Genomic DNA, 288358 nt, shown 5'->3' with positions numbered 1-288358 from the left:
GTACTATTTATGTCGACATTTATACGGTATTAATGGAATTCATAAAAGCAGATATTTATGTTAATGTAACGGGATTGTTATATATTTGTTTTCGCTTCACCTTCTTGGATATTTTCATGGTGTTTGATCAGTCATTATTTAATTTTTTTATTATTGTTATGTTGTTTATGAAGTGTTATTGAAGTTGATGCAATTTTGTGGATAGATATTTATCTGAAAGGGATCGATACATTGTATTTGCTATGTATTATTCTTAATGCGAAATTAATGTGAATTGTGAGGAGTATCTATCTGAATGTGAAAGGTTTTATACAAAACTCTTGAAATTAATGTGTTTGTTATATATATGTAGTTGTTTATGTTGTCGTATTGGATTAAGAGAAATAACTAAAGGTACTTGAAAGTACATGGTTAGATAATTGTTAAATGTGTTTGACTATTGTGCTCTTATTATAAATATATTTTTTATTGCATCCTGGTGTAGGTATACTCAGCTAAAAAAAAAAAAAAACAAATTGCTGGTATAGTTGAAATATAGTTCATGTTATAGGTAATGTGATACCTTTAATTGTTTTTACCTTTCTATTGTAATACTATATATGTTGAACAATGAATTTGCCTACAAAAGCTATTAATTTGCGTATAATTATATTATAGAGTTGTAATAAAGAAATTGATGAACAATATTATAGTGACAATTGTAAATTCGTAAGTTCTTCTTGGAGTTTAAAATTTCAGTACCGAACAAAAAATTCCGCATACTATTAAACTATAATAAGAAATATTTATACTATAAATTAGACTATAAAATTGAAACGTTATTTTATTTATTTATTTATTTATAATCGTGATACACCGACATCTACTTTAGTTGTAAAATCTTGGTTGGGAATCATTATTGCTTTTATTGAATTGTACTAAAGATGAATTTCTTTTTACATGCCAAGTCATAACAACGTCTAATAATTCACTTCAAAATATTGATGAATCAAGAGATGATTGGATAGTCACTGTCAGAGTATCTAGATAGTGGGAATGTAGGAATTTCAAAATGGGTGACTGTAAACCCCGCGTTATTATTCCGATGCCCTAAGGTATGAAATTTACCTTTTCAAGTAATTTTCTTTTTTTGAATGGAAGGGTAAAATGGTCAATTTACATGTATTTCGAGATGTGGCCATTATAAAGTGTAAGGGGAGATGTCATTGAAGAGAAATGAGGGTAGAATGGTCATAAAGTTGATTGATATGGTTACATGGCATAAACATTAACCAAGGGTATAATGGTCTTTTCATACAAATCCATATGAATTAAGTACCATAAAAGTGCACCACGGTAATTATTCATTTCACCTAATGGTTGCTTAATTGTTAAGTGTTTTTAAAGAAGTCAAATGGCATTAATGAGTGCTAATCTTTATGTTGTGGTAGAATGACCAAAACGCCCTATAATGAAAATTTATGCCAATGACCCTTACATCTAACTTTTATTGACCAGTAATAGAGTACCAATGGAAAAAATATTTACAGGTTTTAAGAGAGAGGAGCCACCCCAAATGCATTATCTTCTTCTTCATCTCTCAATCCACCATAAAAGCCACTAATCCAAGCATTATTCTCAAATTTTCATAGATTTCGAGTTGATTTTCAAAGGATCCCATCCACACTTAACGAACTTCAATTTCAGGGTTTAGGTGAGTTTCAAAACCTATTTGTTCTGATCTTTTAGTTAAAAGAGAAATTCTTAAGTGGTTATGTGTATAAGGTAGAAATGGTACCTTAGAGCTAAGGAGGATGTCTTTGTGCTTTGAATACTAAGGTAAGGAAAAAATCTCCTTATGACTACAATTGATAATACCTAGGGTTTGTGAACACATTATTATGTTAATATGAGTATGATGGTATGTTTTGGTTATGGATTGTTTAAATGGGTGTGTTGATTGGTGTATGTGTGCATATGGAGGATGATTATGCCAATTAGAGATTTGTAGTGGATGAGTTTTGGCACTTTTGGTTCTATAAAAAAGGAGGTTTTTATGGCCTTTTATACTTAGAATGATATGGTAATGATATGAATGTGAAAATGAAGGTGACATGGTTAAAATGAATAGAATTCGATTTGGCTTTTTAAGACTTATACTGTACATGCTTCACTGAATTGGTCATAACTGAAGTTATAGAAGTCCGATTGAGTTGATTCTTGAAGTATTCAAATTTGATAAATAAACCTAAAACTTTTATGTTTTAGCAAAAAACAATTCGAATCAGAAGATAGGGAAAAGTTGCTTGAAAGTGACGAACTATATGGCATCCACCTTCTTAATGGAAATTCCCATTTGTTTTTAATTCTAATATCCCTGAATAATATTACTATTGCAATTCCTTGTATTGTATGAGAATTGAATGAATTAAGTTAAGGAATTTAGTAGGAAATATTCATGTCTAGAGTTTTGCTAAATTGATTGATGAGTTGTGCAATTGGCCAAGGGTATATGTTAAATGAATGAATAGTATGATGGAGCATGGGAGATGTAGTCCATATGTTTTGCATTCATAATGGTAAGGCAATACTTATTAGTTGACTTATGAACATTTTATGAAATGTTAAAGATTATCCATGAGTCTCTTGAGTGTATAAACCAAGACAGAGGAATGAAATTCTTATGAAACCATAAGTCCTTTGAGGTGACGACCAGAACAGGTAATGGTTCAAATGAAACCGATTGAATAACAAAGATTAATGAAAACATCAAGTATAAAGACAAAAGAAATAAGCATGCAATGTATATGAATATTTCATAAGTCATATATGTTCTATGTTATATTATGTATGGTTATGTTATGACTTATGTTTATGAGAAAAGTCCAAAGTGTATGATATGTTTTATGAACTTGTTTTGTCAAAGAATGAAGGTCATGTTTTGTAGGTAGGTAAGGTCCTAAGTAATATACTTGTATAATGAACCTTAATAGTTTATAAATGGCCATATTCCTTTTTTGAGCGATTAGCGCTCACCCCATGAAATGTTTTAAAAATGTTTTGCAGGCAAGGATTAAGGCATGAAGCTGGGAGAGGATTCCGAGGGACGCTATGAGCATGAAGGGATGTTTTAATGATGACTATTGAATGGTTTTGCTAGTATTTGGTGTAGTAATTGTGTTCATATTTCATATGTAGTAAATATGTCCATGTTCTATAATGGAGTAAATATGTTGTGTTAATAAGGAAATCAAATTGCTAGTAAATTTTGTAAGAGTGCGTATGGTCTAGTAAGTATTACTATGGATTTCATAATTTACTCCAAGAAAGGAAACTATATTTTTTTACTTGTACAATGAACTTATTATAGTTTAGAAATTAAATTATAAAAAATATATTTTTAAACTACAGGTTTATTCTTTAAACAGGATTTTAAAATAAACTTATTTCCTAGGCGTGCGTTTTCTAGGTTCTCAATGGCTAAGGGATACTTAGAAAATACCCGGCTAGGGAGGGGCTTTACAGTGACACACTTATGACCTTTACATGATTTTGATTGATCAACAAGTATAAAATGTATTATGAAAATAATGTTAAGACTTTTATTTCTGATTTATACAGGTTTGTTCAAATTTGTGATTTTCATTGGTTTTTTAGAATCAAGTTATTCATGGCTCGATACCAAAAAAATAGGATTTCGAAGTTTAAAATTCAACTTCATGAAGGGTCGATATATTTGATCAGACATATAAAAGTCACACCGTCTGCTCCTTCTTACAAACCTGTTGACGGTATATACCGTATACAATTTCTCACGATCATGATTGTGCAAGAAATAAAAGAACCGAGAATTGTTATTCCAAGATATAAATTTGAATTTGTTGGTCTTCATGATCATCAGACTAGAACAAATGATACAAGGTTTTTATCAGGTATAATGAATTTGAATATTTGTATTTTAAATGCATAAGAAATATCTTGGTACATCAAATATAATAAATTATATGTAGATATCATTGGAGTTTTTTTTGCAATAGGAGAAATTGAAGAAATCAAATCAATAAAGACTAAAAAAAGAGATATCAGATTGCAGATGGCACAATAAGTTCTTTTGTTAATGTTTTTACGTTCTTCTTCCACTTTAAATAGCTCACACCAATATTAATTTTAGAGAAACAATTGACATTACGTTATGGGGAAAAATTCTTGAAGAGATCAGTGAAGATTTGCAATCCGCAAACACCTACTCAATTGTCAAAATAGTTACTTCAACAAATGTTAAAGATTTCCAAGGTAATAAAAATATACTATATGAAATTGATATATTTTTTATAAGTAATTTATGTTTTTTTTTTTTTTTCCATATAGGAAGATTATATCTCAATACAACTTCGGCATCTAGAATTTATATAAATTTAGATATTGAGGAGGTGCATTCTCTATAGAAAGAGTATGTGTTTGAAAAACAATATTTTCAAATAATTTCGCAGATAGATTCATATTTAACATTTTATATACTCTTTCTTATTTCAGAAAAGGAATTCTGCTCATAATTTAATTGCAAAAGAAAATTTTGAATCAAGTTCCAATTGAGAAGGAAATGTTTGAGAATAGAACATCACTGAAACATGTTACCAATCTCGTGTGGCATAATGTTGATGAGGCACAGTATTCACTAAAACGTTAAACTGATTATTATAACATAGTTTGTGAACAAAAATTACATTTGAATAGGTGATGGAGTACATAATTAAGGCCAAGATAACTGAAGTTGATGATAGATATGGTTGGTGTTACAAGTCTTGCACCTATTGCAAGAAGGAAATTCTTGGTATTAATACCTATTTATATTGTGACAAATGCAACGAGGAATCGAAATCTCCTCAGATGAGGTATATCATTGTTTATTTTTTACTGTTTATAATTACATATTGTCAATGCAATGACAAGTACATTCAATTTCAGACATTGATTTATAATGATGTTTAGTTAATGTTATAATAGGTACGAGGTAGAGATGAAAGTGTCTGATGGAACTGTCGAAGCAACTTTTATATTGTTTGATACAGTGACCCAGAGATTGGTTGGGTTATCATGTTCTCAACTATTGAACAAACAAGGTAATGATCAAAAAAATATCCCAAAAGCTTTAAATGAGCTGTTTGGACAGATGTTCGTTTTCAAAATCCAGTTGAGAGTTATGGATCTGAAGGAAGGATATGAATCTTACACTATGACGAAACTTTTCGTGATTGATGAGAAACTTGAAGATGAATATAAGTTGCGAGAATTGCAAAAGGTCAGTATAATTTTTAATCTTAAATAGTTCATTTTCATAATATTGAGTGATATCAATGCTTTATAAAAAACAACAGGCAAATAATGGAGAATATGGATCACAATCCTCGACATCAAACATGACTGAATGCGAAATACTGACACCAAAAATCAAAGATATGTCTAGAAAAATGGTAGCAAGGGTACAAGGTGATGATCCTAAAAACAGTATAGACAATTCTTGTACAGACATGTTAGACACATCAAAAGAGAGAGAACGAGGAAATAAGCATAAAGAAAGTGACGATGAGAATGTTAATTTCAAGTAGCAATAAGGGTTACAAAAGCAACCTAAAAAAAAGGTTGAAGACTTGATAAAGTGATCATGTCACATTTGATAGATTAAGTATATAATGTAATTGGGACTTCATTTGTGAAAATGTTTTGTCTTGGTTGATGGATGCCAACATTAATAAATATAACATTAAACCACAATCCATCTACATTCATAGATTTCAATAAAACAATAAACAAATTATTTCGCGTAAAAAAAAAAAAAATATCACACCCTTTACTCAGGAATAACAAAATTGAACATTTGACTCTATGAACAATGTATGGTTGGAATATGAAACATCATCAAATTATATAACACATAACAACAAAAGAAATACAAAAAGGTCATTAATAATTAGGTATAATTCTAGGTTCGACATATTCTTTATTACAATTAGTATAAAATGTTATGGTTTAGTTTTGATATTTTGAATCGAAGCAGACAGTAAATTACTTCATAGATGTTACTGTGAAAGAATTAAATGTATACTGTCCCTTGAAATTCATGTAAGTATTTATCTGTGTATTTATAAATGCGATGAATTTTATGTCAATATTTTTTATAGGATCAGATTTGTTTGAATTATAGTTTATTGACAAGTAATACATTATTGAGGAAATACAATTTTTTTAAGATAAATTATCACAACATTAATAGTTCGATATACTTTTATATTTGAAAATCTTTATTATTTTTTTTTTAAACAATAATGAAACTATGAAATTTCTAATTAATTAGAGTTTTCAAATTATTAAGTTTTTTGATACTATTTTAAATGAATAAAATAAGTATAACATATGTTTATGGTTCGTTCAACAATAGGACCATTCTCGATTTAATTTTAGTAAAGTACATGAATATTTCCTTGAAAACGGAGATGAATAAATAATAACTATTAACTGCAAAAGAAATTAGCAAAAGTTAATTCATAGTTTCATTATTGTTTAAAATTGCAACAAGGAATCAAAACCTCCTCAAATAAGTTATATAATTGTTTATTAAGTTTATTATGATTTATAATGATGTTTGATTAATGTTATAACAAGTAAAAGGTAGATATGAGTATGTCAGACGGAATTGCGGAAGTAACTTTTATAATGTTTGATATAGTAGCCCAAAAATTAATTGGATTATCATGTTCTCAACTATTAAACAAACAAAGCCTTTGAATGAACTGTGTGAATAGGCGTTTGTTTTCAAAACTAGGCTAAGGTTTATTGATTTGAAAGAAATATATGAATCCTATACTGTGAGAAAAGTTTTAGCAGTCAATGTCAAACTTGAAAATGAATATAAGTTATAGAAATTACGGAAGGTTAGTATAAATTTTAAGTTTAAATAGTTGATCTTGATAATATTCAAGTGATATTAAATATCATACACGATTCACTACAAAATACTGACCTTGAATATCAAAGATATGTCTGCAAAAATAATATCAATTGTACAAGGTGATGATCCTAAAAATATAATTAGACCATTCTTACACAAACATGTTAGGCGCATCACAAGAGAGGAAAGAGGAAATAAATAGCAAAAAAGTGACTACAAGCACTTTTCAAGTAGACATAAAAACTATAAAAGCAATCCAAAAGAAACAACATTGAAATTTTGATAAAGGGTTCATCTCGTATTCAATAGATTAAACACACAAGCGAATTGGGTCTTCATTTGTGAATATTCTTTCTCTTGCCTGATGGAGGTCTACCTCCATGATGAGGTTGTTGCTCATGTGTAGGTTGAGAGGATACATTGACTGCATCTTGAACTTCTGTTGAATTTGCTGGCAAGATTGTGTCCTTTCGTTTGTTCATCAATTCCAAACATAATCCAGTGTATTTCTCTATTTGCAAGCAAACAAAATAAACACAATTTTTCTGATCTTCTCAAGTGTTCAAATTCATTTCACCAATTTCATATATAACATATAGTTTGTTGAAAGACATATTATTTTGCTATAAAAACCTTTTAAAATTATAAAAGTGATACAACAACATATTTGATTAATAATGTGCAGAAATCATACTGCTTCAAGTTTCCCAGATGCATTTTGTAGTTCAAAGCCAACTGATGATTTTCTTTTGTTAAGGTTTCAACCTGCGTTTGAGTGAAAACAATATCATTAATAGTACTTAAATAGATATAACAATTGAAGTTATCCAAAAAAGCGAATGATATTCTACTGTACTCTCTATACCTTCTTTTGGGATTTGAAGTACAAATCTATGTATTTGGTTTGCTAATTTTTGATTAGTTGTATTAAGTGGTCAACTTTTCCTTTCAAAATTTTAATTGTGTTACTTGGTTCAACCTGTTCCATCTGCTGAGATGATTGCAATTCGTCATCTTGGTTGCTGTCTGTATAAACCACCGAATCTATCAGACGTTGAAAGTCATCATTGTGACTATCCACAACTCTTCCTTGAAGTCTTACAGAGTGCCTTAGGACCCCTAGTACCTTGCTTCCGTTTAATTTTTGAAGATAGATTCCTTGCATTTTCTTTAACCTTAGATTGTGATTGTACCATCTTTGATGATTGATTCATTTTTTCCATTCTACCAAGATTACATAATAAAGTAGAGCAAATATGAAACTGAAATATATTAAGAAGAAAAGCAAATAGTTGAAAAAAAAAAGAAAAAACAAAACAAAACATCATTATCTCAAACATGTAAATTGCTGAAACAACAAATTCTCTTTAAAACTAAATGTAACAATTTTTTTTTTTTTTTTTTTTTTTTTTTTTGTGACCCTTCAAGTATTAATTTCTTATCAATAGAAAAAAAAAAAATCATAAACCTAGGTTTTCATTTTTTATAACGTTGAACCCATTTTTTTATGGTCTTATAATTGCATAAAATAACTTGATTCATAGGAATGGCCATCAAATACGACTGTATACTATAACAATAAACAAATTTTAACGATAAATTGCACAAACAAATAGATGAAACTACTACCAAAAACAAAGAGTAGTATTAAAAAGAGGGATGTGATATAAAATAACTGAATCGGCAATGTAGAAGACATCAACCTAAAGTTCCAAGCCTCTTCAAAAGAAAATCAGCACTGACGTAAGAGAAAGCCGAACGATTACACTACAGCATGTTCGATAGAGAATGGAATGAACAGAACTTAAAAAAATAGAAAATGCATTAAATAGACGAAATCATAAAAGAATATATTAATGAAACATAAATGACTATTAATCCGCTGACTGTAGAAAACGATTGGACGATGTTTTTGAAATAGCAGGTGTACTTTTTAATAAAATAATATAATTTTTTTAGGACTAATCGAACAACATTATTGTTAGATATTGCAAAAATAAGGTGGAATATTTTAATTGAATAAGGTCAATTGGCCAAACATAAGTTGAATGAAATACTAAAATGTAGTTAGTGATTTAATACTTTATTTAACTAAATATAAAACCATCAACCAAATTAAAATAAAAAATTACTTTAACTTACAGTTTCATATAATTAAGTTGGTAATCTTTATAAACATTTATTGTTAATTGAACTATAACCCTTGGTCATCAATTGAATAAATTTATTATAATACAATATTGTGAGCAAATTGTATGCTAATATCAAACTGTAATCACTGTATGAAACAACTGATTGATCAATCCAGTTATTAACATTGTTTCTTTACTATTATTAATTTAACAAAATATATATTATGTTTCCTTTGAAATTATCGATCAATTTTTTTTTTATCAATACTTATTTATTAGTATTTCTCTGTTGGTTTTCCAGGTGTAATCATCTATTAAACCAATGCAATGTTTCGAGCCAATACATATCACCTCGGTTGGCTTTTGATATTTTGGGGTTCTTCAATCATTGTATTCATTTAATAGGACATGTCTATTTGATTTCCTTATGTTCGTTTTCTCTTCTTATTTAAGTTGTTCTCAGACTGTATGTGCACATAAGTTCAATCCCAATTATAGTCATATAGCTTTCATACGTTTGTAGACTTTCATATCACTTTTACTTAATTGGTTCGATAATGGCCTGAAGAAAGAAGACTTGAAGCGGATTCTGAAAGACATCGACCACAGGTTACCAATATAAATACATACGAGAACAAAAATCAGAGAAGCCATGAATTCAATAATCGATGTCATGAATTTTAGTTGTTGTTGTTTTAGTCTCAAAGCAAAGGACACTTTGCTTTCTGTAGATGAAGAGCGATTGGAATGGGAGGACATCAGAGATGGGTAATACAAATTTTGTGCAATATAATGCAACTTTATTTCTAGCACGTTTAAATATTTATTAAATTCATTGTTTTTTTAAACTTGTGCTGCAGCATGGTGATAGACAAATGAGTTCAAAGAAATACTACCCAATGTTCACAGCAACTTAGTATCTAAATGGTACAAGACAAAATGCAACGATATGATTCATGCTTTGTTTGAAATTGTGGATGATGCATGCTATGCTTATGTTGTTGATCTTAATAAACGGGAGTATTCAGTCGATCTCAAAAAAGAAGAATCGGAAACTTTGATCAAATGAGTATAGAACTAGACCTACAACATCGACTGCACGGTTGATAATATAACAGCAATGCACACATTTTTTATATTAAAATTATTAAATAAATCTCTATTCTCATTATAAATTGTTTTTTTTCATTTACTGTTTGAAATTTTTTGTGTTGTGTAAACAATTGGTTAGCAATATGGCAATAGCAGTATTCAATATTTGCAAAAACAACCAAATTAATGTTCTTAAGAGGTGAAACCAGTCATTAATCAAATATAGCGGTTAGAATAGCTCCCACACAGTTTGGCAATAATATATTGGAAAATTTTACAAACATATCTAATATATTAACATTGACAATAAAAATTATGAAAATTAGTTGTACAAGTCTTATCGAATACGGTGCATTAGGGATGAGGAACATCAGACTAAACATTAGTGTAAGACTGTTTGTCTCTTATTTTGCAGAATCAAATTATCTAAGAAACTAAAAGTCTTCATTTGAAATATCTCGATCTTAATGCATTACAAGAGGCTTCTCGAGTATTCAAGAACATGCATGAGACAACATCAGAAGCTTTATCTCTTTCCTTTTCAAAGTAACAAGGGTAGATTTACCTTGCTATTGGAAGTCAACAATTCTTTCTCATTTCTTCAGGAACATCATTTTCTAACTTCGCATTTGAACATGATTGTTCAATAACTGATATTTCTCGTTATTAACTTTAACTCATTCACTGTTTCTACTAGCTGTTTTCTATATCCTCTTTTCCACCGTAATTTTTCCCTATGAACAACAAATTTTTTTTGGTTGTTCAAATTTGCAATGACCTTATCGGAGACCATCCACAACTCTGGTTTCCAATAAGCCATGAATCCACCTATCCGAAAACATGTCAACAACAACAAAAATAATATAAAAATTTTGATAAAGTAAAAGTAAACCAAATTATCAATTAAATCACATAATTGACATGATCTGATGTAAGTTCTTCAAGATCTATTTTAGACATTGTCTTTAACTGTTGTGAGGAATTTAAACTCCACCTTTTCATTACAACGCTTTTTTATTGCTTACCTAATAATAATGGCAAGTCTTCTATATCTTCATCTTTGTCTTCGATTTCTAATGTATATGGTCCTGAAGAAACAGGATCAATCAATTTGGTTGTTGAAGTTGTATTGAAGCTATTGCAATTTGGGGAAGCTTTTCAAGATCCACTTTAAACAAAAAAAAAAAAAAAAAAAAAAGCTATGTAAGAAACAGTAATAAATAAATGAAAATCAATCATATAAAAAATACAATACCTCTTTGAATTGAAGCATCGGTATTCTCAACATATCGAAAACATCAATGTTTGTGATCACAAAAAAATTCTCCCAATGTTTTGATGCAGGTTCATTCACATCTATTTTACCGAAATCATTAGGTGGTGGTACTGTAGCTTTTGTCCATTAGTGGGTAATCCACCCCATCCTTTTTTACAACTCAATAAAAAATATCATCATCCATCCTCCACTTTATTGGACAATCTGTAACAATACTCATCCCTCCTACCCGATAAAATAAAATGGACTATTCGCCCTCTTTTCAGTACATAAAGTAGTGTAAAAATATAAAACATGGGTTAGCATGTGCATCAAACATAGAGCTCAAAACCCAAAACTATTTTCCAAGCATTGGGATGAGTTGACTAGGCGTAACATTATAGAAATCATAACTTCTTCGAAAAATGGAGAGAAGGAGGAGCAAGACCACACCGCATAAAAGTTCGAAAAACGTAAAAAACCCAGGTAGGGCTTCGAATTTATAAAAAATTTAACCATCGCATGGCAACAATCAAAATCGTTAGGGATATGTAATAGTTCAGAAATTCAAAAGATCATCATAGGTAACTGTGCTAGGAATTTCTATAATCGACATAGTAGACAGAAAATGAAAATAATAAAAACTATTCGGAAAACTGAAGTTTACCCACAAATGTTGGTATACAGGTAAGAACAAAATTGAACGCATGTGAGCCTTGTAAAAAACATCAATTTAGTCAATAAAGTATTCTAATTCAGTTTATTGAGACATAGAAAAGCTTTTGAAGTACAACTCTGTTTACAAAGTCAACCAAAAAAATGCCCTTAATCCACATTTGTTTTAAAGACGATGAACATGTTAAACGGCAACATTTTAATCAAGCGAAAAAGTTCCAACTCGGACATAATTCCACTGATAATAAACTTATTGTATTCATTTAAAATAGTAACAAAATATTTAAAAATTTAACAACTATAATTAATTATGAACTTCATGTGTTCATTATTGTTTAAAAAAAATATAAAGATTTTAAAAATATAAGATTATTGAACTATTAATCAGAATTTTTGTAAATTTAATTTGCTCATTACGTATGCTCTTAATAAACTGTAATTGAGATGAATCTGATCTTATAAATAAATGCTGACGTAAAATTCATTGCATTTATAAATATAGTATAAAATAATTATGTGATTCAAAGGACTCCTAATTGTGTGTGTGTGTGTGATTTCAAAAAAGGAAGGACAATGACTCAGCACCAGCTTTATCACATGTTCAATACTGCTCATCACTTATTTTGTCCACACATACATGATTTTGTCCATATCTTGAGTGGTTTGGCATTGAGCCAACTCAGCCAGAAGTTTTGACTTTTGCGTATGAAATTCTAATTTGGAAAGTGGTCAGTTATTTTGATTGTTATCCAAACTTTACAATAGGATTATTGATTCAACAATATTGTCTGCATTAACTATTAACTTAGAAGCTTCTAATCTTACTTATCAGATAAAGCCCAACCGTAGCATTAATATATAGGATTATTACAAAGTATGAAACCACAATTAGTCCAAGAGCCACTATGATGTTTCACTAGGACACACGGTGATTATGGAAGCCGATAGAACAAAAACTAAAACTTTACACCAAAAAGATTAGTCTGGGAGAAATTATTAAATAAACAGATTGGAAATTAGAAAAATTATGCCCTCCAAAACTTTACATGATCAAAATGAATCTGAAATACAACAAATAATACAAGAACCAGATGTACAATAAGATAAAATTTACAGAAACCTCCTTAGAGCAAAATCAACCCATAATTACTAACAAAATCATCACAAACCCTAGGATTGAACAAATTACTACACTAGGCCCTCATCAGCAAGTTCAAGTAAATAGTAGGAGTAAATTACTCCCCTCTTGTACCAAAACCAGCATATGAAACACATCAAGTCCACCTAGTTCACAAAACAAATCAGAAGTATTAGGAAATATAGGTAAATAATACAATAACTAAACCTTTGAAATAACAAAGAATTATTAAACAAGAATTCATCCAGAAACATAATAAAAGAGACAAATTTTCTTTACAACATTTAAACCAGAAGAACAAAATACCCTTAGATTGAAGGTACAATACACAAGAAAATTAAAACAAAATATTATTTCTTTAATGGTTAGAAATAGAAAATATTATCAAAATTTAAGTGAAAAGAAAACATTTTTGTAACCACTAATACAACAAAAAATTGGCAAACATCAACAAATAAAAACTACACTGTACATCTACCTTTAGAAGAAATTTAAAATAGAACATCAACAGGCGGAAATAATAGCATCACCCTTTAAAAAAATTAAAAATGAGGATGATAAAAACAACCAACTTTAAGAGACATTATTAAAATATGAACATCAAAACAATTACTCTAATCAAATCTCACACTATAGTCAACAAATGAATAGGATAGAAGATAATATACACATATAATCACAAAATTTCAAAAACCCTGAGAAGGGATAGTAGAATTAGGAAATTCAACATTCAATTCAACAACTCTTATCACAAAACTATGTTAAACCATTTTTTGAAAAAAATAATAAAATTCAATAATCACAATACTATTCTAGAAAAAATTAGCAAAAAACTTAATGAATATCACCTTCAAAATCAAACATTAATGTTCTTACAGAATCAACCCTATAGAAGAATAAATCAAGACTTTCAAACACTTATCTATTAATAAAATGAGAACTAATATGAAAAATCCTAAAACTCGAAATTATTACCCAAGACCTTCCTTCTTAGATACAATTCGAAGATGTAACTCAATTATTAAGATCTACCGATAATGGAACGGGAATAGATGAATGGAATATAGATGGATTATATGAACATCAAATATTAAATATTTTACAAGAATGACAATGGTAGCATTAGCCCATAAAGTCCACGAAAACACTGATCACCAAATAGCAAAAATATTAGTTTCAGGATTCACAGGAATGCTAAAAAAATGGTGGGATAATGATTTAATAGAAGCTATTGAAAATTAATTACATGCAACACAAAAAGATTAGAAAAATTAAAACAGAAGGTACTGTCAAATCGAGTATGAACAAAAGAAGAAGATTCGGTCTTTACATTAATCTTGCAACTAAAAGCTTTGTAGGAGACCCAACAAGTTTTCAAAAAAGATCACAAGAATATTATGACTTAAGATGTCCACAATGGCAGATTTTAGAGGTATAAGGATATGTTTTTACAAAAAGTATTCACAAGAACAGACTGTGGAAACCTATTGGAAAGAAAGATTCGTAGATGGTCTACCTAGATTATTAATCAAAACTATTAAAATGCATTATAAAAAAAAATTGAGGGAATATACCTTATGAAAATTAACTTATGGAGATCTAATTAGGTTTATTAAACGATGAATTGTAATAATTTGCACTGATTTAAAATTAAAAGTAAATTAAAAAGTGAATTAAAACATAAGAAAACAAAATTAAGTGGATTTTGTAGTCAATATGGTTATGAAAAAATATTACCTCCTCTGTTAAGTACAAAAAAGATTAAAAAAAAAAAACAATATAGAAAACCTTATTCAAAAGAGATTATAAATATGAAAAAAATCTTATGATAAGCCTTATAAAAAGAAAAAATCTTCTAAAATATCTAAAAAAAAAACTTATCACATGTGGAACTGTAAAAAACAAGGTCATATGCAACTAATTGTCCTATGAAAAATCAAATTAAAAAATTAGAGATAGATTTAGAATTAAACACAAAATTATTAAATATTATTCAAACAGTCTATGAAGAAGAATCTAGTTATAAACAAATAATGAAGATATGATTTATCAAATTAAAAAAAAAAACTCTTCTGAAACAATGAGTGAGTCTTCGCAAGTTCTGATGATTGTGATGCATAGGGTCATGCTACTGTGCAATGAAATCATAAAAATGAATTCAACTCTAGACCTAAGTCAATAAATGTTATCACTAAATCAAAGAATTTTATTAGAATTATTGATAAAATTCAGGATGAGAATTAAAAGAGAATATTTTTAAAACTTAAAGAATTATTTATGAAGAAAAACACAAAGATGTAGATCTTATAATGTAAAAAACATATTAAAAAGATTTGATAAACCCACACAAGTTACTCTAAGTGATTTACAAGAAGAAATAATAGTATGAAAAATCAAGTCAAGAATTACAAAAAGATAATTTTGAAATTAAGACAGATTTTAATATAAAAAGCCTCTAAAAAAATATAGGACAACCATCAATCTCAAAATCAGATTTACAAATTATTGAAGAAAAAGAAGAATCATTTATTAATGAAATCTCTAGAATACAATTTCAAAAATGGTATGTTTATATTAGGATTAATATTATTCATAAATAGAATTATTACACAAGCCTTAGTAGACACAGGAGCAGATCAAAATTGTATAAGAGAAGGATTAATTCCAACAAAATATTATGAAAAAACAAAAGAAAGATATATGCAGCTAACGGTCAACAATTAACATTAATTATAAATTATCTAATGCTCATATATGTATACAAAATTTTTGTATTAAAAATATTTTATCTAGCAAAAGAGATCAAGAGTTAATTAGGTACCCCTTTATTATTCAAAATTACCCTTTTCCATGTAACAATAAAGGAATTACAAAAAATATTTTAGGATTAAAAGTAACATTTGAATTTGTTAATCCTCCATTAGTAAAAGACATTAGTAATTTAAAAAATATTCAATATCTAAGATAAATACTATTACAAAATTTGTGAGTCTAGAAATTATTCCTACAAAGAATGGGCCCGATACTAGAAAAATTTTGGATGCTTGCATTACAAAAACGTGTTTTCAACTTGCATTAAATTTAAAAAGTTTCAAAATCATGTTTTCAATGAAATGCAAAGGTCAAAATATTTTACTCTAATAGTCTCTCTCTCATAAACTTTCAGAACAAGAATTTTCTGAGAGAAAGCGAGGAAAGAGGGGCACTCCCTCAAACCCCAAAATACAAAAATCAAAAGCATCGTATGTGATGCTACCACCTCCCCAACCTTTACCCCACAATCAAAACTTCAAAACCCAATAAATGGAAAACCATTATTACCCAACCAAATCGCTCACTTTCTAGATGAAGAATATGTTTCTCATCACCACCAAAAAATACCAACAAGCCTACCTACCAACATCTTATTCACCTCTCCATCCAAACTATTAGCATTATCCGACCTTCAATACATTGAAAAAGAATAACCCAATCAATTTGTATTATTGAACCGAATTCTGGGGACAAACTTTTCAAGAAACCTTATAAAAAATTTCTCTCATATTTGTATTTATTTCTGATGATCTTTAAAAACAAGAACTTTTTATGAATTTATTTTAGTTGATACCGATTCAATTGAAATTACCCAAATCTAGATAAAAATGATCCAAATAAAATTGCTTTGTCAAAATGCAAAATAAAAAGTCTTGAGACCACAAGATTGGCGTATTGGAATTTAAAAAAATGCCAATTTCTGAAACCTTATTCTCAAGAATTTTCCTATAAAGATTATCAAAAAGCCCAGTTTTTACTTTTGTTGATTTCAACAACACATTCTTGGTTCTTTATATTTGACAAAACTTGTCCAAAAACTTTTCCAAATGGTTTCAACAATGGTTCAATTTTTCGGTTTTAAATGAAAAAATTCTCCCACCTTCAGTTTGGGAAATATTTGCCAAAATTTTCAATAAACAGTGAAGAACCTTTGCTAGCATTTTCCAGCAATTTCTAATAACATGGATAATGAGTTGGCAATTTTATATCACTACACTCTTCCTCCAAAATTCAGAGAATTACAGAGAAAATTCTCTTATAAATGGTGGCCTAGCTTTCCATCTAAAATGTTAGCCTCCAGCGTGCAGATATGGATTTCTCAACACCCTCATTATGTCAACCTCAACAAAATCAACATTTCTGACGCAAAAATTAAAATTGGCTGAGTTGGCTCAATGCCAAACCCTCAAGATATGGACAAAAATTATGGCCATTGGATCTTCCTCATCTCAAAAAGCAGATTCAAACAACACTAAGTCACCAGCAATCAAGACGAAGAATGACTATATGCAATGTTCATAATAATTATGATTTCAATAAAGGACAATGACTCAACACTAGCTTTATCATGTGTTCAATCTCGGTGATATCAATTTTCAAGATTCTCCTTATCAGCAAGATCATTTTTTCGGCCAATATCAAGACAAGTTCTCAATAATTTATGACACGTAATCAAGACAGCTCATCAGTTTATCAACTACTTTATATTTTTTCTGTATATATAATGAAGATGGATTCAAATGTATTTGAAATCCGCTATTTTGTAGTATAAATATGTATCATTTAGATTGCAAGAGAATGCGAAAAAAGAGAGAAAACAAGAGAGCAAAAAAGTGAGAGAGCAAAATTGTCCTTTGAAAAACATTTTGTAAAAACTCATCAAGCAATAACAGTTTCTTCATCAAAGCTTATACTTGTAAGTTGTTACTCATTATTTGATTTCTTTCAGATTTTACATATTTCATTTCCTTTCACATTTATTATTACAAAATCATTTACTATTCATATCATTTATCTACTTTGAAATATATATTGAATTATATTACATTCTCAAGATTTTAATGATCCTACTTATATGGTATCAGAGCCAAGAGAAATTAGAAGTGATGAATTAGGAACAAAAAAACCGCACAAATTAACATCCATTACCGTAGTCACTGTAGCAAAATACTATTCAAAATTACTGTCATATTTATTTTATGTATACAAATAAATAAATAAATATATATATACCACTTTTTAACTGCCCATAATATATACACACACTTTTTAACTGCCCTACATATAAATTATCAATTTATCAACTATTTTATCTTTTATTCTGTACTGTAAAAGAAGACGAATTCAAAGTATTTGAATCTGTTCTTTTGTAGTATAAATATGTATCAATAGAATGCAAGAGCAGAATGCAAAAACAGAGAAAAAAACAAGAGATCAAAAGTGAGAGAGCAAAATTTAGTGTCCTTTGAAAATACTTAAAAAAGTCATCAAGCAATAACCGTTTTTCATCAAAACTTCGATACTTGTAAGTTTCCTTCAGTATTTTTGTTTCATCATTACTTTTTTATATTCATCTCATTTATTTTCCATATTTATCAAAACATAACACATTTATTTACACTTCATTCATTTTACTCATCAACTTGAATTATATTTTCAATTTTTAATGATCCTAGCCTATATGGTATCAGAGCCAAGAGTCATTAGAAGTGAGGAATTAGGATTAAAAACTTCAAAAATTAACTGTCATTACCAAAGTACTATAGCAAATACTGTTCAAAATTACTGTTCTCAGTCACTGTTTATCATTGTTCACTGTACTGTTCATGCCGTAGCAGTTTACTGTTTGAACACTGTAGCAGTTTACTGTTCATCCATGCACTTTCTTTAGTTAATTAAGGATTAGGTAATCTAGAAGGTTTTAATCTAGAAGAACTCTAAAATTGATTCTAGGTTGTGCTTGGTCAGCCTGGAACTATTGGTCAGCCGTGTTAGGTGGTCCTAGAGGTGGTCCCATACCTTGGGGTCCCGTGATCTAGGAGAGAAACTGAAACTTTTAGGTTAGAATTGTTTTAAAGATGTCTAATTTCTTAAGGAGATTAGGAAGTAGCAGTAGCGAGTTGATAGTAGTGTAGTGTTAATGCTATTAGAATAATAATTATTATATATATATATATTATATATATATATTATATATATATAGAAACAATTATAATATTTTGTTGGAATTAATCCTTCTCTCATACAATTTTGATTTGCTCCTATGTCTATTAAGGCTTGTGTAATAATATCTAATTCATGATTAAAATTAATCCTAACATAAACATGCCATTTTTGAAATTGTATTCTAGAGATTTCATTAATAAATGATTCTTCAGTTTCTTCAACAATTTTTAATTCTGATTTTGAGGTTGATGGTTGTCCTATAGTTTCTTTAGAGGCTTTTAAGCATAATAAATCTATCTTAATTTCAAAATTATCTTTTTGTAATTCTTTGACTTGATTTTTCATACTATTAATTTCTTCTTGTAAATCACCAAGAGTAACTTGTGTAGGTTTTTTTAAATCTTTTTAGTATATCGTTTAAATTATAAGAATCTACGTCTTTTTGTTTTTCTTCAGATTAAATTAATTCTTTAAGTTTTAATAAATATTCTCTTTTAATATCTTCATCCTGAAGTTTATCAATAATATCTAATAAAAATTCTTTTAATTTAGTGATAACATTTATTGACTTAGGTCTAGAGGTTGATATCATATTTATTGATTTCATTGCACAGTAGCATGACCCTATGCGATCACAATCATCAGAATCTTGTGAAGACTCACTCATTGTTTCAAAAGAATTTTCTTGAATTTGATAAATCATATCTTCATTATCTGTATTATAACTAGATTATTCTTCAGAGTCTGTCTGAATAATATTTAATAATTGTCGTTTTAATTCTGAATCTATCTCTAATTTTTTTAATTTGATTTTTCATAGGACAGTTAGTTGCATAATGATCTTGTTGTTTACATTTCCAACATGTGATAGGTTTTTTAGATATTTTCTTATTAGAAGATATTTTCTTTTTATAAGGCTTATCGTAAGATTTTATTCATATTTATAATCTCTTTTGTAATAAGGTTTTTTATATTGTTTTGTCTTTTGTTTTATCTTTTTTTTTTTATATTTAACAGACGAAAGTAATATTTTTTTCATAACTATATATTGACTACAAAATCCACTTAATTATGTTTTCTTATGTTTTAATTCATTTTTTAATTTAGCTTTTAAGTTTAAATCAGTGCAAATTATTAAAGCTTCATTGTTAATAAATGTAGTAACTGCTTATACTAGGGTACTTGTAAAGATATATAAAGTAGAATATAAGTATAGTAGCAAAAGTAAATGGGCCCAAAATGCTTCTTTTATTACATATAAACATCATTTATACAAAACAGAATATCTTTTACAAAATGATATTAAAACAGTAGATAGTGTAGCTATTGCTCTTCACTTGCCGACGCCCATCCAACCGCGTTCTCACCTAGATCCTGCAATCACAAAGAAAAACAACGGGGTGAGCACGAAATAAGCTTAGTAAGTAAATCTTCTACTCGACTGTCCCTGTAACTCACTCTAATTCTTTCCTTACACTCATCTTATTTTTCCTCTTTCACCCAACTCTTTTCCTTAGCTTCTGCTATATGTCACGGCCTCATCTTACCGGAGGCACGGCCGGGTGGGGTTCACACAGCACCATCCCATTCTTCGTGACTTTCGGGTAGAGATCACAAGCACCAACCCATTTTTCACAACTATCGGGTGGAGATCACAAAGCACCATCCCGCTTTTCACAACTATCGGGTGGAGATCACAAAGCACCATCCCGCTTTTCATATTCTTCTCATTCTTTCTATTATTAGAGTAGCTCAGTCACACAGTTCTCTACTCTAATGTAACTTTAAAATTAATACATATGGATGGTTCATGCTCATTAGTGCACTTAGGAAATGCCAATATGCAATGTTGCAAGAATTAAGGTTCACAACTCATGCTCTTACTTCTCTTAGGCATTTCATCAAACAACTAATGTGCATACATACACTCTACTTTATCTATATTTCTATCCCTCTCTTGAACCATCCAAAATGGGAGAAAACTCCCTCACCAAGCTATAATTCCTGCCATAACATAACACTTCCAAAGAGATTTCTCAATCTCCTCCAATTTCATTACAAACTACATTCTCATCACACATCACACTTCTCAATTGAAGTCTAATAACTACTCATCTCAATCCAAGTTCTCAATACCATAACATATATCATACATACATAATTTCTATTCAATCTCTACTCAAGAGAGAGTTCATAAGTCTTAACTTGGGTTGGGATTTACTTATCTTGTAATGGAGAGATCACACTTGCACTTTCCTTTCCTTTAAATGTTTGTCCCTTCTCTACAACTTAGGATGCCTTAGATCAATTCTCTACCAAGATCCAACTAAAAACCGCTCAAAAATCCTTAAAAGCTAGAAGGAAGAATTGAGAGGAAATGGAGAATAGAAGAGGCAATGGAAGAAGGATGAATGAAGGGTTTACTACACTTAACCCCTTTTTAGCTCAAATTATCTTCATTCATTCCCATTTTACCCTTGCTCTTCCTTAGGAATTCCATCCTTGTCCTTTAAATCATTTCACTCACACCCCCACACTAACCTATTCTCCATAAAATTTCCTTGCATTTTACTCCCCACTTTTCCTACCAATTAGGGGTAGAATGGTCATTATGCCCCAAAGGAAGAATTCTCTAGAAAACTCAAGCAACTTTTTCTTAGGCTCTTCGCCTCGGCGAAGAACAATACGTCGCCCTGGTGAAACACGGTAGAGCCTACCCGTGGGTGCAGCTCCTCATCGCCGCAGCGAAGCTCAAATTTCCAAACTTCACTAAATTTCAACCAAACCAAGGCAAACACTTAACCAATACAACATACCATTTTCATTCAAGGCTAACCAACTAACCACAACAACATACAAACTCAATTGAAGCTGAAACAGTGAATCCTTTAAGTAATACAGCAAATCTTAAGTACGTACCTCAAGTGGGATGTTACAATAAAACTAATTAAATCTCCATATTTTAATTCTTCATAAGGTGTATTTCCATCATATTTTATGTATAATGCATTTTTAACAGTTTGACTGAATAATCTAGGTAGACCATCTAGGAACCTTTCTTTCCAATAAGGTTTCCTACAGTCTGTTCTTGTGAATACTTTTTGTAAAAACATATCCTTATACCATCTAAAATCTTCCATGGTTGGACATCTTAAGTTTGATAATATTTCTTGTGATTTTTATTGAAAGTTTGTTGGGTCTCCTACAAAGTTTTTGGTTATTCCATAAATTAATGTAGCTACAACGTCTCCTTCTTCTTATTCATACTCCATTTGACTGGTACCTTCTATTTTGACTTTTCTAATCTTTTTTGTTGCGTATAATATGTGATATGTATGTGATTCTGGTAAATAATTATCCCACCAATTCTTAAGCATTCCCATAAATCCTGAGACTAATTTTTTTTGCTATTTGATGATTAGTGTTGTCATGAGATTTATAAGCTATTGTTGACATAGTCATTTCTTGTAAAACATTTAATATTTGGTGTTCAGCTAATCCATCTATATTCCATTCATCTATTTCTGTTCCATTATAGGAGGACCTTGCCATTTGTGTTACATCTTCAAATTGCATATTTGGTAAGGAACGTCTTGGGTAATAGTTTCGAGTTTTAGAATATTTCATATTATTTCTCATTTTATTAATAGAGAAGTTTTGAAAATTTTGATTTAATTCTTCTACAGGGTCGGATTGTAAGAACATTAATATTTGATTTAGAGGGTGATAATTCACTAAGTTTTTTGCTAATAGTTTTTAGGATAGTATTGGGCCCTTTTGTTTCACAATTTTTCACTACTCTATTCCCTATTCTATCCAAAATACAAATTTATTTCCTTATTCACAAAATATTATTCTATATTATTTAATTTTTTTAAACCCCCTAGATTTGTATTCAATTTTTAAACCCCCTAGATTTGTTAATTTAACTAAACACCCCCAAATTTTTTTTTAGAAATTGACAAAAACACCCCAATAGGATTTAGTATAATGGCGCACTACCAGTAGGATTTGGCCGGTAGTATGCCGATCTAGCCTTTTCTGGCCAGATGTACGGTGGATCTGGCCAGAAAAGGCTAGATCTACGGCCAAAGATCTGGTCATTGATGGCCAGATCTTTGGCCATAGCAAGTCGTCAACGACGGCCATATCCATCAAAGATGGCTATGTCTTTGGCCATAGCTAGTCATTAACTATTGGAGTAAGTGCCCCAAAGCCAATCAACTATTGTGGAATTGACTCTTTGAAATAATGTTTATTAATCAATAAAAAAGCATTATCCATTATATCACGTAAATCATATTATATGTATTGATATATGTCCTTAAGATGGTAGAACCGTGACGAGAGTATCAAGTGTTTCAAATCTTGATAGTGAGAACCCTATGATCACATGTGGTGGTCATTCTAGAAATGTCCGTAGCCCCAGTATTATTCTCACCAAGGACACAGATAATATGGTAAGGCTATCATAGTGTTGAATGACCCTGTCGAAAGGCAATCACTGATCTCACTTGTCAAGGTTGTTTGCCGATACCTGGTGTGACACATGGGTGCTTGCTATAGGCAAATTCACTGGATAGACACACCAGAGGATTCCATATGGATGGTAACCCCAATATCTATGGAATAAATCCTCTAACGGATGGTGCTGCGTGTGATCCTTAGAGTTGAGATCACTGGAGCGTCTTGTGCACCAATTGATGTAGTTTGACACTAGGGCAACGTAGTTCTATTCAGAGTTATCAATACAGTAGTGATTGGCTATATTGAGAAGTGTATCGAGACTATGGTGGATCGACAAAGGATTCATCACTCCTGGGTACGGGAGAAGTTATCTCGCTAGGTAATTCAGTAAATGACAATGAAACTAAATATATGGCCACAGTGGGATTGAGTTGATGCTCAATCCAATTTAATATTCCTGTCATTGGTCTAGTAATTGAATACAAACATGCCGATGATATCTGAGGTTGACACTATTTATGTACCTTGATCTCGATAAGATAACAGTTGATGAAAAGATTTAATTGCACGGTAACCATATCGTTGACATGTTGCGGTTTCGCTGAATTCGAATCTATCGGGTGGCCATAATGCCTTGCTAGAGGCCAATCTTGGTCTGTATGTAGTGAGACGATTAATTGGTGTTAATCGTGATACTGCACACTGTCGATATGATGAGGGGCCTACGGGTCACACAATTAGAAGATAATTTAAGAATCAATTTGTGAGAAGGGTATTTTCGTATTTAAGGATGAAAGGGTATTTTGGTAATCTCACAGTGCAATTAAATTTGCTGAGGTTATTGCCTGTATTTAATTTTAATATTAAAATTAAATTAGTGAGATTATATTTAAATATATCTATGTATATATATTTAAATGAATTATTATTATTAATTAAATGTTAATATATTATTATATATATTAATTGATATTAATTATCATAATAATTAATTAATTAAAATACCATAAAGGGTGTGTTTGGTTGCAAGGGTGAACTAGAATTGGAGCCCATGGCTATTCCTAAGTGGAATAGGGTTTTAATTGTTCCACTATATAAGTGCAACTTAAAATTAAAACAAAGAGAATTTTATTCATTCAATTAAAACCCTAGCCACCCAAAAGGTTCTATCTCTCTCACGTTTTCTTCTTCAAGTGAAGAAGAAAATTTTTCAATTTTGATTGTTCTTGATTCTTGATGCTGGCAATTGTTCTAGCAAAACAATTGTCGATTCTTCGGATTATCTTCGTGTGGACTTCCGTGAGTGCAATCCTACATTGGATCGATTAGTGAAGAATCACGTGAACAGTGTTCGTGTCCGAAATTAGATATATTCGGAGGAGCCTCCAAATGTCGGTATGAACTAAATCCTTGTATGGATTTTTTTAATACAGTTTTGTTTTACGTTTCAATTTATGCATGAAAACATTATAATCTGTACTCGGATCTTGGTTCGTGTAATTGATCGATTCATTTTAAATATTACATTTTTTCCACTGCACAAATCCTGTCAGTTATTAACAGTGGTATCAGAGCCTTGAGTACCATATTATAATGTTTAATTGTTGATTGATAACAGGTATATTTGATTGATAACATGTTGATGCATAAATTGATTGTTTTTAAATATGTAAAATTTTGTTTAATTTATCAAATTACTAATGATGTGTTGATGAGTTATTTTTGGTTGGTTGATGTCCTGGTTGAATGCTTATGCATTCGATTCGATTTGGATCCATATCATTATGTGAAAAATTGTAAAAAGGGTTACTATGCGATTCACTATTTTGCGACGTTAGCCACGGCGAAATAACACTTCGCCGTAGCGAGATGCAAAAAAAAAAAAAGTGAATCTGGTCTTGGCGAAATAAACTTCGTCGCGGCGACCTGCCGGAAAAGTAGATTTGGCCGCGGCGAAATAAAACTTGGCCGCGACATAAAAGTCTCTAGAACATTTTGTGTTTTCTGGAAGTTTATGGTATTTGTCACGGCAAAATAAAACTTCGTCGCAGCAACCATTGTGTAAGAACTTCGCCGCAGTGAATAAATTTCTTTGCCGCGGCAAGAAAGTTACTGTTCCGTTTTGCTTTTCTGTTTTTCGCATAGGGGCCAAATTGTAGTTTTTTAACCTATAAAGCCAATAATAATTTTGCACATGTAAAAAGGGTAATTTAATAATTCCACCCAAAATTCAAAATGTTAATTTTGGATGTATGCAATGTTCTTGTTTGAAATTGAATGGTGTCCGGTACATGAGCCTTAGACCTTTGGTATGTTTTTGTAATTTTGGGTTTGCTTGTAATTTTATAAAGAAATAGGACCTGCGTGTCCTGCCTCTCTCTCTCTTATATCTTCATGTATTTCTTCTTCTCATCTCACTCCCCTCATATGTAACGCAAGGTTTCTATTTTGTCGATGTAAATTAGAATAGGTTTTTTATAATAAAAATACTTGGTAATGTTGGTGAAGAAGAAACGAAAGAGCTATGAAGAGGAATAACTTAAAGACCCAAGATTTACTTTTAAACCCCTAGGTTGACCCATCGATTCCTATAGGCTCGAGGAAATCGGTTTTAGTGGGCCATGTACCGACACGTTTTATTTTGTTTAGAATGCATGCTAAGGTTGAATGTTCAATAACATGTCAAACAATGACATTCTAACAAAGATAATAATCTGGTGAGACTTTAAATAAAAACTCTGAACTTAAGTATATTAAGTCACGTATACCTTCCATCACCATGGTTTTAATCTAACCACTGTTCGTCGGAACCTTGTTCACCAAAGCAAAGGGTACACTTCTACCAGTGGGAGGTTAAAATTCATTGAAGTTTTCCTTAATGGTGATGGGTTGACTTAAAATGACAGTTTTGCTTGTTCGCCAAAGCGAAGGTTGATAAACACGTCACAAGCATAGTAGAGAAGTACACTCGTTGTGTGTACGTGGTGACATGTAGTGTCCACTCTACTGATACTGAGAATCACACTTGAGGACAATGGCTTCAGTCATCGTATTGTGTGATTGGCTTGTTGGCTTACTCCACATTTGAGGTTGGTAGTGGGAGCTATCAACTGGTCTTGATTAAGTTTGTTGGTCCACCTAATCAACCCATTTTGGCTTGTTTGCCAAAGCGAAGGTTTGAAATGGGCTAGATGGGATTTCAGTCCACTAGGAAAGCCAACGAGCTTTCCCGAGTTAATAGTGAGAGCTATTGGCTTCAGGAAAATAGTGGGAGCATTTATTTAATAAAAGGCCTCATTAAATAATGAAAATAAACATGATAATAATTTTGCTTTATTCTACACTTGTAGTTTCACTTTAATTGAGCAAAATGATCCCAATATCACTGCAACAAATCATCAAACTGGGAGAGATATGGAATGGTGAGAATTTCATTGACTGGTATAGAAGTATAAACGATATACTTCAGTCAACCGATAGATTATACACCATTGAGCAAGTTTGTCACCAGAGCATACTGATAGTTCTATCCATGAGGCTGGGTATGTATATGTGAAGCATACACATGATGCGAAAGCAGAAATGACTAGATATATTGTGCTTGCATCAATGACACCATTACTGCGACAGCAGTGCCAAAAAATGGACTTGGCCTCTATTCTTCATTTTCTTCAAAGAAATGAGAAGCATATGGTGTCTCAGTCATTATTCAGATATAGGATGGGAGAGGGTACCAAAATTGGCAATCATGTACTCAAGTTGACTGAGTATATGAACAAGCTTGAGATTTTGGGATGCAGACTTAATGAAGGTTTAGCAATAGAACTAATATTACAGTCTTTGCCAGATTCTTACTCTCAATTTGTCTATGACTTCATTGAGGATGATAAGAAGAATACATTTTCCGAGTTTCTGAATATGTTGAATGCTACTAAGTCAGGCATGAGAATGTCAGAAACATTGACGTTGGTTGAAGCCAACTCAAGTGAGAAGGTAAGGGCTCAGAAGTCGTTGGAAGGAATTGCTAAAGATAGAAAGGGCGTTTGTCCTCATGTGGGAATCCTAGTCACTGGAGGAAACATTGCAAGGCCTTTCTAGCAAAAAGGAAGAAGAATGTTACTTCTTCGTCAAAGACTATGGTAGAGTAGATTGCTTGCCGAGGGAGAGATGCACCTACCAGTTGGAGATGAAGCACATGATGTTGCATTAGTTGTAGGATCTTATTGTCTGATTTTACCTATGGGCTTGTTACTTGGAACTTGTGGATTGTTATGATGTTCATTCAGTTTCTAGAAATAATTTTTTTGTGTCTACTTTGGACAAGTAAGAATATTGCTTTACTAATGGATTGTTGTCTTTTAGTATAAATAATATTCTATGGAACTGTTTCATAATAATATGTTTTCAAAAAAATAGACAATAAGAATATTATCAAAGTCACACCCATGCCGAATGTGGCATGTTTAGTTAAACATACCTGAGGGAATGTCGAAGTTAGGTCCATGATAAGGTTTTTGTGATCTACCTACATAATTCTAGGGTTATGCCCTAGAGACTGCGACACACACACTAGACCATGTACCGCCAAGGTCTATAGATAAGACTCCATATAAACAATGGAGTGGGCGAAAGCCCAACTTGTCTTATCCAAAGATTTGGGGCTGTGAAGCTTATGTCAAGAAATTGACTTTGAACAAGCTGGGCCCAAAATTTGAGAAATGCATTTTTGTGGGGTATCCTAGGAAAACCAAATGATACTATTTCTACCACCCAGAAGAGCGTAAATTTTTTGTCGCTCATACTAGTGTCTTCTTAGAAAAGGAATTTTTCCTAAGAAGTACAAGTGGGAGAAAAGTAGAACTTGATGAAGTTCTAGAACCACGAGATACATTAGACCAAGGACGGGATGGTGTGCCACAAGAAGTGGTTGAACATCAGGAAGAGGTTACTCCACAACTTGTGGATCAAAGTGAACCACCTCAGGTAGCACAGGAGCTACGTAGATCTGGGAGAGTACATCGTGAGCCCGAGAGATATGGTTTTCTCGTAAATCAACATGGAGATGTACTGGTCTACCAAGACAATGAACCCAGAACCTACGATGAAGTTATACGGATCCAGATTTCTTTAAATGGCTTAAAGCTATAAAATCTGAGATGGACTCCATGTACCAAAACCAGACATGGTTTCTGGTGAATTCACCTGAAGGGGTAAAACCCATAGGGTGTAAATGAGTCTTCAAGATGAAGACTAACATGGATGGCAAGGTGCATACTTATAAGGCACGACTGGTTGCCAAAGGTTTCAAATAAATTCATGGCATTGACTATGAAGAAACCTTTTGCCAGTTGCCATGATTAAATCCATCCAGATTATGCTTGCGATTGTTGCATATCATGATTATGAGATTTGGCAAATGGATGTCAATGATGCTTTCCTGAGTGGAAACCTTGAAGAAGATGTGTATACAACACATCCTGATGGTTTCGTTCTTGATGGACAAGCTAAAAGGATATGCAAGTTGTAGAGGTCCATTTATAGACTCAAGCAAGCTTCAAGGAGCTAGAACATTCATTTTGATAAAGCCGTAAAATACTTTGGTTTCATCAAGAACGAAGATGAGACATGTGTTTACAAAAGGGTGAGTGGGAGCACAGTGGCATTCCTATGTTGTATGTCGATGACATACTTCTGATCGAGAATGATATACCAAACTTGCAGTTGATAAACACTTGGTTATCCAAGTGATTCTCCATAAAGGACTTAGGAAAAGCATCTTACATTCTCGGAATGAAGATCTATCGTAATAGATCAGGAAGTTTGCTTAGCCCAAGTCCGAGTACATAGATAAGGTATTGAAGGAATTCAGTGCGGAAGAATCAAAGAAGGAATCTCTTCCGATGGCACATAGTGTCTATCTCTCTAAGGATATGTGTCCTAAACCACATATTGAAGGAGATAGAATGAAGAGGATCCCACATGCTTCAGCAAGTGGATCTATCTTGTATGCTCATATTGATGTCTCATGTGCATCAAGCACTTGTAGGGGATGTCAATTGGATCCAAGAAAGCGATGTTGTGATTGCATGCTTGGACTGATATCTTATGTGCATTAAGCACTTGTAGAAGATATCAATTAGATCCAAGTGAGTGACACTAGATAAGTGTCAACAAACATCCTTAAATACCCAAAAAGGGGCTAAGGATATGATCTTGGATTATGGAAGGGAAGATGAGCTCATTGTAAGAAGATATAGTGATGCTAATCTCCAAACAGATAAAGATGGCTTTCGTTTACAATCCAGATTTATATTTTGTCTCAATATAGCTGCAGTGAGCTATAAGAGCTCAAAGTTAAGTACTGTAGCAGATTCTACGATTGATGCTAAGTGTAACATATTGTTTAATGCAACCGTATAGGCGGTTTGGATCAAGAAGTTCATTACTGAACTTGATGTGGTTTCTAGCATCATTGATCTAGTAAAGTTCTATTGCGATAAAAATGGAGCCATTGTTGTGGCTAAGGAATCATGGTCTCACCAGTAATCTAAACACTTAGTCGATTCAATCTTACCTAAGAAGTCAATCAAAAAGAGAATGTGCAGATTTGCAGAATACCTACTAACCCACTGTTGAAGTTTCTGTTGGAGCAGAAGCATGATGAGCACTGGGGTCATTCGATGTTAAATACATGAATGATTGGCTATAGTGCAAGTGGGAGATTGTTGGAGTAGGTGCCCTAGAGCAAATCGATTATTGTGGAATTGACTCTTTGAAATAATGTTTATTAATCAATAAAAAGGCATTATCCACTATATCACATAAATCATATCATGTGTATTGATATATATCCTTAGCATGGTAGAACCGTGACGAGGGTATCAAGTATTTCAAATCTTGATAGTGAGAACCCTATGATCACATATGGTGGTCATTCTAGAAATGTCCGTAGCCCAAATATTATTCTAACCAAGGACACAGATAATGAGATAAGGTTATCATAGTGTTGAATGACCCTGTCAAAAGGCAATGCTGATCTCACTTGTCAAGGTTGTTTGCTGACAACCTAGTGCGACACATGGGTGCTTGCTATAGGCAAATTCACTGGACAGACCCACCAGAGGATTCTATATGGATGGTAACCCTAGTGTCTATGGAATAAATCCTCTAATAGATGGTGGCGCATGTGATCCTTAGACTTGAGATCACCGGAGCGCCTTGTGCACCAATTGGTGTAGTTTGACACTAGCTCAACGTAGTTCTATTTAGAGCTATCAATATGGTAGTGATTGGCTACATTGAGAAGTGTATCAAGACTATGGTGGATCGACAAAGGATTCATCACTCTTGGGTACGAGAGAAGTTATCTCACTGGGTAATTCAGTAAATGGCAATGACACTAAATCTGTGGCCATAGTAGGATTGAGTTGATGCTCAATCTAATTTAATATTCCTATCATTGGTCCAGTAACTGAATACAAACATGTCGAGGATGTCTGAGGTTAACACTATTTATGTACCTTAGTCTCAATGATGAAAGGATTTGATTGCACGGTAACCATATCATTGACAGGCTATAGTTTCGCTGAATTCGAATCTATCGGGTGGCCATGATGCCTTGCTAGAGGCCAATCTTGGTCTGTATGTAGTGAGATGATTAATTGGTGTTAATCGCGATACTACACACTGCCGATATGATGAGGAGCCTACAGGGTCACGCACTTAGAAGATAATTTAAGAATCAATTTGTGAGAAGGGTATTTTCATCTTTAAGGATGAAAGGGTATTTTGGTAATCTCATGGTGCAATTAAATTTGCTGAGGTTGTTGCCTGTATTTAATTTTAATATTAAAATTAAATTAGTGAGATTATATTTAAATATATCTATGTATATATATTTAAATGAATTATTACTATTAATTAAATGTTAATATATTATTATATATATTAATTTATTTTAATTATAATAATAATTAATTAATTAAAATACCATAAAGGGTGTGTTTGGTTGCAAAGGTGAACTAGGGTTGGAGCCCATGACTATTCCTAAGTCGAATAGGGTTTTAATTGTTGCACTATATAACTGCAACTTAAAATTAAAACAAAGAGAATTTTATTTATTCAATTAAAACCCTAGCCACCCAAAAGGTTCTCTCTCTCTCACGTTTTCTTCTTCAAGTGAAGAAGAAAATTTTTCAACTTTGATTGTTCTTGATTCTTGATGTCAGCAATTGTTCTAACAAAACAATTGTCGGTTCTTCGGATTATCTTTGTGTGGACTTCCGTGAGTGCGATCCAACATTGGATCGATTAGCGTAGAATCACGTGAACAGTAGATGGTGAACAGTATACGGTGAACAATATTCATGTCCGAAGTCAGAGATATTCAGAGGAGCCTCCAAACATCGATATGAACTAAATCCTCGTATGGATTTGTTTTTAATATAGTTTTATTTCAATTTATGCATGAAAATGTTATAATCTGTACTCGGATCTTGGTTCGTGTAATTGATCAATTCGTTTTAAATATAACGTTTTTCCGCTGCGCGAATCCGGTCAGTTACTAAGATCAATGATGGCCAAGATATGGCCGTCGTTGATGACCAAATGCGGCCAGATCTAGCCGTAGATCTGGCTTTTTTGAGCAGATCCACGTGTATCTGGCCAAAAAATGCCATATCGGTGCATGACCGGCCAGATCCATCTGGTCGTGCCCAGATACGGCAACTGCAGCCACCTTCTGGTGGTGGTGGCTGGCTATCGATATTTAATGGGTAGGTGGGGGTGTTTTTTTAATTTTTAATATTTTATTATAGGGATGTTTAGTAAATAAACAAACCTAGGGGGTATTTTTGTTAATTTCTAAATTCTACATTGTAATAACCACCCAATTTTACTTTTTTCAAAATATTATTCTAAAAGTATTAGAATAATAGACCAAGTGCACCCATTGTGATTATTAAATTTAACAATTTCTTCTTTTGGTATATCAAAGGGTTCAAAAAATGATTTTACATATTTTTGTGAATAAAGAGGTGTTGAATTAGATGTTGAATTTCCTATTTCTACTATCTCCTTCCCGAGGGTTTTTGAAAATTTTGTGATTATGTGTGTAATGTTATCTTCTATACTATTCATTTGTTGACTGATAGTGTGGAGAATTTGATTAGAGTAATTGTTTTGATGTTGAATATTTTTAATATCTCTTAAAGATGGTTGTTTTTTTATCATCATCAATTTTATTAATTTTTTTAAAGGGTGAATCTATTATTTCTACTTGTAGATGTTCTATTTTAATTTCTTCTAAAGGAGGACGTATAGATGTAATAGTTTTATTTGTAGATGTTTGCCAATTTTTTGTTGTATTAGTTGTTACAAAAATAGTTTTCTTTTCACTTAAATTTTGATAATATTCTCTATTTTCTAACCAATTAAAGAAATAAATATTTTGTTTTAATTTTTCTTATGTATTGTACCATTCAAATCTAAGGGTATTTTGTTCTTCTGGTTTAAATGTTGTAAAAAAAAATTTGCCTTTTTTCTTTATTATAGTTTTGTAGGAATTCTTGTTTTAATAATTCTTTGTTAATTTCAAAGGGTTTAGTTATTGTGTTAATTTGACTATAATTTCCTAATACTTTTGATTGTGTTGGTGAACTAGGTGGACTTGATGTGTTTTCATATGTTGGTTTTGGTATAGGAGGGGAGTAATTTACTCCTGCTAATTTACTTGTTGAACTACCTGATGAGGGCCTAGGAGTAGTAATTTCTTCAACCTAGCATTGTGATGATTTTTATTAGTAATTATGGGTTGATTTTGTTCTAAGGAAGTTTCTCTAAATTTTAATCTTATTGTACCATCTGGTTCTTGTATTATTTTTTGTATTTCATATTCATTTTGGTCATGTAAAGGTTTTGGAGGGCATAATATTTCTAATTTCCAATTTGTTTGTTTAATAATTTCATCCCAAGCTAATCTTTTTGGTGTAAAAGTTTTATGTTTTGTTTTATCGGTTTCCATAATAATCGTGTGTCTTGGTAGGGACATCCTAATGGCTCTTGGACTAATTGTGGTATTCATAACTTTGTAATAAATCTTATATATTAATGCTACTGATTGGGCTTTATCTTGATAAGTAAGATTAGAAACTTTTAAGTTAATAGTTAATGCAGACATTATTGTTGGATCACATAATCCTACTGTAAAGTTTGGATAATAATCAAAATATACTGGACCACTTTCTAAATTAGAATTTAATACTGCTAATAAAGAGTTATTGAAGTTTAAATTTCTTGCATCTCTTAAACATTACTAATATTGGAATGTTTTATCCTAATCTAAATAATGGTTTTACTACTACTTGTACTAATCCTATGTGTAAAAATTTATAATTGTTTTGTCTGTGTTTATGTATTGCTTCTTCGGAGAAAAGTTAAATTTCTTCAATCTTTTCTTCGGTTATCATTATTGTGTCTTATGTTGTTTTAATAGAGTAATCTGACATAAATTCAAAACTACCTATTTGATATATTGTGTCTTTTTTAACTAGTGGTATGTTCCAGTTATGTAAGTGTTGATCATTTTTTTCATATTAATATCTTGAGTGTTAATAGATTTCATTAATTCTTTATTAGTATTTGTGTTTTGGTGTTAATTATTAATTCTAATAGCGTTACTGCTACTACTATCATCTCGCTTACTGCTACTTCCTAATCCCCTTAAGAAATTATACATCTCTAAAACAATTCTAACCTAAAAGTTTTAGTTTCTCTCCTAGATCACGGGACCACCTTCAGGACCACCTAATACGGCTGACCTAGCACACCCTTCAGGCTGACCAAGCGCAACCTAGAATCAATTCTAGAGTTCTTCTAGATTAAAACCTTCTAGATTTACCTAATCCTTAATTTAACTAAGAAATGAACAGTGCATGGATAAACAGTAAACTGCTACATTGTGTGAATAGTTATAGTGAACAGGGATAAACAGTAACTGTGAACAGTATTTTGCTATAGTACTATGGTAATGGCAGTTAATTTGTGAAGTTTTTAATTGGAATGTATATATATATATATATATATATATATAGAGAGAGAGAGAGAGAGAGAGGTTTATCTGATTGTTAGACTGTTGTTGTCTTGTGGATGATGTATTTGATCTACTTTAAGGTTTAGATATTCTTTTTTCTTTATGTCGTACTACTTTTGTTTCTTAAATAATTTATGCATAATAATATTTATATACTTCTTACTGATGTATTTTTCTTTCATCTTTATTTTTATTGTTCATTAATGTAGATATATACAGTTGGATGAAACGATTGCTCCTTGTAGTTACAGTATAGTTCCTATCAAAGGTAATGAATATATTCTTTTTGTGAACTACTTTTGTATAATTGTTAAATTGAATATTGATTGTGACGTCAAATTCAAATCACTCAAGTTGTTTAATATAAGTGGGTTTAGTGATTCTAATTTTTGAAAATATTTACATAAATTCTTGGAAAACCAATAAAGGACAAATTGAAAACTCCATGGTTCATCAAAATTTTGCATTAGAATTGTAATCCATTAAGTTTTCCATGAGATCAAAATTTAATTGATGAACCATTTATTTATGTATAATGGCCCTGTAGAATTGTAACGAGTCAATTGCAATACCATAACATATCTATAATTGTAATAGATGCAAGTATCTTTTTGGTTATAATGTCATAGTCGAACCTATTCTCAGTTGTTAAACCAGCAAATGGATGATATACTTGTGAAAGACCATTGTTGAACCAACAATTTATTCATAGTTATAATAATAAATGTCTCCTTTATTTGGAAATCTCTTTGTTGCCGAACCATTGTTTATGCATGGCTATAATAGATAAAGCTCTGTTTCAATTAAAATCTTGCTGCAAAACCATAATATTCTTTGCTATAAAGTTATAATAAAACATTTGTCGATCCATAAATTTATATAAAAAATTGTAGTAAATCATTTGTTATCAATTTTTGCATACAATTATAATAACCTAGACTCGGAAAAGGTTAAAAAAAAAAAAAGGGAATTAATAGAATATATTTTTTGTTTTGGTCAGGTACACAATTGTAAGATGGTTATTACAGGTCAAGATGCAGTAGCTATACAGTCATATATTCAGGAATTATATTTGCAAGTGATTGAAAACTACATATTGGAATATGATTCTGGAAAAATAAGTATCGTTGATTTGAGAACAAAAGTATGCAAGGAGAATAGAAAACTGAGAATGTTTATATGGAACAAAAAAGGACCTAGATTTCCAAAGCCAATCAAAAAGTCAATCTCCAAAAGGAAAAAAGGTATTTAATATTAGAACTTCATATAATTATTATCTGGAGAGTAAATGAGTTCAACCTATATCTTTATTGTTAGTTTGTTGTAATTTTGTGCCAACTATAAATAGGTGTATTGACATATGAAGTTCAGAGCAAAATGATCCACAATAAAGTTTCAAACAAAAGTAATTGGCTTCTTTATTTTGGTATAGTCATATAACTATTTTGTATATTACGTGGTTGTCAATATGTTTTTGATAGATAAGAAATAGTTGTTGAACGAATTAATTATTGTTTTTTTTAATGATATAATTTGTTGTGTAATATAGTCTCAATCATATTATCATTATTTTGAATTCTAGGTGAGGCATCTAAAAAGCAAAAACAATGTGTATCAAAGACAAAGAAAGGTTCAACAATTTCTTTAAATGCTTCTATAAATATAAATGAGATATTTAATTATTGTTTTTGCCTTTTGGTTAAGCTTTTTGATGATACAATTTGTTGCATAATATAGTCTCAATCATATTATTATTATTTTGAAATCTAAGTGAGACGTCTAAAAAGCAAAAACAATGTGAATCAAAGACAAAGAAGGGTTCAATAAGTTCTTTAAATGCTTCTATAAATGTAAATGAGACATGCGAGGAAAGTAAAACAGAGAGAATGTCTAAATTCAAAAGGAAGAGAGGTAAAAAAAATATCATAGTAGTGGTTACCTATTTTTCTAGATTATCATAAATTAAATTGGCTTACTAAATGTATGTTTTTCAGATTTTTCTCCATGTGCAGAGCTTGATTATAATATTCCAGTTACTGATGCAAAACAATAAAATCGTGAGTTTTGAATTTGATAACATACATCTAAACATTCAGTTTGTTATATTTTAAAAACATGATATTATTTCATTGCATCGTGAAAATGAAGGTGTGGAACTTTGCCGAACCATTTTTAAATTGCAAGTGTTGTTGAATTTCGTGATGATCTTTTATTATTATTTTCATTTCTAGGTCACACATTGAAAAAACAAAAGAAATCTTTATCAAAGACAAATAGAGGTTCAAAACCTCACTCAACAAAAAGAGGTAACAAATATCAAATTGTTAGTTAGATATGTTTAAATGTTAACTCAAATATTAAAGTTACTAGGATAAAAGAATATCACTGTAAGTTTCCAAATTAACGGAACATATCTAAGTATTAACTTTATTACTTTATAAAAATATCACATTATTTCTTTGCACAGTGGAAAAAGAGCCCTGGAACTTTGGTGAACCATCCTACAAGTGCATTCATTATAGATTAGTTATGTGGCACGAAGAGTGAACTGTTAAGAACCAAAAGCCAACCATTCCTTTGTTTTCATTATGTTGTATGGATGGCAAAGTTCAGTTACTGTTATTGAAAGAACTGACAGAACCATTAAAAGGTTTATTGGATGTAGTTAGTGGTAATAAGGGGATTAGTTTTAGAGGCAAGATAAGAATATACAATTCATTGTTCTCATTTACATTAATGGGAGGGCATGTTGACCATGAGATTAACCAAAGGGGTGGCCGATACGTTTTCAAACTTTGCGGGCAGAATTACCATCGAATAGGGTCATTGCTTCTACTTGAAGGAAGGAAACCTTAGTTTGCGCAGCTTTATATTTATGACACATAGTATGCAACAAATCACAGATTAAATTCTATATGAGGTAATACAAGTGATGGTACTCTTGACGGGGAATTAGTACAGGAATTGCAATTGATGTTTGATACGAACAATGAATTGGTTAAAAGTTTTCGTTTTGTCAAGAATCATATGCATTGGAATGATATTACAAATATGCATTTGCGGTTAAAAATGAAAAGGGAAAAAGATGGAAGACAATACAATTTGCTAACTAATATCAAATTGCATGTTTAATTGTTGGTGGTATTGGAATTTCAGAAACTGGAAAAGATGTCATCGTTCGTCATTCGAAAATGGGTCTTCAAAGGATTTCTGACTTGCATCCAAGCTTTATGGCATTAAGTTATACAATATTATTTCCATATGGAGAAGATAGATACATAATTGACATTAACCACAAGGAATTTCCCAACAAAAAGTCTTCAAAGAGAAACAAGCTAAGCATGAGAGAATATTATACATTTCGATTACAGTATAGATTGTAAGAAGGACATACTCTGATGAGATCTGGTAGATTATTACAGCAATATATTGTAGATGCATATAGGGCTGCTGAAGAGGAAAGACTTCGTTGGATTAGAAACAATCAGAAAAAATTGAGGAGTGATTTGTACAGCAGATTGATGGATGCCATTTCAAGACATGATGTTAATGCACAACATCTAAGGAAATCTATGTTGCTCCCTTCATCTCACACTGGCAGTCACTGATACCGTGTTCAGAATTATCAAGATGCAATGGTGATTTACAGATGTTTTGGATATCCAAATATTTTTCTGACGTTCACCTATAATCCCAAGTGGCCAAAAATACAATATCTATAGAATTGTATTAGACGATGTGATCAAGAAGGTAGAGTAACTACAGTTTGCAAAGTTTTTGAGATCAAATTGCTTGAGCTGATGCGAGAGATAAAAAAAGGAAAATATTTTGGTGAAACCGTGGCAAGTAAGTAATCTAATGAATAATATTTCTACTTTCTTTAAAAATTGTGGTTCATTGATAATTTATGATTTGAAATTATACTATACAAACTATTGTTGAACACGTTATAATTTTTTGGTCAATTATCTACACTATCGAGTTCAAAAGAGAGGCCTCCCATATGCTCATATATTGGTTTTTCTACAACCCAAATATAAGAATCCTTCGGCATCCAAAATAGATGAAATAGTTTTTGCTGAAATACCGAATAAGGAAACTGATCCTGTTGCCTTTGCAGCTATCGAGAATCACACGATCCATGGTCCATGTGGTGATGTTAGCAAGAATTCGCCATGCATGGAGAAAGGCAAATGTAAAAAACATTTTCTAGAGAAATTTGTCAATCAAACATCTGTGGATGCAACGAATATCCAATGTATAGAAGACGGAATAATGGAGCATTTGTTGAGAAAAAGGGTATTAAACTGGATAACCATTTTCCTGTTCCTTAAAATATGAATCTTTTGGTTAAGTTTGATGCTCACATGAATATTGAAATATGTAATCAACATAGATCAATCAAGTATCTATTTAAGTATGTTAACAATGGGCCGGACAGAACAACAGTTTCTATGGAAATTTAAAACAACGGTCAACAAAATAATCAATGTAAGATTTTATAGGAGAAAGATGAAATAAAAGCTTATCTGGATTGCAGGTATGTACAAAATGCATCAAATATAATGTTTTTATATTGTTTGTTGATATTTGTTATAAATATGATATTAATTAATTCAATAAAAAAACATTACACATATATCTCTTCTACGAAAGCTTGTTGGAGGATATTTCAATTTGACATGTATTGCAAAGAACCAACTATTGAAAGATTGCTATTCCACTTAGAGAAGGAACAAACAGTTATTTTCAATCCAAATAAGTGTTTGGTTAAACTTTTAGAAAGCAAAGTTGTTACACAAACGAAATTAACTGAATGGATGAAGTGTAATCAACGATACTGTTCCACAAGATCATTGACTTATTCTAATTTTCCAAGAAAATGGGTTTGGAAAGATACAGAAAGACAATGGTCTCCACAACAAAAATCAAGGTATATTGGCAGGGTGTATTTTGCATTCCCAGGTAGTGGTGAGAAATATTATTTGCGAATGCTTCTTAACTTAGTAAGAAGAGTGACATCATTTGAAGATATTCGAACTGTCAATGGAGAAATATTCAGTACATTCAAAGATGCGTGTTATGCATCAGGATTGATAGATGATAATAAAGAGTGGAATGAATACTTAGATGAAGCATCAACATGGGCTACCGAAACTTTGTAACTATTCTTGTATATAATGAAGTGGTAAGTCCAAAAGACTTGTGGAGAGCAAATGCAGAACGCCTATCTGAAGATATTCCCTACATTCTTAAATAGAAAATGCAAATGACATAATTGAAATGCACTGAGGAATTGATTCATAATCATGCATTGTTCAAGATTGAAGACCTGATTAAAAAGGGAGGAAAATCCTTGGCTGATTTCCCTGGAATGCCAATTCCAAACTGTTCTGTTTTTTAAAATTCATAGAATAGATTAATTGTTGAGGAATTAAATTATGATATCAACAACATCAAAACACTACACAGTGATTTATACAAGGGTCTCAACAATGGCCAGAAACGCATATATGATTTAATCCTTGATTCAGTTAACAATCAAAGAGGAACACTATTCTTTGTTTACGAGCATGGTGGAACAAGTAAAACCTTCCTATGGTCAACAATCATGGCAAAATTAAGATCCGAGGGTAAAATTGTTATGGCTGTAGCTACATCAAGAATTTTGCATTGCTACTATCTAGTGGAAGAACGACACATTCATGTTTTCAAATACCTTTAGAAATCACTGAGGAAAGTACATGTGATATAAAAAAAGGGACACAATTGGCAAAACTACTTGAGCAAATAGCTTTGATAATTTGGGATGAAACACCCATGGTAAACAAGTATTGCTTTGAAGCTCTTGATAGAACTTTGAAAGATATTTTGTCTTAAAAAGATCAATCAAATGTAGATAGAATATTTGGAGGCCTCATTGTTGCCCTAGGTGGTGATTTCAGACAAATTCTACCAGTTATACCAAAAGGGAAAAAAACATGACATGATACAAGCCTGTTTATCATCATCTTCCCTTTGGAAACATGTAACAATGTTGAGACTTACAGAGAACATGAGGTTGAAGACAAACTTGGTAAACCCAACAGAATTGGATGACTTGAAGGCTTTTGACAAATGGTTACTTGATATTGGAGAAGGAAGAGACGTTGCAGAAGATGAAAGCTACATCTGAATTCCTAAAGATTTGAGAATCACTCAACATATCGCTCAACATACCAATCACGAAGAAACAATTATGAATGCTATTTTTCCATATTTATCTGCTCAGATAAATAATGTTAACTATATTAGAGAGAGAGCAATATTGACACCCAAAAATGAGATAGTACATAGATTGAACAACAATATCACTCAGAGTATGCCATCAGATGGAAAGACATATTTCAACTCAGACAGCACTTGAAAAGCAACAGGTATCTTAAACAATGATGGCATTCTCTATCTAACCGAATTTCTTAATTCTCTGATGTGCTCTGGCATGCCTAAACATGAATTGCATGTGAAAATTGGCATTCCAATTATGTTACTGTGTAATTTAAATCAATTTGATGGTCTTTGCAATGGAACTAGATTGATTATAACCCATTTAGGAAAGTGGTCCATACAAGCAGTGATTATTACCGGGTAAAATATTGGTGATATTGTTTCAATTCCCAGAATAATAATGTCGAATGTAGATATGAAGTGGCCTTTCAAGTTGAAAAGAAAATTACCTGTGACAGTTAGCTTCCGTATGACAATAAACAAAAGCCAGGGTCAATCACTCAAAATGGTAGGATAATATATGAAACATTAGGTCATTACACATGGTCAATTGTACGTTGCACTATCAAGAGTAACTTCAAGACAAGATATCAAGATTCTGCTAGCCCTAGAACAAGATGAACCAGCAGAGACGTTGACAAATATTGTTTTCAAAGAAGTGTTTAATTGAGAGGATTGATATGTTGTATATAATATAACTCATTGTTTATAACAGGAGGGATTGATAGATTGTACATAATATAACACATTGTTTATGAGAGATTAATGTGAAAAATTAAAGATATTTATATGAATATGAAAAGGTCACACTAAATGTTTAAATATATACAGAAACATAAATTCCTCAATACAAAGATATTGATACGTTTTATATTATTATTGTCGAATACAATGAATGCTACATTATATGTGTTATGTGTTATAAATACATTTTTTTTTTTTTTTACATACGCAAAATTAGCATCAATTAAATACATCCACATCCGTAATAATAACCCAACTACAAACTCTTATGTGGCAAACATTGTCAAGATATTTAACATTAATATTACAATTAAACAATTTAAATATTTACAGAAGTAACATTACACAAGCTGGAGACGTTTTTTTCACATACGCAAAAATTAACATCAATTAAATACATCCATGTCCGTAATAATAACCCAACTACAAACTCCAACGTGGCAAACACTGTCAAGATATTGAACATTAATATTACAATTAAACGGTGTAAATATTTACAGAAGTGGTATTAAGTAGACTGGAGAAAGGTACAACAACATTGCAGTCAATATAATCTCTATTAGACGACATCTTCTAATTCTTCAACACAAATGTCTCTAAAAAACTAGAGTCTTCATTTGGAAATCTTACCTTAAATTCTTTCACACAAGCTTCTCTGGTGGCCAAAAACATTTCTGACACTGAATCAAAAGCTTCTTCTCTATCTTTCTCAGCTTGTGCAAGTAAAGTTTTGATCTTATTATTTTCACCAAACAATTCATTACTTTTCTTTTTAAAGACTTCCTTTTGCTGCCACTCATTTGCAAAAGACTGATCAGCATTACTAAATGATTCTTGACAGTGTTTCAATTCGATTTTTACCTTTTCAAATGCCTCCTTCAATATCTTCATCTATTCTTCCAATTTGCAAACCTCAGAAATCACGTCTTCATTTTATTTTTTCAAATTTGAGATCACATCTTCTGAAACAAGCCAACGTTCTCTGATTTCTAAAAAACCTTCATAAGCCTATTTCAAAAACAATGAAACCACGTTAATGTCACCATGCCAAATAAAGTATATATTCAATTATATAAGTGATAAAGTAAATAAACATTACCTACCTCTTTCCCCAGACTAAATGTTGTCCTATCTAGATCTTCCTTAGAAAGAGTTTTCCATTTTCGTTCAGAATTCGTATTTGGACCCTCTTGTTGACAAGTTTTCTGCCGTTTCACCAATTTACATAATGGAATTTCTTCTGACTGATTATCTTCTTCTTTAATCAATTAAACATGACAGGAACAAGAATTAGGTTTCATAGGGTTGGAGACTGATGCAAGTAAAATAGAAGTCTGTAATGGCGTTAACAATTCCAACTTGGAATCATTGCTTGATCCTTTTTTATATAGTACTTTGGAATCAAGCCTTCGAATAAATTTCATCAAGTTTTTTAAAGCCATTACTACAATTAAAAAATAAAATTTCATCAAATAGAAAAAAAAAAAAACAAAGAAAACAAATCATTCGTCAACTTAATAGAAATTGTAAGACTTTATTATTGCTTAGGAGACATTTATTCCTCGTAAAACGTGATAGAGACACAAGATCACAACTAGTTATTGTAACTTGAAAACAAAATAACATGCAAGCACTATATCAAACTGCTATTAATATACTCACCATATATGACAATACAGGTATAAAATTTCTAATGAAATTAGTGAAACAACTTACCGTTTCCACAAAATGTAAAATTGCATGGAAGTTTCCAAATCTATGACTCCAGCTACTACGATTCTCATTGAAACAACAATATCTCAGACTTATTACAAAGAACACCAAAACCTTGCTAAGTTTTCCGAAAACTAAATAGATAATTAGATTATAACAATTCTGGTAACTTCTAAAGGATTTGTACCATTGACATTTCATAACATCAATTCATAAAACAACGACAGTATTACAAGCTATACTAAATACAACAAGATGATAAACAAAATGGTAATGAGAAAGACACCAATTTTAGCAATAGATTTACTAAGAAAATAATGTGCAACACAACTACAAGAGAAACGAATAAGCAACTTGAGCACAACAAATTATGAGCACAACCATCTAACAACAACTTCTTACAACTATGATAACAAATGTGAGAATTCCGTAAGAATAACATGTACTGTAATTGAAGTTAAAATCCATGACAAATTAATTAAAACAATGTAAAACAAAAAAAAAAATGACATTGTCACTATAACTAAAGAGAATTTACTTTACTTATCTCAACTTCAGTAGACGGATGCGGAAAACACGACAAACAAACTGTGACAAATGCCCTTAATGCCGAAACTGATAGAAAAAACCCTAAATCACTTAATTTACTTTAAGTGAAATACTAAACATTAAATCCCCATATTTACTTTAAATATCAACAACATTTTAAACGACAACGTTTTTCATCACTTATGAATTTTACAAAATCAAAACAACAACACACTATAATACTTTAATATTACCATTTTAGTTGAACAATGTCGATAAAATATTGCCGTTTCAAAATATAGAAATTTAACATAAATTTATAAAAGAAGGAAAAATCAAAGATTCCTTCAAAATCTCACTATCAAATACTTAATCTGATAATAGGAATGAATTTGAGACTATCGATTACAAAATCAATAGAACTTCAAATTCAATAATATAAGCAATAATAGTTCCATACATAAAATAATATGAATTAGAAACAATATTTCCAATTCAAAGTACAAAAATGTAAATATATAAGTATAATATACTAAAAATAGAGAAATCCTTATGATTAAATTGTAACGACATAAATGACGAATAAAATACTCAATTACGTATTTCTTTGAAACCATTCATCAAATAGTCAACAACAATTATAATTGGTGAAAAAACGAAATTTATATGCATTTAAAAAGATTCGTACTAATCGAATGTATCAAATGCTTAATATACCTACGTAGAGATTTAGATGAATGTGAACTGTTTATAATTAAGGTAAATTAATACTTAACATTGAATGATTAAGACCAAAAAAATTTATATTCGTTGAATAGAATAATAATTTTTTTCTCGATAGAAACTACAATGAAACAACGATATCTAATAGATATAACAAAATCAAATAATTAATGTTCAATGAATTAAAAATACCATCATTAATTTACAAAAGTACTAAAAACCAGATTCAAATAACTATACTGACTCTCATTAATAATTAACACAATATTATCTAAAAAGTCAAAATACATAAAAAAAATTGTTCCCTATCCAATATCCACATAGAAATTATATAAACCACAAAGACCATAGTAACAACATAGTTTCCATATACTTACACCAAAAAAGGCCACCAAAAAATCATGATTCCTTATAAAAGAATGAAAAGACAACCCACAAATCTATTACAATTACCATCACAAATTGTACAACGAATAATTGCAAAAGCAACTCAGAATAACAACACCACTCTGGAAGCACTACAGTTGACGTAAGTTTTACTAACATCATCATATTTCGTTAATTTGTTGATTTCATTATTTTGTTAATCATGCAAAAAAGGGTATTGCGACTCCTAACAATTGAAATGGGTTATGCCGAATCACTAGTGTCTTTAGTTCTTAATGGTTTTCTAATACATAAAAATCAAAATGCATTTTAGAATCGATATTTAACTGAATCCTATTTTGCACACTTTTTTATTGTTAATTCTTTAATCATACAAGTAATGATATTATGATTGCCAATTGTTGAAACCATTATTTACACTTTTTTTTTTTATTTATTGTGGATCTTGTGTTTCAAAACCATTATTTACCTTACAATTTATAGGTGCAAATTTCTAAACAAACAAACAAACGTAAAGGAAGTCTTACATAGAAGAAACATCTTCAAACAATGACACAAACTGCCAACGATAACAATAGTAGGACTTTCAATTCTAAAGATCCATGCAGAAGCATAAAATAAATATGTTTCGCTACTACTTAGAACACATTTGTTCTTCGTGAAACATGATAGAGATTGAGGATTAAAACTACTTATTGCACTTGCAAACAAGATGACCAACAAGTAATGTATCAGACCGTCATTACTTTACTCACTATACATGACAGTAGAGGTATAAAAATTCTGATGAAATTGGTAAAACTATCCAATCATTTCCACAAACTGGAAAATTGCAGGGAAGTATTCAAGTCCATGACTCCAACTGCAACAGTTCTCATTAAAAGAAGAATATTTCGGACTTGCGACAAGGAGAATCAAAATCATATAGACTGGGACAGATCAACATCGCCAAAAAATATCACATGTTGAAGATGTAATGTAGATTACTAGATAGTATGTATTAAATTTAATTTTTAGTAAGTTTCTTATGTAATTTCTTACACATGTAAAAATTTAAATGCTTTTAATTGTAAGTTATTTTGTCAACTTATGAATGAACACCTCAGTTTGTCTTAGCACAATCATTTTATTTAAACTTCCAGTATTATCACCTCATGTTTAAAGTGACCACCTTCTCTTGTGTTGGTTATTTGCTTTATTGGGTGAGCACCTCTGAGTCAAAGTGATCGCAATGTATTTGGCAGATTTATTTGGGTAACACATGTTATGCTTCTAGAATGTATGAGCTGTTATATTCTCTTTTGAGATATGTGTGTGGTCCATAACACTTGCCAATTTTATATTCAATATGCTAGAAAGTTTTATTCTCTTTGATAGGTAGCATCTTGATATTGGAATAAACTTTTATAAAGGTGAATTCAATAAAGTTATTCCTTGCCACTTGCCCCTTTGCATTGGAACCCAAGTTTTCTATATATTCGTCTCCTCCAATGCAATTCTTCTTAAGCCTAATTATTCCTCTGATATTACTCTAAAAATTCCTTGAGGTTTCTTTTGTTTGAATTAGGTTTCATATGCCTTAGGTAGGCTTATAAATACCTTTGATAAACTTTGTTTATTTGTTCATAGTTGGAAGTGGGTTTCCATTGGTGATGCTTGATGGGATTTCAAGCTTTTGGAGCTGAAGTGTGTCTTCGGTGTTGATCCTTGAGAGGAGCTCAAGGTTGACCAGGTGATCTTGTGAACGTGGAGCTTGCTGTGGTGGTTTGAAGTTCGACAAAGGGTGGAGTCTGAAGCGTTGCAAAACAAGGAGTGTTCTTGTAACTGATGCTTAACTTTGGCTTTGTAATTGAACTATAAATGTTTACCATAGTGGATTGGCTTCATCTGGACAAGGTCTCATGGATGTAGGCATGTTGTCGAACCACATAAAAATCTGGTGTTGTGTTAATTTGGTTTACTTTTATTGCTTTATGTTTATGTTCAAATAACTCTTAAAATCAACATAGCAACCCATTCCGCTTTAGGTTTAATTCACTTGGTAAAGGGATTAAATCTTACATTAATTTAATCTGAAAAGAGAAGTTAAAACTCATTGGATTGTCTACAATTAATCCAAATATTTAATAACTTATAAAAAAAAATAATTACAAAATTACAATGATCAATAAAACATGAACAATATTTAATAAAAATGTTACACAATAGTAATTATGAGAATGTTAAAGAATTAAACACGTTCGACAAACATTAATCTACATATATTATAATGTAAATTAACAAAATCTGTAAATAACCGTTCCTATGACACGTCTAAAAAACCTTTGATTCTATTATTAATCAAATTGAATCCCATGCCGAACCATGAGATGTTTTGAAACCCGCATGCCAAACCGTTATTAACTACCCAACCAATATATTATAATATCATCATGACATTTTTTACTTGAATACTTAACAAAATATTTATTACGCTTTTCTTTGATGTTGTGCAAACAGTCTACTACTGTTTCATATCCTCTTATCCAAAAAGTTATTAAAATTATTTTAATTGACGTGTTTATTTATTACTAGACGTCTATTCATTTTCCCAAGGTCACTTTTATATTGTCAAAAAACAATTCTGAAAACTTTGAATGAACTGTACGGATAGACGTTCATTTTCAAAATCAATTTAAGGATTATGGATATGAAGCAAGCGTATGAATGTTATACAATGACAAAAAAATTTGCACAAAAGATCAGTATAATTTTTAATTTTAAATAATTAATTTACATAATATTAAAGTGATATCAATAACCAACTTTTTTTATATTATTATTATTTGTATGATTAACCGTTTTGCATTAATGTCATATACATCTTTACCGCCTTCTCCAATCTATTCTTATTATCCTTCCTATTAAACTTGTGCCAATAAGATATTATTCTTCTTAAATGGCCATATTTATTTATTATAACATCTCTATTCATATTCCATCTGTTTCTTTTGTGTTCCTATTTAAATACAACAAATCAATATATATTCTGATGTGAATTAACACAATTTTAATTAAAAAACTAACAGACTCGATAAAATATAAACAATTAAACAAGACCAATGCCGAACCATATAAATATTTTATAACCATATTGCCAAACTACAATTAACTACCTAACTAATATATTATGACATTATCATGACATCTCTGACTTGGACATTTAACAAGATATTTATTACTGTTTTCTTTAAAACTGTGCCAATAAGATATCATTATTGTTAAATCATTGTCTTTATTTATTGTTGATCAGTGCATTGTATTGTTATATATATTTTTAATGTGCGATTACTATTAATGTCAGGGCTGCGTTTGTTTTAATATTTTTACACTATCATGTCCCTATCCTACCCAAAATACATATTTGCTTCCCTATTTTGAAAATCCAATTCTGTTTTATTCAACTATTTTCAAACCCCCTAGGTTTGTTAATTTAACTAAACACTTCCAAAAAAATTTTAAAAATTGACAAAAACACCCCTACCACCCACATTTGCTGGTAGTGCATCAATATATCCTTTTCTGGCCAAATCCACTGTTTTCGACTAGATCTATAGCTAAAGATCTAACGTGGCCATATCTGGCCTCAACGGCCAGATCTAGCCTAAATTTGGCCTTTGCCAACTAGATCCACGATAGATCTGGCTAGAAAATGTCATATCAACGCACGACCAGCCAGATCCAACCGGTCGTGCTCCATTACGGCTACTGTCGGCCACCCTTCGGTGGTGGTTGGTGGAGGTGTTTTTGTTAATTTTTAATGTTTTATTGTAGGGGTGTTTAGCTAAATTAACAAACCTAGGGGGTGTTTTGTAATTTTTAAATCCTACCCCGTAATAACCACCCAACTCAACTTTTTCAAAAATCCTACCCAAAATAATAAAACAAACACACCCCAGGCAATTAGAATTTTGGTTTAATTATGGGTTAATGTACTTACTTTTTGATTGATGTATTTGATATTTTGATGATGTTTGATATTTTGATATTTAATGTCGTTCTTAATGTAGTGCTTTTGTTAAAGTGTTAATGAAATAAATGGTACTTTTTATGTAGATATTTATACGGTATTAATGGAATTCCTAAAAGCATATATTTATGTTAATGTAACGAGATCCGTTTCGTATTGCTTTAAAAAATTCATACTAATCAAATGTATCAAATGCTTAATATACCTATATAGAAATTTAGATGAATGTGAACCGTTTACATTTAAATTAAATTAATACTTAACATTGAATGATTAAAACCAAAATATTTTATATTCGTTAATCTCATAGATATAAAAAAAAAAATCAAATAATTAATGTTCAGTAAACTAAAAATATCATCATTAATTTACAAAAATACTAAAAACCAGATTCTAATAACAACACTGACTCTCATTAAAAATTTACATAACATTATCTAAGAAGTCAAAATATATAAAAAAATTGTTCGTTATCCACACAGGAATTATATAAACCACAAAGTCCATATCAACAACATAATTTCCATATACTTGCACCCCAAAAACACCACCAAAACATCGTGATTCCTTACAAAAGAACAAAAACACAACCCACAAATCTATTACAATTACCATCAGAAATTCTACAACGAATCATTGTAAAAGCAACTGACAAAAGCAACACCGCTCTACAACAATACGGTTAACGTAAGTTTCACTAAAATCATCATATTTCATTAATCTGTTGATTTCACTATTTTGTTGGTCATACAAAAAATGATATTTATTCAAAATGGTTAATCATACAACTAATAATAATAGGATAAAGGTTTGTTCGGCAGACATCTTAGTAAGATAATGGTTAATCATACAAATGGTTATGCCGAACCATTTGTATCTTTAGTTGTTAAAAGTTTTCTACTACATAAAAATCAAAATGCGTGCTAGAATCGATATTTAACTGAGTCATATTTTGCACACTTTTTTATTGTTAATTCCTTAATCATACAGGTAATGGTATTGTGATTCCCAACTATTGAATTTTTTTTTTATTATTGCGAATCTTGTGCTTCGAAACCATTATTGACTTTACAATTTACAGGTGCAAATTTCTAAACAAGCAACAAACATGAAGCAAGTCTTAAAAAGAAAAGACATCTCGAAATAACAACACAAACTACCAACAATAACAACAACAGGACTTTCAATTTTGAAGACACTTGCATAAGTAGAAAATAAACATGCTTTGCTGATAAGAGCTTGAAATTTTATATTTTTTTAGTGATTTAATTGGTTTATTTGTGGAAAAATGTGTTTAAATTATGGAATTTGAATTAATTATTTCATAAATACCTTTTACGGGATCACAGGTGTATTTTGAGTATTTTCAGGTTCAAACAGACATTTGAAGGGAAAAGAATGATGTCGATGGGATTCATGACGCGTAGGAACAAACGGTACAAGAATCGGAGTTGAAACGAGAAAGTTGTGACGTGTCAAAGATCGTAAAATCTGGAAATCCTTCAAGATGAGCATGCTTTGATGTTTCTGTCATAACTTGAGCTGTAGAAATTGAAATTCGACTATTCTGGTAGCGTTGGAAAGCTTATTCAGAGAGCTACAAAGTTGACTTTACCAAATTCTGAAGATCATAGACTCCTTAGACAGAAAGAACGATCATCGTAGCAACTATTCTTACCGCCACGGCGATGGGTCACGGGCCTGTTAGGTTAATGCATTATCCTAGTTCGAATCTGAATGGGCTAAGGCATTTAATCTTTTATTAAGTAAGATCAAAACCCTAGGACTATAAATAAGGGTCTTTAAGAAGTTTTAGGAGAGTTTTGGAGAGAAAGAAAAAGGACGGCTACTATTTTGGAGATCGGAATTCTTGAAGTTCCTGTTCACCAATTAGAGAAGTGTTTATATTTTTCTTTCTTGAACTCATGTTATTGGATACAATGATGGTTTTTATTATTGTAACTATGAACTAAATCTCTTTTCTAGGGCTAAAGATGTAGCCCAATTTATGAATATGTGTTGACATTATCTTTATTGATTTCTTATTGAGCATTAATTCTAAGTTTTATTATTGTGTGTAATGCTTTCAATTCTTAAGGATCCGAGGGTTGAATGATATCATGGGTTGGGTTGAGATCAAGAGATGAAACCTGATTTATCTAAGGTAATAAAACCATAGATTGAGCGAACGCTAGAGATAAGTTACCGCGATCTATGAGGCTCTGGTAAATTCCATAGAACTTAATGATCTCTTAGCTTCTAAATCCAACTTAGAGATATTCTGGGTTGTTATTTAAGGGTTAATTCACTAATTGTTCGAGAGAAAATTAGAGGAATATTAGGGAGTTTGGCCTTTAGAATAAGCTTAATTAGATTAGTAATAATCGTCAATACATAGGATTAAATTGGTGCGAAATTTGTGCCCTAGTGTTTAGCCATATTGATTTTTATACCAAAGTTCTTCTAAAATTCTGATTTCGTTTAGATTTTAATTTGTTTTCTTTTTCATTAAAGTCATTCATGAAGTTCTGTTTATCAAATAACAATAAAATAGACTAGTCTGGTACTTGGTAGATAGTTCTCTTGGGATTCGACACTCGTTTACTCGAGTTTTATTACTTGCGCGATTTCGTATACTTGCGAAAAGCCTGTCATTTGCTACTACTTGGAATACATGTGTTCTTCATGAAACATGATACATATATAGGATTACAACTACTGATTGCAGTTTGCGAAAAAATATAACATGCAAGCAATATATCAGACTGTCATTGCTTTCCTGACAATACATGACAACAAAGGTATACAAATTCTAATGAAATTAGTAAAACTACCCAATTATTTCTACAAACTGAAATATTGCAGGGAAGTATTCAAGTCCATGACTCCAGCTGTCACAATTCTCATTAAAAGACGAATATTTGAGACTTGCAACAAGGAGAATCAAAATCGTATACACTAGGACAGATCAACGTCACTAGAAAATATCACATGTCATAGATGTAGTGTGGATTACCAAATAGGATGTATGAAATTTAATTTTTAGTAAGTTTCTTATGTAATTTCTTACACATGTAAAATTTTAAATGTTTTTTAATTTAATCTGAAAATAGAAGTTAAAACTCATTGGATTATCTACAATTGCACCAAATATTTAATAACTTATAAAGAAAAATTAATCACAAAATTACAATGATCAATAAAACATAAAAAATATTTAATAAAGATATTAAACAACAGTAATTATGAGAATGTCAAAGAATTAAACACGTTCGACAAACATCAATATAAATATATTATAATCTAAATTGACAAAATCTATAAATAACCGTTCCTATAACATATCTAAAAAAACTTCCATTCCATTATTAATTAAATGAAATCCCACGCTGAACCATAACATGTTTTGGAAACCCCCTTGTCGAACCATTGTTAACTCTGTATTACACTTTTCTTTAATGTGGTGCAAACAGTTTGCTACCGTTTTGTATCCCCTTATCCAAAAAGTTGTTAACACTTTTTCAATCAACGTGTTTATTTGTTACTAGAGGTCTATTCATTTTCCCTGAACAACTTTTATATTGTTTGATACAGTATCCCAGATTGATTGGGTTATCATGTTCTCAACTGCTAAACAAACAAGGCAACGATCAGAAAATGATCCCAAAAGCTTTGAATGAACTGTACGGATAGACATATGTTTTCAAAATTAATATGAGGATTATGGATATGAAGGAAGCATTTGAATCTTATACTATGACAAAAAAATTCGCATAAAAGATTAGTTCCAATTTATTCTTATTATCATTTCTATTAAACTTGTGCGAAAAAGATTTTATTCTTCTTAAATTGCTGTGTTTATTTATTATAACATCTCTATTCATATTCCGTCTGTTTGTTTCCTATTCTTATTTAGATCAAACAAATCAAGATATATTCTAATACGAAGTAACAAAATTTTAATTATAAGACTAAAATGCTCGATAAAACATAAACAATATTTAATATTTTAATAGATATTTAATAAGAATATTAGACAAAACTGTTTATGAAAATGTTAAAAAATTAAAGATATTCAACAAACATCAATCTAAATATATTATAATCTTATTAACAAAAACTATAAATAACATTTCTATTACAAATTTAATAAAACTTTTGTAGCATTATTGATTAAATAAGACCCAAGCTGAACCATATAAATGTTTTATAACCATGTTGTCGAACCACAATTAAAAGATTAACTAATATATTATGACATCATCATGACATCTCTGACTTGGATATTTAACAAAAATATCTATTGCCCTTCCTTTAAAACTATATCGATAAGATTTTATTATTATTAAATCAACATGTTTATTTATTATAATATCTTAATTCATATTCTAATTGTTTATTTCCTATTCACATAAGAATATGTATTATGAGAATGTTAGAGAACTAAACACGTTCAATAAACATCAGTCTAAATATAGCATAACCTAGATTCATTCCATCATTAATTAAATAAAATCAAATGCCAGATCATATAAATTTTTTAAAAAACCATCTTGTCGAACCATCATTAATTACCTAACTAATATATTATAATATCATCATGACTGACTTACATACTTAACAAAATATTTATTACAGTTTTCTTTAATATTGTACGAATAGTATACTAACATTTGATATTCCCTTATCCAAACAATTATTAACACTTTTTCAATCGACATGTTTATTTATTACCAGTTGTCTATTCAGATTGCACCTCTTTGTATCCTATTCTCCTATAAATATTACTCTGACAGCAATCACTCATTTTACTTTCTTCAAATACCATACACGTTCATTGTTCATTTCTTCTCCTCAAGTTAATTTGACAATGGTTGAAAAAACATCACAATCAAAAGAATCTGCAATGAATATCAGCAGCAACCTCAACAATGATAATTCTCCACCAAAGCAACCAGAAGGTATGAATGTTCCACCTCTTTTATATCCTAAATTACAAAATTTCAAGCAAACGATAATACATATTTGTGGGAATATAAAAACCATAAAAAAAATAAAAAATAAAAAACCTTTTTTGGTATGTCAAAAGTTCATTTCATAATTATATTTACAAATTCATATTACCGTTTTCATATATTTATAAAATTTGATTGTATTTTATTTCCCTAATTGATTTAGATATTGTTCAAGGAATGCTAGAATTGACAGAAATTCTCAAAAAAGTTGACAACAATTTAGATGATCTACATGCTACTAGAGAGAAATTCCGAGAAGTCATTGACCAGATGTTTGAAATCATGCAATATGTCATGGATATTATCTATAACATAAACAAAGGGAGTATGCATTTGCAGTAGAGGAACTGAACAATTATAAGAGAAATTGAAAATAAACACCACCTACATCATCCAAACCTACTTCACAGTATGAAAAACTGATGTACTGATTTCTTTTATAATAAAAGTATTATTCTCTATGTTCAACTTTATCTTTATCTCAATGTTACACATTAGGTGATTGAAATTTAGTACTCATTTTGTGGGTCTACAATTGTTTCTTGAATTAACAAATTGGATTTACTGTTTAATTAATCTACTAAAAGTTCTCCATCTTGACACGTTGGCTTTGAATTAATTATTCTATCTTCAAACGTTGGATGAGTATTAATAATAATTATATGGGTACATTACATTTGCATTTCAAAAGTCTAACCATTTTGACACGTTGGATGTGTATTAATAACGATTATATAAGTATATAAGTGTGTTAAAAAATCTAAACAAAAACAAAAATGTATAAATCTTAAAGTTAGTCTCTTCATATTCTGTTTTGTAGCTCTACAATTACTCAATTTTGACAAGGTGGATGAATGATTTAATGACATTTACCTATAATTGATATTAATAATTATATACGTACAATTATTAATTTTATCTTGACNCTTAATCCCTCTCTCTTTCCTCATAAATGGATCTCTTCTGGGTGAATTTGATAACCTTAGTATTACACTTCTTCATGAGAAAGAAAAATTGTCTTTTGAAAAAGTCTGTTCTGCTTTATCTAATCATGAAATTCGGAAAAAATGACTAGAAGGACCAGAAGGAGAATAGAGATGAGTCAGCAGAGGCACTTACAAAAAAAGGGCGTAATCAGAGCCGTAAGAAGGAGAAAAGAGGAAGATCTCGTTTGAATGGAAAAACTTAACAAGGATGAATGTGTCTTCTATCATGAAAAAGAGCATTAGAAGAAAGATTGTCCGAAGCTGCAAAAGAAATTCCACTATCTTCTAAAGAATATTACAAACTTTTAGGGAATATTACAAATGCCAAAACTATATAGACATAAAAACAATTATCCAAAATAAAGGGGAAATACAACAAAAATTTTAAACTAGGGGTCAATAAAAGAACCCTATATAAGAGGGATGTAATGAAAATACTATTTGGGACGTATAAAACCATGGCTTGACTTCTTTTATATAGGCCTCAAAACTTTCTCCATTTTCATTCCCAACCACTATGGGATTTGCTATTTTTGGCTTCTTTTATATAAGCCCCAAACCTTTCTCCATTTTCTATTCCCACTCGTGAGATTGCTAATGAGTCATTTTTTTCCAACAAATCTCCACCTTAATGAATTAGTAACACCTCTAAATGCACCAAATTGTGCAGTCAAACTCGCACGATGTTGATCAAGCTCAAACAATGATTGAACTTGATCAATGTCACTTAGAGGTGGGCATTTTGGATTGGGTCCAAAAACCCAGCCCCAAAACCCGGTCCTTGAGAGGACCAGTCCTAGGAGGCCTGGTTCCAAAACGGGACCAGACCTAAAGAGGAGGGCCCGAGCCCTCCACTGGGCCCTCTTCCAAGGTCCTAGGCCTGGGCCCAAATTTTTTTGGATTTTTTCAATTTATAATGAAATTTTACAAAATTTATTAAAAAAAAAAAAATTTACTAACCGTTGGCTGCTACCAACGGTTATAATTTTTTTTTAACCGTTGACTGGCATTAATTTATATTATAACCCTTGGATTTTTTCAATTTAGTCCCATACACAATTACATAAAACCTCCTATAAATTTTAAAATAAACATAAATTACACCCCCCCCCCCCCCCCCCCCTGTTAACCCCCAACGGTTAAAATTTTTTTTATAACCTTTTTTTTTTTCCCCCCCCCCCCCCCCCCCTCGAACTACACTATAAAGTATAAATAACCCTAAAATCTTTCATTTTTTCCACACCAATCAATCTCTCATTCTCTCAATCTCTCTACTCCAAATCTCCAATCAAATTCTCATTCAATTTATATTTATATTTATAATTTATTCATATAATTTATATATATTATTCAATTTTTTTCTATTTTTCAATATCATCATAATTTCATATTATTATTTAATTTAATTTCTTTTCATTTTAATTATTTATTATTTTATCATAAATTTATAATGGCTTCCCCAAATGAGTTTTACATTCTATCCACCGAAGAAATGGAAGGGTTTAATCCATTTTCATCATTTCCTCCAGAGGAAGCAGCTGCAATTCTACAACCATATTCGGTCAGGATGAGGTGTAGCCAAACACATGCGAGCTGTGAGTCAACGGGCACAGACATAGCCCAATCCCCCCGACCGTCAAAGAGGGTTGTGATGTATGGCGACACTTCACTAAATCAAAACGGCCAAAGCCAAATGGGGAGGGGGAAGAATCGTGTGGGATATGTAATTTTTGTGGAACCATTATTGGCACTGAGAAGGGGACTTCGACGATGCGATGACACGTAGAGAAGAAGCACCCCCAAATAATGCAGTTGTTAGATACATCTTCAAGCGGATCAGGTAGACAAATTCAAACTCAACTTAATTTTAATCCACAATCCTCAACTCTTTCAACATGGCAATACAATGCACATGTTGCACAAGAGGAAATAGCAAGATTCATAGTTACTACAGACTCTCCCATTTGTTTATCTGAAAATCCTTATTTTATTCACATGATTAAAACTGCATTTTGTCTAGCATATACCCCTGTTAGTAAAAGTACAAGTAGAAGAGATATACTTAAACTTTATAAAAAAATAAATAATAAACTTAAAAACGAATTTCAAAATTTTAGGAATATATCTATTGCACTTACATCAGACATATGCGCTTGTAGATCAAAAATCGATTTTTTAACTGTCACAGTACATTTCTTAAATCATAATTGGGGTTTACAACAAAAATTGATGAGTTTTAAACCATTATATGAAAAGCATAGTGCTGAAACTATTTATTTTACAATTCTTGAAGTTTTGCAAGAATATTTATTAATTGATAGAGTTATAGCGCTAACGCTAGATAATGCAGCTGCTAACACTGCGGCAATCTATTTATTTGAAAAGAGATTGGATCTGCGTGGTGAAGGCAAATTTTTTCACCAGAGATGTGCTTGCCACGTCATCAATTTGATAGTTAAAGTAGGTTTAGATGCTATACATTCGAAGATAGAGAGGGTGCGCGCGACTATCGGATTTATCGTCGGCGGTAGCAATAAAAGATGGCAGAAGTACGTCAAATATTGTAAGCAAGAGGACCCACTAGTTCAACCTTTGAAGTTATGTACGGACATGCCTATCCGTTGGAACTCCACCTACTTGATGTTGGAAAAAGCTTTGTCAACCGCAAAACAAATTACAGATTTCGTCAACCGGAAGCACTATCCAGAAGAAGTTGTCAGCTATGATGATTGGGCGGTTTGTGAACTTTTTTATCAATTTCTTCAAAATTGTTATGATGTTACTAATACATTAAGTGGTATTTATTATCCGACTACTAATTTAGTGTTAAATATTTTACTTCAAATTGCTAAAATTTTTGCTCAATATAGATATAATAATGATTTAAGGGAAATAGTTTTAAAGATGGAAGAAAAATATGAGAGATATTGGTTAGATATTCCATTCTTATATGGATTAGGCATTGTTCTAGATCCTAGGTTTAAATTACAAGTAGTTAACTATATAATTACTGAGATAGGCCAGCATTTAGGACATGATTATACGTCTTATTTAACTAACTTTAAACAAAAATTAAATAGACTTTTTTCTTTATATGAGAACAAGTACAATGGAAGTGGAAGTGGAACGTTCAGGAGAGAGGATCCGGACCTTCATGCAACCCTCCGTCAAGGAGTGAGCAAGTGGACGTATGTGGAACGTGGCGGAAGTAGCAGCTCCAGCCTCCAGCTCATACATACATGGACCAAATGAGTTGAATCGCTACCTACAAGTGGACCTGTCCTTTATGACGATGAAGGAGCAACATGATATGGATATTCTTCAGTGGTGGAACCAACATGAAAGTCGACTCCCCATTGTAGCCCAAATGGCACGTGACATTTTATCTGTGCCAGTTTCTACAATTACATCCAAGTTAACATTTTCAACGAGTGGTCGGATTGTTGAAGATAGTGATTCAGCTCATACATACATGGACCAAATGAGCTGAATTGTTACCTATAAGTGGACCTGTCCTTTATGATGATGAAGGAGCAACATAATATGGATATTCTTCAGTGGTGGAACCAACATGAAAGTCGATTCCCCATTATAGCCCAAATGGCACATGACATTTTATCTGTGCCAGTTTCTACAATTGCATCCGAGTCAACATTTTCAACGAGTGGTCAAATTGTTGAAGACAGAAGATGTTCTTTAACTGATGAGATGGTTGAAGTGATAACGTGTTTACAGGATTGGACTCATGCAAAAAGAAGACTACAACAGCACCCTGAAGATCCCGAACTACTCAAACTCTTTAGGAATACAGATTTGAATGATGTAAATATTGTTGACGATGAAAATAAATAATTTAATAAAAAATTATTTAATTGTTTATTTGTGAAGCGTGAATGTATGAAATGTGAATTTATGTTAAAAATTAAAATTAACTATTAATTTATTTATTATTTTATTATTTTTTAAAATTAATTAAATTTTTAGAAACTTACTAATCTACCCTTAAAAAATATTAAATACCCTCTATAAAATTTCATTTCGCCCCTAAAATATATATAAAAAAAAAAAACAGGGGGGAAAAGAAATTATCCAGGCCCATAGGACCAGTCCCAGGGACCGGTCCGAGTCCTCATATTTCTCATGGGCCTAGGACCGGTCCCAAGCCCATGAGCGACTGGTACCATTTGGGACCAGCTCTAGTGCCACTACTTTCGTTAACATATCTACAGATTTGACTGCGCCATTTGGCACATTTAAAAGAGTTGCAAACTTTGTCAGAAGAATAAAAGCACTTTGAAGGTTTGCTAATTTACCAAGGTGGAGATTTGTTGGAAAAAAATCGCTCATCAGTAATCCCATATCAGGTGTGAATGAAAAATGGAGAAAGGTTTATGGCCTATATAAAAGAAGTCAAGATTAGCAAACCCCGCATTGGTTAAGAATAAAAATGGAGAAAGTTTTGAGGCCTATATAAAAGAAGGCAAGCCATAATTTTATGCATCCCAAACAGTATTTCCATTACCCCCCCCCCCCCCTCTTATATAGGGTTCTTTACTTAAGGACCCTTAATTTAAAAGTTTTGTTGTATTTCTCCTTTATTTTGGGTAATTGTTTCTGTGCCCATTGGGTATTTGCAGCGCCAAAAAGTTTGTAATATTCTTTAGAAGATAGTGAAGCTTCTTTTGCAGCTTCAGACAATCTTTCTTCCAATGTCTTTTTTCATGACAAAAGGCATATTCATCCCTGTTAAGTTTTCCCTTCGAACAAGATCTTCCCCTTTTCTCCTTCTTACGACTCTAACTACGCCATCTTTTTTGTAATTGCCTCTACTGACTCATTTCTATTCTCATTCTAATCATTTTTCCGAATTTCATGATTAGACAAAGCAAAACAGACTTTTTCAAAAGACAATTTTTCTTTCCCATAAAGAAGTGTAATACTAACATTATCTAATTCATCTGGAAGAGATCCAATCAACAACGCAGTTTTATGAGGAAAGAGAGAAGGAATAAGCTACGGTAAATAAATGTTGGATTTGAAATCGTTCCATCCAAATTTAACAAATCAGCAATCAATTAGTTAAATGTATCAATATGGCTACTAATACTCGTACATGGTTACAACTAAAGACGAAACAATATTTTTATCAAATAGAGTCGATTCTCATTACTCTTCATGTATTTGTTTTTCAATGTCTTCCATAACTTATTAGCAGACTTCTCTTTCATGAATGGATACGTCTGCTCTCTACAAAAACATGAGCAAATCATCCCACAAGCTATTACATTCAACCTCATACAGTCTTTCTCATCGATATCTTCTAGTCTTTTCTCCTCTAGAACTATATCTAGATCTTGTTGACACAAGATATCCATTACCTCACATTGCCATAAGCCAAAGTTATTTTGACCATCAAATTCTTCAACATCAATATTTGAATTTGTAACTATCATTGTTTTTACTTATGTAAACGATGATGTCATTTGTGTCTTACTCAATTGATTATATTCAATAGCTAACCAAATATTAACAGTAGCCTAAGATAATAGTTAGTGCTAAAAATGATTCAATATGCACCAGAAAAATTCCCAGGAAATACTGGAAGGGTCACAAATGGTCCCACTTAAAACCTAGTCTCCTTAGACATTTATCGTCTTATTGACAGAATTTCTCTAGACTTGCATATAATCATATAAATAACTACTCATTGCCCTAAACCTGGCTCTGATACCACCTATTATGTTACAAAAACTCAAACTTTAACATTAGTTACTGAAATATAATAATAACACTACTAAAACAGAAATAAATGACCAAAATAAATGTAAAAATAAATAATCCCAGAAATTAACAAGATTCAGTATTGTTACCTACGTCCTCAGGCATTGCAAAAGAAACTCCACTATCTTTTGAATAATATTACAAACTATTGGGTAACACTACAAATACCCAAACTATATGGGCACAAAAACAATTACCCAAAATAAAAAAGAAATACAACAAAACTTTTAAACCAAGGGTCCTCAATAGAAGAACCATATATAAGAGGGGTTTAATGGAGATAATGTTCAGGATGCATAAATCCATGGTTTGGCTTCTTTTATGTAGGTCTCAAAACTTTCTCCATTTTCATTCCCAACCAATGTGGGATTTGCTAATCTTTTGGATTCTTTTTTGGGCCCCCAAACCTTTCTTCATTTTCCATTCCCACCCAAGGGGGATTGCTAATGAGCAATTTTCTTTTCAACACAATAAACTTAAAATGTTTTCTGTGTTAATTATACCAAAGAAAATTGTGTTTTTGGACCAACTTTCTTTCGATGTAAAGATAGGCCTTAGAATAAGGTACCTCTCCCGACACAATACCATTTCACTTATTCTAATCCTCCTATTTAAATATGCAGCTGACAATGGTTAAACAATAATACTAGTCTGACAAACGTCTCTTACTAATTTTTCTTACAAACTGAACACCTGGCACTGAGTTGGCAGCTCCCACTAGAATGGTCGCCAAATGATTCTGACTACACCTAAACAACGATTATTCCTCTATAAAGAACGACCGTTATGAAATAAGAACGGTTGTTCCTCGGATGAGGAATGGTCATTCTTGGTTGAGGAACAGCCATTCCAAATGGGCTTATGGAACCCCCATTCCTTCTTATAGAATGGGGGTTCCATATGGAACACAGTCATTCCTTATGGGAACGACTGTTCTTTATGATGGAACGACCATTCCTCCTTAAGTAACAGTCGTTTATATTTAGTCAAAGTTCGTGATTTGACGTATAAAGCCAACTCAGTGTCACATCGGGTGTTTGTGAGAGAAAGTAGTGAGAGACATTTGTCAGCGTAGTGTTACTCATGGTTATAAATGAGACATCAAGTCTGTATCCTCCTGTTGCGATTATATCAAAGGAGGCATTGAAGGACATAAGATTCGACAAAATTGATATGGCTAAAGAGGTTTATGTTTGGACCTTAATTGTATCACTGCATCAAGACCGTGAAAATTGGGGGCCGGATGCCAATGAATTTAATCCTGAAAGGTTTGCCAACGGAGAGTGGTGCCTGCAAGTTTCCTCATTTATACATGCCGTTTGGATTTGGTCCTCGGACGTGTTTGGGACAGAGTTTTGCCATGGCAGAACTCAGAATTCTTATGGCTCTTATTTTGTCAAATTTCTCATTCACATTATCACCTAAATGGGATTACTGGGATAGAACTGTAGAAATGAAAAAGAATGGAAGACAAATGAAGAAGATTGCGAAAGCATTTGATAACAAGATACTCGTAAATTTTGAGAAATATTTTTTATGGAAAGTAAGAAATTTCAGATTTACCAATATGAACTCTTTCGTCATCTAGTATTCAATCAGTTATGAAAATTTAAAAAATCTTAATCAAACCACTTCTAAATCTTAGCTTCAAATAAAACCAGAAAATATGAGGAAAGAAAAGAAAATTCATTATAAAATATAAATCCCTCCCATGAAAAAAACGAAAGAAAGAAATAATACAAAAAATTAAGAAGCATATTGCTTGAATTGACATTGCTGGAACCAGATTTATTGATCCTACCAAAGATTCTAGTTTGGCTGGAAAGCATCCATTATTAAAATACAAGCTGCCTTTTAGGTAATGATAAACTCATATAAATTTTCTACAAAACATACCTACCTTCTACTCTTTTACTCTCTAGCACCTTTCATCTGGGGAAGTCTCCAATAGATCATAGTGACCATACCAATGAAACAGCAGGTTAATAGCATTTTCTTTGTCCTTCCGATATTCTTCCCCGTAATTTGCTATGTTCACCAGATTACCTGATCTTTGATCCATCATGAAGACTGATATCAGTTTCCTGCACCAACAAATTAGAAAAGGTGTGTGAAAATATAGCAATCAAGCACTAAAAAAAAATAGAAGCACTTCAATTCATCCTCCAAGTTCAATATCTAATGTGGTGCTTAGACATTATCCAATAGTAAAGTTTAACTGCCTCAATTCACATTGGAGGAAATCAGCACAATGAAACAACTGAAACAGCCACCAAACTTCCCAATTTAACCAATGAACAAGACAAGTGAAATCAAAAAGCTTCCTTCCTAATCTAGCACACCTCTATCTCCCTCAGCCTAGACTCCCTACTTCAAACTCAACAAATGAACCAACATTAAAGTTCCCAATTAAAAATGAACAGCTCATCGTGACCAAAGATTCCTGCAAGTAGTACACAAAAACCTCTAGCAACCCTCCACTCCACCCATCCAAAAAGAATAATCAGAAATAAAACGCAAATTATAATCTCCAAGGAGTGAGACAACTTCATCAAAAGATGTCTACAACAAACAAAATGTATCGATTTCATGATAAATATTTCTCATTTTGGAGAAATGCCAGTAATGTCCACTATTCCAAGTCCACAAGCAAGGGAAAGAAAACAATCATGAACTATGGTTCATTTGATTTCAAAAAGTTAAAGGTCACATATATGAATTGAGAAATGTCGATTTTCATTATTTGTAGTTTGCCATGCCTCGTAAAAGAGTGGGCTGATGACTTAAAGGTGTCAATAAAAGATGGTTACAGAACATACTTCAGAACATGAGAAGCCATCAACAATTCAGGTTCTCCACCCCATACATTAGGTTGTTGAATCTGCTTTATGTATGCATCAAAATCTCCTTCAACAAACCTAAACACATTGAAGACAAACCAATAATATATAGTGTTCTAAATCAATCAACAAATTGAAAAACATTTCCAATCTCAATATCACAAGCAAGGCTCACCATTCCGTTTCTTTGCGCCTCTTTAAAAGCTCATCCACAACCTAACAAGATGAGAAGACATTTTTCCACTTAAGTGAACAATCATCAATTTTGAAAGTTCAAAAACAAATTAAATACAAGTCTGCGGTTGTTACCAAAAGTTACTACATTCTATACCTGAGCTCTTAATTCATCAGCAAGTTCTCTTTGACGATTTTCATCTAAGACTTCTTCCCCGCTTTTCATGCAAGCACCATGTGCTAAAGCTCTAAATAAGCATCTCCCATCCGCCAGCATCCCTGCAAAATACCATCCTCAATTTAGATTCTATCCCCACCTCAACCATTACAGTACTTCAAATTCAAAATAAAAAAGTCGATGCATCAAACAAAGTCAATCGCACATTAAATAAATAATAATAATAATTAGCTTCACTCGGACTCATTATCAAACAGAATCAAAACAAACAATTTTATATAACGCACAACACTATACCAATCCATACAAATTTAAAATTGATTTATTCTAATCAAAACATAATTCGTATTAGTAAGATTCATTATGAATTTAAAAAGTTCGTTAGTTACAAAGCGTAACTAACCTATGACCTTGAAACCAGCACCAGACCTCTCATTTCTCTCCGCCAATTCACAGCCCCTTTTCTCATTGGAATCATCGCAACCGTCCGTTATGCCTTTCTCATCCACAACTGTAACCACCTCCGGATACGCACACGTGTCAGTCCAGTAATTAATCGGCGCGAGACAGCTGCAAACGCCGAAGAGCAGCCAAGCCGAGTCAGCACGGTGGAGCCACCGCGCCGGTCTTTCATCCCACGCCGCATTCCACGACCCTTCCCCCGGCTTCCTCTCATCTCTGCGGCGACGGCAACCGCATCCCCCACCTCCGCGGACAGAAGGAAGGATGGCGTGCCATATAGAGGCCGAGCCGCCGCCGCTACCGTTCAAACCGCCGCCAAGGGTACAGGCGGTTGAATGATGTCGACGCTTATGTACTTCGGCGGCGAACTGTATGGGTATCGGAGAACTATGAACGAACCGGCTCTGGTGAGCCGGCGATAAGCTGTGAGAGAATAGAGAGATTGAATTGAGGATCCAAGGCTTGTGACGTACACAAAGTACACCAAGCATCACCGGAATGGTTAACTAAAATACTAAACTACGCTGGCGGAGGGACACCCGTTAACCAACGCAGTCCATCAGTTGGAGCAAGACTGTTTATAAACCTCTGAATCTTATAGGTATAGTGTGTTTGCTTAAAAGCTACCCCTTTTTTCTGCCTTTTTAAAAAATAAAATATGATAAAAATTCCAGCTAAGCATCTTACGGAATTGAGAATTTTATGAAAATACACTGTTTGAATTTCTCAAATTTACATGAATGACAAAAATAACCTTTTTATTTCGTATTTATATAACTTTTATGTTTAAATGTTTTTGTGATTTGTAAATTTATGTTTGTTTATTGATAAAACAAAATTTTTTTGTGTTTTTTTAAAATAATAATTCTAAATATATACAATTACTTTAATATATAAATATTTATTTTAGAAATCTCAAATTACTATATGCTTAAAATATTGATCCCAATGATAATTTTTCATGTAAAAACACTCATTTTTTAAATTGATCATAAAAAATTAAATAAATACAAATGAGATTTATAATAAAAGGTTTGATCGTAATTCATTAAATCATTGACGAGCTAATTGTTTGTTAGAGGATTATGCTTCATGAGGGCACTATTTATATTAAATTGCCTTCAAATTTTCTGAAGTATTAAAGATTTTGAATTGTTTAAATCGAGGGTTGTAATTCGCAACCAAAAAGATTTTTTCATATTCTTGTTGAAAAGTAGGGTTATAAATGTAATTGTAGTAATATAATTTAAAAATATCTAGGTGAGACACGTGTTAGTAAGTACACTAGTCACGTGTTCACCTGGAAAGCTGGAATATGGAGAGGTGTGACAGAGTAAGATAAGAGGGTTCATGGAGTACCGTTGGATTGCAGGTAACGATGACGTGTGTGATGACAATAATAAGTTCTCAAATAATCAACGGTTCCACTGCATGCATCAGCTGTTTGTTTGTGTTGTGCAGCTGAATATTCCCAGAATATAATTAAAAGCGATATTTGTGGGTAGGTTAGTCTAATTTGTTGATTATTTATTAGTATGCAACCCTCTTTGGTAGGTGAGCCAAGCGGTTATTTCTTATTTGTTAACCTTTCAGCAAAAGCCATCTTTATAGAATATAATTATTATTTAAGAATATTTAATGGAATTAGATACAAAATAATGAAATATGATGCTTTTATAGTACAATTATTACTAAATAAAAAAATCAAAATAAAATGATGTATAAGAAATTTGATGATTGAAAGCATTAATTTAAGAGAGATCTGATGGAAGAAAAAAAAAAAACAAAAACCTTTATTGGTTAGGCAAAGAATCTACTATATCATGAACAGCATAATAAAGGTTTACTTCAATATAATTTTATTTATTTATGCTTCTTTTACTTTTTCTTTACTTTAGGAATATCAAATATGCTTTATTTCTTTCCTTTTGTTGATCAGTACTATGAATTCAAACCTATATCTCATATTTGAATTTTTTTTTTTAATTTAATCAAAAAGATATTCCTAATATATGTTTAAAAAAATCAATAGTAAAGTCAAAATGCAAAATCAAAGACAACTACATAGTTGTCTTTGATTTTGCATTTTGACTTTAGTTGTCTTACTTTTGATCCACACGTAAAACAACTTCAAAACGTCCACACATATGAATAGGGGTGGACGGGTCTAGGTACCTGCCCAAAATCAAAAGAACTGGAATCAGAATCGGAATTGGCCGGTTCCTTTGATTTGGAATCGGAACCGGAACCGTCGGTTCCGATTCCTAAAAACTTGGAACTGAAACCTGTGTTATAGCGGTTCCGATTCCTAAAAACTTGGAACTGAAACCTGTGTTATAGGTTCCGGTTCCAGTTCTAGGTACCCTAAAAAATATCAATTATCCCCCTTTTTAAAAAAATGACAAATAAACCCTTATAAAATTATAATTACACCCCTAAAAATTAATTGCAAAGCATTAAATAATATATTTGCTTATATGTACTTGATGTTTGATTATAAGTATTTAATTGTTTGTTTTCACCGATAATAAATATTTAAAAACTATCATTTAACGTAAATATCTTAATGTATATTAATTTCTTAATCAAGTAATGAGTGAAACTTAAATATTAATAAAAATATTTTTAAAAACTGATCTTTTAATGAAAATTAATAAGACTTTTGATATTAAGATAAAAAAAAACCAAAATTTTCTTATATACTTACTTATATGATATGTAAAATATCAAACCCCCCCATATGCAAAATATCAAAAAAAAAAAAAAAAACTCATATTCTTTAATATTATATCAATTTAGTCCTGGTTTCCGGTTCCGATTCTGGTTCCTTTGATTTGGAACCGTAACCAGAACCGCACAATATCGGTTCCAATTTTTTGGAACCGGAACTTACCCTATTTGGCCGGTTCCGGGTAGGAATTGAAATCGACACCTGAATACCTGTCGGTTCCGATTCTACCCTAAAATTTTGCCTACCCCTACATATGAATATTTGAGTGTATATATAAACTATTATCAACTAATTTATATATTTTAATAAAATGAATAGTTGTTAAATACCATCAAAATTTTAATTTAAAAAAATCACAATTTATTGATACTATGTATAAATAACTAGGGGTGGGCAAGTCTGGGTACCCGCCCAAAATCAAAGGAACCGGAATTGGCCGGTTCCTTTGATTTGGAACCGGAACCGGAACCTGTGTTATAGGTTTCGGTTCCGGTTCCGGGTACCCTACAAAATATTAATTACCCCCCATTTTAAAAAAAATGACAAATAAACCCTTATAAAATTACAATTACACCCCTAACAATTAAGTGCAAAACATTTAATAATATATTTGTTTATATTTATTTGATGTTTGATACTTGATTATAAGTATTTAATTGTTCGTTTTCACCGATAATAAATATTTAAAAGCTATTATTTAACGTAAATATCTTAATATATATTAATTTCTTAATTAAGTAATTAGTGAAACTTAAATATTAATAAAAATATTTTTAAAATTTGATCTTTTAATGAAAATTAATAAGACTTTTGATGCTAAGATAAAAAAAACCAAAATTTTCTTATATATTTATATGATATGTAAAATATCAAAAAAAAACCCCATATGCAAAATATCAAAAAAAACCCATATTCTTTAATATTATAGTCTCGATTTCCGGTTCCGGTTCTGGTTCCTTTGATTTGGAACCGGAACCGCAGAGTATCGGTTCCAATTTTTTGGAGCTGGAACCACACAATATCAGTTCCAATTTTTTGGAACAGGGACCTACCCTATTACGACCGGTTCGGGTAGGAACCAGAATCGACACCCGGGTACCCGTCGGTTCCTGTTCTACCCTAAAATTTTGCCCACCCCTAATATAACTAGTAAACAAGATCATATTTAATAACAAATTATCATTTAAAACTACCACTTCAATGTTATAATTGACTCAATGAAATCATCTAATCAAATACCACAAGTTTCTCAATTAAACCAATTATGTGTAATATAATTAAATCCTACATTGAGATAATTATTGATTACAATCATGAGCAGTATTATATGTTAACATTTCTCGTATATAAGAACGAGTAATCATCTCAAATATTTACCCCAAAGTTCATATTCTAAAGATAGAGTAAACGACATATTCCCACCCAAGGTTTCACGAAATTCAAAGTTGATACCCCTGGTTACATTTATTTCAGATTCCCACCCTTAAAGTGACGGAAAAGTGTTTGATGTAACGGAAAAGAGGTAAATTGGTCATTTTGCATGGACGGCGCATGTTAGTAGATCGCCGCCTCTAACAATCCTCCAGCGCACGTTAGCAAACGGCGTTCCCGATGTTTTTCGCCCTTTTTCTGGCGATTCTTCCACCCAAAATCACCATTGTCACCACCATTTGAACCTTCATCCTCCTCTCTACAAAACCTTACTCTTCACAACCCCTTATCACTCGCCGATCGTCGACCACGGCAGCCGCGACATGCGATTGGTTTTTGCCGTTTTGAACAACGACAACCCCAAACACCACCACCACTTGACTCCTCGTATCCTCTCCTACAAAACCCCTAACCTTCTTAGCCACGAAAGCTCACCGTTTGTCATCCACCACTTCACCAAAAAAGGGTCGATGAACACGAACTCTCAGCCCAGGAATGGCAAATAAACGGTTGCTGGGGACATAGGGTTTTTATAAAGTTGGAAACGTTGGTTGTAGTGGTGGTGTCCAATTGGATTTTCGCCACTGGAATCCGGCGAAGAACAGCAAAAACCTAACAGTGCCGACAATTTGAGGGGCCAATGAGTCGGGAACCAGAGGGGTTTTGGACAAAAAACTACAGGGAAGGTGATGAAGGTGACTAGGGGGTTTGACGCCATTGAAAACAGCCCAGATCAGGCAAATATCGAGAGGATGTACAGTGACCAAGGGTGTTATTGAGATAATTTGAAAATAAAATGGTAAGTTATAATTATACTAATTTAAGGGTTAAAATGTAATTTATTATTTGGGGTTAATGGTATTATGGTAATTGCACTCTCTATACCTTAAAAATTGCTAACAATTTTATTTTAAGGGTGAGATTCTGGAATAAATGTAACTAAGGTAATCAACTTGGGATTTCATCAAAGCTTGGGTGGGAATATGTGATGTACTCTTTAAAGATATATAACTGTAAGGAGCAGTTTGGTTGGGGGTAACGTGGGATTACTGGAGTTATGTCATCTTATATTACTTGATTACCATGTTTGATTGTCAGGTAATATAAGATTTCAGTAATCTTCAAATACCATAGTAGTTACTATTGGTAATATTGGAGGTAATCTAATTACCTCCATTTTCTTAGGTATTCTAAGATTACTAGGGTAATCTTTTTTTGTTACAATTCTATCCCTTATTAATAAAATTTTAGGACAATAATGCCCTTATTTTTAAATTTATTTACATAAATGTGGTTTTTACTATTTCACCCCAATTAATTAACTTTTTGGACAAAATTACCCTTAAATTCAAAACAAATTGCAGGTCACCCAAGCCACCACCCCCACCCACCTACCGCCAGCAACCATCGTCGCGGCGGCGAACCGTGGCCAACTGTCGCCGCCGCCAGAACGGCGCATGAAGGCCAAAAATGGCCACCGTGGGCCGATATGGCCATTTCCGGTCAAATATCTGGCCAGAAATGGTCAGATCTAATTTGGCCGTCAACAGCAATCGATCTGGCCGTTGACAGCCAGAGTAAATCTAGCCATTTTTTGCCAGATCTCTAGCCGGAAATGGTCATGCGACGCATGGAGGCCATTTCTTGCCTTCCGTGCGCCATTAGGTTGTCGGCTGCTGACGACCTGCGGTGGTTGCTGGGGCCAACAGTGGTTGGGTTGGTGGGGGTGCTTTGTTGATTTTTCGAATTTTTATTATGGGGTTGTTTTGCTAAGTTTTTAAATGCAGGGGGTTTATACAATCTAAATAATAATCAATATTAAAAAATAATATAATAATAATATTTAATTAGAGGACAATTCAGTAATTTAAATAACATATTCACCAATTTATTCCTCCCAACCAAATACATTAATATAACATACACATCAATTAACCAAACACATTTTCTTAAAGATTTCCAGTAATCTTCAAGGTAATCTAACTTTTTAGTAATCCAATATTCCTAGTAATCCAATATTCCCTAAATCAAATACGTCCTAAAGATATTCTCGTATCATCTAATGTTTCAGTGCCACATAATATGACACGACATTTTTGAGATATGAAATTTAAGATAAGTTTTCATAAGTGAATTATTACTGATATAAAAAACTATATTTAATCTAATTAAATAATAAATAAGATAATATTATCTCGCTGTTCAAACCAATCATTGTCTATCGGTTGATTAATATTAATCAGACCATTAAATGGTCGAGTTAAAAGTAGGGTAACGTTACACCTCAAGCAACTCCACTGAATTTGGGGTTTAGCATATTTACGTGGAATATTTAAGGGGAGCAGCACTTCTTAGTACGCGGTTGTGTTTGAGTGTCTGTTGGTGGTTGGTGATTATATTAACGTGGAGGTCCCGGTACGACTCGTTCTTTAGTAGACTTGGAGAAGCGTCCAACATGGGCGGATCTGTCAAATGTTACGTGGCAATATTATATGCTTTGTCTGTCACGTGCTCTACTTGTCTTGTGAGTTTCTTCCTTCCCTGTTTCTTTTACTTGTTTCTTCCACGACTCTTTTTTCTGGTTGAGTAAAGAATATATATGTATAGCTTCATAAATATATAATTTTGATAATTTATAGTATAGGATTTTTTATGTTATTAATTTTTTTAAATAATCTTATGGGTTTGATATGTGTTAGAAACTTTTGTAAAAGTTCCTTGGAAGCTGGCCCCAGGCCCAACGTTATAGCAGTCCATTTATTCTTAAAAAGAATTCCAAGTACCATACAAATCAACTTAAGATATTGATCTAATAATGTTATTAAATCTGGTGTATTATCTCAACCCTATAATAACTTTTTGTAAACACTAAATTAAATTAAAAAAAATTTCATTATATTTTAAATTATCCTTTTATATAGCCTCCTATATTTTCTATTTTTATATTACAAACTCGTCTTTATCATCATAACTAGAATTTTACCAAACTCAACTTTATATTTGTAACTAAAATTTTATCAACCATGAAAAGATAAAAGTTAAAGAAAGCAAATATATGTTAAAGGTAGTATATTTTTGCCAATATAATTTATTTATTTTAAATCTCAATATTTAACTTCGTTATGTGAAAGTTGAACCAACAACATTATCAAACACCGTATTGTATCATTATTATAAAAATTTTCAATGTCAAGAATGTATCAAACATATATTCTAAAGACGTACTATAACATACAAAATGTTTTATGTGATAAATACAAAAATATAGGTGCATTGCATAACATTATTCTTTTATCTTTTATTTCCTTAAAAATGGTATAAAATGGTTTTAGAGAAAAATCAAATTTATTATTCATGATTCTTTTTTTATTGATTCTAATTTATGAACATCAATTTTCTAAATCACTTTAATTTTTTTTCTTTATTTCAAATATTTTACCAAGCATATTTTTATTATACTTCACATGCGCTTTGAAGACATGTATTATTGTTTGTACTATTTTTGTTGGATTGTTCTCTATAAATACTATGCGAAATATAGTATAGTTACAACATTGTATTTTATTTATAAGATAACCTAATTATAGAAATAGTATTTAAATTTTGATCATTTTCACACCTTATTTATATCAGAAAGTAACATAAAATCAATAATCCAATGCTTTTCTTAATGATTCACCATTTCCTTCTTTTCAGATAGCACTTGGGTACTGAGATTTTTAGATAAGGTTTATTGGTTGATCACAAACAATCTATCTTCAACACAAATTTGAAATTACCGTTTTATCCTCTACGGATTGGGCTTACTTAGGGAAAAGATGGGCTCTTTATTACCAATCTAAATAAATGTGAGTGCACTCCCAAAATGTTGAGGTGCATTTAGTAGTAATTCATTCCATCCATTGAAAGAAAGAAATAAGCCCACAACCAGAAACTAATTAAATAATGTTTAAGCTTACGAGAATATCGCTATCCTATTTATTTTATATAGGGTATTTTTGATACGTGAAACAGCATAATATTAAACAAATTGTATAGGATAACATAACATAGTAATGCGTTGCATTATATAATACTATGCTATATGTTGTATGATATTTGGTAAAACATTGCATTATATTATTTTTACACTATGGTATATTTGGTGTATGAATTACATTGCATGATAATGTTTTTTCCTCTAACAAAAATTCATTTATTAAAACTAATATGTTTTATATTATTTTCTAACTAATAAATTAAAAAAGTCAAAATTTGAACGAGTTGGTGGTCAATGCTGATCAATGGAAGTCAAAACACCATCGATCGACATTGACCATAGGTTGATCGGTCATTACATATTTAATTTTATAAATATTAAATTAATTGATAATATTTATTTGTTTAAAATTAATCAACTAAGGCAATGGTTTTACTTGACATTATTTAATGTAGAGTATATTGCATTATTTGACATTATTTAGTGCTATGATGTTTCATCACTAAACACAGTAATGCATTATTTAATGTTATATCATATCTCTAATACTATGTTATGTTGCGTGTTAAATATGCTCGTATTGTGTAATATTATAAAAGGACGGGAGGCTCGTAAAATAAAAAAGATTGTGTGCATTACTTTCCCAACTCCGTTTATTATTATTTTTTTCTGCAAGTCATCTACCAACATGATTCAAATACCAACTACATTCCACCGGCATAAAATCAAGACACATGCTATGTCTTGATTTGTCAATAGAATCATGTATTTTTTTTCAATAGAATCATGAATTGATTATAAGAAGTTAATTTTAGAATTGCAAAGGTTCAATGAGTAAATCATCTAAATTTTAAATGAATGGAAATGGACAAAGGCATAGGTAGGGGTGGAAACAAACTCGAGCTACAACCAGGGTAAGATTTTGAAAAAAAAAATAAAAAATTAATTAATCTATTTTTATAATATATTACATACTATTCAAGAAGATTGATTTCTAGTTCCACATTTGACGTGTTGAATTCCACACTTGATGTGTTGAGTATCGAGACTTATGACCTTTAGATAGTGTTTTAATAACTATCCATGAAATCAGATAAAGTGATCAAGTCCCGAGTTGACCGTTTAAATCGATTTAACTAGTGAGTCAAACCGATGATGTCAGAATGTCCAGAAAGATTAAACCGGTTTGACCGACAGGTCAAATAGGGTATGTTTCTGATGTCAACAACAATCTTCATCATCACAAAAATACTCCCCTTAACCGCATAACCAAAACCCATCTCCCCCCTGCCAATCGCCGACAACAACTCGCTATAGTAGCCAAACAACTTTGGCCTTTTTTAGTCATTTCACTCACCGAAAATCATCTCCATCGCCATCTTTCAACTCACCAACACTTCTTCTCCAAAACCCCCAATAGCCCTGCCCCCGTCTCCTCATTGATTGTCACCCTCTTCTCTAGGGTTTGAGATTGAAATTAATGAACAGTAGAAATGGTGACCCAGCCAGGCAAAGGCCCTAAGTCCCAATTAAACCGGTTGAGCCGTGCTAGATTTTAAAACATAGCCTTTGGACATGAAAAAAAAGAGGAAAAAAAAAAAAAAAAACCCTAATCATAGCCTTTGCATTGCCAATCCTACCCTAAAAAATGCAATAAAATTGGTTCCCCATCTACTAGTTAAAGGCTATGAAACATATAATTACTCTTTGCATAAGTTTCGAAGGAGAGGGTAACCTAAACACAATTAGTTGTTAAACATAAATAGGTATTGCTTTGGAACAAGGTAACCATCCATTTCATGACTTCGGCTTCTTAATTTTGTGCTTTAATGAACATTTAAAGCACTTAATACTAACCCCGAAACTAAATTTAGTGTACAATTGTTGACACATATCTTTATAGAATAGATCAGGGTCTAGTTGTCAAAATGAGTTAAATAGATAAGGCGAACATAAATGAGTAAAAAATAAATTTAATGCCATTAGTCCGAAAGTTTGAGTAAATAACAAAACACTCTAGATAAAGTTTTTAAAATAATATAAATTTTCCTACCATTAAGTTTTAGTGTTAAAATAAATGACAGAATGGTAACATGATAAGTATTTATTAACTCATAATAATATACATTTTAACAGTTCATTAACAGGATAAGGTTTTTTGTTATTTCAAAAATATTAGGAGAGATTTTTGTTATTACACCAAACCTCAAAGTGTCGATGTCTGCAACTTTAAAGAAAGTTAAAAACTTCTCATCCTAAATCATGAGTAATCACATATGACTTTATAATGTTATATCAATCAACATTTACATAAACCAATATATTATTTGTAACGATAAAATTGATATATCTTTTGAAACGTGTAACCATGAAAAAATCAAGAGACAATGAGTATCACGCCATTTCTACAAAAGTCAATGTATAGAATTAACTAGCCTTGGTAGAACAAGTTAGTATGTCAAATTTGTGTTTTGTCATTAGAGAAGTGATAAAATTTTAGTCAATTTGGCAATGACCCGTTAAATTATTGTGTTTGAGGTTGCAACACATACACAACACAATGATTAAATGGATAATATAAATATTTGTGTCGCAACACGACTCGACCTATTTAACTAGTTTATAATTCTATTAACTTATTTATGGCACATTTAACTCATTTAACATAAATATTTTTAACTCGTTCAACCCATTTATTAATCGTGTCTTAGCTGTATCATAAACGGTTTATCGCGTTATAAACTAATATTTATGTCATAATTGGTTTATCATACCATAAACAAATAATTATGTCATAAATAGATAAAAAAATATTTAAATAGATTCGTGGGTATTGAAAACCCTCAACTTGAACACGATACCAAAAAAATAAACGATTTGAGTTTATCAACACAAATAAGATTAAGATCTAACTCACTTAAACCATGTTGGATTCTTGTTATGTTGGTGATTCTTGTAAAAATTGTCACCCCTAGTATATTATATGGGTGGTTTATGGTTTAAAATGTACTCTTAAGCTACTAATAGACAAAAATTATACTTTTAATCACGTATTTATTTACAAAATAAATGCGATGAAATGTATTTTCTTATGCGGTGGGTATCATCAAAATTTTTATTCATGTAGCTTTAACGTATGTTTTTAGGGCATAAATTAAACTTATTTTGTAAAACTAAAATAATAAGGAATTATTAAAAGGGCCAAAAGTTAATAAACACTAAAATAAAAAATAATATTTATGTTGCAAATAAAATGTGGCCATCCACCAACTCTGTAGCTTGAGGCGGTGAAAGTAGGCCCCCCCGCGCCCCCCCATCCCTTTCATTCTGATCTATCCCTTTTCATTTAAAATCAATCCAAAAGTTTAAGAAACCTTTCAATTCTTTCATTTTGGTCCCTATTATTTACTTTACCTTTCTTGAGTTATTATTAAAGAGCACCACTAAAATTACAACATGTTATCAACACGAAGAGCTTAACAAGTGTAACATTATACCTCTATTGAAAGATAAACTTCGAAACTGAGACATAGATATCCAGTAATGATGGAGACATTTGTGAAGTAAATAGTACAACAACGCATACCATCCTTTGAGATAGAAAATATTTCTCAGGTTTGACCTTTACTAAGGCTAAAATAAATACTATATTAGGATCTGCAAACATAATTGAGGGCTCTGCAAGAGCAACACTCGTGTTACCAAGCAGAATTAAATTAAGTATCCATGATGCTTTATATTCTAGCAAATCCATAAGAAATTTACTTAGTTTCAAAGATATACGACTCAATGGATACCACATTGAAACTTTAAGTGAAAATGATGGAAAGTTTCTATGCATCACTACTAATATTTCATACCAAAAGCATGTACTGGAGAAATTCCTTGCTTTCTCATCAGGGTTATAATGCACATTCCTAAAGAATGTTGAAGTCTATGCAGTTATGAACCAAAAGTTTACTGATCTTGAACTTTTTAAAATTTGGCATGACTATCTTGGTCACCCAGGATCTACTATGATACGTAGGATCATAGAAACTCACATGGGCACCCATTAAAGAATCTAAAGATTCTGTCACCTAATGAGAGTGCTTGTATTGCTTACTCACAAGGCAAATTGGTACTTAAGCCATCCATCACTAAAGTTGGTGTAGATCCCCATCATTTTTACAAAGAATTCAAGGGGACATATGTGGACCTATTCATCCACCAAGTGGACATTTCCGCTACTTTATAGTATTGATTGACGCATCGACACAATGGTCACATGTTTGTCTACTATCTACCCGTAATGTTGCCTTTGCTAAATTGATGGCACAAATTATTAAATTAGGAGCACACTTTCCATATTACCCAATTAAAGCAGTTTGTTTGGACAATGTTGGTGAGTTTACCTGAAAAACATTTGATGACTATTGTACAGCAATGGAAATTGATGTTGAGCACCCAGTACCACATGTACATACCCGAAATAGTATGGCGGAGTCATTTATAAAGTGTATCCAATTAATTGCAAGAACTTTGCTATTATGTATGCAATTATTGACTTTTGCCTGAGCTTATGTTGTTTTACATGTTGCGGCATTAATTCGCCTAAGACCCACTGCATATCATCAATATTCTCTAATACAACTTGTATTTGGACATCAACCTAATATATCCCATTTAAAAATTTTTGGTTGTGCTGTGCAAGTTCCAATTGCACCCCCTCAACGCACCAAAATGGGACCCCTACGTCATTTGGGAATATATGTTGGCTATGACTCACCATCCATCGCCAGATATCTTGAGCCCCTGACGGGTGATCTATTTACTGCACGTTTTGCGGATTGCCATTTTGAGGAGACAACATTCCCATCTTTAGGGAAAAAGGTAAAGCCTCCTGAAGTAAGACCTGAACTTTCTGAAAAAGTGAATTCTATGTCTCATTTAGATCTTCGCACATCTCAATCTAAAATTGAAGTGCAAAGAATAACACATTTGCAAAATATTGCCAATTAAATGTCTGATGCATTTACAAATGCAGCAAAAATAACAAGATCATACATTCATGTTGTCAATACACCAGCAAGGATTGATGTTACCAATGAATAATTCATGCGGGCAGCAATCGATTCATTTGTTACACACCATAAGCGTGGTAGGCCTATTGGAGCAATGGATATTGTTCCTAGGAAACGAAAGGCACAGAACCAAATAAGTGCCAATATTGATGATACTGGAATAATAGATAATTTCACATCTTCTAAACTAACTCCAGAAGAGTTAATAGTCCCTGAATGGAGATAAGCCCCTGAAGATGAACAAATCCCTAAAGGAATACAAGAACATAAAAATGAAGAAATTTCTATAAACTATGCTCATAGTAAAGAAATGTGGAATTGTGAAACTACTATTGTCGATAACATATTCTCATACGCAGTAGCTACTGAAATTATGAATGATGAGTTTGAGCCACGTTTTGTTGATGAATGTCAAAGAAGACATGATTGGCCAAAATGGGAAGAGGCAATTCAAGCATAATTAACCTCCCTAGCAAAACGTAATGTATTTGGACCTATAGTCCAAACGCCTAAAAACGTGAAACCCATAAGATACAAGTGGGTATTCACAAGAAAATGGAATGAGAAAAATGAGATTGCTAGGTATAAGGCCAAATTAATGGCCCAAGGTTTCCTGCAAAGACCTAGAATTGATTTCAATGAGACGTATTCACTAGTGATGGATGCGGTCACATTTCGATACTTGATTAGTTTATCAGTCTCTGAAAGACTTGATATGCATCTCATGGACGTTGTCACTGCGTATTTGTATGGTACACTGAATACTAATATCTATATGAAAATCCCTAAAGGATTTAATGTGGTAGAAGCAAATAAAAGGAACATGTATTCAATAAAATTACAAAGATCGTTATATGGGTTGAAACAATCAGGACGAACATGGTATAATCGTCTCAGTGAATATCTAATAAAAGAAGGATACATCAATGATCTTGTATGTCCGTGTGTCTTTATAAAAAGGTCAGAATCAAGATTTGCAATAGTGGCAGTATATGTCGATGACATGAATTTAGTAGGAACTCTTCAAGAGCTCACAAAAGCTGCTGATTACTTAAAAAGAGAATTTGAAATGAAGTATCTCGGGAAAATAAAGTATTGTCTTGGCCTATAGATCGAGCATTGTTCAAATGGAGTTTTGCTCTATCAATCGAATTATACTGAAAAGATCCTAAAGTGATTTAATATGGATGAATCTCACCCCTTGAGTACCCCAATGGTAGTTCAGTCTCTTGATCCTAAAAATGATCAATTTCGTCCTAAAGAAAACGACGAAAAGATACTTGGTCCTAAAGTATCGTACCTAAATGCAATAGGTGCATTATTATATTTGGCATAATGTACGAGACCAAACACAGTATTTGCAGTGAATCTGTTGGCAAGATTTAGCTCTACACCAACTCACCTACATTAGAATGGGATCAAACATGTCTTTCATTACCTCAGTGGAACAAAAAGCTTGGGATTATTTTATCTAAGGAAATCTGTTAACGATCCTAAATTAGTTGGCTATACAGATGCTGGATACCTTTCTGATTCTCACAAAGTCCGCTCGTAGATGAGATATGTTTTCACTTACAATGATACTGCAATATCATGGCACTCCACAAAACATACATTGGTTGCCACTTCCTTCAATCACTCTGAGATTCTTGCGCTTCATGAAGCCAGCCAAGAATGCGTATGGTTGAGATTTGTCATCCATCATATTGAAAGTACATGCAAATTGCCACATACCTTAGATGCTCTTACAATTATAAATGAAGACAATGCATCATGTATTGCTCAAGTCAAGGGAGGATATATCAAAGGAGACATAACTAAGCATATTTCACCGAAGTTCTTTTACACTCACGACCTCCAGCAAAATCGTGAGATTAATGTCAAACAAATAAACTCCAGTGATAATCTTGCAGATTTATTCACCAATGCCTTACGAACATTAACATTTGAAAAGTTGGTGTATAACATCGGTATGCGGCGGCTCAATAAGTTACTAAATTAATTTGGCCATTATGAGGGGGAGCATTGATCAAGAGGAGCATTGATTAACACACATCACACGTTAAGATTATTCATTAATATTTATGTAGTAGAATTTTATTGACTTAATATATGAATGACGAAACATAGTCATATATTCTAAACTCTGTATAAATATGACTTTTGAGGTATCTATTATGTTAAGATGCTTTATTTATATTTTTTTTAACAATAATAAATTATAGGTTGAGAGATTTTAAGATATAATACATGTACCATAATATCTATACACTAGGCTAAACTTTAGTTAATAACTCAACTACGATTTTAAAATCCAGATCGAATCAGTCGGTTCGGCTGGTCCAATTCAGAACCCCTTCTCCAGTATAGGGACACTCTAAACCCGGTTTCAGCTATTGGCTCAGATTGACCCGCGGTTGAATTTGCAGGAACAGTGTCGAACCATGGTTTAACTGTCGAGTCAAAGAACCAATGGCCAAATCGGGTTAATGCAAATTTTCAATTTTCAAATGAAATCCCTAATTCACTCTTCACTCCGCGACTTTGCGACAACCTAGTTTGCGACTCCAAACCGAATGACACCACTGCAACCGCACTTCACTCTTCACTCCGCGAAACTACCACTGTTTCATCTCCCGGTCAACCTTCATCTCCTTTTCACAACGACTCCCTTGGTTTGTGGTGGGTTTTGTTGTGGCGAATGGTAGTGTTTTGTGGTGGATTAGGGTTTTTGTGGTGGCCTGGTGGTGGTTGTCCGACGTTGGGTTGATCTTGGGGTGGATTGCAGTTGCAGCAGCTAGGGTTCCCGACGAATGTTCTGAAACCCGGACCGGACCGGGTTTCGGTGAAATTTTCGGGTTGTAAAAGATAAAAAACTGGGATTTTGAGTTAGATCGTTTTGAACCGCGGTTGGACTGTCTCACTGTAGCAAACCGACGGTCCAACCGGTATAACATCCAAAACCGGTCCAACCTCCCATCCGGTCCACTAACAAATTGAAAACTATTTTAAAATTAAAATTTAGTTTTTTTAATGAAAAGCAAACCCTAAAGTCAAAGTTTCAAACAACTCAAACCCATTTTTATTTTTGCATTTTGCTTTTGCGGTTCAACACTTCAGTTGCGGCGCTACTACTTTGCTCTGCCGTTTGCGTACGATCTCCTTCAGCTTGGCCCTCCTCCAGTTTGCTTTTTCTTTTTCAGTTTGGCCCTCCTCCAGTTCAGTTTAGTCCTCCTCCTCCATTCGCGATCTCCTTCAGCAGTTCAGCTTCAGCCTTCAAGTGTGAATCAGCCTGATTCTTCGGTTTGCTTCCTCCAGTTCAATTCGCGATCTCCTTGCTGCGCTACTACTTTACTCTGCCGTCTGCGTGCGATCTCCTTCAGCTTGGCCCTCCTCCAGTTTGCTTTTTCTTTTTCAGTTTGGCCCTCCTCCAGTTCAGTTCAGTCCTCTTCCTCCATTCGCGATTTCCTTCAGCAGTTTAGCTTCAGCCTTCAAGTGTGAATCAGCCTGGTTGATGGATCATGGATTCATATTTGATATTACTTTGTATTTCACTATTTTGTAATTTGTAATGCCTTTAATGATGTTTGAAAATTGAAACTTTAGAGTTTAGACTTGAGTTGAGGATTGAATTTCAGAATTTGTAAACATTAAGTCATTAACTATCAAATTTTGATGGTTTTAATGTTTTTGCAGGGTCTGTTTAATTGTTTTTAGATTTCAATTACATACAAAATCTAAAATTTTTCAATTTTTTTTTGTTTTGCTGACGTCACCGGTCCGACCGACCGGTCAGATCGGTCCAACCGTGCAAACCGAGAATCGGATATTTTGGCGGGTCGATTCCCGGTCTGGTTTTCAGAACATTGTTCCCGACTAGATTCGCAAGGGTGTATTTGTGTGATTTCAAACCTGTAGGGACTGATGCATAATTTCTCAAGAGTATGTCTATTAAGTTTTATACTAGAGTTTCGTGTTAACGTCGCCAGTTCAACCCGCCGGTAGAACCGCCCAACACAAGGACCGGCCCCTTGACCGAGTCAAGGCTTGATCTAGCTACAAAAACATTGAGCTCATCCAACAAATAGGTTTACATGACACCTTGAATTAAANTTTTTTTTTATTATTAATGTTATTTGTTATTCTACAAGTAAAAGATGGAAAACCAAGTCAAGGCTATATTTAATTCCTCTCAAGGCTAAAAACATCATTCTAGAACCTAAAACATGATAAACCCTAAGTCAAGTAACTATTGGCCCCACCGAGTTGAGTCTAAGTGAGTGTTCAACCTTGATGAGGTCGATTTTCCAAAATTGGAAGAGAGAGAAACTATATATAACTTGCGTCACTGTCACGTTCTTTCTTAAGCAATGATTAGAAGGTATTTTAATTAAAGATTACTAATTCTAAATTGTATCAATAATTTACATTTAAAATTATTTGTTGTTTTCCGATTTTTTTTTTTATTAATGTTATTTGTTATTCTACAAGTAAAAGATGGAAAACCAAGTCAAGGCTATATTTAATTCCTCTCAAGGCTAAAAACATCATTCTAGAACTTGAAACACGACCAACCCTAAGTCAAGTAACTATTGGCCCCATCGAGTTGAGTGTCCAACCTTGATGAGGTCAACTTTCCAAAATTGGAAAAGAGAGAAACTATAAATGACTTGCGTCATTGTCACATTCTTTCTTAAGCAACGATTAAAAGGTATTTTAATTAAAGATTACTAATTTTAAATTGTATCAATAATTTACATTTAAAATTATTTGTTGTTTTTCGATTTTCGATTTTTTTTATTAATGTTATTTGTTATTCTACATTCATCTTTTTTTTAATGTTTATTGTTAATTTTTTTTTTATTTTTTTAACAAATAAAAAGTTAATTTTTTTAATGTTTATTGTTATAAATTATTTCTTTTAACAAATAAAAAGTACAAGTAAAAAATGGAAAACCAAGTCAAGGCTAGATTTAATTCCTCTCAGGGCTAACAACGTCATCCTAGAACCTAAAACCCAACCCTAAGCCAAGTAACTGTTGACCCCACCGAGTTGAGTCTAGGTGAGTGTCCAACCTCGGTGAGATCGATTTTCCAAAATTGGAAGAGAGAGAGAGAGAGAAACTATATATGACTTGTGTCGCTGTCACATTCTTTCTTAAGCAAAGATTAAAAGGTATTTTAATTAAAACTTACTAATACATTTAAAATTATTTGTTGTTTTTCGGTTTTTTTATTTTATAATTTTCTTTTGTAGATTCTCTAATATTTAAAAATTAAAAACTTACCATCTCTTTCTCTCTTCCTCTTTCTTTTTATTTCTCAAATTTTCATTTGCAAAATATAACTTATATTCCAATTCACCTCTCTCTCTCTCTCTCTAGAGTGGCTTACTCTATCAAATCTATAATACTTTCAAGAAAACAAAAACAACAATATTTTTATTTATCAAAATAAAGAAGAAAAATTAGGTATGAGTCCATTCATTTTATTCTTAAATTTTATATTCTTTATATTTCCATTGCTAACTCTTTAATCTCATTTTATTTTTCTTCTCTATAGCAAAATTACTTCAAGTTTAGCGGACAATTTATTACACAAAGAAGGGGTATTTCAGGTATGGATCTTTTCGATTTCAAAGTTTAATATTTTTTGTTTTAATAGAAACGATTGACATTTGTGTGATAATGTTTCATGGTTTATAACTTATAGTTAAACATATTAAGCATAAAAATATCAATTAATCTTTTAGCGAAAATAAAAAATAAAAAACATAGATCTAGGTCTAAAGGTTGATTAAGATCTCATAAACTTAGATCCAAGAGTTTAAAAAAGGGTTTGATTTAATATACTATCTTATATTATAGTTCCTTAGATATATAATGTTTAACAAAATGAAAATATGTGAAAATATTTATCTATACGTAAAACTAAAATTTCGGTAAAATACTATTAACACAAAATCTATAAATTATANACTGAATGAAAAGTTGATAAGATTAAGAGTATATTATTAGCTGCATTAGCTCATTTCATACAAGTTTGGTATTATAAATACATTACATTAAATAATAAAACCAACAACAGCCTTTGGACAGGCCAAGCAAAAACAACAACACTACCCAAGAGCAGCAGCTGAAAAAACCCACACGCAGCACCTCAAAAACACCATGGGGAGGCCAGAAACAGTCTTCACACAACCACAAACCAGCTCACAGACTGCAGCAAACAAGACACCAGAACAGCCAGCAAAGAAACCACCCACCAAGGCCTTACGCCAGCAAAAAACAGAACAAACAGCCAGGAAAAAACTACCAAAAACCCAACAGCCCAGAAGAAGAGCCTACAGCAGGCAAGATCACCTAAAAAACCCACTATACCAACAAACAACATGGGGCAAGGACAGTAGCCAAAAAACGTCGAACTCAAAAGTGATAGGATAGAAAATAAATGGAAGAGTAGATATAAAAAGTCAAACTTATCATATTCATTATTTTATTTATTTTCTATCATATCATTTTATACAGACATCTTTGTATTCATTCCTTGTCACATTATTTGGTATAAATATCTTTTTAAAATTCTTTATACTTTTAACATTAGTGATTTAAAAAACTACAATAGATAATTATTAGAAAATTACCATAACAAACTATAAACTAAATTCACAAAAAGGATTCTTTACAGTAGAAACATCTACAATAAAGAATTAAAGTAAACTAACCATCCAAATGTTGATAATATTTGAAAAAAATTCTTTCACACTTCATCACTCACATATAACTTCATCATGCTTCTTGGGTGTATTGAAGGTGCAATCATCCAAACATCTTACCAAATGGGTATTTTGGGACAAAACAAAACACTCTCTTAATCTTTAATTTTTTATCATCCAATCTAAAAATGCCCTGATCATAATTCTTATAACCTTAACCTTCTTAACGAATATTTCCATAATTATCTCACTCATTACAGTCTAGATTATGATATTCATTAGTGAAATATACACCATTAGAACATCTTAAACAATTTCTAGTCACAAAAAGAATTTGATCCCCTAAACTCTCTAACTCTTTGGGTCCTTTAATAGTAAAAGCATATAAGTTTTTTCACGAGAATTCAATGAAAATATCAAATTTAGATCACATTTGTTGGCATTAGAGACAATGGTTTAATTCCGCCTGTTAATACTACTAGATAAATTTAGTCTACCGATAATTGATATTTGTAAATGAAATCTATTTTTTTCCACGTTTAAGAATTTTGAAGGTAAAATCAACACAAAAATTGAAAACCTTATACAATATATAGAATCATGAAAATTGAGATTTTGTTATTAATTAATACCATTAAAATAACAAAATTATGTGTAGGTTATTTTATAATATTTGAATTGATTTTTTCAATATCAAAAAGCTTTTTGATAATAAGATAATTTAGGATTAGAACAACTCACAAAGATTACCCTTTTTTTATTCTTCATGTTTCACTAAATTGTGTTGAAACGACAACTCTCAATCGCCATCTCTCCACTTCCTCTTCATCCACCAAAATCCCACTTCTCTGCATGCACACAGATGAAAACCAAAACGACGCCGTCACTCTCCAACTCCTCTCGTGGGGGAGAGGCGCCTCAGGCCAGTTGGGTGGTGGCATTGAAGAAGTGAGACTCTACCCAAGCCCAGTTGTAAACCTTATTCTTTCTCTACCCTTTACCATCTCCCAAACTCCCGGCCGACTTTTTCAGAAAGATTCTGAAGTGGGTTCGGGTTCAAGTTTAAATATTTCAGGTGGGTTGGTTGTGGATGGAAAGCTGTGGGTTTGTGGGAAAGGAGATGGTGGGAGACTTGGTTTTGGGCATGAAATTCTTTGTTTGTGCCTAGTTTGAACCCTTATTTGGGTGATGATCCTGTTCAGTGTGTTCCTTTTGGTGGAGTTCACTCTGTTGCTTTGACTTCACTTGGGAAGATTTTCACTTGGTCAGTGAGTAATTAACAACTCTACATTCATCATTTGTTCATTGATTGAGTCTTTGTTTGGTGTGAAGATTTAAACATCGTTTGCTTAGGCGTCATTTGGCAAGCTTATTGAGTTATAAGAAGTGTATGTATGGTTGAGTAATCAAAAGTTAAAAGTTTTTTTTTTTAATAAGAAGTAAATTAGCAAAAAGGCATGCAAAAATGATCACTTTTATTTATGATTTGAAACAAGATGTAGTCCATACAAATTGATCTTAAATTTGGAGTGATGAATCTTGCAGGGATAATTGTAATACTCTAACCAAAATTTTCTTGGGTATGGTAATTTAATATTTTTAAAAGAGCTTATTGGGGAAGTTAGTATTGAATTGCAACCAAAGGACTAACAAAACAGAAAGCAAAGAGCTTTTATTAATATATGGAATCACATTGATTAACAGAGCATTTTTCCTTTCTTATCGTTATTCAAGATTTAGAATATAACTATGTCAGTTTAACTGCTTGGCCTGATAATTAATGATGTTCTTGTGCTTGATTGGATAAATATCAGGAGAAGAGAGTTGTGTGCACATATTCATCACATTGTTGTGTTCACTTACGTGCTTTTAGCCTGATAATAAATGGCTCTATCATTAAAATTTGCGGTGGTTTTGGTGCAGTTGGACATTCTGTCTATCATAGAGAGTTGTTTCCTAGATTGGTGGAAGGTTCTTGGAATGGGAAAATAAGGCACATCGCAACCAGTGGGACACATACTGCTGCAATAACTGAATCAGGTTGTTCTTCTTAACTGACCCTGTTTTTTGTGTGGAAATTCCTTTACATGTATATAGTAGTGGGTTTGCATTTTAGATATAGGCTGCTTAACCTGGACTAAATTTATATGAGTTTTGATTTGCGACCTTTGGAAACTGCCCTCTTGACCTCATAATGTGGAAAACATATCAATCTAGTACTGCAGAACAAATTGAATGGAACATATTTCAAATGTCTATAGGTTTATTTAATCTTGCATTTATGGGTTTCTAGTTGTTCTTTATGAGAAGATGATTCATGTTGCCTTCATATTTATTACGGAAAGAATAAAGAAAGAGGGTTGTTAAATATCTTAATCCGTCTATTATTGATTATAGGGGAACTTTACACTTGGGTCGATATGAAGGAGATGGAAGATTGGGCCTTGGTCCTGGTCGAGGCCTTAATCTGAAATTATACATAAAAAATGAAAACCAATATTAGTATACAGCCTAGAATGGGAAGGAGGGGGTGACAAGTGAGGAATGGATTTAATAAGGTTGTTGTGGTAATCGTGAATTTAAGCAATTATTTTACGAGTTAATGCAAGGGAGTGACAGCCACCACTTGCTATCTGAATGATACGAACATCTTCAAGGCTAGGAATTGGCTTGGGTCTCCAACCACCAACCTTATCACCTCTTCCAAGCTCATAGTTAGAACTTGCTGAGCAGAACACATGACAATGTGTAATATGATGTCATTGTAATGTTAGAGAAGCAGAGATAAATGAAATTTCATCAAAGTTGAAAACTTAAGAGAGTGATATCCAGAACTGTGCAACTTTTCCGAACAAATAAATGAAAGTAACTAAACTGCAATTGGGTAGAGATAAGGAGAGAAAATAAGACAAAAGAGTTGATATCTTTACCTCCCCAATTCCAAAGTTGCCCTTCCTTTGTCAGCACTGTTGTAAACAAGCCACCACAAGAAACAGCAGCCATAGGTACAGGTAATGCTTTGACCTTAGAAGGGATACTAAGTCCACCTCCCTCATTAGGGCCTCAACCAGGACCAAGGCCAAATCTTCCATCTCCTTCATCTCGACTCCAAGTGCAAAGTTCCTTCATATTCAATAATAGATGGATTAAGATATTTGACATCCCTCTTTATTTATTCTTTCCGTAATTTATATGAAGGCAATATGAATCATCTTCTCATAAAGAACAACTAGAAACCCATAAATGCTAGAATACATAAACCTACAGACATTTGAAATATGTTCCATTCAATTTGTTCTGCAGTACTAAATTGATACGTTTTCCACATTATGAGGTCAAGAGGGAAGTTTCCGAAGGTCGCAAATCAAAACTCATATAAATTTAGTCCAGGTTAAGTAGCATATATCTAAAATGCAAACCCAATAGTATATACATGTAAAGAAATTTCCATACAAAAAACAGGGCCAGTTAAGAAGAACAACCTAACTCAGTTATTGCAGCTGTATGTGTCCCACTGGTTGTGATGTGCCATATTTTCCCATTCCAAGAACCTTCCACCAATCTAGGAAACAACTCTCTATGATAGACAGAATGTCCAAGTGCACCAAAACCACCATAACCCTTGCAACCTTTTAATGATAAGCCATTTATTATCAGACTAAAAACACGTAAGTGAACACAACAATGTGACGAATACGTGCACACAACTCTCTTCTCCTGATATTTATCCAATCAAGCACAAGAACATCATTAATTATCAGGCCAACCAGTTAAACTGACATAGTTATATTCTAAATCTTGAATAACAATACTTAGTTGCTTCAACATCTCCATTTGACTAAATAAGAAAGGAAAAATGCTCTGTTGATCAAATGTGATTCCATATATTGATAAAAGCTCTTTTGCTTTCTGTTTTATTGGTCCTTTGGTTGCAATTCAAGGAGGGTGCTACATCATGTCAACTAACTTCACCAATGAGCTTCTTTAAAAATATTAAATTACCATACCCAAGAAAATTTTGGTTAGAGTATTACATTACCCCTGCAAGATTCATGACTCCAAACAAAACAAAATCTTGTTGCAAATCATAAATAAAAGTGATTATTTTTGTACGCCTTTTTGCTAATTTACTTCTTTGAAAAAAAAAAAAACTCTTTTTAACCTTTGATTACTCAACCATACATACACTTATAATAACTATATAAGCTTGCTAAATGACGCCTAAGCAAACGATGTTTAAACCTTCACACCAAACAAACACTCAATCAATGAACAAATAATGAATGTAAAGTTGTTAATTACTCACTGACCAAGCGAAAATCTTCCCAAGCGAAGTCAAAGCCACAGAGTGAACTCCACCAAAAGCAACACACTGAGCAGGATCATCACCCAAATAAGGGTTCAAACTAGGCACAAACACAGCATTTTCATGCCCAAAACCAAGCACTTTCCATTGGAGAGTGACGGGGTCGTTTTGGTTTTTCATTTGTGTGCGTGTAGAGAAGTGGGATTTTGGTGGATGATGGCGATTGAGAGTTGTGAGGTGTTGGCGAAGAAGCATTGAAGTTGAAGAAGGGGTTGTTTGTGACCAAAAATATAAAAGATGGAATGTTCTAATCTTAAATTATCTTATTATCAAAAAACTTTTTGATATTGAAAAGATCAACTCAAATATTATAAAATAACCTACACATAATTTTGTTATTTTAATGGTATTAATAAATAACAAAATCTCAATATTCATGATTCTGTATATTATATAAGATTTTCAATTTCTTTGTTTATTTTACCTCAAAAATTCTTAAACGTGGAAAAAATATAGACTTCATTTACAAATATCAATTATCGATAAACTAAATTTATCTTGTAGTATTAACGGACGGAATTAAACCGTTGTCCCTAATACCAACAAACGTGATCTAAATTTGATATTTTCAGGAAATTCTCATGAGAAAATTTGAATGCTTTTACTATTAAAGGACCTAGGGAGTTTGGGGGATCAAATTCTTTTTGTGAGTAGAAATTGTTCAAGATGTTCTAATTGCGTATATTACTATATTTCACTAATGAATATCATAATCTAGATTGTAATGAGTAGGATAATTATAGAAATATTCGTAAAGAAGGTTAAGGTTTTGAGATTGATGATCGGATCATTTTTAGATTGGATGAGAAAGAATTAAAGATTAGCAGAGTGTTTTGTTTTGTCCCAAAAAAAACCCATTTGGTCAGGTGTTCGGATGACTACACCTTCGATATACCCAAGAAGCACGATGAAGTTATATGTGAGTGATGAAGTGTGAAAAGATTTTATTTTTAGTTGATTTTTTTCAACTATTATCAACATTTGGATTGTTACTTTACTTTAATTCTCCATTGTAGATGTTTCTACCGTGTAAAGAATCCTTTTTTAGAATTTGGTTTGTAGTTTGTCATGGTAATTCTCTAATAATTATCTATTGTAGTTGTTCAAATCACTAATGCTAAAAGTATAAAGAATTTTAGAAAAATGTTTATACGAAGTAATGTGAGAGGGAATGAATAGAAAGATGTTTATATAAAATGATATTACAGAAAATGATAAGTTTGACTTTTTATGTCCACTCGTCCACGTATTTCCTTTCAATGCAGTAACAGTAACAGAATCAATCATAAATTGTTGTTTCTGCATCTCATACACAAGAATTAATCCTTCATCATCCAATCCATTCTGAACAGAAGCAGAAATCATTGTATTCCAAGAAACAACATCCCATTCCAGCATATTATCAAAAACCTTAAATGATGTATGGACAAAGCCGCATCTTGAATACATGACAATAATTGCATATAATACTATAGCTGGCAATGTTGCCAAATTCTAATTATATAGGCATGCAGCTGTTAAGCTAAGTTCAATCGCTGCAACTGTGAAACTGCAGTTAAGACCGATAAAAAAGTCGCCTCATCAAAATCAATTTCATCTGATAACATAGCTTCAATGAAAAGCTCAATAGCTTCAACAGGAGAACTACTCTGTGCATACCCACCGATCATAGTGTTCCAAACCTCAGTATTTCTCTCCAAACAACAGTAAAAAATCTTCCTAGCGAAATCAATACAACCAAGCTCAGCATACATGAAAGTAGCCGAACTCACAACAAACAAATCATTCAAATATTCACTTCCCAATTTAACAAGCGATCCATTAAGTACGTTACCATTCTTATAGTCCCCTAAACTCAACAAAGCCGGGAAAACATTAACAAAACTAACAGTACTGGGTCTAATTCCCTTCATCATCATCATCCTAAATTGCCTAACCGCTTCTGCATACCTCTCTGTCTTTACGTACCATGAAACCATAGTATTCCACGCAATAACATTTCTCCTTTTCATTGTATCAAACACTTTACAAACTAAATCATACTTTGAATAATCAAAATCAGAATAACCACACCGACCAATTTCACTATCCACCACAGAACTCAAACAAGTAGCGTACATATTCAACAGAGAGTTATACACAATCCTACCGGGGTTCAATAAGCCCCTAATAAAGCAATGAACAGCTTTACCGATTTCCAAATTGTGTTTTGCGGCACAAGCCTTGAGAGCCGAAGAGTAAGTATAGTTTGTGGAGAGCTATACACAATCCTACCAGGGTTCAATAAGCCCCTAATAAATCAATGAACAGCTTTACCGATTTCCAAATTGTGTTTCGCGGCACAAGCCTTGAGAGCCGAAGAGTAAGGATAGTTATCACACACAGTATAAGGAGCGGATTTTTTCATCTGGGCATAGAACAAAATGGCATCTTGTGGCATTTTGTTGCAAATAAAACCGATAATGATGGTGTTCCAAACGACGGTAGTTGGGCGGGGAATTGTGTCGAACAGTTGGTGGGCTAAGTGAGGTTGGCCTTCCTGGCATATTTTGCTTAGGCGGGAACGAATTGTAGGGGTTTTGAGTTTGGGTTTTAATGGCGGTGAAAGGGAAAGGGGTGGCGAGGTGGTTGTGGTGGTGGAGGAAAAGTGGTGGGCGGTGGTGGGGGTGGCGAGACGAATAGAGGAGGCCATGGATGGATGAGTGAGTTTTGTTGACAGTTTAAGGCTCTGGTTTTCTGTTATCCTTTCAAACTCGTCAAAAAGCTTTACAATAAACTACAAATGTAAAAGCATATATATATATATATATATATATATATATATATATATATATTATCTTTATACTATATATATATATATATATATATATATGCTAGAGTTTTTCTATTTTCAAAGAATCTTAATATTGAAGCCGGTGTTATGTGTACAAACATGTAGTATAACTGTTTATTTTACATCATTCATCTATATTAATTAGTATTTAATGATTTGGTTTTATATATAAATTCATCTTTTTCTTTATACTACATTAATTTGTACAAAGAGTTTGTACATATAATATCATTCTAAAGTAGTGTTATATATACAAATTTAATATACAAAGTAACGCATACAAATTGACGTGACATTTTGCATACAATCATTCATTTATTTGATGACATATTAGTAGTTTATAAGAAAGAATTTATATAAAGAGTTTGCATATTTAGTATTATTCATTATTCTTCTATAACATAATATACTTACTTCATAATTAATCGGTAATATATAATATACATGTAATATTTTCTGTATTTTTGTTGAATAAGAGAATTTATAACTTTTCCTTTTCAATTAGGGGTGAGCACAGGTAGTGGATAGAACTGGAACTTACAGGTAGATTCAGAACAAAAACAGGAACCTACTTGAAACAGACACTATGTGGGTAGATTCCAGTTCCATTTTATTGGAACCAACATTGTGCAATATGCAGTTCTAGTTCCGGTTCCTATAGGTGTTAAAACCGGAACCTAAGAAAAGAACTTGAAGTACGTACCCTACTTGGAACTTGTTTGTATTTTGGTTTTGATTGATAAATTTTATGTGAATTGTTATAAATTAATTGAATTCAAGTGTTGCCTAGAGATTAGAGGATTTATGAGTCACATTGGACACAAATGAATGAGTAATCAAAAGTTGAAAACTACTAAATGTAGGTTTTCTTAATTTGTTAGGGTTGTATTTGTAAACTTTTTAAGTATTTTTGTCATTTTTTAAACTAATAATGGGATAATTGATTTTTCACAGGATATCTGGGTAAGGAACCAGAACTTGAATTTTAGGTTTCGATTTCGGTTCTTTTTTTTTTTTTTTTTTTGGAACTTGCACTATGCGGTTTCGGTTCTAGTTCCCCCGAAAAATGCAAGGTACCCCGAACTGGTCACCTCTAATCCCCATCATTTTTACGAAGAATTCAAGAGGACAAAAGTGGCCTATTCATCCACCAAGTGGACCTTTCTGCTACTTTATGGCACTAATTGACGCATCGGCACGATGGTCACATGTTTGTCTACTATTTACCCATAATGTTGCCTTTGTTAGATTATTGGCACAAATTATCATATTACGGGCACACTTTCCAAATTACCCAATTAAAGTAATCCTTCTAGACAATGCTGGTGAGTTTACCTTAAAGACATTTGATGATTATTGTACAGCAATAAGAATTGATGTTGAGCACTTAATGCCACAGGTACATACCCAGAATGGTATGGCGGAGTTATTTATAAAGCATATCTAATTAATTGCAAGAACTTTGCTATTACGCACGCAATTACTAACTTCTGTCTGGGCTTATGTTGTTTTACATGTTGCGGCGTTAATTCGCCTAAGACCCATTGCATATAATCAATACTCTCCAATACAACTTGTATTTGGGTATCAACCTAATATATCCCATATAAGAACTTTTGGTTGTACCGTGTAATTTCCAATTGCACCCCCTAAACGCAGTAAAATAGGACCTCAATATCGTTTGGGAATATATGTTGGCTATGACTAACCATCTATCATCAGATATCTCTAGCCCTTGACGGGTGATCTATTTATCGCACGTTTTACGAATTGCCATTTTGATGAGACAACATTCTTATCTTTAAGGAAAAAAGTAAAGCCTTCTAAAGTAAGGCCTGAACTTTCCTAGATAGTGAATTATATGTCTCATTTAGATCCTCGCACATCTCAATCTGAAATTGAAGTGCAAAGAATAACACATTTGCAAAATATTGCAAACCAATGTTTGATGCATTTACAGATGTAGCAAAGATAACGAGATCATACATTCCTACTGTCAATACACCAGCAAGGATTGATGTTACTAATGAACAATCCATGCGGCAATGATCAATTCATTTGTTACATGCTAGAAGCGTGGTAGGCCTGTTGGAGCCAAGGATATTGTTCCTAGGAAACAAAAGGCACATAATCAAATAGGTATCAATATTGACAATACTGGAATAATTGACAATTCCATATTTTCTAAACTAACCCCAGAAGAGTTAACAATCCTTGAAAGGACACAAGCCTATGAAGAGGAAGAAATCCCTAAAGGAATACAAGAACATAGAAATGAAGAAATTTCTATAAACTATTCTCACTCTAGAGAAAAGTGGAATCGTGAGACAGTTATTGGCGATAACATACTCTCATACACAGTAGCTACTGAAATTATGAATGATGAGTTTGAGCCACATTTTGTTGATGAATGTCGACAAAGGCATGATTGGTCAAAATGGAAAGAAGCAATTCAAGCAGAATTAACCTCCCTAACAAAACGTAATGTATTTGGACTTATAGTCCAAACGCCTAAAAACGTGAAACCCATAAGATACAAGTGTGTATTCACAAGGAAACGAAATGAAAAAAATGAGATTGCTAGTTATAAGGCCAAACTAGTGGCTCAAGGTTTCCTACAAAGACTTGGAATTGACTTTGATGAGACGTATTCACCAGTGATGGATGCTATCATATTTTGATACTTGATTAGTTTATCAGTCTCTGAAAAACTTGATATGCGTCTCATGGACATTGTCACTACGTATTTGTATGGTACACTGGATACTAATGTCTATATGAAAATCCCTAAAGGGTTCAAAGTGCCAGAACCAAATAAAAGGAACATGTATTCAATAAAATTGCAAAGATAGTTATATAGGTTAAAACTATCAGGATGAATGTGGTATAATCGTCTTAGTAAATATCTGATTAAGGAAGGATACATCAATGATCCTATATGCCTGTGTGTCTTTATAAAAGGGTTAGAATCAGGATTTGCAATTGTGGCAATATATGTCGACATGAACTTAATACGAACCCTAAAGAGTTCACAAAAGCTATTGAGTACTTCAAAAGAGAATTTGAAATGAAGGATCTCAGGAAAACAAAGTATTGTCTCGGCCTACAGATCAAGCATTGTTCAAATGGAGTTTTGCTCTATCAATCAAATTATACTAAAAAGATCCTAAAGTGATTTAATATGGATAAATCTCACCCCTTGAGTACCCCAATTGTTTGGTCTCTTGATCCTAAAAGGATCTATTTCTTCTTAAAGAAGATGACGAAAAGATACTTGGTCCTGAAGTACCGTATCTAAATGCAATAGGTGCATTATTATATTCGGCACAATGTATGAGATCAGACATAGCATTTGCAGTAAATCTATTGGCAAGATTTAGCTTCGTACTAACTCGTTGACATTGGAATGGGATCAAACATGTCTTTTGTTACCTCAGTGGAACTAAAGATTTGAGATTATTTTATCCAAGGAAATCTGTTAATGATCCTAAATTACTTGGCTATACAAATGCTAGTAGAGACTCGGCATTTGGGACCGGACCCAAAAGCCCAGCCCCAAAACCCAATCCTAGGACCAGGCCCTCCTCTAAGGCCCGAGCCTGGGCCCAAATTTTTTTGCATTTTTTCATTTTAGTCCCCTGCATAATTACATAAAACCCTCTATCAATTTTAAATAAATATAAATTACAAGGGTTAAAATGAAATTTTACAAAATTTATTAAAAAAAAATCTTCCAAGTCTAAAAATTTTATAAAATTTATAAATTCTACCCCTAAAAAATACTAAAAACCCCTTACAAAATTTTGTTTCGCCCCCAAAATATAAAAAAAAAATTTGAGGGGGGAAAATTTTCCAAGCCCTTAGGACTGGTCCTATACCCTATAGGACCAGTCCTATGGACCAGTCCGGGTCCTAGAGTTTCTCATGGGCCTGGGACCAGTCCCAGTCCCAAACGGGCCTAGGCCTAGGCCTGCTTGGGATCGGTCCTTGCCCAGCTATAGATGCTAGGTTCCTTTCTGATCCTTACAAAGCCCGCTCGTAGACGGGATATGTTTTCACTCATAATGGTACTACAATATCATGGCGTTTGGCAAAACAGACATTGGTTGCTACTTCCTCCAACTATTCCGAGATTCTTGCACTTCATGAAGCCAGCCGAGAATGTGTATGGTTTAGATCTGTCATCTATCATGTTGAAAGTATATGCAAATTGCCACGTACCTCATATGCTACCACAATTATATATGAAGACAATGCAGCATGTATTACTCAAGTCAGGAGAGGATATATCAAATGAGACAAAATAAAGCATATTTCATCAAAATTCTTTTACACTCACAAACTCCAGCAAAATCATGAGATTGATGTCAAACAAATACGCTTCAATGATAATCTTGCAGATACATTCACTAAGGCTTTACCAACATCAACATTTGAAAAGTTTGTGTATAATATTGGTATGCGGCCACTCAATAAATTACAAAATTAATTCTACCATTATGAGACAAGTATATTGTATTGGACATATTTGTACTGTACTTTTTTTTTCCTTGATTAGGTTTCGTCTCACAGGGTTTTTCTGACAAGGTTTTTAATGAGGCAATATGAAACACGTCTAACTTCACGTTATAATTGTATTTCTTTACTTAGGTATTTTTCCCACAAGGTTTTTCTTGAATCAGGATAAATACACTTATCTGTAAGCAGTCGATGTCTCCGGGGGGGAGGAGCGACGCAGGTGTATTATCTATAAATACCCATCCCTTTCATTCAATGATCAATTTCAATTGAAAGCAAATCAAAATATTTGAGGGGCTTTAATATATCAATACTCACGTCGCTCAATTCTCTCACTTTCATCCCTTTTATTTTACTTTCTTCACTGAATAGCACCACTAAATTAAACAGAAGTGTATTATTATTCTGTATTTATAGGTTGATATATTTTCAACATATTTCTAAATTTTGTTTTCAACTTTTGGATTTGGGAAACTTCTTTCGGCCAAGAAGCCCAAACCTTTAGGCCCATAACAAAAGAACTAAACACAAATATTTGCTTTGCTTCTTCGAGGGTCAACTTTTGATTTGAACCCATAAGAAGGGGTTTTGGTTTCGTTTTAGACTTTTTGTTTTGCAGAATCCCATAAAAGAGCAAGCAGAAAATGCAACTATGCAAGAGAGGGAGGCAACGACAACCAAAAAATCAACACTCAATTATAGTCACAAAGCATAGCAAACTGACCCTTCAACGCCAACCTTCTGCTTCTCCTTCTTCCAAACCACCCAAGTCCTCCACTTTCCTCGACAAGGTCTCTCTCTTTCACACTCTTTTTTAATATCTGTATGTAATTTTTCGGAATATTTTGAATGATGGGTATTGGGTTTGGTTTTGGTTTTTAAATATATAAATGCCGAATCCGGTTCCGGTTCTCGGTAATTGGAACCGAGGAGTCCCGGTTCCAACTTAGAGCCGGAACCTATCCTGTCAATCCGGACTGGCGGTCTGGGTATCACCGGTTTCGGGTTTATCCGTTACCCATGGTCAGACTTAAAACTCTGTAGAACTTTTATTATAATAAGCTTGCAGATTTATTTCATATTTTTATTTTTTTATTAATCATTAATTGCAGCTTCTGACCAGAAGAATCTCTCTCTGCTTTCATATACATGTGTAACAAGATCACTACTTTATCAAAGGAGTGGTCTAGATCCCTTATCCACTCCCCAGACGAAATGAAATCACAAATTTTCATTACATTTTCCTCGGCCATCGCCAACAATGAGGAAAGCAGAGCTTGTGTTCATCCCTCTAGCAGGCGCAGGCCACTTGGTTCCTGAAGTTGAGTTTGCAAAGCGATTGTTAAAGCGAGATGATGGACGTTTCTCCGTGACTGTTCTTCTCATGGATTCTATTTTTATTAGAAATGTTGTTACACATACGTTATATAAATCACTTGCAGAATTTAATACTCCAATAAGGTTCATCAATCTTCCTCCTCCTGTAGACTTTTCTCCTTCAAAAGATGCTCATAGATCTATAGAAAAGTATATGGTTGAGTTCGTAGATTCTCATAAAACTTGTGTTAAAGAAGCGATTGTCAAGCATGTTTGGTAGTTGATATGTCTTTATTGGATCCTTTCACACTTTAAGAAACGGATCAGCATATGAAGTTTACTTCTCAAGCTTATGATCTGTTATTTAACATTATGATGATTCTCCTTTGTCTGATCCAACAATTTCAGAAGCTTATTGGAAAACTTCTCTATCTTTGCCATGAATAGACCTAATTTGAGTTACTCTGTCAATCTTTAAGTCAGTTCACGCCACAATCCAAACACTCACATATGAATATACTAACCTGAAAATTGTTAAATATGTGAGTCTACTCCAGGATGGGGCTTTTCTCTCTCCGGAAAAACTGTAAGCATTAATACTGTAAGGAACAGTAAAAAAAGAGAAGACTTGCCCACAAAAAGTCAACCTTTAACTCTAGTAAGCCATTCATCTCCTTGGAAAAAAAAAAACATTTGAAGTGCTTGACATTTCTCTAGATGGAACAATGCGTGTTAATTTCCCAGTATTCAATCCTTGTGTTTCTAAATAGAATATTTCAAATTTGATGACCAGACCCCTTTTACCTTTCCCCATATAGAAACAGATTCTACGGGGTAGGCTGTGGAAATTTTTCTTTGCTTTCTGATGACGATTCAGCTGTTGCTGAATGTTCTTCTACCTGTGAAGGAGAAAAAATAGTTGCCAGGGTAATGTAACTTCGGCTTTCAAGGGTTTTTTCTTCATTCTGATGTTAGTTCCAAATGTCCCATTGCCTTTTTGGCAGAACAAAAACTGGTTCTAAACCAACTAAAAAATCTTCAAGATGTTACAAATCTTACACTTGTTCCTGTGGTACTTGATTGGGGTATATTCAAATCTATTTCGACAATATCGAGGGATAAATCAAGGACGTATGAGTTAACTTCTCGTTGTGACATGTCTGCTTGTAGCTGCTTCAGCAGTCAGTACCCAAATGGTCGATGCAGTGCTTGCCTGGTATAGAGGAAATCCATATCTTCTCCAAGGATGATAGGAAATTTCTATCTTCAAGCTTACAACATTCTTTAGAGTTAACTCTGATTCAATATATATACGAATTTTCTCTTAGATTTCATCTGAATTTTTTAAAGTACGGCTACAAAAAGTCTACGACGGTCTTTTTATTTTTGCTGAAGTTAGCATATATGCATCAAGGGTGGAGCCACAAAATGTTTTCTGGGGGGCAAAAAGTAAGTTCAATAAATAAAGGGGTTAAAAATAGGGTCGAAGAAGCCGAGTGGAATATTCTGAATTGTAGGGATAAAATTGTTGGTTTCTTATATAAGACTAAAAATATTTGTTAGACCATGAATGTGCCTTGTGGAATTAAATAATAATGGATTGAATGATATAACAATATCCAAATATACAGAAATTGTATGAATCTACATTTACAAATAAATCTTTTCATTTTTATTTTGCTAGACATATATATATAATTTTAACTTTTTTTTTTTTTTTTTTTTTTTTTTTTTTACTTCTTGAACATATTCCCAGATACCGATGAATGTAAAGTAATACAACCATCTGCGGGCCTGAGGTTTGCGAAAATTCTAATGAGACTTACACGCATACCCTTAAGGACATGGAAAAATCAAAGACCGCGCTCTTGTTAGGTTTTCCTAAATATTCAAATAATATATATATGGAAAATGCTACATGTATAAAGAGTCTTTTTACAAAATGATGTGGTAGCTGTCACACCATTAGTTTCATATCGATTTTCATTTTTTTTCCACAAATAGTGGTGTGGAACCTGTCACATCACTTTATACAAAAAGTAGTATTCTCCTCTCTTCTACTCTCTTATTATATATATATATTATATATATTTTTTTTTTTTTTTCTGGAGCTATTTCTTACTTACATTCGGTAGCTTCTATACCAATTTATCATTGAGACATCAAGTCTACGAATATACTCTTAGATGAAAAGTACTGAGCAAAAGTAGCTAATTTCGAGACTTCAAAATTGATCGCAATCGATCAAACTCATGTCACCACAAAATTATTGAGGACTTTTGGATACTTGGACCCTGAATACTTTCAATCAAGTCAATTCATTGACAAAATTGACATATATAGTTTTGGAGTAGTCCTTGTTGAGCTTTTAACCGGTCAAAAACCGATATCTTTGACAAGATCAAAAGAAGGTAGAAGTTTGTCAACATATTTCCTTCACTTTTTAGAGGAGAAACATTTGTTTGATATTCTCGATGCTCAAGTAGTAAAGCAGGGAAAGAGAGAAGAGATCATGGCTGTTGCTAACATCGCAAAAAGGCGTTTAAGCATAAGTGGGAAGAACAGACCCTCAATGAAAGAAGTTGCCATGGAGTTAGAGGCAATCCGAGCTTCAAGAAAAGATAGTGATGATCAACAACATTATCACATGAGAACCGTAGTAATTGAGCCTTGGGATGCTGTTCCTGCTTCAACAAGTTCTACATTTGACAATACTGCATCATCTCCAGACATCCTACCACTGCTAAGTAAGAAATCATCATGAATCTATATGCATGTTCAAACACTGTTTTGGAATCTCAATGTAAGATCCAAACTTCTAAATTTTTTTGAACCGCATGTAAAATGAAATCGGTATTATACATGGCTTTATGCTGAAAATCTTAATCAAGTTGATTTACTTTAATGGAAAACGATGCAAACAGAATCTTAACATACATGTAGCTTTGACCAAATTATGGTGGTACAACGACGCCAGATGGCTAGTTTTGATGCAAATACCCCGACACCATAAATCTGCGTCAAAAGAGGGGTACCATACCTGCAGCTTTGACCAAATCATGGTGGTACAACGACGCCAGATTGCTTTAGAATACAGAATCCAGGAGTTTCGACGCAAATACCCCAACACCATAAATTCGCGTCGATTCACTTTAATGGAAAACAATGCTCACAGAGTCATAATTAACATACCTGCAGCTTTGACCAAATCATGGTGGTGCAAACGATGCCAGATCGAGTCGGAATACAGAATCCAAGAGTTTCAACACAAATCGTGCGTCATTCTAAGGTGTTGAAACAATCTCATATGGCTAGCCGTTGAGCGAAGTAAACCTCGCATCGTAAATTCTTGCATTCAAAGACCTGAAGATCTGTCGGAGTTGTCGACCACTCCAGCATTAATAGGCTACAAAGACGCATTCAGGGTCTTAGTGGCCGATTGATGAGCGGGGTGCAGGGGCAGCACCCCTGGCCCACAGGCGGTTTGTGCCTTGTCCATAAAGAACCGTTGAAAAATTTCTTTAAATTATTGATTCTTTATTAAGTTTGGGCCTAGGAATATAAGTTTTTGTAATACTAGCTTTTAGTCTTTTAAACCTAATATATAAACATTTTTTTCTCTGGTAATAAATGATAACAAATAAGAAGACAAATTACTTTCATTGTAAACGAGTGAGATGAGACAGTATTGCAATAATATTGACTTAGTTGGATGTAACCTGTTAATTGGGTGAACTAAGATAAAATCGCGCATATTTCTTCTTTCTCTTAATTGTTTATTGTTTATGGTTTGTATGTCTACTGTTATTTTGGTTTTCATATCTCTCTATTCATTACGCCACTCTTGCCTTGTTTATTGTTTATGGTTTGTATGTCTACTATTATTTTGGTTTTCATATCTCTCTATTCATTACGCCACTCTTGCCTTTGCGCCATCCGTTTTTTGTGTCGCTGTACACATCTATTCAAATACCAAATAACCTTTATTAAATAATAGTGGATTATAGGAAAAGAAATACTTGGACTCCTACTCTAACTCTACAACAATACATCTTAGACTCCTACTTCAATTCTGTAAACATTTAGGATTATATAATTTATGAGTTAATGGGAGCAATATGTTAAATATTTTAATTATTCTCTAACTTTGCTTTGTTCTAACTCACATTCTCTCTCCCTCAATTTTACTCTTCTCTCTGCGAAATGTGAATCATGCCATGCCACTGAAATCAAATGAGATACTTTAAGACTACATAATTAATCAATCTTACTTTCCTAAGACATATGGGACACCCTTTTGAGAGCTAGTAGGAACATCTCCTTGTAGCCCGGTTATAATCTCAATCATTGCTTGAACAATCTTAGGATCCTCGCTGTAGATTTTGTAGCATCGGCCCCATCTTGGATCCCTGCAAACCTGTATATATAGACATAAGATTTATCAGGAGTCCACAATTAATCTGAAGAATGAAATGCTGACATCCATTAGCTGTAGGATTTGATAATGTATACCACAATGCTAGGTGCAAAAGCATATGGAATTCCCGCATCTCTAACTTCAAGTGCAGTTGCCGCTCCAATCTTTTTAACAATGATTGATGAGAAAGAAAATCTCATCACCAATGATTCATTAAATTTACTTGGAATATTTGGAATATTTCAATTTATTTTATAATTTAATTTAGTGCATTTTTTTCCGTAAGTATCATAAACAACAATTAACTCTCTACTGTGAGTATCCCATTAGAGTTTAAATATTTAATTTAACGGATTAAGCATACATTATTATTTTGATGAAGTAAACATGAGACAACACTTGAACATGTTTCTTTATAAATTAAAACAACATTAACATATGGATAACATATTCCATTACTGATGACTCATCATAATATCATTCTTATGTATCTAAGTGAAATTATTATAGTAACCATAAATAAATTGTAATTTTTTTTATTAATCATTAATTGCAGCTTCTGAACAAAAGAATCTCTTTCTGGAACATGATTGATTGATTTCATAGACATGTGCAACAGATCACTTCCTTATCAAAGGAGTGGTCTAGATCCCTTATTAACTCCCCAGAAGAAAAGAAATCACAAATTTTTATTACATTTTCCTCTGCCATCGCCAACAATGAATAAAGCTGAGCTTGTGTTCATCCCTCTAGCAGGCGCAGGCCACTTTGGTTCCTGAAGTAGAGTTTGCAAAGCGATTGTTAGAGCGAGATGATGGGCGTTTCTCAGTGGCTGTCCTTCTCATGGATTCTATTTTTACTAGAAATGTTGTTACGCATACGTTATATAAATCACTTGCAGAATCTAATACTCCAATAAGGTTCATCAATCTTTCTCCTCCCATAGACTTTTCTCCTTCAAAAGATGCTCATAAATATGTAGAAAAGCATATGGTTGAGTTCATAGATTCTCATAAAACTTGTGTTAAAGAAGCGATTGTCAAGCATGTGATTTCCAGTTCTAATTCAGCTACACTTGCTGGGTTGGTAGTTGATATGTCTTATACATCAATGATCGATGTGGGAAATGAACTTGGTGTTCCTTCTTATTTGTTCTTCCCTTCTACTGCAGCTTTTCTTGGTCTTATGCTATACCTTCCAACTCGACATGATGAAGTTGGAAGAGGATTTGAAGAGTTTGATGGTGAGTTGATGATCCCTAGTTATGTTAATCCAGTTCCAAGCAGTGGTCTGCCAGAAGTTTTGTTAAACATTCCAGGAGCTGGAATCTCATGCGGTTAAGTCTCTGTTGAATGATTTTGATCATATGCCACCAATTTACACGGTCGGACCAATTATTGATGTAAAGGGACGTCAGAGTGATGAGACAGAAAAAGCTGATGAGATAATGAAATGGCTTGATGATCAGCCTGATTCATCAGTTGTTTTCTTGTGCTTTGGAAGCCCGAGGAGCTTTAGTGAAGAACAAGTCAAAGAAATTGGATTTGGATTGGAGCAAAGTAGGGTAAGGTTCTTGTGGTCTTTACGGAAGCCACCACCAAATGGCGAATTTGAAGGGCCTAGTGATTACAATAGTGATAATCTCCAGGAAATCTTGCCAAATGGGTTCTTGGAAAGAACGAAGGAAAAGGGTTTGGTGTGTGGACGGGCACCACAAAAGGAGGTGTTGGCTCATAAGTCAGTGGGAGGATTCGTGTCACGTTGTGGGTGGAATTCAATCTTGGAGAGCTTGTGGTTTGGTGTTCCAATTGTGACATGGCCTATGTATGTTAAGCAGCAGCTTAATGCTTTCCGAATGGTGAAAGATTTGGGATTGGCCGTGGAGTTGAGAGTAGATTATAGGATCACTAATGGGGAAGTTGCATTGGGAGATGAAATAGGAAGAGCTATAAAATGTGTGATGGAGAGTGATAATGAAGTGAGGAAGAAGGTGAAAGTGATGAGTGAAAAGAGCAGATTAGCAGTGATGGAAGGAGGATCTTCATTTGCTGCATTTGGACACTTTATTGATGATGTACTAGGAAATATGTCATGAATGAAGCACAATCTTAATCATCTTTTCGTATTGCAAGAGAAAATTATGCAAGGTAATTGATTGTTGCTTTAAGTGCATTAACTATGAGTTATTCCCTATACCACATTAACTATACATAGGGGTGTCAGCCGAGCCGAGCCGCTCACGAGTCGACTTGGCTCGGCTCGTTAAATACTCGAACTCGGCTTGAGTTTAATCGACCCGAGTTGGCTCAAGTATGACTCGAATTAGGTACCAAGCCGAGTTCGAGTCTACCTCGGATTGGTTCGATTTGGCTTGTGAGTCAATAGTGGCTCGTTTAGGGTTTTTCTATGAAAAATACAAGTTTTAGGTCTGTCTTGTAATTTTACATGCAAAAGGTTAAAAATATTACAAATTAACCCTTAACCCAAATCGTATAAACGATTTCCCCAAAATCATAAACCCTATTTTCACATTACTAATCATCAAGAAATCCCAATTCCCCCAAAAAAAAATCCCTAAAATCACACCCAGCCACATATAAACACAAGAACTACCCAATCGCTAACAACCACAAATAAAAAAACCCTTTTTTTGTCTTGGATTGCATAATTTGTTGTGTAATACATTGTTTATGTTGATTTGGATGCAAATTTACCAAAAATTGGATCTGATTAATGTAAAACAAGATCTGCAGGTTATATAAAAAAGGGCCAAACAAGCCGTAATCGAGCCAATTCGAGCTCGCGTTAATCGAGTCGTAATCAAGCTTTTCGAGTCGAGTCAAACAAGCTCGAGCTGACTCGATTATATACGAGTCGAGTTATGAGTCGAATTGTCCTGACTCGGCTGACTCATGACTCGACTTGAACTCGTCTAATGCTTAACCGAGTTAGGCTCGTTTAGGGTGACACTTAGCTTAACTCGGCTCGTTTACACCCCTAACTATATACAATATGTACATGCATTAAGTTCAATGTTTTGGAAAAAGAAAATAAAAAATGCCTCAATAAATTAATAATTTATTAATTTATACGATTAAATAATATATCGAACAATTGTATTAAAAAATTTAATATTAGTAAGGTTAGATATGATTTTATTTCTTGGGGTGGTGATTGAGCAAATATTAAGCAAGGGGCATAAAGAATATTCACCATTACTTACAATAAAATGAATACTGTAGTCTAAATTGACTTTGTTTGTTGTCAAACAGGAAAAAAATAAGTTTTTCCTCTTTTTTTATAATTAAATTATTTAAAGGAATGATCAACAATGCTTCATCTATTGGTTTACAAAAGATTAATGTAATTTACCTTTAATTTTATGCATGCTTAATTTACTATAAATNATATTTCTTCTATGTCAGAAGTACTTGTTGAAATCTTATTAACTGAAAATGAATCAACTCAAGTTTACAATATATACTCACAGTATAATATCATAATAATGTTAAGAAAAAATACCTATTTAAATGCATATACATATGTGGTAACTGCAATTAATATTGTTAATTTTAAAACTGAAGATATATAATTGTAAAAGAAGGGATGAAATAATTAAGATTAAATCCTTTCATTTGAAATATGGTAGGCTATTCGCAAGTATACGAAATCATATAAGTAATAAAGCTCGAGTAAAAGAGTGTCGAATCTCAAGAGAACTACCTACTAAGTACCAAACTATGCTATTTTATTGTTATTTGATGAAACATAATTTTATGAATGAATTTAATTAAAAAAAAAAACAAATTAAAAACTAAACAAAAGCATAATTTTATAAAAACTTTGGTATAAAGATCAATATGGCTAAACCCTAGGGCACAGATTTCACACCAATTTAATCCTATGTATTGACACTTATTGCTAACCTAATTAAGCTTATTCTAAAGGCCAAACTCCCTAATATTCCACTAACTTTCTCTCGAACAATTAGCGAATTAACCATTAAACAACAACCCAAAATATCTCTAAGTTGGATTTAGCAACTAAGAGATCATTAAGTTCTATGGAATTTACCAGAGCCTCATAAATCGTGGTAACCTATCTCTAGTGTTCGCTCAATCTATGGTTTTATTACCTTAGACAAATCAGGTTTCATCTCTCGATCTCAACCTAACCCATGATATCATTCAACCCTCGGATCCTTAAGAATTGAAAGCATTACACACAATAATAAAACTTAGAATTAATGCTCAATAGGAAATCAATAAAGATAACGTCAATACATATTCATAAATTGGGCTATATCTTTAGCTCTAGAAAAGAGATTTAGTTCATAGTTGCAATAATAAAAACCATCATTGTATTCAATAATATGAGTTCAAGAAAGAAAAATATAGAACACTTCTCTAATTGTTAAACGGGAACTTCAAGAATTCCGTTCTCCAAAATAGTAGCCATCCTTTTTCTCTCTCTAAAAAAACCCCCTCAAAACTGCTTAAAGACCTTATTTATAGTCCTAGGGTTTTTATCTTACTTAGGAAAAAGTTAAATGTCTTAACCCATTCAGATTCGGATTAGGACAATGCATTAGCCTAACAGGCCCGTGACCCATTGCCACGGCGGTAAGAACAGTCGCTGCGGCGATCGTTCTTTCTGTCCAATGAGTCCGTGATCTTTAGAATTTGGTAAAGTCATCAACACGAACTTTGTAGCTCTCTGAATATGCTTCCAACGCCACCAGAATCGTTGAATTCCGATTTCTACAGCTCAAGTTATAACAGAAACATCGAAGCATGCTCATCTTGAAGGATTTCCAGATTTTACGTTGTATCTTCGACGTGTCACAACTTTCTCATTTCAACTCCGATTCTTGTATCGTTTGTTCCTACGCGTCATGAATTCTATCGACATCATTCTTTTCCCTTCAAATATCTGTTTGAACCTGAAAATACTCAAAATACACCCATGATTCCATAAAAGGTATTTATGAAAAAATTTATTCAAATTCCACAATTTAAACACATTGTTCCATAAATAATCCAATTAAATTACTAACAAAATATAGACTTTCAAGCTCTTATCAAAATACCTTTTAAGTTTACTTAAAAAATCAGTTAATGAATATTTTCAAATGCATATGAACTAGTTGCAATTGTTTAGTATTAAATCATTGTCTGGTGGCGATTGGCTTCATATATTTGCAGAGGAGGTCAAGTGAAGTACTTGGGCGTGGTTTAAGATTTATCTCCTTAAGGTATAAGTGACTATAATCAATATAATTATACTTATTAATTGTCAAATTAAAGTGATGTTAACTCTCATATGTTGAGAGTATAATTTATTATTATTATAAAAAAATAATAAATTAAACTTACTTGAAAGATGAATATGGATGTTACTTGGAATTACATTTCTATTATTTCATCTGTCTTTGCTTTTCATTTCTTTTATATTGAAAAAAAAAAAAAGAAAAAAGAAAAAAAAAAGGCTCTTCAGAAGCTGATATTCCTCACTCCTCAGGCTAAGTTGTTGAATACTGAGATGATTTTAAAATTACTTTAATTGGTGCTAATGTAAGTAAAAGGGTGTCTTAACCCTCGATTTATATCAATAATGTTACAGACACTAATTATTGCCACCAAATTTTTTTATCAACGTACGTGGCATCCAGTTAGACACGGGCACATTGGAAACATAACACTAACACTATCTTCTATGAATGAACAGTTGTTTCACAATTATGGACGCTCGTCTATATTTGATGGACGACCATTCATTACGAATGGATGAACGTCCACAAAAATAACAATGAACTCTCGTCCATATAATATGAATAGAAGTCTATTTTCTTTGGATGGATATAGATACCCGCCTATAATAATAGATACCTGTCCATATTATATGGACTATGGACGGATATCCATCTAAAATGGACGATCGTCCATATTGAAAGTAACACGCCATAGTGGGCTGAAATAGCCTGATAAATGGAGGAACAAACCAAAAAAAAATTTAAGTAACCGTTTGTATCTCTGCCTCTTCTATTTTGCTTGCCATCATTATTGTTGTGTACAGTAGTTAATTGAAACAGTTGAAATGGTGTAGTTACTTCCAAGGTAGGATGTCTTTATTCGAGGAGCAGTAAGCTTTAGAAATTGTGCTTTTAAAGAAAATTCTTTTATTCTAGCTTCAGTTTCTTTTTCTGGCCATGAGTCTACAAGTGGTTTCTTCAACTTAAAAAAGTAAATTATTTTTAATTTTTTTTTATTTGTGTTGATTTTAGATGAGATGGACGGCCATCCATTTTACATGAATGCCCCTCAATATTATATTTTTGAAAATTTATAAACCGATGTCCATATAAGGTAAACACCCATCTAGAGAAAATAGACTCATATCTATATAATATGAACAAAAGTCTATTGTCATTTTTGTAGACGTTTGTTTATTTGTAATGAAAGGTTGTCCATCAAATATGAACGGACGTCCATAATTGTTAGACAATTGTTCATTCATGAAAGACATTATGTTTCCAACGTGACAACATTTAACTGGATGCTATATACGTCGATACAAAATTTAGTGGGAATAATCGGTATCCGTAGCACTATTGCAATTTATATTTGGTTTTCTAGTAAAGAGCCGGTTGTTTTATATAATGGATGTCACATGCCTCTGCTTTAGGCTATAATACTTTATTATATAATGGATGTCACATGTCTCTGCTTTAGGCTATAATATTTTATTATATAATGGATGTCACATGCCTTAATTCTCCCTGATCTATGCATATTTTTGTTTTAAAATTAAACATTTCTTTAGTATGGTTGAATATTGTGCATACATTAATATTATATTCATTTTCTCAACACACATTTTAATACATTTTCTAGACTACTTACAACAAAGTAAATTATTTCTTACTTGACAAGTTGAATGGTAGAAAAAAAATTAAAGAGGAATAGAATGATGTCTCACCACTCACATTAGGAAGTTTATATACTAAAACCCTAAGTCCTTGAGAATACAAAAATGCCTTTACTAAAAACCTAAGTAGATAAGGACAATATAGAAGAATTTGTGTCACACATCAACGACTTAAAACTACAATACTTGAGTAGAATTGTGAGATAGAAAATTATTAATAAAAGAAAATCAAACTCATTTAACTTTACACTTTGAGCTATATACACTTTGTCATTTGCATTTAAGGCTTTAAGCACTAGTAGTTGGGCAGGGAATTGTGTCGAACAGTTGACAGGCTAAATGAGGTTGGCCTTCCTAGCATATTTTGCTTAGGCGAAAACGAATTGTGGGGGCTTTGAGTTTGGGAAGTGGCGGTGAAAGGGAAAGGGGTGGCAGAAAAGTGGTGGGTGGTGGTGCTGGTGGTGGCGGAAGAGGAACAGAGGAGGCCATGGATGGATGAGCGAGTGTTGTTGGCAGTTTAAGGCTTTGGTCTTCTGTTATCCTTTCAAACTCGTCAAAAGGCTTTAGAATCAACAAAAAGTGCTTTTTTAAAATCACTTTTTATTTATTTATTTATGCAGATTAGAGTAAATTCTAATAATTTTTAAATATATTAAGATTATATTTTGTGGTGGAGATTTCATATACGTGTGCAACAAGATCGCTACTTTATCAAAGGAGTGGTCCAGATCCCTTATTCACTCCCCCAGAAGAAAAGAAATCTCAAATTTTTATAACATTTTCCTCTGCCATCGCCAACGATGAAGAAAGCAGAGCTTGTGTTCATCCCTCTAGCAGGCGCAGGCCACTTGGTTCCTGAAGTTGAGTTTGCAAAGCGATTGTTAGAGCGAGATGATGGACGTTTCTCAGTGACTGTTCTTCTCATGGATTCTATTTTTACTGGAAATTTTGTTACACATACGTTATATAAACCGCTTGCAGAATCTAATACTCCAATAAGGTTCATCAATCTTCCTCCTCCTGTAGACTTTTCTCCTTCAATAGATGCTCATAAATCTATAGAAAAGTATATGGTTGAGTTCATAGATTCTCATAAAACTTGTGTTAAAGAAGCGATTGTCAAGCATGTGATTTCCAGTTCTAATTCAGCTACACTTGCTGGGTTGGTACTTGATATGAGTTATGCATCAATGATCGATGTGGGAAATGAACTTGGTGTTCCTTCTTATTTGTTCTTCCCTTCTACTGCAGCTTTTCTTGGTCTCATGCTGTACCTTCCAACTCGACATGATGAAGTTGGAAGAGGATTTGAAGAGTTTGATGGTGAGTTGATGATCCCTAGTTATGTTAATCCGGTTCCAAGCAGTGGTCTGCCGGAGGTTCTGTTAAACAAGTACGGTGGCTACGCTACATTAATGAACCTTGGAAGAAAATTCAGGGAGACCAAAGGGATTATTGTGAACACATTCCAGGAGCTGGAATCTCATGCGGTTAAGTCTTTGTTGAATGATTTTGATCATATGCCACCAATTTACACAGTCGGACCAGTTATTGATGTAAAGGGACGTCAGAGTGATGAGACAGAAAAAGCTGATGAGATAATGAAATGGCTTGATGATCAGCCTGATTCATCAGTTGTTTTCTTGTGCTTTGGAAGTGGAGGGAGCTTTGGTGAAGAACAAGTCAAAGAAATTGGATTTGGATTGGAGCAAAGTGGGGTAAGGTTCTTGTGGTCTTTACGGAAACCACCACCAAATGGCAAATTTGAAGGTCCTAGTGATTACAAGAGTGATAATCTCCAGGAAATCTTACCAAATGGGTTCTTGGAAAGAACAAAGGAAAAGGGTTTGGTGTGTGGACGGGCACCACAAAAGGAGGTGTTGGCTCATAAATCAGTGGGAGGATTTGTGTCACATTGTGGGTGGAATTCAATCTTGGAGAGCTTGTGGTTTGGTATTCCAATTGTGACATGGCCTATGTATGCTGAGCAGCAGCTTAATGCTTTCCAAATGGTGAAAGATTTGGGATTGGCCTTGGAGTTGAGAGTAGATTATAGGATCACTGATGGGGAAGTTGTATCGGGAGATGAAATAGCAAGAGCCATAAAATGTGTGATGGAGAGTGATAATGAAGTGCGAAAGAAGGTGAAAGAGATGAGTGAAAAGAGCAGATTAGCAGTCATGGAAGAAGGATCTTCATTTGCTGCATTTGGACGCTTTATTGATGATGTATTAGGAAATATGCCATGAATGAAGCATAATCTTAATCATCTTTAATCTTTACATGATTAGCAGTAACTGTTCTTCTTATGCAATCTGCTATTAATAGAAAAGCTGCCACAGCTGAATCCACCAAATCACTTCCAGAATTTAATCCTCGAATAAGGTTAATCAATCTTCCACCTCCTGTACACTTCTCTCCTTCACAATAGCTTCATAAATCCTTAAAGAACTATGTAAATGAGTTCATAGATTGTCATAAAGCTTGTGTTAGAGAAACTATTGTCAAGCATGTGATTTCAAGTTCTAATGCAACTCCACTTGCAGGGTTGGTAATTGATATGTTCCCTACATCAATGTTTGATGGCGAGGTTGTGATCCCTAGTTATGTTAATCCAGTACCAACCGGTGGTCTTCCTGAAGGTTTGTTAAACAAGAATGGTGGCTACTTAACACTTATGAACCATGGAAGAAGATTCAAGGAGACCAAAGGGATTATTTTCAACAAATTCCAGGAGCTGAAAGGGATTGTTCTAAATGGTGGTGGGTTTGTTTTCTTGCAAATCTTACCAGAAGACTTGGAATTGGAAGTCATACCTTGTCTTTCAAGGTTCTTATCTGGCTCCTTCATTGCTTAGGTGTTGAAAAATGACCTTTTAGCTCAAGGTTAACTAAGATAAGATTGAGAGGATAGCGAGTGATTGAAGAGAAAATTATTATTCCTTCTCGAATTTGGCTTGTACAAAATGATTAGGGGTCACCCTCGAGGGAGTCTTCTACACTCCAACTCCCGACTATCACCTAGTCTAATAAATATATCATGTATCACTCCTCACAATTAATAGTTATCTGACAATTATGTAATAAAGATATTTTTACAAGATCTATTATTTGAGCTGCCAAATATACACTTTATATTGGGTTTAGAAGGAAATATTAAGCTAGTAATCTGAGCGACAAACCCAAATAGTCTTGGCCCAAATCAAGTCATAAATTTGAGGTAAATGGTCGAAGACACCCCATTCTTAATTTTTGAAAGAGCGTGATGTACTTCGACTTTTTTTTTTTTTTTTTAATGATTGAGTGTCTAGGTTAGTTTATGTATATCTCCGTTAATCTTTTGAGATCCTAAAACTATTAATCAGATAAGAGTTTCAGTGACTAAATCTATTAGAATCCGATGAGGGACTTTGAACTCATAATTTCTTGAATAATATACCAAAAAGTCTCTATAAAACCACTGGACCATTTAAAGATAGTTGTCCTTTATTTTCTATCCTTCTAAGAGCAACTGACAATCTACTTTCACCACTAGGTTCAGTAAAGTCTTTGGTAACAATACTTTATAAAAGTACTTCTGATTGAGGAAAAATTTTCATTTTAACTTTCCAATGGTCTTACTTTTCTCCGACAAAAATTGGAATATATAATAAAGGTGAAATTTTTATATAAAAGGTTGAGTTGAAAGGCTTAGTGAGTGGGTTAGTTTATAAAACAATTTTTCCTTGAAATTAAAATTTCAATTAATATACGAATAAAATCATTCAATACTATCACTAAATTATCTCTTTGGTAGCACTTTAGAAATTAATAAATTTTAAATACACTATCTATCAACGTATTTCCTTTGTGATTATTATTATCCTGATTTCTTATTTTTGAATATTTATTATGTAATACTAAAAGTTTTCACCACAACTGGTACCAAAGAGAATGTCAGTCATATCTGGTGGAGGTTCCACACACAGGTAGAGCGAGAAAAAATTATCATACCCGGCAAGCTCTAGCATTGTTCGAGTAGAGTACTTAACATATCATATCTAATGTAAAGTCATCGTTCATGTAGAGCAATTGAGTCTTTGGAGGATGAGTACTTTGTAGGTTGTTTTTGAAATCCACATATTATTTTATAATTAAATAAAGTGTGCTTTTATTTCTCAATATGTACTTTTCTCGTTGTTCTAATAATGCATAATACCATTTTCTGAAAATAAAAGACACGCCTCTCCTCAATTTTGTAATTTTCCTTAAACGATATTTTATTGTCAGGTGTATTTATAAATGAAGCATGAAATAGTTATTTAAAATAATTATACCACTCTTTTGCAACGTGCATGAAGTTTCTAGAAAGTCATTAAATTTCCTTAATAAAAAAATATTTTTACCCAAAAGCAAACTCAATTCCAAAACCGAAGTTAAGACATACACGTGACCATCACAGATTGATAAATTTTCAAAATCATCGATGAAATCAACATACATGTTTATTAAATACTAAAATTTTGATAACACGTTAAAATACAATTTAACATATATCTTGGTTGATTTATAAATTATTTTAATTATATATATATATACAGTAGCGGATCCAGTCACTTTTTGGCCCACCCTCAATTTTTTTTTTTAATATTAATCTGTAAATTTATATATTTTAGCTCACCCTAAAAAAAATATTAATGGACAAAAATAGTAATGTATAATAAATTTTTATTTTGGTCCACCCTAAAAGAAATTCCTAGATCCGCTACTATATATATATATATATATATATATATATANGTCAACTTTTGTATCAAAATTTGTTCAGGTAAATCAAGCTTGATTTGAGGCTTTGTGTCTCCTAAGTGTAATGTAGTTGTTAGATTTATGTGGTTTACCTTGCATTATGTAAAAGACTTACTGACAGTGGTTGTAACAGTAAGCTAAAAGTATGTTATATTCAATATTTGTTGGCTAATGAAATGTTGATTAAGCTTTCTTCAGTTTCTCTTTTTTCTTAGACAATCCGGCATTACTAAAACACCAACAACTTATGGTTTTCAACCAGAGAATGCAAAGAAAAGAAAGAAGAGTTATCAAGCTTGTGTGCAAAAGTTACTGATTTTCATTCAACTTGATCAATATATACATTAGCTTAACAACTCTCGGCTGATTCAACAACTACAGCAGACATTTACAAATTTAAATTCAAATCTTAACAACTAATATTTCATACACAAAACACAACATAATACTGACTTAATTACACTTAAGCCATTCAACTACAATACACTAAAGTGTTACAGCCATGCACGTTGGACCACTACAGCAAACTAACTTCAACATGCTCCAAAAACAATTCCAACTGAACCTGCAATGATGATGCATTTCCAGCAAAGTATCACTGCATCAATACTCCTCCTTGATACCTTTGCTAGAAACACCAAGTTTGAGTCTAAGTTCCTCAAACTTGGCTTTAGGCAATGCTTTGGTGATAATGTCTGCATTTTGGTCCTCACCTTGACAGTGAATTAAAGTAACTTCTCCATTGTATTCATCCTCCCTTACAGCATGGAATTTTATCTTGATTTTTTTGGTGCTGTTGTGAAGAACTGGTTTTTGGCAACAGCTGACTGGTTGTCACACGAAATTGGAGTTGGACTTCCCTGATTCTGCTTCAAATCTGCCAACACTTTCCTAAGCTAAACAACTTGGTTTATAGCTGCTGCAGCAAAAATATATTCTGCCTCTATTGTGGACTGTGCCACAATATCTTGCTTCTTTGACAGCCAGCTAATTGCAGCAGAATTGATATAAAATACATAACCTGATGTGCTTTTCACGTCATCAAGTGATCCTCCCCAATCACTGTCAGTATAGCCCAGCAACACCAAATTTTCAGCCCTCCTGAACCAAATGCCTTAACACCCTCTTGGGTGCCTTATAATGCAATTCACTTGGACAACTCATGAACCTGGAGAGATAACTGGTTGCAAACATAGGGTCTGGTCGTGTAGCTGTTAAATATAGCAAGCATCCAACCAGACTTCTAAACAGCCCCTCATCCACTCTTTTCTCACCATCATTCTTACTCAGCTTCAAATTTGAAACCAAAAGAGTGTTTGCAAGTTTGGAATTTTCCATGCCAAACTTTATAAGCACCTCATTTGACCTTTCCTGGCACACAAAGATTCCATTTCTAGACTGAACAATCTCCATACCAAGAAAGTATGTCATCTCCCGCAAATCTATCATCTCAAATTCAGGTTGCATGGACCTTTTAAACTGACTCAGCTGGTCTGGATTGCTCCCTGGAATCAGCAGATCATCTACATACAAGGATATCACAATTAAGTCACCTTTAGCCTCCTTAACATAAAGAGTATGTTTATTAGGACTTCTAACACATCCTAGACTACTTAGGTGATCATTTATGCAGCTGCACCAGGCTCTAGGTGCCTACTTTAGGCCATATAAGGCCTTCTCCAGCAAATACACTTTGCCTTCTTCACTCTTCACCCTTTACTTGATAACCTTCAGGTTGTTCTACAAAAATTTCCTCACCCAAACAACCATTCAGAAATGCTGACTTAACATCTAGTAGGAAGACTTTCCAACCAAATTGGACTGCTATAGCAAGGATCAATCTAATAATGTCATGTCCAGTCACCGGAGTAAATATCTCAGAGTAATCCACCCCTTGCTATTGTGCAAAGCCTTTTGCCACAAGTCTTGCCTTGTGTTTATGGACTGTACTATCAGGATTAACCTTCAGCTTGTAAATCCACTTTACCTCAATTATTTTTCTATTTTCAGGTCTGTCAACAAGCCTCTAGGTATTGTTTTTTTCAATCATAAATATCTCCTCCTGCATTTCATTCCTCCAAGCTTCTGACTTAGCAGCTTCAGCATAATTTCTTGGTTCAAGCACTGCCACATTACACCTTGCATATACACCAGTCAAGGTTCTGGTCCTTCTAACTGGTGGTTTTTCATCCTCTTTTGTTTTAGCTTCTTCAAGTAAGTTTTCGGTTGGCTGTTACACTTTGCAGTTAGCATCAATCTTCTCATTCTCCCAATTGCACACTGCATTTTCATCTACCTTTACATCCCTTGTTATCATAATTCTCTTTGACTCAGGAATGTATACTCTGTACCCTTTTGATTGATTACTGTAGCCAATGAATATACCAATCTCAGATTTATCATCAAGCTTTGTCCTCTTCCCTGCTAGAACCATAACATAACACACACTCCCAAACACTTTCAAGTAACTCACTGCTGGTTTAATTCCATTCCAAGCCTCAGCTGGAGTTTGCCCCTTGACTGCTTTAGTTGGGCAGTCTGTTTAGGAGTTAGACTCCTGTATTGACAACCTTGGCCCATAACCTCTTAGGAAACTGCTTCTCTGCCATCATACACCTAGCCATCTCCATGATGGTTTTATTTCTTCTTTCACTGACCCCATTCTGCTGTGGGGTGTAAGGTGTCGTAAACTGGTGCCTAATTCCAGCCTCCTGACAAATTGAACTGAATTCTCTTGATGTATATTCAGTTCCATTATCACTTATTATGGATTTGATCTTTGTTCCAACTTGATTCTCTACCAGCAGTTTGAAATTTCTGAATACAACAGGTACCTCATTTTTCTACTTCAAAAAGTATACCCATGTCATCCGTGTGAAGTCATCTATGAAGAGCACAAAGTACTTGCTCCCACGCATTGATTCAGTCTACATAGGCCCACAAACATCAATATGGATCAGCTGGAGTTTTGTTGTTGCTCTCTAGGCCTGATCCGAGGGAAATGGTGGCCTACTTAGCTTACCAAGTTGGCAAGCACTGCAGATGGTACTCTTCTCTTCAATCTCAGGTAAGTCTTAAACCATATTCTTATCCTTTAACTCTTTGAGCCCATTGTAATGGAAGCGGCCAAGTCTTTTGTGCTAGATTTCAGACTCTTCTAGTCTAGATGATAAAGCTAAGTTGCTGGAATTTTTCCACTCAATCGGGAAGCTTTTTCCTTGCATTTTTACACACATTAATTCAATGCCTTCAGGATCTAATATGGTGCATGCTTGATTTTGGAAATGTAGAGAATAACCCTTCTCTAACATTTGCCCAACACTTAATAAGTTTTGGCTAATCTTAGGCACATACAATACATGAGAAATGATTTTGATACCTGACAAGGTTTGAACAGCAACATCTCTTATGCCTTTGACCTCCATGAAATCACCATTTCCTATTTTAACTCTGGAACAATATGAGTTGTCTAGGTTAATGAAACTTTGCAGGTTTGCAGCCATATGGTTGGTACAACCATTGTCAATTAGCCAAGCTTCATTGCTGGTTTGTGCTGTGTAACAGGTAGCCACAAAAAGTTGTTCAGCCTCCTGACAGTGCTGTTGGTCTTCTCTAACCTGAGATTGCTGTGTTGGCTAGCTTCTCTTGTTCTTGCAGACCTTCCCTATGTGCCCAAATTGTTTGGAACTTCTGCATTGTATCCCTGGTCTGAACCAGCACCTCCTCTTTGAATGTCCTTTCTTTTTATACTAAGTGCAAGCTGGAAACTCCTTCACTCCACCTGATTTCTCCCACTGATTGCTACTCTTTTCTTTCCCCTTTTTATCCCTAACATACCTCCTATTTTGTCCTTGTATTGGCTTGCCTTTATGGTTTGCTACCATTGCTCCCTCACTTGTGTCTTCTTGCCTCAAAAGTCTTCTTTGCTCTTGAGCTTGGAGAGCATGAACAAGCTCAGTCAAAGTGATCTGAGTCATTTCCTTAGAGTCCTCAAGGGAAGAGATTTTGGACTCAAATCTCTCCGGCAAGCTCACCAAAACCTTTTCCACCACTCTTCTATCTGTCAACTCCACTCCCATCAGCCTTATTTTGTTGACAACACTCATTAATCTGTCAACATAATCCTTGACTCTTTATGATTCTTGCATCCTTTGCATCTCAAATTCTCTCCTTAGATTAAGCACTTGCATGTTCCTTATTGTGGTGCTGCCCATGATTCCTTTGGAGTCTCATACACCATGATCCTTGTGAATACAAGGTCAGTCACTACTGCATGAATGTGAGAGAGAGCTCTTGGTGCTTTGGCTATTTCTTCCTCATGCAATCTTATTTGATTCAGGGTGGGATTCTGTCCTAATGAAGGTGGCTGCCTGTTTTCTTCCATGTACTTCTACAATCCCTGACCCCAGAGGAAGGCCTTCATTTTAACAGCCCATATATGGTAGTGTTCCCCATTGAACATCGGAGGTGCCATCAAAGCAGATTGGGTTGCCATGTCTCTGTTTTTATGTCTATCGCAGAGAGGAAAAATGAGTAGATGCATGCTGGCCTTTTTTGCTAAAATTGGAGAGTGTTCTTGAGTTGTAGTTTTTTATTGATTGCAATAGGTTTTAGGTTTTTGTAAGTGGCTCTGATACCATTTGATGGTTTTCAACTGGAGAATGCAAAGAAAAGAAAGAAGAGTTATCAAGCTTGTGTGCAAAAGTTACCGATTTTCATTCAACTTGATCAATATATACACCAGCTTAACAACTCTCTGCTGATTCAACAACTACAACAGACATTTACAAATTTAAATTCAAATCTTAGCAACTAATATTTCATACACAAAACATACCATAATACTAACTTAATTACACTTAAGCTATTCAACTACAATACACTAAAATGTTACAGCAATGCACGTTGGATCACTGTAGCAAACTAACTTCAACAGGCTCCAAAAACAATTCCAACTGAACCTGCAATGATGATGCATTTCCAGCAAAGTATCACTGCATCAACACTAACATCAGCATGAAGAATCTCATTCATATGATGAGTAAAATCCAGTTTGCGATTCAATCATTACAATGTAAAAAACTTGCAAGATACAAAACTAAAATGACATAAAACACACCTTCGTTTGAAAACCTTCCCACATGCCAAAGCTGACAAAAGAAGATCCCATCATTGGCGTGAACAACATCCACAATTGGTTTCCATGCTTCAACTTGCTCTTTTGTCCAAATACCAAGCATATTCGGATACCTTATATATATCGAAGAAACTAAAGAGCTTATCAAATTTCAACCTAGGAAATTTCACATTAAACCTCAAGCCAAAAAGTAGAGATCAGAAATTAAAATGCATGTTGTTTCCTTTTTAATCAAGTACATAGCAGTGTAAAGGTAAAATTGCCATCGAGCGGTATCAGAAACACAAGTTCCTTTGCTTATAAGAAAACTACTGTTATTGGTTCTCTGTAAGTAATATAAGATAGCATGAGGTTGAGGAACATTGTTGAAAGACTTTTGTTATCAGTGATGCTAAAACCACTCTTAAACATGCATGCAAAATCAAGCGTAAATTTCAATTAGACACAACAATAGAATAACTGGAGCAAATACAACTAAAATCCCACAATCATAAGAAGCTAAAAACTCAATAAACAAACCAAAAGCTTATCCAAAACATCATTCATTTTAATCCATACCCATCAAACAAAACCAGCAGAAAACAAGTAGAAAGGGTGTAAAATGTAAAAGTTTAAAGTTAGAAAGTTTACCCATTAGAAAGGTTGAAACTTCCCATCTTATTTGGGGTGAGAAGAGGAATAACTGGAGTTTCATCAGACATGTTCAGAGCTTCCTGTTTGATTCAGACGAGTTCTCAAAGTCAAACTTGAAGGATGCTATTGCTATTCCAGTAGTGGTTTGGTTATAGAAAACTTTTAATATTTAAAAAAAAAAAAAGTTATAAATAAACTACTAATAGATTATGAAATTGACACAAACACAATCATTTAAAGAGGATTATTGCCATTGTAAAACCCTTGGCCTTAGAATTTTATTATCAACATAGAGTTGTTTTCTAAACATATACAGTTCAAGAAAATAACAAGCTCAAGGTAAGAGAAAATACAACAATGAATGATTAAACAACTTTGAATTCTCATTCATTAAAAGCTGAAGTGGTTTCAAGAAATGGATAATCTATGTAACCGGTAATGGGATCATTTATATAAAATGTCTATTTGTTACGCTTATTGAGAGGGACATTGAGCTCAAATCTCTTTGGCAAATCTGGATAAGCTAAGAACCAACGACCATAAACAGCAACATCTGCACGACCCTTGGCTATAGCATTGGTTTCATCTTTTTTGTCATAACCACCTGCGATGAGAAAAGTACCATTGAAAGCCTTTCTCATGGGTAGTAAACAGTGAGGACTGTTGAAGATTGTGATATCATGTTGGAAATGATAAACTTGATAGAAAATTCGAATTGCATGTTTTGCCGCAACTGTTTGAACTTCCACTGTGCATAGAGAAGCAATTTTTTGATTACTGTTTAGAATGATTTTAGTGATGTATTTAGGTGAATTAGGTTTGATTAAGTGATGTATTTGATAGGTTTGTACGTGCATTAGTTGAATGTGCCTTGTTCAAATTTTAAATTTGCAAAACTTTAAGTGAAACAGTGGCAGGTTCTTGTATAAATTATCCCTATTTTTTTAATGCAAAACAGAACGTTTTTTCAGCCTTCGTTTTGTCTCTTTTTCATCAGTTTTCTCTCGTGCATTCTCTTGCAAAACCAACAATTGGTATCAGAGCTCATATGATCTTAAAGGGCTTAATACACTCATCTTCCTTATCTAACCTTTCAACCCCTGTTACAACATCTTCACTGTCAAACTCCAAATAATTTGTTTTAATGGCACAACTTATAGCTTCTCTTACTCCTCCAGTCTTCAATGGCGAATAATACCACATGTGGGCTATCAAGATAAAGGCATTCCTCCATGGACAAGGCCTACGGCAGTATGTGGAGGAAAATCATCAACCACCTCAGTTGGGACCAAATCCCACCCTGAATCAGACCAGGATACATGAAGAAGAAGCTGCCAAGGCACCGAGAGCCCTATCTCACATTAACTGACCTTGTTTTTACAAGGATTATGGCATATGAAACGCTAAAGGAAGCATGGGATAAGTTGAGAGAAGAGTTTATGGGAAGTGACACAACAAGAGGCTTGCAAGTGTTGAACTTGAGAAGGGAATTTGAAATGCTAAGAATGCAAGAAACCGAGAAGGTGAGGGAGTATGTTGACAGGTTGGTGAGTGTAGTTAACAAAATTAGGCTGCTTGGGATGGAGTTGACAGATAGAAGAATAGTAAAGAAAGTGTTAGTGAGCTTACCTGAAAGATTTGAGTCAAAAATCTCTTCTTTTGAGGACTCTAAAGCCTTGTGTCAAATCACTCTCACTGAACTGGGACATTCCGCACAGCCTCAAGAGCAGAGGAGACTTTTAAAACAAGAAGATGCAAGTGAAGGTGTTATGATTGCAACTCACAAAGCAAAGTTTGTACAGAGAGGCAATAAAAGGAATGCTGGAGACAAGAAGGGGAAGGAAATGGTCAACAATCAGTGGAAATCAGGTGGGATGAAGGAGTATCCGCCATGTTCTCACTATAAGAAGAAAGGACACTCAGAGAAAAGGTGTTGGTTCGGCCAGGAATCCAATGCAGGGCCTGCAACTGATGCGTATTTTTCATAAACGTGCAATATATAGCAAGTATACTAGTCGCTCAAGTAATAGAGTGATGAGTGAGTATCGTTCCCATGAGGATTGTTTCGCTAAGCACTAAGTTTCCTACTGTTCTCAAGTTAGAGCAAGTGAATTCTTTTGGATTAATGGGAGCAATTTAACATAAGACTAAAACAAAATTTACTAAACTAAAATTTAACTACGAACGCAAGATATAAAACACGGATAAATCAGTTCAAACAAACGGGTAGGGTTTTGACTTCATTCGAACTCTATGGGTTAAGCCTATAGAATTAAACTAAATTCATATTCACATGCATTGATTGTAAATCGAACTCTCTAAAGTGTCAAACATACCTTCTCAGGCTATGTTTTCCTACTCTTCCCTATTAATCTTCTGCACCCAACAAATTGAAAGTTAATAAACTAAGCTCGTTAAGCACAAGAGTCCTAAAGTGATTTCATTGGTTCTTAAATCTATCTCTAGCATCCAATACTACAATGGTGATTACCGAAGAAGCCTAACATGATTCATCTCTCAATCTCATCATGTTCATCACATATAAACAGTAAATTTAGAGCAAACACACAATCAAAGCAAAATCATATGAAAAGAACACAATCTATTACTTAACCCATAAGAATCTGAATTACAATCAAAACCCTAACCCAAAAAGGGTTAGTTCATGGCTAAATCAATAATACAAATTAAAGAAACGAAAATACTAAAGTTCAACATAATGAAAACAAGAAAAAAGACAAGAAATCTCCCCAAATGACGAATCCACTAGTTTAATCTTGAATCTTCACCCTCTTCCAATCCAAATTCGCTCAAAAATCAATCTAAGAAAAATGTAAAAAACTGCTAACCCTACTCCAAGACGACCCCTTGGAAAAAGACTAAGTTTTTCTTTTATACCTCGCCCAAAATCCTCAGAAAAACACGTGAAAAGTAAAACTGTGCGTTTTACAAAACTGAAATATGCAGACTTTGCCGCGGCGAAGAAGGAAGCAGAATTGGTGCGTGATTGGCTCATTTCGCCATGGCGAAGAACAAGCTTTGCCGCGGCGAAGCTTCCTGAAGAATCCTGAAATTACAGAATTGCCCCTTTGCTTGCTTCTTCAATCTTTGGTACTCTCCCTTGGGAACGGCGAAGCTTCCTGAAGAATTCTGAAGTTACAGAATTGCCTCTTTGCTTGCTTCTTTGATCTTCGGTACTCTCCCTTGGGAACAAGCTTCATAATGCCTTACTCTACTTCAGAACTCTCCCAACTTCTGAGATTCGCCAACTTCTGAGTCCAAAATTTCCAATTCTGTCTTTATTCTCTCAAAATGTCCAATTTAACTAAAACACAAAATGTAGAGAATTAAGTAGTAATTCAGGCAAAAATGAGCTAAGAAGTATCTAAAATCCGGTCTAAAAGCTTAAATAAACTAGTATAATCCTCGGATTATCAAATACCCCCAAACTAGAACCATGCTCATCCCCGAGCATCAGGTACAAAACAAGATAAAAGAAAAACACAAACGTTTAAAAATAGAAAATAACAATTAACAAAAATGAAAAAGGAAAATAAAAGGCCCGACTCACAAAACAACTGCTGAGAATTTATACCAATCTCAAAAGTTGTTACAAAATTATTATTAGAAAAATGTTTAACACTCCAAGAAGTTATAAGCTACATCGACTGTCTTCGTCTATCGGTCCACCGAGTAGGTGATCCCCACTTCAATCCACATTCCAACTTCCCGGATTATTTTATGCAAAAATATAAAGTTTATCAAATGGTGGTAGACTCCATAAGCCTAAATATCGAACTACTCTCCACTAATAAGGACTAGACAACAATAAGAATCAAAAGGTCTTTATAAGCTTGTAACGCTAGGCTCGGGTAGTGGGTTCCAAGAAAAATGATAGGAATAACAAAGTAAGAGACTCGGTTTTCCTCATGCAAACACTAAAATCAAATTGAACTCCACTTCTTCTCAACCACCAATCAGAGTGTCCACTAATTTACAACCCTCAAACTTGTATCTTTCTTATTTCGGATACCATAAATGCAGCGGGGAAAATGCGTTTAAGGTGTACGTGGCGTTGTTATACCAGAGGTCACCAAGTACTGCTAGGCAGTTTTTAAGGCAGGTTCTGGTTTTCAGCCGGTATACCCTTAAACTAGACAGTAATCCATTTTTTTTTTTTTTTGAAAAGAACACAGATCAATTGAATTGGGGTGAACTACCTCTTTTGTTTTTATTGCCATTCTCACAACCCCCAAACTATTCTTTTAGTTTATTCGTACAACTCTTCCCGTTCTTTATGTTTGCATTAGGACCGAATTCTCCTAAGGGTATGACAAAGTGTTTAGGGTATAAGGATCGGACAATTTTTTTGTTTGCCAAGAAAAATAAAGCAATAAAAATTTCCTACGGCTCAAATGGGGAACTAGGGACAATTTCATTCATGGGTCAGCTAGAAAGGCTCAAACGTTCCAAAAAGAATGCCTAAATCATCTTCTCAACCATGTCTAATCCTAGAATTTCACCTCAAGCACTTCTCTACTAGGTTCTAGAGTCCACCAACATTATCAAACTTCACCTAACCACATAAAATGAGTCTAAGCATGCCGAAATAATGAAAATGGTGGCTGAACCACTCAACAAAACTCAATAAAAAACCAGTCAATAAACATAACTTGAAGCAATGCTTAACATTTCTCAACAATAAATTCGCAACAACCCTATCCTCATCATTGATTTATACAATTCATCATTGGCAAAAACAATCAAACTAAAGAAAAAATAACAAAAGTTTAAAAATTTCTATTTCCTACCCCCAAACAAAATATTACATTGTCCTCAATGTCCTATTACGCAAAAATCAGGAATAGAAAATAAAAAAAATAACAAAGGTATGAGAAAGTTCCCTGGTTGATCCGTGAAGTGTCACTCCACAGTGCACACCTGGTCTTGGACTTTTTCATCACCCAAAATTTGTCAAAACAATTGAAACTGTGGTGTCCCTTGTGTTAGCAAAAATTCACAAACTAAATTGAAAATATTACAACCTAATCTCGTCCTTGCAGCAACTACAAATTAAAAGAAAACAACTAAAAAAATCCAAAACAAAAATAAAACTGAGTTTAATGTTTGAAATGAAAAACAAAATCAACTAAAAGAAATAAACATAACGAAAAAAAAAAAAATAGGTGCTCCGGTGCTCATTCTTCGCCTCCCTCGTCTTCCTCTTCTTCCTCTTCTTCCTCCAAACCGCTTGGTTTCTCATCAACTACAATCTGAATCCCAGTCAGCCCATTGGAATTCTATAGTGTCAACGTTGAGCTTGTTGAAGCTGCTCTTCTGCATATCATACATCATCTGGGTCTACTCAGCCAACCAATCTTGTCGTTTTGCCATACGTTTCATCATACCCATCATCTGCTACATCATCTCCTTCTGTGTAGTTGTGGAACTGGAAGATGAGGCTGGGTGGTAAGAGTGTAATTTATATATTTTTTTATTCCTTCCATATTATGTTTTTGTTATGTTTTATGCCTAGTTGAGTTGATTAGAGTTTATTTTGTAAGTTTGGCATATTTGGATAGACTTGAGGAAATAATTGAGAAAAGATTAGGAAATTCCAGATTTTCCAGATTTTTCGTTATTCTAACCAGTGCTACGTTTTTCAGATTTTTCATGGAGTCAGATTTCTCGATTGCAAAAGCGTCCTTCAGAAGAAGTAAAGTAGACAAATCAAGCTTTCCAGGAAGGTATTATGGCTGAAAATCCGAGTTCGTTTGGGTTCTCAGTAGTTGTTGCAAAACCGGACCTGGAATCCTAGTCACGGTAGGATTTCCTGGCTGAGCATTGAATCTTCGAACAGGCCTAAATGGAGCATCAAATATCGAAAGCGGGTGATTCAAAAGCCCAGATTCATCTATACATCTGGGACTACAATTTTTTTAAACTGACCAAGCCCAGAAAAGATCTTTTACATTGCGAGAATCCTGGTACAAGCTGGAGACGAAATCTGGAATCCATATCTGATAAGATTTTGTCAAATCTGGAAGTCTATCTTTTAGGAAACGTCTAGGAAAGTAATTTTCCGTGATTCCTGGGGTAGAATTAGGAGAAAAACATGTTCTTTATTCAGGAGTTAGGTTAACCAGGAGAAAAAGAGACAGCAGTAGTTTTTAGTTTTTTTTTGGTTTTCTTTTACTTTCTACGTCAAGATGTGAGGCTGATCTTTCTTCTTCAGTTCAAGGGGATTTTGAAGCCTAAATTCATGTCATTGGTGTAGCCTAACTTAAGTAACATTGTTCTTAATCTCGTTTTTATTGGAATTGTTTATGTTATTCTGTTTTAATTGTTTATAATTTTCTGTTTGGGTGATTTAGTAATGGCCTGCTGAATTGTTTAATCGGAATTTTATCTGTTAGAATTAGGAATTGTGATCCATAATTGTCCTTTTTTCTATTCAACGAGTGACACATGATGATAGCTGATTGTGGACAAGTTTTCGGTCTATTGTCTTGAATAACATGACTTAAGTTAAATAATCTGAGCTTGCGTGATTGTTGCTTAGATTGATCTATTCTCCTAATTCTTAAGGCTGCCATTGAATTAAATTTAGAGAGCTTGTTCTAGGTTGTTCAAGGGTTAGTATCTACTCGAAGAGCTTATTTCAGTAGTGACAAACTAAGGGAGAATTAGGGTAACAGAGCTTGTTGTTTCCTAGGGTCAGTAGTTCCATAATAACGAGATAGAATAGTGTTATGGTTAGTTCATGTCCAATACATATTTAGGTGGATCTTGAACCGAGAACTGACTATTTTTAATTTGATATTTTCTACCATTAGCGATTGATTTGTTTTACCTTAGATTGCATTGAGTATAACCCCTTTCATTACTATTGTCATGTTTACTGTTTAGGATTTTATTTGTTTTGTTATTTTTGTTGTGGTTATTAGATAGAACATAGGTATTAATCGAACCATTCCCTGTGGGATCGACCCTTGCTTACCCTATATGCAATTCAGTAGTTAGGTTAGGAAGGTTATTAATTTGGAGCATTTAGCACGCTACCACAGGGCCTTGTGTAGTTCTTTGCCATTTTGTCCCTGCTCTTGGTTGCTCAGTTTCTGGGCGTTCAAGATGCTTTTGATAATAATCTGAATCTAGGACTGGGGCAGCATGAATACGTTGCTCATCATCATGAACCTCAGCTCCAGCTCTAATGCACAAGGTAGTAATGAGATGCGAAAAAGCGTAACTCGATTGCCCTAGTTTGGAGGCATGCTGCATGCTGTTCCAGATAATTTCTGCCACATCAATAGTCTTTCCTGTGGCAATAGAATAGAGCAATACTGCCTTCTCTTTAGTTACTGTGCTATAGTGCGTTTCCGGTATCATCTTCACATAAACAAAATACTGCCACAGTCGAGCCATCGTGTCAAATCAGTTCCCTTGAGGGTTTTCTTTTGTTTCTTCAACACTGCCCAAGTTGCATCCGGTTTTGCAATGATCGGAAGAATGATATTATCCTCATAACTTGACGTCTTAAACCTCGCGTAATCATTCTGGTAAATCCTAGGCAGGTTATAAAACTCATTGATCACCTTTTCCGAAAACGGCACATCAACCCCTCTTACAAATGCCATACCCTCCTCACAATCCGGGAGGTTGGCATAAAACTCCCTCACTAGCGGTTCTATAGCCGGCTATGCAGGAGCACTCATAAACGCTTCCCACTGCCTCCCTCGACTCCATTCCAAGGTCTGACTCGCGGTCAATCCGCGCTTAGGAACAAAGCCCTTATCCTTTCTTTTGCTAGCCCCTTCATATCTTTTCCGGGCCTCCTCACTCACGAAGCGGTTGTCCACTTTCTTTCCTTTTCCCTTGCCCTTATACGGATGCTTGGCTTTGACCGGAATTTTCTCTAAAATTAAAGTTCAACTTAAAAATTGCACCCCAATAATTCAAGCCTAAATGTCCTACAACAACCAATTTAATCCTGCAACAAAAAACAACACTTTCAAAAATTTGCACTTCAACCCCCAAACTACAAATTTTCAAACTTCAACCAAACACTCCAAAAATTCAAAACCCACACTCCTCCAAGTCACACAACACCCAAACAATCCTTCCTCTAACACAATCAAAGCTCACAATCACCCAAATTCCACAATTCAACCACAACCAATTTTTTTTAGATCTATAAATTAAAACTTGAAATTGTGCAATAAAAAGCTTAGGGAACTTGAGATCTTACCAATATGAAGGATTATTCGCCACCAATTTAGCCAGGAACAGCCCAGATTGAAAAACCCCAAATTCTTGATCCTAAAATTTTCGTGAAATTTTCGAGAAAATTGTTGTTGAAATAAGTTGTTTTGGTGTTTAGGAGGGTTAAGGGGTGAGAAATTTGGTTGGGAAAACACTGGGAAGGCAATGGATTGAAGTTGAAAATTTTTTTCTCTCAAGTGGATATGAAAAGTCACGTGAAGAATGAGAGAAGGAAGGGAGTATTTATAAAAAACGAACGTCGCCGCGGCAAAGAACAAGCTTCGCCACGGCGAAGAAAATTTCTTCGCTGGGGCGAAAACATACAATGGCTACTCGCCTCGGCGAGAAAAACTCTTCACCGCGGAGAAGATACCTTAGAAAAATTTCGTCCCACTTTCTTTGCCGCGGCGAAAACTTACAGGAGCTGCAACATTTTTCAGGGTGCTTCACCCTGGCGAAGAACAATCTTCGCCGCAGCAAAGTCTGGGACTTTTCAAAACCCATTTTCTACAAAGTGCTTCGCTACGGCGAAGAATACTTTCTCGACTCGGCGAAGTCTAGAGCATTTTCTGTCTTTTCCTTTGCTGGAAACTTCAGCTGAAATACCCAAAAACACACCAATCAAAAATCCTTCAAACTCATAAGAAATTCAAACATAACAAAATGAAAAACAAAGTATTAAAAACACTTGGGTTGCCTCCTAAAAAGTGCTTGTTTATAGTCGATAGCTTGACTCTCTCAATCTTCAAGCCGGAATGTCAAGCCGGATTGGGATGGATTTGCAACTCAGCATCCCATCTATGTATGGCTTCAGTCTCTTTCCATTGACCGTAAAGGTTCCCTTTTCTTCATGTGACACTTCCACCACTCCATATGGATGAATCCTTGTCACTGTGAATGGTCCGGACAACCTAGACTTAAGTTTTTCAGGAAAAAGCCTAAGTTTATAATTGAACAACAACACCTTCTGTCCTATTTCAAAGTTCTTCTTCCAGATATGCTTGTCATGCCACCTTTTTGTCTTCTCCTTGTAAATCCGAGCATTCTCATATGCTTCGAGATGGAACTCATCGAGTTCGTTCAAAGTTAACATCCTTTCTTCCCCAGCAGCTTTCAAGTCCATGTTTAGCTGCTTGACAACCCAGTATGCTTTATGCTCGAGTTCTATCGGTAAGTGACACGTTTTCCCATAAACTATCCTAAATGGAGACATACCAATAGGAGTCTTGAATGCAGTTCCGTAGGCCTATAACGCATCATCTAATTTCCGTGACCAGTCCTTCCTAGATGTATTAACTGTCTTTTCTAAAATTCCTTTAAGTTCTCTGTTAGACAGTTCCACTTGCCCGCTCGTTTGTGGATGGTAGAATGTTGCAACTCTATGTGTCACTCCATACTTACCCAACAATGTATCCAATTGCTATTGCAAAAGTGGGATCCTCCATCACTAATAATTGCCCGTGGTACCCCAAACCTTGAGAAAATGTTCTTTCTCACAAACTTAACCACCACCCTAGCATCATTAGTCGGCAATGCAACTGCTTCAACCCACTTCAACACGTAGTCCACCGCTACCAATATATATGTGTTCCCAAAAGAACTTGGGAAGGGACCCATGAAATCAATCACTCACACATCAAAAAGCTCAACCGCCAGGATGTTGTTCAATGGCATCTTATCTCTTTTTAAAATATTACCCATCCGTTGACATTGGTCACACTCCTAAATCATCCGGAAAGAATCTTTAAAGAGGGTTGGCCAATAAAACCCCGATTGTAAAACCTTGGCTGCTGTCCTAGCTCCTCCAAAATGGCCACCTACTTCCCTCTCGTGACAATGCCGTAGAATGCTTTCCATCTCCTCCTCTGAGACACATCTCCGTATCATTTGATCAGCACAGTGTCTGTATAGAAATGGCTCTTCCCAAAAGTAGTACTTCAAATCTGAGAAGAATTTTCTCTTTTGTTGGTACGTCATACCACTTGGGAGCACCCTTGATGACAAATAATTTGCAAAATCTACATACCATGGTGCTTCATCCACTCTCATCAATTTCTCATCCAAAAATGTTTCTCTAATTGGGATTTCCTCCTCAATTCCGTAGATTGGTCTCTCAATTCTCGACAAGTGATCTGCCACAATGTTTTCCGACCCTTTCTTGTCTCGTATTTCTAAATCAAACTCTTGCAGTAGTAAGATCCATCTAATCAATCGAGGTTTCGCTTCTTGCTTTGCCAAAAGGTGCTTGAGTGCTGAATGGTCCGTGTAGACAATCACCTTTGCACCTAACAAATATGAACAAAACTTGTCAAAAGCAAAAACCACAACTAACAATTCTTTTTCAGTAGTGGTGTAATTCAATTATGCATCAATGAGTATTTTGCTAGCATACTGAATTACATGCAACACTTTGTTTTTCCTCTGTCCTAAAACTACCCCTAAAGCAAAATCACTAGCATCACACATTAATTCAAATGGCAGTCCCCAGTCGAGAACTGCAATAATAGGTGCAGATACTAATAATTTTTTCAGAGTTAGAAAGGCATGCATGCATTCATCATTAAAGTCAAAAACAATATCTTTATTCAACAAATTGCACAGGGGTTTAGAAATCTTAGAAAAATCCTTGATGAAGCGTCTGTAAAACCCCACATGCCCCAAGAAACTTCAGATCGCTTTGACATTTGATGGTGGTGGCAGCTTCTCAATCACTTCTGTCTTTGCTCGATCGACTTCTATTCCTTCCTTTGAGATCATATGACTGAGCACTATTCCCTCATTGACCATGAAATAACACTTCTCCCAATTCAACACCACGTTCGTCTCCTTACATCACTGCAAAACAAGAGAAAGATTAGTTAAACAACTATCAAAAGATGAACCAAAAACTGAGAAGTCATCCATGAAGACTTCTATAAACCGTTCCACCATATCTCCAAAGATTGACATCATGCATCTCTGAAATATTGCTGGTGCATTGCATAACCCAAAAGGCATCCTTCGGTAAGCGAAGGTGCCATAGAGGCAAGTGAAGGTCGTCTTCTCTTGATCTTCAAGAGTGATGGCAATCTAGTTGTATCCTGAATACCCATCTAGAAAACAGTAATAGGCATGTCTTGCCAACCTCTCCAACATCTGTTCAATGAAAGGTAGTGGAAAATGATCCTTCCTTGTCGCCTCATTCAATTTCTCGTAATCAATGCATACTCTCTAGCCCGTCACCGTCCTAGTTGGTATCAATTCATTACTCTCATTCCTTACTACTGTGATACCTCCCTTCTTCGGAACCACTTGTACCAGGCTCACCCATGGACAGTCAGAAATAGGATAAATAATCCTTGCATCTAGGAGTTTCACCACCTCCTTTCTCACCACTTCTTTCATCGAAGGATTCAATCTCCGCTGTGGTTGCACCCTAGGCTTAATATCATCCTCTATAAGTATCTTATGCATGCAAAATGATGGCGAGATGCCTCTAATGTCCGAGATAGTCCATCCAATTGTTAGTCTATGTTCCCTCAACACCCTAATCAACTGCTCTTCCTCCAATTTACTCAAACCTGAACTAATGATCACCGGGAAGGTTTTTGAGTCCCCAAGATATACATATTTGAGGTGGGAAGGTAAAGGTTTCAGCTCAAGCTTTAGAGGTTCTTCATTTTTTTCCTTTTCCTTCTCTTTTTCAAAATCAAACTCCTCAAATTCTAGATCTTGACTCTCATCAATCCGTTAAAGTGCTTCTAACATCCTAGCACATTCATTACTAGCTGACTCATCTACCTCTACTGTTTTTGATTTGGCTATACACGCTTCTAGAGGTAATTGTGGGGTGTTTTCTTCAATAGATTCTACAACCAATTTATCCACCACATCGACACTAAAGCACGAATCCGATTCGGATGGAAATTTCATCATCTCAAAGACATTGAAAGTTACCGTTTCATCTTGAACTCTCAACAGTAACTTTCCTTCTTGCACATCTATAAGTGCTCTCCTCGTGGCCAAGAATGGTCGACCTAAAATCAGAGGAATTTCCTTATCCTCTTCCATATCCAACACCACAAAATCTGCTAGAAAAATTATCTTACCTACCTTCACCAACACATCTTCCACTATCCCCCTCGGGTGTTTTATGGACCTATCTGCTAGTTGCAACGACATGGTCATTGGCTTCACTTCACCAATTCCCAATCTCGTGAAAACAGTAAAGGGCATCAAATTAATACTAGCACTTAAATCACACAGCATACGATCAAAAGTAATATCTCCTATAATACAAGGAATAGTAAAACTCCCTAGATCCTTGAGCTTCGGGGGTAACTTTTTCTGGAGAATGGCACCGCACTCCTCCGTAAGCATCACTGTTTCCTCATCTTCTAACTTCCTTTTGTTCGATAGGATTTCCTTAAGGAACTTCGTGTAGCTCAGCATCTGCTGCAATGCATCTGCAAAAGGAATGTTAATATGCACTTTTTTAAATATTTCAATAAATTTTGAAAATTGCTTATCCTGATTCTTTTTCTTTAGTCTCTGAGGAAAAGGCACGGGTGGGGTGTGATGTGCCAACTCTAGTGGTATCTTGGGGAATGGCAATTTCTCATTCTTCTTTTGCCTTTCTTCCTTCTTCTTGTTCTCTTCATCCAAACCGCTTGGTTTAGAACCCTACGGTCTCTCATTTAGCTTCTCGGCTAATTGGCCCATCTGTACCTCAAGATTCCGAATGGACACCCCTTGATTTCTAAAATTCATCCTCATCTCATTCATAAAACCCGTCATCTCCTGCATGAATTTCCCAAACATGTCCTCCAACTTTGTTACTCTTGGATCTCCCGGTTGATTATTTGCCCCTGGTTGGTTATTTGGCAATGTCCTTTGGTTCCATTGATTACTTTGCTGGTTCTGATTGCCCTAAGCCAGATTTGGATGATTTCTCCACCCCGGGTTGTATGTGTTGGAGTACGGGTTGTTTGGTTATCTCTGATTCCCTGCCAAGTAGTTCACTTGCTCCAATGATGAAGATGATGAAGCAAATGTATTCCCCACTTGACACTCGCTACTCACATGGTTTCTTACACAAAAATCACAAGTTAGTTAAGGTGCTTGAATAGAGTTTACTTGCATACTTCCCAACTATTTCTGAAGTGCTGTGAGTTGGGCTGAGATGGCTGTGAAGGCATCAACTTCATGAAAACCAGAAGATTTTCTTGGTATAACTCTCTCATTTGGTCTTTGATAGTTGTTGCTTGCCAAAACCTCAAGCAACTCATAAGCCTCATCTGGTGTCTTATTCTAAAAGGCTCCAACTGAAGCTGCATCCACCATGGTTTGCACGTTACCCATCAGTCCATTGTAGAATGTTTGGACTTGAAGCCAAACTGGCAACCCATGGTGTGGACATTTCCTCATTAACTCCTTGTACCTCTCCCAAGCTTCATACAATGACTCGGACTCATCTTGTAGAAATGATATGATATCATTTCTCAGTTTTCCTAATTTTGCTGGAGGGAAGAACTTGGTAAGGAACTTATGTGCTAGATCATTCCAAGTTGTGATAGTTCCCGGTGGTAGTGCCATTAACCACCCTTTTGCTTTATCCCCTAATAAGAATGGGAATAAGCTCAACCTAATGGCGTCATCTGACACTCCATTCGACTTGAAGGTGTCACAAATTTCCAAGAAGTTTGCAATATGCTGATTCGGATCTTCCTTCAAATCACCATTAAACCTTACCGACTGCTGGATCATCTGGATGATTGTCGGCTTAATCTCAAAGTTGTTGGCTTGTACTGTAGGCCTAGTAATACTCGGCCCACTGCCATTAACCGTGGGAACTGAAAATTCCCACAGTGTCCTATTTTCTGGTTCTACCATTTCAACAGCTATTTCTTCTGATTCAACCACTATATCCTCTATTTCTCTTCTCTCTCTGTTAAGTCGTCTGACGGTTCTCTCAATCTCAAGATCAACAGGAACCACTGGTTGACATCTCGCTCTTCGCATAAACTACACGAAAAGAAATGAAGGAAAGTGAGATCACAAACTAACTGAAAATTAAAAACAAAAGTAAAACAGACAATGATGAAAACAAAAATTAAAACTCCAATCTAGCTAACTATAGAAAAACTTAATGTTAACTTAAAACTCAATCCCCGGCAGCGGCGCCAAAAACTTGATGCGTATTTTTCATAAACATGCAATATATAGCAAGTATACTAGTCGCTCAAGCAATAGAGTGATGAGTGAGTATCGTTCCCACGAGGATTGTTTTTCTAAGCACTAAGTTTCCTACTATTCTCAAGTTGGAGCAACCAAATTCTTTTGGATTAATGGGAGCAATTTAACCTAAGACTAAAACAAAATTTACTAAACTAAAAGTTAACTATGAACGCAAGATGTAAAACACAGATAAAATCAGTTCAAACAAACGGGTAGGGTTTTGACTTCATTCGGACTTATGGGTTAAGCCTATAGAATTAAACTAAATTCATATTTACATGCATTGATTGTAAATCAAACTCTCTAAAGTGTCAAACATACCTTCTCAGGCTATGTTTTCCTACTCTTCCCTATTAACCTTCTGCACCCAACAAATTGAAAGTTAATAAATCTAAGCTTATTAAGCACAAGAGTCCTAAAATTATTTCATTGGTTCTTGAATCTATCTCTAGCATCCAATACTACAATGGTGATTACCCAAGAAGCCTAACATGATTCATTTCTCAATCTCATCATGTTCATCACATATAAACAGTAAATTCAGAGAAAACACACAATCAAAGCAAAATCATATGAAAAGAACACAATCTATTACTTAACCCATAAAAATCCGAATTACAATACGAAAATACTAAAGTTCAACATAATGAAAACAAGAGAAAAGAAAAGAAATCTCCCCAAATGACGAATCCACTAGTTTAATCTCGAATCTTCACCCTCTTCCAATCCAAATTCCCTCAAAAATCAATCTAAAAAAAATGTAAAAAACTGCTAACCCTACTCCAAGACGACCCCTTGCAAAAAGACTAAGTTTTTTCTTTTATACCTCGCCCAAAATCCTCAGAAAAACACGTGAAAAGTAAAACTGTGCGTTTTACAAAACTGAAATATGTAGACTTTGCCTTTGCAAAGAAGGAAGCAGAATTGGTGCGTGACTGGCTCATTTCGCTGTGGCGAAGAACGCGGCGAAGCTTCCTGAAGAATTCTAAAATTACAGAATTGCACCTTTGCTTGCTTCTTCGATCTTTGGTACTCTCCCTTAGGAACAAGTTTCATAGTGCCTTACTCTGCTTCAGAACTCTCCCAACTTCTGAGATCCCCAACTTCTGAGTCCAAAATTTCCAATTCTATCTTTATTCACTCAAAATGTCCAATTTAACCTGAAACACGAATTGTAGAGAATTAAGTAGCAATTCAGGCAAAAATGAGCTAAGAAGTATCTAAAATCCGACCTAAAAGCTTAAATAAACTAGTATAATCCTCGGATTATCAGCAAGCAATTTGGCCACATAGAAAGAGTCTGGAAAAACAAAGGAGAACCTTCCCAGTAGCAAGCTCAAATGGTCGAAGACTAGCAGCAAGGCCAAGAAGTTGAGCAATTGTTTATGGCATCCTACAACGCAACTTCACTTTACAATGAGACTTGGTTGATTGATAGCGGCTGCACCAACCACATGACTCCAAATTTGCAAAGCTTTATTAGCTTGGACAAGACATATCAATCCAAGGTTAAGATAGGGAATGGAGAGTTTGTAGATGTCAAGGGTAGGGGTGATGTGGCTGTGCAAACTCAATCAAGTACTAAGCTGATTTCTAATGTTCTTTATGTTCCTGAAATAAGCCAAAGTTTGCTTTATGCAGGACAAATGTTAGAGAGAAAATATGTCCTACATTTTCAGGATCAATCTTGCAAAATTTTAGATAGCGAGGGTTGTGAACTTATGAAGGTTAGAACGATGGGAAAGAGCTTTCCCATTGACTGGAAAAAATAAAAATTTAATGCTCATAGTGCTAAGGCAGATGAATCATAAATATGGCATAAAAGATTTGGCCATTTTCAATACCATGGCCTTAAAGAAATTCAGACCAAATAGCTAGTTTAAAACATGCCCAAAATTGATGAAATCAAAGTCTATATGCCCTGCATGTCAACTTGGCAAGCTAAGCAGACAACCTTTTCCCGTAAATCAAGCTTGGAGAGCTGTAGAGAAACTCCAACTCATCCACACGAATGTATGGGGACCTATGCGAACACCTTCATTGAATGGGAGCAAGTACTTTGTCTTGCTAATTGATGATTGGTCTAGAATGTGTTGGGTGTACTTCTTGAAGCAAAAGAACGAAGTGGCTGGAGTTTTTGGGAGGTTTAAGCTGCAAGTTGAAAACCAAATTGGTTTGAGTATTAAAATAGTGAGGAGTGACAATGGGAGTGAGTTTTGAAGCAATTTGTATAGAGGTAGGGATTAAGCACCAAAACAGCAGTCCCTATACTCCACAACAAAATGGAGTAAGTGAGAGAAGAAATATGAATATTGTAGAAATGGAGAGATGTATGGTTGCTAAAAAGAAGTTGCCGGAGTGTTTCTGGGCAGAGGTTGTTAATACTTCAATCTATCTACTTAATAGGCTCCCCAAAAAAGCCTTGACCAACCAAACTCCTTATGAAGCATGGTGTAAACCCCCGCGTAAGCGTTCCGATGCTATAAGCACTACAACAAATATATTATATTGTGACAAAATTAATTTTATCAAAATCTATTTCGTCACAAGTAATATAAGTATTATGACAAAATAAAAAAACATCACATTACGTATGACAAAAGGAATATATAGTGACTAAAACAAATATTGTCATAATATTTTATCACAATAAAGAAATCCATAAGAAATATATTGAAGAAAAACAATTTCATCATAATATTTCGTCACAAATTTTTGGCGCCAAATTTTGGCACCTAGGCAAATTGCTTATTATGACAAAAATATTTTGTCATAAAACAATTTTGGGCCCAATTTTCCATTGTTAATTGCATGCATTGTACTAGTTTTCAGTAGGTGTTACAGACCACCCGTGCCACCAACTCAGCATGTCATAAATAACCAGAGGGTAGGGACAAACCCTAAAAAGGGCCAACTGGTGGAGATGATCATAACGATGGTTGCACAGGCAGTGCAACAAAACGTGCTTGAGTTGAGGAATCAGAAACCAATTGCCCAGAATCTCAACCAGTCGCGCTTCACCAGTGCCACCCTAATAGGTATGAATTATGTAGGTGGCCAGTCCAATTCATCGGCGCCAAAAGGCAGCCAACACCCCTGACATAGCAAATTGCACTCCGCTCATGAGCGTGAGTCCCGTGGGCAAACTACCCCCGCGAGGTGACCAGGGAAGCAACATTGGAGGAAAGTGAAGGCAACAGACATCCCTGAGATGCTCGGTGAAATCCTCAACATCAGCGTGCTGGTATTAACCCATACCCAAGACAAGATCGATCCCTGCCGGCTCGTGAGACGAGCCATGTGCGCCAATCTGGCAATGACCAATGTTCTGGTTATAACCAACGTCACTAGCAACGAATTGACGAGCATGATAGCACTTATCAGCCTAGCCATCATAACTTAACTTCGTACATCAATGCAAACAATAGAGGGGCTTTGCAAGCGACAGACTTGCGAACTCATTTACTCAAAGTGAGGTTGAACAGAGCCAATTACACGAAATATATTATATTTTGACAAAATTAATTTTATCAAAAGCTATTTCGTCACAAGTAATATAGGTATTATGACAAAATAAAAAAACATCACATTAAGTATGACAAAGGGAATATATTGTGACTAAAAAAAATATTGTCATAATATTTTATCACAATAAAGAAATCCATTAAAAATATATTGAAGAAAAACAATTTTATCATAATATTTCGTCACAAATTTTTGACGCCAAATTTTGGCACTTAGGTAAATTATTTATTGTGACAAACATATTTTGTTATAAAACATTTTAGTCACTATGTTTAGTTATACATGCTATAACCACAAATTATTTTGTCACAAAAGAATTTATTTATTGCTACAAAAACAAATTGTCATAATATATGCTGAAATGGAGGTATTAATAACAAAATGTTTGAGTCAAAATTTAAGCGTCGAGATAAATTGTTTATCGTGGCAAACCATATTTGTCATCAAAAACTTTAGTCACTATATTTAGTAATACATGATATAATTACAAACTAATTTGTCATAAAAGAATTATTTATCATTACAAAAAAAAATATATATATCATTTATAAATGTTAAAATCAAGGTATTAATGATAAAATATTTGAGTCAAATTAAATGTGATATTTTGTGACAAAAATTTGCTAAAAAAACATAATTAATATACGTAAAACTATTTGTCATTCCTCTCAAGTTTTTAGCAATAACACATATGTCATTTAAAAAAATCATTAATAATTTTAGCATATATGTCACTAAAAAAAAAAACTCATTAACACATAGGATCGGGTATAAGGTCATGGGCTAAGAAATTTGATCAAGATTGGGGGGTGATCAGGGGCGGGTCAAGTTTTGCTATATCTAGCTAGATCAAATAAATCCATTCTAAAACAAATTACCAACAAATTAGTGATGAAAAAAAAAAATATGTTTGTAGAATCATAGCAATAAATTTCAATCTATTGCAAATATTATGTACCATTTTCGACTTTCATGATAAAAGAATACAAATCAAATTCAAACTGAATACAAATATTTACATTTTCGGCTTTAATATTATAGACTTAATACTTGGATCACATGTTAAATATTAATGTCTATATTACACATCCACGTCAAAGATGAAATTACAAAAATAAATCAGTTCATCCATAGTATATTTCGAAATTAAAGACAAGGGGTTTCTTCAATCAATTGCAAAATATTCATTACAATCAAACTGAAATAAAATACAAATTATACAATCAAGTTTACCCCCACCAAACGATAAGGAAGTACCCATACAATCAAATGTACAATATTAAAACTCACCATCATCCTCATCATCATCATCATCATCATCATCATCATCATCATCTTCGTCATCTTCGTTCTCACCATCATCATCTTGTTCATCATTAGTATCATCGCAATACTCAAGAATAGTATCATCTCCTCCATCAATAAAATCTTCTCCATCACTAGAAACTTTTTCACTGGAATCATCCTTGTCTCTAGAAACTCCATTATTGGAAACATCATAAGATTTATCAGTTTTATTTTTCTTCCGAACTGATTTCTTCTTTGGAAGGACAATGCTAACATCAATTTCTTGTGGGAGTACATCTTCTCGGAATAATGATTCTAAATTTTCTTCATCAATTTGTTCAATTTCATTAATATCATTTACCTTATACTATTGATACGGCTCATGTAACAGCCCCACACAGGTGGCCGGCCATGATCACACAGCATGGCAGGATATCTCCCCCCCCCCCCCCCCCCCCTCTTAAGGAGATTTCTTTCGCCTCCCTCACCACTCGAAGACCAAGGGGTATAGTCAATTGGGAAGCATGGTGAGTACCATCAGGCTAGCTCCTTGGTCTTGGGTTCGAGTGGTGAGGGAGGCGAAAGAAATCTCCTTAAGGGGGGGAGAGATATCCTGCCATGCTGTGTGATCAGGCGGCCACCTGTGTGGGGCCGTTACAGCTCATCATTAAAAACCAAACCTTCATCCATTTTTTCATTTTCTGGAACATGTATATAGTCCTAGGACATACTTTTTGAACAATTTTCCAATTGCTTCCATTCTTTGTATCACTAATATAAAAAACTTGGTCTCTGAGTAGCCAGCACAAAAGGATCATTTATGTACCATTTTGGCTTGTATTAACACTTACAATTGGCCATATGCCTTCATTCCATCGTTTATCACCTACATTCCACCAATCACATTAAACAAGAAAACACGATGTCCTAGCAAAATTCAAGCTCAATGATATCTATACACCATAAAAAACAATTTCTTCTGAATTGTTCTCCTTTTACCACAACTCCACTATTTGAGTGCGACGATTCTTATCACTCTCAACTGTGTGAAATCTAATTCCATTAACTATAATGCCACTATACCATGCAACACGAATATCGGGGCCAACCTAGTATATATAACCAATCTTGTGATCCAATTAAGCCGTTTGCATTCAAGTGTGGTCACCTAAAAAAACAATAATAAAGCAATATGAATATTTATTAGGTATTAAAAATTAATAGTTAAGAAAATAGATAATATACTTACATGTTGCTTGAACCAAGATGGAAATTCAGCTTCATGTCTTTGTTGCACATTAATCAAACTTTGCTTTTGAATTTCTTCCTTATGCAAACTGTATGTATAACAACAAATTAACTATATTAAATGAATAAGAATATTTATATAAATGAACTAGTGAAAACATATTACATATTAAAAATACTTACTTTAAATAGACTTCTATCTCTTGACAGTTATGAAGTATATACCATTGAATTTTATTGAAATCAGATGAAGACAACACTTCATACAAGGGAGCGCCCAAAGTTCTTGCCCTTTGTGAAAAAATTGAAAAACCATTCTCTATATCCATTTGAGGCCTATCATAATTTTTTTCTAAACTATTGTCTTTAGCTTCAACTCCACGTAAGTACATTGAACAAAAATTAATGCATTCTTTAGTAATATATGCCTCAGCGATAGAACCCTCTGGATGAGCTTTGTTGCGCACAAAATCTTTTAAAGTATACAAAAACCTATTCAAAATCATAATATCATTAAGAAGAATGAATATGTTATATACATACATATAAGAAATAAATAAGTTAAAATAGAATTTTTTAAATTACCTTTCAATGGAGTACATCCAACGATAATGAACCGGTCCACCCAATTCAACTTCACGTGGTAGATGAATAGGCAAATGCATCATAATCACAAAAAATGAGGGAGGGTATATCATTTCAAGCTTACACAATATTAATACTATATCAGTCTGCAACTTATTTAACATGGTTGTGTCTAATGTCACGATAAATAATTAGGCTATGGTGACCAAACGCTCTTTCGTCACCATACACTTAAGAGTACGAGCTTAATGTGACCAACTTGGTGACCAATATAATTCCTCACATTAAAGAAATGGTCACAATTTTGATATTTATAGTGACAAATTATTTTGTTGTGAGAAGCTTAAACTCTTGTAGTGCAACCAAGGCAACCAAAATGAAGACCTAGATCGCGTGCAAAGAATGTTCGACGATCTAAAAGCCCGCTAGAATGGCATAACAAAGGAAATATTAAGTTCCTCATTTATAGAGGAAGTTCGCTAGGCCCCACTTCCACAAGGATTTAGGGCACCAGAGAATAAGTTTGACGGGAGAGGGGACCTCAATGACCACCTCGATAATTTCAATAACCTGATGAAGCTGTACCAGGTCTCTGACTTGGCAAAGTGTAGGTGCTTCGCAGTCACACTAGTAGGGGATGCTAAAAGGTGGTATAAGAGACTCAAGGCGAACTCCATCAACCCTTGGAAATAATTCTCCTCACTGTACTTACAACAATTTCAAGCGAGGAGACAATTCGCAATGCTGCTTAGCTACTTGAGCTACATTCGTTAGGAAAGACATGAAACATTAACCTCGTACTTAACGAGGTTCCAGAACGAGAAGGCAAAGGTTGCAAATGCACCTAAGAAGTCTATCCGAACTTTGCTGATTGCAGGGATTAGGCCGAACATGGAGCTGTGGAAAGAGCTCAAAAGTGAAGATTATGTAAGCTTGGCCAAGTTTTACCAAATGGCTGCAAAACACTAGCGGGTGGAAAGCTCGCTGGCAACATTAGTTAGAAGTTCAACGCGAGAGGCCTCTGACAGGCAACAAGATTGCCCATCGGATAAGCGGGGGGGCCAAGATCGAAATGACAAGGACTGCAATAGGTTCCAAAAAAGACAAAGAATAGATAAACGTGGAGACAGGCAGCCCTTCCCACGGTATGGAGATTACACCCCTCTCACTCAAGACATCGCCCACATCTATGAAGTCTCTCGTGAGACAAAGAGACTGCCCACTCCAGAAAGAATGTGGGGGGCTCCAAGCAGAAGAGATCGGCAAAAGTATTGCCGATACCACTGGGATGTCGAGCACAACACAAATGAGTGTCGGGATTTAAAGGATGTCATCAAAATCCTGATAAGAAAGGGCGACCTAAAGGAGTTCATTAAGACGGCACCAGCTCGCGAAATTCCTTGTAAGCAAAATAACTAGATCCAGAACCATGACCAAAACCAAGCCCAAAATCAAGTCCAGCAAGCCTCGCCAAACGCCAACAACAAAGTCTAGGTAGCATGATCTATAAGGGGCTCGACATAGCAGGGAGCTCTAGGCGTGCTTGTGAGCAATATGCTCGAGAGGCAAGGACAAACTCGGTCCCTTGGATAATGAGTTGTGAACATAAGCTGCCCAAGTGGCCTAGACAAGAGAGCGAAGTAGTAAGGTTCACAATCGAGGAATGCGAAAAATCCCCTCGCCGCAATCATGATGCAATCATAATCGTGGCCAGAATCGGTAATGCCCGAGTACAGAGGGTAATGGTCGATAATGGGAGTGCAGCGAACATCATTTTCTTAGGAGTTTTTCGAGGAATGAGGTTCACAAAGAGAGACATGAGGGCGTGTCCTTTGCCACTCTACGGATTTATCGGGGATAGCCTGGTTCCCGAGGGGATGATTGACCTCCCTATGACTCTGGAGACGGAGCCCAACATCAGGATGGTGATGGCCGAATTCTTAGTGGAGATTACCCTACCACGTATAATGTCATCTTCGGAAGGCCAATCTTGGATGACTTGAGCGCAGTCACATCAATGTGCTACCAAGCAATGAGGTTTCCGACCCTCGGGGGGGAGGGGGGTCGCGATGATCAGGAGCTACAAAAAAGAATATCGGGAATGTTACAACACAAAAATGGCTGCTTTTGAGAACAATGATTATAGCAGTATCCAAGCCAAACCTCGGGCCACTCGAGGATACTATAGATCTTTGCATTCATAAAAAAGAGCTCGCAACAAGGCCAACAAAAGAGCTGTGAGAAATAAGTGTCAGCGAGGAAGATTCAACTTGCGTACTGAAAATCGATAGCAGTTTGAGTGGATAAATAACCGATAATTTGGTAGGGTTCTTGAAGAAAAACCTTGACGTGTTAGCACGAGTGCATGCTAATATGGTTAGGATAAGCCCCGAGATAATGTGCCACAGGTTGAACCTCGACCCTAAAGCTCGGCCCATAAGGCAGAAAAAAAGGTCTATGGATGCAGAGCGCTCACAAGCGCTCAAGGATGAAGTTGACAAACTCTTGAAAATCAACTTCATTAAGGAAGTCAAGAACCTGGACTGGCTCGCCAACCCGGTCCAGGTCAAGAAGTCAAATGGCAAGTGGTGAACTTGCGTGGACTTCACGGATCTGAATAAAGCCTGTCCCAAAGATAGCTTTCTGCTACCACGGATCGACCAACTAGTAACAATCAGAAATGCACTACTTAGCTTCACGGATGCATACTCGGGATATAACCAAATCCCAATGTACTAACCCGATGATAAGCATACCTCTTTTTATTACTAACCGTGGAATTATTGTTATAGGGTTATACCATTTGGCCTTAAGAATGCTGAGGTGACCTACCAGCGCTTGGTAAACAAGATGTTCACCGACCAAATCGGCAAGACCTTGGAGGTATACATCGATGACATGCTCGTCAACTCAAAGGTCGTCAAAAGCCACATTGAGCATCTGGGGGAAATGTTTGGCATCCTTAAAAAATACCAGATAAAGCTTAACCCCTTAAAATGTGCTTTCGGTGTGAGCTCAGGGAAATTTCTAGGCTTCCTCATGAACCAATGAGACACAGAAGCCAACTTAGAGAAGATTCAAGCTCTGCTCGATATGAAAAACCCAACCAGCATAAAGCAGGTACATAGCTTAATAGGGCATATGGCCGCACTCAGTAGGTTTGTTTCCCAAGCCACATACAAATGCTTACCATTTTTTGTGACCCTGAAAGGAAAGAAAGGTTTCAAGTGGACAGAGGAGTGTGAAAAAGCCTTCCAAGAGCTGAAGAAACATTTGGGACAACCTCCTTTGTTGTCAAAGCCTATCGAGGGCGAGCCATTGTTATTATACTTATCGGTATCAAAGTCTACTGTCAGCGCGACATTGGTACATGAAGAAGGAGGAGTGCAATGGCCGGTATACTATGTGAGCAAAAGACTACTCGACACAGAGACGAGATACCTTGAGATGGAGAAGCTCGCCTTCGCCCTTGTCATCGCTGCCAAGAAGCTACATCCCTATTTTCAAGCACACTCCATTCACGTGTTGACCAATGTTCCCCAGAAGAAGATAATGCAAAAGCTCGAGACATCGGGTAGGTTAATTCAGTGGACAATAGAGATGAGTCAGCATGACATCAAGTACATCCCGAGGACAACAATCAAAGGTTAAGCCTTGACAGATTTTATATCTGAATTCTCCTTCTAGCTAGAAGGTGAATCAAGCCTGTAATACTTTCTTTCTAGCTAGTATACTCGTAAAATAATCAGTAAAACTTATTAAAAAAATATATAAGAAAATACACATATAAATTAGTAATAAAGTATGGGCCCATATTTAATTTTTCTTTATATACAAATATACTCAAAATAGAAACTTGACAGTGTAGCCCAACCCTTCCACCGCGTGACGTTCCGAGCGATCGCAACTCACCTATTACCTAGTTTCCCATTTTTCCCTTGCACTTTCTTTAAAATTCCATCTATGTCCCTTAGTCAATTACCATAATGCTGTCATTTTTATTGCATTCTCCATGAAATTCTATCTCTTTTCACTCTTCACAATTTCAACTAATTTTGAGTGAAAAGACCATTTTACCCTTAATGCAAGTTTAAGGCGTTTTCTTCACATTTTCTCAAAATAACTTTAGCAAAAAATCAACTAAAGGTATAAGAGAATAAATTAAATTACGTACCTCCATGTGGGCGTTACAAAGCCCGCCAAGGGCAAATACCTTGGGAGAAATTGAGCAACAGAAGCCGAAGCTTGATGACTTATGGCAATGGACTACGTATGTGTATGGCTCCTCGAATAAGAAACGGGTAGGAGTAGGGCTCTTGCTCAAAAGTCTAGAGAGAAACCCAATAAGAGTCTTAGTAAGATTCGGGTTCACCGCCTCCAACAACGAGGCTGAGTACGAGGCATTGCTCGTAGGAATCCGCCTCACTAAAGAAATGGGGGCAAAGTCCATTCAGATTTATAGTGACTCACAGCTCGTAGTCCACCAAATTACCGGGGAATACTAGGCAAAGGAATACAGGATGACGTCCTCTCCAGCTAATGGAAGCCAAGCCCAAGCAGTTCAGATCCTTCACAATTCTCCAGATCCCAAGGGAGAAGAACTTGCAAGCGGATACATTAGCCCACTTAGCCTTTGCAATGAACTAGGAGAAAGCCGATTCTATCCCAATTAAGTTCCTCTCAAGACCAAACATCTCTGCTTCACAAGGACCAATTTTAACAACAAGTCAGAGATACAGTTGGATGGACACAATCATTGCCTACTTGAGGGATGGTACACTACCAGGGGAGAGAACTGAAGCTAGAAAACTCCATACAAAGGTAACCCAGTACACACTCATCGATGATAAATTGTACAAATGTGGATTCAATGTACCGCTGCTACAATGTATTGACTATGAAGAAGCGGATTATGTTTTGAGGGAGATCCATGAGGGAATTTGTGAAAATCATACAGGAAGCAGATCTCTAGCCTACAAAGTACTTCGCCAAGGGTATTATTGGCTAATGGTCTTCAACACTATGGCAAACCATATGCGCAGATGTGATAGGTGCCAAAGGTTTGTAGATATTCTGTAGGCTCTACCTCAAGAATTGACTACTTTGACAAGCCCCTAGCCGTTCGCGATTTGGGGCATTGACCTAATCGACCCTTTGCGTCAAGGAAAATGGGGTCCTAAGTTTGTAGTGGTCGCTATTGACTACTTCACCAAGTGGGCAGAGGTTGAGCCCTTGGCTACCGTCACATCGAACAAGCTGAAAGACTTTGTCTATAAAAATTATTTGTCGGTTTGGAATCCCCCACACTATAATAACGGACAACGGGAAACAATTCGACAGTGAAGACTTCAAATCTTTCAGTGAACAACTTGGCATTAAGAAGAGCTTTGTCGCTGTTTACCAACCTCAAGCCAACGGTCAAATGGAAGCCGTAAACAAAGTCATCAAACACACTATTAAAAAGAAGCTCGATGCCCTGAAGGGAAGATGGGCTGAAGAATTGCCTAAAGCCTTGTGGTCTCACAGAACAACAACCAGGAGTTTGACAAGTGAAACCCCGTTCTCTTTATCATATGGGTGTGAAGCAATGGCCTCGGATGAGGTGAGAATCAGTTCGTTCCTAAGCGAAGTCTTCAACGAGGAAGTAAATGAAGACCTTCTTTCGCCTAAGGCTAAATCTAATTGAAGAGCACTGGGCCAAGTCTCAACTAATGCTCGCCTCATATCAGCAATGAACAAAATGATATTTCACCAAAGTCGAAAACAGAGACTTTGAAGTGGGTGACCAGTTCTTAGAAAGGTCGTCCAGGATACCCAAAACCTGAACTTGGAGGCACTTAGACCCAAATGGAAAGGTCATTTCAAGATCTCAGAAGAGCTCACACCAGGATCTTTTCATCTAGAACGCCTCAACAACGAAGCAGTATTGCAAGGCTGGAATGCCGAGCATTTGCGAAGGTATTATTAATAAGCAGCTCAGGTTCCACTTATGTTTCTCTTTTTATTCGTTGTAAGGCCGCTCATGACCAAAGTGCTTGATCAATAAAAGAGGTATTATTCATGATTTTTCTTTGTTAATGTTCTTAGCTTGTTTAGCATTTATTTATTGCTTCAAAGATCGTGACCTATGTAATGGTATTCCAAAAATAAAACTTGGAGTCAAGAGTCTAGAAAAGGCAGCTTATCTCAAAAAGCCACGCCAAAATCCAACTCTTTAAGGATGAAACATCCTAAATCAACGAAGTTAAACTTGAAAAAATTCAAGAAAAAAAACATGTCGAAGGAAATCAGACTTAAGCCGGCGACCAAAACTCGAAACGGATAACTGATCCAGAATCAGAGTTGCTTGTCACAAAAGATTTCCTCGCGCACATCCAAAAAAGTTCTTCAAGAAGCTAGCTACGCATAACTTAAAGCAAATTCGGATCTTCTATTACAAGTCCAACTAGGACGAATGAAATAACTTCGCAGAAATATAATAATCTTTGCTCGATGAGGACATGTTGAAAAAATTTCTTTTCATTGATAAAATTCTATTACATTCTACAAAAAAAAACCAACAAAAAAAAAAAAATGATGTTTCAGGCAGCTAGGGGAGCAGAGGCATCATCCTCAATCGGTCTAGGGAGCTCGTCACTGACGGGAAGAGACGGTTCTTCAACAGGAGGGACAGTAGCAGTTTCTCCAAGGTTGGGAGCCTCGCTCAGGAGAAGTGTGGTTAGAGGAGCTGGATCCTCGACTTTCAACTTGAGCCTAATCTCCTCTTCGCCTTCCTCGACCTTTTCCTGACCCTTGCCATCATCCTCGGAGTCATCCGAGTACACGTAGGCCATTCTATGGGCTTCAACCTTTATCCTCTCGACTTCCTTCTAATAAGCTCATGGAAGGAAAGAGAAGTCAATTGAGGAGTGGGCTTCCCATAACTTATGTACAAGGAAGATCGATGTCTGCCAGGCCCGAGTAGTGATGGCCTCATTCAGCTTCTCAATTTGAAGTTTAAGTTGCCTGGCCTCAGCTTTAGCCTTCCGTCGACCTTCTGCCTCCTAGATAAGGTTGAGTGATAACTGCTTAGATTTGGCGTCCCAGTCCGAGGCAACCTTTTGAGCCGAGGAAAGCTTGAAATTTAAATTGTTATTGGCACCTCATTGCTGTGCCAAATTCTTCTAGGCTTCCATTGCCTTAACTTCAGCCTTTGCTCGAGCAGCCTCACCCGTGTTGAGCTTGTCAAGAAACTCCCTTTCCTTGACCCCAAAGGTCGCCATTTCTCCCTTGAGCCGTACGAGCTCAGCCTGCTTAGACTCTTTTTCTTTCTCTGCAACCTCGGCCTTGGCCTAAGCATCCTTTTTCACCATCTCTGGCATTTGCCATCCTTTATGAGTGTCATCCAAGGTGACATAGCACTCATCATAAAAAGGATTACTTGCCATGGCAGCCTAAAAAAGGATAAGATGGAAAGTTAGCAAGAAGCGAGAATAACATGCAAATAAAAGAAAAGAGGAGCAAACTACCAGTACCTTCGTCGCTTAGTTGCACACCAAGGCTAGCATCTCTGTTGGAACAGCATCTTTCACAGCCGCGAAGCTTCGCGGGGTGATTCTGTCCCTAGCCGTTGTGGCCCCAACCCTAATACGGTCGGGAAGTTAATCGATCAGCACGTCAACCGCAGCTTGGGCCACTTCATCTGTTTTCTTACACTTTGACTGGGACGAGCTAGATTTAATCCCCCTGACAGCACCAGCCTCACCTGTAGGAATAGACTTCTTCTTGGCCAATTCCTTGGCCGCTGTTTTCTTTAGGCCACCAGCATGCACGGCGACCTCTTTGCTCGAGCCAACCTGCTGATTGGCCACTTTTGTTTGCCCGAGCCCTCCAGAGGCTCGGTTGTTTTCTTCTTACCCAAGCCATCGTGTTGCTTAAGTGCCATCTATTTTCTCGAGCTTCTAGTCAGCTCAAGTGTTTTCTTTACTGGTCCTTTTCGGGGCTCGGAGACACTCTTCCTACTAACTATCTTTAGGGCAGTCATGAGCTTTTTCGTGCTTAGGCCCTCCCCAAGCTTGCCGCCACTACGTTTCATGTAGGCAACGTCAGCAGGTTGCTTCATTGCCAAAGTAACTGATGTTTTCTTGGCAGCCGCTGAAGCTATTGGAAGAAAACCATGAAGAGGTGGCGGAAAATGTAGATTGAAAGCATGAAAGAGTTGGATTAATAGGATTCAAAAAAAATATTTCAAGCAAAGCTTAAAAACATTATACCTTCTCCTTTGCCTAAGGTTGATGAAGCCAAGATTCAAAAGGATGAATCCTCCATACTTTAACACCACCTTGAGAGAATGAGAGAGTGGTCGAACCCTAAGAGAGAGAGATTGATTTTCTTTTGATTGAACAAAATGAATCCTTAACCTAAAATGCAACCATTTGCATTTATATATACATGGGTCATTTTGTAATTAGTTGTTTTTCACTTCTATGCCCCAATAAAATCTTATTTTAAAAGGAGCCCAAGTATTTATTATTTTACGCTTTGAATAATCAATATTATTCAAGGGCCCATGTAAACTAAACTAGTTTACATTAACAACCCATAAGTTTACCCTTTTGCCCTTTAACTATTAAAAGGTTATTTTAGTTCATCTCATTTATCTTAACGCTTTAAGATATAATAATTAAATAAAATTAATTATTGCTTGACCATTTTAACCCTTAAAATGTCACAAATAATTTTCTATGTAACTATTACCATAGAAATCCTATCATTACCCTCGGAAGGTGCTAGCCCTCTTCGGATAATCATTTCTCTCTTATCTTTCTCTAACTTCTCAAGGCTATTGGTGTGACCATGTAGGTCTAACGTGGATTAGTCGTGAGCCAGTTTTGGATGAATCCAGAAACCTGTCCGGAGGCCCAATGAATATGGTAAACATCTAGCAATGTGCCATAGTCCCTAAACCACGATGAAGAAATACTTCATTGAACCCATTTTAGATCATATGTACCATGCCGGTAAAGTCCCTCCATTGATATATCCTGATCGAGTACGGATTCATGGAACGTCAAAATCCTAAACTCGATCTTCTACCGAATCGTCGATCAATATGTCCAGAACTTATCATCACAAACTTGCTTTCGTATGACTAATAATAGACTCTGGGCAGAGATTCTGATTTTTGACATTTATCGACATTCGTCCAGGAACTCAAATCCAGATGGAGTCAGTGGTACTCCTGATCCTATAAGTCCGAGTCAATGGATCCCTTCTTGACCATCGTTCGTTTCCGCATATGAGCAATGCATGACCGATTAGGCTTTATCATACGAAACATGACAAGTCGTACTTATACACTGTATGAACCATACGCATCCGTATCGGATCCGACTACAATGTCTCAAGTCAAAGGACTACATCGTGCATTGATATAACCAAACAATAAATCATTGACTACATGCTTTTCCAAGTGATTTGTAGTTATTCGGTCATGTTCGAAAAATAGTTCACCAACTGCTAATCCATACTAATGCCCCAGTGACATGACTATCATCGTCATCCATACTTATATCAACTCTTAATATCTTTCGGAGGCATCCAGTATGTCTACTATGCAATATAGTTGCCCAAATTATATTGCTTCCGTAAGGAACATTTTGATGATTCATTTACCAATTAAATGAATCATCTGGACAATTCATATACACACTTTATTTTAAATGCATGACTGAATAAAGGAAGCAATTTATATATATGAATTGAAGAACTATTTCTTCTATTATTTATGATATATTGATACAAGACAAAATGCTCTGAAACTGACAACATGAATGGTTTCTAGGGCATACACTAATGTACACTTACAAACTCTCACTTGCACTAAAGCCATTCAATGTTGTATCTCATATCCATCTTCTCAAGATGATGGCCCAATTGCTTCAATGTCATCGCCTTAGTCAGTGGATCAGCTACATTTTCTACTGAAGGTGTCTTCAAAATTATAATCTCTCCAGCTCTAACGAATTCTCTCAAAATGTGATACTTGCGCTGAATGTGTTTGGATTTTTGGTGTGCCCTTGGTTCCTTTGCTTGTGCAATAGCTCCAGTATTGTCACAAAACATGCTTATCGGGTAAGCCATGTTTGGAACCACACCAAGTTCAATTACAAACTTTCGCATCAAAACAGCCTCTTTTGCTGCTTCTGAAACAGTAATGTATTTAGCTTCTGTAGTGGAGTCTGTTGTGGTTGTCTGTTTAGAACTTTTCCAACTAACAACACCTCCATTACATATAAAAATGTACCCTGATATAGACTTTCTATCATCAATATCTGATTAGAAATCAGAATCTAAGTATCCTTGAATGTTTAACTCTGAACATCCATAACTCAAAACTAGATCCTCAGTTCTTCTCAAGTACTTAAGGATAAACTTTACAACCGACCAATGTTTCTCCCCTAGATTTGACTAATATCTGCTCGTAACACTTATAGCATAAGCTATATCAGGTCTTGTACATAGCATTGTATACATTAAGCTGCCTACGGCAGACGCATAAGACACATTACACATCCGTTGTCGCTCTTCATCGATCTTTGGATCCATCTCCTTGGAAAGATGAAGACCATGAGTGAAGGGCAAGAGACCTCTCTTAGAGTTCTCCATGCTAAATCTTTTTAGCATTTTCTCTATGTACAATTTCTGGGATAATCAAATTACCCCTTTCGTTCTATCTCTATAGACACGAATGCCAAGGACATAGGTCATTTCTCCTAAGTCTTTCATCGAAAAGGTTTTGAACAACCAAACTTTAACCTTTGTCATCATGCCTATGTCATTTCCAATCAAAAGTATGTCATCTATATATAATATGAGAAACGTGATGGCATGATCTTTAACCCATTTGTATACATAGGGCTCATCGGGATTCTTGACAAAAACAAATGATTTGATTATGTCGTCAAATCGAATGTTTCAGCTTCTTGAAGCTTGCTTCAATCCATAAATGGATCGATGCAATTTGCATAGCTTATGTTTTTCAGTAGAGGATACAAAACCTATCAGTTGTTCCATATAGATGTTTTCCTCAATAAACCCATTAAGGAAAGCTGTTTTGACATCCATCTACCAAATTTCATAATCATGGTATGTTGCGATGGCTAGCATTATACTGATGGATTTAATCATAGCTACAGGCGAGAAGGTTTCCTCATAATCTAATCCTTGTTTTTTAGTATAACATTTTGCCACCATTCGAGCTTTGAAGGTCTCTACCTCCCCATCCTTGCCAACTTTTCTCTTGTAGACCCATTTGCAACGATGGCTAGCATTATACGGATGGATTTAATCATAGCTACAGGTGAGAAGGTTTCCTCATAATCTAATCCTTGTTTCTGAGTATAATCTTTTGCCACCAGTCGAGCTTTGAAGGTCTCTACCTCCCCATCCTTGCCAACTTTTCTCTTGTAGACCCATTTGCAACCAATACGAACTATTCCCTCTAGTGGATCCACAAGTGGCCATACTTGATTGACATGCATTGATTCTATCTTAGAATCCATCGCTTCCAGCCATTTTCCTGAATCTCTATCTAGTATTACTTCTTCGTAGCTTCTAGGATCATCACCATGATCATCTAATCCCACTAAGTAAGATTCAAAATCTTGCTTATGTAGGAACCCATATCTTTCTGGAGATTTTGATATTCTAGGAGACTTTTGCACTGGAACCATAGTATCTAATACTAAGGCTTGCTGAGTGGACGTTCCAGCTTCAGCAATCTCGGTTCTTGGCTCTTCAAACTCTTCCTTGAGTTCAATGTTTCTTCCAACACTGCCTTCCTCTAAGAACTCATTCTCAAGGAAGCGCGCATTTCTACTGATCCAAACTCTTTGATCACTTGGAAGTAAAAGTATTATCCTAAACTATCTTTAGGATATCCAATGAACCAACCTTTCTCATATTTAACATATAGCATATCAAATTTAACTAATTTAACATAAGCTGGACAGCCCCAAATCTTCATATAATTCAGACTTGGACGTTTTCCATACCATATCTCATACGATATTTTCTAGACAGTTTTAGACGGGACCCTATTAAGGATGTGCACAACGGTTTAGAGAGCGTACCACCACAGAGACATTGGTAAGTCTGTAAAACTTACCATCGATCGTACCATATCCAATAGGGTACGATTTCTCCTTTCAGACACTCCATTAAGCTGGGGTGTATAGGGAGGAGTCAATTGTGAGATGATCCCATTTTCTTTTAAGAACTCCTAAAACTATGTACTCAAGTATTCACCCCCATGATCTGATCGTAGTATTTTAATACTCTTTCCAGTTTGATTTTCTACTTCATTCTTGAATTCTCTGAATTTTTCAAAGGATTCAGATTTATATTTCATTAAATACAAATACTCATATCGTGACATATCATCTGTAAAGGTAATGAAGTATTCAAATCCTCCCCTGGCTAAAGTACTGAATAGTCCACACACATCTGTATGTATGAGTCCTAATAGTTATTTAGCTCGCTCTCCTTTACTCTTAAAGGGAGACTTGGTCATCTTTCCTTGGAGACATGATTCACAAGTTGGATAAGGTTCAGAACCAAATGAGTTTACGATCCCACTTTCTCTAAGCTATACTAATCTTTTCTCTCCTATATGACACAATCTATGACGCCATAGAATTTTAGGATTTGATTCAGATCAAGTTCTTTTATTAGAAATGGTATTGATTGAAGCATAGTCATTTAGTTCTAAGACATACAAACCATTTGTATTCACAACTTTACCAACTAAAACATTTCCAAAATGTATTGAGCATTCATTTCCATTAAACAGTACATAGTAACCTGCTTTACACAAAGTAAAAATAGAAATGATGTTTCTAGTGACTTTTTCAAAGTACAATCTTTAAATAAATTCAAAACATGCCCTGAAGGTAGTCTTATTGGGCAAGCCCCCATGGCCTCGGCTGCAACTCGTGCCCCATTTGCCGTCATCAAAATGATCTCGTCCTTTGTCACCTCAGAACTATTCTGAAGTACCTACAAAGACATACAAACATGAGATGTTGTTGCTAAATCTAATATCCAGGAATGACTATCTGAATTAACAGTTAATTCATATTCAATCATAAGACGTTGGTTCGTACCTGCTTTTCATTTGCCTTTCCTCAAATTATTTAGGTATTGAGGACAGTTCCTCTTCTAGTGTCCATCTTCTCCACAGTGGAAACATTTTCCCTTTGCATTGGCCTTCTCTGCCTTCATCGCTAGCTTCTTGAAGCTCTTATTCTTGGGTCCAAATTTTAGATCTTTCTTTTGTTGCTTTTGGGGCCTTTTATTGGCCTTGCTGGTGGAGGCAGCAAAGACATCCTCATGTCCTTTCCCTTTCACATTCTGCCTGTGAAATTCTAGAAGCTCATTTAGCAATTTAGAGAGGTTTTGCTTAATCCTATTGAGATTGTAGTTACTTATAAACGGTTTATAACTTGAAGGAAGGGATTGTAGAATCAAATTTACTTTGAGGTGGTCTGGATGACCAATCCATATCCATCCAGTCGACCTAATCCATTGATCATCTTAATAGTATGATCATCTGGAGGTACCCCTTCCCTTAACTTCATACTAAAGAGGGATGCACATAACTCATACTCAACCACTCTTGGATTTTCGCTGTACAACTCTTGTAGAGCTATGAGGATATCATAAGCATTCGAAACCTTTTCATGCTTAGTTTGAAGTTCTCTATTCAATGAGGCTAGCATGTAATTTCTAGCCCTCCTACTATCCTTTCTCCACTTTTCAAAAGCATCAAGCTCAGTTTGTGGAGCATCCGGTCCAATATCAAGTGGAAAAGGTACTTCCAGGACATAAACAATCCTTTCGAAATCTAGAACGATTATAAGATTTCTTAACCAATCCTTAAGATTGGGTCCGGTTAACATGTTATTATATAGTATCTTTAGGAGAACATTCTTGGCCATTTTTTATTATATATCACAAAGATGAAACTGCAAAGAAAAGTAATTTTATTAGTGTCTTGTAATCTTTTAAACCTTTTATTGCATAATCAAATTAGCTCCCACTATTTTATTCGAGTCCTACACTCCCTTAAATAGGATCAAAAAATTTTCGTTGGATTAAATTTCTTAGTGGGGAATCAATTTCTTATAAAATTCAATTAACCTCACATAATAGAATTCTTGGTTAATTAAGTATAATAAATAGGAAACTATTTTCCTTTTATATCACTATATAAGAATTGATTCATATTCCTTGTCCTAGCTTCGGATACCTCACATAATAGAACACTTGGTACCCTAGGCTAGTTAAATCCGAACCATTGTGCTTTCTTAGGATGACATTTTCATCATGTCCTCACATAATAGAAATCTTGGTCAAGGTGAAAATATCCATCTAATAACAAGATCAACTTAATTCTATGATATAAAGATCATATCCCTCACATAATAGAAATCTTGGGGTATTAGAATTTATATTAAAGAATTTAGTTATCCCACAATGGGAGACTTGGATTTAATAATTTTAATTGGGGAGATTTAGGTTTAACCTTAGTTAATTAATTTTTAACATGCCATGTTTAACTAACTATCCATACATATCACACATTTGCATAAATTAGAGCATGTGGGTTGACCATGGGGCTTTTCGAAAATACATTCTAAAGGTAAACTATTTACCCTAATTCTATATCTTCGATTGGATCGTCATCCTAATGCTCTTTGGGTTCCTGTCCAGCCGATTCAATTACAAGATGGATCTTAGGCACGCAGGCCCGATTAAAATAAATAAATAAAATTTAATTATTACAAGCCATTTAATGAAAGAATATTACAAACACTTTTGAATATTTTGAAAACTAAATGGCGCCCATGATTAACCCTCTAATCTAATATTCATCTATCACATAAATAAATATTAAACATTCATACCAAATATAATAAACAATTATTCAAAGGCATGGATATATACAATTTATATATATATTCACTAATATATATATCTCATATATTTTATATATATATATACATGTGGTAATTTAATCATAACTTTGAGGCATGCAACAATTACATATTTCAAGGGAATCATTACACAAACAATTTTGTCATATTCCACCCAAAGATATAATAATGATTTTATTATTTAATTATTAACATCATTTCAATACTTTTCATAAAAGTCATGCATAGCATAGATAAATGGGTTTTATTACTCCAAGAGTAATCATTCTATGACACACATTACTTTAAATAAAGTAATATTTTTTATGACACATTTATCTTCTCAAAGACAATCATATTATCTTGCATCATTAATTTTTTGAAACTATTCAAAAAACCAAATTATTACATTTCAAAAATATAACAATTTATGTCATGCAATGATACATTATATGATAATTTAATCAAATTAAATATCATTCATTAAAATTACCATCATCATGTGTACATAATATCACAATTCATCACATGAATTAATAATCCATAACTTTATGCCAACATCGTTTTCCACCACTAAACACTTGCAACATTTGCATACTCTTCATACAAAATACACTTTAATCAAATTAAAGGATAACACTTTTAGCATGTCAAAGCATAAACAGTTTAATCAAAGTCATGGAAATGAACATGCATAAATATTTCTTTAAATAAATCATCATGCAACATTTCCCAAAACATTATTCATCAATGCATGAATGAGATGACAAATTCTTATGGCAAAACTAGTCATGGCCAAACATGACAAAGAAGAAAACCATTACATACACATGCATGTAGTTCTCAATACATCTCATCCAATAACCATCATCCAAGCATGCTTTAAATCACATTTCAACACATCCAATCATATTAGAGCAAGATGAAAAAACATATTTTCACAAAGTAAGGAGATGGCCGAATCACATAGATGCATCAAACATGCTTATTCCAACTAACAACTCATTCAATAAAAAGGCATGCTCATTATCAACATTACTATCATTCAAAACACATGATAATGACATGAAAAATAAACATGTACCTTTGATCTAGGTGTGGCCGAGACATGCATGTAAAGAGTTGGGATGGAAAACTCATTTTTGAACCAAAGCACTAACATGCAAACTCAACCATGTATGATGAACATATGAACACATGGAATAACATGACTTTTGCTCAAAACCAACATGCATGGGGCTTTGAATCTTTGATACCATTTGAAAGAAAACCATGAAGAGGTGGCGGAAAATGTAGATTGAAAGCATGAAAGGGTTGGATTAATAGGATTCAAAAAAAATATTTCAAGCAAAGCTTAAAAACATTATACCTTCTCCTTTGCCTAAGGTTGATGAAGCCAAGATTCAAAAGGATGAATCCTCCATACTTTAACACCACCTTGAGAGAATGAGAGAGTGGTCGAACCCTACAAGAGAGAGATTGATTTTCTTTTGATTGAACAAAATGAATCCTTAACCTAAAATGCAACCATTTGCATTTATATATACATGGGTCATTTTGTAATTAGTTGTTTTTCACTTCTATGCCCCAATAAAATCTTATTTTAAAAGGAGCCCAAGTATTTATTATTTTACGCTTTGAATAATCAATATTATTCAAGGGCCCATGTAAACTAAACTAGTTTACATTAACAACCCATAAGTTTACCCTTTTGCCCTTTAACTATTAAAAGGTTATTCTAGTTCATCTCATTTATCTTAACGCTTTAAGATATAATAATTAAATAAAATTAATTATTGCTTGACCATTTTAACCCTTAAAATGTCACAAATAATTTTCTATGTAACTATTACCATAGAAATCCTATCATTACCCTTGGAAGGTGCTAGCCCTCTTCGGATAATCATTTCTCTCTCTTATCCTTCTCTAACTTCTCAAGGCTATTGGTGTGACCATGTAAGTCCACCGTGGATTAGCCGTGAGCCGGTTCTGGATGAATCCAGAAACCTGTCCGGAGGCCCAACGATTATGGTAAACATCTAGCAATGTGTCATAGTCCCTAAACCACGATGAAGAAATTCTTCATTGAACCCATTTTAGATCATATGTACCATGCAGGTAAAGTCCCTCCCTTGATATATCCTGATCGAGTACGGATTCATAGAATGTGAAAATCCTAAACTCGATCTTCTACCGAATCGTCGACCAATATGTCCAGAACTTATCATCATGAACTTGCTTTCGTATGACTAATAATCGACTCTAAGCAGAGATTCTAATTTTTGACATTTATTGACGTTTGTCCAAGAACTCGAATCCAGATGGAGTCAGTGGTACTCCTGATCTTATACGTCCGAGTCAATGGATCCCTTCTTGACCATCGTTCGTTTCCGCATATGAACAACGCATGACCAATTAGGCTTTATCATACGAAACATGACTAGTCTCGTACTTATACACCGTATGAACCATACGCATACATATCAGATTAGACCACAATGTCTCAAGTCAAAGGACTACATCGTGCACTGATATAACCAACCAATAAATCATTGACTACATGCTTTTCCAAGTGATTTGCCATTATTCGGTCACGTTCGAAAAATAGTTCACCAACCGCTAATCCATACTAATGCCCTAGTGACATGACTATCATCGTATCCGTACTTATATCAACTCTTGATATCTTTCGGAAGCATCCAATATGCCTACTATGCAATATAGTTGCCTAAATTATATTGCTTCCATAGGGAACCTTTTGATGATTCATTTACTGATTAAATGAATCATCTAGACAATTCACATACATACTTTATTTTAAATGCATGACTGAATAAAGGAAGCAATTTATATATATGAATTGAAGAACTTTTTCTTCTATTATTTATGATATATTGATACGAGACAAAATGCTCTGAAACCGACAACACGAATGGTTTCTAGGACATACACTAATATACACTTATAGCTACCATCTTTTTTTAAGGCCTTTCAGTTTCTCGGTCCCCATCTCTGCAAAAAAGTAACAAATCGTGAGCGACTTATCCGCGCAGAAAAAAAGTACGAGTAAACAATAACTTAAACCTTTCTAAAAAATCTTAGGAAATCTGGCGTCATCCTGACAGAAGCCGTATGCTTGCAGGTGACGGAGTGTAATGATCTCGTTAATGTTATGCTATCTATCGGGAAGGTCGCTAAAACGCTAGAGCCTTTGCAAGCTTGCGGTAGGGAGATAGTTATGTTCGACGTTAACTGCAAAACAAAGCAACTAAGTTAGCTAGAACACAAAGATCAAAAGCGATCCTCACATGCATGCAAAGTCGAAGTCTTACTCGCTTCCGAAGTGAAGGCGCCAGTCTCCCGAGCTTCGTAGAAGAAAAATTGCAAGTCCTAGTGTAGGACCTTCTTCGAGACATCGACTAGCTATTGAAACGTACCTTCCTCGCCTTGGAAAGGTAGTACGTCTAACCTTGCCCTTTCTTGGGCCTATACAGATGGACGAGCTCCTCGATGGATGGCTCGCCCAATTCTGTGATCATATACGCTATGTACAAAGCGATGATGATTATAAACGAATTTGCGGACAGTTGGAGAGGAACGATGTTGAACCGCTTCAGCACATTGCCAATAAAACGATGAGGGGGAATGGATACCCCGCATCTTAGGAGGGTCTTAGAGATCGCCACCCACGAACAAGGGATTCTTTCAAGAAAAGTCCCCCAGAACCATCAAATTAAGCTACGACGCATAAACCGCTCTTATGCGCTCTAGATCCCTAATGGTAATCGAGGACTGTGGCTCTCTTCGTAGCCTATGGACTGGAGGCCGCCTGGATTGAGCCAACTGTATCGAGGCATGGTCAGAAGAGCCAACTGCGTCAAGGTTCGAGCTTCATGTGATGATTTCCTCGGAGACCTCGGGAGTTGAACCCCCAAGGACTACTGAGGTCTCGGATGAATCAAACATGTGATCAATTGTGTGATTGTTGGAAGAAGACATGGTTATAGCTCGCTTTTGGGTACTTGAAATAGAAGCAAACATGTGTCAGAGCTTGAAAAACTCAGTGATCATCTCACATTTGCTTTCAGTTCAGGCACCCAAGATAGCTTGCGCCACACAACGAACGTATGCGACCTACCCGGGGTTCCAGCTGCCACTACGTTAAGCCCTTCTTAAACCTAGGACCACCAAGGACGCATTCAAAAATCCTACTAAAGCCTTAGAGCATTCAATGTGGCCACAGTAGTGGCCACGACAATGGGCATCCTTTGCCGTGAAAATTGGAAAAACGGATAAAGAAAGGGAAAAGAATCTTACCAGAATAAAAGAAGTGCAGAAACTCACTGGAAAGAGCACCGTGATAATGACGAAGAAGAGTGAAGTGAGCAAAGGCGTCAAAAAACTTTCATGGACTGAATGAGCATTTTGACGACTTTGCCACCTTTTATAGTGGTTTGCATGGAAGACGAAAGGGCGGGGTTTAATCACAGCCGTCGATCTACAGTGAATCTCGACCCTTCATTCATCGAGCAATCTCAGCCATTAGACGTGGCCACATGTCATCCATCTGCGAGGGGCGACAAACCATCAGACTATTGCACTGATAACCGTCACCACACGTCGCCTCAACTTTGTGCGTGGACAGCTGTAGTCATCCACGCACGACAAAACGTGACTGACAAAAGCTGCTACATTTAATGTGACATGACTGCATGGAAATTACATATTTGCCCTAACGTTTCATATTCTGAGTTTGACAGGTATCGTAAGAAGTAAACAAGTGTGAAGCACATCGACCGGACGTGAGGTTGACCCTAGGAGCTCGACCAAACCTACATCCGGAGACTTGTTATTAATGCCGAGCTTGGTATCAAATCAAGCAATAGTTTTTGAAGCTCGAAATGAGCATTGAACACTAGGGGGTAGATGTTGTGTGTGATTTTTCCACCAAGCTTGGGCTATTGCAAGGATGTGGCTCGACCCAAGATTACTCCAACTCCACCAATTGTCCAACCCAGCATAAGCTCGTCAACATAGCTCGACCCAGCACAAGCTAGTCGCAAACAACCCGAATGATCATTCAATCAATTCACAGATAACTTCAGATCCTAGATATTGTGGGAATGACTAGATCAACAGCAATCTCTGCGCAATCACAACGCCCAATCGTGAGAATGTCAGAATTGTTGTTCAGATCAATTGTAATCTCTTTATTTTCGCTATTTCCTTTGTACAAACATTGTATATAAACCGCCTCAAATGATGGAAAAGGGGTTACAAAATTTTCACATAATTCTCATTGTAAACTCTCACAGCAAATACAAAAAGCAATGGACGTAGGCTTAAGAGTTTACCTCGTCGAACCACTTTAAAAATTATCATTGTCATTTACTTTATTGTATTCAATACATGTCAATCGCAGATTATCCATAATCATGCGCACATCCATTCCGATCCCGCCAAGGTCGATCAGAATTCTCTAGTTAGTGCAGATTTCTGTATCAACAAAACCCAAAAGAGGTGAACTAAAAAATGCAAGAATTATCTTATGTGAATTTTCCAACAGACGACAAGTTCTTTTTCAAAGTAGGAACTACAAGCACATTATTTAATTTTACGTTTCCTTCCTCAGCGGTAACATGTGCATCACCAATGTGAGAGCTATGCAAACTATTTCCATCATCGACATAGATCATAACATTTCCTCTATATGGGTTTATGAAAGACAATTTACCTGCATTATTGATCATATGCGAGGTAGCTCCAGACTCAACATAGAATGAAGGATCATTGATGTCATTCAATGAGAGGATTGTAAGTTCTTGTGGAAACTCCTCTAACTGATATGAGTTGTCAAACCTATACCAGTAATCAATGGCAATATGATTCATTTTACAACAAATTTGACAAACAATTTTACCATTATCATTGGAACGTTGTTATTGTTGTCCTTAAGTATTTCTTGTCTTTGTTTATGAATCACATTGTTCTTAAGCTGATTTAGATTTTTTTTACCAGCAAGTTATCCATTGTTCTGGACATTGTAACGTCTTACCGGGGTAAAGCATTTCTCGCGGGAGTTAAATTGAGCTTTACCTCTGCCACGCCAGTTTTGTCCATAGCCTCGTTGGCTAGAAAAGGCATGTGCATGCTCAAGATAAGTTTTGTTTCATGTTCTTGTAAAGCCAAACCAAATTGACTAAATGAAGGGACTGGTGGCTTAGTTAACATGGCTGTCCGAAAATCCACATACTCATTTCCTAGGCCCTGACCAAATTCGAAGACCGTATCTAGATTCGAAATAAGCTTTTTGATCACAACAAGTTTGTCACAAATAAACTTGAACTTTCTCAAGTAGTCATTTACGGAGCGAGAACCCTTTTTTTTTAAGGTAAGTCGAGCGAGAACCTTTCTTAATTCCCATTAGCATGCTTTTTAGATTTCTTTCTTTCTCCATGGTAACGGGAAGAAGTTGTTGTTCAAGAGAGGTCAAGACCTTATAGGCAGTGGCGGATCCAGAAAAATTTTTTAGGGTGGGCCAAAATAAAAAATAATTACATATTAATATTTTTGTCCATTAATATTTTTGTTAGGGTGGACTAAAATCTAAAAATTATATATATTAATATTTAAAAAACATTGAGAGTGGGCCATGGCCCACCCAAAAATGGGCTGGATCCGCCCCTGCTTATAGGTAGTGTCTGTTGGGGAAATCCAATGAAGAGACCTGTAACACGTAAAATTACGCTTTACAAAAACCAATATTTGCCTCTCTGAATTGTTTGTGGGTTTCTAATGCAAATAGCTTTTGGGATATGACAAACCTTTTGTGAATTTCCATCAAGCTTTGAATTGCTTGTGAGTTTCTAATGCAAATAGCTTCTGGGATATGACAAGCCTTTTGTGAATCTCCATCAAGTTATAATGAAAATTCACCTAATGAATAACAGAATGTTTTTTGGGTTTTTGGCAAGTTTAGATAGAAAAGAAAAAGGAGGAGGATAAGATTGTTTAATTTATGTGTATCTTATGTCAAAAGAACATCCTTCTTGTCCTTATATAGAGTGTGAAATATTGCATTGTTTCATGAAACAATACCTTTGGAAACATTGCATTGTTTCATGAAACATGTTGATTCAAATAAAACAATTTGTCTTTTGATTGCATTGTTTCATGAAACAATGCATTTTGAAACATTATATTGTTTCATTACAATTTGTCTCTTGGTTGTATTATTTAGAAAGCAACTTGTCTTTTAAAATTGTAGGCATTGTTTCATAGATAATTCACAAAATTTTCTTTTAACTTTATAAATAACCAAATTCCAACAGTGTCGACCTCTTAAAAAATCATGCTAAGAATATCTTCTTTCATCGATCCACGCAACCATGAAGTTAATAAATCATCATTTGTGCTCCCTGTTTGGTAAATTGGATTGGGAGTAGTTTTCTTCTGTTTTTCATCCACAAATTCTTCTACTGGTTTTTCACCATTCAAGAGGTGATGATAAATACTAAGAATGAGAAGTAAAGGGATGACTTGAGAGCTCTATAGAAGAATATTGGTGGTGTTTAGCTTGACGGATATCAAACTAGAACATTCAAAATTCGTCTCTTAATAAAGAATAATTACCAAAGAATAATTACCCTACAACAACCCTTAAACATCAAAAGGCTTCAAAATGCAAAATTAACTTCTCTCAGATTCATCATACTGGTTATACCATTAACCTTGCTAAAGATCATCGAAATTTATACTCTTTTATTTAATCACTGAAAACTCCCTTAATTTGAGAGTTTTTTTAACCTTTTTTTTAATTATATTTGTTGCTTTAGTCGAATAAGAAAAAGGACTTGTTGGAGTCTTCACTAATTTTTTTGAAGAGATGATGTCTACAAAAGATGAAAGAAACAGATTGTGGGATGGGTGGGATTGAAAAAAGAATTTTTTGAGTTATAATGACACAAGATGAATCAAGAAGAAACAAAGGGTGTGTATATATTACAATCTTCTTGTTTGAAGATACAATGACGGTGTTTTAGAGTTATTTGGGCAGCTAATAACAAAAAATAAAATATCAAAATTGTTACGACTAAGAAATCAAAGGCTAACGTGGAGTTGCGTGACGAAACGTGGCCTGCTCCCGTCAGAACGGTAAGCGCACGTCAAGCCTGCCAAACGCCCTGGTGCTCCCACGTGTCCGCTAACCTGCTCCAAATCGCGTGAAATCGGCTTGGAAAATGGGTAATGGGACGTAAAATCAGATTAGGTCCTGACAATCACACAAACCCAAGGATTTAGTGATGATTACGCACATTCAACTGGGTATAAGAAGAGGATGACCCCTTCATTAAGGGGATTCGACAATTTTACATAAAAAACTCTCTCTCTCTCTCAAGCTTTGGTATCTATTTTCCAATCATTTGTAAGTCAGTCCGCTTTAGCGACCTGATCCACCATATCAATACAAATCAGTGGATGTACGAATTGCTAACTTAGCATCCGAACCACTTTAAAAGCTCTCGTTGCATTTATTTCGCTTTTGATATTCATTATCACGTGTGCTTTTTGACCAATCAACGCTGCGCACGTGACAATTAGTTGGTGCCGAAATCTAGCATCAACAGTTTGGCGCTAGAAGGAGGGCTGATTTAGTGTCTACCCTTCATCAGGAGAATCTTCGACCCACTGGTCCCACAGCTACAAATGGCCCACCAATCTGAACCTGAGCAAGTCAACCAGCGTGCTGAAGGAGTCCCTCTAGCCCAGAGGGATACCCCTTCCAACGTACCTCCAGTTTCGCAAAATGCTGCGGGGGATATCCCGACAGCTCCGCAACTCGACCCTGCCATCAGAAGCTACCTGGAGAGGTTCGACAATACTCTCCAGACGGTCAACCAGAGGCTGGACCGTTTGGACCAAGGCATGTCTTCTATGACAACCGACACGGTACAATCGCCAAAGATGCCTGCAGGTCGCGCAAAAGCGCAGCAAACGGCAATAGCCCGTGCCGCGAGCACTGCAACGCGTAGGCGCAAGGGTAAACAAGTGGCAAAAAGTAAGCCTACGGGCTCCCAAGGACCAGCGAACACAAAAGGTGCCCCGAGCAGGGTATCGGCAAAGCTGAGACTCTGCAAAAAAGTAAATCCCGAGCTGTCCCATGCCACGTCGCAGGCAAACCTAAGTGAAAATGCTAGGCGCGATGATTCCTATCACCACCAGCAGAACGACCCCGATCGTTATCATGCGGGTGGCCCCCACACGTCGCGGGGCGGTTCGTACCACCGCGAGGGTCGTGAAAATGCCCCGCACAATCCACCGCCTTCACACGCCTTTAGTCAGCGTGTGTCGAGTGCGACCGGGAATGTTGGCCGAGGCGAGGAGGAATCCGACCTCCGGACCTTCCTGAACCGTAATCGAGAAGGCCGGACTCGCACAGGTGAAAGCAATCCCCAATTGGCTCCGTTACCACAAATTGAGGAGCTATAGCGAGCTCTGGACAGGTTAAGGGAGTAGCAAAACGAACAGGCACAAGTCGCCTCTGCATCCCCTTTTTCTCCCGAAGTGCTAGCTGCTCCGCTTCCACCAGGGTTCAGAATGCCAGATATGCGGCCGTTTGATGGGAACTATGATCCGCAGGATCACTTATATGAGTTCAACACCTGATGGAGCTTCACCAGGTTTCGGACCTTGCAAAATGTCATTGTTTGGCCGTGACGCTGACTTCTCACGCCAAGCGGTGGTTAAGGTCGCTCCCGGTGGGATTGATCAGTTCGTGGCCTCAGATGAGCACGACGTTCCTGCGGCATTTCCAAGCCAATCGAAAGTTTTCGATGCCTTTGAGCTACCTCAGCAACATAAGGCAAGAAAGAGATGAATCCCTGCAATCTTACATTGACCGTTTCCACAGGGAACTCAACAAGGTGGCCCACGCTCCAGAAGAGTCCATCCGAACACTTATAATAGCTGGAGTTCGACCGCAAACCAACATATGGAAAGAACTGTAGGCTGAGGACGATATTTCCCTCACCAGATTCTACAACCTGGAAGAAAAGTATCTCCGAATAGAGAATTCATTGGCGGCAATCCGCCATCGCGATCACGGCACTTCCAACAGTATGTCTGGTCGGGGAGATAATAGGAGAGCTGATCGCAGAGACATTGACGATCAGCGAAAAGGGAAGAAACCCCGTTACGAGCAGAAAAAGTCCTATGCTCCTGTTTCTCGTCGCGACCATGACAGGACTCAATACACCCTGCTGAACGTGTCCATATCTGCAATCCTCACAAATCCGAGGAGGCCAGCTTGCTCGGTGAGCCCGAACCCATGAAAACCCCTGCTACAGCTAGAAACAACAAAAAATACTACCGTTACCATCAGGATAATGGGCATCTCACTGATGAATGCCGAGCTCTAAAGTAGGCTATCGAAGAGCTCATCAAGAAGGGGCACTTCAAGGAGTACATTGATGACTCCCCAAAAGAAAACCAAGGGGAGCAAAAGAAAAAGCATCGTGATCGCAGCAGGTACAGCAGTGTGAACATAATCTTCGGAGGTCTGCACCTCACGGGAAACATGCGAGGAGTGCAGGAAAGGTATGCTCGCGAAGCGCATCACGACCCGATTAGGGTAATGAACACTTCGCAGCGACCTCAAAAAGCCAGAAAGGAGGAACCGATCACCTTCTGCGAGAAGGAGGCAGCTCGCTTGCACCATCCTCATAAGGATGCTCTGGTGATCACACCCCTGATAGGGTGTCATAATGTCTGCAGAATGCTTGTAGACAACGGAAGCGCTGTGAACATCCTGTTCAAGTCCGCTTTCGATAGAATGAACCTAGTCGAGGCCGACATGAAGCCAGCCTCGATGCCTCTGTACGGTTTTATAGGGGATCACCTGATCCCCAAAGGAACGATCCAGCTACCAGTCACGCTCGGCGACTACGATGAGGTGACTAGGGTTGCTGAATTTTTGGTCGTGGACTGCCCATCGGCCTTTAATGGAATCTTGGGGCGACCTCTGCTGAGAACCTTCAGGGTAGTCACTTCCATTTATCACCTCAAGATGAAGTTCCCCACTCCAACGGGGATCGGGGAAGTAAGCGGATCGCAAAGTGCATCTCGCGAGTGCTATGTAAAAGTGGTACAGATGGCAGATAAGGGAAAGGGCATTTCACGATGTGTGCCCCGCCAGGCTATGGCGATCAGCCGGATCGAGCCACAGCCTGGTCCAGCAGAGGATAACATAGATCCGCGAATCCAAGAAATCTCCCCTAACGGCTCGGTTGAGGATCTGTCCGAGGTTTCGATCGATCCAAAAGAGCCGAGCCGAGTGTTAAAGATTGGAAGCTATCTCAACCCACAGCTCACTTCCGAGCTGGTAAGCTTCTTAAAGGAGAACATTGACGTGTTTGCCTAGTCGCACGCAGATATGGTCGGGATCAGCCCGGACATTATTTGCCATTCATTAAATGTCAGCAGTGAAGCCAAGCCAGTTTGCCAAAAAAGAAGGGCGATGGATCCGGAGCGGTATGCTGCACTAAAATCAGAAGTGGAGAACCTTCTCCAAAATGGATCCATTCGTGAGGCTCTCTACCCGACCTGAGTTGCCAACCCGGTCCTGGTAAAGAAGCCAAATGGCAAGTGGCGGACCTGCGTAGACTTCAGCGATCTCAACAAAGCTTGCCCGAAAGATAGCTTCCCCTTGCCGAGAATCGACCAGCTCGTTGATGCCACCTCGGGGCACGAGCTGTTAAGTTTCATGGATGCATACTCGGGATACAATCAAATCCTGATGTATAGACCAGATGAGGAGCATACGACCTTCATTACGGACCGGGGGCTATACTGTTACAAAGTCATGCCCTTTGGCCTCAAGAATGCAGGTGCGACCTATCAGAGGTTGGTCAATCGAATGTTCTCCGACCAGATCGGGAGGACAATGGAGGTCTACGTGGACGACATGCTGGTCAAATCCCAGGTCGCCTCAGAACATATTGCACATCTCGTAGAGATGTTTGACATACTCCGACTCTACAGAATAAAGCTGAACCCTCTCAAATGTTCATTCGGGGTATCGTCAGGAAAGTTCCTGGGATATATGGTCAATCAGCGGGGCATAGAAATAAACCCCAAGAAGATTCAAGCTCTGCTCGATATGGAAAGCCCAACCAGCAAAAAGCAGGTCATGAGTCTGAACGGGCGGGTAGCGGCACTTAGTCGCTTCATATCAAGGCTAACAAACAGCTGTTTACCATTCTTCGATGTTCTGAAGGCCAATAAGAAATTCGAATGGACTCCCGAATGCGAGCAGGCATTCCAGAGTATAAAAGAACACCTTGGGAAGCCACCTCTCCTCTCTAAGCCTCTTCCACAGGAAATCCTGCTTATCTACCAGTCCGTCTCCCAGTTCGCGGTCAGTGCAGCTTTAATACGGGAAGAGGAAAAGGCTCAGTGGCCAGTATATTATGCAAGTAAGCATCTATCAGATGCCAAGATGCGGTATCCAAAAATGGAGCGACTAGCTTTTGCTCTGCTGGTCGCGTCCAGAAAGCTGCAACCTTACTTCCATGCCCATACAATCAATGTAATGACAAATTACCCCCTCAGGCAGGTCCTTCAGAAACCAGAAGCCTTGGGTAAATTGCTCAAATGGGCCATGGAATTGAGCTAGTTCGACCTAAAGTACAAGCCCAGGTCGACCATTAAAGGACAGGCTGTTGCCGACTTCATCTCGGAATTTTCCTATCTCCCAAGCGAGCAACAGCCTAGCGAAGCCGTGCAAGAAAGTATTCAGAACCTGTCGACTTGGAACCTCTACGTCGACGGGTCATCAAACAGGAAAAGAGCCGGTGCGGGTCTTCTCCTTGTGAGCCCCGAGGGGGCTCGAATTCATGGTATTCTCCAGTTCGGGTTTAAAGCGACCAATAATGAGGCCGAGTCCGAAGCCCTGCTCGCCGGGTTGCAACTTGCTAAAGAAATGGGTGCAACCGCGATCAGCATTTACAGCGACTCTATGCTGGTCGTCAACCAAATTCTAGGGGAATACCAAGCCAAGGAAGAGAACATGGTCCGCTACTTGAAAAAGGCTAAGACCGCTCTGGGGTCGTTTAAGCACTTTGAAATCGCTCAGATCCCCAGAGAGAACAATTCTATAGCGGACGCCTTGGCAAAGATAGCCTCCTCGTTGGATTCAGAGGCTCCAGACAACATTCCTGTTCGTTTTGTCAGTGCTCCAACTATCAGCTCGACCGAACAGGCCGTAAATGTGGCTCAACCAGATTTCTGGATGACTCCCATTATCCAGTACCTCAAGGATGGGACCTTGCCAAGCGACAAGGTCGAGGCAAGGGTCCTGCGAGTAAGCTCTGCTCGTTTCACACTCATCGGGGACCAGCTGTACAGGAGAGGATTCAGTGCCCCTCTCCTTCGATGTGTAACTAGTGAAGAAGCAGACTACATCATGAGGGAAATCCATGAAGGGATCTGCGGTAACCACACAGCTGCTCGATCTCTTGCGAACAAGGTTGTTCGTCAGGGATATTATTGGCCCCGGATTCAAGAAGATGCGCACAACTTTGTCAAGAAATGTGATAAGTGCCAGCGGTTCGCGAACATTCCGCGAGCCCCCTCTCACGAGCTGATAACTATGTCTAGCCCCTGGCCGTTTTCCATGGTGGGGATCGATCTTATCGGCCCCCTGCTAGTCAGAAAGGGAGGGGTCAAGTATGTCGTGGTCGCGGTAGACTATTTCACGAAATGGGTGGAATCCGAACCACTAGCCGCGATCACGATCAGAAAGCTGAAAGACTTCGTTTTCAAGAGCATAGCGTGCTGCTACGAAATTCCTCACACCCTCATCTCGGATAATGGAAAGCAATTAGAAAAAGAGGAGTTCAAACAGTTCTGCAACGAGCTGGACATCCATAAAAAATTTGACTCAGTCGCCAGACCGCAAGCGAATGGCCAAGTTGAAGCAGTCAACAAGACCATCAAGCACACTCTAAAGGCCAAACTTGGGGCAGCCAAGGGGAATTGGGCTGACAACCTCCCCGAAGTCTTATGGGCGTACAGGACAACTCCAAGAACTTCCACCTCAAAGACCCCTTTTTCGCTAGCCTATGGCTGCGAAGCGATGATCCCTGTAGAAATGGGAACTGATTCTCTTCGGAGAGACTTGTACGATGAGGTTGAAAACAAAGCACTTATGAGGGCAAGTTTGGATCTCGTTGAAGAGCATCGCAGCAAGGCTTCGCTAAGGATAGCAGCCTACCAACAGCTAGCAAAGAGGTTTTTCGATTCAAATGTCAAGCGAAGAGACTTCCAGGTCGGGGACCTTGTGCTAAAGGAAGTTCTCCTTGGGACCAGAGAGCCGAGTGCGGGGGTTACTAGGACCTAACTGGGAAGGGCCGTACCGAGTCGACAAGGTGATCAGACCGGGGACTTACCATCTCAAAAGACTAAACGGTTACAAAGTACCCCGAGCTTGGAATGCCGAACACCTCCGGCCATACTATCAGTAATCCCGAACTCAGCTCTCAATCAGTTTATGTTAATTTCATTTCTAATGTAAAGCTTAATTTTGTTCGCTGGAAACAGTTCGCATGTATTCTGTTCACATGTAAGAATTCGCATGTAATATTGCTTATGCAAATTGAATTGTAAATTGAACTTATGTATGAAAAAGCGAACTGCAATTGAAAAGAAAGTGTATCTTCATTTATGTACAAACAAAAGTTAGACCCAATTACAATGGGGTTGACTCATTACACTACGGCTGGTCGGGGGGATCCTTCGAACCAGAACCCCTAGCCTGGTCGGGTCGTTGGGCGGCCGCGGCTACCTAATCGTCCTTCTCAGCCATGATCCGTAAAGTCTCTCGCCACCCCTCCGGGAGGTCGGAAATGTCCATATCTGGGTTCCTTAATCAGAGGGAATAAATAGACCCGATCGCCCAGTCGGCGGCCTTTTCCTCCAGCTCCTCTGACTGATTCCGCATTTCTTTAGTTAGAGAAGCGATCCTTTCACGACTCTCCTGGAGTTCAACCTCAAGAGCTCGCTTCTCCTGTTCGGACGCCTCCCTTTCCTGTTCAACTCGCTGGGCCCATATAGAGGTCGCCTGGATCTCCTGGTCCTTCTCCCCGACCACTTTGGAGAGCCTGGCGGTTGTCCTTTGGAGTTTGTTCACGTCCTCCGCACGTCGCTCAAGCTCCGCCTTTTGGAAGTCCACCGTTCGTAAAGCAGTATCCTTTTGGCTCAGATACCTGTTCGCCGCATCAAATGCTTGTGTTCTTTCAGCTTCGGCGGACTCCAGGCTTTTCTTAAGCTTCGCGACCTCCTCCTGTAGGTCGCTGGACCCCTTCGCGGCTCCCAGCCGAGTCCTCTCCATAGACATCCTCATCGCATGTAGAGTCTGCGAGCACAAAATGGTTAGAAATGAACCAGAACAAACTTTTAAGAACAGCTCGTTTACCTTGCTTAGATGCTGGAACGACGTGGTCATCAGGTCATCACCCGTGTCAGCGAACTCATCGTAAGACTTCGATAGTCCGCACTCGAGCAGAGAATAGACTATAGGCTGCAAGTACTCTGGCAGGCTCCCCAGCGAGTCCAGCACTGGTATGTCCTTCGCCTTGTCAGAGGTGATCGCCTCACTTGCAGGTTCCTTGCCCGACCTCCTTGAGTCCCTACGGGACCTCAAGGGCTCCTCCTCGGATTCGGTCTCAGACTCTTTGGCCTGAACCTGTTTCCTCTTCTTCGACCTTTAGGCCGGAGCCTTACGCCTTGGGCGTGCCGGTGGTGCCTGAGCGACCTGTTCTGGCCTGGTCGCTTCATGCACAGAGGGCTGCGAAGGTGCAGCAGTTCGCACCGGTTGTGCAGGAATAGGACGAGCAGCTTCGGCCACTCTCTCACTCCTTGATCGAGGGAAGATGAACGGTGCTCGGCGGGGCTGCTCGGATTCCTTTGGGGGCATAGTTTTTGCATGCAAGTGCGTTAGTAAACAAAACTGCTCCGCGGCCAGGACGGAAATCAATGTAACTTACCTTCCAAGGGTTCTAAAGATGCTTTGTTGCTGATAAAACCGTACTTCCGCAAGTTCGCGGTTGTCACGAGCTTTCTCGCGTCCCGACTTTCCTCATCTAGTACTCCAAAAGATACGAGCCTGTCTGGATCGTCAAGTAAGTCCTGGCTAGTCGCTCTGTTAACTGCAAAAGAATACAGGTCATTATCATAAAGCATGCGAGTAGGTTATATACCTAGCGAAGAAGAACCTACTTGGTGTCTGGAAGAGGCAGTAGCCGTCATAGCAGAAAAAGAAGAATTTCGTCTCGTAAGCCCCCGCGTTGCTGGGATAGCTATGTATCCCCTCGACGATGGGAGGTCGTCGGGACAAGTAATATGAATCCTTGTCCCTACTCTTTTTAAGGTAATAGGTGATGCCGAGCTCCACCGCCGTTGGCTCTCCCAAGCCGCTTTCGCAGCACGCGATGTACATCGCAACGGCGATGACATATGCGTTTGGTGTGAGTTGCATCAGTGCGATCCCGAAGTGATCCAGGACCGACCTGATGAAAGGATAGAAGGGAATCATCCCTCCACCCTTGAAGATCTCCTCGGAAATCGCAGCAAGGCCGTCAGCAGGGCGCTGTGACGACCTGGTATGGTCTAGGAACACCTCCGCGCGGATGTCAAACTGCTTTTTTATCCTATTAAGCTCTTCTTGGGTGAGAACCGAGAAGACATCAAGGGATGCGTCCTCGGGAACGTCCCGCGAGGACGAACTGGCCGCTTCCTCGGGTCTGGACGTTGACGGATCCATTCCAGAGTCTGCAACATCGACAGACACGGTCATTTAGGCCTTCGTGTTTTGTCCCGTGCAGCGGCAGGGGACAAATTCCTAAAACCCTAACAGTAACTCGAGCCGCCACCTATGGCTCGAGTCCGGCAACAGTGGCACGTCTCTGGTGGAACACCAGGAGACCCAACGCCGTTGCCCACCAACCAAACAAATGCAAAAAAAAGAAGAAGAAGAGAATCTTACCTTCTGGGATGCGTAATCGAGGCCGAAACTAGTTTCAGTTGCCTGAGAAGCGCCGATCGGAAAAGAATAATTTCTGGTTTGCAAAGGCTTGTCACTCAAAGCAAAAGGGGTTTTCGTGACCTCATCTGAAAAATGTGAGTTTTTATATGGATTGCGAATCGACGGTTACCACTTCTCGGAACCGAAACGACAGCCTCCTCTCTCCCCCCGCATTTAATGCGCGCCACGTCACATTAAATGCCGTAATAGGAGTCGTCGTTTCAAGTGCGTCGTGTAGTAAAAGTTGTCGAAACGATGCCGAGTCAGCACAACGCATTTAATGCTTCTGGCAGACACTGCAGCGCGTGCAGAGCGCCTGACAGCGTGGATGCAGGTTCTTTGAATCTCTCCAAGGCACGTAAAAGAGCGTCCGACGAATCCAGGTCGTTAAAATGACGATTGTCAGGTCGTTTGGGCGAGAACTGTGTGAGGTCGTGTTCGCCGAAGGTCGTGTCCCGAGTTTCTTCTATTCAGGTCAGAACAACCAAAACCTCCAACCGTAGCATGACTTAGTTTCCAAGGTTCGACCCTCAAACCTTACAAACTAGGGGGCTCCTGTTATGACTAAGAAATCAAAGGCTAACATGGAGTTGCGTGACGAAACGTGGCCTGCTCCCGTCAGAACGGTAAGCGCACGTCAAGCCTGCCAAACGCGCTGGTGCTCCCACGTGTCCGCTAACATGCTCCAAATCGCGTGAAATCGGCTTGAAAAATGGGTAATGGGACATAAAATCAGATTAGGTCCTGACAATCACACCAACCCAAGGATTTAGTGATGATTACGCACATTCAACTGGGTATAAGAAGAGGAAGACCCCTTCATTAAGGGGATTCGACAATTTTACATAAAAAACTCTCTCTCTCTCTCTCAAGCTTTGGTATCTATTTTCCAATCATTTGTAAGTCAGTCCGCTTTAGCGACCTGACCCACCATATCAATACAAATCAGTGGATGTAGGACTTGCTACCTTAGCATCCGAACCACTTTAAAAGCTCTCGTTACATTTATTTCGCTTTCGATATTCNCATCGGTGCGATCCCGAAGTGATCCAAGACCGACCTGATGAAAGGATGGAAGGGAATCATCCCCCCACCCTTGAAGATCTCTTCGGAGATCGCAGCAAGACCGTCGGCAGGATGTCGCGACGACCTGGTGTGGTCGAGGAACACCTCTGCTCGGACGTTATACTGTCTTTTAATCCTATCAAATTCTTCTCGGGTGGGAACCGAGAAGACTTCAAGGGACGCGTCCGCGGGAACTTCCCGCGTTGACGAGCTGGTTTCTTCCTCGGGTCTGGACGTTGACGGATCCATTCGAGTCTGCAACATCGACAGACACGGTCATTTAGGCCTTCGTGTTTTGTCCCATGCGGCGGCAGGGGACAAATTCCCAAAACCCTAATAATAACTTGAGCCGCCACCCACGGCTCGAGTCCGACAACAGTGGTGCGTCTCTGGTGGAACACCGAGAGACTCAATGCCGTTGCCCACCAACCAAACAAATGCAAAAAAAAGAGAGGAAAAAGAGAATCTTACCTTCTGGGATGAATAACCGAGGCCGATACTCGTTTCAGTTGTCTGAGAAGCGCCGATCGAAAAAGAATGGTTTCTGGTTTGCAAAGGCTTGTCACTCGAAGCAAAAGGGATTTTCGTGACCTCATCTGAAAAATGTGAGTTCTTATATGGGCAACGAACCGACGGCCGCAACCCCTTGGAACCGAAGCGACAACCTTCTCTCTCCTACCCGCATTTAATGCGCCCCACATCGCATTAAATGCCATAAAAGGGGCTGACGTTTCAAATGCGTTGTGCAGCCCAAAAGCTGTCAACACGACGTTGAGTCAGCACACCACGCATTTAATGCACCTGACACATTACAGTGCGAGCAGAGTGCCCGACAGCGCGGATGCAGATTCATTGAATCTCTCCACAGCATAGAAAGGAACGTCCGACGAATCCAGGTCGCTAGAATGATGGTCATCAGGTCGTTTGGACGAGGGTGGCTCGAGGTCTTGCTCGCAAAGGATTCTGCACCGAGCTTCTTCCATTTAGGTCGAAATGACCAAAACCTATCACGGCACGAGTTAGTTTCCAAGGTTCGACTCTCCAAACCTTACAAACTAGGGGGCTTCTGTTATGTCTGGGAAAGTAAGGACTGACGTGGGAGGGTCACGTGAAGAATGACCTGCTCCCGTCAGAACAACAAACACACGTCAGGCCTGCCAAACGATATGGAGCTCCCACGCGTCCATTTCCCTGCAGTAAACCGTGCGAAGTCAGCTTGGGAAGAAGGTGATGGGACATAAAACCGGATTATATCCTGACAATCACACCAACCTATGGATTTAATGATGATTACACGCTTCAGCTTGATATAAGAAGAGGAAGACCCCTTCATTAAGGGGATTCGACCATTTTTTACAAACATCAGTCTCTCTCTCTCCTGTAAACAACACATTTACTTTTTCCTAAACCTCTTGCAAGTCAGTCCGCTGTTGCGACCTGACCCACACTATCACTATCAATACAAATAAGTAGACGTAGGACTTGCTACCTTAGCATCCGAACCACTTTAAAATTTCTCTTGGCATTTACTTCCTTTTTGACTTACAATCACGTGTGTTTCTTGGCCAATTAACACTGCACACGTATCGATTAGTTGGTGCCCAAATTCGAGCATCAACAAAAGGCAATCCAATAGTCAAAAGCATTGATCGCTTCTTAGGACCTATTCGGGGAAGCTTAGGTAGTTTAGAGAGGAGGAGTTCTTGCGCTTGACCATTCATTTTGAAACTCCAACCCAAAACATAATGAGATGTTAACAACTTACCGTTGGCCGACGAGAAGCCAACAAACATGTTTTCGTTAAAAATAGTAGAAAGATCCCTTGACAAAGAGATAAGTGGGGAAATGGGCTTACCGCTATTGAATGGAGCTAAAGTGACTTTAATTTGCTTTTCCTCACCGTTGTATTCTACCCAAACTTGAATTTTCTGTCTAGTAAGTGTCAATTTCTTGAAGTCACCGGTTTGATTTTCATAATAACCAGCTGGAGCTGATTTCACAGACTTCAAACCGTTAATATCGATCCCTATATGGTTATCATTGGTTTCAAGAAACTCTTCATTCAGTTGCGTATCGATTTCTACAGCGAAAACATGATTACCAAAATTTCCGTCGTTCCTTTCATTAAAAAGGCCGAGGTACTGATTCGGAAGAGCAAGTGGGAGCCCTCGAGTGGGTGCAATGACGAAGGCCATACCATGGCCGGAAAATTCCGAATATTTTGGGTGGATAGCGAAAACAAAAGTGGTAGAGAAAGAGAAAGCATGGCCATTTGATGAATTCTTGAAGGATATTGGGTTAGGGTAAAAGGCGTGTCCGTTTTGGTTTCTGGTTTTGTTGGTAAGCTGCAGAACTCCATTGTTGGTGAATTCCGCTATGCCATCGAGGCTCAGGTTAGCGGATGGGAACCCATTGTAGATGAAACCAAAATTATCATCCGTCGCTACTGAGCTACAAATTACGACAAGGAGAGACAAGAGTATTGGGAGTTTGAAGAACATGGCTAGCTAGGCTATTGCTCACACTGTGCTCTTCTCTGATGCACAAGGCGGCATATATAAGAATTCCTTTCTGTTGTACTATCTCACGACTGAGGGAATTACAGGGTTCAGACACGTCTCACCCGTCAAACAAACACATCCTGAATAACGTTGGATTGACGCATTCCATGTTTTGATATCGTTGACGTAAATGTTAGGCGGTCTGTCATTGAGAAGGGAACCAACACGGAGACCGTGTGGCGGGTTTGGCCGGTCCCGCGTTAACACGAGTCAATGGAATTGGGGACCTTACGGCTTACATCATGAAGAAGGAGAAGTGAAATTACTATGTTGATTGCGAGTTAACCATGAAAGTCTTTTGGAGGGGAGGGGATGGATTAGCTACTATGGTCTTCATTTGGTATTTTAGGAGCAGCTTTGCGTTGATTAAACGAAAGTCGGCCGAAACAAAAGGAAAAGGAATACATGCAGTACTCAGATTTTTAAGCGATTCTGACGTTTGATCGACAATCCCGTCTTCAATTATAAACATGGTTAAATGTAACTAGATTTATTTAATCCCGTATTTATAACTTTACCCTTATTATTAAATAAAACGAAAACCATAGTATCAAAATGATCCCATCTGATTTTGTAGTACATATAATATATTGTCATGTTGTAGTCAATACTAATAGTCTATGCATGACGTACAAATAAACTTTACCATACAATTAAGGAAACGGGGAACTAGATGTTATTTGCTTTGTAATGAAGGAAAATAGTTTGAAAGAAAGATTAATGACAGATCAAGCTTTGTATACTGGAGATATTACAGGGATTTTCTTTTTTAAGTAGTAATGAAATCGATGCATATCTGTACCTTGAAATCCCCCAAATTTTTACTTCTTCAGTACTTTCTAAGGAGTTCTCTCATATTCATATATGAGCTCTATGGGCTTTATTACAGACTAAAGTCACACACTTAACCAAATGAAAGAGGCCCGTCTTATTTGGGCTGAGTGCAAATGGCAAATGGAAATTACAATTAAGTATTGTTATTTGAGCCGGTGAGCCCATCAAAACTTTTTTCAAGAAATGTTTTAATAACCAATTCGAGGTGAAACCCGACAAAGTAGTCAAGTCCCAGGTTGACCGGTCAAATCGGGTGATAAAAATTTTAAATTTAGCAAGTACACTTCTAAAAATTACAGTTAAGTTCTCATAGGTTTGAAATTTAGCAAACACACTCTAAATACAAATCGGTGGTCGACTAGTTGGCAATGCCGACACATCAAATGCAATCTCAACCATCTCTTAAACCCATTCCCCATAAAATCTAGCCAATACTTGGCTGAAATCAGTTCGATTTCAACAAGATCTCACCAATGTCGACATTGACATTCCAGGCGAGATCTCATTGACGCCAATGTTGACAACCCTCCCCATCACCACGAAATACTCTCCTCAACCTCCTGACCAAAACCCACCTCAGCTCACCCCCGTTAGCCTCGCCAATCACCGGCAAAAGCCAGTTGTCTTTGCCACCTTTTTTTTTTTTTTTTTCGGTCGATTTACTCACTAGAAATCAACTCCATTGCCACAATTGCACTCGCTGACACTTTCTTTTCAAAAGCTCCAACATCTTGACCTTCAATTGTTTGCTGGTTATCATCCCAATTCTACGGTTTTTAGTGAATAATGAAACAGGTAATCTGACCCAGTGAAAACCCTAGGTCCTAGTTAAACCGATTCAACCGACCAGACCGGGTTTTAAAACACTGTTTTCAAATACCATAGTAAATAAAATTCATTAAATAAATTTAAATATATATTCTATTCAAAATAACATTCAATATTATTTAGAATTGTTTTAAAGATAGAAAATACAATTTAAAGTCAATGATCACGTGGAAGTGGAAGGGGCAAGTGGAATTTAGCCATTTACAGCAGACGACATTGACAAAGGAGCCGTGTTGTTATGATGTTATCCAAAGGAGCCCATCTACCTGTAGCCGCGGCGGCTACAGTTCGTATGATAGCATTCAAAAAGCAGACATCACATTATTAATTACTTCTTGAGATGGCATGGCGAGGAGTTAAATTTCCATGAAAATTCAGTAAGATTACAAAAATAGCATGGATGCCTAAATTCTTCTTATTAACATACACCATTTTTTTTCTTACAGACACCAGTAGCGCTACATCTAAGAAAGTGTGCAGTAAAATGACATTAATCCATCATATACATAAATTAAATTATGTAATTATAAGATAAATCTTTTAAAGCATCACCGACCACCTGAAAGTAGTGAATCGGCAATGGAAGAGGATCCTGTTAGGCCCATGGTAGATGGATATGACATAGCAAAATCATCAAAACCTTCACCATCTGTGAATGTTAGGCCAGTCGCTGAAATTCCAAGAGATGATAACTCCGGCAAAGGGGTATCCTTCTCTAAATACTGCACAATCTGTCTCATGCTTGGCCTTGCTGTTGGCTCCGAATGAGAGCACATCAACCCAAGTTTCAACACCAACTCCAATTCCTCAACTACATAATCTGAACCCAGATTTTGATCCCTTGCCTCAAGAATTTCACCTCTACACCAAAAACCAAAAACCCAGTCAACCAATATCTCGACATCCTCCGATTCCGCTCGTGGCTCTATTGGCCTTCTGCCACATGCAACTTCAAGCAAAAATGCACCAAAAGCAAATACGTCAGTGCTTCTTGTTGCCTTCCCCGTTCGAGTGTGCTCTGGAGCAAGATAACCAAGAGTTCCAACCACATGTGTTGTTTGTGGATCAGTTCCGTGATCGTATAATCTTGCAAGGCCGAAATCCCCCAACCTTCCATTCAATTCACCATCAAGCAAGACATTACTGGCCTTGACATCTCTGTGAATAACAATTTGTTCCCATTCTTCATGTAGATAATATAGGCCCAAAGCAACGCCTTTGATGATTCGAAATCTTTGTCTCCAATTGAGGCTGACCTCTGGTTGGTCATACAGGTACTTGTCAAGGCTTCCATTGGGCATGTAGTCATATACCAAAAGCAATTCTCCTTTACGCCGACAATAGCCCAGGAGTTGTACTAAATTCCGATGACGAAGGCGGCCAATACTTACAATTTCTGCTACAAATTCTCTCATCCCCTGTCTTGATTCATGAGAGATTCTCTTCACAGCAATCTCCAGTTTAGAGCTGGGTAGTACACCTTTGTATACCCTGCCAAAGCCACCACTACCTAATAGCCCCTTATCTTTAAACCCTTTGGTTGCAATGTAAAGATCTTTGTATTTGAATCTTTGAGGCCCATACTCAAGCTCCCATTCTTCAAGCACTTCAGCGAACTTTCTTTTCCTTCTTATCACATAAGCTACACCTGAGACTGCAGCTAAAATCAAGCTTGCCAAAATCACAGGCAGCCCAATTGTCAAAAATTTTGATCTCCGTTTAGGACCAATTCGAGGAAGCTTAGGAAGCTGAGAAAGAGCAAGTTCCTGTGCTTGGCCATTCATCTTAAAACTCCAACCCGAAACGTAATGATTTGTTAATACCGAACCGGTGGAAGATGAGAAGCCAACATACATGGCGTTGTTAAAAATGGGTGAAAGATCATACCTCAAAGACAAAAGTGGAGTTCTGGGCTTACCACTGTTGAATGGAGCTAAAGTAACATCAATCTTCTTCTGATCACCATTATATTCCACCCAAACTTGCATTGGTTTACCACTAATAAGGGTCAAGTTCTTAAGCTGACCAGTGCGATCTTCATAATAAGCTGCTGAAGCTGATATCTCAGACTTGAGCTGATTGATATCAATCCCCACATGGTTGTCATTGATATCGAAAAACTCACTACTCTGGATGGTATCGAGTTCTACGGCCAAAACATGATTGCTGGCATTACCATTGTTTTTCTCGTTAAAAAGGCCTAAATACTGACTTGGACGAGCACCTGGGAGCCCCCTTGTTGGTGCAACCACAAAGGCGATACCGTGTCCGTTAAGAGTAGGGTACTCTGCTGCGTGGATCCCGAAAACAAAGGTAGTAGAGAAAGAGAAAGCTGAGCTATTTGATGAAGAATTCTTGAAGGATATTGGGTTAGGATAAAAAGCATGGCCACTCTTCTGTCTGGTGTTGTTAGTGAGTTTCAAGAGACCATTGGAAGTGAACTCGGCTATACCATCAACGGTTAGATTAGCCGATTGGAACCCATTGTAGATGAAACCGAGAGTTTCATCTCCTGCTGCTAAGCTGGTAAGGAGAGAAATCAGAATCGCAAGTTTGAATAACATGGCTAGGCTGTTCTCCATTAACCCATTCGCTCTTCAAATGGTTTTCACAAGCTTTATAATAATAAACAAGGCAGCGTTTTTGTCAGGTTCCTTATCGCTTAAATCGGTTGTGGGTCACGCTTTTCCCCCATCAACCGTCCACATGAATCCCACCGAGATATCATAACCATTGGATGGTTACTTAATATAAAGAAAGACTACTACATAAGTATAGTCTGTTAATTACTGTTGAAGGAAGGAAGACCATGGTATTGCTAGCCCTAACTTAAATGGACTAAACACAATAATTAATAGCGTTTAGGTATGTTGAGAATATTTAATTATAGATACTGTCCTAGTGATTTTGACAGAGACGCCGCCAGAGTGGAGCATTCAAACTGGGTGCTGGTGCTGTCATTATCAAAGTGTAGGTTTGATTGTTAGGTGGAGCTTTCGGAAGGCTGGGGAACCAATCAACCACATTCCATTCCCAATTGTCCGGCGCCATACGGAGACCCATTAAATTCAACGACCTCGAAATCGACAAATTTTCATTTTGAAATTGCTCAAATATTAATGAACTGCTACTGCTACTTGTCCACTGCGTCATGTTCAACGGCGACTCTGATTTTGGAATTTTGTAGAAGTACCTTCTTGGCATGCAATTATGTTTTCTTTTCTCACCAGCACTCATCTCTTTACTTGTTTATTCGGTCAATCTTCGCATGGATTAGTTTTACAAAGTCGATTGAAGATAGGATCGCTTATTCTGTACAAGTTATTTGTTTTATTAATTGTAATTTATAAGTTTGAGTAAACAGACATGTTCCCACCCGAGGTTTAGCTAAATGGCAAGTTAATACCTTAGTTTTATTTATTTCAGATTCATACCTTTAAAGTAACATCGTTGATTTGGTGGTGATGGGGCAATCGCTGGGTGAAGACTTTAATCGAGCAGGTTATGGGCACTAATTTGGACTTTGATTTCTGACTATTGGGGAGTCACCATCGACCAAAAAACACATCACAACAATCAGCTGATGGCAGAGAAGCTGGTGGTGAAGTCTAGAGAGGTCGGTTTTACCCAAATTGCTTGGAAAAAGCTTGAGAAGTAACCAAATCTCACAAGATGACAAGAATGGAGATAGTGGAAAACGGTGAGTGAGATTGGCAAGCAAAGGTATGGGTTTTATAGAAGAGGTTGTGGAGAGTCCAATAATGATTTCGGAAGTGATTTTTCACTTTAGAATCAACCAGAAAAAGCCAAAAACCGTCAACTTGAACTCTACTAACATGAGTCTACCTCTTGTCAAAGAAAGGGCCGATGCATTTTAGTATATTAATGTGCATCTTGCTATAGTATATATCACTAAAGTGCACTTAGCTACAGTGTATATGACCATCTTAGTAGATAATGTTACTTTAAGGGTAAGAATTAGATAAATAAAATTAGAGGTATCAACTTGACATTTTGCTAAACCGGTGGCAGAACATATGTCGTTCACTCTTATAACTTATAATAAAATAAAATAAAAAATCCTTGTTTTCTTAATTTTGCACAAAAAGTCCAATGCAATCTCGTTTTTGATGTGACAGCGTGTGTTTCCTAATCCTCACGTTACTTATATCAATGTCAAGAGACTACAAGTTCTTAGTAAATTGATAACTATAAGGTAAGAAATGGATTGTATAGAGATTTCTATGAAGTTTTTTATTAATTAATTAATAGAAATGCTTCTCTCATTACCTCATACGTTGGATTTAAATACGAGAATTTGTATGATATGATATTGTTTAGGAAAAAATTTGTCATTTGAGAAGATTCTGATTAATGGTATCATTCCCCCTTCCATACCACTGCTTCGAGAAATTATCAACACATCATCCTTTGACCCGCTTTGACCATACATTTTCAATTCTGTACTAAGCAATAAAATTAATTTCAAAATCAATCAATTAATAAATTTATAACTCCATATTGCGGGCTTTCAAAAAGTTTTGAGACTTCAACTATTGGTAAATCACACTAAGAATTTGTTGAACCAAAAACAAAATTTTGTTTTTTTTATCTTTGGAGGTGTCCACACCAATTTATATGCACATCAACTAATCCTACAAACTTTGGAACAGTAAAGCCTTGAAATTGTGTTCTAGTGGTCACCCCTATTAGTGGCTTGGGAGACTCGAATTTAAGAGCTCATAAAACTTTCTTTTGCTCTTTTAACATAAGAGTACCCAGTGATATTTACAAAATATTAAAGTTATTACTATGCAATTGTCGGATCATCTTCAACCCATTGTTTAAGGTATGGGTTTATTATTGTTATTATTATTTTTGCAGAATTTTAATTTTAATTTTTTTTTTTGTTATTTATATATTAGTGATTAATTAGACTTAGGTTTTTTATTGGTTTAATTTATATTTATGAGATGAAAACATATTAAGTCCATTCTTCGGTTAATTAACAGTTTATTTTAAAAAATGGGTAGCATGTGATAGTTTTTCAAACTAGGGGTAGAAAATTGTTCACCAAAACTATTGGTGGGAACAAGTATTTGGCAATCAAATCAATAACCTACCGGTTGATCTCATGTGATATGTACTCAAATAATAAATTTAAGACAACTATAGTCAACTTTAATGTATGACATTCAAAATAAACTCCTATGAATAAAATATATTAATATTGAAGATAAAAAACTAGACTTTATAATACAGATATTAGCTTGTCCTAGGATGTATTATCCCCATGGTGTTGCAAATATTGTTTTAAATTGTATTACATATATGGAATGAAACTGGATGGAAAGAAGAAGGTAGGTTGAATCTTGAAGATATACTTAACCAAAAAAAAAAATCTTGAAGATATTATACAATATTATGTAAGATACCAAGTGTCAATTATATTTTGATCCGATATACACCTTTAAACTTTCTTTCTATATTTTAAGAAAGGCCGACACGCAGCCACCCATATTTTATCGTAAACAAATTTGGTACCCATAAAATTTGAAAATGACAATTACCTTCATTCCATCCAAATCTGTTTATAAAATTCCTTTAAAGAAGACAATATTGGCTCTGTTTGGTTCAAAATTTGGGGGTTTTGGGAAAAGTTTTTTGAAAAAAGTTAAAAAAAAGTTGAATTAGACAGGTATTACGATGTAAGATTTATAAATTAATAAAATACCCTATATATTTATTTTTTACAAAATATCCCCTATAACAAAACATTAAAAGTTAACAAAAATACCCCTAACCCACCCTCAAACACCCCCAGTCGGCCACCACCACCGGAGGTGGCCGAAGTCACCTTATGGGCGCATGACCGGCTAGATCTTGCCGGTCATGCGCCGATATGGCCTTTTCCGGCCAGATCCATAGTGGATCTGGCTGGCAAAGGCCAGATCTACGGCCAGATCTGGCCGTCAACCGCCAGATCTGGCCGTCAACCGCCAGATCTGGCCGTATTTGCTCTCAACAACGGTTGATGGTCAACGACGACCGTTTGTTGGCCGTCGTGACCGACTGTTACGGCCAACGGCCAGATCTTTGGCCTTAGATCTGGCCTTTTTCGGCCAGATCCACCGTGGATCTGGCCGAAAAAGGCTAGATCGGCTCACAGCCGGCTAGATTCAGCCGGTAGTGTGCCATCCTAACAGATTCCGACCATTTTCCGACAGTGATGGCCGGAATCTGGTAAACATGGATTACTGGGGTATTTTTGTAATTTTTTAAAAAATATTTAGGGGTATTTAATTAAATTATAAAATTTAAGGGGTTTAAAAAAAGTTGAATAATATTGGGAGTAGTATTCCAAAAAATCTGAGTTTTTGGGTATTTTACTGTTTAACTTTTTTGGGAATACTAAAAATAGTATTCCCAAAACTGAAACAAACGAAGCCATTAATTTTATAAAAATCTTCTTTATCAATTTTAATTATTTTATTTTAATTATTAATTTTAATTAAAATTCCGTCTTCATCTCTCGCCAGAACCAAGACAACAGCCAGCAAAAACGACTGATGCCCCCAAAAAACCTCACTCTGACAATCACCAAAAGATTCAATGCAAAAAAAAAATCTTGAAGAACCACTCTCAAACACTCAAAATAGCCAAAACACGCAAGGCACAGAAGTGCAGGCGGGTGTGCAAGCGAAGCCTTGGTGTGGTTGGGGCAAAACCTCGAACAGGTGGTGTGCTAAAACCTGGAAAATCAATCACCAAAGCCAAAACCGATCAGAAATCCCCAAAAATCAAATAAAAACACACACCAAAAAAAAAAAAAAAGCACTCTTAATTAAAATCTCCAACCATCAATTTCCAATCAGACACTCCGAAAAACATCAATCAATCCCAATTCAACAAACAACAAAAACCCTAGGGATTCAATCAGCTGTGAAAGGTGGGCAAACGATGACAAGAAAAATGGGGGTTTTGGAGAGGGCAAACCGAAAAGATGATTGGCGGGGAAAGGAAAGGTTTCTGGTGACGGGGGCTTCCAAAAAATGGATGGGGAAGTGCAACAGATAAGAGGGATAGAATAAGAGAAGATAAGAGAGAGAAGAAGAAAAAATATCGAGGGTATATTTGGGAGTTTTATGGTAGCGGTTACAAGGATAAATCATTGTTACCCACTGCAGTGGTTTTGATATATTTTTAGTAACGGTTTTCAAAACACCCAACTTGTGTTTGGAAGTTTATTTTCCAGTGGTTTTGACAGTTTTTTAAAATGATAAATTTATATATATGTCCAAAAAAATACCACACCTTCAACCAATACTTAAGAGTTTTGTTTTTTCAATTATAAGATAAGGATTTTTTATTTATTTTCTATTTATTAATATTTTATAACTTTAATGTGATAAAGTTTCCTTATCCTTTTTTGTCATTCTTTGCAACATCTAAATGATTGAAAAATTGTAGCTCCACTTCTCCAAAAAAAATCTAAAAATGAGATTTTAATAATTTTTTTTTTTTTTATGATTGTTTCAAATTATTTTATATTTAATATGGTTAGAAACGCACATTATATGGTTAATTTTTTTTGATATAATTGGGATAGTTTTGTAGCGGATAAAGTATTTGTGGAACAAAATTTTAAAATCAACCAAAACACCCTGATTTAGGTGTTTTATAAATTCCTTAAAAATACATTATACTGGTTCTGGGGGTTTTTTAAGCTAGTTAAAACTAGTACATAAAATATCTGATAAATAATGGTTTTAGAATACCTCAAAACCAGTCTAATTAAAAACCCTCAAAACCAGTAGAAAAAAAAAAAAAAAAACTTCTAAGTAGACCATAAGAGATTTAGACAGATTCTTTTATTTTTTTTTTTATGCAAAAACCCATAAACATAAAATGAAAAAATTACCCTACAAAGATGATAGAATATCGATGGAAAGCGGGTAATTATTATTTTCAAACTTTTACCAAATACGGCATCCTCTGAGTGAGAAGATGTCTTTCGGCGGTTTAAGAAACTAGCGGGTTAGTCTTTTTCTTGTCTCATGTTATATTTGACCCTACAGATATCAATTTTACCCTTATTATTCATTCTAAAAAGACTTACCTTTCAATGATGGAGTAAACGCTCCCACCCAAGGTTTAGCTTAATTACACTTTTCACCCAAAAAAATTAAAATGCCACTTTCTCACCCAAAGTTAATATTTCGTTACTACTCAAAGCCGATTACTACTGATTCTGATGACAAAAATTTTCTCTGTCACTACTATTTAAACCTCCGGTCTCCTCTATATAAAACCTTTCTCACTTCGACACGTAATTTCACTTTGATTTTTAGTCATTGTAAAGCTAAGGTTGTCTGTTTTTAGTTGATTTTTAGCTAATATTAGTGCAAATATTCAATCAGTCATCACTATTCGATCCACCGGCCTCCATTATACAACAACTCTTTTATCATAACTCTTGATAACTCGCTGAATACCAGCTGAGAAAGTGAAGTGTATTTTGAATATTAACAAAATATAAACTTTGAGTGGAAAAAGGGTGTTTTACATTTTTTTTTTTTTTTTAATGAAAGTATCATTAAGGCAAACTTGAATGGGAAAAAGTCGTCTACTCTTTAATGATGTCTATTGTTAGTGAGATTTTACCGTCGTGCCGACAATTTAAATAGAGTGAATGGATCTTTTTTCTTTCATACAATGACATTATCTATCATTAAAAGCGACATTAATTTACTTTTATTATGTTAATAGTTGAATTAATAATTAACGTGTTTGAAAAGTATTTCTATAAAAAAGAAAAATTTGTATTGAATTGAAGACTTTGACACAGACAAATCACACCTATGAAAGAATTTTGTACCCCTAAACCCTATCTCTTTGTCTCTATAATCAGATTATTTGACTCTGGCCATGGTGAATTTTAGGGATAGTTTTGTCTTTTTATTCTTGGTCTTCTTCATAAAATTAGGCAAAGTCTGAAAATAATTGAACGGAAAATAAGAGTTTCTGTTATGATTCTTCGCTGCTGGTTTTTTCTGACATTTAACTCACTCATTGTAACTTCAAATGCTCGTGTAAATTGCTTTGGAAAACGAAAGTTATCTTTAAATTTCATTTCATATTAAACAAACTCTCAAAAAGTTAATCCAAACTCAGGGTTCGGCAAAAAGCCCAAATGTCTCAAAACAGATTACCAAATTTGGTCCAAGCTTCTTGGGTGCATATTCGTGGCAAAGAGGAAAGACAAACACAGCTACTTAAAACCCTTTTGAAAATTCTCCCTAATTTTATTTGTTAGTGTGGGAGTTGTCAACTACTTCAACATTAATGAGCCACACAAATACATTTGAGAGTCTCGTTGACTGGTCAGTGGGCAAGGGTGCAGGGGCATAGCCCCTAGCCCGTAGGTAGTTTAAGTTTTTTCTAAGTATAATTATTGAAAGATTTCTTTAAGTTATTAATTTTTCATTAGGTTTGAGTTTAAGAATATAGATATTTATAATACTAGGTTTTAGTCTTTTAAACATAGTTTATAAATATTTTTTTCTCTTGTAATGAATTATAGCAAATAATAGAACAAATTCATTTATTATAAACAAGAGAGGTGAGATAGTACTGAAATAATACCAGGATAAATCGCGCGTATTACTTTTTTTTTCTTTACTGTTTATGTCTGTGTGTTTACTATTATCTTGGTTTCGTATTAATCTCTATTTCATTCAGTTAGCCATTGATTTTGGGATTTGTTTGTTGGATCTGAAAATGGTAAGATAGATTTTTGTTAGGATTTATGACTTGTGGATTTGTTTTTCTGTTTTTTGGATTTGAATTGAAAGAGGTGTTAGCTATTGTGAGTGTTGATTTCATTATTTTTTAAGTTGTGTTTTTTGATATTGGACATTGGCTTGAGGCGTTAGTGGTAGTGATACCTTGTTTTGCTTTTGTTGGTGGCATTGCGGTGGCTGTTAATTTCAGTGACGGTGAGTTAGCGTCGAGGCTTTGGTGGGTGGGGCGGGGAGCTTGCAGAGATTTAGGGTGGAGCTGGTGTAGGTTGGTTTTTGCTTTGGGGTGGGCTTGGTTGTTGCGGTGGCGTTACTGGTAGCCTAAGGGATGGAGTGGCCGTTGCTCGTTATTTTGTTTTTTAAATTTTGTAAGATTTATTTATTGTTAAAAGACAAAAAAAAAACCCTTACGTTGTTTTATACAGGGACTATTGTGACATTATCTGATTTCACTGGATGAACAAAATACTTTCTCCAAACCTCAGGGAGGAAAATATTATCAACTCTTCCTAAGAAAAAATTTCATTTCATTTGGTATCTCATAATGCCAATGTAATTAATGCAACTGATCCGTTGATTATGAAAACTGGGCCTTCTAATTGTAACCTAAAAATACATTTTGAGGCGCAAATCAGCTATAAATGAATCAAAATGGCAGGCCAAGCAAGAAAAGAAAATTCCTGTGTCGTGATGCAGAGCAGTTACCAAATAAATGTTCTGCTCACTTCAATTTTGCTTCTTTTATTTATACGATTAATAATCTTACTTGAGTTCCCCAGTTCAGAAATTTGAAAATGCAGTTGCTACAAACTTAAATTACAAATTGAAGTTTTCAGATTCATCGGCCACCCGAAAGTATGGATTCTGCAATAGAAGAAAAGCCTGTGAGGCCCGTAGAAGATGGATATGACATTGCAAAATCATCAAAACCTTCACGATGTGCAAACGTCAACCCACTTGCCGTAATTCCGAGAGCTGATAACTCTGGCAAAGGGACATCCTTCTCCAAATACTGCACAACTTGTCTCATGCTTGGCCTAGCTCCTGGCTCTGTATGAGAGCACATCAACCCAAGTTTCAACACCATCTCCAATTCCTCACCTGCATAATCTGTACCCAAATTTGGATCCCTTGCCTCAAGAATTTCACCTCTACATAAAAAACCAAAAACCCAATCAACCAATATCTCGACATCCTCCGATTGCTGTCGTGGCTCTATTGGCCTCCTGCCACATGCAACTTCAAGCAAAAAAGCACCAAAAGAAAACACGTCTGTGCTTCTTGTGGCCTTCCCCGTCCGAGTGTGCTCCGGTGCAAGATAGCCAAGAGTTCCAACCACGTGTGTTGTTCGTGGATCAGTTCCGTGGTCATACAATCTTGCAAGGCCGAAATCTCCCAACCTTCCATTCAATTCACCATCGAGTAAGACATTACTAGCCTTAACATCTCTGTGAATGACAACTTGTTCCCACCCTTCATGTAAATATAATAAGCCCTGAGCTACCCCTTTGATGATTAGAAATCTTTGCCTCCAATTGAGGGTGACCTGTGGTTGGTCATACAGGTACTTGTCAAGACTTCCATTAGACATGTAGTCGTACACCAAAAGAAGTTCTCCTTTACGCCGGCAATACCCCAAGAGTTGTACCAAATTCCGGTGACGGAGGTGACCAATACTTACAATTTCCGCAACAAATTCTCTCATCCCTTGTCTTGATTCATGAGAGATTCTCTTCACTGCAATCTCCAGTTTAGATTTGGATAGTACTCCTCTGTAGACCCTGCCAAAGCCACCACTACCTAATAGCTCCTTTTCTCTAAACCCTTTGGTGGCAACGTAGAGATCTTTGTATTTGAATCTCTGAGGTCCATATTGAAGCTCCCAATCTTCAAGGACTTCAGCGAACTTTCTTTTCCTTCTTATCACATAAAACACACCTGAGACTGCAGCTAAAGTCAAGCTTACAAAAATTACAGGGAGCCCAATTGTCAAAAACTTTGATTTCCGTTTAGGACCAATTCGGGGAAGCTTAGGAAGCTGTAAGAGAGCAAGTTCCTCCGCTTTGCCATTCATCTTAAAACTCCAACCCAAAACATAATGAGATGTTAATACCGTACCCGTGGATGATGAGAAGCCAACATACATGGCGTTGTTAAAAAGAGGTGAAAGATCATACGTCAAAGACAAAAGTGGAGTACTGGGCTTACCACTATTGAATGGAGCTAAAGTAACGTTAATTTGCTTATCGTCACCGTTATATTCCACCCAAACTTGCATTCGTTTACCACTAATAAGAGTCAAGTTCTTAAGCTGACCAGTGCGATCGTCATGATAACCAGCTGGAGCTGATTTCACAGACTTCAAATTATTAATATCAATCCCCACATGGTTATCATTGATGTCGAAAAACTCACTACTCTGGATGGTATCGAGTTCTACGGCAAAAACACGATTGCTGTCATTCCCATTGTTTTTCTCGTTAAAAAGGCCTAAGTACTGACTTGGACGAGCACCTGGGAGCCCCCTAGTTGGTGCAATCACGAAGGCGATACCGTGTCCATTAATAGTCAGATACTGTGATGGGTGGATTCCGAAAACAAAGGTAGTAGAGAAGGAAAAAGCAGAGCCATTTGATGAGTTCTTGAAGGATATTGGGTTAGGATAAAAAGCATGACCTGTTCGTTGGCTGGTGTCGTTAGTAAGTCGCAAGAGTCCATTGGAAGTGAACTCGGCTATACCATCAACGGTTAGATTAGCCGATTGGAACCCATTGTAGACGAAACCAAGTGTTTCATCTCCTGCTGCTAAGCTAGTTAAGAGAGAGACCAGAATTGCAAATTTGAATAACATGGCTACGCTCTTGCTCTTGTGACTTGTCCTATGGTTTCACAAGGGTTATAATAACGATAAGGCAACATAAATCGACCGTCCACATAAATCGCACACAGAGGGTTATAATAACGATAAGGCAACATAAATCGACCGTCCACATAAATCGCACGCAGATATATTAACCGTTAGATCGATGCTTAATTCAATTCTACTGTAAAGAGACAGTACGTCATTGTGGTCTGTCAATTACGGTTCAAAGGAAGGGAGATTAATTATCAAACGAATTTTGACGCTTTGATCTCCCTTCAATGAACGAAACCAATAATCAACGGCGGGTTCTACTCTTAAGAAAATATCAATTTTGAACTTTGTCCTACTGTTATGGAGGGAGAAGCATACTAGAAGGATGATATCTAAAATTCAATGTTGCAGCAGTAAAATTGGACGTCTGTTACGTCATAATCAAACTGCGGGATCGTTAGGTGGAGGGGGCAACAGTCACCATCTTCATTGACCCATCGACGGGTGCCATACCGCGGACAGCCATTAATATCAAGAATATCTCCAACTGTAGATCATTGAGAATTTTCTTAGATGTGGACTGCTAATGTAAAGAGTCCACCGCGTGTATTTTCCACAAGGACTCTGACGTTGGCTCGCTGCACCTACTACGCAGAAGTCTGAAACCGTTGAAAACGGAATATAGTTTTTCGGTCAGATTTTCTCTTCTAGAAATGAATAGGTATCAAAGAACTTTGTGACGCAGGACCTCATCTAGTTCTCTCTCTCCATTATTTAGATAGTTGGAGTTTGATTAAGAAGACTTTATCATTCCAGTCTGCCATCATAGAAGTCATTTATGTTTTGATCATCCAAAATTTTGATAATTATGCGTGAGTAAATCTATGTTTTGTTAGTTATACTCCCAAATACAGTATTTGTTGAAACTTAGTTTTGTTTGACGACTGGGAAATATCTATCCCTGAGTTCTCTCTTTTGCTTCTTCACTATATGCATTCTTTTTAAGTATTCTCTTTACAGTCCATTCCCAAATATTAGGCTTATTTAATTTATTGAAGGTACGTGTCCAATCCCCTATGTTATTATAATTTATTATAACTTTCTCCTTATTAGAGTTTGAATTGTTTTAGAAATTATTAATCATCATATCTTCTTTGAAACTATAGTCAAACAGACAAAAATTTTGAGATAGTTTACAAAGTGAAGCTTTAAGATAAATTTATTGTAATGAAAAATGTAAAAAATCATTAGAATAGTTAATTTGCATTTAATCTAATAATTAATTGTTAAAAATATTAAAACATTTTGTTGTTGTGATAAAGTGGAAGAAGGTAAATAAATTATAAATTATAAAGTTTGTTGTGCGGTCAATCCAGAGAGGATAATTCCCTATTAGGAGAAAAAATATTTAGAAGGAAGATATCCAGATTGACTTAGATTCCAACTAAGGTAGCCGAGGATTATGCAACTTCCTAATCCTACGTATTTGAATCTTCTCTCAACTCTATCATGTAAATGTATGTTATATAAACCCATTATAACTTCTTTTCAAGGGGGTTGGGCAATTGTTCTAAGCAAATTTTCCTAGGAATTATACTGTTCTTCGTAAGCTCTTAAAAATAATAAGATAACAGTGGACGTAGGCTCAAGTTCTAACTTGTCGAACCACTTTAAAACTCTCTTTGCCATTTACTTTATTGCATTTATTATTCATCCACTGCTGGTTATCCGTAATCATGCACACATCCATTCCGGTTCTGACAGGGTTAATCAGAATTCTCTAGTTGGTGTAGATTTTTGTATCAGCATTTTGACACTAGAAGGAGGGTCTGATTCATAGCAGCTCTCAATGTTTTTCCCTCAAGTCTCAACTTCTTCAACAAATCCCAGCTTCTTAATCTAGACTCACGTCATCAAATGTGAAAATCTGCGCAGGATAAAGTTTGAATCTGCCTAAGTGGTAAACACAATAATTGTAGCCCTTCGAGTTAGCTTTTCGACGGTCTAAGAATCATCCAAATCTAAGGTCTAAAGCTCAAGTTATCATCAAAATACTGAAGCCTGTTCCAAATCAAAGTTCTCAGATTACGTGGCCAGATCGCTCAGATTGCGTGCTTAGATCACTCTGATCTTCAACTTCAGATAACTAGGCCAAATTGCTCAAATCGCGTGCTCAAATCTCTCATATTAGAAAGAGCTCGCTAAATCTCTAACTCTCAAGCTCCTAAGCTCTCCAAGCTTTATGATCGAGCAATGCTTCTAGATCAAGCTCTTCATGCTTTCTGATCAAGCTATGCTCTCAAATCAAGCCCTCCATGCTTTCTGATTGAGCAATGCTCTCAGATCAAGCTCTCCAAGCTTTCTGATTGAGAAATGCTCTTAGATCAAGCTCTCCATGCTTTTTAATCGAGCTATGCTCTCAGATCAAGTTTTCCAAGCTTTCTGATCTAGCAAGGCTCTCAGATCAAGCTCTCCATGCTTTCTGATCGAGTTATGCTCTCAAATAAAGCTCACACTTTCTGATCGAGCAATGCTCTCAAATCAAGCTCTCCATGCTTTCTGATCGAGCAATACTCTTATATCAAGCTCCATGTTTTCTGATCGAGTCATGCTCTCAGATCAAACTCTTCATGCTTTCTGATCGAGCTATGCTCTCAGATCAAGCTCTCTATGCTTTCTAATCGAGCTATGCTCTCAGATCAAGCTCTCCATACTTTCTGATCGAGCTATGCTCTCAAATCAAGCTCTCCAAGCTTTTTAATCGAGCAATGCTCTCAGATCAAGCTCTGCAAGCTTTCTGATCGAGCAATGCTCTTAGATCAAGCTCGCCATGCTTTCTGATCGAGTAATGCTCTCAGATCAAGCTCCTCATGCTTTCTGATTGAGCAATGCTCTCAGATCAAGCTCTCCATGCTTTCTGATCGAGCTATGCTCTCAGATCAAGCTCCCAATATTTTCTGATCGAGCAATGCTCTCAGATCAAGTTTTCTATGCTTTCTGATAGAACAATGCTTTCAAATCAAGCTCCCCATGCTTTCTAATCGAGCAATGCTCTCAGATCAAGCTCTCCATGTTTTTTGATCAAGTCATGCTCTCAGATCAAGCTTTCCATGCTTTCTGATTGAGCTATGCTCTCAAATCAAGCTCTCCAAGCTTTTTATCGAGCAATGCTCTCAGATCAAGCTCTTTATGCTTTCTGATCGAGCAATACTCTCAGATCAAGCTCTTCAAGCTTTCTGATCAAGCAATGCTCTCAGATCAAGCTCACCATGTTTTCTGATCGAGTAATGCTCTCAGATCAAGCTCTTCATGCTTTCTGATCGAACTATGCTCTCAGATCAAGTTCTCCATGCTTTCTAATTGAGCAATGCTCTCAGATCAAGCGCTCCATGTTTTCTGATCGAGCTATGCTCTCAGATCAAGTTCTTCATGCTTCTAATAGAGCTATGCTCTTAGATCAAGCTCTTCATGCTTTCTGATCGAGCTATGCTCTTAGATCAAGCTCTCCATACTTTTTGATTGAGACATGCTCTCAGATCAAGCTCTCTGCCCTTTCTAATCAAGCTCCTCGCACTCTCAGATCGAGCTCCTTATGCTCTCAGATCGAGCTCCTTATGCTCTCAGATCAAGCTCTCTATGCTCTCTGATCAAGCTCTCTATTCTCTCTAATCAAGCTCTCTATGCTCTTAGATCAAACTCTTTATGCTCTCTGATTAATCTCATAAACTCGCTCATTCGCTTGAGATCACGTATTCAAGATCTCTTAGATCTCTTAGATCACAACAAGCACAATTCAAATTCTTCAATTCGAGACTACAACCTATAGTGCAACAACCATCCAGATTAAAGACATGAGTTTTTGAAGCGCGATTACGCACTCCAAAAACTGGGGGGCCAATGTTGTGCGGTTAATCCGGAGAGGATAATTCCCTATTAGGAGAGAAGATGTTTAGATTGGCTCAATTTGGAAGGAAGATATTCAGATTGACTTTGATTCCAACTAAGGTAGTCGAAGATCATGCAACTTCCTAATCCTACGTATTTGAATCTTATCTCAACTCCATCATGTAAATGGGTGCTATATAAACCCATCATAACTTGTTTTCAAGGGGGTTGGGCAATTGTTCTAAGCAAATTTTCCTAGGAATTATACTGTTCTTTGCAAGCTCTCAAAAACAATAAGATAACAGTGGACGTACACTCAAGTTCTAACTTGCCGAACCACTTTAAAAATCTCTCTGCCATTTACTTTATTGCATTTATTATTCATCTACTATTGATTATCCATAATCACGAGCACATCCATTCCTGTTTCGACAGGGTCAATCGGAATTCTCTGGTTGGTGCAGATTTCTGTATCAACAAAGTTAAATTATATTTGAAATTGGAATGAATTTAAAGGAGAATTATTGAGAAAAATATTAATCAAAACATTTAAAGGAAAGATTAAAATAAAATAAAAAAGTACAAAACCAAACTCGTGTAGAATGGCTGATAACATATTTTTTTTAGAAAACAGCGCGCCGTTAGCCAATACGTAATATCAATCCTGACAGGACCAAATGATTTACAAGATTAGGGGCTTGTATGATATTTACTCGGTCATATGGGGTATAATTGATATTATCCAGATAACATACGACATGTCGTTTTCTGTTAACCGACAATATCGTTTCATAATAACCGACTTGTTGTTTCTTGACAGATCACATGTCATCCCATCAAACCTACACAATGTTTGTATTTAACCGACATGTCGTTTTGTTTCCAACCGGCATGTTGTTTGATCATCCAACTTGTAGTTTTCCTAGCAGAAGACATGTCATCCATGTGATTCATATCAATAAAGCCACTAATGTTTTCATGAGTATCTATTAGCGCCCATATGTGTAAATCTACCTGGACTTAAGTGATATTTACCATATATTATTTTATTCATTTCTTAATGAAAACGACCTGTCATCCATATTACATACGACATGTCATACTTTGGATGGTTAACATCAATTACACAGTCGGTGATGTGTAAATATCATATAAACCCCTATATTGCTATTCTTATTGGACTAGAGTGATAGTTGCCCTAAGCTTGCTCTCTCTCTCTTTGCAAAATACTTCAGTTCACGGAAAGCATTCGTCCAAGATTTCTGAATTCTTATTCCGATGAATCAATAATTTTCTCAGCAAACAAACAGACTAGAAAGAATTCTAAACCACACCGGTGGTCAGAACCCTTTTGAAAAATCCCTAATTTTATTCGTCAGCCATTGATTCTGGCCTTAACAGGTTTGTTCTCCGACTTATTTCGATCGATCGTTTATCTTGTATAGAAAGTTTTAATCTTTAAAATATTATCTGGTATCTGTTTAACTATCACTCTTACAAAGTTTAATCCAAAATCTTTATGTTCATGCTGGGAAATTACATAGTGTTTCTTATTTATTTTTTAACGAATGATCTCGTTTGATTTGTTATGTGGTGTACTGGTGTGGAACAATAATATACATTTTGGGTTGGGTTGATTATATAAACTGGCCTTCTAATTGTAACCTAAAATACATTTGAGGCACAAAACAGCTTTAATTAATCAAATCGGCCGGCCAGGCAAGAAAAGAAGATTCCTGAGATGTGGTGCACAGCAGTTGCCAAATAATTGGCCTGGCTCACTTGGAATCTTCTCCAAATGGCAAAACCTAAGCTGGAATCGAAAAAATCCAAGAAATAATAATAGTCTTTAAATACGATCTGGCTTTTACTTCTGATAACTTATAATCTTCCAGCTCTTGCTGTTTGTTATGGCCGAGGAGAATAAACCAACCAAGCCCTCTCAAGAACAACCTGATCAATCAACACCAATCTTGCCTAGTCAGTTGCTTCTTTTATCTATATGATTAATATTTTTACATCAGAATTATTTAATTGATTATATAGAGTTGATCAATAATGATGGATACTATTATATGATGGCCTTTCTGATTATGTTTATGGTGGAGATGCAGGAACTTACGGGCAACCACTTGGAAAAAACATGGCTTCAAAAACAACATGGCCTGAGTTAGTAGGCCTAACGGCGGATGAAGCAGAGAAGAAAATCAAAGAAGAGAAACCAGTTGTTCAAGTTCAGGTAGTTCCTCCAAATAACTTTGTTACCATGGATTTCAGACAGAATCGAGTTCGACTGTATGTTGATTCCTCTGGAAAAGTCGATAGGGCCCCAAGAATTGGGTGATAATTTATTAACTCAACAACTATTTGACTTGTTGGATTAAAAGAGATTGAAGTTTGAGAGTTGGTGAACTTATGCATGTCCTTTTGTAAGAAAGAAGTTATACTTGAAATAAGCCCACTCGTTAATTTCCCCATGTCCACTCTTAAAATTGCTAGGTTCTGAGTCGTTTGAACACTGTTTATCATAATATTGAGGCCGAATGTTGTTTCTTTGGCTTCTTTTCCTCTGTTACTTCATTGTCGCTGAGAAATGGGAGCAAGCGCTTTCTTTTTGACAACTTATTAAATTATTGGGTTTTCCTGATAGTGTATCTAGTTTCAGTGTTTTAAGAGCAAGCGCTTTCTTTCAAGCTTTCATAGAATTTTCGACTGTTGCGAACTTAAGGATACAAATTTCCTTTTCCCTTCTTACAGAACTTAAGGATTTAACAAACCTTTACTTAAAACAAACAAGACTTGAAAAGGAACATTGACCTGAGGTAATTAATTAGCGGAAATGTGAAGAAAGTCATGATTATTTTATATGAATGGCTGACACCCATTATAGCAACTCCCCTTAATTTTACATATTTTCCATGATTATACAATGTTAAACGCCACCCGAAAATAACATTTGATTAGCCTTAATTGACATTCATTCCCTTTGTGGTATTTCATTCTTAAATGGCAGCCACCAGCTGACTCACCAGTGAGCCCACACCATCATCTCAGCAGCCACCGTATACAGCCCCCCTACCCATGAGAAGAATTAGCACAAATCTTTATCTCGGATTAGATTAACGTTTTATAATAATGTGAATTTAGACTAACGATTTCATTGTCATTCTCTGCTGTAACATTTTCCCTTTATTTATCATCAATCCTACCTGACCTTACCTGTTTTCTGGGAATAATCACCTGATCCTTCTGCTTTAACTAATTCAAGGGTAGTAGGCTAGTAGCCAGTTATGGCTTTAAAGATTGCTGACTCATTTGCTCAAAAGGAGGAAAAAAATACAACTCCCAATACTCAGTCTCATTTGAAGGATTACGGTTTTGTTACTGTAATGCGCACTTTCCCAACAGCACGAGATAATAATAATGAAGGCACAACATTATACAGCATGAAGCTTTTCTCTTGGGAATCGTTTTCTTACAAATCTGGACTTCTAATACAACCAAGAAATTCCAAAAATTAAAAAAAGAAAAAAAATATGCTCTGTTTCAATGCTACCCTGTCTCTCGTCTAACGGGTAGAAGAGACAATGGAGAGGTAGAAAGAGAAGCAAAAGTAGCACCATTTTCCACGAATGAATGAGAAGACATTTTATCAAACGATGAAGATGCAAATGAGTTGAACAACTCATTAAATCCTTCAACTGTACCTTTCCCACTATCAACTGCATCCGGTGGTCTCACTATTTCTGGCACTTCAATCTCTCCATCCAAGCACCTCACCACTTGTCTCATAGTAGGCCGTGCCAGAGGCGCATTATTTGAACACAATATCCCCAATTTAATCACCGTAAACACCTCACCCTCATTATATTCACCATTTAGTTTACGGTCAATCACATCAAGGACTTTCCCTTCTCTATATTTGTCCCACACCCAATCAACCAACACTAATTCTTCAGGCGCTGCCTTGGGCTCAATAGGCCTCCGCCCACATGCAACCTCTAGCAAAAGTGCACCAAATGCATACACGTCTGAACTTGTAGTGGCCTTCCCTGTTTTGGGTAACTCTGGTGCTAGATAACCCAGAGTGCCCACGACCCTTGTCGTACCCGGGTTCGACCCGTGTTCATACAATCTTGCAAGACCAAAATCACCCACCTTTCCATTTAATTCACTGTCTAGCAGCACATTACTAGCCTTAACATCTCTGTGAATGACAACTTGTTCGTAACCTTCATGCAAATAAAGAAGTCCTGAAGCAACACCTTTTATAATCTTCAACCTTTGCTCCCAATTAAGAACCGTTTTCGGCTTATCAAACAAGAAGTTATCTAGGCTCCCATTAGACATAAAGTCATACACAAGAAGAAGATCACTTTTTCGCCTACACCATCCCACTAACTGAACCAAGTTTCTATGGCGAAGCCTGCCAATGCTAGCTACCTCGGATACAAATTCACGTACACCTTGTCTTGAGTCATGTGAAATTCGTTTAACAGCAACCTCAGTTTTTGAAATCAAAAGCGTTCCTTTATAAACTTGACCAAATCCACCGTGACCAAGTAGCTGCTTGTCACTAAAATTGTTAGTTGCTTGCTTCAGCTCTTTATAGGTGAATCTTTGTGGCCCAATATCCAGCTCCCAATCTTCGATAACTTCAGCGTTTTTAATTCTCCTAATCAAGTAAAAAAAGGCCAGAGATAACATACATATTGCGAGAATCACTGATGCTATTGAAACACCAATGGTTAAACCTGAATATTTTTTCTTGGGACCCGGAAGCGAAGGAAGAGAAGAGATATCAAGACCCCGAGCTGGTCCATTAATATTAAAACTCCAGCCCAATATATAATGTGAGCTAGCGAGTAAACCTGTAGAAGAAGAGAAGCCAACATACATGGATTCGTGAAAGATTGGCGAAAGATCCACTCGAAAAGACAAGACGGGCAATCTTGGTTTGGAAGAATATGGAGAGATGGTGACATTGATTATATTTTCAGCTGCATCGTAATCGATCCAAGCTTGGATTGGTTTCCCACTCTTGAGAGTCAAATTTTCTTTTGTTGAACTGTCAATGAAGTAAGCTGCAGTAGTAGATGCATTAGAGGTCAAGCTGTTGATGTCGATGCCAATATGGTTGTCGTTGATGTCTTGAAACTCAAAATCTTGAACTGTATCAAACTCAACCGCAAATAAATGATTCGAAAAGTTCCCCATATCGCTGGAATTGAAGAGCCCTAGATACTGACTGGGAAGACTTTTGAGATTTTTTGATGGTGAGATCGTGAAGGCGAGGCCATGGCCACCAAGTTTTGGATACTCAGGGACTATGGCCACGGCAAATGAGGTAGAGAAAGAAAAGACTTTGCCGGTTGTCAAGTTCTTGAACTGAATTGGTGAGCTATAAAAGGCATGACCTTGCAATCTACTGGTCTCGTTTGTTAAGCGAAGAATGCCATTTTTTTCAAAACTTGCAACTCCACTTAACGTTATATTGGTGGTGGAATCTTTGAATCCTGGAAAAAAGAGTTCATTGAGCTGGGATGATACTGGAATGAAGAGAAACAAAAGAAGAGAGAAAAGATGGAGAAAAGAAGATGCCATGCTAGGGATAAAAAATGGCAAGAAATGTGGGCACTTGAATCGAAAAGGGTGTTAGATTATGAAGAGGTTGGTGAGATTGGAATGTTTACTTGAAAGAAGTGGAAAGTGTAATAGGCGGTGAGGTAAACAGATCTCACAGAGAAGAACTGTGGCCGCTTGGTAGGGTTCCAAGCAGAGACATTAAGAAGTATCTAAACCATACATCCATCACTTCACATGGGGCTACAGAGACCAATACATATATTCTGATAAAGAAAAATGTTATCACCCAAGTTATAAAGTGATATGATTCAGAAGAAAAAGAAAAAAAAAAAGACGGAAAAAGGGAAAGAGAGAGAGAAATCATGAAAATCAAGATAGAGATTGTCTTTGTATGTCCCTTTATATATGTCTTTATAAAACTAGCATTACTCATTCTGGCAAAGCAAAGAGAGAGAAGGGTGTCTTTTATTTTTTTAATATAAATTTTGTGTCTTTTTTTTAATTTTTATGAAATATTTGAAAATAATTAAAAAATAAAAACATCTTTTATATATTTATCTGAAAACTTTATTTTAATATACAGATTACAGACAAAAAACTGAATTAAGAAATCTTAATTAATCAAGAAAATTAAATAAAACTTCATAAGATGACATTCTGAATATTTTCTACACCCTTCACCTTTTCTTTTCTTTTTCTGCTTTCAAACATGTTCTGTACAAATTTTTACATCTGAGTTTGCTGTGATTCTTGTGAATCCTCTGCTCCATCAAAGGGTATATAGAAGGCTTAAATTTTATCTGCTGATATGGTGCATGCAGATTATTTTTTGAAATAATTTGGCCTATAGTATACTTAAAAGTATTGAACTGAACTACTTTTGGGTGACCGATCAGTTCGATAGAGATTTTTTTGTGTACTATTCAAGAGGTCCTAAGTTCGAGTCATTTTTTACGTGCTAATAGAAGTAACTATTAGAGCTATTACCCGACCGATAGTTTTAGAATCCCGAAAGATTTGTTGAAATGCATATAAATTGGACCAAACACCATTGGTCATTAAAAAAAAAAAAAAAAGTTTTGAACCGGCATAAAGGCTCTTAATAATTTCATATCACTTTGGTTGTAACTTTACAGGTCCCAGATTTTAAATGAAGTATGGATCACCTGATGCTTCATGTCTATCATTTAGGAACAATTTTGTTGTTAAATCTCACCATAAATCAAATTATCACAGCAAAAGATATAAATAAGATTCTCCTATCCATTTCTTGGAAATTTATTTTCTCAATTATGGAATGTTATTTCAACCCACCACGTGGATTCATTCTAAAGTTGTCTTTTTACCAGAATGTAGTGGTTTGGAATGCAATACCAATTTGGCCAAGACGGATATAATATTTAGGTTAGTTATTTGCAGTAGGTTATCAGAAATCTTATAATTTTTCAACACCAAGAACCACCATCACCACCACCACTTTGCTCTCTTGACTTTTTTTTATAGTTGATTGAAGATAAAGGACTAAAAACTTTTAGACCCACTTGGTCATTTTAATACAGAAGTGTGAGTAGCAAGGAATTTGACTTGATGTTGATGTTATAATTTTACTCTGTGTGTAGTCAATTATTTTAAGGATTTGTATCAACGAAGAAATCTTAGATTCAAACCATATAACGTACACGTCAGGATGATTCCATTTTCCCCATTTTTCTTTTCAGGATTCTTAGTGCAGTGACGATTCAGTTTTCATTTCATTGAGTGGATCCCTTTATCTTTGTGATTATTTTCATTCAAAATTCTGGGGAATGACAGAAAACATAAAACACCCTCGGGTTTGTTTTCTAAACCCAGATGCCAGTCATTAATTAGTTAATAAATTTGAGGGCTGGATAGTGAATGACATAAGGCCGCACAATTGCAGAAGAGTCAATAGATTTACTGGTTACTGGGTAGCTTAAAAAATTTGATAGTATTGAAAGTGGTATGGGGAGTGGCAACTTTCGGTATAGGGGAAAAACATTGATTGGGTTATACTGATATTATTATAAAATTCTCCATGTGATTTTCTCAGCACAGGTCGTGATGCTGATATTGTTGAATATAAAATACAGCATGGATGCTTTATAATCATAATGGTGTTTAAAGTTGGTAAGAAATTTATTATTTAATGAGTTAAAGTATAGGTGGGCTGGCTCCCAATAACACTTGCAAAACTGCAAACTGGCCAAATTTATGGCCCAATGGGAGAGGAGATTGAGAAATCAGATTGCATAAATATAGTTCAAACCTGCTTTATAGACTTCAATCTTGGGCAGATGAGTCAGATGACCAGAAGCTGACTCATCTCAAATTGATTATCTAATTAAAAGTTTCTTAATGCAACATCTCCCATGGAAGTTTAGCTAGGCAAAGTTCCGAACCTTGATTTTGAAATATTATTGTTAAGTTGAGTATGATTATTATTACGAGGTAGGATTTAAAAATTAACAAAAAAATTCATAGGTTTATTAATTTAGCTAAACACCAAAATAATAAAAAGTTTATAAATTGACAAAAATACCCCCATCCACCCACAGATGCTAGATTCCAACTACCACCGTTATCGTGCACTGCTATGGCCTTTTTCTGTCAGATCCACCATGGATCTGGTCGAAAAACGCCAAATCTATAGTCGGATTTGACCGTTGACGGTCAGATCTAGTCACATCTGGCGGTCAACAACTGTCAAAGATATGATCGTTGTTGACAGTCAACGACAGCCATATATTAATTAGCATTGACAGCAAGATTTGGTCAAAGATCTGATCGTCAACGACTAGATGTGATAAAGATCTAGCTGAAAAAGGCTAGATCAACACACTACAAGCTAGATCCAACCGATAATGCGTCATTACGCCAGATTCCGATCACCTTCTAATAGTGGTTGTTGAAATCTGACAAATATAGGTGAATAGGAGTATTTTTATCAATTTATAATACGTTTTTGTTAAGAGTTTAGTTAAATTAATAAAACCTCCAGGAGTTTAAAAAGTTGAATATTATAAGATATGATTTTAAGGAGACAAACATGCATGCCGCGCCCTAAATATCTAGGCTGAAGATGTCTCTTAAATAAAAGTCTGGTAAATATATTATTATGATAATAAATACGAAGACCAGAAGAAAAAGTACAGACTGTTGACACAATTACAAGTGCTTAGAGGTTATTTCCTCGGTAATTATACTCTGTTGCTAAAGACAAACCTAAAATTGGTATAGGCAGCTCCCATCATCACTCCGAGCAGTTGGATCATAGTTGTCTGCAGATGGATCGGTGCAGCCTTCGGGGACTGGCATGTTCAACTGTTGAGCTGCTTTACCTGCATCCAAACAGTTATTAAAAGCTTGAGTAACTTCTGATGACAATTTTGTTCATCATTCCTAAAGCTCGATGCAAACCTCTCATCAAGTCCTTTAGGATCAAAGATCTAACCATAAAAACTTCCATTCTTGATGGCATCGTCATTTGCATCACCAAGAGCTGCTTCACTCAAGTACTTGTCAGCCAATTGGACTCTCTTCACATTCTCCTGCTCTTTGACAAGCATGCTTCCGTACTCGAGGAGCTTCTCCAGAGTCATTTTCGGTTGCTCAAAAGTTGGGGGTCCCTCCTTTGAATTAACAAGCCTCTTCCCAATTTTTTCGACTCCAATTTCTGAAATCCACTTCCTTACTTCATCATCATACACTCTTGCCCTGAGGGCACCAAAGAAGTCTGCAATAGAAAACAAAGGTGTTTGCTCAATTTGCTGTTTACTATGTTTTTCTGGGTTTGCTGAGGACTACTTTCAGCTGTCAAATTGATGCCTGGATTTCAGGATAATATTAAACTATAATGGACAATGACTTTTGAGATAAGTGGGGACAATTGGAACACAAAACTCACCAATAGATTGTCCTGGGAACGTGTCAACAAGCTTGACAATGTCTTCCTTTGGAACATTGTCAGTACGGAAGATACCCGTGCACACACCAATTCTGTCCTCCCGAGTAGGAGCCCAGTAGAATTTTTCCATACGACCATCACGAATCAGAGGGGCATACAATGTGGAGAAGTCGTTACCAGTGACTATGATGGGAACACGGGGATTCTCCTCCTTGTTGTACATACCGGGGAGCTGGACATTGGTTGGGTTATCAGCAATATTCATGAGCGTAGCATTAACCATCTGGTTGTTGACTGTGTATTGAGTAGTTCCACCAAGCCTACCAGCTCCAGCATCAAGATCATTGATAAAAAGGCAGCACATTTTTCCCTTTTTAATGATGTCTGCCGCTTCACGATACCTTTGCCTAATCAATTTTGCAGGCTCTCCAGCATTTCCGCTTTCCAATTCACCAGCACTCATCATAATAGGGCTGAATATTGATTGTCACAAAAATCATAGTAAGAATCAAGCATATATATAAAGATTTCGAACTTCAACATTCTTTCAGCATGTTTCACCAAATTCATTTTGAAAAAAAGCTTAATTTCTTCTAATTTGAGATTGCCAACATTCAAATTATAAAAATTCTCAGCAGAATAAAAACCAGAATACAACTGTTCTTTGGGTGTTCTAAGAACTTCAGGAAGATGATTTTGTCAAAGTCTTCAATGGTTAGGCAACAAATTAATGGATCCAATGAGTTTTATAGGGTGGTGGATAATTTTGAAAGAACATAATTTCCAACTATCCTATAAAAGTTCGCATCGGATGACTGTTTTTATCATCTGCAAGAGAGAAACTCAAGGCTCCACTGTAAATGCTTATCATGATGAAACCAGTGTCTTATATGCTGGTGAAGGGAAACAGGAACAGAGTTGTGCATTTTAAAAGGATTTTAGTTTCACATCTATTCAAGATATATATTTTATTTGGAAATTCAGTCCTTCATCTCATCCCTCAATTATTAGACTTAATTTGTTGAGTACTTGCTCCGTGCAGTACTCTTGCTAGGTAATAGTTTTTCTACTGCTGAATTTTCCTTACCGAATAATAATATTTCAATTATCTAGAAAATGCAACAGACTATAAATTATAGAAGTTGACAGGCAAATCAAAAGGCACTTACTTGATTCCCATCTTGGCAAAGACAAGTTCACATTGGAAAGATTTTCCTTGACCTTTGCCTCCCCAGATACCCAAGATGAGAGGAACCTGTCACGGTATTTTGGGTAAATCATCAAACTTTATTTAAACCCAAATGAACTTGTATGCAGAGTGAAATAATTCTAAGAAGCTTGGCTAACGCACCTTAATGTTTGGCAGGTTAATGAAGTTCTTGGTGATATGAACGACCAACTTATCCATGAACGCGGGAGCAATGTAGAAACCATCCATATTGTTGTCAAAATTGTACCTAACAACAATTCAACAGTACCCTATGATCAGAATTCAAGTCCAATAGAAAGCCTAAACTCAGACATCAACAAAGGCAATAATGATTCTAAGGATATCACAATAAAGTCTTAGCTACTTACTGTCGAAGACCTTGACTGATGTAGTCATAGGAACTCAAGACAGCATAGTGTGTTCCAGTGCCCATGGGAGCTTGGAAGAGAGAATCCACCATTCCTTTTCCTCTGGTAATGTCCTGCTGGTCATCTGATGTATCATAGGCAAGTCCACCCCATCTGTCTTTATCGGTCTGCTTCTCCTCATCGTATTCACTCAAAACCTTGAATTTCTTTGAAAAGATTTTCTGCTGGCTGATCTTTGAGCTCACGTTCTTCAAACTCTTTCCCAAGAATGCTGAGCTTGGAACTGAAGTTCCAGTACTCGATCCATTTACTTTCAACTGCACCAAATAAAATCTCTTATTAAAACTAACTAAACCACAACATTCCAAAGAAATTACACATTCCATGTCCTCAACTAAATTTTAAACAGACTCCGTAAAGGAAAAACGACTCATGAGCAAGATAATAAAGTATGAGACGATGATAACAAAGAAGAAATGTGTTAATTCAATAGGATGATCGATAATAACTAAGGCAAAATATGAATAGAACACAAAATGAAAAAGGGCGGGAAAAACATGGTACCGGTAATGTGTTAACAGCTCCGACGGTGGAAACAGAAGCAGCCATAATGATCGAACGGGTAAGATGAAAGAACCTTTTTAAAGAGAAGACGACGAAATGAAACTAGAAACAGTTTTGGAAAGTTGTCTGTGTACGAGCTTGTTGTGTGTAGTTTGATGGGATTTTATAGATAGGGAGTGTGAAGAAAGTGAAGTGGGAAAATCTGTGGATTGGCTTGACGAATTTCTAACGACCACACAATTGGCGATTTGTATTTATTACGTGGCGGAGTAGGTGAGGTGGACGTTGGTTTTGGAATGGGCCAGGGCCGGGTATGGAGTTTGCAAACAAAATGGAGGCTTCCAGTGACTGGGTTTAATTGAGGTTATAGTTTAAGCTTCTTTCTTCTCCACAAAATTTGGGAGATTTTTCATTTTTATTTTGTTAGGAAAATCTTAATAATATTGCATTCTTTAACACTACCTAGAAATTTAGGCAGTGTTGTTTATGAATTTTTCATTTTTTCTGAATAGGAAAATGTGAAATACTTGTTGGTTTAGCCTTTTGGGCAATTTTTTTTTTTTTTTTTTTGAATTAGAAAACAGAAGAAATGGAGTTAGGGAAGAGAAATGTGAGCTCCACTATTTTATATAAAAATTTATTTACTCTCTTCCTTTATTACAAACGGAAATAAAAAATTAATATCTTTAAGACAAACTTTTCGAGACGAACAAAATAACTGGTAAATTGAAAGGGATTTATTGATTTTATAAATGCTAAATATTATGTTTCTCATTCTTCTGCTTTGTGTTTCCAGGCAATCATGTTAAACACATTTATATTTTTTGCGTTTTCAAATATTGTTCTTAGACAAACATATTGAACGCATTTTTAATTTTTAAAATTTTTTTGTGTAAAGCTAAAACTTTGAATATTAATGTTCTAACTTAGTGTATCATATGGTTTTTAATGTCAATTACCCAACTGAGAAATTACAAGTTGAAAAACTTATACTCTATATATCAATCCCTTTCAATAGCACTTGGGTTAAAATGTAAGCAATAAGGATTATTTTGATTCAAATTATCTGATTTAACCAATGAATGCTCCTTTTTTGGTATTTTCTCTCAAAAAGAAAATCCAGAACCAGCAATATCGTTTTCATGTTTGCTTCTACTGCAGTTCTAAACTGTTCTACACAAATCTCCTGTAACTGTTCTTTTCTAAGGAAACCTCACGGGCCTAAATACATTACTGTGATCTCATTTAACCAATGAATGCTTTTTTTGTTTGAATTAGAAAACAGAAGAAATGTGAGCTCCACTGTTTTATATAAAAATATAAAAATTTATTTACACTCTTTCTTTATTTATAATTCTTTACTTCTTTTTTTAGACAAAAAATTTCATTTTAAATGAAAAAATTCAATACAAAATTACAAACAGGAATAAAAAAAATTAATATATTTAAGATAAACTTTTAAAAAATAACAAAATATCTGGTTAAAAAAAGTGGATTTATTGATTATGTAGATGCTAAATTTTATATTTTTCATTCTTTTGTTTTGTGTTTCTGGACAATCATGTTGAACATGTTTTCAAGTATTCAATTTTATTTGTTTTCGCAACTTGTCAAGCTTTTTTTGGTCAATCCTGGCATCGAAAATAATCCCCGTCACCACCCATCTCTTCTCCAGCATATGCTCTCCAAAACCCTCCACCAACCTGATCTCGTTAGCTCACCGATCGTCGTCCACCTCTCAAGGTTTCGATTTTTTTTTTTAAATTGAAGAAGAGGATGTTATTGAAAAATATTTGAAAGGAAGATGATTTTTTCTAATTCTATTAATTTGAGGGTTGAAAGGTAATTTATTAATTTATTTGTTAAGGGTAGTATGGTAATAGCATATTATATACTGTGTCAAAACCTTAAAAATCACTAACATAGTTAATTTAAGGATGAAAATCTAGAATTTATGAAACTATGAGTGAAAACTTGTAGATTCGCCAACCTTAGGTGGGTAGATGTCGCTTACTCTTGTTTTAAATATAAAATATTGAGATAAGTTTAAGTATTAATATTAATTCTTATCTATATAAAGTGATTAGATGTTAAAACATAATCCACATTATACATTAAAAATAAAAAAAATAAAAAAAAATCCCTATTAAATTTAAGGATCATATTATACTACAAAATTGTAATATTATTAATTTCTTATATTAGGATTTTATATCATCATCTTACACCTATCAAGTGTGGTACTTAAAAACTTAGGAACTCTCCTTAATCTCTTACCTATAAGACCAGTCTTTTGGATTTGGCTCTCTCTTAGGTTTAAGTTATAACACAATACCATCCTTGGATTAAGATACAAAGAAAATCGTACTTTATTTTTATTTTTTAAAGCTAAAACTTTGAATATTAATGTTCTAACTTAGTGTATCATATGGTTTTTAATGTGAATTACCCAGCTGAGAAATTACAAGTTGAAGAACTTTTACCGTACAGATCAATCCCTTTCAATAGCACTTGGTTAAAATGTAACCAATAAGGATTCTTTTGATACAAATGATCTCATTTAACCAATGAATGCTCCTTTTTTGGTATTTTCTCTCAAAAAGAAAATCCAGAACCAGCAATATCATTTTCATGTTTGCTTCAACTGCAGTTCTAAACTGTTCTACACAAATCACTGTTCCTTTCTATGGAAACTTCACGGGCCTTAATACATTTTTGTGATCGTGGCCTTCTTCTTATTAACATCAACATTGGGCTTCTACTGTCTCACTGAGAAGTCCTTTTTCAAATTCACCATCGGTAAAACATGGTGTGTTTGATAGAGTATTTTTAAAAAAATTGAGTTGTATTGTTATTACGAGAATAAGATTTAAAAATTAATAAAAATAGTCTTATATTTTGTTAATTTAGTTAAACATCCCCTATAATAAAACATTTAAAATTAACAAAAACCCTCTTACTCACTCATTAAATATCGACAGCCAATCACCATTGTCGGAAGGTGGTTAGAAGTCACCAAAATGGCGCATGACGGCCACATCCAGTAAGTTTTGCACCATTCTGATAGATTTCGGCTACCTTCCGGCGATGGTAGCCGACTGAAAGAAATATGTGATGGGTGGGGGAATTTTTTTTTATTTTTTTTATTTTTTTATTTTTTTGAATTAGAAAACAACAGAAATGCCACTCAAATGGAGTTAGGGAAGAGAAATGTGAGCTCCACTATTTTATATAAAAATTTATTTACTCTCTTTCTTTATAATTCTTTACCTCTTCCTTAAAACAAAAAAAAAATTCATTTTAAATAAAAAATTTCAACACAAAATTACAAACGGAAATAAAAAATGAATATCTTTAAGACAAACTTTTCAAGACGAACAAAATAATTGGTAGATTGAAGGGGATTTATCCATTTTGTAGATGCTAAATTTTATATTTCTCATTCTTTTGCTTTGTGTTTCCAGGCAATCGTGTTAAACACATTTTCATTTAAATATTGTTCTCAAACAAACATACTGAGCACATTTTTAATTTTCAATACTTTTTTTTTTTTTTTCGTAAAGCTAAAACTTTGAATATTAATGTTCTAACTAAGAGTATTATATGATTTTTAATGTCAATTACCCAGTTGAGAAATTGCAAGTTGAAAAACTGCTACCATATAGATCAATCCCTTTCTATATTACTTGGGTTAAAATGTAACCAATAAGGATTATTTTTATTCAAATTATATCATTTAACCAATGAATGCTCCTTTTTTGGTATTTTCTCTCGAAAGAAAATCCAGAACCAGCAATATCATTTTCATGTGTCGCTTCAACTGCAGTTCTAAACTGTTCTACGCAAATCACTTTTGTCTTGCTCCTGCAACTGTTCCTTTCTCTGAAACTTCATGGGCTTTAATACATTATTGTGATCTTGGGCTTTTTCTTGTTAACACCAACCACTTGGGCTTCTGCTGTGTCCCTGAAAGGTCCTTTTTCAAATTCAGCATCGACAGAAAAACCTTGGTATCATAAAAAAATTTGTTCATCATAATATTTACAATAATACTAAATACACTAATTATTTTGTACTAATCTAAATATTAACATTAAAAATTTAAATTTTTTTTTTTAAAATTTAAAATTTTTAATTTTAGTACTTGAATCAGTATAAATGATTAGTGCACGTAATATTTAACATCTCGAGCACTACAAACACTACCAAAGCATTCGCAAAAAGATTAAGAACCAAAACCAAGTTAACAGCAGAACAAACTCGAATTTCATTAATAAATAATTAGAACGAGAAAGTCCAATAGTACATTGAGTAGTCATCTACATCCGCCTCTACCTGGTCGCCCACCCAGCCTTCTATTTTCGTATCTATATACATAGCTTAAGCCCACCAACAACTCTACAATGGCTGCTTCTGTCTTCTCTAAGTCTGAAAAATACAATGTCTGTAACAACATTACCGTTGGCTTCGCATCAAATCCTTGCTTCTCCAAGTACCTCTCCTGTTGCCACTTCAATGTGTCATGCGCCACCGGCCCCATCCAAGCCATCAATTCCTCCAGCGCCTCCCTCCACGGCTCCGCAACCACCTGCTGGCATTCATTCGTCTCCTCCGTTCTCGTACACCAACCACCCCACAACTTCGCTCTCACTGCCGTCTTTAAATTATCTGGTAATAATTCATAAAAATACCCACGCGCCTCGTCGCTGACATTCGTTGGTGAATATAAATAACTCTCCGCAACTACAATGATGTTTGCGTAGCGTAATGCCAGTCCCGCGCCACCAACTGTAGATTCTGATGCTAAATGCGTAACTTTCTTGTTCTTTCCGATTTTAAATGGAGGGCTGTTATTGTTATCGATATCGATATCGATTTTTTCTTCAAATTTTGGTAATGGACCCGATTTGACGATCCGAATGGCACTGATTTTTCTTCTTGTTTTCAATATGGGATCCGAAATTGTGCGTTTCTTGTTCTTGTCAGGAAGGAGGCTAAAGTTGGTTTCAGGATGGACACGCATGCGTGTTATTTTCTGATGCAAAAAAGGTTTTACATTCTTTGTGGGACGAGGGAGGTCTGAAACGAAGGGACCAAAAAGGACACAGATTCGTGCGTAAATGACGGAGACGATTCGTGACATTAGAGTAACACTTCGGTCGAAGGTTTGGTTCCATAGGGAAGTGTCTTTGTAATGCTTCACCTGTTTTCTTTGATACGTGATTTTCTCGTTGAAGTAATCGGTGTTGGGTTGTTTTGGACCGAGATTTTGCTTCCATTTTTTTAATTTTCTCTCCGATATTTCCATTTCAGCGAGACTTGCCATTGCAGCATGCAAGTTTGACGTTGCCTTGACGTATTTGTCCATCTTTTCAACCAGTTTTTCGTAATTCTTTGAGGCGTATTCTAACTTCCCCAAATCCATAATTCCGAAAGTCATTTCTGAAAATATTTGATCAAACCGTTTTGGAGCCGAATCAGTGCACTTGTTCACCAAACGAGAGACGGTGGCAGCAGCTCGATCGAGATCTTCAAGTTTCTCAGCACAAGCAAGTCCAAGAAGGAAATTTTCATCTTTGGAATTTAAGAAAACAACACCTTTGGATTTCATGGCACCTTTTCGAAGGTTGAAGAATTCATCATCAGAAAGAGACCTGTAAAGCCCAATAAGGCGAGACATGGTTTTGGCCGTTTCGAAAGAGAGGATTCCAAGAGGTAAAGAATTAGGAGATTTGTTGCCATGACAGAAGAGTTTACGGGTGCTGTGACCGGCCTTATTGCCGGTGGCATTAGACAGCCAAGTCATGGTAGGCATGACCATACGAGGACGGATAAAAATTTCTACCTTTGAATCTAGTTCTTTTGTTGAGATGGATGGGTGGATTGCTAGCTAGTGTTGTGAAATGATCCAATTATAGGTGGAGAGATTAAGTATGTAAACAATGGTGGGCATTTCCAAGCTGCTTCATAGAGGACGCGTTTTGTTATTTGGTCATTGTAATTTTGGCTGTCTTACTGAGAAATAGCCGGAGATGACCAGCCACGTCAGATTATATTTCTAGTCTTGTCAGTTTGAAATCTAAGGTGTGAATTCTTTTGGTCAGTTTTTAATTCTTTTTTAATTATATAGTCCAGATGCTGACATGGCATAAATCTTTTCCTGTTTTTTTCAGCGTATTATAATCAGTGAATGGGGTGGACACTTGAACTAATTTGAAAAACTTCTACACTCCTTTGATTAAAAAAAAAAATTTCACTCATTATTTGCTTGATACATATCATTCCCCAAATCAAAAATTTCTTATTTTTGTAGTTACCTGTAGCTATCAAGCGGTCTGAACATAAGACTTCTGGGTTGTTCAGAAAATGACATTATAATATATATTTTTTTTAATTCAAATTAAAATAATGAATATACATTTATAAGTTCTTATAAGATAGATAGTTAAGTTTGACATATTACTAAATAGTAAATACCATATTTGGTGTGCAAAGGTTTTTCAATGTGAGAAGGGAAAACTCCTGCTAAAATAGGGCAAACACTGTATCCAATTAAAGATATATACTTCAAAATAATATTCATAACTTTAATCATTCATTAAACCTATATTTAATGAAAAGACACTATGCTTGATTACTCAGCTCAAAGTCGATAGCGCACTATCTGCCCCAAATTGTACGCTTTCGATCTTTATCTCAGAATAAATTTAGATGCTTCTTCATCCCTTCATTTTCATGCATTACAGTGTGGGAACGAGAGAATTTAAGGTTTCTTGTAGCGTTCTCATTAGTTTGTTTATTTTATTTGTCTCCTTTTTTGTTGGTCTATGAAAGTCAAGTCTATCGCGTATGAATCCGTGTTTAATCATTGATTCTTCATCAGTTAATTGTACCTTTTTCCCACTGTGATTGTGGAATTGGTAATAGGTTTTTGCCAGTTGGAATTGTTTTTTCTGGTGTAGGGTCAACTGGAAGAATTTGACTAAAAGAAAAGACGCGAAAGAATCTGAATTTCAAATATTTTTTGTTGAAGGGTTTGAGAACTGTACCATTTGACAGTGAAGTGGGAACCGGGAACATGTCGCTATAACTGCTACAGATTAATCCGTGGATAAAAGTTCTTTGAATTGACTAAGTTGCTTCTTCATCAATGGTTACGTGTCATTTTACTCATACGTCTAATTTTAACTGTTAGTCACTAGAAAACACCTTTGCAAAAGCAAGAAGCAAGCAATATTGATTAGGTTTTCTTTGTCCAGGTCAAGTTTGCAATACCCAAATAGAAAATACAACTTGTTTACTAGTTCCTTCTAAAAACCTATTGACAAGCAATATTGATTAGGTTTCGTCACTGATCCAGGTCAAGTTTGCGATACCCTAACAGAAACAGAACTTGTTTACTCCATTGAAAAACCTTTGAGAAAAGCCAACAGTAAGCAATATTGATTAGGTTTAGTTATCCAGGTAAAGTTTGCTGTACCCAAACAGATAATAAAAAGAAGACTGTAACTAAATTGGGTGAATCGCAATGCCTATGTATTATAACACAGAACAAATTAAACTATTGAGTATTGACCCCATTGGCAATCTCCTCACTGCATCATTCTTAATCAACCTCGAATTTCCATTATAAGGTTAAAAGCCGAGCCAATGATGAACAAGAGTAAAAATTTATCGAAGTGATCTGAGCTTAAACCAAGAAAACTTATGTAAATAGGTGGAATATTTGATCAAAAAAAACATCTTTTTCTGTGGGCTCTGGCCCGTCACTGCCACTGCCACAGACAAAAAACTCAGTAAAATCCCTCAGGGAACACCTCCATACTTAAAAAATCCATGCAACAGCGCACCTATTTACTTCTGCCTTAAAATTTACATGGGTGTGCTTTGTATGAAATTCAAGGGAGAAAATCTTTTGATAGCGATTAGAATTTTTTTTTTTTAAATTTGAATTATAGATTTAATACTTATACTTAAATGTTTAACCACCAACTTCTCCTATATTAAAAGTATAAAATCTCACACCAAAACCCAAAAACATTGTAAATAAATTTAACTTTTTAACTTTAAATTTCAGTCATTGAATATTCAAATAAATAAATAAGTCAAAATTTTAATTAAATAATCACAACTTTTACTTCAACATGTTTTTCTAAGGTACTTTAACATTTGTGTCTCAAGAAGTAGGGTCCCGAATTTTCATCAAAAATATTGGGTTCAAGTACTCTTGGGTGGTCGCTACTGAAGAATTAAATTAGTAATCAATAGATTCAATACAATGTACTGTACTTATATTTTGCTCAAACAAAAAACGAAATGAATAAAATTATCTAAGGATTAATTGCTTTACCGTGTGAGGGGAATGCCATCACAAGATTATTGGAAGATAGAATTTTCCCTGTAGAAGAGTGGGATGGAGAAATTACCCATTCACTGAAGTTCCTCCAAGAGGAATTAGTTCCATCTTTAAAATGGTGAGACCATTTCTTCGCCCTTACTCAATTTAGCAAATTTATAACTAAAATTAATAAATCTGGACCAATACGTATTAAGAACTGATATTTGATAGAATTTGAGGTGGGCCTGACTCCTCACCCTATAAGGCCATGTTAGAATTTAAGGTGGGTCCGACTTCGCACCCAATAAGGTCTTGTTGAATGGGAGGATTACCCCCTCTTATAACCCAATAAGTTTGAGCGTGCTTAGTCGATGTGGGACTCCAACACTCCTCCTCACGGTCAAGCCCATATGTTGGGTCATGCCTGTTATTGGAGGTAGTTGCTGACTCTAACTCCTCACCTGCTGGTTAAGCGCTCAGCTCAACTGAAACTGAGCTCTGATACCATGATAGAATTTGAGGTGGGCTTGACTCCTCACCCAATAAGGCCTTATTGGGTGAGGAGTCAGGCCCACCTCAAATTTTATCATGGTATCAGAGCGTGCCTAACTCCTCACCCAATAAGGTCCTGTTGAATGGGAGGATTATCCCCTCTTATAACCCAATAGGCTTGAGCGTGCCTAGTCGATGTGGGACTCCAACACTTTCCCTCACGGTCAAGCCCATATGTTGGGTCATGCCTGTTATTGGAGGTAGTTGTTGGCTCTAATTTCTCACTCGCTGGTCAAGCGCTCAGCTCAACAGAACCTGAGCTCTGATACCATGATAGAATTTGAGGTGGGCCTGACTCCTCACCCAATAAGGTCTTGTTGAATGGGAGGATTATCCCCTCTTATAACCTAATAGGCTTGAGCGTGCCTAGTCGATGTGGGACTCCAACAATATTTAGTAAGATGATAAACATTACAAACATTTATGGTTTGTTTGGTTCAGGTAATAAAAGATAACTCTGATAATCTATCTTTTAATCCGACCATTATCATGTTTGGTTGTCAAATGGTAAAATATTCCGATAATATATATTCCAATACCAATATTGATTACTGTAGATAATATTGGGGGTAATCCGATTATCAACTGAAAGGGAGTTATTTTTTTTATTATCTAGGTAATCTAAATTTTGTTCTTGTTTTACCCTTAATTAATAAACATTTTGGACACAGATGTCATCATATGTCTACCAAATAACAATTAGTCCAAATGTGCAAAACGACTTCTGTAACCTCATAAATTAATTTTTTTGACAAAAAATGCCCATAATTATTCACATGAATACCACTCAAAATAAGTCGGCCACTGAAGACAACTGTCGGCTGTTGACCACCACTATTGGCCGCCATTGGCAATCGTGCACTGATCTGACCATTTTTCGCCAGATTCATGGCAAAAAATAGCTAGATCCATGGATTTGGCCAGAAACGACGGCTAGATCCATGGTCGTTTATTTCTAGCCAGATCCATGGTTGGCCAGATCTGATCGATCATGCGCTGTTCTGACAATTATCGACAGTGGCTGACGGTGGTGGTCGATGGCCGACAGTCATCTTCGGTGGTTGGGAGTATTTTGTTAAATTTTAAAATTTTGTTGTGGTTGTGATGTTTTAACTAAATTCTCAAATATAGGGTATTAAAAGTAACAATAATGCTATGGACACCGGGACTGTGCACTGAAAATCTTACACTGAATTATGTGTCATGTGATTCAGACCAACCACATATCCTGATAACAAATATTTTGCGAGTGAACGGCCGTTCATCAACTTTGGACGGTCGTTCACTGTTATTGGACGAGAGTCCATTATATGTGGACGCCCGTCCATGTGAAATGAACGATGGACTCCCGTCCATATTATATGGACGGGAGTCCATTTACTATAGACTGGGGGCCACATACAATGGACGCCCATCCATACTTTTAAAAAAAAAATTCTAAACAAAAATAGCAAGCCCCTCTTCTTCTTCGCTCTTCTTCTTCGTCTTCATTCCCCATATTCGCCCTTCTTCTTCTTCTTCGTCTTCATTCCCCATCTTCGCTCTTCTTCTTCGTCTTCATTCCCCATCTACGTTCTTCTCTTCTTCGTCTTCATTACCCTTGAACATCCTTTGTACCTTAGTGATTCTGTTGATGATCTGGATAGATTGACTGGAGTTGAAGATAATGAGGTTGTTACGAATGGTGATAAACCATTCGAGATTCGCCCAGGTTCTCAGTTGCTAGCCTTTTCTGGTGCATTCACATCTGCTCAGGTGAGAGATGAATTTGATACGGAAATGGATCAAGATAATAGTTCTGACAGGGATGGAACAAGCACCATATTTGAGGAAACTGAGAGTATCTTTGTCGGGGACGAAAAGTCCAGTTTTCAGTGAAGATGAGTCGTCAGACAACTCATTGTGGATTGATTTGGGTCAGAGTCCGTTGGGGTCTGATAATGCTGGGCACTTGAACAAACACCAAATTGCCTCTCCCTTACCACCTTTTTGGTTCAGTGGCAGGAAGAACCACAAGTGACTCTCTCCAAAGCCAACATCAAAGATGTATGGCAACCCAATTCATGATGACAAAGAGGTAAACTTGGGGCCAAATGGTGACCACCATGTGCTCTCATTTGATGCTGCCGTTCGATCAGTTTCACAGGAATTGGACTGTGTGAAGGAAGTTCCTGAAGAAGAGCAATTTGCGGAAACAACGGCCTGAGAAAGAACCAAATGTTTTTTTTAAAAAAATAATTGTTTTATATATAGATGAGTAGGGGTCTATCACAGTTCTGGGTTTATGCAATCAATGAATATTTCTTAAAAACTAAGAAAGGAATCTGAAAAAGATAAGAGAAAAGGGTCTTTTTCTTTTTCTATAAATATTACCTTCAAAACGCGTAATTTTTTTTTTTAATGATACTTTTCATCATTGTTGAATTTCTTGTTCTCCCATAGTCCGAAAAGATAAACACAAGAAGAAAAAAATAAAAAGATTGCGCGATGTTCGATAAATTATTTGAAAAATGTTATTATGAAAAAGTGTTTTAAGTTGAGTTGAGTTGAATTAAATCGAATAAGATCAGATCCTGAAAAATGTGTTAGTTGTTTGGTACTTTTTTTTGAAAATATTTATTACTATTTTTAACTCCCTATATTTGTTAATTTAGCTAAACACTCCCACAATAAAAGTTTAAAAATCAACAAAAGCACCTTAGTCACCCAAGAGGACAGCCGGCCGCCAACCACCACTATTGGACGGTAGTCAAAAGTTGTCGAAACAGCATACGATAGACTAGATATGGTCGGTCGTGTGCTAATATAGCCGTTTCCAGCCAGATCCACTATGGATCTGGCTAGAAATGGTCAGATCTATGGCTAGAGATCTAGTCGTCAATGACGACTAGATAGCCAGATACATCTGACCAGAAATAGCTTGATCGATGCACGACGATCAGATCTGGTCAATTATGCGTCGTTCCGACCATGTTGGCTGGTGGCAGTGGTCTTGGTGGATTAATTTTCAAATTGGAAGGAGAGAAAAATGCGACAGAGAGAGAAAAAAATATATAAGGAGAAAAAATATTTTGAGTTTAATAGAGTTGGATAGAAAAAATATTTTGAGTTGAATAATCTGAAAACAAGTACCCTATCTTTTTTTTTTTTTAGACAAAAAAAAGTGTTATTTGATTTGAATTAATTTTCAAACGGCCAGCAACATCTCTATAAAGATAAACTATTGAGAAGCTCATAATTATCAAATAAATTATGTTAAATTTCTTTGGTATTAGATCTAGTTGTCTGGTTGAGTTCCAATAAAAAAACAAAAAATAATCAATAAAAAAAATATTTGGAATATTCTCTCAAGACATACACAGCTGAATACTGATGCCGTAAATATACAAATGAATATTTACGGGTGGAAGCAAGGCGCTTCTCCTTCTCGGCAACCAGGTTGAGCCAAACGGTGCCGTGTGAATAACTTTACAGTTCACAGTCAATCAATTGCGTGTCTTATAGACCGCTTTATGAAACTGTGAATGTTGGTGTATAAATGTTGGCTTCTTCTAAGCTGGAGTGACACTCTCGAATTTATTGCAGCCTCTAATCTTGACCTGGACAACTCTTTCTCTCTTTGTCCCTTTTCCACCGTTGATGACCTCGCAACACTGTCTACGTGGCGCCTGCCCATTCAATCAATCAATCAATCAATCATAATTTCCAAACGTGTTAGACACCAAACAAAATTTCATTCACGGAAACAAAACATTCAAGCCTCCCGTATCTTGCACGAATTGCGCATAAAGATAAATGTAGTGTTGATTACCAAGTCCAACCATTTATTATAAGGACGTTCCAGCACGTTTCGTTAAACCACCAGCTTATGACCAAACATTCACGAACTGCGAAACAAGTCTTCACTTTTGACCTACCCGGTCAGCCTTTTGGGTTAACTGATAACTTAGATTAATGTTTTATTGGAACCGATAGATTATGGTTAGGCATGATCTAAATCAATGTATTTTAATTACCTGATTTTAAAAATTTATAAAATAAGGAGACACTGTTCTTACCATTTTCCAAACGTCAGGTGTCAATGTGGAGGCATAGATGCTGAAAGATTGGACGGCCAAAGCCGGAGCATAGTCAAGTCCATCACAAATTTCTTCATTTTCATTTATGAATCTTTTGTACGTCGTCAAGGTCTTGTCCTTTCCAACCTTCTCAACCCGATCCAACAAATAAATAAGCGGTCTTTCACACGGGTCAGGGCTCATGACTTGGGTGTTAAACTGGAATGGCTCGTCGCTCCAACTCCTCCATGTCTTAAACGTCGAAAATGCTGTTTCCAGCTTCTTTGCCGTCACCAAGGATGGATACAACTGCACCGTGTAACCCCAAGACACAGAAACGGACCAGTTTCGGCTAAAATCATAACAGAAACTATGCTGCAGAGCCCGATCAGGGTCCATTTTGTATGCACTAATTAACTTCTTGAGTGAGTCAATCTGAGACATTTGCGGAAAAATAGTTTCCACGTAGTCCAAATGATGTAGTGACACCAATGGAGCCAGTGGGTGCGCCGCCAGTAAGCCATACGGGTTCCCTCTTATATCAACCTAAAGCCATTAACCTTGACGAATTAATACTCAACAAAATATTATAAGTAAACTGAAAAATAGAGAGCTTCAAAAGAAAAAAGAAAAAAAACCTGATGAAAACCAAGTTCTTTAGTAACGGGTACACCGATCTCAGCCATGCAACCTTGTACTTTCTGATCAGACCCATAAAACGACGCGTATCGATCAATGCATCCATCTAAAACCCTCACGAGCTCAGCGGCTAAAGGGTAGCTGATAGCGAAGCCGCCGCCACCGTAAGCCATGGTGTAGGAATGTATAATATCCTGCTCAATACTCTCACTATTGGCACCAATGTAATACATCTGATTATGATCATATTTCCCTAACACGGTGATCAAGTTCTCCACAAAAAAAACTGTGTCGTCGTCTCCCATAACGAACCACCTTACATTATCCAATCCAAGCTCGAAACTTTCTTTCACAATACGAGCAATACGAACAGCAGAGCGTGAACCGTACCAGCTAGTGTATTTAAACCTCGATGTGTCCTCGGAGACTTTGTACGGTGGCGATGTCTCCGGCCAAGTTCGGTTCGGCTTCTCCTCCAGCCAAACGTACCCACGGGAAATGTTAGGCCTCCACCATAAGTCAGAGTAATGCCGGCGGGTGTCCCATGACTTTGCTGAGCCGCCGATACCAAACAAAATGTGGGATATATTTGTCTTATCATAACTGATGGAAGTATTGTTATTAGTATTAACAATGTTGATGAATTTCTGTTGAGTGATTAATCCGTCACATTGAGGGCAAGAGTGGACTTGAATATGCGTTGTAAAAGAGTGGTAGAAGAAGAGATAGATGGAAAGGAAAACGAAAATGGCAAGAGTGGCCTTCATGAATAGAGAAAAAAGGTCACTCGGTTTTATTGTTGGGAAAACCAGAAACTTCCCCGGTTTCAAAGGATCTTGAATAGTTTCTCTTGTAGATGACATGACGATGGATAGATAGATATGAGAATTTTGATTTTGAAGGTTAATTAGTTTTGAACGCAATGGAAGTCAATCCCTTAAAAGTTGCAGAGTTGATCACCTTCCTCCATAGTTTCTCGCCTAAAGACGACTCCTTTTAAAACAAAACAGGGCAGACGTGATGTGACAGATTCTCAATTAATTAATATCAAATTTCCAATATTATGCCGACACCAAACAAGAAGCTGCCTTTTCTGTTTGACTTCTTCTCACGATTTAATTTTATTCTCCAACTCAATTTCTTAACCAAGGAACTACATAAGGAGATTATTAAACGACATGGAACTATGTCGTTTTAGGTTTTTTTTTTTTTTTTTTTTACTCCAATACACACATTTAATATTCACACAATTTTTTTGCAACCGTGGTTTACCGTTTACCATACGCAGATATTAAACTAAGTTTAATATAAAAATTCGGTTTGTTCATTTCAACTAATAAATGGTCCGCATTTAACTTATATGCCTAACAACATTTATTATTTAATAAAAATAATAAATAATAAATGTTATGCTTATATGCCTAACAACATTTATTATTTAATAAAAATAATAAATAATAAATGTTGTTAAGCATATATGTTAAAAATAGTCAATAATAAATGTTGTTTTTATTTAAGGAAATATTGTTTCTTTCAATAAATTATGAAAATGAATAGAGTTCCTGAATGGGAATATAACATATATATATACATCTTCTCTAAAAAATTACCATAAATAAAAATATAGATTAAATGTGTTGAATCTTGTATACAAACTGCTTTGGTATAAAACGATATATATATATATATATATATATATACTTCAACTTAACTAATAAATACTCGAGAATGATACGTTGAGAAATGCTTTCACTTACAGAAAATAATAATAATTATTTAATTTTATATTTTGTCTCTTGTACACATCAATCTCACAATGATATGAGAAAGTGAGAAGAAAAGTGTTCTTAGCACTCTTCGTGATATGTTAATAATAAGAGTAAAGTCTTGCTCTTATTAATTTATGTTTTAATTTGTTTTATGTTGGATGTAAGATTTGATTATTGGTTCTAATTTACTTTATGTCTAAATTATATGGAGATATTTGTGTTTGATTCAGCTACTCTTTTAAAGTTTCCGTCAATACAATGCAAAGCATATCATATCTTAGTACAAATTCCTTTTTACAAACTTTACTTAAACGAAACTTATTTTCTTGATCATCTTCTTTCTCACTGTATCATGTTAGTTAGTTTATTATAATAATAATAATAATTTTACAGTAAAACATTTATATAGTGATGTACTATATAAGAATAAACTCTATATAGTTATAAAAAAAATTTATTCCAAATTTAGGATAGTTATAAATAAGAATAAACTGTACATTATAATAAGTTATAATTTTTCTAAAACCCGTCTTAAGAAAAGTTGTCTCCACATAGTAATATTTATCTGTATATATATGCTATGTTACATTAAAGGTTTAAGATGAAATAAAATATTTATCTTAGAGTTTCTTAGCATAAAGCTAGTTTAAGTCAAAATATTTATAGTTTCTTATTTACCCAAAAAAAAAAAAAAAACAACAAAAATATTTCTAGCTTCTCAAGTATGTTTAGAGTTTTTGGATATAAAACTTTTTGTATTTCTGTATTATTATCCTCATGATTATTTCCTTTATCTTTTTGTTTAATTATAGCAATGATTTCTTCTTTAGTTAAAATATAAATGACTTATTGCTCATTTGAATGATTGAGAAAAATATTAATATTCCTTTGATTTGTGTAATGAAGTTTTCGAATCTGATAACTCATTTCTACAATGACTATTTGATTCTATTTATCCACTTCATTTGTAACTTGCAATTCATTGACATCGGGGATCCTAATTTGATAATGATTAAAACAATTGATAATAGTATGTGGCTTTACATCAATTTGCTGCATAATTTTGTAATGATTAAAACAATCGGCAATATTTTGTGGCTTTATATCAATTTGACAATGCAGTAACTGCATTTACAATTCCATCAATGACACTTATCTTTATTGGTTTCAAGACACGATCATCTATCCGTTTAAAAAATAAGCAATTGAAGCATTGAATTGAAATCCTAATAGTATTAAAACATTAATTGAAATTCTAATACTATGCTACCAAAACATGAATTATAAAGAAATTTTTGTTACCACACTTCTATTAAGTTATAATGTCCTCATAGTAATAAAATTAATTAATCCAACCATTATGACTATAAAAAAGTTTTATTGTACTATTATTATTTTTAAAATGTCTATAATTTTGATTATATATGAATAATTGTTTAAAATTTTGCAGGTATATCATCCCAGGAAGCTACAAATACTGGTGGAATATTTTCATCCAAAAAGGCAACATGTAAGATTCAACCAAATTACGGCAAAACTCTTAATAATCTCACCCTCATCTATGGGGGTACTTAGTAATTGGGCCCTAAGAGGAGATTTGTGGGTGTAAATAACCCTCGCACATTAAATACTAGTTCGTCCATTATCCATTGGATGCTTGCCCGCCGGCCTAACCGAAATGCTAATCAGGGCCAATTCTGTCTGGACTTCAACTCCAAGGCCTTTCGAATGTAATTTCTGGCTTGTATTTCAGGTTTAGGCCTAAACCTATACACAAACAGGCTAGCAGAACCCATATCCTGTAAAAGTAGGCCCAATAATGCATTCTGCATTGTAGAAATACAGTCTTGCGGAAAATGTACTACATTTCTTCTACGGCTGAGTTTTGTTATGCGCTCCAGAAACCGTACTTGAGTTGGGTCGCGATGGGCGATGAGTATTTACCAACAATGAACAGGTTAATTTGTCAGATGACTCAGATTCATAAAAGCATGTCTAAAAATTTACCGCAGATTTGATTGGAGCTACATGGAGCTGAAACTGCAAGTTAATTATATCTCAACCTCTGAATTATCTTCGATGACTGCTGCAACCTAAATTCATTAATGTTCTGTATCAAATGCAAGGAACTTAATTTATCAACATTTACTTTGGAAGAGAAACTCGAGGAAGAATCATTTCATCCACTAATTAATTAGCTAAATGTGACAGCAAAATTGATTAAGTTCCAATCAAATAGAGATGCTTAACTTAACTTTGATAAGATTGTGAACATGGAAACACAGTTTAAACGAATCAAAGAAATTACAGTGATGCATCCAGTTCCAGTGTCAGGTTCCTCTTATCTTAATCATAATTATATGTATTCTGAAATTGAAATTCCTTAACTCACTTAATAACTTGACCAGTATATATAAATAGCTAAAATAAGAAGCTATTCATGAGTGATTAATGAAGAGAACTTAGCTCTTCAAAGTGTCGATTTCGCACTTATCTTAAATAGCTACACTTGTCTTCAAATGTAAAGCAATTTGGTTCATGAGCAACTTGAACCTATATATTGAAACAATCTAGAATAATATGAAATAAAAAACAGTAAAAATATAGAAGTAAAAAGAAAGAAAAATACATACAATTTATTTTGGTTCACCAAACTAACAAGCTACATTCAATAAAGTCAATATTATTAAAATGCTATCTCACATCTCTCATTATAATGAATGTAATTTGTTCTATGATTTATTATCACACTCATACAAGAGCCAAATAAGTTTATATACCACTATGTTTAAAGAGTAAAACCTAATATTAAAAGAATCTATTTTCTTAAGCCCAAACCTAATTAGGAATTAATTACTTAGAAAAATCATTTAACGGCTTTTCATGGAATAGGCCCAAACCGTCTACAGACACCTTATTGTTGAAGTGGTCGACAACTCCAACATATATGGTGATGAAAAGCTATAGAGATAGAGGTAGATATAGTAGGGTTTAGACTTAGATAACTTTGTATGTCTTCATTTAGGCCTCTTATTTATTCAATGTTGTGTAAAAAATATGCACAAGAAATTGGTAATATGCAAGGATGCAAACCATCTATATGGTTTTGGAATTCTTAACGAAGGAGATATCATGATTTCCTTACACTTTCTTATATCTAAATTTTCCTATTTTTGTTTTAGTAATCCTGATTAGATAAATTTTTTTTTTTTGGGGGGTAATTAGATAATTAGTCTCTTGTTTTAGGTGTTTTCCATATTTTGTTACTATTAATAAGTTTATGTGCTTTCCTGTTGATATTTGGATAATGCATTATAACTAATTAGTAAACACTATGTGAATAGTGACATTTTAAAATATTATGTATGAATCAAAGAGTTGTATTTTTTTTTTTTTAATTTCAATTTCCTAAATATTTTCAGAAGCATTATATATATATATATATATATATATACCTATCAATACTGCATGAATAAGACTAAGTACTATAGCAAATTAGGTTACTCATTTCAATTTAGCTGCAATGCTAGAACTATATATATACGCTTAATATTTTTAAGGCATATTAATTAATGTGAAACCAGGGTTTTATGATACACTATTATGATTTATTCATCATAGTTTATCTTATCATTTAGAATGTAATTTTATTCTATATATATCTTTAACATCAACTAAAACGGAAATCATATACCATAAACTATTTCTTAATCTTCATTGTAAGATATAATATTGGTGTTTAAAGTTCTACCTGAAGGCTGAAGAGGAAGTGCATGCAGATACAATATTATTCATAAGTCATAGTATCGAGGTCTTTGACTGACAGAGATGCCAAATTCCTCCTTATGAGCAATCTATTTATGAACCTGCATCTCTTATAATTTCAGAATTAATGAACTACATTATTATTGTGATTTCATTGTACTTTTTAAGTTCTTATAATTTTCCTCGTGTTTCATTTCTTGTTCAAGTATAACTGTATCTAATAATTTAGGTAAAGATTACCAGCCTGAAGTTTAATCATTTCAAGATTTATATGAACAAATCACAAGTTATATATATGATGAATCATCACAAACAATTATCCAGAGGGAAAGAGATGAGTAGGAACTGAATAAATAAACTTCCAGCAAAAAGGAATTAATTAAGATGTTTTGATAATTATAAACTTAGTTTTACAATAAAAAGCCGCTTCAAGCTAATATGAGCGGCATAATCATCCCTTTTATATCCTTAGAAAGACCATTAAGAAAATCTTTAAAAAAAAAAAAAAAAAGGAAAGGAGAAGAAGATGTTGGCTAAGAAGAAAACCTCTTTCTTAGATTAACCTGCAGCCTATTTGCTTGAAGGGCCAAAAAATCCTTTGGTGCTTGTGGCTGATGTCTCTTGAGGTTCGGGTCCTAACCGCAACTCAAGGTCCAACTGTATCCGTGAAGAACTATGACCGAATTGCATCCTCTGCTCTTCATTCTCTCTGGTAGGAGTACTACTTGACGACGAAGGAGTCGCGGAGAAGAAAGGTAGCTGCTGAAGTTCTTCAACATCTTTACTCTTAGGCGTAGTGCTATGATCGTCTTCTCTGGAGAGAGTGCACGGTCTTTTGGGAGTACAACTTTTTTGTTCACTAGATTCCAATATGGCTGAACTTTTCTCTTCTGATACGTCTTGTAGTTGATCGATCGAGCACGTCTTTGCAATGTCCAATGAAAGTAGATTTTCTTCGGCGAATTGCCTGAGCTTGGCCCTATCTTTTCTGTGAATATTCATGTGACCTCCTAGTGCCTGAGCGTTTGAAAACCCTCTTTTGCAGAAGGCACATGTATAAGACCTAACATGGCCTGAACCCAGAAGTTGATCATCAGAGTTCCACAATATTTGGTTAGACTTTTCTACGCCTTGGGGTTTTGTTTCCATTTTCAAGCTAAGAAGAAACGAAAGAGAGAGAGAGAGAGAGATTGAAAGAAACGAAAATGGGCAAGTGGAGATGGTCAATTTGTCGGTTGCGAGAGATGTTTTAATTCATTTAGATCAGGTCAGGCCTGTTTTTTCCTCTGGTAAGTAACTTGTATGCATGAGCAACCAAATTACCATCATAACCACATAACGATGGTCAGACAAGTAAAAGGTTGAATTGGCTCCATTATTATTTACTAACAGCGGCAAGTTTCAGTAGTTTATCAGATAGAATGATGTCCTTATACAATTGTTTAACAAGTCAGCAGTGTATGGCAAAACGGTGATGACATGGTGCATGCCTATCAATTAAGTTCCCGTAAAAAACTAATTAGCTAAAAATTCCCTTTGAAAAGAGTGGATCAGTAACTTAGACTACAAGTTATGCTCACAGTCACAGCTTATATATATTGCAACTCTTGGACTTTCTCAATGGTTGTTTAGCATCTGGAGAGAGTTCTTTTAACTTTATGAAAAGCTAATCTAATATATATTCTTTCATGCTTTCTATACGTTAAAGTTTTTAGTGGTGACGAGAGCCTACTGGGTTTGTGAAATAAATGTTTATTCTTGGATTAAGCTGAGTATTTATAAACAGAACTTCTTCCAGTTTATTATAATATATATAACGTACGGTAGATAAAATGGCCCATCGGGTTCAGATTAGAGGAAAGTTTAGACAAGTATAACTCAATTATTTATTGTTGATGTTGTAAAACAAGTCTCCTAATTAAGTTCCATATATATATATATATGATTTACGCATTCTTATTCAAGTGTACATTATTTAGTCTAGTTGTTGAGTTCTTCTTTTAAGAAGTTTATCCTGCTGGGTAAAGCCATCGCCAGACTGTGCAGTGATAGTGACATGGTTGTAAAATATTATCTTCAGTTGCACATTTGAAGACTAAACGTTCTTAGATTAAAGACAGAAAAACCCAAGGTCAAAATAAAATTCCGTGTTCCTTTTGATCACGAGCTGTTTATTTTTATGTTCTTCAACAAAACTTGGAATATAGAAAACTAACATAATTTAAACATTTCTTTCCAGGCCTCCGATCTCATTGTAGAATAATTTGGCCGTCTTCTCTGTTGGCTGCAAATCATGGACACACTCCAATTAGTTTAAGATAGTCTTACCCGTTGACAGAGCTGCGTTGACATGGATAATCTCCAATGTGTATCTATATGTGTATTTATACAATTCAAAAGGGTACAACTGCCGATCGATTGACCCTTAACCAGTATCTTATTATATGTATTTTTAGGGCATTTTGACTACGCACAGATTAAATAAAATATGGGCGGTCTTTGTTTTCAGCAGGCATGCTGATTTCTGATAATAAAAAAGATATTGTTACAAGTTCATGCATCGAAACTGAAACAAGGATTAGAGATCAATTCGGCCTTCTGTCCAAGGAAGTCATTACAACTAAAAATCTATATTAAAATACTAATTAACCAGGAGATGATCGATGAATGCAATGACATTTACTTGTTTTTATTGATTATTTATATTCAACATCATCTTCTGTTAGTATATTACGTGGGCCTAACAGCTCCATGACGTGGCAAAGTTTCATCCGACTAAGCACTTGGCATGATGCTGTGCGATGCCATGTTTTCGATAATGACACTTGTGAGTGATATTGTTAATACTTAATAGTGAAGATGTCTGTTGTTATCCATGCACAGGCTCATCATCACCGTCCAAAAGGATGACTTAAATAGAAATATAAAGGGTTTTGATCAGGCGGCCGCCAGGCGACTGAATTGTGGCGTTGAGGACGTCCATTACATTGATATCGCAACCGACTATTTCATCATCCATGTAAGTATTTTTAGCCACATGGAAAAAATATGTGCCTGACCGACCGGCATTGTTATATTTAATTAATCTCGCTATAATAATAAAATAGTATGTTGTTTAATTTATAAATTATGGTTTCTCTGTCACATGAAGCTTATAATTAAATTAATTTCAAAATATAGTTAACTGGCTGTTCTAAGTTGACCTAGAAAAAATACGTACACTCACGTCTTCGTTTGTCATGTACTATAAGTCTTTCTGGCTTAAAGAAAAATATATGACACCAGTCCTCTGCAATAAGGCCTGTCTTAGTTATAATGTGATCACGAAAATGGAGAGCCTGCAGTTTGTTTTTTGGCTTAAGGTTTTGGTGGATTATTGACTTTGAAAATGAGAATAAATTTTATAGATAACTATGCACGCAAAAGTATGATAATATATAACAATCATAAGCTGATTATGTAAGCAACTTAGAGTGATAACTATGCCAACAAAAGATAAACTTGCAGGCAAAATAGTAAAAGATTTTATGACTTTTCTATTTCATCACTTTCCTTTTTCCTTTTTTTATTATTGTAAGTTTCTTTTCTATTTCGTTGTTTATGAAATTATGATATTCCATTTTTCTCATATCTATCGTGAGAGAAGCCAAAGTTGTAGATAAGGTTGGAAATATGGAGCTTACTTAAATTTTAATATTATAGGGATTCTTCTTCTAATGAATTGGTAATTGTAACGTAAAATCTATGGTTGAGTTGAAAGAGGATGATCTTGTGAGGACAAGGCTACTAACAATCTTGTAGACTCATAGGGACAAAGAAGAGTGAACGCGAAGGCTCAGGGGACACCAATGTGCTGTCAGTTATAGACATTTCGACGCTCAAATCAGCACGGTTGAAGAGAATTTAGTAAGCCTTAGAGTGGGAAATGGTTTACTGAGAGTGTTTGGCTAGATCACAACTTATCGGCATAGAGTGGTCGGGGCACGATGATTACAAGAGTGGGGCACGACGATTATAAGAGTAGAGTTACTTGGAACTAGGCTCTATGACAAGGAAAAACAGTGGTTATTGCGAGCAAGAACTTAGTAATTTAGTAAGATGCTATGATTGAATGAACAATGAGAGGCTTGACCTTTGTTTATATAGTGAGCCAAGAAAACTTGAGTCCTTGTAGAACTAGACGTTCACTTAATTGGAATTTGAGTAAATAGAATACTCATAATGCAAATCCATGTAGGAGTAGGAGTACTAGTTCATGTAAGATTAGAAATATTGGATGAAGTAGGAAATGTTTGGGACTTAGAGTCTTATTTGGAATGAATACAAGCTGATGGGCTAGAGCCTGATTTAGCTTATCTTGTAGAAATGCTCAACTTCGTGGAGTGACCCAAAGTGTAGGTTGGTCCAGTTCATAGGATGACCTTAATCGTAGAGTTATCCAACTTGTAGAGTAGCCCAGCTTATGAAGAGGACTGACTCGTGGAGTGAACTAGCTAGTAGAATAGGCCGGTCCATAGAATTGATTTTCTTATAAAAATGGGTCATCTTGCTGAATGGTTTTTCCACAAGATGGATTTAAGCATGGGCTTAACCAGGATTGAGCTATAACATTGGACCGTATAGTGTTTATTTCATTATTAGACTTGACAAGGTCTAGTACATTTTTTGTCTATACAGTAATGAACAATTTAATTGTGGTGCCTTCATAGAGATAGGTTTGTTTCTTTTAACGGGACGATGTAATTTGGATAGCTGTTATATTTTGAAGTTGATCAGTTGCTTAATCAAAGTTAATTTCTAATGTGGACACTACTATTGTTAAGTCACTTTAATGTTAGTTGTATGCTTTTATTTTTCTAAGTATGCATTATTCTTTTGTTAGTCTATTTAGCTAGCAGCTTTTTATAATTAGAATACTCTTAAAAGGAGTGAGATCCTTCTACAGTAATTTTCTTTTTATTTTTAAAATAAGTTTCTCCTGTTGAACTTGAAGCGAATTTAATTTTCCATTAAAAAAATATATATATATGTTTATGCATATTTATCAAATTAAATTAAATTGGTAAATAAAATTTTCGGATCAATTTTGTGGCGTCNTAGCTAGCAGCTTTTTATAATTAGAATACTCTTAAAGGAGTGAGATCCTTCTACAGTAATTTTCTTTTTATTTTTAAAATAAGTTTCTCCTGTTGAACTTGAAGCGAATTTAATTTTCCATAAAAAAAATATATATATATATTTATACATATTTATCAAATTAAATTAAATTGGTAAATAAAATTTTCGGATCAATTTTGTGGCGTCATGGTTAAATCCTGATCGGAATTTTTTCAATGTATATGTTGTTAAAAAGGAAAAAAATCTAAATGGTAAAAGACCTTTTCTTTTTACCAGACTTGATGATGTTGATCATGATTTCACTAGTGTAATAGGCAGGAAAGATGTGTATATAATTGGACTCAGATGCATCGAGGTATTGCCGAAGCCCATTTTATTGTGACTTAACCATCTGTTTAATGAGCAATTTAGCATATCCAAAAAAATTAGGAATCGCATCACCAGCAGCAATAACTACAAGTTTAAAGCCATAACACTACTACAATGGAATATGTATACATGCCTGGCATATGACATTGAGAATTAAGGTCGAATAAGCTAGTTCAACAGCTTATCCAAAAAAAAAAAGCTAGTTCAACAGCACAATATCGTATATAATAAGGAGTTTGAAGGTATAGTATGAGTACTCTGGATCATTGTCCTCAACGGTTTCAAAGAGCTGATCACCACCACTTTTTGCCATCATCAAGGTTGTAGTGACTAGTAGAAGCCACTTACAGATCAATTTAACGAGTACTCTGTAGAGAGCACGTGAGATTAGTATCAAGCTCGATTCAATTCATGGGGTTCTTTTTTGTTTTTTAAAGGTTTTTTTATCCTGTTTCCAATTCAGTAATTTTGACTGAAAAAGGAGAGAAACAAACAAGAACTGAATTTCTGATATGTGTACTATAAAATGGGATAAATTAATTTGTGTGTCTTTGTACTTCTCCCATTCATGCCATAAAATTAATCCACATATATACGTGTATACGCAGAGACAAGCATCACCACATGCCTCAGCAGGGCTTTAAAGAAAGAAACATTAATTATGCTGACATTCAATGGCCAAATTCAATGTGTAATATTGCTGGCTGGCTCAATGAACATGCATGTGTGGAACATCTAATATATAAGAGAGAGGCTACTGCCAGACGCTTGCGATCATTTGTTGGTTTAACTGTTGATATATTATCGATCAAGAAGTGCACATATATAATGTTGGTACAAGGTATGGCAATAAACTGAAGTGAGAATTCCTTGGCCATTATAGGGCTTGATACTGCGCGATAATGTAGTGATCATGTGCGCAAAAAATACTATCCTTTAGTAGATCTACTCGATCTAGATTGAACTTTCCACCTATAAAAGAATTAAAACAACACAATGGTTGAATAAGATATTTTATGAGCTAATATGAACAGTATTTAGTGTACTACGTAAACTTATTATATTGAGTAGGGTTAATAGTTTGATGGAGCCTAATCTGTAAATAAATGAGAGAATTATACTGAGTGAGCTCGTGAAAGAGGAACTTGCTCCCATGCAAATATACCCTTAGTTGTCAAAATAATTATAAACAACTACTTCCAAACAACCAAACCAATTACTGTGGAATTTAATTATTCCTGAAAATTCTCATTCTTTAAACAATAATATGGAATTACAATATGCCCTAAACATAGAAACGCACGCCAGTTGAGAATAATTTGCCATTCCCTCACTCAATTCAATATCAACTCCTTAAAAAAGAGCAGAAAAACGACATATCATCCCATGTGCACTTCTGCCACTGCCACTGCCCCCAAAAACTTCACTGCAATCTCTCTGTATATATATCAGACCTTGCTAGATGTTATTAAGAAAAAACCTATCCAACTCAGCACTCTAATGAAGACAAATCCCAACCAATCACCTTTAAACTCTCTTTCACAGATGTAGAACTTCGTAAAAGCCAATGCAAATTATCTCACTTTCCCTTCTAGGCTTCTGCTACCCCAACTCATTAAAACCAACTTCAATTCATCGTTTTTAATGGAAAACATTTGTTGGGTATGAATTAAATTCCCTCAGTATCATAGAGTTTGTCAATGTTTTCTCTGAAAACTTAATAAAGTCGAGGAGATGTACCATCAAATTTCCTTTTAAAGAAAGTAGAAAAACAATCTCCTTGTGTTGGACACGAATTTAAAGACTGCATTTAGGGTTAGGGTTTAAATAAGGGGATTTATACTTTATTATTTACTTATTAAACACATAGCGTTTTTTTACGAGAGGGTGTATATAATTGATTATACATACAGAAGAAGAAACAAAAGATGCGTAGATAGCGCTTATTATCGTGATGCGATAATATTCTCTTTCTGATTAAAATATAGGGTATTATAATATCCTGTGCAATACTTAATAGACTGATTCCGGGAGTTGGTGCTATTTTGGATGGATTTTGAAGAAAGAGAGTGAAATTGAAAGAAAAAAGTGGGGAAAGAGAACACAAGTAGATGGACTTATATGCGGGAGATAATATAATATGTAACTGCAACAGATCTATTTTCTATTACGATAATAATAATTCAACAAAAAAAGGGAATCGATGTTCTGATATATCTGGCTTATACGTCTTTGAAAATCCATGTGTTTGTGTTGGTTAGTTTATTGCGTCTGATGGAATGTCAGTGAGGTACTGATTGGGAAAACGAGCTTTTCAATTTTCCATGCAGTTTTGCTCAGTTTAATTCTTCACCCTTCACACCCCACAATTTCCCTAATTGCATTATACCTAAAAACTATACTCTCTTTCTCTTCTCTTCACCCATCTTCCGATCACTAATACACACAATTACCATCTTAAAACTAAATTCTAAACATGCAATCAGCTTCCGGTAATCAATTATTTGTTTATGCAAGGATGAATGAAGGATTAAATTAGGATAAAATTTGAAGGCCGACTTAAATATATGTACCATGGTCAAATTCTGATATATATGAAAACCTTCACCTTAGATATATACAAATTAATTCTGTATTGATACATATATAATCAAACGGAACATGAAAACTAGCACTCAGATTAATACTGTATTACATGAAAGTTGATACAAGGATGTGTTTTAGGTCAAACCCTAAATCATGAGTAGCATAAACTGTTTCAACTTTCTAGTACACAAAATAACGTAATAATTAACAAGCAAAGAGTAAAATCTCGTGAGAGAAAGCATAGAAATTATCAATCTCAAATATTTCTGTTTGCTATGGTCCAAATACCTTGGTATAGATAGATGGAATCAAACAAGTTGTACTATGCTATCTACAGAATTAATAACAACAAACTTAGATGTGTTAATTCTGATCTCCTTCTTTGAAGGAAGGTGAACTTAATTACGTTCTTCAGTGACTTTCATATTGTTTTTTTTACACACTGCAAATTCATGACTTGAGAAAGCAAATTGATTGAGTAGAAAGCAAGAGGCCTAGACCTCAGGATCATGCAAAGAAGAAATATGGAAAGGAAAAATGAAGAGAACAGACAGCACAAGTCATTGAGACAAGTATCAGGCACTTTGGTTCTACTATGACTTTACCTTAGGCGGGTCACCAAGCCTGAGCTCAAGATCTAAGTCCTCAATCGAGCTGGGACCGAGTTCATGTTGTTCTGATTGAAGGCCATGCTTATCATCAATTGAACTTGGCTTCAGGAAGAAAGGCAATGATGATGCTTCTGTTCTCCTTCTCTTGCAACTAACAGTCTCCTCCTTTTCATCAGATAAATTCGAGTGTGTTCGTCGGACAACCAAATTCATGCTCACCGACAAATCGGTTTTCAAATAATCCGCAGTTTGCCTACATCCTGCTTCTAGAACTCTAGAATTCTTTTCTCTTTCATTCTTCAGATCAGAGGTCTGGTAACATCTCTCTGCTACTGAGTTTGACCATGATTGAGGGGAAGAAATAGGGGACCTCTTGTGGTGGTCCTGAGCTTTTGGAGAAGAAAAAGGAGGGAGAAAAGTCTTTTCTGGACTATTCTCTTGGGTTGGTGGAGCTGAAACCCTAGATGGTGAGGATGGTGATGCAATACTACCCAGATCAGAATTAGGGTTAGGGTTATAAACCAAGGTACAAACTTGAGGTGGGTATTGAAAACTCAAAGACGCAAAGGGATTTTTAAGGTGATTGCTGTTATTTTGATATGGGTCATGATGATGAATTTCATTTTGTGGACTTGGAGACTGCTTCAGTCTAGCTCTATCCCTCCTGTGGACATTCATGTGACCACCAAGAGCTTGAGCTGACCTAAATTCTCTTCTACAAAAGCTGCAGGAATAAGATCTTGGGGGCCATACGCACCCTCCTAGAGACCCCGCTGCATCTTCTGCAAAAGCTTGTTCTTCCCATGAATCATCATATGTATTTGACGATTGAAAATGAGAACTCAAACTATGTTTTCGTTTAGTCCACATCCAGTACCCTGCTTGTTCCATTGCGCCAAACTGAGGTCGTCGTATCTCAGAGATAGGATTGAAAACAAAGCCTTGAAGTGGGCAAGAGTACATGAATGGAGATGGAATAAAAGCAAGTCTATAATATCTAACTTTGAGAGCAAGCTTAAAACTACATATTAAAATGGTAAGGTTGAGAGAAAAGATTAGAAATTGATTGGTAATTAGTTATGGAAGGTGTGCTGGTGGGTACTCTACCGTGTCTACCACAGTGTATATATCTACCTCTTTTGGTTTATCTGTGTTTTGGCTTCCAAAGAGCAACTGTGAATGCTATTAATTTCCTATTTCTTGCTCTTTCATTGAGGCGTGGGTCCCTATAGGAGAGCCACTTCTGTAGTTTAGCGGCTTAGAGACAAACTGTTTAACCCTGATCATCTGACTGAAATCTCTTTAGAGAGATTTTTAGCAGAAGAGAAGGCTAACTCAATGCTCTAAATTTTTACACTGTTTCATCCTTTACATGTTACAGCTGCGGACATAATTTATTCGTTTTCCCATTGAGAGATTCGCATTGTTTTGTTTCTCCAATTTTTAAACTTAATTTTTCTATTTTATAATTTTGTAGTTTATGTAAGTTAAATTCACCCTTCTGCTTTGATTCAATCAATTAAAGACCACTGCTCCAATATTTAATTGGAAACACATTTTTTATAGTAAACCGCCATAGCACAAAGATTTTAGTAAATACAAATAAAAAGAAAATTATTACTCAGGGAGACATAAAAACTCAGGGAGACATAATGAATTTTACCCTTAAATAAAAAATCTTCTCTTTTCAAATAAGAAAACTGTGATTAGTAAAAAGAAAAAAATATTTCCTTTATCCACCTTCACTTGTCTTGTTATCTTTGTACTTGGGAGTCGATCCATTTTTATTGGATGCGAATGCAAGAGAAGAAAATTGTTCATCCACTTAGTCACAAAATTCAAATTAGTGAATTAATATGGAATTTATCTGTAAACAAAATTCCAACATTAAATACGCACGCGTACTTTAGAAAGCGCTCCAATTTTGTTGAATAAAATGTTATCTCGGTAAAAAATTTAAGTCATAATCAGAACAAATTTTTTAGTGGATTTAATGAAGAACAGAAGATGAAAGAAGCAGTAATTAATCATGAAAGTAACATGGTAGATACATTTTTTATTTTGGTAACCAGAGTGTCAATCCAGCTTCTACGTATTGAAACTAATCTCTAAGGTCTATTGAATATCTTACAAACCTAAAAGACCTGTTAAACCCCGATATTATTATGGTAAATGATCTTAAAGTTTGAACTAGAAACACAAGAAAGTGAACAAACTTCTTTGACCATGAGACCAATTCTTTGGGGTTTGTTATCGTAATATATACTTTTTCTTTATCTAACACAGGGGATTTGAATAGTGTGCTTATCATTTTCTAGTCATGTATCTTGAATTTTCAATATAAAGAAAACTCAAGATACATGACTTGAATATGAGAAGCACACCATTCAAATCCCTATGTTAGGTAAAGAAAAAGTATATATTACATACAAATAATTGTTCCAATATTACCTGCCCAATGTACATCTAATTTGTATTCTCAATTTTTTCAAATTAAATTAGTGTACACCTATATGCTTGCTACATTCTCTATGAGGCCCAAAAGAACGAAGACATGTGACAGATAAAGCTAGTTTTGCTCATTCAATAGAGATTGTAAAAGGTAAATGCTAATTAAGGAAAATCAATGGCGATGGATATGTTGGACGATGAGCCGTCAACATGTATTTACGCAACATTCTACTTTGATAGTTCACTGAGGTGTCTTCCTTTCCCTATAAACTAGAACAGTAAAACACCGCCCAAAATATGGAGGAAATTGGGAATGCATGAGATAAAGATAATCAAACAAGGTCCACCCTTTAGGTTTTCTTTTCATCAGGATTTCAGAATTAAAATTAATTTTAACGGAACCGAGGTCTGAGGATGTAGCATTGTGACAAGAAGTAGTAGCCGGCCAGGAGACTACTCAGTTTAATGTTTTCTTGTTCAAGTTTAGGCTTATTCTCCTCTAGTTAAAATTGTTCGAACTTATGTTTGGACTAGGCTTGATCACCACGGTTAGATATGAACGCAACCAAAATAAAAATACTATTTAATTGACTTATTTTGAACGGACGGAACCTTCAACCTAGTGAAACACCGCGTTCGATCATGCATGTCCATTGTCTTTCGACTAGAAGATAGCGATGTAACAAGTCTTTAGAAAAGTCGTCCCGGCCATGAAAGAATTAATGTAAGACTCTAAAGATTTAAGCTGGACAGTAGTTCCTGTACTTTATCTTCCCGCAGACGTCATATAAAAAGTTGAGGAGAAAGAGAAATAGTGTAAGGGAAACTAAATAGATATAATATTAATCTTGCAGACTATAACTGAGAAGACTTGTCTTATATTGTGTAGTGTGTACAAAACAACATGCAGGTAGGACACGGTTCCTAAATTTTTAATTTTTACAAATAAATACACTTACATTTACTAACAATAGATTTCAATAAGTCGATCACTTGATCTTAAATCATCAATTCCTTGATACATGTTATTTGTTACTGAAAATGTACGTCATTGATCCTCCTTAATACCAGAGATTAGGGTTTCAGATTTTCTTAATTATTGATTCACCATCAACATTCTCTTACCGATTCATGCTATTTGCCATTGATTTTTGCTCTCTGTCGGCAACTTGTTAAATCAATGGACTTTTTCTTTTAATATTTACTTTTAGAGTAAACCACTTTTTTCCACCCAAGGTTTGCCTTAATGACACTTTCCCACAAAAAAATTTCAAAATACCATTTTTCTCACCCAAAGTTAATATTCTGTTATTACTCAAAACTGATTTGGGAAGCGAAAATTCTCTCTGTGACCACCATTTGAATCTCTGGTCTCCTTTCTACAAAAATCCGCTCACTCTGATCTCTGATTTCTTGTTGATTGTCAGCCATCGAAAAGTTAGGGTTTCCTGTTCGTAGCTGATTTTCGGCTAATTTCGACAACAAATATTCAATCGGTCATCACAATTCAATCCACCAACCTCTATTCTACAAAATACCTCTTACTCTGGCTTCTGGTAACTCATCAAACGTCGACTGAGAAAATGAAGTGTATTTTGAGTATTAACGGAATATAAACTTTGGATGAAAGAGTGATATTTTGAAACTTTTTAGGTGGGAAAGTGTCATTAAGGAAAACCTTGGGTGGGAAAAAGTCGTTTACTCTTATTTTTAAAGCAAACTCTAAGAGTCGAAAAGATCATTGTCTTTATTAAACCCAGGGGATTAATTTCCTTTTCATACGTGTGTTTTTGAACCATAATAATAACATTTGGAATAAAGGTCTCACTGTACACTCTACAGAGATGCTATTCTTTTGTCTTTGTATCATAATATCATTGAGAACTAGCTACTATCTCGAGTGAAATATGCCTACAATTATTCTGGCTTTTCATTAATTATTAATTTTGGCACGTAAGACACCACATAGGATATTGAAGCAGTCTGGCTACCTCGAATATCACATGAAATCTGCTTGAAGAGAGAAATGCCGTAGTATTAAGCAACAAGTGTCCCACAAGCTTGACCATTGAATCATGTTTGCATGTGAAACTTTCAATCATTCTCCGAATAGCCAAGGTTGTATTTTGGGAATATAATAAAGAAAGAAAGCTTTATTATCATCAGCCGAACTTTGTTGTCTCTCTACTGAACTTTTTTGGAGTTTCTCAAAAGGTCTTTGAAGATCATGTCTATTCAGGAAATCTTCAATCGTAACGAATTTCACCTCCCTGATGGAAAAAGAGTTCCGTAATTTATTATTGTTACTTCGTGCCTAAGATTGGGTCAAGTCAATGCGTCATTTTAGCTTAAGCCGTTACGTACGTTTTGTCCATTTGACCGTCATGTCACGGTGGTATTTTATGCATATTATTAGCATCAAGATAAGGAGCTAGTTTTCAGCGTGATTTAAGGATAGGAATGGTTTTGAAAGCAAAAAGTTTTCTGCACAAGTATGATAAGATCTTAAAAAATCGTGCTATCTTCATATTATAATGATTTCTACTAATATTATTATGAAGTTAATTGACAAAATGTATTGTTTGCAGTCTGAACATTACTGTCAAAAACTCAATAAACGAATACTTGAAACTGATTAAAGAATTTAGCTTCTAGCTACTTGCTTGGTAGATGTGATTTGTCATTCGTAAGAATCTATTAATTCCAAAGGATTAGACAAAAGAGAAAGGACGTATAACTTTTCCTAACGTTATAATATATTATAAGGACTAAGACTATAAAAAAAAACACCAGTAAGATTGTCTTATCCCCAGAGATTCCAATCAAATTGTCTTCATTCCCCAGTTATTTAAATAATTTCCTTTTAAAAAATGAAAAACAAGTTCATTATTCAAAAGTTGGGCACGGGTTTGATATTGGATATGACATGACACTGGATGACCTGGAATTAATAGGGAATGACTCCAGCTTTTAGTTGCAGGTTTATATAACTGTAGAATAATTTTTCTTTGAATATCAGAAGATTTAATATCTTACTGTCACTATTAAAACAACAGTTTCTAAAGATAGCTATCTATCCTTGCATATATATCTTTAACAAACTAATAGTATATGCAGAATATCTGAAATTTGTGATACTTTCTTGCTCAAAAATGTTGATAATTGTCAAGCTCTTTTCTATATATTATATATCAAATTATTATATTTGGGCAAGAAGTGTCGGTAAGGTCATTATCTTAGTAACCTACTGAATTATTAAAAAATTAAATAAGGACAAATTTAGTTGCTAGTGGTATTTATAGTTTAATACAACTTTCATATACATGCATCTTTCATTGTTATAATAATCAGAATTATATATAACAGATCATTTAGCAGTACTGCAATCCAAGAAGCAACAAGTTAATTAATCTCAGTTATCTCAATTATTCATGGAAATGAATTGGAAAAAAGTTTTAATAATAATTGAGTTTTTTTTTTAGGTTGCAACTAAGACCAATATATGCAAAACTCCTGTATAGCAAAACCATGAAATAGGCAAAAAAAATTACAAGAAGTACGAGACTTTTTTAATAAATGATCTGTAAATTCTGAAGAACAAAATCTGCAGAGTTACTCAAAATCAAGACAAACATTGAAGGAAGATAAAGGTTTTCCATCTTTAAATTTCATTGATTCATGTAGTGATGGGAGATCATTGTATATTTTTGTTAAACTTGGACGTTTTTATTTTATATATTTTCTTCTTGAACTTTATGATAACTAAGGAGGTAAACTTGGTTTTCCCTTCGTTTGTCTATGGTCCAAAAACGATAGTTTAATTTGGGTTTGATTGAGAGTAGGTTTGGCCACTCTTTTTTTAAAGATATAAAGGACACTTGCCTTATATATATTAATCTTTTTATTTTTCTCAAATGATATTGTTGCTTGTTCTTCATTGTAAATATACCCCATCGACCACCTGGCTCTTACTAGAAGCGTCCGCGCAGTTGCAGTCTATGCATGACTAAACAAAACCTTGCTTTAAATTAAACCTTTTTGTTCACTACCCTAATGTCTTTAGCAAGACTTTGGTTCAACCATTTGTGATTTGACTGCCTAGAAAGTTCAGCTAAATCTAACCTGGAATAAGACCATTTACACCCATAAAGAAGCAATATTAAAAGCTCTTACTGGAATTTCGTTGAACAATATTATCGATTTCTTGAAAAACTGTGTGTTAAAATTATATCAGCTTCCAGAGTCAAGGAAAAACAGTGTCTGATATTGGTTGATAATATTTAAAGAATGTTTTAGTTCCTCCCTGCAGGATAACTAACACGCAAGGAAATTGAAACACTCCTCCGTGTTTCATGAAATCTCGGGGTTGTCATTTTCTAAACACTATATATCTGGTGGATCGACGAATGATCTTCATGTAGATGGAAGATGTTCACACATACTTGTCTGAATTTTTTAAATTAGTTACACAATCTTGACTCTTCCACAACTCTAGATTTAAACATAGAAACAGTTTTTTTTTTCTTTTTTTAATCACCGACGGTGTCTGGACCAGTTTGTGTGTACCTCAACTATTCTTTCAGAGTCTTGAAACTGTCGAACATATAAGAAACCATAATATTCACCCTTATTAATGTTTGGGAGAACTTGAATGAAAAAACTCATGTTACCTCCTTTTACTCCTTTACCATCAGATCATCAAATAGTAGTTTATATAGAAACAGCTTAATATACTAAATTTTGACCATTAATTTCATAAAATTTTGATATATTTAGAATCTAATTCTTTATATTTATGAACCTATTAAGTTTTATCAAGTGTCAGGATCTGAATTTAGCATTTCTATTGTAGTATCTTATAGAAACGTGAATTACCACATTGAAATCGAGTTACGTCACTTAGGGGGTGTTTTTCCGAGCTTATGGAAATTAACTTATAAGCTAATTTTAGCTTATAAGCATTTAAAATTTTAAGCAATTACGTGTTTGGTTAAAGTACTTAAAGTGACTAATAAGTAGTTGACGTGTTTGGTAAAATGTGGCTTATAAGTATATTTTATTATAAAATGACTAAAAATGATACTACATTAAACAAGAGTATACTATAGAATTTTAAAATTAAACAAAGATAATGTGGTAATACACTTGGTCAAACTAGCTTATAAGCACAGTGCTTATAAGCCCAAAAAAAAAGTATCTCCCCCCTAACTTTTTTTTTTTTTTGTTTATAAGTTCAACTTATAAACTCAAAAAATTTATAAATAAATAGGTTAGTTTAATTTTAGAGCTTATAAGTTAGACAAATACTCTTTCATACTCACAAAAAATGGCCAATTATAGACTTTTTTATTTTTTTTATTTGTCAGATTGGGCGGGCTTATGTGGTCCAAAATGAGCTCAATTGTAGGTGTTAAAATATGGAGGAGTATTCGGCTCATTCTAGAAATACTGGGCCTATTATTAACATCAATGTGGAACTATCCAAATGGTCCACGTTAAGATCAAGAGACAGAAAACCTTTAAAGATCTTCATTAACCCAATATAAACATATTTTAATTCTCAATTCAATTTCTCCAAGTATCTTTTCTACAAGAGAATAATAAAGATGGCATATTTTTCCGTGATCAACAACAAGGCTTATAAATCTAAAACCGACAATTTTATCTCACCCACCACCCTTAAAAAAGTCTTACTAAAAAACATTTGAGTAATTATCCAAGATAAGGTGGAAAGATAGGCTGATTTTTTCATGGGAACTGTCATTCACATTTTCAATCATTTTTTGTATGACCCGCTTGAGTTAATTTACGCATATCTCAATTAATTCTTGAGATTTTAAAACTATCGATCAAATACAAACTCCAATGACCACCCTTACTAGTAACTAATGGCGGATCTAGAAATTTTTTTAGCGTAGGCCAAAATAAAAACTAATTACATATTAATATTTTTGTTAGGGTAGGCCAAAATCTAAAAATTTATATATTAATATTTAAAAAAAAATTGAGGGTGGGCCATGGGCGGGATCTGCCCCTGTTAGTAACTGTGAGGACTTAAATTTGAAAGATCATATTAAATCCTCATTTTGTTCTTTTATCTTTAAAAGGACTCGGATTTAGAAGATTATATTAGTTTCTTATCTTAAAAGATCATGTTAGATCATCATTTTACTCTTTTATCATTAAGGAGATTCAAACTTGAGAAATAATATTAAATTATTCTCTTATTCTTTTACTATCAAGAAAACTCAAACTTCAAATACCATGATAAATATTTCTTTACTTTTTTTACCATCAATCATCGAAGCTGGTTTCTATCATTTTATTTTCAACAATACAAAATATTATTTCTTTCGTTTGTATTGTTTTATGTCTCGTATTTTTCACCAATAGTATTCAGTGCCTTCTAGGCATCAACGATGACGAGTACTAGATGATACCTTGTCGCATCTCAGGAAAAATGCCAAAAAAAAAAAAAAAAAAAGTGCTTTTTTTATTAATATTACTGGAAACTTCATAATTGGCTTTTCAGTTAAACTGTACAGAGTACCGAAAAGACAAGTAGTTGGCACTTGGTTTTTACNATGTCTCGTATTTTTCACCAATAGTATTCAGTGCCTTCTAGGCATCAACGATGACGAGTACTAGATGATACCCTGTCGCATCTCAGGAAAAATGCCAAAAAAAAAAAAAAAAAGTGCTTTTTTTATTAATATTACTGGAAACTTCATAATTGGCTTTTCAGTTAAACTGTACAGAGTACCGAAAAGACAAGTAGTTGGCACTTGGTTTTTACTTTTTCCGGACTTTCCAACTGAAAAGGCCGGTTTCATGGCATTATCTGTCTTTGATTCGTAGTCTTTAGTTCTGGTGACAAATTTGACAATTATATTAATAGTTCTTAAGTGATCACAAGTCCAATTTAGTACTCCGAGCAATTATTTGTAGCATAAACTGAGGCGATTAGATTTTGTCAACAGTCTTAAATCAACGACATTGAAACATGGCAAAAGAAACCCTGGTTTGCGGAGATCAAAGATGGTCACTTAAGGGTATGACCGCCCTGGTCACTGGTGGAACCAGAGGCATAGGGTTAGTGTCCTCCCTCAGCTGATATTTTATTCAGTTTTTGTGATCTTTCTTCTCTTTTCTGGGTCTGTGTGGGTCTGAATTTGAGCTTGTCTTATGTCTAACAGCTATGCCATTGTTGAAGAACTAGCAAAATTTGGAGCAATTGTGCATACATGTTCACGCAACCAAAAAGATATCGATGAGAGGATACAGGAGTGGGAAAGCAAGGGGTTTAAAGTAAGTGGTTCTGTATGTGACCTGACATCTAAAGCCGAGAGGGAGAAGCTGATTGAGACTGTATCTTCTGCTTTTGATGGCAAGCTTAACATTCTAGTAAGTATATATATATATATATATATATAGAGTTTCCAATACCGCTGACTCTTCTTTTTGTGCCAGACTGGGCTACCCAATGTTATGAATTATGATTAAAAATGCAGAATTAGATTATTTTTTAACCAAAATCAACAAATTGTTAACAACAGAACAGGAACACTGAACACCGTTGGGTATATCACTCAGAAATACGGAATTAGATGAAGGATGAAATTTATTAATAAAGATAATCTGGGGAAGGAAAAATAACTAATTGCAATAAGAATTCGTACGTCTATATATTGCCCATATAAGTGAATTCGGCCCCATCTTTATGCAAATGCGAGATGTCGTGGAAAATTTGAGCACCAAGCTTGGTTGGCCAAAAAGTTACTGTTTATCCAAAAAGTTAAAGGTCCCCATCTTCGAAGTAACCTTAGCCGAATGTAAGGGAGATCATGATTGCCAAAAAGTGAAAGACTAGTAGAACTTGGATAGATGAAAGACAAGAAATCAATCCCTCAAGTATTCATTGCCATTACCAGAAAGAGATCCATTCCACTAACTTTACTAGTTGATGCCTGATCGAATAAATGTAAATCAACAAGCCGTCTAAACTACTATAATTGCTGTTCTTGAATTTTGGATAGCCAGCTTATATGCATTTTGTTCTATTTCACAAAACTTTTGTGGAGTTTCTAAGGCTGACTATATTTCCCAGGTGAATAACGCGGCAGTAGTTGTAATGAAAGGGATAACAGAACATACTTCTGAAGACTACTCTAGAGTAATGAATACCAATTTTGAGTCTCCTTACCATCTTTGTCAACTTGCATATGCTGTCCTGAAAGCATCGGAAAATGGAAGTATTGTATTTATCTCCTCAGTTGCTGCCACGGTAGCTCTACCGCAATTATCCGCCTATGCAGCATCCAAGGGTATGTTAAATATCGATGGCTCATACTTTGGATTTGAAGGCTTTTCTCACAGTTCAGTAACAGTTTGTGCCATTATTATTTTCAGGAGCAATCAACCAAGTTACTAAAAACTTGGCATGTGAATGGGCAAAGGACAACATTCGCACAAACACTGTTTCACCGTGGGCTACCAGAACCAAACCAATTGTACTATTCCCCTGTCAACTCTTTTTAATGTGAATTTCGTTTTATTTTCAATTTTAAATTATCACTTAATTCAGAAAATGACACTCATTTAGGTCTTCCATTGAAGGGTCTAAATATTTCACTTATACTATATACTTTGTTTTAGGATCCGAACCATCCTGCTTCTGTGGCATATAAGAGGATAATAGCTCATACGCCAATGGCACGCCTAGCAGAACCTAATGACATTTCATCACTGGTGTCATTTCTCTGCATGCCTGCCGCTTCATACATCACTGGACAGGTTATTGTGGTTGATGGGGGGTATACAGCAGGCGGTCGTTAACAAACAAGTCTTTCAAGTTCACATCGGCAATTTGTGTCGTTAACGGTTAAGGATTCTAAGTCTCGGACCTGAAGAATTCTGTGTAATGGGTTATTGGGTTGTTCATGTATTGTAATGTTAAAGCTAAAATTCAAGTCACCAATTGATAGAACGTTTAGTAAAGAACATAGAATATATATCTTGCAGTTAAGAAAATCTGAACAGTTATGTTTGAGTTATGAGTAGGAACAATGTTTTTCAGTCTGTTGAGAATGACATAACAGCTATTAATCAACCAAAAAGTCGCAAGGCAGAACAAAGTGGATCATTATGTTTGGGTTTAGTTAGTGGAATAATTGTTTCAAGTCATTACCTATCTTCATTTCCAACTTTCCTCATTATTTTTTCGGACAGTAGAATTATTGGCTGTATAAGAGCTCCAACCCACCTCTATTAGGGGCCATGAGAACTTGAACTTGGAATATAATTTGATATTCTTTTGCTCTTTTGCTTTAGGCCATTAATTCTAACTTCCTGACAATACCAGACATGATTTGTGTCCAACAAAAATTAGAAATTAGAAAGTACTCATCATGCTTGAGTGCTATTGGTAGGTTAATAGTAAAGTGCTAGATCCCAACCTAAATTGGTCAAAACTCAGAAGTACAGTCTAGTCTATAATAAAGATAACTGTATGAGCCTGCACAATCTCCATAGGCCCAGAAATTTGATAAGCCTTGAGTTGTAAGGCCCGCAGAGTAAAAATGATTAAATCCTTTTACTTTCATGGGTATGCACGCTTGGGTTTTTAAGGTTGGATTTATAGTCAGGCTGGGCTTCACAAAATAAAAATAAGTCCGGCCCACTTGGGCCTAAAAATCTCTGAAAGTCTGATCTCTGAGTACAGTCCTTCCCCTTCATGTGATTCTATTGGGAAGCACATATCTCTTATTGAGATATCAGTCATATTTATTATAGAAGAAATAATCTTATAAGTAATACGAAAAGCCGAACAAGTAAATAATCACAAATATTAAACTAGTAAAGTGAAAAAAATACACGTGATTTACCCTGATTCATCCAAACTATGTCTACCAAAATCAATATTGAAATATCTCCTCACCTTTTTTGTTATAACTTATAATGAATATTCTAATAAACAGGCTAGTCCAATAGGACCTTGAGGCATCTGTCTCGCCTCTTATTTGTTGAAGTGGTCAACAACTCCAACAATAGAGCAGGTGAAATAGAATTACCTAAGCTGCAATAGATTTTAAAATATTTTGGGGAAAAATCTCTCTATCCAACTTTCTTGACTGATGCTTTCATCTTATCAAGGGATTCTGCTTATTGTTAGAAAAAAATAAAATTCGCATTGAAGAAAAACTTTTCACAAGCATCTGTTGGTTTTCTGATAAGGATATCACCAGTTGAATAGTATTAATTCTACAAGTTCTGATATTTAAATTTTTTTTTTTTTTTTTGAAGAAAGCTTTTTTCTCAAGCACTTCTGATTAATGAGCGTCCCGTTCTCTTTTATCACTAAGATTCTGCTATCAGGAAAATTAAATGCTTCCCACCAACTTCTTCGTGCCTGAGTGTAACCGGCCAGGTTATTTTTTATGATGAAGGATTGATTAGACATCTTAAGTGTTTGGAAGCATTATTCATTTAAAAATTAATTGATGATGTCTTAAAAGGATTCGTATCCATAAAGAAACCAAAGTTATTGGATGTACAACGTATAGAATTTGGTTGTTGCCATTGTTTTAATCAGGGGCGGATCCAAAGTGTAATAAGGGTGGGCCATGGTCCACCCTCAATTTTTAAAAAATAAAAATTAAATATATTATTCCATTTAGTTTGATTTTGGCCCACCCTTAATTTTTATTATCAAATATTAAAAAATTGTGACCCACTCTCAATTTTAGAATTAAAAATTTTTGGTTGGCCCACCCTGATAAAGATTTCTGGATCCGTCCCTGGTTTTAATCATTTAATACCGTCCCTTCCAAGTCTAAGAGGAAGTACCAATTCTCTCGCTGTGTTGCAGGTAAGTTGTGGCCTTAGTCATTAGATCAGCATTTGCATTTTGCTAATTGACATGTAATTAATAAGGAAATAAAATTTACCCTTTATTTATGGCCAGTTTGTAGCTTTTACGCACCTTAATTAATCTTTTAGAGTCTTGAAATTGACGATCAAGTAAGTTCTTTAATAGCTACCCTTATTAATATCTATAAGAACTCGAACTTAAGAGTTTATAGAATTTTCTTTTGTTTTTCTACCATCAGATCACCTAGTGGTAATTCTCGTTGACTCTTTGTTGTTAGCATCAAGTAGATAGATTAGATTTCCGAACACTAAGATAAGCCATCTTTATCAAAAGCGTGGCAAATGGCAACTTTGTTTTATCATACTGCCAATGCTATAATTATTTTTTGATACTGGGTGTGTTAAGATTGTTGTTTACTTAGTTTAGAGAATATTTTTTTGATATAGGATCACGACAAATTATGTATATTATTATCATATTAAGACATAGGATATTCTTGAGTGACCACCGGATTAGGCACGTAGTACATCATTAACTTGAATAATGAACATCCTAAGATCATTTATCTTAAAACCTCCTCCACCGGCAACGGTGTAAGAATCTTCTTTGTGGACAACCATATCAATCCTTCAAATCATACCCTGGTAACATGGATTCCAAAGTCTTTAATCATTTTTTAATGTATAATTTACCATTTGACTGAATGTGCCAACTGCCACCTTGGAAAACTGTTCAGAAATTTTTGCAGTAGTATAAACGAGGCCGGTCTATTTTTTTTTAATTTTTGTTTTTTTTTTGTTGGAATCCAGAAGTGGAGCTCAATTTGTCTTATAAGAACAAATATGGCAGTAGTTTAAACGAGGCCGGTCTAGTTTTAACGTTTCCCGCTTTCTTTTCTGAATTATTTATCGGATTCAATCCAAGTGGAGACATCTCCAAATGGGACACCAAGTTGATGCAAACGGCAAAACACCAAAATATGATCCAAATTTTGCTCCAATTAAACACAAAAAATTATACTAAATCGGTGTTAATGATTAGTGTCATACCAATTTGGTGGGGTACATCCACACCAAAACATATTTCATTTCTTTATTTTTGTTATTTATTTTTTTAATTTACGTTTATGTTAATTTAATTATTATTTATATTAATATCTATAATAAAAAATTTATAATAATTATATAATTAAAAAATGATAAAAAATTAAAAATAAATTTTGATTATAATATAAATATTAAATTTTAATCACTCAAAATAAATTAACACTAATTTAAAAATATTTAAATTAAAAAATATTATAAATAATATTATTTTTGGTGTAATATTTAGTGTAATGGATTAGAGATACAATATTAAAATGGTGTGAATTGTAACAAGTTGGTGTAAAAATTGTAATAATTTAGCGTTTGAAGTTGGAGACATGATTGTCAAATCATGTATCGTATCGTGTATTGAAAATCTAATTTTTCGAATCATTTATTGTATCATATCGTAGAATACGCTTTTTAAAAAAATTAATAAAATAATAATTTTTTTCTAAAAATTAATATCATCTCTATGATTAATTAACAAATTTTGTGGTATTATTAACTTTAAACTATGGTATAACATAATTAAAATTAATCATAAAATTTATATTTTTTCCTCTCAACAATTCATATCATTTCTAAAATTCATGTTAATATTTATATTTCCACTTGTGCTATTAATATTATTATCATGCAAAATGGGTAATAAATCTTCTTTTTTATTTTTCCAATGCAAAATAGGTAAATTTGGATAGGTTTTAGTAAACTGGGTTGGATGATCTAGATCCAATTCAAAATTTTTTTTAAATTTTTAACTCAAATTAATAAAATTGTATCGATATTTTTAAAGATACCAATAAATATATATTATATTATAAAATATATATTAATGTACATGATATATTCTCTAATAGGTCTTGTCGACAAGACTGGATACAAATAAGCATGGTTAGGGATACAAATAAGCATGGTTAGAGATGGTTTAAATGTTAAATCTTCTTTCGGAAGCTATTGGCTGTACAGATTGCAACCGCTGCAATTAAATACTATTTATGTTTATCTATATAAACCTTGTCTGAGGTGAAGGTTGCCGTCACAAACGAGGGAGAAAAATGTCAGAGATCAAAAACCAAAGGTGGTCTGTTGAGGGTATGACGGCCCTAGTCACTGGTGGAACTAGAGGGATCGGGTTAGTGCCGCCTTCTCCTTTCGTTGGTTTTCCTAAATGTTTATCTTCGATTTTATTTGTCAGATAATTTTTTTCTGTATTTGCTAGCCTGTAAATAATAAAGTCATGTATCAGATATGCAATAGTGGAAGAACTAGCGGGGTTTGGAGCGATAGTACATACATGTTCACGGACTGAAACAGAGCTCAATGCTAGGATTCAAGAATGGAAGAGTAAGGGGTTTAAAGTAACCGGCTCAGTATGTGACCTCAAAATCAGAGCTCAACGGGAGAAGATGATGGAGACTGTCTCCTCTTTGTTTGATGGCAAGCTCAACATCCTTGTAAGTTGAGCTATATCTCCAAGTCATTGCTTTAGTGGCTTAAAACTTGAGGAAAATTAGTGGAGGCAGATCTTAGAGTGAACTAAATTGATCAATAAAAGGAAAATTTTAGGTGTCAAATTGTATCAATTGAATGTGGTTTCTAGTTCATTTCTAAAGTTTTCTCACCTTCGATCCTTCCAAAATAAGCTTGTCGTTTTCGAGGGCTTTCTAATGATAATCAATTCGCTAGGTGAATAATGCCGGAACAGGTATTCCAAAGGAAACAATAGAATACACAGCTGAGGATTTCTCGACTCTGATGGTTACCAATTTCGAGTCTGGTTACCATCTGTGTCAACTCGCACACCCGCTTTTAAAAGCATCTGGAAATGGAAGCATTGTATTCATCTCTTCTGTCACAGGCTTAATAGCTATACCTCTATGTTCAATCTATGCATCAACAAAAGGTATAGTTAAAATTTTTATCTATTTTTTCTTTTTGCTTAGAAGCGACAATATATAATTTTTTAACTTCAGGAGCAATGAATCAACTCACAAAGAACTTGGCGTGCGAGTGGGCAAAGGACAATATTCGAGTGAATTCTGTTGCACCATGGATTATCAGAACCCCACTCACTGATACAGTAGAAGTATAAATTAATTTATTCCCCGGATCCTTTGAACATTAATGTTTTTGGAAGACATGGTGGTGATACTAATTGTTATTTTTCTCTATTTCCAGGGTGATTCCAAAGTGAAGGAAGTTATAACTCGCTTAATATCTCGAACTCCTATTCCCCGTGCTGGAGAGCCTGAAGAAGTTTCAGCTGTGGTAGCATTCTTATGCTTTCCAGCTGCTTCATATGTCACTGGGCAGGTTCTTGGCGTTGATGGAGGATACACTATATCTGGGTTCTAGACCAACTCAAAAAGAAAAAGATCTAATCTGTTTTGGCTAGTTGTCTTAATAACCTCTCTGTTAATAAAGAGAAGAGCTTCTTCAGTGTTGTATGTCTTTTAGATGTTCATACATATAAACTGGCATCATTGTTCTAAATTTCGTTTACATTCTTACATATGTAGAATGAATTATACAAATCTAAATTGAAGACTGCCCAATTCGAGATACTGTATCTTCAAGTATCTCCTAAAGTTTTGACGAGTGGAATTGGAGTGTTTAACCTGAGAGATTAAAAGAAAGAATAAGAGAAGCAGACAGAATCAGTGTAGTCTTGTATTGAACGAGAATCGAATACAAAGTGTCACAGTTCTTCTTTCCTTTTGCTTAGATTTATGGGCTTGACCCGTATAACTAACTTAGATAACCCCATTTTATTTTTAAGTTAACCCAATTCTGTTTGGGCCTATCTCAGTTTACATTTTAATATATACACAGCAACTTCGTAATAGCTAAATAGAACTTAGAACTTAGAACTCTTGGACTTCTCAATCAGCTGGGCATCGACGATGATATAGCTGTCACATTACACTGCATTAATGACACAGCACGTTCTTGCTTAGTGTGGGAAAGAGCTAAAGAGCCGTTGGAACCAAAGAAATAAATAATCATATACAAATATCAAACTAATAAAGGGAAAAAAAATATACGTAATTTATCTTGATTTACTCAAAAAAATAGACTATGTTCAACAGAATCAATATTATTAAAATATTTTCTTATTTTTCTCGTTACAATGAATGTATTTACTATGATTTGCTAATATCATACTCATCCAAGAGAATAATATCTTTATATATTATGTTATGAGCAAGGGTGGATCCAGCCCCTTTGAGGTCCTACCCTCATATTTAAAAAAAAAAAAAAAAAAAAATACTAATGTATAGGCCCACAAAAAATTACTATTACTATATATACCTAAGTCTATCCTCAGAATTTTTTTTTTTTAAATGAGAAATATTATATATATATATATCCAGACCCATAAAAAATTTGCTCTTAATATATATATTCCAAGCCCACATTATATTAAAAGTTTAAAACTCTCTCTACTCTTCTTCTCCATGGCTCCACCTTGCTTTTTATGATTTTGTCCCTAAAATTATTTACTCTCTCAATCTCTCATTCTCTTTCTCATACTATTCGCTCTTAAAACTTTTGAAGACTAAAATTGTTGAAGTTTTCACTACTCAATGTTCACAATTAACTCCGTTTTTTGTTTTATCAGTTTTAGGTATGTGTATTATTCATTTTAATTTAATTTATTTTAGGGTTGAATAATACTTGTTTTTTAGAGGTTTTTTATTCTAATTTGAGGGAAAAAGAAATGGATCTTGTGAGTTTATTTTGTATTTTGTGTCTAAAAATGTTCATATTTTCCAAAATTAAAACCTTAACTATATTTTAAAGGACGTTATTCTTCATTTTTCACCTACCACTTTCCTACATTTAAAACATCATCATTCAACTGCTCAAAATTATTAAAGAAACTTGAGTTACTATCTATGTTTATACCAAGAAAATTTCATATTTTTTTTATTAATTCATATTAAAAGGTAACACAACGTTAACTTGATTTAAATTTTGGTTGATTTTAGTTTAGGCTAAGTCTGATAAAAGTTATAAAAATTTATATTATAATTTTTTGAAGCCAAAAATTAAAAATTAAAATTAAAATAAGGTTTTGCTCAAGATTTACTCAACACATTTACTCAAAATTTTGCTTCTCATAAATTTATTCAAGTAAGAAAATATTGTGGGTGCGTTTAGTTCTCTATTTCTATCCATATTTCCAATCCTATTCCCCAAATATTGTTTGGCATATTATTCCAGAAATATTACTATATTTGTTTAATTATTTTTGGGCCCTTTAAGTTTATTAATTTCAAAACACCCCCAGAAAAAAAGTTTAAAAATGAGCAAAAACACCCCCACCTACCCATTCTTGCCAGATTCCGGCAACCACCGTCGGTGGTAGCCGGAATCTATCACAACGACTTACATCTCGACCGGAACTGACCGATAATTCACCGATCTGGTCATCAGCGACAGCCAAAGAAATGGCCATCGTTGACGGTCAACGACGACCATATCTTTGGCCGTCACTAACGGCCAACGAGGGGCTTTTGCAGCCGTCGACGGCCACATCTGGCTGTAGATATGACCGAAAAAGGCCAGATCTACGCGTTACGACACTGACCGGTCTGTGTTGTAACGCAATTTTTTGACCAGATTCTGACGGTGGTGGCCGGAATCTGGCACTGCGGTTGGTGTGGGTATTTTTGTCATTTTATAAAAATTTTATATATTTGGGTGTTTAATTAAATTAGCAAACCTAGGAGGTTTTTTTAGAAATTTTTAAATTCTACCTCGTAATACTCCCTTATCCAACTACCCAACATTATTCCCAAAATTCTAACCAAAATAATAAACCAAACGCACCCTGTGTTATTGCATTATTTTTCTTTTAAGTTCTCAATATTATATTATTATTATTATTTTTTTTTTTGTATAAGGTTTGATGATTTTTTTAAGTTTTCACTAATTATTTGACAAACAATGGCGGAGCCGCAAAGACCCACTAACCAAAAATCATGAATCTATCACGATAATGAAGAGAAACCTAATTATAATCATGAATATATCATGATAATGAAGAGAAACCTAATATAATTAGATCTTTATTTCTAAGGCCAACCTTATTAGAAGTTCTAATCCTAGAAGAATCCGAGCTGAGATCTCGTGGTGCTACTCCTATTGTTAAAGTGGTCGCTAACTCCAACTCCAACAATGTGGACTAGCTAATTGGTTAAAGCTGGCATTAAACCACCAATTTTATTTAAGTAATCAGCTCGATGTTGCTACAGCCATCGACGGTATTGCATCAAATTTGTGCATCGAATAACGTGATAAAATCTTTGAACGAGAATCGAATACAAAGTGTCACAGTTCTTCTTTCCTTTTGCTTAGATTTATGGGCTTGACCCGTAAAACTAACTTAGATAACCCCATTCTATTTTTAAGTTAACTCAATCCTGTTTGGGCCTATCTCAGATTAAGCTAAACATGTATTAGAATTTAGAACTCTTGGACTTCTTAATCAACTGGGCATCGACGATGATGTAGCCGTCACATTAGACTGCATTAATGACACAGCAAGTTCTTGCTTAGTGTGCGAAAGAGCTAAAGAGCCGTTGGAATCAAATAAATAAATAATCATATACAAATACCGAACTAATAAAGAGAAGGAAAACATGTGCGATTTATCCTAATGCATATAATGATAGCAGTTATATGATAAAACTCTCACACTTTTCATTCATGAATTACACAGATATATATACACCAGTAGTTACATAATACAAGAAGAAATGTAAGCTCATAATTACAGGCAAAACATGTGGTCTTGATAAATAGAAGGCACAATTTATGGAGTTGACCCAATCAATGTAATTAGTCATTTAAGCTGTCTATTATGCCCCCGCAAGATAGGCGTCCCATCAAGAACACTTAGCTTGTGACGATGTCGTTGAAGCGAAGCTGCTGGCAGAAGAGGGGTTTAGTGAGTGAGTCTACTAGTTGATCAGCCGAATGAATATGTTGAACACGAAGCAAATTCTTGTTCACATGGTCACGCACAGAATGAAAGTCAATGGCAATGTGTTTCATTCAGGAATGAAACACGGGATTGGCACAAAGATAAGTTGCTCCAACGTTGTCACAATAAATGGTTGGTGGCTGGGAGTGTGAAATATGAAGTTCATGAAGTAAGTTAGAGACCCAAAGCACTTCAGCAGCAGTGGATGCCACAGCTCTGTACTCAGCCTCGGTTGAGGATCGTGCCACTGTTCGTTGCTTTTTAGAGGACTAGCTGATTGGGTTAGCGCCAAGAAACACCACATATGCTGAAGTGGAAGTTCTATCATCTGCATTCCCAGGCCAATTAGCGTCGGAAAAGGCGTGGAGAGCAAAATTCGAGGAATGATGAAGATGAAGCCCATGACAAATAGTATGTTTGAGGTATCGTAAGACTCGTTTGACAGCAGACCAATGTGTATTAGAAGGACGATGCATAAATTGAGACAACTTGTTTACCGCAAAAGAGATGTCGGGTCGAGTAAGAGCAAGATATTGAAGTGCTCCAACAACTTTTCGATATTGTGTTGCGTTTGCAGGAGGAGCGCCATCAGTAATTCGCAAACATTCTAAGGTGGATAATGGACTATGGATCTTTAGCTTCAGTCATATTAGTTTTCTCAAGAATGTCTTTGATGTATTTGTGTTGAGAGAGTAGCAAGCCATGGCTAGTACGAAGCACTTCTACACTAAGAAAATAAGTTAAGGAGCCCAGATCTTTCAAAGAAAATCTGTTGGAGAGAGCATCAATGACCTGCTGTATATTTGCTTTGTTGTTGCCAATGACAATTATATCATCAACGTAGACAAGCAAAAAAGTGGTTAGCTGCCCTTGATGAAAGGATAAATAGAGATGCATCAGAGTGAGAGTTCACAAACCCATAGGCTAGAAGAAAACTTTTTAATTCTTGATACCAGGCCCTTGGTGCTTGCCAAGGCCATAAATGGCTTTTCGTAACTTACAGACATGATGAGGAAATTGATTGTCAACAAAGTCAGGTGGTTGCTGCATATACACATCATCAGAGAGAGAGCCTTGGAGGAAGGCATTATTTATGTCGAGTTGCCGAAGAGACCAATCGAACTGAACTGCAAGTGATAGAATAAGACAGATTGTTGTTGGCTTTACGACATGACTGAACATGGCATGAAAGTCAACACCGGCTTGTTGGTGGAACCCCTTGGCAAAAGTTGAGCTTTATAGCGATCAATAGACCCATCCGACTTTCTTTTTATCCTGAAAATCCATTTACACCCAACTATATTTTGTGTGTTAGAATGGGAAAGTAAATCCCAGGTTTGATTGCGTACAAGAGCATCAAATTCATCACTCATGGCAGAGCACCAATGAGAATATTTCTGAGCTTGGGTGAAAGAAGTGGGTTCAAATGTTTCAAGTTTTGGTTGAGATGTGGCACTGTTATCAAATATTTTTTTTGGCTTATAAATCTGATTTTTTGAGCAAGTAACAATCTGGTTTTGAGGCTTTGGAGAAGGAGGTGTATTAAGTGGAATAGGGGAAGAAGAACTTACCTGTGTAGGTGAGGATGCACTGGGATCACTTGCCAAGGTCGTAGCATGGGAGTCTGAAGAAGAAGTACTTGAGTGTGAAGGGGAAATGGTAGGATTATTATCATGAAGAATATTGTTAGATGTGGAAGAATGGGAATCACGTGGAGTATTAATTGTTTTTGTATTATGTGTGGGGATTGGAATGGAATAATGAGCTGGTGAATTTTGAGAGTGGATAATATCATGGGAAATGGGATTGGGTGCAGTATGTGTTTGAGTGAAAGTAGGAATATGAGTGGGTGGGGTGGATGGGTGTAAAGTAGGCCAATTACGGAAAATATCATTATGAACGCGTGATTCTTGTGATTGAATGGTTTGAAAAGGAAATACATTTTTCACAAAAATGACATGTCGTGATGTGAAAATTTTTGATAGTGATGGATCATAACATATATAGGAATTATGGGAGAGGGAATAGCTAAGGAACACACACGGATTAGATTTGGGTTCTAGTTTGTGGTGTGTGTATGATTTGAGCCAAGGGTAGCATAGACGTCCAAAAATTTTTAATTTGGTGTAATTGGGATGCGTGTGAAACAAACTCTCAAATGGAGATTGATTACCTCAATTTGGGGTGGGCATCCTATTAATTAGGTAAATAGCTATTTGACATGCAACAGACCAAAATTTGAGAGGCATAAAGGCTTGATGGAGGAGAGTCAACGCAATCTCAACTATGTGCCTATGTCGTCATTCTGCAGTACCCATGATTTGTGGAGTGTATGGAGGTGAATATAGGTGTTGAATTCCATGTTTGGAAAGAATAGGATGGAGTCCTTCATATTCTCCACCACCATCAGAATAAACTGTGATGATTGGTGTTTGAAAATATTTTTCTACTAATGACTTAAAATTTTCAAAGATCAATGTGATATCTGATTTTTTTTTTTTTTTTTTTGAGAGGATAGAGCCAAATATATTTTGTAAAGTGATCAATGAATATCACATAATATCGAAATTTGTCAAATGATGTAATGGGAGCAGGTCCCCAAACATCAGTGTAAAAGAGTTCAATTGGTTTAGAACTCGTAACAGATGAAACACTGAACGGAAGTCGATGGCTTTTATTACATAAACAAGAGTTGCAACTTTCCAAAGATGACTTAGATACTGGAGGGGACTGACTTGAGACTACATAATTGAGAATGCGCTGACTAGGGTGACCGAGGCGATGATGCCATTGATTTAAGGATGCTTTATTGGTAGAGGTTGTGACATAGGCTTGATGTGTGGAAGTGAAGAGAGGTTGAGAGATAGATGAGGAAGTTGGCCACTGGTACAAATTTCCCTTACTCCGGCCTTGGATGAGTGGTGCCACCATGTGCAGATCCTTCACCACAAAGAAAGTAGGGAAAAATTCAATAGAGGTGATTATGCTTACAAAATTGTGAGACGGAAAGTAAATTTTTATGAATAGATGGAGCACACAAAACATTGTTAAGCATAAAATTGAAATTTTCAGTAATTAATTTAGAAGAGCCAGTATGAGTTATAGGGATACCGTTACCATCGCCAATTATTATGTCGTCATTACCACCATATTCAGAGTGCACAGATAGATTTTGCAAATCAGATGTGATACGGTGAGAAGCACCAGTATCCATCACCCAATTGTTGTTGAAGTTTGGTGATCCTCGAGCCATGAAGTTAGCTTGTGGTTCCAAGTAAGGAGGAGGTTGTGATCTGCATACCTTTGCCACATGTCCAAATTTATCACAGAGTTGACATTGGATGCGCCTTTGATTGTTGCCATTGATTGAGGGACGCCAATTCTGGTTATGATTGAAATTTCTATTGCCTTGATGAAAAAAGTAATTACCTTGTGTATTCCGATTGACTAGATAATGGTGGCCTTGAAAATGAGTACCATAATTAGATGCTTGCCCTCTCTTGTAATTGGAGTGGTTGTCTTTTGCTTTATTGTTGCTTCCTTTTAGATTAAGTTGAGCTGTGATTGTCGGGCTTTCCTTTTTAGCTTCTTCATCCTTTAGGAAAATCTCATGGTCAGCAAGCTTGTCAAATAATGCTTCAAATGAGATGGATGTGTCCCGTGCTTGGATTGCAGCATTGATTTCTTTGTAGTCAGGTCCCAATCCGCGCATGACCTTGACAATAAGTTCACCATTGTTGAGAGGTGAGCCAACAACGGCAAGTTCATCGGCAACCGATTTGATGGCCCTCATGTACTTAGCGACTGTTTTATTTTCCTTGACGATTTGTGCAAGAGATTGGCGAAGACCATAGATGTGAGTCTGCGAGCTATTTGCACAGGTGGTGCTCAGACTCTCCTAAGCATGTTTAGCAGAAGTGGCTGAAGCTACTGTTGGAGCAATGGTAGCATCAACAGAAGCCATAATAGCATTTCTCAAGAGGCTGTCTTGACGTGTCCAGAGCTTGTACTCAGGATTGAGGATGGCTTTGTCTTTGTCTTGTTGCTGCATCATAGGTGGGCAAGGGTAGGAGCCATCGATGTAGCCCATTAGATCATAGCCATAAAGAAGTGTGGTGATTTGTGCCTTCCATGTGGGGTAATTGTTGCTGCCAGTTAATTTGAGAGGTAATTGGGAGGCTGTATTCAGTGTGATGAGAGTGTTTTGGGATGTGTTTCCACCAGCCATAACAATGGTGGGGTTAACAAGTGAGGTATCACCAGAGTCATTATCAGCCATTTTGAGAAAAAAAAAAAAAAAAAAAAAAAAAAAAAAAAAAAAAAAAAAAAAAAATGGAGGTATAAAACTCATTGGAGTTTTAGGGTAGCTCTAATACCATATAATGATAGCAGTTATATGATAAAACTCTGACACTTTTCATTCATGAATTACACGGATATATATACACCAGTAGTTACATAATACAAGGAGAAATGTAAGCTCATAATTATAGGCAAAACATGTGGTCTTGATAAATACAAGGCACAATTTATAGAGTTGACCCAATCAATGTAATTGGTCATTTAAGCTGTCTATTAATTCACTCAAATCAAGATTACGTCTAACATAATCAATATTATTGAAATATTTTCTCACTTTTTTTATTACAATGAATGTATTTGCTATGATTTGCTAATATCATACTCATACAAGAGAATAATGTTTTTTATATATTAGGTTATAAACAGGGGCGAATCCAACCACTTTGAGGTCTTACCCTCATATTAAAAAAAATATGTATACTAATGTATAGACTCACAAAAAATTGCTATTATTATATATATCTAGGTCTACCTTCAGATTTTTTTTTTTATTTTTTAAATAAGAAATATTATACATATATCTAAACCCATAAAAAACTTGCTCTTAATATATATATCTCAAGCCCATATTATATTAAAAGTTTAAAACTCTCTCCACTCTTCTTCTCCACGGCTCCATCTTGTTTTTTATGATTTTGTCCCTAAAATTATTTACTTTCTCCTTCTCTTTCTCATGCTATTCGCTCTTAAAACTTTTGAAGACTAAAATTATTGAAGTTTTCACTACTCAATATCTCACAATTAACTCCATTTTTTGTTTTATCAATTTTAGGTATGTGTACTGTTCATTTCAATTTAGTTTATTTTATGGTTGAATAATGCTTGTTTTTAATTTGGAGGTTTTTTATTCTAATTTGAGGGAAAAAGAAATGGATTTTTTTGTATTTTGTGTCTAAAAATGTTTATATTTTCCCAAATTAAAACCTTAACTATATTTTAAAGGATGTTATTCTTCACCTTTCACTCACCACTTTCCTACATTTAAAACGTCACCATTCAATTGCTCAAAATCATTAAAGAAATTTGAGTTACTATCTATGTTTGTACCAATAAAATTTCCTTTTTGTTTATTAATTCATATTAAAAGTTAACACAACGTTAACTCGATTTAAATTTTGGTTGATTGTAGTTTAGGTTAAGTCTGATAAAAGTTATGAAAATTTATATTATAATTTTTTGAAGCCAAAAATAAAAAATTAAAATTGAAAGAAGGTTTTGCTTAAGGTTTACTCAACACATTTACTCCAAATTTTGCTTCTCATAAATTTATTCAAGTATGAAAGTATTGTGTTATTGCATTTTTTTTTTTTTAAGTTTTCGATATTATATTATTTTCTTTGCGTAAGGTTTGGTGATTTTTTAAAGTTTTTACTAATTATTTGGTAAAAATGACGGAGTCACGAAGACCTCCTGACCAAAAATCCTGAATCTGTCTGGTTATGAAGAGAAACCTAATATAATTAGATCTTTATTTCTAAGGCCAACCTTATTAGAAGTTCTAATCCTAGAAGAATCCGAGCTGAGATCTCGTGGTGCTACTCCTATTGTTAAAGTGGTCGCTAACTCCAACTCCAACAATGTGGACTAGCTAATTGGTTAAAGCTGGCATTAAACCACCAATTTTATTTAAGTAATCAGCTCGATGTTGCTACAGCCATCGACGGTATTGCATCAAATTTGTGCATCGAATAACGTGATAAAATCATGATTTTTGATTAATTTTAACTTAATATTAATCAACGGTCAGGAATTTACTACGTCATTCGGTGTACAAATTCGGTGCACTACCATCGGTGACTCTATTATTTTCCTTTAATAAATTTCTCAATCTTTCTAAAGTTCCATCATCTCTTACGCGGGCATCTCAAATTTTTTCTTGGAGAGCAAGTGAGACAGTTCTAGAGAATCCAAAAGATAGGCTATGACTTTTAACGTTTTCTTCTGTAATATAAATTTCCTAAGAAGACTTTCTCTGTGATTATATTTTCATAATGAAGTTTTCTGTATCTATACTTCTTTAAGATGATTTCTTCTGTACTTTAAATGTTTTTAAGATGACTTTAACGATTTTATTTATTGAGTTCAAAGGCACGTGTAACATTTTCTTTGACAAATTCCTGTTGTACAAGTTCAGTCTCCTACATATAAATACTAGCAATTGTTATTTACTTGGAGGCAGATTTGAAAGAACATTTTCAGTTAAAATTGAGAAAAAAACATGTCAGACTTCAGAAACCAAAGATGGTCTCTCAAGGGTATGACTGCCCTTGTCACTGGCGGAACCAAAGGCATAGGGTGAGAGCTCTCTTCAATGGATTTCTGATTATTTAAATTCTATTTTTATTGTTTCAAATGATTTTGAATATTTTATGCACCAGCTATGCTATAGTGGAAGAACTTGCAGAATTTGGCGCTACAGTACATACATGTTCACGTAACCAGACAGAGCTCAATGACAGAATTAAAGAATGGGAGAACAAGGGCTTTAAAGTAAGCGGCTCCGTATGTGACCTCCAAGTTAGAGCTGACCGGGAGAAGCTGATGGAAACCGTCTCTTTAATGTTTGACGGCAAGCTCAACGTCCTTGTAAGTTTAGCATGCTGCTTTTAGGGTCTTTTGCTTTTCCAAATTTAAGGTTTTCTCATACCACATAATTTTCTTAGGTCAACAATGTTGGAACCGCTATTATCAAGGAAAGCACGGAATTCACTGCAGAGGATTTTTCGGCTCTAACTACTACCAATTTAGAGTCTGCTTATCATCTATCTCAACTTGCTCATCCGCTATTAAAAGCATCTGGAAATGGAAGCATTGTATTTATATCCTCTGCAGCTGGTGTAATAGCTCTACCTCTATGTTCTGTCTATGCCGCAACTAAAGGTAAAGTTCAATCTTTCTAAATTTTCTCTTTATATGAGAAATTAAACAACAATACTGGAAACTGGTTCCATGCAAGTTATATATCTAACCAATTTAATCAACAATTTTTCCACTTCAGGAGCAATAAATCAAGTGACGAAGAACTTGGCATGTGAATGGGCAAAGGACGATATTCGTGTCAACGCTGTTGCACCAGGGATTACCAGAACCCCACTCAAACGTGCTATAACAGTATAAATCCATGCCTTTTCACTCTTTTAAGTTAAACTAGAATTAATTTGAAAAGAGTATTTCAAAAGGACTGAAAATCCAAAATACCCGCTTATGTTTTTCAGAGCTGCCTCACTGTTATCATCATAGCACTTGATTAATGTACTGTCTTTAGAAGAAATGGTGCTTACATTACATTAATATGTTTATTTTTCTCGATTCAGGAAGATTTAAAAAACAATGAAATAATGAATCATTTGATATCCCGCATTCCAATCCCCCGGGCTGGAGAGCCTAATGAGATTTCATCAGTGGTAGCATTCTTATGCCTCCCAGCGGCCTCATATATCACCGGGCAGGTTTATTGCGTTGATGGAGGACTCACTGTCAGCGGGTTTTAAACCAAACAGCCAGTCGAGGGTTTTACTATGGCAGATGCTTCTTAATAATCTCCCTTCTGTACTGCTGGTTTTTTTTTTTTTTTTCCCTGTGACTGAGGTGTCTGCGTGAGTGAACGGTTGTACTTTGCATATAAATTCTTGTCACATAACAGAATTTAGCAATGTCTGCTACTTTGAGAGACCATTAGCTAATGAATTTTAACCTTTCAAAATTTTCAGATTCTCTGGTTTGGGCTTCATACTTATTGATTCATATTTTATCAACTGGACCTTCTAAGAAGATGTGGGCCTACTTAAAAATGTTGGTGGTATTGCTAAAGACTAAAGAGTAATGCTATATAGACCCAACATTCTTCTTTAAATAAGCTCTTTGAATGAGAATAAACAATGGAAGGTATGACTACATCATAATAAAAAAATTACTCACATAGTAACCACAATAATATTATTTTTATTTAATAATTATGGTCAATTATCAAAAAAACCTATTATGATAGTTTTTAATAAAGGAATAATTTTATGAATACAATGTTCAGATTTCTACTCATGTCATTATTTAGATTATAGGATGTAAGATAATTGTGTACTTTAATTAATGTGATAGCAACACAAAGAATCATATTCACTCTGATCTCAACTTATATTATTGATTTCATTAATATTTAAGGAGCATGGACTACTTTCATAATTAAATGTAGACATTGGTTAATGGATAAATGAAGGGGAGTGGTTGACCATATTAGAAATGATTAAGGTTTTGATTTGTTATTTAAAAAATAACATAAATATTTTTGTCTCATGTTATATGTTTAGTGTACAGCTCTTAGATAATTCTAGTGGTAGGACGAGCGTTAGAATATGTGATTAAGACATACGGTCTTAGGTTTAAATCCCCTTAACTCCTAAGATTTAAGTAGGTGATCATTGGGGCACGATGACACCACAATAGTACCATATTGTGATCACCAAAAACTTAATAACTGTATTACTAATTTACTATAATTCTAGAGGATTTTTTTTTTTTTAATTATAATTAATGGGTTACTATCAGGGACCAGCCCCTTTGAGGGTCAAATTTAAAATAAAATAAAAATAATTACATAAATAAAAACCAATTTTTTGTATGTAAAAGTATTCCATTTGGGATTTTACATGTGTTTATTAATTTAAACTTTCTGTCCTCTCTCCCTTTCCCCTAATTTAATCCGTATAATATATCACACAAATCATTATTAACTGTTATTTTTAATTATATGATTTGACCTCATTGTCATTTAATACGTACTTACCTTTCCGTCTTTCATCCCTCTACCTAATTAATTATTTAACAAATGTCAGTTCCCTCTACTAATAAAATGTAACTTACACCATTTTTTAATAGAATTAAAAATTAAAAATTTATATAATTATAAACTAATAATCTACTTACTAATTATCATTATCTTTCCCTAATTTTAATAAATTTTGAATAACTATGTTATACTCTTTTCACAAATCTATCATCTAATTAATGGCAATGATGTGATATAATTAAAATAATAATAATCAGATGATAATTCAATTTGAATCATTAATTTAACTTTGATCATGACAGTCTAGTTCGAAGAGGAAGCAAAATTGTTTAGTATTTAATTTTTTAAAGAACTTAATCATATAAAACATTACTTGCGCGCGCGCATACACACACACAGAGATATATATATATATATAACTCAACTCATTTTTCTATTTGGCTTGCTTCTTCCCTTCTAATTTCATCACAAATTTTCATAAGACATCAATAACATCAATTGGTAAGAGAAGAATTTGAATTGAAAGTAAATTAGGTCAAGATTTAGGGTTTAGGGTTTTTGCTCTCTTTACATCGAAAAAGTTTTTCTACGTAAATTTATTTTGTATTTTCTTATGAATTGAATATTATTTTTAATATATATATTTGTTTAAAATTTTGCTTCTCATATATTTATGTGAGTAAGAAATTATTATGTTATTATATTTTTCCTTTTTAGCTACTTGATATTGTATTGCTCAAGGTGAGATAGGTTTTTAAAAGTTTTGGTTAAATGATTGACAAATAATGACGGAACCTCATAGGCCGGGACAAAATTCATGGTCCCCCACTAGTTACTATCACTTTATAATTTGTCTATGGTAGGGCCAGCCCATTTTTAACGTTTATGATTGATTGATTTCTTCTGTATTGTATTTTAATGTTTTTATATAATATATTTAAATTTTTAGTGCTGCTTGAAAACTAAAGCTTTTTATTTATATTATGTTAGTGCTGCGTGACGACAGAACGCTAAAGCTTTTTGACAAACGAAAATGATAGAATCACCGAAGGTTGTGCACCAAATTTATGCACCGAATGACATGGTAAAATCCTGACCGTTGATTTATTATCAGTTAATATTAATAAACGATCAGGATTTTACCACGTCATTCGGTGTACAGATTCGGTGCTCAACCTTCGATTGCTATAGTATTACTCTTTTGACAAATCGTTACTATGCATGCTTCAGCCTCCTACATTTAAATATAGGCATTCTTAATTACTTAAATTTGAGAAGAAATTTGCAGTCGACATTTGAAAGAAAAAAATAAATGTCGGAAGTAAGAAAGCAAAGATGGTCTCTTGAGGGCATGATCGCCCTTGTCACTGGTGGAACCAAAGGCATCGGGTTAGTGTTGTCTTTGTTAGTAATCCTGAATGTTTACATTCTATTTTAATTAATGATTTTTGCTACTTGGTTGATGCGTATCAGATATGCTATAGTTGAAGAACTAGCAGAATTTGGAGCAATAGTACACACATGTTCACGTAACCAAACAGAGCTCGATGAAAGAATTCAAGAATGGAAGAACAAGGGCCTAAAAGTAAGCGGCTCCGTATGTGACCTGAAAATTAGAGCTGAGCGGGAGAAGCTGATGGAAACTGTCTCTTTGATGTTTGATGGCAAGCTCAACATCCTTGTAAGTTTTAGCAACCAAAACCCGTAATAAGTAGTCTTGTACAATACGTGGCTATTAGTAAAGAAAATCATCAATTTAAAGGGTATATTTGGTGGAATATTAAGACTCTGTTTGTTACACTTCTTGGAAATATTATTTTGGTTTTTTCCAATAAAGTTAAACAGTAAAATTGGTTTATTATTAAAATATTATTCTATATTATTCAATTTCTTTTAAACTCTCCTAAATTTGTTAATTTAACTAAACACTCCCAATTTTTTTTTTATAAATTGAAAAAACACCCCAACAACCCATATTTACCAGATTCCGGCCACTAGATCTGGCCGGAAAAGGCTAGATCGACGCACTATCGGCCAGATTCAGCCTGTAGTGCGCTATTATACTAGATTCCGGCCACCACTGTCGAAAATTGACCGAAATCTGGTATAATGGTGCACTACCTGCTGAATCTGGCCGATAGTGCACCGATCTAGTTTTTTCTGGCCAAAGATCTGGCCGTAGCTAGTCGTCAACGACGACCGTATCTTTGGCCGTCGTTGACAACCAAATGCGGCCAGATCTAGCCATTAATGGCTAGATCTAGTCGTAGATTTGGCATTTTCCTGCCAGATCCACCGTGGATCTGGTCGAAAAAGGCCATATCGACACACGACTGGTAAGATCCAACCGGTCATGCACAGATACGGCGACTTCGGCCACCCTCTGGCAGTGGTGGCCGGCTGTCCGTATTTAATGGGTGGGTTGGGGATGTTTTTGTTAACTTTTAATATTTTATTATAGGAGTGTTTAGTAAATATACAAATATAGAGGGTATTTTTGTTAATTTCAAAATCTTACATCGTAATACCTACCCAATTTAACTTTTTTCAAAATATTATTCTAAAAAGTATCAGAATAATCAATCAAACGGACCCTAAATTCTCCCATACTATGAGAAGTTCAGTAAAAGTACTTTTCATCATGAATAATAAAATTTATTGAATAAAGAATTCTTATAAATGAAATGATCTCGTAGCAGGACTATCTAGATGCCAATTACCATATCATTTTCTGATAAAAAGAACACTTTGTTAGGTGAACAATGCTGGAATGGGTATGTTTAAGGAAGCCAAAGAATGTACTGCGGAGGATTTCTCGACTTTAATGACAACCAATTTCGAGTCTGCTTTCCATCTGTCTCAACTGGCGTACCCACTCCTAAAAGCATCTAAATATGGAAGCATTGTATTTAATTCCTCAGTCGCAGGCGTAATTAGTGTACCTCTATGCTCCATCTATAGTTCAACTAAAGGTTGGTACAGTTCTTTTTCTTCTTATTTCTTATTTCTGTTGGAAAACAGCAATACTGATAACTAGTTCCAAGCAAGTAACAATTCTACTCAAGAACTCTTTTTTTTTTTTCACTTCAGGAGCAATGAATCAATTGACAAAGAACCTGGCATGCGAGTGGGCAAAGGACAATATTCGTGTGAATTCGGTTGCTCCAGCGGTTATTAGAACCTCACTCGTCGATGCCATAGAAGTATAAATTTATACCCTTCTTCGTACTTTTCATTGTGTCAGAAATAGGCAGTGCCCCTTTGTTGCCATTTTAGTTTACAACTATAATATTGGTGCTTATTTTAATAGTTATATTCGTCTTTAACCAGGAAGATGCCAAAGCCAAGGAAATTATAACACGAATGATATCTCGTACCCCAATCTCCCGTGCCGGAGAGCCTAAAGAGGTTTCAGCGGTGGTTGCATTCCTGTGTTTACCAGCGGCTTCATATATCACCGGTCAAGTTTATTGCGTTGATGGAGGATACACTGTGACTGGGTTTTAAACCAAACAGTCAGTCGAGGGTTTTACTGTGGCAGATGCTGTCCTAATAATCTCCCTGTTAACAGAGAGAATATTTCTCTACTGCTGTTGTCTTTCAGTTCTTGAAATTGTCGTTCTTTTTCCAAAGTTTGAATCAAAAATAAATTTCCGAAATAAAGAATCCTTGTCTTTAATTTTAAACCAATTCCGAAATAAAGAATCCTTGTCTTTAATTTTAAACCAACACCATATACTGGTCCTGATTTTCCTTTTTCCCTCTTACAATGATTGCCCTCTCCTGCATCATCATCATGATAGGTAGTGTTCCTTGCTGAAATTGGACGATTAAAATTCCAATATGACGAAAGAATGGATGATGGTTCTCTAGGATATTATGAACGCATGCATAAACAAGTAGTACAATACTACATAAACAAAAAGTACAATATTACACTTACAATTTAATCTCACAATTTTGACGTGGCAGCTCGTAATAAGTCATGTCCATCTTTAAGCTGTTACATCGTTAATGGCCGTTGATGGCCATAATCTAGTCGTCTGGTCGTTATCGACGGCCAGAAGCTGTTGATAAGGCCAGAAACAGCCAGAACTATTTTGGCCGTTTCTGGCCATATCTATGGCCATATCAGCGCATGACGGTCATTTTCGATGACTTTAGGAGGCGACAACCTTCTATGGTTGGCCAGCTACTACTTGTGGTGGGTGGTGGGTGGTGGGTGGTGGTGATCTTGGGTGGCCTACAATTTGTTTTAAATATAAGGGCATTATTGTCTAAAAATTTAATTAAATAGGGGTGAAATTGTAATAGCAGATTAATGTAAATTAATTTCAAAATAAAGGCATTATTGTCCAAAATTTTTATTAATAAGGGGCTATTTGGATCGGGGTATATAAGATAATGGGATTAATCTTCGTTTATTTTGCAAGATTCCGATGTTTGGTTTGCGAGTAATAAAATATTACGGTAATCTTTTATTGCAAATAGTGTTTACTGATGGTAATGTGGGGGATAATTTTATTACCTTGTTAGGGGGTGTTAGTAAAACATTAATAGGATAATCTGATTTTTCTACCCATTATGCCCTTAATTAAAAACCATTTCAGACACAATTGCCCTCAAATGTCTATCAAATAACAATTAGCCTAGCCCCCCTATATTTAAGAAATTAGCTAAAACACCAGCCATCCAAGACCACCGTCGGCCGTTGGGGTCAGTCGCCATAATGGTACAGGACTAGTGGGATTTGGACGATCGTGCCCCGGTAAAGCCTTTTCCGACCACAAATCCAGAAACGGCTAGATCTGACATTCTTATGGCCATTTCACGACCAAAGATGTGGCTGTAAAATGGCACGACCAAAGATCTAGCCTTTTCATGACCACATCTTTGGCCGTGAAATGACCATAGATCTTGCCATTTTTCGATTATGGATCTGTGATCCATAGTCATTTTTGGCTTTGTCGATGCACGACCAGTCATATACGATCAGTCGTGTGCCATTTTGTCGACTACCAATAGCGGCTGGCGGTGGTAGATGGCTGTCGGTAGTGGCTTGTGGTAAGTGGGGGTGATTTTGCTATAAATTAAAGTTTTATATGGCTGGGGCGTTTTAGCAAAATTTCAAATGTTGGGGGTTAAAAGAAATGATTCAAAAAATAATAATAAAAAATATTATTATATTAATATTTAAAAAGAAAGGCAATTTAGTAATCTATATAACATACCAACCCATTTATCCTCTCAGCCAAACATATTATTCACCAATTTATTTGAACCAACCAAACATATTTTCTAAACATTCCTAATAATCTTCAAAGTGATTTTTCTTTCTGTTAATATAATATACCCCTATAATAAAACATTATATGATCCAATCGCCCCCTAAGGGATAAAATTGTAACAAAAATAAGATTACCAAGTAATCTTAAAATACATAAGAAAATTGAGATAATCATATTACCTTCTATATTACCAACAATAACTATTATTGGTTTTAGAAGATTATCGGAATCTTATATTACTTGACAACCAAATGTTATAATCAAGTAATAAAAGACGACATTACCTCAGTAATTGGGGATTACCCTCAACCAAACACGCACTTAAGGGAAATCGTTAGTCCCTATCAATTTGATTAGTAACCTCCATCTTTAATTTTAATGAGGTTAAAAGGGTAATTTTTTTATTATATTTAAGTAACAAGTAATTGTCGAACTGGTCGTCACAGTCACAAAACTAAACCTAAATACCATAGTTAGCAGTAAGCAGGGTCGAATCCACAGGGAGCAAGACTAACAACCTAATGTATTTTGAGTAGCGGAAATGAAATTGGCAAATTGATTAATGAAACTAAACAAACTAAATGCAAATAATAAAAGAGTAAAATTAAAACTAATAAAGACATTACAATAAAAACGTTGTCGTTACGGTTTCGATTCGACACGAGACCAACTCACACAATTCTCCTCCACCCTCTACGATCCCCTAAACCTACAAGGCAAGGTAAATCAATGAAATGGTTTGCCGGCACTCTAGGTATAATCTATCCTGTCTTACTCAATCACTCAAGTTCGTTTGGTTAAAGACTATCATTAAATGCCGATAAACGCTACAAGACAATACCACTAGTTGGTACGTGATTAACAAATACAATTTGTCAACACGTATCTTCCAATCAACCAACTTCACAATAAATGCAACAACAGTAGAAATGAAATTAAATCCGAACAAAACTTAATTACAATTGATATGAAGTAATGAAAAGCAATATTCATCATTCAATTATTTCAAACCAATGTTTATCATTCAGCAAGTTCTATGTGTTTATCATTCAGCAAGTTCTATGAAAACATTAAATCACAACAGACAACAATATTCATCACAAATTATGCTCAAATCATATTAAAGTATCAAAATCAAACATGAAACGAAAGCAAATATAATTCGAAACACAATACTACCAAATGTCCTACAATCGGGCTCATCCAACTAGTCGAGAGCTGCTGAGTAGAGCCGTGGATAAAGGTGGAACAAATGGACCGGGTTCGGTGGGTCAACCCTAACCCGGCCCGCATTAGAGAGGGTTCAACCCGGACCGTCTTATAGGCTGGCGAGCCGGGTTGAACCCAACCCGCATGCAACCCCCGAACGGGTCGGGTTGCTATATGGCAACCCGCCAACCCGACGAGTTGCTATTTTGTTTGCATTAGCCAACACGGCGGGTTGGCAATTGACCCAAAAAACAAAAAAAAAAAAAAAAAGTAATTATTTTTTTTCAAGTTTCCCCTATTTTTTTAATTCTTTTAATTAAACTATTATGATTGAACTCTTACAAACAAATAATTTTACATATTAATATTAAACTATACTTCTAAATCATAAATATTAAAATATATAAAACTTCGTAATATTTGACATATTGTTATTATTATTTTTAATGGTACGTAAAATATAAAAAAAAATAAATACAAAAGTGTTATGCTCAAATTTCCATGTCTTGTATAAAACATAATTCATTCTTCTGCTAAAATTTTATCAATTGAATGAATAAATCTAATTTTTCTTATACTACAATTTTATTGTATTAAAATTGTATTAATATTTGAAATGTTAACAAAAAAAAAAATTAATTTAATTGAATTATATTTGAAAAGTTAACTAAAAACAATTACATTTATTCATTTATAAATTATTAATTATTTATTTGAAAAGTTAAATAAATAAAACAAAATAAAATAAAAAATAAAAAAATAGGGCTAACCTGGCCCGGCCCGTAGCCTAACCCGGCGGGTTAGGGTTGGCGGCTGGGTTGGGCCAGCCATTTTCCCAAAAATGGCGGGCCTAACCCGGCCCGCCTTTGTTAGTGGGCAGGTTAGGACCAACCTGCCGTGGGCCGGGTCGGGTCGGGCCGGGCGGGTTACTTTTCCACCTCTAGTTGTGGAGTCAATCACGATCTCGCCTACGCCGTAACAGACAACCGGGAAATTAGCCGCTCATGGTGTTGATGGTGGAGGCTGAAACGGTGGAAACGAAGCTGATCATGGCGAAGAGGAGGTAACCGATAGCGATATAATACGAAGAACGGGCGAAAACGACCAACGGACAGTTCAAAATATGAACAGTCGCACTCGTCGAAAAACGTTAATTTTCCAGCGGGTCTTCCGAAAAATGGTGGCGGAAATGGGATCCAAAGGTGCCGATGGAAAACCCTGATGATGGGGAGTTCAGATCAGGTCCTGGGGAGGTGAAGGGTCGCTGGAAATGAGCAAGATCTCGGCTGGAAGATGAAGAGGCACGACGGCTAGATGACAGATTTCGACGGTTTTCGCGACAGCTGAAGCTTGGAATGGGTAGATTCGACCATGAGGAAGGAAGATCAAGTCCTGGGGAGCTGAAAAGTTACCGGAAAAATGGCAAAATCTAGCCTAGAATGCAAAATGTTGTGACGGCGGAATGTGAAGAGTCGCGGCGTTTCGCGTGATTTGCGGTGGTTTTGGTTGGTGCTTATGGAAGGTGAAAGGTCGCCGGAGATCACTGGAAATGGGAGAGAAAGAGTCGCTGGAAAATACTGTGGATGGGTGTCGGCGCTGTGGCTTTTTGACGCTTCATCTTCTTTTATACACAAAGTAAAAAATATCACTTTGGTCCCTGCATGATTGAAAAGTGACAAAATAGCCCTTATAAATATTACAATTTACCCCCTAAAAAGCATAAATGAGACAAAATCACCCCTAATCCATAAACCACAACCTAATATCAACTCATATCCTTTCCAAAATCATTCCAAACACGTTAAATTCATAAGAAAAATATTAGAAAACGATTTTCGTGAATAAATTCATAAATTCTTTAATTGTCTCAATATACTTCAATTTAATCACACATAAGGTATTTTTATCACCAAAATAAAGTCACTTTCATGACTCTAACAGTAATTTTATATTTTAAATTCATCTTATATTATTTAATTCTTACAAAAAATGAAGAATCCTTACAAACCAAAAAATCCATTAATTTAATAGTTAAATAAAGATAATATAATATAAATCAGATGTAACATAAGGAAGATTTATTTTAATTATGTTTTTCTATTTTAAATAAATAGGTTTGTGTTAAATATATTTATTATTGATGAAAGAAAATAACTTATTTTTAATTCATTAAAAGATTGATTATTCGTAACAAAATTTCTCTAATTATTCATGAAAAGAGGATTAAAAAAAATGAGTGTATCAATAACTCAAAAGATTTTTTTAAATTTTTTTTCTAAAGAAGTGATTTGTAGCGTTGAATGAAGCCATAAAAACGGTGTCGCATGGAACTAAGTAAACGTTGCATTTTGGGTCTGCTGCTTAAGTGTCTTGAGCGTTGATTTACGTTTGATCCACAATTGCCACTCTCCAATCTGGTCAACGGCATATAGCAGCCCAATCGCCATTTTTCAATAGATCAGTCTTCTTCTCTTTTCAGGTGAATGTTATTCTCTATTAGGGTTTTCATTTTCAGTCCAAAAATCATTGTAACTTCTTTGAGTGAGTGATTAGTGTTTTTAATCTCTGTAAGGGTTGTTGTTCTCTCAAAGATTAGAGATTCCAAGGAGAGTTTCTCTAGATTAGGAGTTATAGAGTGAGATTTGGTTGTGATGATTGTGAGATTGGTTGATTGATAGCGCAATGAATCCCAAATATTTTGGAGCTCAATATGGACATAGACATCCAATTTTGGATAGGTGAACCACATAAATCTGTGTTTGTTCTTGATTGTGCTGTGTGGGTGATTGGATGTTAGATAGATAATCAAGCTTGAATCATAACAGTAGACAACATAAAAATGAAAATGATGTTATATAAGCTTATTGTTGACCATGATTTTGGACGCCAACGACTCGCACGTGGGAAACGCTGAGCTGACTCAGGAGACACACGTGATGGATCCTGAGATTGAATATGGAGCTGAGATATTATTTGCAGAAAAAAAGTAAAAAGATTGGCAAGAGGGGTTTTTATAGTGGTTCGGATGCTCAAGAAGCGACTCCTACATCCACTGTTATTTTATTGATCTCTCACTATTTCTATGAATTTGCCCGTAAGGCATACAAAGATAAGAATACAGTGTTTTACAAGAGAAAGAATTGAAGCTAAATCTCATCCCAGCCACCGCCTCCCTTCTTCGGGAAGAGAAAATCCATTTATTCACATTTGCACTCAATGCAATGAGAGCTTTGCAAACTGCCTTGACACATGGAAGGCTCTCGTCCATTCATCTCTTTGAAATGAGATAAAGTTGGTGAGAATATCTTTGGAGTATGGCTTGGCAGCTGGTACAGAGAGACATTAATTGTGCTGACATAGGCTTGACTTTTTAGGCATAACAGAAGCCCCCCAGTTTTTGAAGTGCAAATCGCGCTTCAGAAACTAAGTCTTTGATCTAAATTGCTGCAGTCTCAACTGAAATCTGTTAGGAAGATGATCAGAAATCTGTTAGGAAAACGACCAGAAACTGTTAGGAAAACGACCAAAATCTGTAGGAGCGACCAGAAATCTGTTAGGAAAACGACAGAAATCTGTAGAGAACGACCTGAAAGGTCATAACGAGCTCAATCTGAGCAAAACGAGCTCAACTTGAGAGCAAAACGACCTCGACCTGAGAAGTCAAAACGAGCTCAAAAAGCAAAACGACCTCAACTTGAGAGGTCAAAACGAGCTCAATGAGCAAAACGACCTCAACTTGAGGTCAAAACGAGCTCAATGAGCAAAACGACCTCAACTTGAGAGGTCAAAACGAGCTCAATGAGCAAACGACCTCAACTTGGGTCAAACAAGCTCAATGAGCAAAACGACCTCAACTTGAGAGGTCAAAACGAGCTCAAAAAGCAAAACGACCTCACCTTGGAGGGTCAAAACGAGCTCAATGACAAAACGACCTCAACTTGAGGTCAAAACGAGCTCAATGAGCAAAACGACCTCAACTTGAGAGGTCAAAACAAGCTCAATGATCAAAACGACCTCACTTTAGAGGTCAAAACGAGCTCAATGAGCAAAACGACCTCAACTTGAGAGGTCAAAACGAGCTCAAAAAGCAAAATGACCTCAACTTGAGAGGTCAAAACGAGCTCAAAAAGCAAAACGACCCATCTTGAGAGGTCAAAACGAGCTCAATGAGCAAAACGACCTCAACTTGAGGTCAAAACGAGCTCAATCAGCAAAACGACCTCAACTTGAGAGGTCAAAACGAGCTCAAATGGCAAAACGACCTCAATTTTAGAGGTCAAACGAGCTCGACCTGAAAAGGTCAAAACGAGCTCAACCTGAGAGATCATAGCGAGCTCTACCAAGAGCACAAGAGATCAGCGATCTCAGCGTGTGATCAGCGATCCGAACACGCAATTTGAAGCTAAGGTTCGCGATCTGAAGCTGAGGATCAGGACGGCATGGGCGCGCGATCTGGCCACGCGATCGGAGAACTCTGTGCATGTGTTCTGCGATCTGGCCACGCATTTGAAGCTAAAGATTTGCGATCTGAATCTGAGGATCAGGATGGCATGGGCGTGCGATCTGCGATCTGGCCACGCGATCGGAGAACTCTGATGCGTGCGATCTGTGATCTGCCACGCGATTAGAGAATTCTGATACGTAATCGAAGAATTCTAACGCGTGCGATCTATGATCTGACCACGCGATCGGAGAACTCTGACGCATACGATCTGGCCACACGATTGGAGATTCTAACGTGTGCGATCTGCGATCTGGCCACACATTGGAGAATTCTGACGCAGGTTTGAGATCTGAGCACGCCATCAGGGAACTTGGATGCAGGCTTAAGAATCGGACCTGCATGGGCCACCAAAACTGTTGACGCATGATTTTGGACGCCAACGACTCGCACGTGGAAACGCTGAGCTGACTCAGGAGACACACGTGATGGATCCATGAGATTTGAATATGGAGCTGAGATTATATATTTTCAGAAAAAATAAGTAAAGATTGGCAAGAGGGTTTTTTATAGTGGTTCGGATGCTCAAGAAGCGACTCCTACATCCACTGTTATTTTATTGATCTCTCACTATTTCTATGAATTTGCCCGTAAGGCATACAAAGATGAAGAAATACAGTGTTTTTACAGAGAGAAAGAATTGAAGCTAAATCTTCACCCACCACCAGCCTCCCTTCTTCGGGAAGAGAAAATCCATTTATTCACATTTGCACTCAATGCAATGAGAGCTTTTGCAAACTGCCTTGACACATGGAAGGCTCTCGTCCATTCATCTCTTTGAAATGAGATAAAGTTGGTGAGAATATCTTTGGAGTATGGGCTTGGCAGCTGGTACAGAGAGACATTAATTGTGCTGACATAAGCTTGACTTTTTGAGGCATAACACTTATCAAAACTATAGATCTGATCAATATAAAAAAGATTGATAAAAACAGCAAATCGAATTATTAGAAGGAAAAAAAGAATGTTAATTTGTTAAATATGAGAGATCCTAATGAATTGTAGTGAAAGACAAAAATTGTAAATTTCTTTATACAAAAACGAGAATTTTACTAAGTACACCCACCCTTTAACTGAGTACCATTTATTTTAAATTTATTACAAATTTACGATTTAAATGGATCAACTGATCAAATAAGTGGGGTTCAAAGATCAGTACCTAAGTCTTAGTAGTATTGCTAAAGAGTAATACTACATTAACTCAACATTTATCTTTAAAGAAGCTCTTCCAATACGGATAAAATAGAAAAGAAATAAAAATATTATTCTTCTTACAATTTATCTCAAATTTCATATTTCTAAATGATATGTTATTATATGCGGTATTGACATGTAAATAAAGAGATGATGCATAACATGATATGACAATATCAATGTGATAATACAGTTTTGAGATATAAAATTCGGGATGAATAGTATTATTCGGAAAATAATTACATAATTATTCAATCATAATTAATATAATTTTCTATTTATTAAGTAACCACCACAATATTATTTTAATAATCATTGTCATAATTATCAACAAACACTCTGATGATAATCTTTAAGAAATGAATACCATTACATTATGAATATAAAATTCTGATTCCAACTAATGTAATTATTTTATGTATATACAACACTAATCATAGAATATAAAATGATTATATTTTATCTATTAAGATTTTAACTTTATATATTATTGATTCTAGTACTAATTAACAATTTAAGAACACAGGCTGCTTTTGTAATTAAACGGAGGTTACGGAGCAATTGGAGAATATATTCGGGAACGAGAGCGACTGGCCAGTGGCCAGACTGGAAATGAGTCAAATGACTAAACTATTGTTTTATAATTGTCTACAGTCTGAACAAGGCCGGCCCATTTTGAACGTTTATGATTTCTTCAGTATTGTATTTTATTTTATTTTCTTATTTTAGTGTTGTGTGACGAAAGCATTTTAACTTTTACGTTTAATTTTGGTGCTGCGAACCTTTCTACATTTTTACTGTATTTTTGTGCTGCGTGACCACAAAACGCTAAAGCTTTTTCACAGATAGTTGTTGTACAAGCTTCAGCCTCCTACATTTAAATACTAGCAGTTCTTATATACGTAAATTTGAGAAGAAATTTGCAGTAACAATTGAAAGAAAAAAGAAAATGTCGGAAGTCAGAAAACAAAGATGGTCTCTTGAGGGCATGACCGCCCTTGTCACTGGCGGAACCAGAGGCATCGGGTTAGTGTTGCTTTGTTGGTAATCCTGAATATTTACGTTCTATTTTAATTGTTTCAAATGAATTTATGCTTTTGCTATCTGGTTGATATTTGCCAGATATGCTATAGTAGAAGAACTAGCAGGATTTGGAGCAATAGTACACACATGTTCACGTAACCAAACAGAGCTCGATGCCAGAATTCAGGAATGGAAGAGTAAGGGGCTTAAAGTAAGCGGCTCAGTTTGTGACATGAAAATTAGAGCTGAGCGGGAGAAGCTGATGGAAACTGTCTCTTTGATGTTTGATGGCAAGCTCAACATCCTTGTAAGTTTTTAGAACCCAAAAGCTGTAAGCCTTCCACTATATATGGCAATCGAGACAGCTGAAAATTCAACCAAAAAACCAACCGCTGGTGGTAAAGAAAATCATAAACTATATAGGGTAAATTCGGGGGAATGTTAAAACTTTATAATCTCCCATACCATGAGAGGTTTAATTTGCTCCTGACTCATTGAAAAAGAAAATTTTTCATTATGATTATGGATATTAAAATTTCTTTTACATCACAGTACGTAGTATCTAAGGTTTACATCACTTTCAGAACTAAAATAAGCTTGCAACTCTTGTTAGGTGAACAATGCTGGAATAGGATTGTTTAAGGAAATCTTAGAATACACTGCCGAGGATTTCTCGACTTTAATGACAACCAATTTCGAGTCTGCTTACCATCTGTCTCAACTTGCGCACCCCCTCTTAAAAGCATCTGAAAATGGAAGCATTGTATTGATCTCCTCTGTCGGAGGCGTCATTGGTGTTCCCCTATGTTCCATCTATGCAGCAACTAAAGGTACAGTTCAAATTTTATATTGGAAAGCAACAATAAGTCAATAACTATAAGCGGTTGATCTTAAGCAAGTCATAAATGGGGTTTACAATTTTTCTTTTTCACTTCAGGAGCAATGAATCAAGTTGCAAAGAACTTCGCATGCGAGTGGGCAAAGGACAATATTCGTGTGAATTCGGTGGCACCAGCGGTGATTAAAACCTCACTCATCGACGCTGCAGAGGTATATAACTATACGTACCTTCTTTCATCCTTTTCTGTCACAACTAATATTGTCCCTCTTATTCACTCTTTTGAATCATTTTTCCGTTACCCTATTTAGATTAAAAAACAGAATGTTTGTTTGTTTACTTATTGGGATCATTATTCTGAAAATTAATTAATCTGAATCAAATAAATTTTTTTTTTCTGTTGAAAATGAAAAGAGAGGAGGCTTGTTTTCTATAACCCTATTCTATTCAACTTAGAACATTTTTCCAACTCTATTCAACTAAAAACAATTACCGTTCACTGCTCCCAGTCTGAAAATTAATCCACCCCAGACTACCATCGCCTGCTAGCAACCACCGTCAATCGTTGCCGCTCCCACCGCCAGTTGTCGACTTTGGAACAATGCATAACTGGTCGGATCTAGTCGGTCGTACACCAGTCTGGCCGAAAACAACCAGATTCTGGCCAGATCCAACTGCCAAATTTTGGCCATCGTTGACGGCCATATTTTGGCCATTAGCGACAGCCATATTATGGTCGTTTCTAGCTAGATCCATGGTAGATCTGGCAAAAAAATGTCAGATTGACGCACGAACTGATCGTGCACCGTTCCGACAACTGTCGTCCGGTGGCTTGGGTGGATTGAAAATAAAAACTTCCCCGAATGCCACCTTGGTGCCATATTTGAGCACATAAATCTTATGATGCTTGTATTAATTGGTAATTTTGTCTTTAACCAGGAAGATCATAGAGCCAAGGAAGTTGTAAATCGAATAATATCTCGTACTCCCATCTCGCGTGCCGGAAAGCCTGAAGAGGTTTCAGCAGTGGTTGCATTCCTATGCTTACCAGCGGCTTCATATATCACCGGCCAAGTTTATTGCGTTGATGGAGGATACACTGTGAATGGGTTCTAGTCTGTGCTCAGGCCATACGCCAGGGCTATCCTTTAAGCTCGGTAAGTTCGATAAGTTTGAACTGTAAGGCCCGCAAGTTTGCAAGGTTGGGTTTTAAACCGGAATTTATGGAAGATGCTAAACTAAAATCATTTGATTATATAATTGCTCTTTGTTAATTCCAACATTCATATTTTATCTCCAAAGTTAAATTTCAATTGCGTTTTTGATAAAATCTCCGTTCTCTTTCTTAGATGGCTTATTTCTTATAAATTCATATAAACAGTATTTTTATCCAAATCAATTTCTAACTTTTAAAAACTTTTTACCTGACATATCAATTAACATGCGATGAATGTTAAACTGAATTTCCTAAATCAACCGAAACATTAATAGGAATGTTCAATATTATTTTATATTCATTGTTTGAATCCATCTTACTTTCATCTCTACAAAAATGTTTTAATCATGACAACATAATTTCGAAACAAAGCTTTCAAATTACAGTAGTAGAAAATAACATTGAAGGGTTTAGGATATTCAGAATGAGTAATGCTCCACTTACATAACTCTTTTACACAATTTTTAGTACATGGTGTGTACTAAAAAAATAAATACCCTTCCTAGTAATTACTAATTTAAAAAAAAAAAAAATATTATTGGAGCTGTGAGAACAATTTGGTGGGGCTTAAATAACACCACTCTTTATTGAAGGATAAGACGCCCAGGAAAATAAAAAATGAGCCCGACCAATATGGACTTTGTTGTGATGTGGCAATTGATATGTACACACGTGGAAGTCAACTTTTACCTTTGGGTGGTCAAAGTTAATTGTTAAAGACTTAAGGGGCATTTTCGTCTTTCTGGTATCTTCAATAAACCTAATTTGAATTAGGTTTTGCGCATCTCATTCTTGATCTTTCTCTCTTGGTTAACAGAGAGAGAAAGCTGTTAGAATCTGCTGTGCTGGAAATCCGAAAAACGTTGATGGAATCAAACGGTGGTGGTAGGTCTTAGCTGTCCTATCTGTTTTACCTTTCATTGTTGTATAAATCTGTCACTAATTCTACCTATTTGATGTTGTATGAGTGGTGAGAGCATCTGGGTGTATGGCTATAAATTAGAGGGGTTTTCTCGGGTTGTGCCTTGTGTAAAAAGGGGTGAACCTAATCTCTGCAAGGTTTCTCATATCGAATAGCGAATACTTTTCTTTTATCCTTGAAGAGTGGATGTAGGTAATGTAATAGATTACCGAACCACTATAAATCTGGTGTTCTTTACTTTTCTTGTCCTTATTTGCTTTATTGATTATTGCTATAAATTTGTGGTTGCTTGGATTGAATACTGCATATATCTGTTTTGGTCTCATGTTACAACAAGTGTTATCAGAGCATTGTTCTACGTTCTAGAACCTAGGTCTTACTCTAGGTTGTGAGGTCCAATTTTTTCGAATTTGCAATAGTCTAGGGTTTGACTGTTTTCACAGGAGCTTTCTCTTTGTAACTTAGGGTTTCAATTTTGTCTCTGGAAAATTGGGGCTTTTATACTGTATGTAACTAGGAAGGTTAGAAACCTAGAAATGTCTAAGTTCGAAGTTGAGAAATTTACAGGGGATAATGATTATGGGCTATGAAAGATGAAGATGAGGGTTGTTTTAGTTAAGGATGGATTGTCTGCTACCTTAGAGGGTGAGGATAGCTTACCAGAGGCTTTGTTTGAGAAGGAGAAGAAAGATCTGTTAGATAAAGCTTACAGTACTCTAATTATAGGGTTAGGGGATAAAGTCCTAAGAGAGGTCAAGAAAATGAAAACACCAGCAGAAATTTGGGAAAAATTAGACTCTCTATACCTGTCAAAGTCTTCTCCTAATAGGTTAGTTTTAAAACAGAAAGTTTTCAGTTTTAAAATGGATGAAAACAAAATATTAGGTGATAATATGAATGACTTTATGAAACTAGTACAGGATTTAGAAGGTCTTAGTGTTAAAGTTGAGGATGAAGATCGAGCTGTGATCCTTATTAATTTTCTTTCCAAAATTTTCTCAAATTTTGTTGATACCCTTAAGTATGGTAGACAAACCCTTAAACTAGATGAAGTAGTGGTAGCTATTACTACTAAGGATGCTGAGTTTAAAAATGAGGGTAAGCTAGATGGAGAAGGGCTGAATATCAGAGGTAGGTTTGAGAAAAGAATGTCAAAGAAAGGTCATTTTAGGGGTAGATCTAAGTCCAAGTCCAAGTTTGTGAGGAAATGTTTTCACTGTCATAAGGAAGGGCACTTTAAAAGAGACTGTCCAGATAGAAAGAAAAGATTTGGAGAGAAAGAGACTAGTGGCAGTGTAGATATAGCTTCAGACGGATATGAAAGCTCTGATGTCCTAGTAGCTTCTGATAGAGAATCTGAGTATGAGTGGATTTTGGATTCTGGATGCACATTCCACATGACTCCAAATAGGAGTTCACTGATGAATTTTAAGAAAATAGAATCTGGCAAGGTTCTAATGGGGAATAATGCAGTGTGTAGTGTCTTAGGCATTGGGGATGTCAAGTTAAGTCTTCATGATGGCAGTTCAAGAGTACTTTCAGAAGTTAGGTACATACCTGAGTTGAAAAGGAACCTAATCTCCTTAGGTAGCTTAGACTCAAATGGTTTTAGTTACAAGGCTCAAGGTGGAGTGCTTAAAGTTACTAAAAGGTCTTTAGTGGTTATGAAAGGAGAGAAAAAGAATGGCTTATATATTCTAAATGGATCCACTATTGCTGGAACAGCAACAGTGACCTCACAGAAACCTAACAAGACTTCTATTTGGCATAAAAGTTGGGACACATTAGTGAGAGAGGATTGATAGAGTTAAGTAAGCAGAATGCTTTAGGAGGGGATAAAATAGAGAAGCTAGATTTCTGTGATTACTGTATTTATGGGAAGATGAGCAGAATCAGGTTTAGTGTGGGAAACCATTGTTCTAAGGGCATTTTGGACTACATCCATTCTGATGTGTGGGGGCTAACCAAACATCCATCTTTGGGAGGACGTAGGTACTTCATTAGCATCATAGATGATTACTCTAGGAGTGTATGGATTTATTTTTTGAAAACAAAGGTAGAGGCCTTTAGGAAGTCCAAGGATTGGAAGATTATGATAGAAAACCAATCTAGGAAGAAAATCAGGAAACTTAGGACTGATAATGGGTTAGAATTTATCAATGAAGAGTTTCATACCCTGTGTGGGGAAAGTGGAATTTTGAGGCATAGAACAGTAAGACACACACCCCAGCAGAATGGTTTAGTAGAAAGGATGAATAGGACCATTCTTGAAAAGGTTAGAAGCTTGTTATCCTATTCTAAGTTACCCACTAGGTTTTAGGCAGAGGCTGCTCACACAGCTGTTTACCTAATTAACAGAATCCCTTCCTCAGCTCTTAGTTTCAGAACACCCATGGAAAAGTGGTCTAGGTATCTTGCTAATTATAGTAATCTTAGGGTTTTTTGCTGCACTGTTTTTGTTCATGAGAAAGCTGATAAGCTAAAACCAGGGGCCACTAGATGTATCTTCTTAGGGTATCCTGATGGTATAAAAGGTTACAGGTGTTGGGATATTGTAGCAAAAAATGCATAATTAGTAGAGATGTTAGGTTTAATGTTAGGGCAGAGATGATTAACCTGGATTTAGGTGAAGAAATTTCAAACCTTAACAGTCCTGGTCCAGATCCTAATGTAGATGTTCAAACTCAAGAGGATGAACCTAGCCTAGATGATAGTGGTGATAATGATAGGGTTGAAAATGATTTGCAAAATTATCAACTAGCTAGAGATAGAGAAAGAAGGGAAATCAGATTACCTAGTAGGTACTCACATGCTGATATGGTAGCTTTTTCTTTTCAAGTTGCTGAAGAAATTGATGAGGAACCTAGAACTATTAAGGAAGCCATGAGTTGTAGAGAATCAAGGCAGTGGAAACTGGCCATGCAAGAAGAGTATGATTCCTTAATCAAAAACCAAATCTGGATTTTGATTGACAAACCTGAAGGCAGTAGGGTGGTTAAATGCAAATGGGTTTTCAAAAGGAAAGAGGGCATACCAGGGGTAGAAGCACCTAGGTTTAAAGCAAGATTAGTGGCAAAAGGGTTTACACAGGTTGAAGGGGTGGACTACAATGAGATTTTCTCACCAGTAGTGAGACATACCACCATTAGAATATTGTTATCCTTGGTAGCTCAGTTTGGTTTAGAACTAGAGCAGTTAGACATCAAAAAAGCCTTCGTAAATGATGATTTAGAAGAAAAAATTCTAATGGAACAACCTGAACTGTTTGAAAAGGGGCCTAAAAACCAAGTCTGTTTTTTGAAAAAAAAATCTTTGTATGGGTTGAAGCAGTCACCTAGGCAGTGGTATAGAAAATTTGATTATTTTATGTTGAATGCTGGTTTCATCCGAAGTAGCTTTGATGGGTGTTTCTATTTCAAATGCTTGTAAGGATTTTTCTAAAATTGATAGATTCAAAAGGGAGATGAGTAAACAATTTGAGATGAAAGATTTAGGACAAGCTAGAAAGATTCTGGGTATGAACATTGAAAGGGATAGGAAATTTGGGAGTCTTGTGTTGTCACAAAAAGAGTGTGCTGAAAAATTAATCAAGAAGTTTAACATGCTTGACTCTAAACTTGTCAAAACACCCATTTTAAGCTTAGTGTAACCCAATGTCCAGAAACTGAATAAGAAAAAAGGGAAATAGCTTGTATCCCATATGCAAATGCAATAGGGAGTCTGATGTATTTAATGGTTTGTACCAGACTAGATTTGGCATTTGCAGTTAGTTCAATAAGTAGGTTTATGAGTAACCCTAGAAAGAGTCATTAGGAAGCTGTAAAATGGCTGCTCAGATATGTGAGGGGTACACTGTCTACTGGTATTATTTACAACAGAGGGCAAATTCAGGAGAATCCCATCATGGGATGTGTGGATGCTGATTATGCTGGAAATGTAGACAATAGGAAATCCATGACTGGTTTCTGTTTTACCATTTGGAATAATCTGGTTTGCTAGAAAGCTAATTTGCAGGCTATTGTAACTTTATCCACCACAGAAGCAGAGTATGTTGCAATTACAGAGGCAGTTAAGGAGGCAATGTGGCTCAGGGGAATGCTTGATGAGATGGGACTGTTTCAGCAATAAGTTCCAATCAAGAGTGACAGTCAAAGTGCAATTTTTCTGTGCAAAAATCAGGTTTTCCATGAGAGGTCGAAACACATTGATGTTAGGCTGCATTTCATCATAAATCTGATTGAAGATAAAGTCATTAAGGTGGAGAAAATTCCTGGAAAGGGGAACCCAGCAGATATGTTCACTAAGTTAGTGACTTTGGATAAGTTAAGGCTTTTTAAGAGCCTTCTGCATATTGAAGAAAACTAGAGGAATTTTTCCAGGGCAGTAAGAAAGAGAGAAGATCAAATGCCAAGGTGGAGATTTGTTGTGATGTGGCAATTGATATGTACACATGTGGAAGTCAACTTTTACCTTTGGGTGGTCAAAGTTAATTGTTAAAGAATTAAGGGGCATTTCCATCTTTCTGGTATCTTCAATAAACCTAATTCGAATTAGGTTTTGCGCAGCTCATTCTTGATCTTTCTCTCTTGGTTAACAGAGAGAGAAAGCTGTTAGAATCTGTTGTGTTGGAAATCTGAAGAACGTTGATAGAATCAAACGGTGGTAGTAGGTCTTAGCTGTCCTATCTGTTTTACCTTTTGTTGTTGTATAAATCTGTCACTAATTCTACCTATTTGATGATGTATGAGTGGTGAGAGCATCTGGGTATACGGGTGTAAATCAGAGGGGTTTCCTCGGGTGTGCCTTGTGTAAAAAGGGGTGAACCTAATCTCTGCAAGATTTCTCATATCTCATAGTGAATACTTTTCTTTTACCCTTGAAGAGTGGATGTAGGTAATCTAATAGATTATTGAACCATAATAAATCTGGTGTTCTTTACTTTTCTTGTCCTTATTTGCTTTATTGATTATTGCTGTAAATTTGTGGTTGCTTGGATTGAATACTGCATATATCTATTTTGGTCTCATGTTACAACAGACTTGAAACCTTCTCATTTTTGTTCTGTCTTCTTCAGATAATCATTTGATTAAATAATGTACTAGGAAGTGATTTTTTGTAGGGGTGTTCATAACCGGTTAACCGATGTAGGGAAGACATCCGCACAGATACCGTATTAGTCTATCACCCTATCGAGCTCATCCTTAGTAAGTACCGAGAAAATCTCTTGGGTGGGACTCACAGGAATATCTTGTGTAGACGAACTGGTCCCTTCCTCGGATCTGGTCGTTGAGGGGTCCATCCTACTACAGTCTACAAAAGCAACAAGCAGGGAATCTTTTTAGCCCTCGTACACCATTTCGTACGGTGACGTGGAGGAAAGAAAACGCTTCTCCTCCTAAATCCCAGAAAAACCCTAACAAAATGATTCGAGCCGCCATTAATGGCTCGAACCCAACAAGAACATTTCATCTCCGATCAACTACCAGAAAACCAATCATCTATCAACTACTGGGAGTGAGAAATAAAAACAGAAAACGATTCTTACCTCTCGGAATATGAAGATGGTTCCTTCTGCTTCGAATGTCAAGTACGCACTGGTTTAAGCTCTCTCTGAAAAGATGTGTGGTGACATTTCCTGAAACGAACCTGGGTTTTATAGCAAAAGAACTGGCGTTTGGTTTTCCTGAAATCAAACGACGTTTGGGCAAAAAAATGTACCTCCCTGTTGATCACGATCACGTGTCATAGATCCACGGGAAAGGGTGACTGTTACGCTCCAAGAAAATCCAATCGTCGTCTTTCTCATTGAAAAACCCAAGCGACGGCACGATTCTCCTACCACATTAAATGCGCCCCAATCTGCATTTAATGCTCTGATAAGAGTATATCGTTTCAGCATGTCACGCATTTAATGCGCATAGCTGGTATTAATTATGCATAGGACACGTTTGTCAGAGCAGAAGGTGCTTCATTAAATATATCCATTATGGAAATGCAACTGGTAACGTCTGAAGAGGTCATTACGTAGAACACTCTTTGTCTGGCCAGTCACGAAGCAACGTGACTCCTCGATTCTACCTCATTGGTCGCTAAACGACGTGACTCGACGAGTATTCAGCTTTGAAACAACCCAATCCCTTGTCCAGAGAATTCCAAGTATAATCGAGTCGTAAGCTTCAGAAAATCAAAATCAAAAGCACTGATATGGTCCGAGATCAGGTCATTCATCCTTAAGCGAAGACTATATCAGATCGCACGCACGAAAATGCAGTCACGACCTCTTCTCATACAGGTCGGGATCACCAAAGTTTCCTCAAAGGTATCTTGTCACGGCATGAATTATAGTTTCCAAGGTCCGATCCTCGCACCTTTAAAACTAGGGGACTTCTGTTATGCCTGAAAATGTAGGGTTGATGCAAGACTCAGTCAGCATAAAAAGTCACAGCTTAGGTAGGCTCGCAGCCAGTCAGAGGCAGCCAGTCAGAGGTAGCCATGTCATACAATGACAGGGGCGGCATGCTCGTGTCAGGGCAGTGGGTGCGCCTCAGACCAACCAAAAGCTATAGCGATTCCACGTGTCCAATCCCTGCACCAAATCGCGTAAATCACTCTAGAAGGTAGGCAATGGGACATAAAGAAGGATTTGCACGGATAATCTCACCAACTCACAGATTTAGTAATCATAACCTTAATCCATCTCACTATAAATTGAGAGCTCCTCTCTCATTTAGGGGATTAGCTAATCTCTCTAAAGAAAAAATAGCATTCTCTCTCTTGTATAATTATTTGCAAGTTAGTCCGTTGAACGCGACCTGATCACTATCATTAATACAAAAACAGTGGATGTAGGATTTGCTTCCTTAGCATCCGAACCCCTTTAAAAACTGTTTTCTATTACTTTTACTCTCATTCTCACATTCATATGTGTCTTCTGGGCCCGCTCAGCATTTCACACGTGCGTTTGGTTGGTGTCAAAATCACACATCAACACATTTCACTAGGATTTTGGAGTCCACATCATACTTTCTGAGAAGGATATCATCACATTAAACAGCATTCCACAACATATTTTTTCTCAACTTCATATACGAGTACTCAATTATGTTCTTGCAGCTGATTCTATCCATAACAATTAAGTCCGCATTCTCTTAAGAAGAAGGCTTATTCTATCCACTATATCAGTCCGCTCCTTGCTTTCCGAATTCCCTCTTTAACAGTCTACCCCATTCAAATAAATAAGAGTAATGCTACAGCCACCGACGGTAATGCACCGAATGACGTGGCAAAATCCTGACCGTTGATTAATTTTAAGTTAAAATTAATCAACGGTCAGGATTTTGCCACATCATTCGGTGCACAAATTCGGTACACTACCGTCGGTGGCTGTATTATTTTCCAATAAATAAACCATGAATGCAAATAATTAAGAGAGCTTTCATTTAGTTACTGGTGATAAATGATTAGAGAAGAGAGAACTGGCAGGAACAAAGAGGAGAAGGGCAATTTCAAGGAATAACAAGACTGCGTAGGACTCTCTTCTAGACTATTATGGTACTACATCACCACAAGAAACAGTATTGCACACCTTCTGGAAGTTTAATAATGTCCCCTATATCTTTTGTGATTAGGTGTAACCAAAAACAGCCGTTTTTAAAATTACATGTGACCGTCTCATTATAATCCTCGTATCTGAGTAAACAAGGAACTAGTTAATATCGTTTAAACAATGGCCGGCCGATTTTAAATGTTTCCCAGTGACTTTTTCTATAGTTTAATTCTTTTAGTTTCTTCATGACAAACGCATGACAAAGCTTTTTCGGCAGATTTTTTGTTGTAAATGTTTCAGCCTTCATATTTAAAATACTTGAAATTGTTTTACTTGCAGTTGCAGGGTGGTTTGAGAAGAAATTTGCAGTTGTAATTGAAGAAAAAAAAATGTCGGAAGTCAGAAAGCAAAGATGGTCTCTTGAGGGAATGACCGCTCTTGTCACTGGAGGAACCAAAGGCATCGGGTTAGTATTGTCTTCGTTGGCAATCCTGAACGTTTACAATCTATTTTATCTGTTTCAAATGATGTTTAATATTTTTTTGTTACCTCGTTGACATGTATCAGGTTTTCGATAGTAGAAGAACTAGCAGAATTTGGAGCAACAGTACACACATGTTCACGCAACCAAACGGAGCTCGATGACAGAATTCAGGAATGGAAGAGTAAGGGGCTAAAAGTAAGCGGCTCAGTTTGTGACATGAAAATTAGAGCTCAGCGGGAGAAGCTGATGGAAACTGTCTCTTTGATGTTTGATGGCAAGCTCGACATCCTTGTAAGTTTAGCTTTCATAAGTTTCAACCCTGCAACCAGATGTGGCAATCATGGCTTTGGTGGCTGAAAATTTAACTAAAAACCATAATAGTGGTTAAAACTACCTTAGATAAATCACATATGGGAAAGTCAATATTCCTGGCCCATATTCACAGGTTAAAAAGTGGTGATCTCACTGTACTATTCTAAGATGTCATGTCATACCAGTTGATTCTTACTTTCAGATATAGGCCTTCTAACACAGTGATGTTAAAGGCGTATATTTTTCACTTTCTAAAAGTGTTTTTGCTTCCATCCACAGTAAGCTTGCGACTTTTAGGGTCCTTTGCTTTCAAAACTTGAGACTTTCCCTATAGAAACACTGCAAGGATATTAAAATGGAAGCTTTCACCTTATATTATATTGAAACTTTACAGAGTAATATATACAAGTCTGTGATCTTACAG

The 288358-nt window shown here is 35.3% G+C and overlaps 20 protein-coding genes and 1 non-coding gene across 26 annotated transcripts; 10 read left to right on the top strand and 11 right to left on the bottom strand.

Moving 5' to 3' along the window:
* The first annotated feature begins 4716 nt into the window (after positions 1-4716).
* Positions 4717-5585, top strand: LOC116134384 (replication factor A protein 1-like). Its single transcript, XM_031420059.1, has 3 exons — positions 4717-4871; positions 4984-5278; positions 5355-5585. The coding sequence occupies exons 1-3, from the start codon at positions 4717-4719 to the stop codon at positions 5583-5585; spliced, it is 681 nt and encodes a 226-aa protein (XP_031275919.1).
* Positions 5586-62642: 57057 nt separating this feature from the next.
* On the bottom strand, positions 62643-65168 carry LOC116134390. The gene is made up of 5 exons (XM_031420068.1): positions 64501-65168; positions 64077-64198; positions 63921-63961; positions 63725-63823; positions 62643-62989 (listed from the first exon to the last, which is right to left on the bottom strand). The coding sequence occupies exons 1-5, from the start codon at positions 65048-65050 to the stop codon at positions 62824-62826; spliced, it is 978 nt and encodes a 325-aa protein (XP_031275928.1). The 5' UTR covers positions 65051-65168; the 3' UTR covers positions 62643-62823.
* A 24787-nt stretch (positions 65169-89955) lies between these two features.
* On the bottom strand, positions 89956-91536 carry LOC116134383 (pentatricopeptide repeat-containing protein At3g22150, chloroplastic-like). The gene is given in 4 exon segments (XM_031420058.1): positions 89956-89961; positions 90051-90340; positions 90343-91066; positions 91192-91536. Coding segments are annotated over 4 exon segments (1365 nt in total).
* Positions 91537-97456: 5920 nt separating this feature from the next.
* On the top strand, positions 97457-100276 carry LOC116134382 (wall-associated receptor kinase-like 8). The gene is made up of 2 exons (XM_031420057.1): positions 97457-97788; positions 99856-100276. The coding sequence occupies exons 1-2, from the start codon at positions 97457-97459 to the stop codon at positions 100274-100276; spliced, it is 753 nt and encodes a 250-aa protein (XP_031275917.1).
* A 2643-nt stretch (positions 100277-102919) lies between these two features.
* LOC116134381 (anthocyanidin 3-O-glucosyltransferase 6-like) lies at positions 102920-104024 on the top strand. The gene is made up of 2 exons (XM_031420056.1): positions 102920-103172; positions 103240-104024. Exons 1-2 carry the CDS (start codon positions 102920-102922, stop codon positions 104022-104024), a joined length of 1038 nt encoding a protein of 345 aa, XP_031275916.1.
* Positions 104025-109615: 5591 nt separating this feature from the next.
* Positions 109616-111556, top strand: LOC116134395 (anthocyanidin 3-O-glucosyltransferase 2-like). The gene is made up of 2 exons (XM_031420073.1): positions 109616-111241; positions 111403-111556. The coding sequence occupies exon 1, from the start codon at positions 109657-109659 to the stop codon at positions 111103-111105; it is 1449 nt and encodes a 482-aa protein (XP_031275933.1). The 5' UTR covers positions 109616-109656; the 3' UTR covers positions 111106-111241; positions 111403-111556.
* A 21496-nt stretch (positions 111557-133052) lies between these two features.
* On the top strand, positions 133053-133159 carry LOC116134408. The gene has a single exon (XR_004128734.1). It is a non-coding gene; the product is annotated as a small nucleolar RNA R71 (small nucleolar RNA).
* Positions 133160-175161: 42002 nt separating this feature from the next.
* On the bottom strand, positions 175162-176136 carry LOC116134380 (L-type lectin-domain containing receptor kinase IV.1-like). Its single transcript, XM_031420053.1, has one exon. The coding sequence runs from the start codon at positions 176134-176136 to the stop codon at positions 175162-175164; it is 975 nt and encodes a 324-aa protein (XP_031275913.1).
* Positions 176137-178357: 2221 nt separating this feature from the next.
* On the bottom strand, positions 178358-180539 carry LOC116134398 (L-type lectin-domain containing receptor kinase IV.1-like). The gene has a single exon (XM_031420077.1). It carries the CDS (start codon positions 180438-180440, stop codon positions 178407-178409), a length of 2034 nt encoding a protein of 677 aa, XP_031275937.1. The 5' UTR covers positions 180441-180539; the 3' UTR covers positions 178358-178406.
* A 7717-nt stretch (positions 180540-188256) lies between these two features.
* LOC116134402 (L-type lectin-domain containing receptor kinase IV.1-like) lies at positions 188257-190579 on the bottom strand. The gene has a single exon (XM_031420081.1). It carries the CDS (start codon positions 190507-190509, stop codon positions 188497-188499), a length of 2013 nt encoding a protein of 670 aa, XP_031275941.1. The 5' UTR covers positions 190510-190579; the 3' UTR covers positions 188257-188496.
* A 5017-nt stretch (positions 190580-195596) lies between these two features.
* LOC116134401 (subtilisin inhibitor CLSI-I-like) lies at positions 195597-196862 on the top strand. The gene is made up of 3 exons (XM_031420079.1): positions 195597-195798; positions 196293-196377; positions 196512-196862. Exons 2-3 carry the CDS (start codon positions 196308-196310, stop codon positions 196739-196741), a joined length of 300 nt encoding a protein of 99 aa, XP_031275939.1. The 5' UTR covers positions 195597-195798; positions 196293-196307; the 3' UTR covers positions 196742-196862.
* Positions 196863-197777: 915 nt separating this feature from the next.
* Positions 197778-200015, bottom strand: LOC116134376 (L-type lectin-domain containing receptor kinase S.4-like). The gene has a single exon (XM_031420050.1). It carries the CDS (start codon positions 199999-200001, stop codon positions 197950-197952), a length of 2052 nt encoding a protein of 683 aa, XP_031275910.1. The 5' UTR covers positions 200002-200015; the 3' UTR covers positions 197778-197949.
* A 3075-nt stretch (positions 200016-203090) lies between these two features.
* LOC116134391 (ribulose bisphosphate carboxylase/oxygenase activase, chloroplastic-like) lies at positions 203091-206198 on the bottom strand. 2 transcript variants are annotated; one of them, XM_031420069.1, is made up of 7 exons: positions 206051-206198; positions 205487-205803; positions 205260-205365; positions 205078-205163; positions 203909-204381; positions 203456-203737; positions 203091-203342 (listed from the first exon to the last, which is right to left on the bottom strand). In XM_031420069.1, the coding sequence occupies exons 1-7, from the start codon at positions 206093-206095 to the stop codon at positions 203227-203229; spliced, it is 1425 nt and encodes a 474-aa protein (XP_031275929.1). In that variant the 5' UTR covers positions 206096-206198; the 3' UTR covers positions 203091-203226. The 2 variants fall into 2 exon arrangements, with proteins under 2 accessions (XP_031275929.1, XP_031275930.1); XM_031420070.1 differs by having other exon boundaries at positions 203218-203342; positions 203422-203737.
* A 4167-nt stretch (positions 206199-210365) lies between these two features.
* On the bottom strand, positions 210366-211856 carry LOC116134379. The gene has a single exon (XM_031420052.1). It carries the CDS (start codon positions 211854-211856, stop codon positions 210366-210368), a length of 1491 nt encoding a protein of 496 aa, XP_031275912.1.
* A 6360-nt stretch (positions 211857-218216) lies between these two features.
* LOC116134400 lies at positions 218217-220550 on the bottom strand. Its single transcript, XM_031420078.1, has 3 exons — positions 219637-220550; positions 218999-219544; positions 218217-218608 (listed from the first exon to the last, which is right to left on the bottom strand). The coding sequence occupies exons 1-3, from the start codon at positions 220498-220500 to the stop codon at positions 218492-218494; spliced, it is 1527 nt and encodes a 508-aa protein (XP_031275938.1). The 5' UTR covers positions 220501-220550; the 3' UTR covers positions 218217-218491.
* Positions 220551-223280: 2730 nt separating this feature from the next.
* LOC116134406 (transcriptional regulator TAC1-like) lies at positions 223281-226421 on the bottom strand. 2 transcript variants are annotated; one of them, XM_031420085.1, is made up of 2 exons: positions 225718-226421; positions 223281-223499 (listed from the first exon to the last, which is right to left on the bottom strand). In XM_031420085.1, exon 1 carries the CDS (start codon positions 226318-226320, stop codon positions 225742-225744), a length of 579 nt encoding a protein of 192 aa, XP_031275945.1. In that variant the 5' UTR covers positions 226321-226421; the 3' UTR covers positions 223281-223499; positions 225718-225741. The 2 variants fall into 2 exon arrangements, with proteins under 2 accessions (XP_031275945.1, XP_031275946.1); XM_031420086.1 differs by lacking the exon at positions 223281-223499 and adding an exon at positions 223501-223516.
* A 5074-nt stretch (positions 226422-231495) lies between these two features.
* Positions 231496-234994, bottom strand: LOC116134396 (zinc finger protein 10-like). Its single transcript, XM_031420074.1, has 2 exons — positions 233850-234994; positions 231496-231630 (listed from the first exon to the last, which is right to left on the bottom strand). The coding sequence occupies exons 1-2, from the start codon at positions 234816-234818 to the stop codon at positions 231613-231615; spliced, it is 987 nt and encodes a 328-aa protein (XP_031275934.1). The 5' UTR covers positions 234819-234994; the 3' UTR covers positions 231496-231612.
* Positions 234995-243224: 8230 nt separating this feature from the next.
* LOC116134377 (tropinone reductase homolog) lies at positions 243225-250711 on the top strand. Its single transcript, XM_031420051.1, has 10 exons — positions 243225-243398; positions 243503-243710; positions 244414-244630; positions 244716-244816; positions 244962-245119; positions 249343-249396; positions 249511-249718; positions 249951-250167; positions 250238-250350; positions 250443-250711. The coding sequence occupies exons 1-10, from the start codon at positions 243310-243312 to the stop codon at positions 250617-250619; spliced, it is 1542 nt and encodes a 513-aa protein (XP_031275911.1). The 5' UTR covers positions 243225-243309; the 3' UTR covers positions 250620-250711.
* Positions 250712-260804: 10093 nt separating this feature from the next.
* LOC116134404 (tropinone reductase homolog) lies at positions 260805-262209 on the top strand. Its single transcript, XM_031420083.1, has 5 exons — positions 260805-260913; positions 260997-261204; positions 261282-261498; positions 261617-261729; positions 261933-262209. Exons 1-5 carry the CDS (start codon positions 260837-260839, stop codon positions 262107-262109), a joined length of 792 nt encoding a protein of 263 aa, XP_031275943.1. The 5' UTR covers positions 260805-260836; the 3' UTR covers positions 262110-262209.
* A 2450-nt stretch (positions 262210-264659) lies between these two features.
* Positions 264660-267091, top strand: LOC116134403 (tropinone reductase homolog). The gene is made up of 5 exons (XM_031420082.1): positions 264660-264790; positions 264875-265082; positions 266157-266373; positions 266492-266604; positions 266732-267091. The coding sequence occupies exons 1-5, from the start codon at positions 264714-264716 to the stop codon at positions 266906-266908; spliced, it is 792 nt and encodes a 263-aa protein (XP_031275942.1). The 5' UTR covers positions 264660-264713; the 3' UTR covers positions 266909-267091.
* Positions 267092-276486: 9395 nt separating this feature from the next.
* Positions 276487-287497, top strand: LOC116134389 (tropinone reductase homolog). 4 transcript variants are annotated; one of them, XM_031420066.1, is made up of 6 exons: positions 276487-276619; positions 276716-276923; positions 277230-277446; positions 277554-277666; positions 278394-278611; positions 287478-287497. In XM_031420066.1, exons 1-5 carry the CDS (start codon positions 276543-276545, stop codon positions 278568-278570), a joined length of 792 nt encoding a protein of 263 aa, XP_031275926.1. In that variant the 5' UTR covers positions 276487-276542; the 3' UTR covers positions 278571-278611; positions 287478-287497. The 4 variants fall into 4 exon arrangements, with proteins under 4 accessions (XP_031275926.1, XP_031275924.1, XP_031275925.1 ...); XM_031420064.1 differs by lacking the exon at positions 287478-287497 and adding an exon at positions 279488-279753; XM_031420065.1 differs by lacking the exon at positions 287478-287497 and adding an exon at positions 279264-279425.
* The last annotated feature ends 861 nt before the right edge of the window (positions 287498-288358 follow it).

The sequence above is a fragment of the Pistacia vera genome, unplaced genomic scaffold (genome assembly GCF_008641045.1).
Source record: "Pistacia vera cultivar Batoury unplaced genomic scaffold, PisVer_v2 Contig287, whole genome shotgun sequence".
Classification (NCBI taxonomy): Eukaryota; Viridiplantae; Streptophyta; class Magnoliopsida; order Sapindales; family Anacardiaceae; genus Pistacia; species Pistacia vera.
This window is presented reverse-complemented; position numbering and strand designations above follow the sequence as displayed.

Bases quoted from the DNA above. Each gene is read 5' to 3' on its own strand.
- LOC116134384 (XM_031420059.1), top strand. From the start codon at position 4,717: ATGGAGTACATAATTAAGGCCAAGATAACTGAAGTTGATGATAGATAT. The intron at 4,872-4,983 runs GTATATCATTGT...ATGTTATAATAG, and splicing joins TCGAAATCTCCTCAGATGAG to GTACGAGGTAGAGATGAAAG. The intron at 5,279-5,354 runs GTCAGTATAATT...AAAAAACAACAG, and splicing joins AGTTGCGAGAATTGCAAAAG to GCAAATAATGGAGAATATGG.
- LOC116134390 (XM_031420068.1), bottom strand. From the start codon at position 65,050: ATGCTTGGTGTACTTTGTGTACGTCACAAGCCTTGGATCCTCAATTCA. The intron at 64,199-64,500 runs GTTAGTTACGCT...GGTATTTTGCAG, and splicing joins TGCTGGTTTCAAGGTCATAG to GGATGCTGGCGGATGGGAGA. The intron at 63,824-63,920 runs GTGAGCCTTGCT...CAATGTGTTTAG, and splicing joins AGGCGCAAAGAAACGGAATG to GTTTGTTGAAGGAGATTTTG.
- LOC116134382 (XM_031420057.1), top strand. From the start codon at position 97,457: ATGAGGAAAGCAGAGCTTGTGTTCATCCCTCTAGCAGGCGCAGGCCAC. The intron at 97,789-99,855 runs GTAGTTGATATG...TGACATATATAG, and splicing joins GCGATTGTCAAGCATGTTTG to TTTTGGAGTAGTCCTTGTTG.
- LOC116134381 (XM_031420056.1), top strand. From the start codon at position 102,920: ATGGTTGAGTTCATAGATTCTCATAAAACTTGTGTTAAAGAAGCGATT. The intron at 103,173-103,239 runs GTGAGTTGATGA...AGTTTTGTTAAA, and splicing joins AGGATTTGAAGAGTTTGATG to CATTCCAGGAGCTGGAATCT.
- LOC116134395 (XM_031420073.1), top strand. From the start codon at position 109,657: ATGAAGAAAGCAGAGCTTGTGTTCATCCCTCTAGCAGGCGCAGGCCAC.
- LOC116134380 (XM_031420053.1), bottom strand. From the start codon at position 176,136: ATGTTCTTCAAACTCCCAATACTCTTGTCTCTCCTTGTCGTAATTTGT.
- LOC116134398 (XM_031420077.1), bottom strand. From the start codon at position 180,440: ATGGAGAACAGCCTAGCCATGTTATTCAAACTTGCGATTCTGATTTCT.
- LOC116134402 (XM_031420081.1), bottom strand. From the start codon at position 190,509: ATGTTATTCAAATTTGCAATTCTGGTCTCTCTCTTAACTAGCTTAGCA.
- LOC116134401 (XM_031420079.1), top strand. From the start codon at position 196,308: ATGGCCGAGGAGAATAAACCAACCAAGCCCTCTCAAGAACAACCTGAT. The intron at 196,378-196,511 runs GTCAGTTGCTTC...GTGGAGATGCAG, and splicing joins ATCAACACCAATCTTGCCTA to GAACTTACGGGCAACCACTT.
- LOC116134376 (XM_031420050.1), bottom strand. From the start codon at position 200,001: ATGGCATCTTCTTTTCTCCATCTTTTCTCTCTTCTTTTGTTTCTCTTC.
- LOC116134391 (XM_031420069.1), bottom strand. From the start codon at position 206,095: ATGGCTGCTTCTGTTTCCACCGTCGGAGCTGTTAACACATTACCG. The intron at 205,804-206,050 runs GTACCATGTTTT...TATTTGGTGCAG, and splicing joins GAGCTGTTAACACATTACCG to TTGAAAGTAAATGGATCGAG. The intron at 204,382-205,077 runs GTAAGTGCCTTT...ATCAATATTCAG, and splicing joins TTTGCCAAGATGGGAATCAA to CCCTATTATGATGAGTGCTG.
- LOC116134379 (XM_031420052.1), bottom strand. From the start codon at position 211,856: ATGACTTGGCTGTCTAATGCCACCGGCAATAAGGCCGGTCACAGCACC.
- LOC116134400 (XM_031420078.1), bottom strand. From the start codon at position 220,500: ATGTCATCTACAAGAGAAACTATTCAAGATCCTTTGAAACCGGGGAAG. The intron at 219,545-219,636 runs GTTTTTTTTCTT...TAATGGCTTTAG, and splicing joins AAGAACTTGGTTTTCATCAG to GTTGATATAAGAGGGAACCC. The intron at 218,609-218,998 runs GTAAGAACAGTG...TTGAATGGGCAG, and splicing joins CACCTGACGTTTGGAAAATG to GCGCCACGTAGACAGTGTTG.
- LOC116134406 (XM_031420085.1), bottom strand. From the start codon at position 226,320: ATGGAAACAAAACCCCAAGGCGTAGAAAAGTCTAACCAAATATTGTGG.
- LOC116134396 (XM_031420074.1), bottom strand. From the start codon at position 234,818: ATGTACTCTTGCCCACTTCAAGGCTTTGTTTTCAATCCTATCTCTGAG.
- LOC116134377 (XM_031420051.1), top strand. From the start codon at position 243,310: ATGGCAAAAGAAACCCTGGTTTGCGGAGATCAAAGATGGTCACTTAAG. The intron at 249,719-249,950 runs GTAAGTTGAGCT...TCAATTCGCTAG, and splicing joins ATGGCAAGCTCAACATCCTT to GTGAATAATGCCGGAACAGG. The intron at 250,168-250,237 runs GTATAGTTAAAA...TTTTAACTTCAG, and splicing joins AATCTATGCATCAACAAAAG to GAGCAATGAATCAACTCACA.
- LOC116134404 (XM_031420083.1), top strand. From the start codon at position 260,837: ATGTCAGACTTCAGAAACCAAAGATGGTCTCTCAAGGGTATGACTGCC. The intron at 260,914-260,996 runs GTGAGAGCTCTC...TTTATGCACCAG, and splicing joins GGCGGAACCAAAGGCATAGG to CTATGCTATAGTGGAAGAAC. The intron at 261,499-261,616 runs GTAAAGTTCAAT...TTTCCACTTCAG, and splicing joins TGTCTATGCCGCAACTAAAG to GAGCAATAAATCAAGTGACG.
- LOC116134403 (XM_031420082.1), top strand. From the start codon at position 264,714: ATGTCGGAAGTAAGAAAGCAAAGATGGTCTCTTGAGGGCATGATCGCC. The intron at 264,791-264,874 runs GTTAGTGTTGTC...GATGCGTATCAG, and splicing joins GGTGGAACCAAAGGCATCGG to ATATGCTATAGTTGAAGAAC. The intron at 265,083-266,156 runs GTAAGTTTTAGC...ACACTTTGTTAG, and splicing joins ATGGCAAGCTCAACATCCTT to GTGAACAATGCTGGAATGGG.
- LOC116134389 (XM_031420066.1), top strand. From the start codon at position 276,543: ATGTCGGAAGTCAGAAAACAAAGATGGTCTCTTGAGGGCATGACCGCC. The intron at 277,447-277,553 runs GTACAGTTCAAA...TTTTCACTTCAG, and splicing joins CATCTATGCAGCAACTAAAG to GAGCAATGAATCAAGTTGCA. The intron at 277,667-278,393 runs GTATATAACTAT...GTCTTTAACCAG, and splicing joins CACTCATCGACGCTGCAGAG to GAAGATCATAGAGCCAAGGA.